Source organism: Oncorhynchus kisutch, linkage group LG9, assembly GCF_002021735.2.
Source record: "Oncorhynchus kisutch isolate 150728-3 linkage group LG9, Okis_V2, whole genome shotgun sequence".
Taxonomy (NCBI): Eukaryota; Metazoa; Chordata; class Actinopteri; order Salmoniformes; family Salmonidae; genus Oncorhynchus; species Oncorhynchus kisutch.
In genome coordinates, this window is record NC_034182.2 from 31,751,311 (window position 1) to 32,039,668 (window position 288,358).

Below are 288,358 nucleotides of genomic sequence, written 5' to 3' on the forward strand. Positions count from 1 at the left end.
AGGGCAACTGGGATTGCTTAGGGACCGGACTCTCCTGCATGAGTTTATGCATACAAACACATGAGTGCACACATGTCACGTGCACGTGTGTACACACACACAGAGATGTGGATGGGGTGGGGTGGGGGTAGTTAAGATTCCCAATATGTGTTCTGGGAATCAGAAAACACAACGGTGTTTCTTTCTGTTTAATGCGGGTGTCACTTCAAAAGTCCTAACGCTCCCCTCCTCACCAGCCTCCTGAGTTCCTAACATGTGTTATGAGACCTGATGAAACACAGCAACATACCCACTGAGCTCTCCAAACGTGGACATAGTCGCTGGTGAAAGTCTACACAGCCCTTGCACAGTCATCACATTTTGCTGCCTTAAAATGAAACCTAAAGACAAAATGTTTTCCTATCGATCTACACAACCTGCTCCACATTTTTTAAATCATAGAAAATGTTTCACAAAAAAACTAAACTAAAAGAGAGGATGTATTGATTGCTTATGTCTTCACACCCCGAAATTGATACTTGGTGGCCATTACAGCTGTGAATCATTTTTAATAAGATTCTACCAACCTCGCACAAGTTTTCTGTCAACAAACAAGTGCATTCTGTCACACCCTGACCATAGTTTGCTTTGTATGTTTCTATGTTTTGTTTGGTCAGGTGTTAGTCACTTTCTTGGGGGGGGGGAACACAGGAAGTATGGCGAAGCCAGGTAGGAGACCTGAGCCAACTTCCTGTGCTTACCGGGGGGCGAGAGAGACCGGGCAGGCACCGTTTTATGCTGTGGAGCTCAAGGTGTCCCCAGTGCAGGTGCATAGCCCGGTGCGGTACATACCAGCTCCGCGTATCGGCCGGGCTAGAGTGGGCATCGAGCCAAGTGCCACGAAGCCAGCTCTACGCATCTGGTCTCCAGTGCGTCTCCTTGGGCCGGCTTACATGGCACCAGCCTTGCGCATGGTGTCCCCGGTTCGCCTGCATAGAGCTCCAGTGCGCCTGCACGGTCCGGTCTATCCGGTACCACCAACACGCACCAGCCCTCCGGTGTCAGCCCCCTGCACCAGGCTGTCTCTCCGTCTCATCCTTACAGGTGCTCCCGCCTGTCCAGCGCTGCCGGAGCCTTCCTCCTCTCCAGCGCTGCCGGAGTCTCCAGTCTGCCCTGAGCCGGCCGGCGCCGCCTGAGCCGCCCGCCTGCCCGGCGCCGCCAGTGCCGCCCGTCTGCCCGGCGCCGCCAGTGCCGCCAGTCTGCCTGGCGCCGCCAGTGCCGCCAGTCTACCCGGCGCCGCCAGTGCCGCCAGTCAGCCAGGGGCCACCAGTGCCGCCAGTCAGCCAGGGGCCGCCAGTGCCGCCAGTCAGCCAGGGGCCGCCAGTGCCGCCCCTCTGTCCCGAGCTGCCGCCCCTCTGTCCCGAGCTGCCGCCCCTCTGTCCCGAGCTGCCGCCCCTCTGTCCCGAGCTGCCGCCCCTCTGTCCCGAGCTGCCGCCCCTCTGTCGCGAGCTGCCCCTCTGTCCCGAGCTGCCTCTCTGTCTAGTGGGGTCATTTAGTAGGGTCGCCGTGGTTAGGAGGCCACGGAAGCGGGCAATGGGGCGGACTAAGACTATGGTGAAGTGGGGGCCACGTCCAGCACCAGAGCCGCCACCGCAGACAGATGCCCACCCAGACCCTCCCCAATAGGTTCAGGTTTTGCGGCCGTATGTTTCTATGTTTTGTTTGGTCAGGGTGTGATCTGAGTGGGCATTCTATGTTACATGTCTAGTTTGTCTATTTCTATGTTTGGCCTGATATGGTTCTCAATTAGAGGCAGGTGTTAGTCATTGTCTCTGATTGGGAACCATATTTAGGTAGCCTGTTTGGTGTTGGGTTTTGTGGGTGATTGTTCCTGTCTCTGTGTTTGCACCAGATAGGGCTGTTTTAGGTTTTCACGGTTCTTGTTTTGTTAGTTTGTTCATGTGTAGAGTCTTTATTAAAGAACCATGAATAGAAACCACGCAGCATTTTGGTCCGCCTCTCCTTCAACTCAAGAAAACCGTTACAGAGTGTCAGAGTGACCATCGGGTTCTTGGTCACCTCCTTGACCAAGACCCTTCTCCCCCGATTGCTCTAGGAAGAGTCTTGGTGGTTCAAAACTTCTTCCATTTAAGAATGATGGAAGCCACTGTGTTGTTAGGGAGCGTCAATGCTGCAGAAATGTTTTGTAACCCTTCCCCAGATCTGTGCCTTGACACAATTCCTTTGACCTCATGGCTTGGCATTTTTGCTCTGACATACACTGTCAACTGTGGGACCATATATAGGGAGGTGTGTGCCTTTCCAAATCATGTCCAATCAATTTAATTTACCACAGGTGGACTCACATCAAGTTATAGAAACATGATCAATGGAAACAGGATGCACTTGAGCTCAATTTTGAGTCTCATAGCAAAGGGTCTGAATACTTACGTAATTAAGGTATTTCTGTTTTTTATATATAATTGCAAACATTTCTAAAAACCTGTTTTCGCTTTGTCATTATGGGGTATTGTGTGTAGATTGATGACAATTTTTTAAATTGTAATCATTTTAGATTAAGGCTGTAACCAGGGTGGGGTAGGTTACTTTCTAAATGTAATCTGTTACAGTTACTAGCTACCTGTCCAAAAATTGTAATCAGTAACGTAACTTTTGGTTTACCCAAACTCAGTAACGGAATTTGAATACATTCTGTTACATTTAGATGACTTTCCCCTTAAGAGGAACAAGACAAAAATGTATGTTACCAATTGAACAACATCTATTACAAGATAAATCAATGTTAAAGTTTACATAGCTGGCCATATATGGAAGTTAAATTTGACTTTATAGGTTGGTTATGTAGGCTTCTTCTAACCCATCGCTTTCTACTACACATAATTGATTAAATTATATCTTTACATTAAAAACCAAAGTCTATCAGAATTCCAGTCATTCCAATAAATGTTATACCCCTTGATCTGCAAAGTTGGTCAAATCTTATTAAAAATGATTCAAAGCTGTAATGGCTGCCAAATGTGCTTCCTCCAAGTGTTAACTCTGGGGTGTAAAGTTATACGCAACCAGACATGTTGTTGTATTATTCATTTGGAAAATGTTCAGTCATTTTCTTTCACTTTGAAAATGTGGAGTAGGTTGTGTAGATCTGAAGGGAAAAAATCGAATAGAATTTTTAAAATGTAATTGTAAGGCAGAAAAAAATGGACATTGTGCAAGGGGTGTGTAGACTTTCACCAGGAACTGTATGTGTCTGATTTATTATCAACTTTCATCTTGTACGGTGTGACTTCATTTCATTCAATGCGTGAAATTGAAGTGTGAGTACCACCTCATACTGCACAGCAAGAAGCAGCACAGTTTATTTACCTCATCTTTGCAATTTTATCGTACATGCCCATATGCCAGCTGTCAAGCAAATCCTGTCTGAATGACATTTAAAAAAAAACATAAACCTTAGACCATGAAATCCTGTTAACTGTATGATACTGCGAGTGAAGCACCAGGTCAAAGGGGGTTGAAGTATAACAGAGCTGGTTTGGTGAACCACGCTCACGTAATCAGTAACCTTGCCTGAGACCTGAAGACTTGCGTTAGCTCACCAAGCAAACGCCTAGGTTTTTAGCTCAGCGGGCTAACACAGTCCCAGGAGACCGGAGTCAAGCCCAGCCGGTCACATATATCTACACAGCCATGATACGACCTGTTTACTTAGTATGCAGCTATTATCATCTCTCTCCACTGTGCGTTAGTCTGTTCCAAGGTAGGCCTTCATAATGCAGGCCTCACCACACGTCTCCTTATTTTAATAGACTTATTGAAATATACTGTGGATCCCAGTAGATAGGACCTCTGACCATCATTATAATGCCTTCGTGGGCTGTATAGATCTGGCAATGTCCACAGGCTCGCCAAGACATCTGCCGTCCAACATGGCAACATGAATAGGAGGCGTTGGCTTGAGTTCAAGTTCGAAAGAGTGAGACGGTCCCGTGCCTTTTGTTAGCGAGCAGCCTATTATCAGTGTGTGTGTGTGTGTGTGTGTGTGTGTGTGTGTGTGTGTGTGTGTGTGTTTATGGTTGCCACTGCCTCTATGGCCCCAGAATGGAGGGTAATGAGATACAGTTGTTATCGTTGTCGTGGAGACCCCCTCTGTCTATGATCCTTCTGGACAGTGTTTGTTAGAAGACAGGAATGATGCAAGTATTCACATGGGGCCTCATGTAAAAAAAAATATATCCCTGCAGTGGTCACACTTTACTTGAAGGGTACCTACTAAAGGACTTCATAACACATTCATAATTATATCTTAATTGTTTTGATTTAAAATCCAATTAAGTGAGTTGTGAAATTTTGTTAAGTGCAAAAAAACATTTAGCTTTTAAGGATATCCAGAAATGAAATTTAGCATTACTTGACACACACACACCACAGAATTTGGCGCCAACGCTGATGTATTTACCAGCTAACGAAGCTAACCAAAGCCCCTGGCCGGCAGGTCTGGAGGAGGCTTAAACATAGCCAGGATTCAGGATGGGTGCCAGGTCTTCTACCATTGACTATTGTGGCTACTTAATGAACCTACACAGAACTGACTGCTTCAATGTGCAGTGACAGATACGAGGTCCCTTGGATGATTTATTTATTTGCTGCACGTGGTTGTGATTTCCATAACATTACCTTCCCAAACCATGGTAAGTCGCACCAGTATGAAGACATTATGAAGCCCTCAATGTATGCCCACGCATGCGTCTTTCTCTCTATAAAGAGCTGTGGTGAAATGTATTAAGGTGATATAGTGTGCATATGCATAACTACAGAAGGATAACTAGGCATGGTGGACCCATTTGGACTTTGTTACCTTTTGACAGTACTCCCTGATAGGTCACTTTGGCCCCTTTGAAAAGACACCGTTAGAGACGATAGGAACTATGCTAGCAGGGGCGTAATGCTTTCAAACAACCATGAATCAAATCTTTGAATGTGTTGCACTAGGTAGGGACTATAAGAACTAAGATAGCCGGCAGGAAACAAAAACGGCAGTGGAGAAACATCCATATCTACATCTATCCATGAATCCAGAAACATTAAAAAACATCAGTGAAAATTACAGGCATCCATCTTGGCATACTGAAGCGGGTCCTGGCAGCCATCCCAGCATGCAGCAGCTAGGCCCTGTCTCTGTGATTGCGGCACCCTGTCTCCATCAGGAGATCACAAAGGTATTGGTGGGATTAAAAAATGGGCACTGCTGGCACATCCAGGCGGAAAAGGTTTTTCAGGGGGGGGGGGGGGGGGGGGCACTGCTCAATATGCGCTCCACCTGCGCCGCTCCAAGGCGCGTGCCAAGCACACGAGCTGGCAGGCTCTGCCAATCCCTAACTGATTGGAAGTTGCCATGGTGATATCAGGGAGGCTGGGGGATGAGGGAGATGGTAGCTGAGGGGGCGCAGGGTGTAAAAAATATCAACATGGTATTTTTTTAATTTAGAAAATTGGCAAAGGAAGTGTATTCTATGAATCACCATTAATAAGTCACATATGGGACGGAACATAATTACGCTTTTTTGGCTCTACGTACGGGCGATAAGGAATGGTGAGCTCCCCCCAAAAAGCTGATCTCATCAAAGACACTTAAGCTCTCCCGGTAGTCAGAGTGAAGATATGCGTAGATCTGATAATGGCCATTTAATGACGATATCTCTGAAGTTCATCGCTGAGCATAGAAAGAGGTGTTAAGAAGCCTTGAGCCATTGTTCATCAGAACTAGATCTGTATCCATCTGCCAGTCTGTTAATTATTAACTAAACCACCACTGGTGGATGGCAACCTAAAGAAATAGACCTTACATTTTTGCAGACACTCTTATCCATAGTGCCTTACAAGAGCAATTTGGGTCAAGTGCTTTTCTCAAGGACACATCAACAGCTTATTCACCTAGTCAACTCTGGGATTCGAACACAACAGCCTTTCGGTTACAACGCTCTTAACCACTAGGCTACCTGCTACCTTCTTGTCTGCTTGACAATCAGCAGCATATCATCTTCTCTCTGTCTCCAATACTCATGTTTATTCACAACCAAACCAGCCACTTTCCTTTCTCCTTCATTTGGTTATCGTGTTTTAGGTAAACAGATTCTCCCCTCTTTGGAGAGTGGGGCGATTCTGGGAGCCAGTGGAGGGAGAGAGACAGAGGGGAGCAGGAAATCTTACCCATAGCTTTTGATAACAAAATGGCCACCATCCAACTCCAGGCGAGAGCAGCACTTGGAGCTGCCAGGGGGCGCCGCAGCGCGTGATTCAGCTGGAATCCAATGCCCTCATCTGCATCAGAGTGAAGAACATAATTAAAATTGTTTTCAAGGCATAAAGTCCTTTGGCTAGAAATACCTGGCCCCCTTTTTTCAAGTGTTAGGTTAGAAGTTCCCTTAGGATAGATTCTAGGATTGATTGTGTACTTGGGGGATGAGTGTGTGGAGTGCTATGTGAGGAAAGATGTTTGATAGATTGCTTCAGAGACGGACCATAATACTAATGGCTCACACTGTTGATGAGTTTGGGTGAAAAAAAACCCAGCTAGCACATAATGTTCTGAGAACTATATGTTTCTTAAAGCTTGGTGGTTGTCCTGTGGTTATTTTGCATACAACCTTCCCACAATGTTCTGGGAATGGTGCGGATTGTTGCTTGGCTTTGGAACATTCTCTGCACATTTAAGGAACTTGACATTATTTTCTTGGTATTTCATTACTGTAACAGAACATTTCCTAAAAGTTCATTTACATTTAGGTAATGTCCTAGGAACGTTCTCCAACTGTTTGACACTGGGAATGTTCTTAAATAGTTCAGAGAACATTAAGAAACAATGTTCTTCTGTGGGAATTTCAATACTTCAGCATAAGATTTCCTACAGATTCATCATGGTTATTTTTAAAGTCAGGTCCTCAAATTGTTCCTAGAACGTTAAGAAAACATTCCATAGAAAACACAGGACAACTTTAGTTGCGTTCAGAGAACATTTCAAGAATTATATTTAAAAACATATACATTCCATTCTCAGCATCAACAAAACTCTGTATCCTCTATCTTAAGTGTGTTCAGATGTGTTAGCCATACCCACTAATTGGCCACATCTGCTCTTAATGAGTGCTTGTTTCCTTTGAAATGGGGTCTGTTTGAATAGACTAAAATGAACAGCTTTGTATGCTTAAAAAAACATGGCATGTTAGCTCTATCCTGGTGGCGAAGTGCACTAATTCCATTGCCTGATGACTCAAAGTGAATTATATCGCTGCCCTATGTTCACTACCTACTTCTGTCTGAGACTGCCATCATTGAAGTCATTTGTGGTGATGTCAAAATGAGGGGTGTTGTTCAAAACAAAGTCAGTGATTTAATCGTCTCTAACCAAGCAGAGTATCAAAGACACATTTTCAAGACGCTTGCTTGACCAACGTGTGTTTTGTCTCTAGCCCAACCCATTGGGTTCTGGGACCAATCAGAATCGTTAGAAATGTGTTTGCATGAGTAATGCCTAAGGAAATGCATTTCCATGTCTCCTATCTGTGCTTGGAGTTCAAAAAAGCTAGCAGTGTTACTAAAGGTCTTATTGAAACAGTAAAAGTTAAGGAAGTTATTCAAAAACCTCCAAATAACCTATCATTTCCTTTCTCAGAGCGTTAATAAAACCTCCCAGGAAAACTTGAAAGGATCCAGAGTAAAAAGTTCTCAGAACCTCCCTGCAACCTAAAAATAAATGGTCCAGAACAAGTGGAATTTTCACTTCGGTTCTCAGAATGTTTAAAAAATATGTTGAGTTTTACCAGGATACAAGCTAGTTAAAATGCAGCGTACATAGGCCTACACAAGACTATGAGAAAATTACCTGCGTTGTTATGCATATGAAGGTCATTCTCACAAAACTGGCATGACCAAAAAATTCTCTGGTGTTATTTTTCACAAAATGTCCTCTTCGATCACTGAGAATAGGATCTGTACTGATCTATTTCATAATTATTATGTTTTTTGATCATATATTATGCATTTTACCTACATTTTCACAACTAGCAATGCAAAAATTAAAGTACAAAAAAGTAAGAAACAATTAAACTTCGCATAGATTTTTTAACATTTCTCCCTTAATTAAAAGACATGAGTTAAACATAACACTGAAATGTTAAATATTTTTAACTCAATTATTAAAATCTATTTCGGAATCTAATCACTGTAACACAACCTATTTGGAATATTTTTGTTGTTGTCGTAACATGTTGTTTTAATGTACACATATTTGGATAAAGACTAAAAATAGTCTTACTATCAGATTAGCCAAAAATTCTCAAATATAGGTTTTATTTGTCCTAATATTTCCTAAATATTGGCGCGTTACGGTAATAAGGAACAAGTTCCGGAGATGAGACTGCACCTTTCAGTAATGACTGTTACATAGTTTGTCATTGGAAGAACTGTACTGGTCTCTATCAGAGATTCCATAATCTAACAAATCATCAAAGTGTGCAATTTGTTCATCCCAAATGACTTGCATAATACTAAAATCCCTGATCCATTTGTTTTATTTGATTATTTGGATCCCCATGAGCTTTTGCAGAAGCATCCTGCGTTACTTTTCCTGGGGTCCAGTAACAAAACACATACACTGATAGACAAGGTCAGTGAAACACATTTAAAATGCAACGATACACAAACAATACAACAACAAAAACAATACAAACAACTAAAAAATCATCTGTTTTCTTAAAGATCATTTTGCTGTTTGCTTGAGGAAGTGGAGATGAAAGGGAGTTCCACGCGATCATGGCTCTGTATTAAACTGTGTGTTGTCGTGAATTTGTTTTGGACTTGGGGACTGTGAAGAGACCCCTGGTGGTATCTCTTGTGAGATATGGGTGTCTGAGATGAATTTTATTCGCTTATGCAGACAATCTGGAATTTTCATCACAGTATTATTTCTCATAAAAACTAGGAGAATCAGTTCATCTCTCATCAACCCTCAACCAGGAAAGACTGCTGTGCATGTTGTTGATGTTAGTTCTGTATCTGCAGTTCAGGGCAAGGTGTGATGCTCTGTTTTGAGCCAGCTGCAGCTTTGCTAGGTCTTTCTTTGCTGCACTTGACGATATTACTGGACAGTAATCAACATGTGACAAGACCAGAAGCCTTTACAACTAGTATAGTAGATTTTTATTTACAGACATACCACTCCCCATCTCCACAACAACTTTGTCAATACGACTTGACCATGACAATTGACCATCCAATGTTCTACCCAGGAGTTTAGCTTCCTCAACTTGTTCAATGGTCACACACTTTCTGCACAACTCTAATTGAGGTTTAGGTCTTACAGAATGTTTTGAACCAAATACAATGCTTTCAGTTTTAGATGTATTTAAGACCTGTTTATTATGAATCACATATTCTGATACTGACTGTAACTCCTAACGTCATGAGCTCACTGGCTTTAGGTGCTGACATGTAGAGTGGAATCATCCGCATATATAGTCATTCTAGCTTTGTGTAAAACCAGTGGGAAACCATTTGTAAAAACAGAGAAGAGTAACGGCCCAAGGCAATTGCCGTTTGGGTCACCGCACTGTACATACAGCATCTGATGTTAGAGAAGCTTCCATTGAAGAACAGATAAGGTCTCTCTGGGTTCTATTGGATAAATGACTCTCCAACCATGTGATGGCAGGTTATGTAAAGCCATAGCAAGTGACAATATATGATCAATAACATCAAAGGCTGCACTGAAATCTGACAATAAAGCTCAACTATCATCTTATTATCCATGTATTTTAACCAATCATCTATCCTCTGAATAAGTGCAGTACAAGTTGAGTGCCCTTCTCTATGCGTGCTCAAAGTCAGTAGTTAACTAGTTCTTTTAAAAATAGCATTTTTAGGCAGTGGAATTACTTTAGCTTCCTTCCACGCCTGTGGACACACACACTCCTTTAGGTTTTGGTTAAAGATATAGCAAATAGGGGTGGCAATACAATCTGCTACCATTCTCAATAGCTTCCCATCATGGTTGTCTATACCTGGTTACTTATCATTATTGATGGATAACAATAGTTTTCCCACACTAACTTGATCAAATTCAAAACAGCAACACTTCTCTTTTATTATTAGATATTTTATTTAAAAAAATATGATGGTTCACTGTTCAATGTGGTCATTTGTGAGTTTTTCCACAGTTTTTCCAGCAAGTGGGGTGTCTCGCTTCCTCTTCTGTCTGTGGCTAGAGTTTTTTGCTTTAGCCTACGTTTGGCTGCCTGCCTGCCTATGCACCTCCACTTTTTTTTTTTACCAGCAAATTATCATAATCTATTGGATAATTGGCAAGTTTAATTTATTTTTGCGCTAGTCTTGCCTAAATGGTAAAATTGTGTGTAAAACGATTGCATTTTGGAACCCGGACACAACGGATAACGTTAGTTAGCGACACTCACAGCTATCAGTGCCAGAGTATGTGAGCGGAGCATGCCCAATTTGACTGGAGCGAGTTACAGAAAGGCTGGAGCGTGGCAAAATATTTTCCTCAAGAAACTGATAAAACACACAGGTGCAACATCAAGGTGCCTTACAAAGATGAGGAGGATGGAGAGCGGTGGTGTAGTGTGCACAACTAAATAATCATCGTGGAATCTGAAGACCGGTGAAAGCATGATGGTGTAAGTTATTACGTGCACATGCTAACAGAAAGGGACAAGGTGTTTAACTAGCTAAATGTGAGGTTTAGGTCTTACAGAATGTTTTGAACCAAATACAATGCTTTCAGTTTTAGATGTATTTAAGACCTGTTTATTATGAATCACATATTCTGATACTGACTGTAACTCCTAACGTCATGAGTTCACTGGCTTTAGGTGCTGACATGTAGAGTGGAATCATCCGCATATATAGTCATTCTAGCTTTGTGTAAAACCAGTGGGAAACCATTTGTAAAAACAGAGAAGAGTAACGGCCCAAGGCAATTGCCGTTTGGGTCACCGCACTGTACATACAGCATCTGATGTTAGAGAAGCTTCCATTGAAGAACAGATAAGGTCTCTCTGGGTTCTATTGGATAAATGACTCTCCAACCATGTGATGGCAGGTTATGTAAAGCCATAGCAAGTGACAATATATGATCAATAACATCAAAGGCTGCACTGAAATCTGACAATAAAGCTCAACTATCATCTTATTATCCATGTATTTTAACCAATCATCTATCCTCTGAATAAGTGCAGTACAAGTTGAGTGCCCTTCTCTATGCGTGCTCAAAGTCAGTAGTTAACTAGTTCTTTTAAAAATAGCATTTTTAGGCAGTGGAATTACTTTAGCTTCCTTCCACGCCTGTGGACACACACACTCCTTTAGGTTTTGGTTAAAGATATAGCAAATAGGGGTGGCAATACAATCTGCTACCATTCTCAATAGCTTCCCATCATGGTTGTCTATACCTGGTTACTTATCATTATTGATGGATAACCATAGTTTTCCCACACTAACTTGATCAAATTCAAAACAGCAACACTTCTCTTTTATGATTAGATATTTTATTTTAAAAAATATGATGGTTCACTGTTCAATGTGGTCATTTGTGAGTTTTTCCACTTTACTAGTAGAATAGTCATTGAAATGATTGGTGATATTGGAAGGTTTGGTTATGAATGACCCGTCAACTTCTCGATTTCTTCATTTACAGCATGCCAACCAATCAGCTGAGCAGCCTGACTTATTTGCATAATTTCTTTTAACAATATCATTTTTCAATTCATCATCAATACAGGGTGCTCTTAACAGTTCTCACAGTAAATGTCTTAACAGGTGCATGCGTGTCAACAATTAGCATGAATCGTTTTACAAATACTTCCAGTACTGCATCTGGATTCACTTCCTCACACACATCAGATCAACATACATTTTTCATCAACAAAAGAGTCCTGAGAAAGCATTTTGTATGATACCTTTCAATTACTTTAGGCCCAACCTTTGACACTTTGGCTTTCCTTGTTATTGCCACAATGTTATGATCACTACAGCCAATGGGAACTGATATTGCTTTGGAGCAAAGCTCCGCAGCATTAGTGAAGATATGATAAATACAAGTAGATGTCACAGATCCAACACTATTGGTATACACTCTAGTTGGTTGAGTGATAACTTGGGTCATGTTACATATTAGTCACAATTAGAAGCATCTGCTTGAGAGGACCGGTTAGTTACTAAGCAGTCAATGTTCAGGTCACCCAGAAAATAGACCTCTCTGTTAACATCACACACACACTATCAAGCATTGCACACATATTATCCAAATAATGACTGTTGGCACTTTGGGGCCCATAGGGGGATATGGTCAAACGGCATAACACAATAGGTAACTGTGAATCAGGTAAAACATTAGGGGATATCCTCCATTAAACACCCACACCAGTAAGAAAAAGTGGACAGAACTTATGCAAAGATGTTGCACAATGTTGTACGTCAAGTCATCTTTTTAGTCAAAGTATGATATATTTGGGCTTGAAGTTCCAATTTGCGCCAATGACGTGTCTTTTCCTATGAAATGACGTGTACATTATTTTTAGACTACAATTTCGTGGTTGGGGTTTATTTGAATGGTACCACCCACCAGCATGGCATTGTTTAATAATCAGAAACATCTGCAAAGTTAGCAGTGCGCTGAGTAATATAATCGATCATCTTTGGCTACAGCAAAGATGGTGGATAAACGAAGATAGTTCACTCAGGTCGTTTGCAATAGCAGCTGGGTCATGTCTACTTAGTTCATTGACTTTCATTGAACCAGAAACAGCAAGTGGGGTGTCTCGCTTCCTCTTCTGTCTGTGGCTAGAGTTTTTTGCTTTAGCCTACGTTTGGCTGCCTGCCTGTTTATGCACCTCCACTTTTTTTTTTTACCAGCAAATTATCATAATCTATTGGATAATTTGTCAAGTTTAATTTATTTTTGCGCTAGTCTTGCCTAAATGGTAAAATTGTGTGTAAAACGATTGCATTTTGGAACCCGGACACAACGGATAACGTTAGTTAGCGACACTCACAGCTATCAGTGCCAGAGTATGTGAGCGGAGCATGCCCAATTTGACTGGAGCGAGTTACAGAAAGGCTGGAGCGTGGCAAAATATTTTCCTCAAGAAACTGATAAAACACACAGGTGCAACATCAAGGTGCCTTACAAAGATGAGGAGGATGGAGAGCGGTGGTGTAGTGTGCACAACTAAATAATCATCGTGGAATCTGAAGACCGGTGAAAGCATGATGGTGTAAGTTATTACGTGCACATGCTAACAGAAAGGGAAAAGGTGTTTAACTAGCTAAATGTGACATTGTAGCGAAGTATTTATCAAAGAACAAATCAGATCTCTTAAACGTTTCGTTCATTTTCGTTCTATTATCTCTACAATAGGCCTGACATGTTCTCTTTCAAGGAGCTTTCAGTTTTGATAGCGTTGTTTTGCCTAAAACCCTTTAGGCCTACCTAATAAATATATATAATTAAAAAACACATCCCTGCCCAGCCTGGCAAGAGTTGCGCGAAGGGTGTTTGGCATCCCCAGTCTGCAAGCACTCCAGCCACCATTGCATAAACCTGAAGCCAAACTCGTGTTTGTAAAAGTAAATTCAAAGGCATTGTAGACTGAGCCTAATAAGGCATTACGTAAGTCATGGCCTATATGCGCAATTTATAGACTAATGATTTAATACAATGAAATGTTTAAATACTGAGCGCTTAATGTTCCTGCCACCCTAGTGTGCCTACTCACAATTTATTTATTTGTAGGCTATAGCCTTCAAATGATTTAAATAAAAATAATATAGCCTAAAGTAATTTATTTTCGTTCCTTAGGCTACCTGTCTGGCCCCTGGCCTATTTAATGTTTATATGCAGTGTAATGTGACATGTAACCTATTTGAAATGTCTTACAGGCACCTTTTCATGTTGTTTATTAAAATAATTTTCATTAAAATCACATGGTTTGGTTTCAATACTTCAAAACCAAATGGTAGATCCAGGTCGTCACAAAAATAGATGGCTGTTGGTTAAATGGTGATTTTAATTAAGTGAACGAATTTGGAGCATTTTGTTCTGTGAGCAAGGAGCGTTTTTTCGCGGAATTGTTGATAAGGCTGTGGAGCGCAGGCGCGGTGCTGCTCTGTGAGATATAGGATTTCCGACCGCTCAACTCTGTCACATATTTTGGTCAGTGCGCTACTTGTTATTTCTCCACCCCCAATTCGTGAATATGTATTAGCAGCCTGCTTCATTTTTCGAAGGTGGAACCTAAAGGACCATTTCTGCCGTCGAAATAGATGCGGCATTGCCCTCTAGTGGGGGCCTTTAAGTGGTGCGATTGCGCTTTGCTGAAACGCATACTGCCGATTGCGTCTTAAAGTAAGTTAAATGGTGTTTAAACACACCATATTTCTTGACAAGCCCTACGTAAATCAAATTACCAACACAGCACACCCAATGACTATACATTCAAATTTGCTTAATATCATTACCGAAATTAAGCTTCTCATTACTGAAACAGACCGTAAAATGGTGTGGTGATGAGAATTGTGTTTTTAATCCAGACGCATTTCGGTATAGAGAATTTGAGGTGAAAATGTCCAAATTCAGGGCAATTTTTTTAAATGTTTGCCTAAAACTACCCATATTGGTCTAGTTAATTTTTGCAGATGCATCATGGCTTTGTAACTCAATTGGCTACAGACATGTTTAAAACTGGTTTCATGAGAATCACCATGAGTGAACCTTTAATCCTGACTGCAGTGCTGGAAAATATTAATTGTGTGTTGTGGCTTATTTGATTGTTCAGCTGTGGTCTAGTGTGAACAGATAATACCCTAATCTAAACTGGGGCTGTGGGCAGAAATCCAGGCACCCAAAGATAAACCTAAACAAACACACATTCAACATGATCAATTCAAAGTCCATTGCATTTAAAGTCATTTTTCTACCACGTAATTTCTGCCCTCAATGTTAGAGAAATCCCCCACATGGGCCACCATCTTGCACACGATTAGTTGGACGTTGAGTCAATCCATTATTGCACGTGTGTAAGGCTAATTGGCATGGTTGTCATAGAGAAACCTGCTAATACATGTGAGAAGCAAACCTTTAGACGTCACAGGAGGGGCATGAGGAAGACCTAAGGGAGTGTTAGGCCTCCTGGGGAAAAATGTTTGAAGAGTGTCAACATGTTGTGTCTCTGGACCTCTGTCAGCAGTTATTAAACAACAAACAATTTATTAACCCTTTATTCAAAAACGATCAGCCTTTTAAAAATCGTCAGCACCCCTCTGTGGAAAACAAGTAGAACTGCACCATCACCACTAGGTGATAGGCTTGGAGACTGAAATATAACATAAGATACACAGTATGAAGAGTATTGCACCTTTCATTTGCATTTAAAGGTTGCAACTCTGTAATTTGACTCCTTCCTTGTGAGGACATAATTGCTACACTGTGGCAATTGTCCCATCAAATTACTAGTATGTTTTGTGCTCCACCCCAATCCCCGGTCAGGCGAAGCAGATTTATTGAAAATGCAGAGCCGCCACCTCCCTCTTATGAACTGACCTGCAGTGGAATAAGCCAACCCCCCTCGTCGCCAGGCCCGTCCCCTGGTCTAAACCAGCCTCCCCTTGCCACTCCTCGACTCTCCGCTACTCCAACAGCTTGAACACGCCTGGGCACTGCTTTACAAAAGGCCTCAGCAGAGGAGGAACTATTAATCTCTCCAAAGCCTCAAGAGAGAGCCGCTGGTAGGGCCGCTGTGAGGCCCCTGGAGCCCCTGACAGAGCTTAGAGCCCAGTGCTCCACAGTGGGGACCACTGGGTCTTCGTTTGGCCCCTGATCAAACAGACTGGGACAGGACAAGGGCACAAGACTATGTACCTGTGCCATTTGGCAGATGGATGTCACTGTGTTTGCCAGGGCTGAGCCATGCCCTAGAGAGACTGAGCAGAGGTGGCATAATGCAGAGGGTTGGTTGTGGGGACTCGGAAAAGGCAGGGATCTGGCTCTCTGAGACATTTTGACCCCAACAAGGTAGTGCAGCTTAAAAGATAATTAAAAACTATTGAGAGAAAAAAACCTAACGCCAGGTAAGTCTCTGCAGCTGTCACCTTAAAAATACTGATATTGTGATTCCTGGCTATAGCCAACTTCTGCTTGTAATGAAACCCCAATTACCAATCAATCATAATTACAGTGATCTACACCAGGACATGGACACAACTCTTCAATTGTACACATCTGGGGCTGGACACCTATTTCACACCTCCTGACTTAAGTCTATTCAATTTATGGTGGCTGCAAACCGGAAATGCTGCTCAGAACAGCTCATTCTCTTCCTGGTAAGAGGTTCCCGTATTCTCTGTGTGCTATGTGGATTAGGAGATGAGAGAATGCCACAGACTGTGAAATTGCAAGATATTTATCAGGGTTGCAGCTGTGCTCAATCCTCAGCCTTAATCCTGCCAGGGCACAGAGAAACAACCCAAGTGGGAGTCACAGGAAAGTGTGTGTGTAAGAGGGGGGTCACCAATGGGGAAAGCTCCAAGTACTTGCTTCTGCAGAGTTGCTTGAGTGCCCTTCTCCGTTAAATGCCAGGGCTACCTTGAAAACTAGAGTTCTAACTCAATCGGACTCACCTGTTAAAATAAAGGATAAATCAAATACAATTTAATTAAGTTTAGTACTATAGATCATTTTCAATGAGTGTCTACAAAGTCATAATGCTTTTCAATCATTTCTGCTCCAGGGGAAATCTAGCAAGGTCAGATTTTTTTTTTTTTAACAAAAAGGTGAACTATCTTAACAGCTTGAATCAGAGCATCTTGATTTTAGCTTGGTTGAGCCAAGCATCATAGATCTATGGAATGACAGTTGTAAGGTCCGCTGTATCTACAACTTCTAATGCTTTTGGGGGAAGTATATCTTGTTGTGTAGTTATCAACAGTTTGGCAGCACACCATCAACTTTAAACTCACCGTGAAAAACAGAATCTCACAAATTCTCACCCAGGCAAATGAGAGATGTCATTCATAAATGAATTGCATTCATGCTAAAGTGATGTCCAAAGATTTGATGGAAACATATTTGTATTATTAGTTTTATGTTGACAACACAAAATAACCTTTTCCTGTAAAAATCTCCCTCTTTCCTAGCTGTGCGGCATGAAACAGTTATGCATGATGAACCATGGTCTACCTCCACCACCACCGTGCCCTGACAGGGAAGACAGAAGGAACTATGCTCAGCAGGTGACAGACAAACATATGTCTCTGATGCCACGGGGTCTTGCAGCCTGAGCTGGATCATCTCCAAAGGCTAACTGGCAGGACCAAGTAGGAAGGATGGGCTTTAATGCAGATTATTCGCAAAGAGCAATGGTCGATCACGAGAACGGCACCCAGTGTGTACCCAGCTGCTTGGTTGGCAAACGGCTCCGACTGATGCCAGGGTTTCTAGACAAGGGGATCTGGTTGAGCAGGCAACCGTTGTGGAACGTTGTATTAGACATGCCATGAATAGAATATGTGATTCCTTATTCTACATATTAAAGGGGCATGTTTGTTCTACAGATTCTATTTCTATGTGAACATTACACATTGTACCCGTCTGATTGCGACCCAAGCCAGGGGTTTGTGTTTTACCCTGTATTAGTTAAAATTCCCCACAAAAGACAACATGCTTTGCAACAAGCCATTTTCCCTTTTATTTAAACCCATTCCGGCTGCTGTATTGTACCGCTGTGTCAATGAACCAGTGCTTTGGTACGACAGCATCAGTTCTTTCAGTAGTCACCATCTCCAATAAGAACAAAATCCTTAAAACCCTGTATGGCTTCCATGCTTATCATTATGCACCCCAAACGTTCACAACCTCAATTAACATGAATTTAAAAAATCATCCATCATAGACTTGGACCAGTGACTAACCTGTAAATCACTGCATTGTGATGCTGCCCTCTGGCTGCAGATGCCTGTACTGCAAGGAGCTGAACAGAGGTCGCCCCTGCATGGTTAACTTCGGGGTGATGTTTCCCCTATGTACAGATTTTGGATCAGATTGCCTCCCCCAATCCAATCCTTAACCATTAGTGGGGGAAATTCTAAACTGACCCAAGATCATAGTCTAGGGACAACTTTGTCCCACTCACCATGAACTGATAGAGAAACAGACCTCTGAGAACCCTTCGGTCTATAATGTCGACAGTATACTGTACATTTTTTTTCAGCAGTTCCCAAATCCAGTCTTCCAGTACTCACCTGATTCAACTCATTGAGGGCTTGATGATTAGTTGGTTCAGGTGTACTCGTCCGGGGCCACAACAGAAATACGTGATGTTGGGGGTATTCAAGTACTGGAGTTGGGAAACGCTTATGTGACTGTTGCCTATTTCTTCATTAATCTGTTTTTTGTTCCAGCTGCATGTGAGTAGTAGAACCAGATTATATGGCCTAAAGGCCTCCCAATTTTTAGAATTCAAACTGCTATGTATTGGGTCTTGAAGAATATCACTTAGACATGTCTCAAGGGGTCCCCAGATCCTCAAAAGGTTCTACAGCTGCACCATCGAGAGCCTCTTTTCTTTTCTCTGTATACATCAATGATGTCACTCTTGCTGCTGGTGATTCTCTGATCCACCTCTACGCAGACAACACCGATCTGTATACTTCTGGCCCTTCTTTAGACACTGTGTTAACTAACCTCCAGACGAGCTTCAATGCCATACATCTCTCCTTCCGTGGCCTCCAACTGCTCTTAAATGCAAGTTAAACTAAATGCATGCTCTTCAACCAATCGCTGCCCGCACCTACCCGCCTGTCCAGCATCACTACTTTGGACGGTTCTGACTTAGGTATTTGTAATTGTTAGACTGTAAAGGTTAGACTGTAAACTCTCCTTCCAGACTCACATTAAGCATCTCCAATCCAAAATTAAATCTAGAACCGGCTTCCTATTTCACAACAAAACATCCTTCACTCATGCTGCCAAACATACCCTCGTAAAACTGACTATCCTACCGATCCTTGACTTCAGCTCTGTAATTGACAAAATAGCCTCCAACACTCTACTCAGCAAATTGGATGCAGTCTATCACAGTGCCATCCATTTTGTCACCTAAGCCCCATATACTACCCACCACTACGACCTGTATGCTCTCGTTGGCTGGCCCTCGCTTCATATTCGTCGCCAAACCCACTGGCTCCAGGTCATCTATAAGTCTTTGCTAGGTAAAGCCCCGTCTTATCTCAGCTCACTGGTCACCATAACAGCACCCACCCGTAGCATGCTCTCCAGCAGGTATATTTCACTGGTCACCCCCAAAGCCTATTCCTCCTTTGGCCGCCTTTCCTTCCAGTTCTCTGCTGCCAATGACTGGAACGAATTGCAAAAATCACTGGAGCTGGAGACTCATATCTCCCTCACTAACTTTAAGCATCAGCTCACAGATCATTGCACTTGTACATAGCCCATCTGTAAATAGCCCATCCATCTACCTCATCTCCATATTGTTATAACATTTTTTGCTCCTTTGCACCCCAGTATCTCTACTTGCACATTCATCTTCTGCACATTTATCACTACAGTGTTTAATTGCTAAATTGTAATTACTTTGCCACTACGGCCTATTTATTGCCTTAACTCCCTAATCTTACCTTATTTGCACACACTGTATATAGATTCTTTCTATTGTGTTATTGACTGTACGTTTGTTTATTCCATGTGTAACTCTGTGTTGTTGTTTGTGTCACACTGCTTTGCTTTATCGGTCGCAGTTGTAAATGAGAACTTGTTCTTAACTGGCCTACCTGGTCAAATAAAAAAAATAATCCTGACCGGTTGCATCACTGCCTGGTATGGCAATTGCTCGGCATCTGACCGTAAGTCGCTACAGAGGGTAGTGCGTACGGCCCAGTACATCACTGGGGCCAAGCTGCCTGACATCCAGGACCTAATATAATAGGTGGTGTCAGAGGAAAGCCCATAAAATTGTCAGACTCCAGTCACCCAAGTTATAGACTGTTTTCTCTGCTACCACACGGCAAGCGGTACCGAAGCCAAGTCTAGGCCCAAAACAGCTTCTATCAACAGCTTCTACCCCTAAGCCATAAGATTGCTGAACAATTAATAAAATCGCCACCGGACAATTTACATTGACCCCCCCCCCCCCTTTTGTACACTGCTGCTATTCGCTGTTTATTCGCTGTTTACCAGTGCACCCTGTATACCGCCTCGTTACTGTTATTCTTATTGTGTTACTTTTTATTTTAGCCTACTTGGTAAATATTTTCTTAACTCTTCTTGACCTGCACTGTTGGTTAAGGGCTTGTAAGGAAGCATTTCACGGTAAAGTCTACACTTGTTGTATTCGGCGCATGTGACAAATAGTTTGATTTGAGCTGAGGTCAACTGTATTGTTTTTCCTTGTCCACTAGAGGGCGGAATATGACTTATAATTAACTATAGGCCCCGTAGCCTTACTATTTGTTACTAATGTTTCTTATTTCATTAAAGGCATAGTCTACTAAATGCAAACTGGTTGGCCCCAGATGGGTGGTGATGTAGACTATAGCGCAGTGGTTGTCAAATCACAGAGATTTCAAATACTGGAAAACAGGATTTGTAACCTTCATGCAGAGGGGTATACTACAAAGACGGTTCAAGGAGTTAGCCTGCTAACTTGCCCCAAAAATCTGAAATATATCATTTTTTGGGAAAGATAAGCTTTAAATGGGCACGGTCTACTTAATTCAACAACCAAAAACACATATCGAAGTTCGGCTTTCAATAGTTATTTCAGGTTGTTTATCACAGTTAGCCAGATAACTAACGGATTATTCTTTGAAGTATATTTTGGTGGTCATATTTAGTACCACAGCTCCCTCTGGTGTACTTATTGTGCTCAGCAATTCACAGGTGTCCCGAGATGTCACACCTGTCTGTATATGGATGGTTGAGTCATAGCACTGCTGCTTGTATGAACAAAACTCTGAAAACACATACGATTGCATGACATGTATTACAAAAAAATAACTTAACGAATACCTTAATGAACATAGTCATAAAGGTCATACATTTTTATAGAACTGATATGCTCATCTTTATGTTACATTTGACCATTTATCAATGTCTTGTTATTGGGATGCAGGAAAGCAAAATATGCTAATTATATCTTAAAGAACCTGATATTTCAAGGTAGAGTCGGCGATATGATGCAGATGGACAAAGTCAACAGCATAGTGGGTCAATTTCTGCAACAACTAAGAACGTTGGAGCGCGAGGATAAACTGAGAGCAATATCTGCGGTGCTGCTTGTGCAACGTCCTTTCGCTGTCTCTACTTTTAAAATCCATCTGCAAACGAAAATTATTCAACAGTCATACTAATGATTAAACACTCAAACTTCTCAAAGAAGCTAGGAAATGTCCGCAGCATTGTCTGGCACCCGTGCAAATACCTTCTGTGGTCCAAGGTCATTGATGACGGCCTTCATCTCATCTGAATGATAGAGCCGGGTGTGTCTGTTGTCCCTTATGTCTCTGCTCTTGCAGATTACTAGTTGAGGGGTGGAGATGATGTAGTTAATTATTATTTGCCCACGAACATTCGACCACCCATCAGAGATGATTGCAATAGTCTGCTTTCTCTATGATTTGCTTGACCTTCACTTGAACTCTGTTGAACTCTGCATCCAGCAAATGAGTAGAGAAAGCATGTCTGGTTGGAGGGGTTCATGCTGTGTGAAGAACATTTAGAAATCTCTTCCAATACACATTACCTGTGAGCATCAGAGGTGAACCAGTTACATACACAGCTCGAGCAAGACATTCATCAGCATTTCTCTGACTAGGTTCTTCCATTGAGTCAAAAAAACTTCTGATTCATGAGCTGTTGCTATTGATAAGGTGTCTGATTCTTCATTTTCACCTCGAATAGAAGTAGAGGGACTTTTGCCAGAGGTTGCTTGTTGTAAGCGCTGAGGGATATTTATGCACTTGGCCAGATGATTCTGCATCTTTGTTGCATTCTTCACATATGATTTGGCACAGTACTTGCAAATGTACACAGCTTTTCCTTCTACATTAGCTACAGTGAAATGTCTCCACACATCAGATAGTGTCCGTGGCATTTTCCTGTAAAGATTAGAAGAAAATTGGTAATAAAAAAACAAATACAATTCCATGTACAGATAAATAGTTAACCAGTTAGATTAAACAACTCCTTTGTAAGATAAATGTTTTAAAATGAAACATGTATGGAAACGGGTGAATTAACACTCCTCAGTTAGCAGGCTCAAGCAAGCTAAAACCCACATGATAGCAAAAACTACCTAGCAGAAATCGTTAACAAGTTAGACATTATTTAAACACCCTTTGCTGTAGGTTACTATTTACTAATTAACAAAAAAATCATGTCATATAAAATATATTCACCCCACCCAGTATTGTAATCAAATCTTATCAGAAAGCATGTAGTCCTTGGCTCAGACAGTAGTGTGGGCTCAATAGCATTAGTGTGCAAGATCTTGAGAATCAGCTGTACATGTGATGGAAGAGTGCACTGCACCCGTTCTGCCAGTCACATTCTCTTAAAGGTCCGACACATCCCTGGGTCACTGCTCTTTTCAGTTTGCTGCAGCTAGCGACTGGAACGAGCTGTAACAAACACTCAAACTGGACAGTTTTATCTCAATCTCTTAATTCAAAGTCTCAATCATGGACACTCTTACTGACAGTTGTGGCTGCTTTGTGTGATGTATTGTTGTCTCTACCTTCAAATCAAATTTTATTGGTCACATACACACTCGAACTCGAACCAGCCAGTTTATAATAATAAATGAAGTCATTTTTGAGAGACCGTAAGACAACCCCTAGTGATCTTGTCAAGGGGTTCGAAGCTCTTGGCTTAACAGTTAAGGTGTTGGCTTGACAGTCGCTGGATACCGGTTAGAGTCCCGGTCTGGGCTAGACCCCAAATTCACAACAGTAATTATCAATTAGCTTTTAAGTATGCAGATGTATTTACAGTGAATGAAAAGGCATGAAAAACTAACAGCAGACACCAATCTCTCTCTCTCTCTGAATGTGAAGCATTTTGAAGGACTTACTGGGTGTGTGGTGGATGATGTTGAGTGTATAAGAGAAGAGAAAGAGGGCTGTTGAGCCATTGTAACTGTACTGCATGTGGCTCTCTACTCTCTTTCTGCAATGTCACTTTCACGCCACTTTAATGACGGAGAAGTTAGACTTTATATTAAGGAATGTAAAAATTCCCTCTGCCAAGATTGTCATTTGTAGACTAATCACCATCATCAAGATGAGCTGTGGGAATTACAACTACAAAACTCTTTGTTACAAATCGTGCTATTATTTGATGTGTGCCCAATGGGACTACAACTAGAAGGGTAATTAGGACTTCAATCTTCTGCATAACGTTTAGAAACATTTCTATATTGCGGCCTTATTGGCTCTGGCATAATATTGTAAGGTCACAATCAGTTAATTAGCTAGCTGGTCAACTAGCTTACCTAAACAACAGTTTGTGTCAATTATATGAAGTCCCTTGATGTTAGCTGTGACTGCTTACAGTATGTCAAATGTAAGCACATTGTTAAACGTCACTGTAATGATCATATGTAAACTCAGCAAAAAAAGAAACCTCCTCTCACTGTCAACTGCATTTATTTTCAGCAAACTTAACATGTGTAAATATTTGTATGAACATAAGATTCAACAACTGAGACATAAACTGAACAAGTTCCACAGACCTGTGACTAACAAATGGAATAATGTGTCCCTGAACAAAAGGGGGTCAAAATCTAAAGTAACAGTCAGTATCTGGTGTGGCCACCAGCTGCATTTAAATACTGCAGTGCATCTCCTCCTCATGTACTGCACCAGATTTGCCAGTTCTTGCTGTGAGATGTTACCCCACTCTTCCACCAAGGCACCTGCAAGTTCCCGGACATTTCTGGGGGGAATGGCCCTAGCCCTCACCCTCCGATTCAACAGGTCCCAGACGTGCTCAATGGGATTGAGATCGGGGATCTTCACTGGCCATGGCAGAACACTGACATTCCTGTCTTGCAGGAACTCATGCACAGAACGAGCAGTATGGCTGGTGGCTTTGTCATGCTGGAGGGTCATGTCAGGATGAGCCTGCAGGAAGGGTACCACATGAGAGAGGAGGATGTCTTCCCTGTAAACGCACAGCATTGAGATTGCCTGCAATGATAACAAGCTCAGTCCGATGATGCTGTTACACACCGCCCCAGACCATGACGGACCCTCCACCTCCAAATCGATCCCGCTCCAGAGTACAGGCCTCGGTGTAACGCTCATTCCTTTGAAGATAAATGCAAATCCGACCATCACCCCTGGTGAGACAAAACCGCGACTCTTTTTGCCAGTCTTGTCTATAGCGCTGTCTTAGGCATCTCACAGTATGGACATTGCAATTTATTGCCCTGGCCACATCTGCAGTCCTCATGCCTCCTTGCAGTATGCCTAAGGCACGTTCACGCAGATGAGCAGGGACCCTGGGCATCTTTCTTTTGGTGTTTATCAGAGTCAGTAGAAAGGCCTCTTTAGTGTCCTAAGTTTTCATAACTGTGACCTAATTGCCTACAGTCTGTAAGCTGTTAGTGTCTTAATGACCGTTCAACAGGTGTATGTTCATTAATTGTTTATGGTTCATTGAACAAGCATGGGAAACAGTGTTTAAACCCTTTACAATGAAGATCTGTGAAGTTATTTAGGTTTTTACGAATTATCTTTGAAAGACAGGGTCTTGAAAAAGGGACATTTCTTATTTGGCTGAGTTTAGTAGGCTACAGTATCTCTCCCAAGTGTGGAATTGTGATAGCCATGTATCCTGCCTCATCAACAAAAATGATTTAGAATGTTAACGTAGACATTTTCATCGGCCTCTGTTGTTGATGGTGCTCGCTCTCAGCTGGCATAGTTTCCCCTGTGGAGTTACAATCCATTAGATAGGGCAACCAATCCATTAGATACAGCAACCAATCCATTAGATACGCAAACCACACCAAGGCAAAATGCACAACATAACACTGGCCATGTACTCGTGGATGAGTACTGTTCAAAGCACACAGTTCCTTATTTGAGCCCTTTGAGGCACGCCTACGTTGAGAAGAGATGTCTTGAATTCTATTGTTGTTGACGTCTGTGAGCAGGAAGTATCACACTGTGCACGATGGTCATATTATTGAGTCTACATTTAAGGTTGATGGCACTTGTCCTGGTGAGCAGAAACAGCAGACTAACGTCCCCACATTATTATCTTTGGACCCTCTGCCAGTCACTGAACCTCTCCAGAGGCTCGTCCATACTGAGTGACCCTCTCTTCACCTTCTCCTGTAGCTCACTCAGCAGCTCCAGCCCAAGCGGCTGGTTGGGCACAAACGTGTCATGGAGGAGATGTTATTCTATAGCGCGTGGGTGAGACAACAGAGTGAAAAGGAGACTAAAATCAATCCCTTTCCACCGGGTGTTCAGTAGCAAATCATTTTCCGGTTTGGCAGAACTTGTCAATAGACTATGGAGTGATAAATAATTTTAATGGCAGTAATACTGCTCTATATACTATATACTGCCCTACTGTATTCAACCATAAATGCAGACCTACAGGAATATACTTTATGGCTGTTGTCTGGCCTTGCCTAGTGGCTTGAGAATATAGTGTTTCAGTATTGCCCTGTGACATTTTCTTCTGGAACACTGAAAACACAGAACACATACTACCAGACACAATCCAGACATGACACTACAAATGCTGATGCTGAGTTTTTCCCCCTCTACCCTAATAAGTCTATTTCACGCCATTCACAAGATGGCGCCATTCCACAGGAATAGCACAGAGGTAGGCTAATGTACACAAATAGACAGGATAAGTGCATGTTTGGAAAAATACTGATTTATTATGGTGAATATTAGTGAATTTCATAGTAAAATGTATAAGTATGTAGCATGTTCATTTAATTTGAGATAAGATGGCATTCATGCGAGAGCCGCTATGCATACAGATCCATGAAGCTGAATTGAATCAGATTGAAGGATACACTCGCTGAGGGAGGCACTAAGCTGTTGACAGGGGTGATGGTAATGGAGCCTCTTTATGGTTCTGGCCCAGTCATCCGCTCAGATTTCAAAGCTTCATTTACCTCCTGTAGATACACCCCACCCACTTGTACGCACAAGCATACCCACATGTACTGTACCCACTAACACACTCATAGGTTGAATCCAAAATGTTACCTATATAGTGCACTTCTTTAGAGAATAATAGGTTGCCATTTCAGACAGACATATTCCCTCATGCACACATGATCCTTCCTCCACATACGGACTACGATTGTCTTACTAGTCAGAACAGCAGATAAACTAAACGTATGTCCATTATTTCCAGCGGTGCAGTGCACTCAAGCATTAGGCAAAGTCCATAATCCTCCAGTCCAACTCCCTCCAGTGTCTTTAAGTCAGGCCCATCGCTGACACATTCACTAGAGGCAATGTGATCCATATGCGGATGAAATTCCCCACTGTATTAATGTGTGGATATCTCTGGATCCCCTACTCGCCCTCTCCCATGCTGTGTTGTCTCATGTCAGAGGATATGAACGATGGAAAACACATGTAATGACTGATGCCGGCTGACTTGGCCTGAGACTGGCCCAGATCGGTTGCAGATGGCAGGCCAGTAGTTGCGCATTTGTTATTGAGGCATTTGTAATGCAGTGTCTTCTGCTTTAGCTGGGCTTCGGGTTCTATGGGCCGGGCTGAAAGCTCACAGAGAGGTGTCAGCTCACACAATAATGTCACATTCATTCCCAAGAGAGAGACTTTTGGGCCTTTTATACTGCAGAATGGTGGTAAGTGCTGGTTATGGGAACTCCATGTTTTTAAGAGTCTTCAAATAGGACAGATAACTCTATAGTTGAATGGAGGACCAGCCACTGCCTGACTCACTTACAGAAAAACACACAGACTGATGACCAAGCATTACATTTTCTCCTGTCCAACCCCAACCAAGGTATCACATTTCCCACAAAGCACTGAGGGAGTTTAAGATCCAGTCCACGGTTCAAATGGAGGGCTAAGAATTGGAAAGTAAGGCATAGTTTTTTGGCAGAGAAAGAAAGAGAGAAAACAAGAACACAAATGATTTATAAACCCTTAACAATATGAGTCTCTTTCAGTAGCTTCCTCCTCTTGTATTATTTACACAGCTGAAACTGAACATTTAAATATCACATGCCAGAGAATCTGAATGTGTTTTTGTAACAGTCAATCCTGTCATAGCGGCCCTCGCATGCTAGTTTCACATCTGCTACACATTCCCGTTTGTTGAGGAAATCTCCAGACTTTTCTCAAAATGTATTGCATATCACCAGATACATACCAACAGTCTAGGAGCCAACTTACCTTATTAAAAAAACTGTTGCATTACAATAGAGCCTGATTTTCTATCACTCATGCTCAATGCTCACTAGTCACAGGCAGCATAAGCATACTAGCTGCACAGGGGCATATTCAGTAGGGCACAATGTAGCAAAAATGTTTTTAAATGGAAAAAGACAACGACCGTTCTCAATGACCATAGGACAGGTTCATGTAGAACCTTCTCCATCTCACTTTGTTTTCTCCTGTTTCGTACCGATTGATCACAACACAGCTTGCACCTACCTTGAGCGAGGAAGGGGGCGCTGTCTTTTTTGACAGACGGGTGGTCTCGGGCGCTGGTGCTCGGTTAGCAATAACTACAGCAATGCTGGAGGTCAAGATGGTGTCGTCCTGTTCAACATTTACGCCCAGCAGCGAGTACACGTCCTCCTCCTCATCCTCCCCCAGCTCATCCCCCTCCAGTCTCGGAGTGTCTTGAGCACTAGTATTCCCTACAAAGTATCAAATCAAATTGTACTCGTCACATGCTTCGTAAACAACAGGTGTAGACTAACAGTGAAATGCTTATTTACTGGCCCTTCCCAACAATTCAGAGAGAAAGAAAATAGAGAACTAATAGAAAAGTAAAAGACACAATAAAATACACTGATTAATGACAACTTATTTACACAGTGTACCAGAACCGAGTCGATGTGCAGGGGTTAATTGAAGTAGATAATAAACAGTAGCCACAGCGTATGTGATGAGTCAAAAAGGGTTCATGCAGATAATTGAGTAGTTAACCAAATAGGTACCCGGACTAACTATATAGCAGTCTTATGGTAGCAGAGAGAACTGGATGACTGGAGTCTGACCATTTTTAAGGCCTTCCTCTGACACCGCCTGGTGTACAGTACCAGTCAAAAGTTTGGACACACCTACTCATTCAAGGATTTTTCTTTATTTTTTATATTTTCTACATTGTAGAAATACAATAAAAATACCCTCCGGTACTGGAGATCACTATGATCTATTGCAGGGGTATTAAACTCTTACCCTACGAGGTTCAGAGCCTTCTGGGTCTGTTCTATCTGTATTCCATAGATTAGGGCCTAACTTACGTATTTCATTTGACTGATTTCCTTATATGAACTGTAACTCAGTAAAATCTTTGAAATTGTTGCGTTTATACACTGCTCAAAAAAATAAAGGGAACACTAAAATAACACATCCTAGATCTGAACGAATGAAATATTCTTATTAAATACTTTTTTCTTTACATAGTTGAATGTGCTGACAACAGAATCACACATATGATCAATGGACATAAAATTTATCAACCCATGGAGGTCTGGATTTGGAGTCACACTCAAAATTAAAGTGAAAAACCACACTACAGGCGGATCCAACTTTGATGTAATGTCCTTAAAACAAGTCAAAATTAGGCTCAGTAGTGTGTGTGGCCTCCACGTGCCTGTATGACCTCCCTACAATGCCTGGGCATGCTCCTGATGAGGTGGCGGATGGTCTCCTGAGGGATCTCCTCCCAGACCTGGACTAAAGCATCCGCCAACTCCTGGACAGTCTGATGCAACTGGCCCTTGGTTGGTGGATGGAGCGAGACATGATGTCCCAGATGTGCTCAATTGGATTCAGGTCTGGGGAACGGGCGGGCCAGTCCATAGCATCAATGCCTTCCTCTTGCAGGAACTGCTGACACACTCCAGCCACATGAGGTCTAGCATTGTCTGCATTAGGAGGAACCCAGGGCCAACCGCACCAGCATATGGTCTCACAAGGGGTCTGAGGATCTCATCTCGGTACCTAATGGCAGTCAGGCTACCTCTGCGGAGCACATGGAGGGCTGTGCGGCCCCCCAAAGAAATGCCACCCCACACCATGACTGACCCACCGCCAAACCGGTCATGCTGGAGGATGTTGCAGGCAGCAGAACATTCTCCACGGCGTCTCCAGACTCTGTCACGTCTGTCACATGTGCTCAGTGTGAACCTGCTTTCATCTGTGAAGAGCACAGGGCGCCAGTGGCGAATTTGCCAATCTTGGTGTTCTCTGGCAAATGCCAAACGTCCTGCACGGTGTTGGGCTGTAAGCACAACCCCCACCTGTGGATGTCGGGCCCTCATACCACCCTCATGGAGTCTGTTTCTGACCATTTGGGCAGACACATGCACATTTGTGGCCTGCTGGAGGTCATTTTGCAGGGCTCTGGCAGTGCTCCTCCTGCTCCTCCTTGCACAAAGGCGGAGGTAGTGGTCCTGCTGCTGGGTTGTTGCCCTCTTACGGCCTCCTCCACATCTCCTGATGTACTGGCCTGTCTCCTGGTAGCGCCTCCATGCTCTGGACACTACGCTGACAGACACAGCAAACCTTCTTGCCACAACTCGCATTGATGTGCCATCCTGGATGAGCTGCACTACCTGAGCCACTTGTGTGGGTTGTAGACTCCGTCTCATGCTATCACTAGAGTGAAAGCACCGCCAGCATTCAAAAGTGACCAAAACATCAGCCAGAAAGCATTGGAACTGAGAAGTGGTCTGTGGTCACCACTTGCAGAACCACTCCTTTATTGGGGTGTCTTGCTAATTGCCTATAATTTCCACCTGTTGTCTATGCCATTTGCACAACAACATGTGAAATTTATTGTCAATCAGTGTTGCTTGCTAAGTGGACAGTTTGATTTCACAGAAGTGGTGTTTAAGTGTTCCCTTTATTTATTTATTCAAGTGATCACAGATAATCTACCCCTGCCCATTCAAACATATTATTTAGTGGGGATTCAAGGACTAGCGTTTGATAGGGGCTGACCGTTTTGCCTGGGGTAACCAGCAGTGGTGGGAAAAGTACCCAATTGTCATACTTGAGTAAAAGTAAAGATAACTTAATAGAAAATGTCAAACTGAAATAGTAAAAGTGAAAGTCACCCAGTAAAATACTACATGAGTAAAAGTCAAAGTATTCGGTTTTAAATATACTTAAGCATCAAAAGTAAATGTAATTGCTAAAATATACTTAAGTAAAGTTAAGTATCAAAAGTTTCAAATTCCTTTTAATTTACGGCTAGCCAGGGACACACTCCAACACATCATTTCCAAATGAAACATTTGTGTTTCGTGAGTCCGCCAGATCAGAGACAATAGGGCCTTACTTGACATACAGACTCGATCCATGAGAGAGAATCTGGTACTTACAGGTATCTAAGAGAAAGAAGGACAAGTTCCTAAATCTGTAGTTGGAGAATTCCTCCTTACAGCGCTTCAGATTCCACACGAAGCAATCAACAAAATCCAACCTGAATGTGTACACTGCTTCGGACAGAGAGGGCCGAGGTATGAGTGCCCAACCGTTGCTGGGAACAAAATTGGCTTGAATGACCAGTTCCCGAATGAAATTTCAGAACAGCGTAAAGTTCTGTAACCAATTGAAGGAAAATGGATTAAAAGGGAAACGAGTAGCTCTCGTCGTCGATAAACTATATATTGATAACCAGTTGTTCAGAGACCCAAAGATTACTCCATGGCTATTTTAAAAATTATAAAGTTCTTATAGACGAGGAAAATAATGAAACACAATTCTATCCCGGTTATGGATTGTAGTATTACAATAAAAAAATATAGCTTTTCTATTTCTCTTCAAATATAACTAATTGGACCACAAAAGCATATAATTCAACATAAGTATTGTGTTGCCTAGTGTAGCCTAGTGGTTAGAGCATTGGACTAGTAACCGAAAGGTTGCAAGTTCAAATCCCCGAGCTGACAAGGTACAAAATCTGTCGTTCTGCCCTTTGAACAGGCAGTTAACCCGCTGTTCCTAGGACAGTCATTGAAAATAAGAATTTGTTCTTAACTGACTTGCCTGGTTAAATAAAGGTAAAAAAAATAAAATACAAAAAAAAAAAAAAAATCAACATGGTGAAGATAAAAACTCAGTAAACAGAATGCACAGTATGTGTGGATGGTGTGGTGTGTGTTTTTTATGTTTGGGAAAGTGTGGCGTTGAGTGAGAAAGGAAATGGTTGCATCCCAGAACCAATGTATTGCTGTGAGTGGGGGTGTAAAAGAGCTTTCAATGTTATTCAGATGATGGATATAATTTTTATAATGAATTATACATCTTGGGCACCAGGGTAGCCTAGTGGATAGAGCGTTGGACTAGTAACCGGAAGGTTGCGAGTTCAAACCCCCGAGCTGACAAGGTACAAATCTGTCCTTCTGCCCCTGAACAGGCAGTTAACCCACTGTTCCTAGGCTGTCATTGAAAATAAGAATTTGTTCTTAACTGACTTGCCTGGTTAAATAAAGGTAATATATATATATTTTTTTAAATTGTCCTATCATGGTGGAACAGTGTTTAAATAAATTAAATGTATACTTTATTTTAATTGTCCTATCATGGGGAACTACATTTTTAAAATTAATTATATATCTCATTTATTTATTTATGAGCCTATATTGATGGAACGGTCCACAACCCTATAACCTAGACACCCACCTGAATGACCCAGATACTAAGGAGAAGGCCCGAACTGTTTTATGGGCCTTCTGCATGCAGCCAAAATGCGGTCAGAGACCTAGAGCAGCACTGCCCCCTTAAGATTTGGGTCCTGCTTGGCAGGGTTGGACCTGCAAAGCCAAATCACCCTGAAGGGAGAGCATACTACACAAGGAAATTCTCAAAGTTGCTAATGAGAAACTTGACGACCTTGTACCTAGCTGGTGGGGTGCCCCCACCCAGGCAGTGGCAGTGCTGGCAACACTAGCTGCAGTAACCCATGGGGAGGGGGTCACACTCAGACATTCAGAGAGGGGGTATATTATTGTGGCCCCGGTGGCACAAAATCAAAAGTCTGACTGCATGGAGATGCTTGGGAATATGGTCAGTATGGGGGACCGTGTTGTGGGTGTTTCAGGGAAAAGGTGTACATTTGACCTCCATCATCTAGGACGTGGCAATGGTTAATAAAATCTCTACATTTCTGCCCATTTTTTCGGCACGGTCTTGCAGGCCTTCTCATACAGCTGCAACTGTATATGCATTTGTAAATCAAGACCTATCTTGAGTTGGGCTCTGGGATGGTGCAACTGTTGAGAATGTGAGCCTATGGTTGTGTGGGGGGAAAGGGTTGAGTGTGTATGTGCGTATCCCACAACTGTTGCGAAGAAGTAAAAGATGTTAGGGAAAATATAGGATGATTCACAATAATTGTTTGCTAATATAATAAGTGCTTGCAATAATGTAAATTTGGTAATGGCGAGACTGGTGAGAGGTAAAATCCTTTACATAAATTGCCTACATTACTACAAATACGAATAGCTATTTATGGAAATTAAGAAATAGGATTTTTTATATGTATGTGTGTGTGTGTGTGTGTGTGTGTGTGTATATATATTTATTTATTTATTTATTTATATATATATATATATATTTGGATTGTTATATATAATACAAATTGAGGTTAGGGTGATGGAAATGCATTTGGCAGTTGATCTACTTCTGTTCTGTAAATGGCACTGTGTGCTCTTTTCGAAGGATGGATCCCAGTCTTTACAGGACTATGGGATACGGGGCGTCGGGGGTAGTCTGTCGGACATTGGGATAACAACCCAACTCGGGATGAGTAGAGCTTTTAGTGGGTGGAATAGTGGGGACCAATTGGATGTTTACTTAGTAGCAATGCAAATATCATGGTACAGCTACATAGACACTCAATCATCATGTTACTTTTTAATGGTACGTTCACAAACATATATTTTGATAAATAGAATTGAAAGTTGTCTCATTATGGTAAGTGGTGAAATAAGTATAGCCAGTACAATTGTAATGGCTTAGCAGATAATAAGAAAAGACAATCAGTATTTACCTGGCTAAAAGAGAAGTAATATAATATCTATTGTTTACAGGAAACCCATTCAACAGTTTTAGATGAAGTTTTGTGGAAAAAGGACTGGGGGGGGGGAGTATATTTCTCCCATGGGCAAAGAAATTCAAAGGGGGTGATGGTTTTAATTAACAGTCATTTTGATCCAAATGTGCAAATTGTCCAAACAGATCATCAAGGTAGATGGATTATTTTAAATATGTTATTGGACAATAAACAGATATGGCTTATTAACCTATACGGTCCAAATAATGATGATCCAAATTTCTTTGAAAATATATATATAGGAATTTATGAACTCTACAAGCAACACTAGACTATATTATTATGGTGGGAGATTTTAATACGGTGTTAAATACCTCTATGGACTGGAAAGGAAATCACACTATAAACTATCACCCTCAGGCACTTAGGGAAGTCATGAATGTCATGGATATATGGAGACTAAAATACCCTGACCTAGTGAGATATACATGGCGGAGGCTTAATCAAGCTGGTCGTCTTGACTACTTTCTTATGCCATTCTCTATGGTACCAAAAGTTAGTGTTGATAGGGGACAGAATGCGGTCAGATCATCACATAATTGGCATATATATTACTCTTACAGAATTTCCACATGGGCAAGGATATTGGACATTTTATCAAAGCCTACTAGATGATAAATTGTTTAGAACTAGGACAGAAGAATTTACAACTTACTTTTTCAGACATAACAAAGCAGATCCCCTTATTGTATGGGACACTTTTAAATGTGCCTTTAGAGGCCATGCAATTCAGTATTCATCTATAAAACAAAAGCAATTCAGATCAAGAGTCCATATTAACAATGGAAATTGAAGGACTAACAGTACAGTTAGATAGCAATAAAAACTGTACCATAGAGGCACAGAATAAGTTAGAGGAAAAACTAAAAAGAATGGAGGAACTTATTCAAGAAAGATCCAGTGTAATATATTATAAAAATAAAGTGAACTGGATGGAATATGGGGAAAAATGCACCAGGAAGTAAAGTACTTTAAGAATATGTTTTTGTTTCAGTCTCCTCCATCTCCACTAACTGAAACTAATTGTATGGATTTTTTGACTAATAATAATGTAAAATGAACATCTGAAAAGAAAGACTGTGAAGGCCAAATTACAGAGGAGGAACTTCTTGATGCAATTAAAGCCTTTAAGGCTGGGAAAACTCCAGGGCTGGATGGCATACCAGTGGAAGTATACAACATTTTTGATATACCCAGAGGACCATTATTATCATGTTTTAACCACTCTTATATAAATGGTAGATTATCAGACACGCAACAAGACGGTCTGATATCATTATTACTGAAACAGGACCCAAGTGGTATATATAAAGATTCAGTCCATTTAAAAAATTGGAGACCTCTTACACTTCAGTGTTGTGATGCAAAAATTCGAGCAAAATTCTTGGCGCATAGAATTAAAAAAGTATTGTCAGATATTATTAATTCTAATCAGACAGGTCTTTTACATGGACGATACATTGGAGATAATGTAAGACAAGCACTGGAAACAATAGAACACTATGAAATATTGGGGACACCAGGCCTGGTTGTCATAGCTGATTTTGAAAAGGCTTTTGATAAAGTAAGACTGGAGTTTATATATAAATGACTAGAATATTTCAATTTTGGGGAATCTCTAATAAAATGGGTTGAAGTTATGCATAGTGACCCTAGGTGTAAAATAATAAATAATGGCTACATCTCAGAACGTTTAAAACTATCTAGAGGAGTAAAACAAGGTTGTCCACTATCGGCATATATATTTATTATTGCCATCGAAATGTTAGCTGTTAAAATTAGATCAAACAATAATATTAAGGGATTAGAAATCCGTGGCTTAAAAACTAAGGTGTCATTGTACGCTGATGATTCATGTTTTCTTTTAAAACCACAATTAGAATCTCTCCACAGCCTCATAGAGGATCTAGATACTTTTGCTATCCTCTCTGGATTAAAACCAAATGATAAGTGTACTATATTACGCATTGGATCACTAAAAAATACACATTTTACATTACTTGATGCCCTTCCAGACTCCCTCTGCCTACCCAAGGACGTCAGAGGACAAAAATCAGTAACTGGGGAACTCAATTTAACCTTTGCACAATACCCTAGATGCAGTTGCACCCCTAAAAACTAAAAACATTTGTCATAAGAAACAAGCTCCCTGGTATACAGAAAATACCCGAGCTCTGAAGCAAGCTTCCAGAAAATTGGAACGGAAAAGGCGCCACACCAAACTGGAAGTCTTCTGACTAGCTTGGTAAGACAGTACAGTGCAGAATTGAAGAGCCCTCACTGCTGCTCGATCATCCTATTTTTCCAACTTAATTGAGGAAAATAAGAACAATCCTAAATGTATTTTTGATACTGTCGCAAAGCTAACTAAAAAGCAGCATTCCCCAAGTGAGGATGGCTTTCACTTCAGCAGTAATGAATTCATGAACTTCTTTGAGGAAAAGATCATGATCATTAGAAAGCAAATTACGGACTCCTCTTTAAATCTGCTTATTCCTCCAAAGCTCACTGTCCTGAGTCTGCCCAACTCTGCCAGGACCTAGGATCAAGAGAGACACTCAAGTGTTTTAGTACTAAATCTCTTGACACAGTGATGAAAATAATTATGGCCTCTAAACCTTCAAGCTGCATACTGTACCCTATTCCAACTAAACTACTGAAAGAGCTGCTTCCTGTGCTTGGCCCTCCTATGTTGAACATAATAAACGGCTCTCTATCCACCGGATGTGTACCAAACTCACTAAAAGTGGCAGTAATAAAGCCTCTCTTCAAAAAGCCAAATATAAAAAACTATCGGCCTAAATCGAATCTTCCATTCCTCTCAAAATATTTAGAAAAAGCTGTTGCGCAGCAACTCACTGCCTTCCTGAAGACAAATAATGTATACAAAATGCTTCAGTCTGGTTTTAGACCCCATCATAGCACTGAGACTGCACTTGTGAAGGTGGTAAATTACCTTTTAATGGCGTCAGACCGAGGCTATGCATCTGTCCTTGTGCTCCTAGACCTTAGTGCTGCTTTTGATACCATCGATCACCACATTCTTTTGGAGAGATTGGAAACCCAAATTGGTCTACACGGACAAGTTCTGGCCTGGTTTAGATCTTATTTGTTGGAAAGATATCAGTTTGTCTCTGTGAATGGTTTGTCCTCTGACAAATCAACTATATAAATGTCGGTGTTCCTCAAGGTTCCATTTTAGGACCACTATTGTTTTCACTATATATATATTTTACCTCTTGGGGATGTCATTCAAAAACATAATGTTAACTTTCACTGCTATGCGGATGACACACAGCTGTACATTTCAATGAAACATGGTGAAGCCCCAAAATTGCCCTCGCTAGAAGCCTGTGTTTCAGACATAAGGAAGTGGATGGCTGCAAACTTTCTACTTTTAAACTCGGTCAAAACAGAGATGCTTGTTTTAGGTCCCAAGAAACAAAGAGATATTCTGTTGAATCTGACAATTAATCTTGATGGTTGTACAGTCGTCTCAAATAAAACTGTGAAGGACCTCGGCGTTAGCTTTTTTCCATATATGTAACATTGCAAAAATCTGAAACTTTCTGTCCAAAAATGATGCAGAAAAATTAATCCATGCTTTTGTTACTTCTAGGTTAGACTACTGCAATGCTTTACTTTCCGGCTACCGGGATAAAGCACTAAATAAACTTCAATTAGTGCTAAATACGGCTGCTAGAATCCTGACTAGAACCAATTTTTTAAAAATCATATTACTCCAGTGCTAGCCTCCCTACATTGGCTTCCTGTTAAGGCAAGGATTGATTTCAAGGTTTTACTGCTAACCTACAATGCATTACATGGGCTTGCGCCTACCTATCTTTCTGATTTGGTCCTGGCGTACATACCTACACGTACGCTACAGTCACAAGACACAGGCCTCCTAATTGTCCCTAAAATTTCTAAGCAAACAGCTGGAGGCAGGGCTTTCTCCAATAGAGCTCAATATTTATTGAATGGTCTTCCTACCCATGTGAGAGACGCAGACTCTGTTTCAACCTTTAAGTCTTTACTGAAGACTCATCTCTTCAGTGGGTCATATGATTGAGTGTAGTCTGGCCCGGGAGTGAAGGTGAACGGAAAGGCTCTGGAGCAACGAACCACCCTTGCTGTCTCTGCCTGGCCGGTTCCCCTCTCTCCACTGGGATTCTCTGCCTTTAACCCTATTACAGGGGCTGAGTCACTGGCTTACTGGTGCTCTTTCATGCCGTCCTTAGGAGGGGTGCGTCACTTGAGTGTGTTGAGTCACTGACGTGATCTTCCTGTCTGGGTTGGCACCCCCCCTTGGGTTGTTCAGTGGCGGAGATCTTTGTGGGCTATACTCGGCCTTGTCTCATGATGGTAAGTTGGTGGTTGAAGATATCCCTCTAGTGGTGTGGGGGCTGTGCTTTGGCAAAGTGGGTGGGGTTATATCCTTCCTGTTTGGCCCTGTCCGGGGGTATCATCGGATGGGGCCACAGTGTCTCCTGACCCCTCCTGTCTCAGTCTCCAGTATTTATGCTGCAGTAGTTTGTGTCGGGGGGCTAGGGTCAGTTTGTTATATCTAGAGTACTTCTCCTGTCTTATCCTGTGTCCTGTGTGATTTTAAGTATGCTCTCTCTAATTCTCTCTTTCTCTCTCTCGGAGGACCTGAGCCCTAGGACCATGCCTCAGGACTACCTGGCATGATGACTCCTTGCTGTCCCCAGTCCACCTGGCCGTGCTGCTGCTCCAGTTTCAACTGTTCTGCCTGCGGCTATGAAACCCTGACCTGTTCACCGGACGTGCTACCTGTCCCAGACCTGCTGTTTTCAACTCTCTAGAGACAGCAGGAGCGGTAGAGATACTCTTAATGATCGGCTATAAAAAGCCAACTGACATTTACTCACTCCTGAGGTGCTGACTTGCTGCACCCTCGACAACTACTGTGATTACTATTATTTGACCATGCTGGTCATTTATGAACATTTGAACATCTTGGCCATGTTCTGTTATAATCTCCACCCGGCACAGCCAGGAGAGGACTGGCCACCCCTCATAGCCTGGTTCCTCTCTAGGTTTCTTCCTAGGTTTTGGCCTATCTAGGGAGTTTTTCCTAGCCACCGTGCTTCTACACCTGCATTGCTTGCTGTTTGGGGTTGTAGGCTGGGTTTCTGTACAGCACTTTGAGATATCAGCTGAAGGGCTATATAAATACATTTGATTTGAAATTTGATTTGTATATGTATGCATTTGTGTATGTATATGGATATATATATTTACAAAAAAATATATATATGGGGGATTGGAAATGATGCAGACAATTACGTTGATGGAAGCAACAATCTTTCCGCAATATTAAGCTGACCTAGAGATGCTATTGACGGAATGCATTGCAGACTAGATGCTTACTTTTCCAGCTAGCAACTTCTCCTTTTTTTGTTCTCTCAAGGTAAGAATTGGGAAAAGCTTAGGCCTTGCTAATAATAATTAGGATGGGGGGAAAAAGTGTGTTACTTTAGTCATTTTTGACCTGAAATAAATGCACATCTTACACAGACCTACTGTAGCACAGCTGATTCAAATCAAATCAAATGTTATTAGTCACATGCACCGAATACAACAGGTGTAGACCTTACAGTGAAATGCTTACTTACTAGCCCCTAACCAACAAAGGAGTTTTAGATAAAGAATAATAATAACAATAATAATAATAATAATGCAAATAAGAAATAACAGTAACAAGTAATTAAAGAGGAGCAGTAAAATAACAATAGCGAGACTAGTTAGTCGAGATAATTGAGGTAACATGTAAATGTAAGTAGAGTTATTAAGGTGAGAGTAACATCAGTGTAAAATAAAGGGGGAGGGGTCAATGCAAATAGTAGCCATTTGATTAGATGTTCAGGAGTCTTATGGCTAGGGGGTAGAATCTGTTTAGAAGCTTCTTGGACCTAGACTTGGCGCTCCGGTACTGCTTGCCGTGCGGTAGCTGAGAGAACAGTCTATGACTAGGGTGGCTGGAGTCTGACAATTTTTAGGGCCTTCCTCTGACACCACCTGGTATAGAGGTACCGGATGGCAGGAAGCTTGGCCCCAGTGATGTCTTGGGACGCTCGCACTACCCACTGTAGGATCTGAGGACCCATACCAAATCTTTTCAGTCTCCTGAGGGGGAATAGGTTTTGTCGTACCCTCTTCACGACTGTCTTGGTTTGTTGGTGATGTGGACACCAAGGAACTTGAAGCTCTCAACCTTCTCCACTACAGCCCCGTCGTTGAGAATGGGGGCATGCTCTGTCCTCTTTTTCCTGTAGTCCACAATCATCTCCTTAGTCTTAATCACATTGAAGGAGAGGTTGTTGTCCTGGCACCACACGGCCAGGTCTCGGACCTCCTCCCTATAGGCTGTTTTGTCGTTGTCGGTGATCGGGCCTACTACTGTTGTGTCATCAGCAAACTTAATGATGGTGTTGGAGTCGTGCCTGGCCGTGCAGTCATGAGTGAACAGGGAGTACAGGAGAGGACTGAGCATGCACCCCTGAGGAGCCCCTGTGTTGAGGATCAGCGTAGCGATGTGTTGTTACCTACTCTTACCACCTAGGGGGCGGCCCGTCAGGAAGTCCAGGATCCAGTTGCAGAGGGAGGTGTTTAGTCCCAGGGTCCTTAGCTTATTGATGAGCATTGAGGACATTGAAACTACGCGGACTACACTGAATAGCATTCATTGACTACAAACCACATAGGTTTTCCTTTTGTCCAGATGGGAAAGTGCAATAGAGATTGCATCATCTGTGGATCTGTTAGGGCGGTATGCAAATTGGAGTGGGTCTAGGGTTTCTGGGATAATGGTGTTGATGTGAGCCATGACCAGCCTTTCAAAGCATTTCATGGCTACAGATGTGAGTGCTCCGGGTCGGTAGTCATTTAGGCAGGTTACCTTAGTGTTTTTGGCCACAGGGACTACGGTGGTCTTCTTAAAACATGTTGGTATAACAGACTCGGACAGGGAGAGGTTGAAAATGTCAGTGAAGACACTTGCCAGTTGATCAGTGCATGCTCGGAGTACACGTCCTGGTAATCCGTCTGGCCCTGCGGCCTTGTGAATGTTGACCTGTTTAAAAGGTCTTACTCACATCGACTGCGGGGAGCGTGATCACTCAGTCTTCCGGAACAGCTGGTGCGCTCATGCATTTTTCAGTGTTATTTGCCTCGAAGCGAGCATAGAAGTAGTTTAGCTTGTCTGGTAGGCTCTTGTCACGGGGCAGCTCTTGGCTGTGCTTCCCTTTGTAGTCTGTAATGGTTTGCAAGCCCTGCCACATCCGACGAGCATCAGAGCCAGTGTAGTATGATTCGATCTTAGTCCTGTATTGATGCTTTGTCTGTTTGATGGTTCGTCGGATGGCATACCGGGATTTCTTATAAGCTTCCGGGTTAGAGTCCCACTCCTTGAATGCAGCAGCTCTTGCCTTTAGCACAGTGCAGATGTTGCCTGTAATCCATGGCTTCTGGTTGGGGTATATACGTACAGTCTCTGTGGGGACGACGTCATCGATGCACTTATTGATGAAGCCAATGACTGATGTGGAGTACTCCTCAATGCCATCCTCAATGCCATTGGAGGAATCCCGGAACATCTGTGATATCAAAACAGTCCTGTAGCTTAGCATCTGCTTCATCTGACCACTTTTTAATTGATCAAGTCACTGGTGCTTCCTGCTTTAATTTTTTGCTTGAAAGCAGGAATCAGGAAGATAGAATTATGGTCAGATTTGCCAAATGGAGGGCGAGGGAGAGCTTTGTATGCGTCTCTGTGTGTGGAGTAAAGGTGGTCCAAATTATTTTCCCCTCTGGTTGCACATTTAACATGCTGATAGAAATTTGGTAAGACCGATTTACGTTTCCCTGCATTAAAGTCCCCAGCCACTAGGAGAGCCGCCTCAGGGTGAGTGTTTTCCTGTTTGCTTATGGCAGAATACAGCTCATTCAGTGCCGTCTTAGTGCCAGCCTCAGTCTGTGGTTGTATATAGACAGCTATGAAAAATAGAGATGAAAACTCTCCAGGTAGATAGTGTGGTCCACAGCTTATCATGAGATACTCTACCTCATGCGAGCACAACCTTGAGACATCCTTATTTATCATGCACCAGCTGTTATTTTACAAAAATGCATACATCCACAACCCCTTGTCTTACCAGACGCCGCAGTTCAAACAATCAATGTCAATCCTGAGGAACATGACTGGTTAAAATTACTGGTTAAAATGTTGTGGCAATATTCTGAACCATACTAGTACCGATACAGAAATATGCATTTTTATGATTAACATGGAAACACATTTTAAAAAATGTATGTGCACTCAACTAAGCATTTTCCATGTGCTATTCCTAAGCAACACAGCCACTCCATTGTAATATTACACTTCTTGATATTGCATGTCATGTATTCTCTGTCATGAATATATTAGAGTAACAGGAACATGTTGATCCATTAACTAATATCTTATTTAGATGTGTTTTTGGAAAAGGCACTAGTGCCACCTGTTTGCAATCATGCCATCATTGCTTGTTGACTAGTGGAACTTCACTCAATCGTGGAGTATTTTGTATAAGATTTATAAAAATGTCCTTCACTACTATACACATCATATTTAATTCACTTTATAGGTAATGTATTAGAATTGCCTGTTGTACACAAGCTGAAAGAACCAGTCATTTCCTATTGTAGATAGGGTTTTACAAATTATGGAGTTGGGATGCATCTCACTGTCTCTGGACTTTATTCAAATAAGTTTGCATGTAAACGAAAAAGATCCAATGGCAGGGAAAAAACTATACTTAAACTGCAATTTAACAGTCAACATGGTGCCCATCAGTGGAGTGCATGGAGGATGTGTTTAAATCATTTAAAATTATTACCGCTTCCTCTGTAGGACTGATCTATGACCAAAAGTAAATATAATCAGTGGGTCATTCCTTCCTCTTTCTTTTTAAAAACTTAAGTAATTTGGCAGACACTCTTATCCGGAGCGCCCCTTACTCTAACCTACCACTCAAACACAAATGCATTGAATGGAAGAACTTGTCCCGATTTGGTGTTTTTTAAATCACTGATGGAGGTTTTTGAGGCTGATTCCCTGACCTGTCAATGTTTTTAATTTGCTGTTTTCTCCTCTTGTGAATTCAATGTTTTTTACTAGATTACTTGTAGTTTATGTTGTCTGTATTTTTTTTGTTATGACTTGGTGCTACCTATCTTGGCCAGGGCGCTCTTGAAAAAGAGATTTTAATCTCAATGAGCCCTTCCGGGTTAAATAAAGGTTAAATGAAATTGACTGGAAAGAATCTCCTCGCTGTTTACTAGGACTTTCTAGGGAGTTTTTCCAAGGGAGCCACCGTGCTTCTAAACCTGCATTGCTTGCTGTTTGGGGTTTTAGGCTGGGTTTCTGTACAACACTTTGACATCAGCTGATGTAAGAAGGGCTTTATAAATACATTTTATTGACTGGGCCAAATTTCTCTCCATAGTAGAGTCCCCTTTCTTGTGCATGCATAATCAACTGTGTTTCAAACCCAGAACATCTGCACGCCACGAGTCTGTCAGACCGTTGAGTTAAAAGACGTTTGCACATTACACAAGCCTGGTTCCTGGAACCACCTCAGTTACACTTTGGCAATTTCATCTCAGAAATAAAAGAAAATAGCATGCTGTGCAACTAGAAACACTTTCATTTAGGAAGAAAGGCCTCGATAAAGGTTACCATTAAACTGAGATTACATTATAATATCAGGAAAATCGACGGGACAGTAGTGGAGAGGGTAGTAAGTTCCTCGGCGTACACATCACGGACAAACTGAATTTGTCCACCCACACAGACAGCATCGTAAAGAAGGCGCAGCAGCGCCTCTTCAACCTCAGGAGGCTGAAGAAATTTGGCTTGTCACCAAAAGCACACAAACTTCTACAGATGCACAATCGAGAGCATCCTGTCGGGCTGTATCACCGCCTGGTACAGCAACTGCTCCGCCCACAACCGTAAGGCTCTCCAGAGGGTAGTGAGGTCTGCACAACGCATCACCGGGGGCAAACTACCTGCCAGGACACCCACACCACCCGATGTCACAGGAAGGCCAAAAAGATCATCAAGGACAACAAACCACCCGAGCCACTGCCTGTTCACCCCGCTGTCATCCAGAAGGCGAGGTCAGTACAGGTACATCAAAGCAGGGACCGAGAGACTAAAAAACAGCTTCTATCTCAAGGCCACCAGACTGTTAAACAGCCACCACTAACATTGAGTGGCTGCTGCCAACACACTGACTCAACTCCAGCCACTTTAATAATGGGAATTTATGGAAATTGATGTAAAAATATATCACTAGCCACTTTAAACAATGCTACTTAATATAATGTTTACATACCCTACATTACTCATCTCATGTGTATATGTTTATACTGTACTCTATACCATCTACTGCATCTTGCCTATGCAGTTCTGTACCATCAGTCATTCATATATCTGTAACGGAATTCCTCTTCTTCAGAGGAGGAGTAGCAAGGATCAGACCAATGTGCAGCGTGGTAAGTGTCCATAATGATATATTTCATAAATCAACAGACCACTGAACAAAAGTACAAACAAACGAAACAGTCCCGTATGGTGAAAACACAAACACAGGATACGACCACCCACAAAACACAATAGATAACAGGCTACCTAAATATGGCTCCCAATCAGAGACAACGACTGACACCTGCCTCTGATTGAGAACCATACTAGGCCAAACACATAGAAAAACAACATAGAATGCCCACCCCACGCCCTGACCAACTAAAGTGAAGACATAAAAAAGGAACTAAGGTCAGAACGTGACATTTTTCTTTATGTACATATTCTTTATCCCTTTACACTTGTGTGTATAAGGTAGTAGTTGTGGAATTGTTAGATTACTCGTTGGTTATTACTGCATTGTCGGAACTAGAAGCACAAGCATTTCGCTACACTCGCATTAACATCTGCTAACCATGTGTATGTGACAAATACATTTGATTTGATATTACAATTAGAAAGTCATTGGAGCTACTAACATAATCTGTATTTAAAATAGGTAGATCCTCTATACTAAAGTTTCTTTCTCCTGTCCCTAACTGGCACAGATTTCCCCTGTAGAGCAGTTCACCGCTCATTACCGTTGGAGAAGTGTGGTGCCTTGGAGACCAGGGATGGCAGATCAACGGTGATATTGTAGTTAAGTAGGCTCTGTGAGTGATACAGCTGCATTCAGGCGCAGAGGGGCCATTCGTCTTGACTGTATTGACAGAGAGCCACTACACTGTTCCCCCAAAGCACTCATAACCTGATTAATTGGCCCAGAGAGGGGCTGACACATGGCTAACTGTAATGAAACCACCATACTACCTGAGCTTAGTAACCCCATAACAGCCCTGGGAGTCAGCTGAAATACACTGACCTTTTTACTTAAATTACCTGAAATGTGTCATTCTAGGCTACATAAAAATAACGGTATTATGTTACATGATGATTGACAATTTGATTAAACTGAGTGTACAAAACATTAAGAACATGTTCCTAATATTGAGTTGCGAGGAAAGGAAACATCCATTCTTGCCGTAACAATTCTGCAAAAACATGGCCGCCAGCAGTTTATGGAATTCCGGGTATTCCCAAGGAAGTGACCTCTGTTGGACACCCATGCCCTGCTCTTCCTCAGTCTCTCCTGTCAGTTTTCCTAAAACTCAAAGACACCAGAGAGTTTTTGCCTGGAACAATCCCATCCGGGTGATCAGCCTTGGCTCCATCTGCAATCTCTCGCAATTAGCGGCATTGCCAGAGGATAAATACATTCTGAGCAGCTGTCGAGTGTCTAAGTCTCCCACTGGGGAATCCGCTGCTCTTTAGAGATATGGAGAGAAGCAGCTAGGCTCCTGGAGGGAAACTGTTTTTTGACAAGACTAGTGTTGGTAGACAAGGATAAAGGCTAGGGTAGGTAGAGGGCAAGGCTGTTTCCTCTTACCATTACAGTTCAGAAGAGGATGGAAATGTACAGTTTCAATGAACCACTACTATGTTGGTGTACTGTAATTTTATCACTGTTATACTTGTCGTTTTAAAAAGGATATATCCGGGAAGGCACATATGGTGTGGATACGGTTGGCCTAGGTTGGGTCCCTGGTTGCTACTCACTGAGCTTCTAAACACAGACCCATCTATAGCTCTCATTTTGGTGTTTCTGTTTGCTTCTTGCATGGTGGTATTACTGGCAAGGGGTTCATTATTGTCCTGAGAATGAGAGTGAATGAATATTATATATATTTTTCAAAATCAACAATGGAATTGCTATATAAATACCGTAGATCCCAATAGACCTTTTGAGGAGAGGCTTTAGTGAAAATGCTGCATCTCTTTATCGTTTAAGATCTTGCACCATTGGGGTACCTACCTCCAGACAGTGCAGCATATTCTAAATGATTTGCTGTCTTCGCTGACTAATGGGATTTGCATTGTGGAAAGCATGCAACATTATGGCACAGTCATCTGCTCTGGGTTTAGCTAATGGATATACAGATACACATTCATAGCCTACCCATCACAATTGGATTGCATGGCATTAAACGGCGAACGCCCTGTACCTCCCTGTCCTTTCATATCGCTGGGAGATAGGGGGGACAAGCGGCGTGAGGCTCTCACCATATTAACATAGGAAAAACATCTACATTTTGCAAGAAATCTCACATTAGGCATCGCATAATGGTCCTAATGTATGCTGACGACCCACATTACTCTCCCCAAAACCATTGTGACTGCATGAACAAGAGTTGAGAGGGGGAGGAAAAGGGTGAACTAGAGGTGCATGCTTTACCGTATTGCCCCGGCTCATAAACATGGGCAATGGAAAGAGGTGGCGTGGTCGGGGGATGGAGAAATGGAGATATATCGGCTGTCCTGGAGAATGAGGAGAACCTGTTGACTCAATACTCTTAAGGCTTCCACCAGCCTTCTTCCTCCCACTTCCATCATGTTTATTATTTATATGGAGCATCTCTGTACGCTGTACCACATCTGCTTAAGCACATACCTGCGAACACATCTCTCTTTGTTTTTCAGCTTCTTGACATAATGGTTTTCAGAAGCTCTTCCAGTAATCATTGACAGATTATTTTTTGTTATGAAAATGGCTGTTGTTAGGAAGAGAAACCCAAAATGTGGGCTGCGGACACTTCAGAGCCACTAGCTACTTTCAAAGTGAATAAATCATTAAATAATGTAGTAATCAGTCATATGTGTTGAAGAGAATGTAATGACTCCTGGTCCTGGAAATGCAGGGTACCCATTGTACTACATTGCCCATGCAGGACAGTAACGGCACAGTACAGTACACAAAATGTTACAACCCCTTCATGTTTTAGCAGAGCTGAGGAGATATGGGCCTGTATTCCCAAAGCATCTCAGAGTAGAGTGCTGATATAGGATCAGTTTAGCCTTTAGATCCCAATAAATAAGGTTACATGGACCTAAACCTAGATCAGCACTCCTACTCTGAGACATGCACTAACCAGTGTCTGCTGCAACAGGGCACGGACCTCAGCATGGTCATGATGTTGGGCGATCTCAGCGGGCATCTGATTTTAAAAAACAACATTTATAACCTTTATTTAACTCGGCAAGTCAGTTAAGAACAAATTCTTATTTTCAATGACAGCCTAGGAACCGTGGGTTAACTGCTTTGTTCAGGGGCAGAACGACAGATTTTTACCTTGTCAGCTCAGCGATTCGATCTAGCAACCTTTCGGTTACTAGTCCAACGCTCTAACCACTAGGCTACCTGTCGCCCCTACATTGGCGGTTAGCGGTGCATAAAGCTCTCTTTGCCCCTGGACATTGTAGCAACACACTGGAGACATCCTTAAACTGGGCAGCAAAGTGAAGAAGTGACGATATGTCCTCTAGGTGCAACTCTAGTAATGGTGGGAGATTTTTTGGGTGGGTTGGGGTTAATAATTGGAGTTAGGGTTCTAATTGGAGATGTGCACACTAATTGAAGTTACTGTTCAGATGTCAAGTTAGGATTCAGGATTTCTAACAAACTAAAGGTTCAAGTAAAACATGCAGATTTAAAACTGCAAATACACTCAAAGGATATCCTTGAATACAACCTCAGACCTTTATTCAAATAACCATATTCAAAACATACTGTATATACAGTTGAAGTCGAAAGTTTACATACACCTTAGCCAAATACATTTAAACTCCGTTTTTTTTTTTACAGCTCCTGACATGTACTCCTAGTAAAAATTCCCTGTCTTAGGTCAGTTAGGATCACCACTTTATTTTAAGAATGTGAAATGTCAGAATAATAGAGAGATTTATTTCAGCTTTTATTTCTTTCATCACATTCCCAGTGGTTCAGAAGTTTACATACACTCAATTAGTATTTGGTAGCATTGCCTTTACATTGTTTAACTTGGGTCAAACGTTTCAGGTAGCCTTTCACAAGCTTCCCACAATAAGTTGGGGGAATTTTGGCCCATTCCTCCTGACAGAGCTGAGTCAGGAGTCAGGTTTGTAGGCCTCCTTGCTCGCATATGCTTTTTCAGTTCTGCCTGCACATTTTCTATAGGATTGAGGTCAGGGCTTTGTGATGGCCACTCCAATAATGTCCTTAAGCCATTTTGCCACAACTTTGGAAGTATGCTTGGGGTCATTGTCCATTTGGAAGACCCATTTGTGACCAAGCTTTAACTTCCTGACTGATGTCTTGAGATGTTGCTTCAATATAGCCCCATAATTTCCCTGCCTCATGATGCCATCTATTTTGTGAAGTGCACCCTGCAGCAAAGCACCCCCTCAACATGATGCTGCCACCCCTGTGCTTCATGGTTGGGATGGTGTTCTTTGGCTTGCCAGTCTCCCCCTTTTTCCTCCAAACATAACAATGGTCATTATGACCAAACAGTTCTATTTTTGTTTCAGGACATTTCTCCAAAAAGTACGATCTTTGTCCCCATGTGTAGTTGCAAACCGCAGTCTGGCATTTTTATGGCGATTTTGGAGCAGTGGCTTCCTACTTGCTGAGCGGCCTTTCAGGTTATGTCAATATAGGACTCGTTTTACTGTGGATATAGATACTTTGTACCTGTTTCCTCCAGCATCTTCACAAGGTCCTATACTGTTGTTCTGGGATTGATTTGCACTTTTCGCACCAAAGTACGTTCATCTCTAGGAGACAGAACGCATCTCATTCCTGAGCGGTTTGATGGTTGCGTGGTCCCATGGTGTTTATACTTTCGTACTATTGTTTGTACAGATGAACTTGGTAACTTCAGGCGTTTGGAAATTTCTCCCAAGGATGAACCAGACTATTTTTTTTCTGAGGTCTTGGCTGATTTCTTTTGATTTTCCCATGATGTCAAGCAAAGAGGGACTGAGTTTGAAGGTAGGCCTTGAAATACATCCACATGTACACTTTCAATTGACTCAAATTTTGTCAATTAGTCTATCAGAAGCTTCTAAAGCCATGACATAATTTCCAAGCTGTTCAAAGGCACAGTCAACTTAGTGTATGTAAACTTCTGACCCACTGGAATTGTGATATTATAAGTGAAATAATCTGTCTGTAAACAATGGTTAAAAAAATTACTTGTGTCATGCACAAAATAGATGTGCTGACCGACTTGCCAAAACTATAGTTTGTTAACAAGAAATTTGTGGAGTGGTTGAAAAATGAGTTTTAATGACTCCAACCTAAGTGTATGTAAATTTCTGACTAACAGCATACGCTGAATGTTTAATGCTTAAAGACAGATTCAGGGCATGTATTGACCTCTTTCTCATGAAAATTAAACCCCCCCCCCCAACCCCAACAAATAGTAGCGAGTCAATACTAGAGACTGATTAAGCCATCAATCTACCATATAATGAGCATAGCCCGGGGAAGACGACAGGCCACTGGGAATGTGTAAAAGGAACAAAATGGAGAAACATACCTTGAGTCAATACCAATGCAAACTGGTGTTCAGATACGAATGGTATGATGAATCATTTAACCGGACTATTAAAATTAATTCATAAATTATATTACAGGTTACACATACTTTGTAATTAGACCCTTTGATCTAAACTGACCAAAGTCAATGTATTACATTGAAAACACAAAACATGCACAATGGGCACGACAAGTGATATCATAATTACTTGTTGCTGTAATTCATTGTATGACCTGGAAGTTTTCCCCACTAATTAAATATATTGCACTTAAAGAATATATCTAAGCAGTTGCGACCCGTCATTGGGGTTGCCTGTTTTGCATGTTATTTTGACATTAATACGGGTCACAAATCAGTTTGCAAACAATGTAAAAATCGAATGTAAATCATTGAGTTAATAAAGCCTCCATACAAACATGGTCTCTTTTTTGCTTTCTTGATTAAGGCAGCTCCAAAATGCAGGTGTTTCAGCCTTGTTCAGTGCTTTCTGTGGTGGTGGGGCAGCTAGCGGAACATATTGAGCGTAGGGATCGGTCATTTTCTCTAGTTGCGCTGTGACCCTGATTGGCTCAGTGTTCGGTCAGTCATGGGAACACTATGTCACTGCCAAATATAAGGGTAGAGCTCTAAAATTCAAGCCCCTTGGGTGCTGCCATAGTGTTACATTAGTAGTGACATCCAAGAAGGCTGAAGGTCATTGGCCACAGATAAAATGACGTAAAATCATGTTATATCTACAGTAGCTTTGATTGGTCAACATCAAACTTTCAAAATCTTAGCAAGCAGTCATCATCATGAATCAAGTCGACAATCTACTGGCAAATCCTTTTTAATCCTTGTCATATAAAGAGAAATAATGAAGAGAAATGACAGATAAAACATATCGGTGCTCATCGGCCATTGGACATAAACATTACACAACAAGTTGGAAATCGCAAATTCAACAATGAGTGGTTTGGAAGTAATCAGTGGCTAACTGCAAACATTGCAAAGCAATCACTAGCCTGCTATTCAGTGGAGTGGAGTGGGTCTGAATTCTCAGTTGAAAGTTCTATTTTCCAAGCTTAAAATGATAACTATTCAACATTGGCCATGCTGTCAATCCAGTATTATTTCTGCCGTGCTCAAAACAACAGTTAACTCAGAACAGGGAAATCTGACTTCAGTGATTTCAAGACAACTGGGAACTGGGAAAAAACTAGCTCCAACTGGGAAAAAACTAGCTCCAACTGGGAAAAAACTAGCTCCAATGTAACTGTTTTCATATGGTGAAGGATAGTCGGACCAAAATGCAGCGTGTAGATTGCGATCCATGTTTAATGAACAAACGTAAAACACGAATAAATTATAAACACTACAAAACAAAGAACGTAACGAAAAACGAAACAGCCTATACTAGTGTAAACTAACACAGAGACAGGAACAAGGACACTAAGGACAATCACCCACGAAAAACTCAAAGAATATGGCTGCCTAAATATGGTTCCCAATCAGAGACAACGATAAACACCTGCCTCTGATTGAGAACCACTTCAGACAGCCATAGACTTAACTAGAACACCCCACTAGCTACAATCCCAATACATACACACCACATAAAAAACCCATGCCACACCCTGGCCTGACCAAATAAATGAAGATAAACACAAAATACTTCGACCAGGGCGTGACATCCAACTGGGAAAAAACTAGCTCCAACTGGGAAAATACGTTTTGAGCCGTCATCCAACTCGGAAATTGTAAGTTTGGAACTAGGGCCTCTTTCTAGAGCTACGACTTGAAGATCACTGACGTCATCATGATTCGACCTTGTTATATTTTCCCAGAGTTTCCAGTTGTCTTGAAAGCACCATAAATCCAGAGAATGACAGACTTTGATGAGAAAGTTTGCCCACGAAGGACCGCCACACCACCTTCCTGTTCAAGTGAGCATAGCACAACAAGGTGAGTCCAAAAATGTCTTGCATGTTGCTACATAAATTATGTAATATGCTAGGGAGATATGTATACTGCAGCTAAGAAAATAATACTACGTGTATGTTGTGTAGTTAACTGTTAGTAGCCAGCGTGCCTCAACCTAATAGTTTTGTATATTTTCCCTTCTTAATTACGCCTGCTGTTCTGACTTGGTGGTGCACATGTAGTCTATAACTTGTTTTAGAGAAATGTAATCATCGAATATTACATGAGCTTTCAATATCTGCTTATATGACCCCTTTATTTATCCTATGGTTCTGACTTGGTGTACAGGGAGAACACCGTAAGAACGGCCCATGTTCTGAATTCTGTCGCTGTACATTTCAAAAGTGCTGAACAAGTAGTTATATTGACTACGTCCGTCCTAGCTCGCTCATTAATGTCTTAATCGAAATCACGGATTGCCTCTTATCTGCTTGTCGCCCCCTTCTGCCACATTTTGTACATCTCAATAGTCAGTAAAAACCACATTTGTTTAAGCAAGTCAGCCATATCAGCTGTTTTATTTAAAGGCACTAAATGAGGCTGAATGAACTGTTTTGCTGCCAGACAAGGCTCCACTGATAGCCATGTGTAGCGGTGGTAAGGTGTTGGGACTGCTGTTGGGACTCTGCTGTTGAGACAGCTTTGTTTAGGTGTTGTGTAGTAGCTTTGCTGGCATGCCTCCCCCCCCAAAAATGCCCCACTAAGATGTACATGCTAAAATTGCCACTGTATCCAAACTAGGCTAATTGTTATGAATGCTGAAGTGTTTAAAAAAAATCGCCCTAATGATTAAAATATACACAACTGTGTGGCACCTGCAAGATTGATGAATGAAATATCAGGGTTGAGGTCAATTCCATTTCAAATCCAGTCAACTCAGAAAGTAAACCAAATTCCAATTCCAAATTTTCCTCATTGAAACTCATTGAAGGGAATTGGAACGTCAGTGTACTTCCTGAATTTAACCCAACCCTGTGAAATATACGCATATTTTGTGCAGCACCGGCACGGTTAAGGAAGGAGACCCACTATGATCTAATCATGATCAGATGTGGAGGATGACACATGGATCCATGATATAGCCAAGTGTCAAAATAACAGAAAATACGATAGCAACATGAATGCATTAACAGAGGTATGAACTATTTTAAACCTGTTGAGATGTTGGACATCATGGTATGTAAAGCTGTTAATCTAAGAATTGTTAATGAGTTAGCCTACCAAACATAAGACATGACTTCGAATACATTTGACTCATTAGTCTCTTACATTATCTCTGCAGTTCAGTGCTAGAGTAATTGCTCTGCAGTTATTTTCCACAGATAGCGTTGACAACATTACGGTTATAGTCTCCTGTAATTGGCATGATACTCCAGGTGAACAGAATGTCTATTCTGTGTTTTAACACCTGCATCCAATTAAAATATTAAAAGTCAACATTGAAGGACTGTAATTATGGCCTCCTTTATAACGGTCTGCATTTACACAGGCAGCCCAATTCTGATCTTTTGTACAATTATAGGCAACACATCTGATTGGTCAAAAGTACAATTAGTGGCAAAAAGATCAGAATTGGACTTCCTGTGTAAATGCAGCCTGACAGTATTTGATTAATTGTCAGCTCACACATTTCAGAACATTTTAATAGCGTTACTTTTAACTACTGTATTGGATGGTAAATGTATTTCCTCATTTATGTAAGAATATTACATAAAATATGAATGTCAGCAGATCATTCAATTGACTATGGATTGTCGAGAGGTAGAGCCAACAGAACGAGGGGTAGACACAACAGAACTTACCCCCTTCAGGTGGGTCATCTCCCTGCAGTCCCTGGAAGCCTGCGGAGGGCATGGCTTTCAACAGCATGGAGAACAGCCTTTGGTCCAGTTTCTCCACCGAGGACACCTGAAGAACCTGAGACAGGAGGCATGACTACACAAAATTCTCAAGTTTTGCTGCTAATTCCCTCCTGATGATTCTGGGAATATTCCCACCTAAATTCCAGAGAAACCTGTACATTTTGGGAAAGTTTCAGGAATTCTGAAACCCTAGTAGACGGTCACATCCAAGGCATTGCAACTATGTTAAATGAAGTGCTACAGAAGTGAATTATTAATAAATGATGTACGGCATAATTTCATTACCTGTCTGTAGGGATAGAAGTGCTATTTAAACTAACAGAGGCAAAGTGGGTGATACTAACAAGCAACACATTCTGTCTTAATGACACCCTAATATGTTTCATTCATTCATTCATGTATTGCTTGTCTAAAAATAAAACCCAATTTTGGCAGATTGAACAGGACTGATTCAAAGGGTTGAAACTTCTGCAAAATAGGTCTAATCAACCTAAGTGTTCAGGTGCATAATCAATTAGAGTTGCAGTCAGCTGGCTTTCAAAGAGAGGAAGTAAACATCAAAATCTGCAGGAATATGCAGATTACTTAATCAAATGGGTTTAAATGAAATGTATGCTCATCATTTATATTCCTCTCTGAAGAGAACCCAAATCCTCCAGACCCTTGTATTTTATGCACAGTCTCTATGGACACTCACAGGGCCCTACACAGTCATGCACACTGACACTCAATTCCAGTGGTGACCCGTCATGAGAACTTGTTCTCAACTAGCCTACCTGGTTAAATAAAGGTGAAATAAAAATTAATTAAAAAAATTCAGGGCACGTGGAGCCCCACCTGTTTTGAGCCTCACTGAGGAAGTGACAGATATAAGGAATGCAATCAATAAGGTAATAGAGTACAGGTGAGTCCCATGAAGCGCTGATACCTGTAACAATAGTGACTAGTGTGCGTAAAGATGGGCTGTCTGGTGTCCTCGAGCGCCAGAGAGGGGGAGCGGAGGCAGGCATGACAGGTGGGTCATGTTTCGGAAGACGTACCACATAATTTGCAAATAAATTCATTAAAAATCCTACAATGTGATTTTCTCGATTTACAGGCCTCTCTCATCTTTTTAAGTGGGAGAACTTGCACAATTGGTGTCTGACTAAATACTTTTTTGCCCCACTGTACATTTATACTGACTCTACACACTCGCACATACAATCTTCATTTACGCTCCTGCTACTCTGTTTATCATATATCCTGATGCCTAGTCACCTTAACCCTATACATATATACCTCTATCACTCCAGTGTCCCTGCACATTGTAAATATGGAACTGACCCTGTATATAGTATTCTCACGTACTTAATCGTACTCTTCTTATTTTTATTTATTGAGCGTTTTTGTTTACCTTGTATTATTTTTTGTATTAAATTGCTATTGATTGGGTTAAGTTTGCAAAAAAGACATGTCACTGACTTGTAGTATTGGTTTAGTCAAGAAACAACAAATGACCAGGAGTAATTTTGTTTAGACAGGCAACCCAATTGACATTTTTCCCACTAATTGGTCTTTTGACCAATCACATCAGATATTTTCCAGAGCTGATTGGTCGGAGGGTGAGGGCTAGGGCCATTCAACCCAGAAATGTCCGGGAACTTGCAGGTTTCTTGGTGGAAGAGTGGAGTGACATCTCACAGCAAGAACTGGCAAATATGGTGCAGTCCATGATCACTGCAGTACTTAATGCAGCTGGTGGCCACACCAGATACAGACTGTTACTTTTGATTTTGACTTCCCTTTTGTTCAGGGACACATTATTCCACTTCTGTTAGTCACATGTCTGTGGAACTTGTTCAGTTTATGTCTCAGTTGTTGAATCTTGTTATGTTCATACAAATATTTACACATGTTAAGTTCGCTGAAAATAAACGCAGATGACAGCGAGAGGACGTTTCTTTTTTTTGCTGAGTTTATATTGTTACAGTACGTTCTAAATGGGTATGTCATGCCACTGAATGCGTTGATGTGGCCTCCTGACGTGTGTTGATGCCTCACCCCACAGGGCACTCTGGAGGGGACCACCCGCATGTTGTTGGGTTTGATACTCGAGGTTCCAGTCGACTGCCTGCTCTCCAACTTTAAGTTTAGAGCCGGTCCGGTCAACTTCCCAGGCGTATCACTGATGTTACCTGCTGCAGCCTGGTGCCCTGTGGAAGAGTGAAACCCAAATGAAATATTTTGTGTTTCCTACCACTGTATTAACAATGTTGGTGCCAGAGTGCCTGGTTATTGCTTTGGGCCTTTGTGCCTCACGTGGAAAATAGTCTTGACTCAAGTGTTTCACTTTTGTTTGGCAATTGGTGAGATTCAAATATCCCAATAGTAACATCTACATTTCTGTTGTCAAAATCTCAGTTTCTGAGTAATTTTTTTAACAGTAGTTTACAAAGATTAGCCAGTACTGCTACCAAACTGGCGGTGTGGGTCACAGCAGGAGGAGCCTTTGTAGTGTACATTCGGATTAGCATAAGGAGAGATAATGGCCACTGATGACGAAAGAGGAAAGGGAGGCAATTTACATGAGCTAGGCCACCTACACACACTAGCAGAGAGACATACCTTTTGGACCTCCCATCCATTTTAGATCACGTAGATCGTGTAACCAAAAGCACCCTCTTTGGCCTCATGGGTGGAATGTTGTTAACATTTTCCATAATTAATAAAGTGTTTATTATTTTATTTTTTTACTGATAAAAAATCTGGTGTTTCTATGTCAAACAGTTTAGTTATATTTCAGTCTTCTGTGATATGTAATATTGGGATGTAAACTCAACATCGAATACATTTCAACTCCATATCTGACATGGTCCCTTTAAAGCCCATGACCATGCTTGTGAGATGTATACTTTTGTTTCTCTTTAGATTTGTTTAAGATTACCAAGAATCACTCTGTGTGGTCCTGATTTTGTCCAATGCAGTAAAAGGTTTTAATACAAATATATGGCTGACAGCAAATGGTTTCGAATTTCTCAGAAAACGAACTGTGTAGCAGAGAGTAGAGTGTGACTCAAGAAATAATAACTGTCAAATTCCTCAGAATACGTAGTGTTCTCATGGAAACCGAGGCCAAACTGAACACCTAGCTACTGTCCAATTGCTGCAGCACTTAACTAGAGTCAGGGACATTGTGTTCCTACACTTTGTGTCCAGGGCCGGACTACCACAACTGGAGCCCCAGGGCACCTACCTCTAGTGGGCCCTCCATACAGCTAACTTCCTGCAATCCTTCCTGCTAATTTTGCCATGGTGCAGAGAAATGTGTATTTTTATAGCTAATCTTATGCAATTCTACACATTTTGCCATAGGGCAGAGAAAAAAGTTGCAGTTTAAAAGCTAATTTTCCTGCAATTCTATTCTTGCCATGGCTTATGACGTGTTCACATACCATATGGGCGACCTCCAGGGGGCCCAGAACCAACATGTTCATATGCGATCTGGGAAGGCCCTGCGTGCCTGTTAAATAATCCGGCACTGTTTGTATCTGACCTCCCATTTCTTGCTACTCTACTAGCCTTCTCTTCAGTGTTGACTTGAGCTACAGGTATATGCGGTTTGACAATGCCCAGTTAGTTGTATGGAAATTGCCTGTGAGGCAAGTCCGCCGAGGCAGGAGATCACTTGTGCAGCAAGTTCATTAATTTGTTTCTGAGGCAATTACTTGAAAAAGAATACGATTCAACATAGACGTAGGTAGCCACAAGTTTTCACCTAACCGGTATGACCGGAGACCAGCAAGTCCACTAACAGGCAAGGACTCATAAAATGCTTCTCCATTTGGTTTATTTCAATTACTGCCTTTTGCGTTAACTTCTATATCATGATTGTGTGTGGGATTTATTGTGACCATTGTGCATTCAACAATTCCAACAATGCATACCAAACACCCACCATAGTAATGAATGATATAATTATTTGATCAATTCCTGAAGCAACAGATGGGAGGTTGGGGTCAGATGGGAGGTTGGGGTCATGTAGCATATAGATACAGTGCATTCGGAAAGTATTCACATGGCTTCCCTTTGCCCACATTGTTACAGCCTTACTCTAAATAAAATATAACAATATCCTCAATCTACACACAATACCCCATTTTGACAAAGCAAAAACAGTTTTAGAAATGTTTGCAAATATATTAAAAACAGAAATACCTTATTTACATAAGTATTCAGAGCCTTTAGAATGAGACTCAAAATTGAGCTCAGGTGCATCCTGTTTCCATCAATGATCCTTGAGATGTTTTTACAACTTGATTGGAGTCTACCTGTGGTAAATACAATTGATTGGAGATTATTTGGAAAGGCACACACCTGTCTATATAACGGTCCCACAGTTGACAGTGCATGTCAAAGCAAAATCCAAACCATGAGGTCGAAGGAGTTGTCAGTAGAGCTCCGAGACAGGATTGTGTTGAGGCACAGATTTGGGGAAGGGTACCAAACATTTTTGGCTGAGCTCGCCGCCTGGCCAAACTGAGCAATGGGGGAGAAGTTCCTTGGTCAGGGAGGTGACCATTAACCCAATGGTCACTCTGACAGAGCTCCAGAATTCCTCTGTGGAGATAGGAAAACCTTTCAGAAGGACAACTATCTCCGCAGCACTCCACCAATCAGGCATTTATGGTAGTGGTCAGATGGAAGCCACTCCTCGGTAAAAGGCACATGACAGCCCGCTTGGAGTTTGTCAAAATGCCCCTAAAGAATCTCAGACCATGAGAAACAAGATTCTCTAGTCTGATGAAACCCAGATTGAACAGTTTGGCCTGAATGCCAAGCATCACGTCTGGAGGAAACCTGGCACCATCCCTACGGTGAAGCATGGTGGTGGCAGCATCATGCTGTGGGGATAATTTTAAGAACATGGCCAAGGCAACACAGGAGTGGTTTTGGGACAAGTCTCTGAATGTCCTTGAGTGGCCGAGCCAGAGCCCAGACTTGAACCCGATCAAACATCTCTGGAGAGACCTGAAAATAGCTGTGCAGTTACGCTCTCCATCCAACCTGACAGAGCTTGAGAGGATCTGCAGAGAAGAATGGGAGAAACTCCCCAAATACAGGTGTGCCAAGCTTGTAGTTTCATACCCAAGAAGACTCGACGCGAGTAAAGTGTCTGAATACTTATGTAAAATGTGATATCAGTTTATTATACATTTGCAAAATGTTCTAAAAAACAGTTTTTACTTTGTCATTATGGGGTATTGTGTGTAGATTGAAGATTTAACTATTTGATAAATTTTAGAACAAAGCTGTAACGTAAGAAAATGTCGGTGTCAATATTTTCCGAATGCATAGATTTAATGTCGGCTATAGATATATACACATACAGTACCAGTCAAAAGTTTGGACACACCTAAAACTGTGAAATAACACACATGGAATCATTGTTACGAATAACTATGAGTGGTGGGTGGAATCAGGCGCAGAGAGCAGGGTTCTGTCGTTTTATCAAAATTTATTCACCGGTGCAACCAAAACGATTACGCCAACACACAGGGCGTATAAGTTGCCAGTCCAAAACAACAGGACAAAATAGACCGGATAAATAAAGATACAAAAGCAAATCACACCATCAAACACAGAGTAACAATTAACAAGCCCGCACAAAATACCCAGCAGGCCTAGTGCCCTTAAATACCCTACAAACAAACCCTAATACAAAACAGGTGTACCCAATTAACCAATAACCAACACAAACGGAAAAAGAATCGATGGCAGCTAATAGGCCGGTGACGACGACCGCCGAGCCCCGCCCGAACAGGAAGAGGCACCCTCTTCAGCGAGGTTCGTGACAGTACCCCCCCCCTGACCCTGGCCACCGACCCTGGCCTCGAGGACGACCCGGAGGACGAGGCGCGGGGCGATCCGGGTGGAGGCGGTGGAAATCCCTCAAGAGGGGTTAATGAGGGGTTAATGTGATAATAAGAGGGAAGTTGCAATCTATAACAAACCTTGTTTATCCTCCTCAGGACTTTAAATGGCCCCACACACTGCGGCCCCAGCTTCCGGCAGGGCAGGCGGAGGGGCAGGTTTCGGGTCGAGAGCCAGACCCTGTCCCCTGGTGCGAACACCGGGGCCTCACTGCGGTGGCGGTCAGCGACTCTCTTCTGCCGTACATTGGCATGCCTGAGAGAATCCTGGACTGCCCGCCAGGTCTCTCTAGAGCGCTGTACCCACTCCTCCACCGCAGGAGCCTCGGTCTGACTCTGATGCCACGGAGCCGGACCGGCTGGTAGCCCAGTACGCATTCGAATGGCAACATATTTGTGGACGAATGCCGAAGAGAGTTCTGGGCCAATTCTGCCCACGGGACGTACCTCGCCCATTCTCCTGGCCGGTCCTGGCAATATGACCTCAGAAACCTACCCACTTCCTGGTTTAATCTCTCCACCTGCCCATTACTTTCGGGGTGATAACCAGAGGTAAGGCTGACCGAGATCCCCAGACGCTCCATAAACGCCTTCCAAACCCGGGACGTGAACTGGGGACCCCGATCGGAGACTATATCCTCTGGAACCCCATAGTGCCGGAAGACGTGGGTAAATAGAGCCTCTGCAGTCTGTAGGGCCGTAGGAAGACCAGGCAATGGGAGGAGACGGCAGGACTTAGAGAACCGATCCACAACGACCAGAACGGTAGTGTTTCCCTGAGATGGGGGAAGATCAGTAAGGAAATCCACCGAGAGATGGGACCATGGCCGTTGTGGAACCGGGAGGGGCTGTAACTTCCCTCTAGGAAGGTGCCTAGGAGCCTTACTCTGGGCGCATACCGAACAGGAGGAGACATAGATCCTCACATCCCTAGCTAAAGTAGGCCACCAGTATTTCCCCCTAAGACCCCGCACTGTCCTATCAATCCCCGGATGACCCGCAGACGGTAGTGTGTGAGCCCACTGAATCAATTTATCACGGACACCAAGCGGTACGTAACTTCGACCAGTCGGACACTGTATAGGCGCAGGTTCAACCCTCAACGCCTGCTCGATGTCCGCGTCCACCTCCCATACCACTGGGGCCACCAGCCGAGAGGCTGGAAGGATGGGAGTGGGTTCGATGGACCGGTCCTCGGTGTCATAGAGACGGGACAGCACGTCGGCCTTAGTGTTGAGGGAACCTGGTCTGTAAGAGATTGTAAATCTAAAACGTGTAAAAAACATGGCCCACCTAGCCTGACGCGGATTCAGTCTCCTCGCTTCTCGAATATACTCCAGATTACGGTGGTCAGTCCAGATGAGAAAAGGGTGTTTAGCCCCCTCTAGCCAGTGTCTCCACACCTTCAGGGCCTTTACCATAGCTAGTAACTCCCGATCCCCCACATCATAGTTCCGCTCCACCGGACCCAGCTTCTTAGAAAAGAAAGGCAGGGACGGAGCTTCGGTGGCGTGCCCGAGCGCTGAGACAGCACGGCCCCAACCCCAGCCTCGGACGCATCCACCTCCACTATGAATGCTAACGAAGGGTCCGGATGCGCCAACACGGGAGCTCCAGTGAACAGTACCTTCAACTGGTTGAAGGCTCCATCAGCCTCTGCTGACCACCGCAGACGCACCGGTCCCCCCTTCAGCAGTGAGGTAATGGGCGCCGCTACTTGGCCAAAACCCCGGATAAACCTCCGGTAGTAATTGGCAAACCCTAAAAACCGCTGCACCTCCTTTACCGTGGTCGGAGTCGGCCAATTACGCACAGCGTTAACGCGGTCACACTCCATCATCATCCCCGAGCTGGAAATGCGATAACCCAGGAAGGAAACGGCTGGTTTGGAGAACACACATTTCTCAGCCTTGACGTATAGGTCATGCTCCAGCAGTCGCCCAAGAACCTTGCGCACCAAGGAAACATGCACGGCGCGTGTGGTAGAATAAATCAAGATGTCATCAATATAGATGACATCTTGACCCTAACCCTAACCCACTACCACACCCTGCCCGTGCAAGTCCCTGAGAATCTCATCTACAAAGGATTGGAAAACGGCTGGAGCATCATTCTTCAACCCATACGGCATGACGAGGTACTCATAGTGGCCTGATGTGGTACTAAACGCTGTTTTCCACTCGTCTCCTCCCCGAATACGCACCAGATTATACGCGCTCCTGATGTCCAGTTTTGTGAAGAAACACGCTCCGTGGAATGATTCCACCGTCGTAGCGATGAGAGGTAGCGGATAACTAAAACCCACTGTGATCGAATTGAGACCTCGATAATCAATGCACGGACGCATACCTCCCTCCTTTTTCCTCACAAACAAGAAACTCGAGGAGACGGGTGACATGGAGGGCCGAATGTACCCCTGTCTCAGAGCTTCCGTGATATATGTCTCCATAGCCAACGTCTCCTCCTGTGACAGTGGGTACACATGACTCCGGGGAAGTGCAGCGTTCTCCTGGAGGTTTATCACGCAATCCCACTGTCGATGAGGTGGTAATTTGGTCGCTTTCTTCTTACTAAAAGCGATAGCCAAATCGGCATATTCTGGGGGAATGCGCACGGTGGAAACCTGGTCTGGACTCTCCACCGTCGTGGCACCGATGGAAACTCCTATACACCTCTCTGAACACTCGTCTGACCACCCCTTAAGAGCCCCGTTTCCAGGAAATAACGGGATTGTGAATAGCCAGCCAGGGAACCCCCAACACCACCGGGAACCCAGGTGAATCAATAAGGTAGAAACTGATCCTCTCCCTATGATTCCCCTGCGTTACCATGTCCAGCGGAATCGTGGCCTCCCTGACCAGTCCTGACCCTAACGGTCGGCTATCTAAGGAGTGCACAGGGACAGGTGGGTCTATCTGCACTAACGGAATACCCAATTTACGGGTGAGTCCACGATCCATAAAACTCCCAGCTGCGCCTGAATCGACTAGCGCCTTATGCTGAAGAGAGGGGAAAAACGCAGGGAAAAAGATTAACAAAAACATGTGACCAACAAGGAGCTCTGAGTGAGTTTGGTGCTTACTCACCTGGGGTGGCCGAGGAGTGTTCCGCCGACCATCTCGACTCCCAGAGGGACTCCTCCAACACCAGTCCGAAGTGTGTCCTCTACGTCCACAATAGGAGCAGTAGGAGCCCCCTCTGGTTCCCCTAGATGCAGCTCCTCCCAACTCCATCGGAGTGGGAGTGGGAGAGCTGGAAGGTGGAATTAACAGGACCCCTTCTGAACGCCCGCGGGCAGCCAGCAGGTTGTCCAATCGAATAGACATGTCTATAAGTTCATCCAGGGATAGAGTTGTGTCTCTGCAAGCTAGCTCCTGGCGGACGTCTTCCCGGAGACTACACCGGTAATGGTCCATCAGGGCCCTGTCATTCCACCCAGCACCAGCAGCTAGGGTCCTAAACTCCAACGCGAAGTCCTGCGCACTCCTCATCTCCTGTCTGAGGTGGAACAGTTGCTCACCCGCCGCTTTACACTCTGGTGGATGATCGAACACAGCTCGGAAACGGCGGGTGAACTCCAGGTAGTTGTCCCGAGCCGAGTCTGGACTGTTCCAGACCGCGTTAGCCCAGTCCAGGGCCCTGCCCGTTAAACAGGAGACGAGGAGGCTCACACTCTCCTCACCCGAGGGAGCCGGACGCACGGTAGCCAGGTAGAGCTCTATCTGGAGCAAAAATCCCTGGCACCCAGCCGCTGCTCCTTCGTACTCCCTCGGGGGGAGAGACGCAGTGCGCCGGACCCAGAGGACGATGTAGGTGGAGTAGGTGGTGTAGGTGGTGTCGGCAGTGGGAGAGCTGAGATAGACGTCGGTAGACCACTCCTCTCCCATCGTTCCATCCTCTCCATCATCTGATCCATCGCCGTACCAATCCGATGGAGGACAGCTGTGTGGTGATGGACGCGTCCTCCATAGTGGGGAGAGGGGTGGTCGCTGCTCCTGCTGACTCCATTTCTTCGGTGCGGGCTTCTGTTACGAATAACTATGAGTGGTGGGTGGAATCAGGCGCAGAGAGCAGGGTTCTGTCGTTTTATCAAAATGTATTCACCGGTGCAACCAAAACGATTACGCCAACACACAGTTAAGCCAACACACAGATTACGCCAACACACACATAAGTTGCCAGTCCAAAACAACAGGACAAAATAGACCGGATAAATAAAGATACAAAAGCAAATCACACCATCAAACACAGAGTAACAATTAACAAGCCCGCACAGAATACCCAGCAGGCCTAGTGCCCTTAAATACCCTACAAACAAACCCTAACACAAAACAGGTGTACCCAATTAACCAATAACCAACACAAACGGAAAAAGAATCGATGGCAGCTAATAGGCCGGTGACGACGACCGCCGAGCCCCGTCCGAACAGGAAGAGGCACCCTCTTCAGCGAGGTTCGTGACAATCATGTAGTAACCAAAAAAGTTTCAAACAAATCAAAATATATTTTAGATTCTTAAAAGTTGCAACCCTTTGCCTTGATGACAGATTTGCACACTCTTGGCATTCTCTCAACCAGCTTCATGAGGTAGTCACCTGGAATGCATCTCAATTAACAGGTGTACCTTGTTAAAAGTTACATTTATGGAATTTCTTTCATTCTTAATGCATTTGAGCCAATCGGTTGTGTTATAACAAGGTAGAGGTGGTATACAGAAGATAGCCCTATTTGGAAAAAGACCAAGTCCATATTATGGCAAGAACAGCTCAAATAAGCAAAGAGAATCGACAGTCCATCATTACTTTAATTAAGACATGAAGGTCAGTCACTCTGGAAAATGTCAAGAACTTTGAAAGTTTCTTCAAGTGCAGTTGCAAAAACCATCAAGCACTATGATTAAACTAGCTCTCATGAGGACCACCACAAGAAAGGAAGACCCAGAGTTACCTCTGCTGCAGAGGATAAGTTCATTAGAGTTACCAGCCTCAGAAATAACAGCCCAGTGACAATCATGTAGTAACCAAAAAAGTTTCAAACAAATCAAAATATATTTTAGATTCTTAAAAGTTGCAACCCTTTGCCTTGATGACAGATTTGCACACTCTTGGCATTCTCTCAACCAGCTTCATGAGGTAGTCACCTGGAATGCATCTCAATTAACAGGTGTACCTTGTTAAAAGTTACATTTATGGAATTTCTTTCATTCTTAATGCATTTGAGCCAATCGGTTGTGTTATAACAAGGTAGAGGTGGTATACAGAAGATAGCCCTATTTGGAAAAAGACCAAGTCCATATTATGGCAAGAACAGCTCAAATAAGCAAAGAGAATCGACAGTCCATCATTACTTTAATTAAGACATGAAGGTCAGTCACTCTGGAAAATGTCAAGAACTTTGAAAGTTTCTTCAAGTGCAGTTGCAAAAACCATCAAGCACTATGATTAAACTAGCTCTCATGAGGACCACCACAAGAAAGGAAGACCCAGAGTTACCTCTGCTGCAGAGGATAAGTTCATTAGAGTTACCAGCCTCAGAAATAACAGCCCAGTGACAATCATGTAGTAACCAAAAAAGTTTCAAACAAATCAAAATATATTTTAGATTCTTAAAAGTTGCAACCCTTTGCCTTGATGACAGATTTGCACACTCTTGGCATTCTCTCAACCAGCTTCATGAGGTAGTCACCTGGAATGCATCTCAATTAACAGGTGTACCTTGTTAAAAGTTACATTTATGGAATTTCTTTCCTTCTTAATGCATTTGAGCCAATCGGTTGTGTTATAACAAGGTAGAGGTGGTATACAGAAGATAGCCCTATTTGGAAAAAGACCAAGTCCATATTATGGCAAGAACAGCTCAAATAAGCAAAGAGAATCGACAGTCCATCATTACTTTAATTAAGACATGAAGGTCAGTCACTCTGGAAAATGTCAAGAACTTTGAAAGTTTCTTCAAGTGCAGTTGCAAAAACCATCAAGCACTATGATTAAACTAGCTCTCATGAGGACCACCACAAGAAAGGAAGACCCAGAGTTACCTCTGCTGCAGAGGATAAGTTCATTAGAGTTACCAGCCTCAGAAATAACAGCCCAGTGACAATCATGTAGTAACCAAAAAAGTTTCAAACAAATCAAAATATATTTTAGATTCTTAAAAGTTGCAACCCTTTGCCTTGATGACAGATTTGCACACTCTTGGCATTCTCTCAACCAGCTTCATGAGGTAGTCACCTGGAATGCATCTCAATTAACAGGTGTACCTTGTTAAAAGTTACATTTATGGAATTTCTTTCCTTCTTAATGCATTTGAGCCAATCGGTTGTGTTATAACAAGGTAGAGGTGGTATACAGAAGATAGCCCTATTTGGAAAAAGACCAAGTCCATATTATGGCAAGAACAGCTCAAATAAGCAAAGAGAATCGACAGTCCATCATTACTTTAATTAAGACATGAAGGTCAGTCACTCTGGAAAATGTCAAGAACTTTGAAAGTTTCTTCAAGTGCAGTTGCAAAAACCATCAAGCACTCTGCTGCAGAGGATAAGTTCATTAGAGTTACCAGCCTCAGAAATAACAGCCCAAATAAATGTTTCACATAGTTCAAGCAACAGACACATCAACTGTTCAGAGGAGACTATGTGAAACAGGCCTTCATGGTCGAATTGCTGCAAAGAAACCACTACTAAAGGACACCAATATGAAGAAGAGACTTTCTTGGGCCAAGAAATACGAGCAATGGAAATTAGACCGGTGGAAATCTGTCCTTTGGTCTGATGAGTCTAAAGTTGAGATTTTTGGTTCCAACCACCGTGTCTTTGTGAGACGCAGAGTAGGTTAACGGATGATCTCCTCATGTGTGGTTCCCACCGTGAAGCATGGAGGAGGAGGTGTGTCGGTGTGTGGGAGCTTTGCTGGTGACACTGTCAATGATTCATTTAGAATTCAAGGCACACTTAACCAGTATTGCTACCACATCATTCTGCAGCGATACGCCATCCCAACTAGTTTGCTCTTAGTGGGACTATAATTGGATTTTCAACAGGACAATGACCCAACACACCTCCAGGCTGTGTAAGGGCTATTTGACCAAGAAAGAGTGATGGAGTGCTGCATCAGATGACCTGGCCTCCACAATCACCCGACCTCAACCCAATTGAGATGGTTTGGGATGAGTTGGATCGCAGAGTGAAGGAAAAGCAGCCAACAAGTGTTCAGCATATGTGGGAACTCTGCATGTCTATAGCCTACATTAAATCTAAGTTTTGCCCTGACCCCAACCTCCCACTTGCCTCAGGAATTCATTTAAAGTTTTATATCATTCATTATTGAATAAGCATCAAATAAAATGAGTGACAACCCTCTATACTGCACCCAACCTCCCATAATCCCCTTCTCTGACCTCCCCTTCCCCCTACCCCTGTACCTCTCTGCACAATGTCAGTCACCTCCGACAGGTAGTCGTGGGCATCTTGCTCACTGGATATCTGCAGACACTCGTCCCCCTTGAGGGCCACCACCTCCAGGAGGGGTGCCAGGCTGTCCACCCCACACAAGACCACCACCACGTGGACCGCAGGGTTCAGCACGTGGGCCAGGAAGAAGCGTCGGAGCTGGGAAAGGCCCTTCAACATGCTCCTAGACAGGATCAACAGCTTGACCTTGTACCGGCCCAGTTGCAGTAAGTCCTCCCGCAGGCAGGTCACTGTGGTCCGGTGAAGATAGAGCGCAGGTATGAAGGGAGATTTTCACAGGTGCAATGCCCGCTAATATATGTAAAGCCACATATTGCAAGTCAAACCAAAATGTAATATGTATCCAATACCAATCTCCAAAATCAACACAATTCCACACAAAAAAAATGAATTTCATGTAATAACACAGCACTAAACAAGAGACGCAAACATGAGAATTTGTTCAAAAAGTTCTGAAGGTCTAGGCTACTCACCTGAGCTAATTTTTTTCCACATCTGTCTGCGTGCGAGTCCTGACTGCTGTGACAAGGAAAAACAGCTCTCCATACACTGGCTCTATTGATTGTATGCCATTGGTCTGATAAGTAGTTAAGGGCAGAGAGCTTCCTGCTTATCAAGATCAGACAGAGATGGGGCAGTACATGGTGGCTCCATTTCCAGAAGAGTTTAGGGACAAGTGCCTTGCCTTTACCTGATCTACAGAGGAACATGCATTATCTAACAAACATAGGGCTAAGGCTGTACAAACTTTAACCTTGATAGCAAACACACAAAATACTTACTGTTACATCTAAGTTCTAGGCCCATTTACAGGGAAACAGAGTTAGAAAAATACAAACTTTCACCTGCACAGGGCGAGGGGGTGCTTTTGTACCATTTTACATGTTCACTAAATAGAGTTCCCTGGGAAACACTGACTAAAACTATGGTTCCTACCTTGTCACGTTAACTGAATGTTTTTTTATTTTATTATTTCTATTGCACATAAAGAATACAAACTTCCATTACAGGGATCCAATGCTGCAACCCTATTGTAATTGGTGGGATTACTATTTTGTGCCTTTAAAATGGCCACAACTTTACCATGGTAAACCAGTCAGGCACACTAGGTGGCGGGATGCACATTAGATGGTGCCATAAATAAGAAGAATAGCAGCAGCCTAGTGGTCGATTTGGGATTGAACCTCAGTCACCAAACTGTAGGCTGTTTGGGGTTAGTATATTCTATTTCCTCTATTACAATGTCTCTAAATGTCCACATGGTGGCGCTGTAATAACAACCAAATATAACTGTCTAAACTAGCCTACTTATAAATCCTAAAAGGTGGACTGTCTATCAACTACTTATAACCTTCCCTTTACAACCACCCTTATATCGTTCACAAAGCGGTTAGGCTGAATACTTGCACCACCACGAAACTAGAGAATAGATGTACTTGATTCCACCCAACCAGAACCATAATATAGCTCTGCACCCACCCTGTGTGCCAGGGGAGTGAAATCGAATGCACCTACTCTCTAGCCTCGTGGTGCTCACTCAAAACAGTGAATATTTGGCTTTCTAAATTGCATGGCATGATGACAACTCTAAACCTTCGAGAGAGATTGAGTGAAGTTAAGATACTGTCTTTGAAGAAGCAGAAATGGCAGGATCCAGCGCACAACTGTGGAGTTGCAGGCCAACGCTTCACACACGCATGATTGATGTTGCAACAAGATACAGGAGAGGGAACTGATTTGTTGCAACACACAGCACTGCAAGTATAGCCTAATATTCATATTGTTGATACTTACGAATGTCATCTAAGCATTAAAAATGCCAGTGAAGGGGAATAGGTCTCTGGCACCAATAGAAGAGCAAATATATGGGGGGGCGTATCTTACCAAATGCATGCTAGGTTGCGCGCGCACAGCGTTGGGAGAAAGAACTTGATACAGAAATCACACGGACCTACAGTTTAGGGGTGGTGAAATGTGTAACCTTGTTGCAAGTATCTTTGGCGAGTGATAGGAGCAAGTGAGATCACCGAGATCTCCCATTTGGATAGAGTTGAGGTGTTGGGCAAGGACGGCATCGGCTCTTTTTCAGGCACAGTTCAAATATATTTGAATATATAACGGTAACACCCTGGAAATGTCCGAAAACAAGCCGAATGATGATCCGAAGTTATCTACGACGGACAGGGTAGTAAAATGTAAGTGTCAAATTAATTACGTTTCTAAATGTCTCTAAAATAAACTGTTATTACGTTGCTTTTTTGGGGGGGGGGGGGGGGGGGATAATGAAGTGTCACTGCTGCCATAGACGAATGTGTCTCCCTCAACACATTGCAATCCTAGTCGTATTGCGCCCTAATGGTCTGCTCAATTGGAAAGCTGGTTATGGAGAAAAAGGGTGTTAGCCGTGAGATATGGCACCGGCTGGCTAATCAGTAAAAGTAGGAAGTAATGGTGTTATTACAATAGTTGTAGGCATTCAAGGTTTGAATCAATGTCCATGTCTCACAACGTGCTTGTTGGATATAGTCCTATTGTTTATCATCTGCACATACAATAATATATATTTTTAAACAATGTATTACCATAAAATACATTATTTTGTAGCCACACATTTATTCTGTACTCACTTTTGCAAAATTAACGAGCATGTACGAAGCATGTAGGCTATTGCAGAACTATTATGCCACGGTTAAAGTTAGACTTTTCCCCTTATTTTGGTTTCATTAGGAACACATATATAATAGTGTGACACGGTGTGTTTTATTCTAGTAATAAACATGTCTGTTCTTGTCTAGCCCGCATGTTTGATGTTTGCCCCCATGGTACTGTAGCCTATGGGGGCTTGAACTATCAGGACTAATTTCCTTTATTTTTTATTATACATTAAATCACTATTGATTTATTAAAAACTTGTTAGGTTCGTCTTTATACTCTACACACATGGTGTAAATAGTGCATCAGAATCTTAATTTGACTATAAAGGCGACTGTTGGGCAACTCATCCCTTGACACATGACATCCCAGTTACACATGTTGACATTTTCGCTATCAAAGATACTCCCGTAGCCTCTTGCAATGACAGCATATGTTTGGTATGTCATTGCATTCATTTGACACACCAGGTCTCTGTAGTTACCCAGTAAAGGACTATTTATTATACCTCATGGTCCTTTACACAAGAATCCTTTAAGAACAGTTTTCCTGTTTTTTGTGTTAGTAGCTGGTATGTACTCAAACTGCATTCTATTAAACTTGATTCTCACAATATTCTACTAGTAGGCCTATAGGTGTGCTCTAAAACAAGAAAATAACTTAATTCTTCTGTGACCACATGGTTTCATGGTTTCCACTAGATAATAATCCAAATTGGCTATATCGTAAAAATGCATGATCCCCCCTCACCCTAGCGTTAGGCATAAGGTTAGCAGTGTGGTTAAGGTTTAGTTTCAAATCAGATTTGAAGAAGATCAATTGTAGTAATAGGCGGAGTTTATGACTTTGTGGCTGTGTTAACTAGCTCCGCAACAGTGTTGTAACAATAGACTGATCGTACAACCTCAGAGTTTATGCATTCAGATTGGGATCATAAATGGAGTCAAAATGTCGATATGCAGGTGAAATGATTTGCCAATAGCAATATCAGCAACCACATATACATATCTGTTCTCGACATCATGGCCATAATATCTCAATTAAAAACAAATTGGACATTGGTCTATAATCAATAATGACTGATGCTACATTGTAAAGAGATTAATAATTCAACTATGACCAGAGGACATGACACAGGAAAGCCTTGACTTTGTATATGCGCTGGTCTGCATTTTCTTTTCATACCAAAGTGAGTATAGAATTCTGTTCTCAATAGTTGCTTGCCATGTAACGTTGTTCAACTCTGTATGTCGCTCTCCTGCTCAGTCTTCATGTAAGCGTACCATGATCAATGTGCATATGTTAGCTCAATATCCACATTAATTTAAAGTAATGCTTACGGCTGTGGTTCAGGTCTTTGTGAATAAGGTTGAGAACTGTATGGGTGATTGGTAAGGTCTTGGGTGGTTTTGTTAAATATTTTCAAGAGACTGTCCCTATAGTTCACTCCAAAATTGCACCCTATCCGCTTCATAGTGTACTATTTTTGACCATGGACCATAGGGCTCTCTTCAAAAGTAATGCACAATGTAGGGAATATAGGGTTCCATTTGGGATGCGTACTATGTATCAACATAATGGGTTAAAGCTCAGTAATGGGAAAATTATTACATGGTCCAAATGGATTCAGTGAGAAATTGAGAATCGTGGAAATCCAATTGTACTACACATCCCATTAGCTCATGAATTGCTAATGTTAGACTACTCACAACCCACTTCAGATGGAATCACAATTAATGTCCTGAAAATCATATGATTTTTAACTTGACAACAAACGGTGATATTGATTATGCTGTTAGGTTGTTGAATGCTACCATGCACGCACAAATGTCTATAAAATGGAAATAGCACAGTTTAGATTTTTCATAGTTTTTCATTCAATTCTTGTTTTACATTTTTTCCTCCAACAGCTTTTATGATATCAGACTCAGAGTAGTTATCATTTTAGCTCTGTGTCAACATCATGCCTGTATTGTGTACAAAGCATCCCTCCAAATATTTGGAGGCAAAATGTCGGAAGTCATCTGTTGCCAATCCTCCCAGTTCACCATACGGGCTGTTTCTCACCTTCAATACAATGTGCATCACTCATTCCCACCTGTTTTGAAAACAAATCCTGTATAAAACTGATGAGGCAAACAACCGTTTCAGTTTCACTAAATATCCAGGTTTGTCTTAATAACACAAGTAACCATATTCAGTTTGTGGAAGAGCTATAGATCTAGACCAGTGGAGGCTGCTGAGGAGAGGGTGGCTCATAATAATGTCTGGAATGGAGCCAATGGAATGGCATCAAACCATGTGTTTGATGTATTTGATGCCAATCCACCTATCCCACTCCAGCCATTACCACTAGCTCGTCCTCCCCAATTATGGTGCCACCAACCTCCTGTGATCTAGATAGCTACATAACTGCTGTTACCAGCTCAATATCATGCATGGCAAGATGGTGACCATATTAATACGAAGTGGATAGTGAATATCAGTTGTTGTGTATTTTATTTGACTCCAGCTGGGAAGGAAAGCCCCATAGCAGAGCATGTGCTGCAGCATTCCCCTGCTTGCAGAGGCCTTTCCTTTGACTTGAATCGATAGTATCTGACGTTTGACTTTTTCGTAGAGGCCTGTGTCCCGTGTTTAAGACGTGTGGGGGTCCACCACCAGGGCCACTGATCCCAGCTAGACAGATGAGTCATTTTTAGAACGGAACATTTAAGTAACGCCACGTACTTCACTCCAGCTTTATGTAATCACCTGCCCAAAGCCCCGGCCTTCACCTGCTTTCAGGTTGCTGTGTGTGGGGGGTTGGGCGGTTGTGTGTGTGTGTGTGTGCCTGCATGCGTGCACGACCTACAGGGTCTCTCCATACACACATTTGAATTGGTTTATCTTTAAATCTGGTTAATAGGATAATCACCAGGTGTTATTTGAATAAGTAAATTAAGGCATATCTGATATCTTGAAAGTGGATATAATCTGGCACGGGTCAAACTCATTCCACGAAGGGCAGAGTGTCTGTGGGTTTTCGCTCCTCCCTTGTACTTGATTGATTAATTAAATCAAATTACGTTTTGTCACGTGCGTCGTAAACAACAGGTTTAGAACAGTGAAATGCTTACATACAGGTTATTTTTCAAGGTATTTTAAATAGTGATACGAGGAATAAATGCATAGTGAATTTCAATAATGAGTAGACGTAACATGCTATATACATGGAGTACCATTACAGAGTCGATGTGCAGGGGTATGAGGTAATTGAGGTGGCTACAGTATGTACATATAGGTAGAGTTAAAGTGACTAGGCAACAGGATAGATAATAGACAGTAGCAGCAGCAGGTAGCCATTTGATTAGCTATTTAGCTTGTTTAGCAGTCTGATGGCTTGGGGTTAGAAGCTGTTCAGTTTCCTGTTGGTTCCAGACTTGGTGCACTGGTACAGCTTGCCGTGCGGTAGCACAGAGAACAGTCTATGGCATGGGTGGCTGGGATTTTAGAAAAAAAAAAAATCCTTCCTCTGGCACCGCCTGGTATAGAGGTCCTGGATGGCAGGGAGCTCGTACTCACCACCAATGTTCCCTCTAATTTTTGGGGGCACTGAGCAAATCTTTGAACTTGTGAGCGGAAACTTGATTGTTGTGAGAATTTTGTGCAACTTCCAGCACGCGTTTAAAGGCTGCACCCTTACAGTTTTAGACAGCCACAATAGCCTATTGGCTACTATTTCAGCATAATGTGCTGTAGGCCTACCAACGAAACCAATTGAACAAATCCCATAATATTTTCTAATGGCCATAGCTTTTGATTTCTACGATATAGCCTACAGTAGCCTATATGTGATTTTCAATGCAGGCCTACATTGCATGAGACTTTTAAAAGCATTTTTACATTATGAAGGGCTTGACATTGATTCATTCATTTTTTACCTGGTCTGTAACACCGTGGGCCAAATAGGTGACTATAAATTGCAATGTATTGTGTTGTATGATGCAAGAAACCACTTTACAAAATACAATTCATTATTATTACAATATAGAGAATTAGACAATGTAGGCTATGCCTCTGCCTATTGGCTTATTTGCATATTCAAGCCTTTCTCAAAATACAACACTGCCCCTTTAATTGAGCTTTTTACCTGATTGGCTTTTCAAAGACTGCTTGAAATGTAGCCTACGCGCTTTCTGTTCTTGTAAGAAGCAGTAACTCCCCATTGCTGACCTATACTTATCTATAACTGGACTAATAACTCGCTAACTAGCAAAGAATATCAACAAATGTGCACACGAGAGGCTCTGCGCTCTGATTTCACTCGTGGGTGGTTGAAAGACCACACGAGGGCTACCCAATAGACATTTTCTTCGTTGCACTCCGGCTCTGCCTTCAACAAAATCACAGACTCAAGTCTTGCAAAGTTAGATTTGTTTTGGTTTGTTGCATTGAAAAGGGGCTGATATATGTTGATTCGATCACATAAAAACGTTGAACTATAGAGTGCAAAGTAATGGGGCGAACTCTGAAGTTCAATCTCTCACGTCTCTGTGCGGCCTGGCATTTCTTCTGCGTGGCAGTCCTGGAGGAGGTGTGCGCTTGCAGCTTAGAGGGAACATTGCTCACAACCCTCTTTAGCGCCTTGCGGTCGAGCGCCTTGCAGTTGCCATACCAAGCGGTGATGCAGCCAATCAATATGCTCTCAATGGTGCAGCTGTAGAACCTTTTGAGGATCTGGGGGCTCATGCTCTCTTCACAACTGTGTTGATGTGTGGACCATGTTAATTCCTTGGTGATGTGGACACCGAGGAACACTGACTAGTAAAGAACTCCCCTCACCTGGTTGTTTAGGTCTTAATTGAAACAAAAAACCTAAAACCAGCAGACACTAGGCCCTCCACGGAATGAGTTTGACACCCCTATAATATGGTTTTCAAATAGGTTGTAGCCTATTTTTTTCCCCTCCAATGTACAGTCTGAAGGTTTCAGCTGAGAAATAGCTTATTATTATTAGTGTTTTCCAAAGATGTTCAGATGTCCTTATCCTTACTATTCCTATGTCAGAGTGATAACAGCAGAACTAGATGGGATAATTGGGTAGACGGGAAAGACGGGATGAAGAGCACCATTTGTGACTGATAACGGCAGCCGCAGAGAACATAATGGTATTATCATACATGGATTGTCAGCTGATAATGTAATATATAAACGCAACATGCACCAATTTCAAAGATTTTACAGAGTTACAGTTCATATAAGTAAATTATTCAATTGAAATCAATTCATTAGGCCCTAATCTATGGGTTTCACATGATGGCGTAGCCATGGGCTGCGCCCTTGCTCAGTCATGTGAAATCCATAGATTAGGGCCTAATGAATTGATTTCAATTGACTAATTTCCTTATATGAACTGTCAATCATAATGAGTTTTTCCCCACAAAAGGGCTTTATTACAAACAGAAATACACCTCAGCATCCCTGCATACTGCTAGGTTTTCTAAAACAACGTTGGAGAGGCGGTTTATGAACATTCAATTCTCTGGCAACAGCTCTGGTGGTCATTCCTGCAGTCAGCATACTAATTGCAGGGCTCCCTCAACTTGAGACGTCTGCGGCATTGTGTTGTGTGACAAAACTGCACATTTTTAGAGTGGCCTTTTATTTTCCCCAGCTCCAGGTGCACCTGTCAATCAATCAATCAGTCAATCAAATGTATTTATAAACCCCTTTTTACATCCGCAGATGTCACAAAGTGCTCTACAGAAACACAGCCTAAATCCCCAAACAGCAAGCAATGCAGATGTAGACACACGTAATGATCATGATGTTTAATCAGCTTCTTGATATGCCACACCTGTCAGGTGGATGGATTATTTTGGCAAAGGAGAAATGCTTTGCGGACGTCCTTGTATCAGCTAGCGACAGCTAAAATCTTAAGAGTTCTGAAGTGAAGTATTTTTCTGCTGCCATAAGAGAGAACGTCTATGAATATTCTTTTGGAAAGTCCTTGTCCCTTTTAATTATCAGGTTGTTGTAAGGACTGTCTTTTATTTTCACACAAACTAAAACAGAAATAAATGCAAAAATTTTAAAGATTTTACTGAGTTAAAGTTCATATAAGGAAATCAGTCAATTGAAATACATTCATTAGGCCCTAATCTATGGATTTCACATGACTGGGAATACAGACATGCATTTGTTGGTCACAGATACCTTTAAAAAAAAGGTAGGGGCGTAGATCAGAAAACCAGTCAGTATCTTGTAGAGGTCGACCGATTATGATTTTTCAACGCCAATACCGATTATCGGAGAACCAAAAAAGCCGATACCGATTAATCGGCCGATTAATTTATTTTTCAAATGTATTTGTAATAATGACAATTACAACAATACTGAATGAACACTTATTTTAACTTAAAATACATCAATAAAATCAATTTAGCCTCAAATAAATAATGAAACATGTTCAATTTGGTTTAAATAATGCAAAAACAAAGTGTTGGAGAAGAAAGTGAAAGTGCAATATGTGCTATGTAAGAAAGCTGACGTTTAAGTTCCTAGCTCAGAACATGAGAACATATGAAAGCTGGTGGTTCCTTTTAACATGAATCTTCAATATTCCCAGGTAAGAAGTTTTAAGTTGTAGTTATTATAGGAATTATATGACTATTTACCTCTATACCATTTGTATTTCATTAACCTTTGTTCTTATAGGCACTTTAGTATTGCCAGTGTAACAGTATAGCTTCCGTCCCTCTCCTTGCTCCTCCCTGGGCTCGAACCAGGAACACAACGACAACAGCCAACCTCGAAGCAGCGTTGCCCATGCAGAGCAAGGGAAACAACCACTCCAAGGCTCAGAGCGAGTGACATTTGAAACACAATTAACACGCGCTAACTAGCTAGCCATTTCACTTCGGTTACACCAGCCTCATCTCGGGAGTTTATCTGCTTGAAGTCATAAACAGTGCAATGCTTGACACACAAGAAGAGCTCCTGGCAAAATGCACGAAAGTGCTGTTTGAATGAGTGTTTACGCGCCTGCTTCTGCCTACCACCGCTCAGTCAGATACTTAGATATTTATATGCTTGTATGCTCAGTCAGATTATATGCAACACAAGATACGCTAGATAATATCTAGTAATATCATCAACCATGTGTAGTTAACTAGTGATTATGATTGATTGATTGTTTTTTATAAGATAAGTTTAATGCTAGCTAGCAACTTACCTTGGCTTACCTCATTCGCGTAACAGGCAGTCTCCTTGTGGAGTGCAACGAGAGAGAGGCAGGTCGTTATAGCGTTGGACTAGTTAACTGTAATGTTGCAAGATTGGATCCCCCGAGCTGACAAGGTGAAAATCTGTCGTTCTGCCCCTTAACGAGGCAGTTAACCCACCGTTCCTAGGCCGTCATTGAAAATAAGAATGTGTTCTTAACTGACTTGCCTAGTTAAATAAAAATGAAATAAAGGTGTAAAAAAATAAATAATAATAAAATAAAAATCGGCTAAATCGGTGTCCAAAAATACAGATTTCCGATTGTTATGAAAACCTGAAATCGGCCCTAATTAATCGGCCGACCTCTAGTATCTGGTGTGACCACGATTTGCCTCATGCAGTGCGACTCATCTCCTTGGCATAGAGTTGATCAGGCTGTTGATTGTGACCTGTGGAATGTTGTCCCACTCCTCTTCAATTGTGTGCAAAATTGCTGGATATTGGCAGGAACTGGAACAAGCTGTTGTACATGTCGATCCAGAACATCCCCAACATTCTCAATGGGTGACATGTCTGGTGAGTATGCAGGCCATGGAAGAACTGGGGCATTTTCAGCTTCCAGGAATTGTGTACAGATCCTCGTGACATGGGGCCGTGCATTATCATGCTGAAAAATGAGGTGGTGGCTGTGGATGAATGGCACAAAAATGGGCCTCAGGATCTTGCGCGGTTTCTCTGTGCATTCAAGTTGCCATCTATAAAATGCAATTGTGTTTGCTGTCCGTGGCTTATGCCTGCCCATACCATAACCCCACCACCACTATGGGGCACTCCCGCTCGCTCACACGACGCCACGTCTGCCATCTTCCCAGTACAGTTGAAACCGGGGTTCATCCGTGAAGAGCGCACTTCTCCAGCATGCCAGTTGCCATCAAAGGTGAGCCACAGCCCACTGAAGTTGGTTCGAACTGCTGGTGAGGACACTGGTGAGGACGATGAGCACGCAGATGAGATGGTATCTGACAGTTTGTGCAGAAATGTTTTGCTTGTGCAAATCCACAGCTGTCCGGGTGGATCGTCTCAGACCATCCCACAGGTGAAGAAGCCAGATGTGGAGGTGCTAGACTGGCGTGGTTACACGTGGTCTGCAGTTGAGGCCTGTTGGACGTAATGCCAAATTCTCAAAAATTACCGAGGCGGCTTATGGTAGAGAAATTAACAATAAATTCTCGGCAACAGCTCTGGTGGACCTTCCTGCAGTCAGCATGCCATTGTGGCATTGTGTTGTGTGACAAAACTGCACATTTTAGAGTGGCCTTTTATTGTCCCCAGCACAAGGTGCACCTGTGTAATGATCGTGCTGTTTAATCAGCTTCTTGATATGCCACACCTATCAGGTGGATGGAGAATGCTCACTAACAGGGATGTAAACAAATTTGTGCCAAAAAAATTAGAGAAATAAGCTTTTTGTGCAAATTGAAAAGTTCTGGGATCTTTTATTTCAGTTTATGAAACATGGGATGAACACTTTACGTCTTGCGTTTTTATATTTTTGTTCAGTATACATTTTTCTATGGCCTCTGTCTCTTAAACATGCACACACACACACACACACACACACACACACACACACACACACACACACACACACACACACACACACACACACACACACACACACACACACACACATACATTCCAATTTCTATGGCCCTGCAAATCCTTTCTCTCAAAGTCTAACCCACATGCACTCTTTTGCTCGATCTATGTCTGCCCTTCACAGCGCACTATACTCTCTTGCAGTAGGATTTGGGGAACGGTGCACCATGGGAAATAAAGGTCAGACAAGCGGAGCTCATTTTGGTCGAGCTGTGGATTTGGTGCCTACAAGCCTTGAGGGTGCAAAGCAGCCAGCCACAGTTAGTGAGCTAGTCAATGAGCTATTCATGGGCATAAAGACAGCATTATGGCCCGGAGCAGGTCTGTTTGCAAGCGAACGTGTTGTTATTACTCACAAAGAATTAACCAAGTGGGCTCTTTCTCACTCTTGTCAGTGTCTGCAGACCCAGAGACTGTTTTTGTAGACAGAGCTGCACTGCTCCCTGAAACGAACCACGGTTCCACCTGTAAAAAGTAAAAAAAATCTCTGTTTTGGTCCGAAGAACTGCTTGTTGCCATAGCTTCTTGGATGACACATATTTCCTGCTCGCTACTTGTCATTAGCTGCTGTACACCATTGTCCACCCTCAGTCATTGATTGGAACACTTTAGTGTTTTTCTTTTAAGTCTAACCCCAATGAAAAGAGAGGGTAAACGCATGAGAGAGAGTCAACATTTACTGAGTGGTTTGAAGGACAGAGGAGCCTGCTGAACAAATTGAGATGGAAGACAGTATATGCTGACAGATTGTATTCATTAAACTGGCTACTGAACCTGTTCTCTCTTTCCTTTGTAATTTGAATCAGAGTCAAAATCAAGTCAATTTCAAGCTTAAGTATTGCTTGACATTTGTTCAATTCATCATGGATGGATGCCCGACAAAAGACTTGAGTGTCTCAAAATAACGACTAAAGAAGTCAAAGGCGCCTGCCTACCTGTGTGTCCCTTAGTCCTCATGGTGTCCCTTTGGCATGTGGATAGAACCCCAGCCAGAATGCCTATGGTGTATAAGATTACAGAAGAATTAGTCTCTGTTTTGGATTTAGGACACAGCAAAGTGGTTGATTTGGCCAGATTAAGCTCCATATAAAGGGGTAAAGGCTCAAGGGATGTACTCTGTAATCAAGGGATGTAATCTGACTCTATACATTAGTCTGTGCTCTTGCTAATTCAGGCCAAACAAGTGTAGCTAGCATAGCGTAGGTTTGATAACAGCAACCCAAAACAAAACTGTTCACCTAGCTAGCATTTTCGATCGTCGCTAGCTAAGCCCCCCCCCCCCCCCCCACACACACACACACACACACACTGTACTAGACAATGGCTTTTGAATTTCAATTGATCACATACATTTGTTTATACGAGGCCACCTGTTATTCAGTCATTCTTAAAAACATAGGGCAGGGGGATCTTGATTGTCTTGGCAACTCGTGCCGTGTGATTCAAATGTTGAAGGAAGGCGTGTTCTCCTCATAATGTGAAGGTCATGGATGCCACCTTACCTCAAGACTTTTCCTTGTTCCTGAGCTGACAAAGTAAACCCAGTCAAACTCCACATTAAGGAATGCCATACATGGCTACACCAATAGAAATAGAACCCAGGATACACCATACACATGTTGTTTCAACTTAAAAAGATAACTTACATTCATAGTAATATACAAGTTTATACAACTTAACAATTTAGGTTAGTGGGGTTAAGACATTTTTTGTTGTTAAAACATTACATTCCAGCGGTGTAGATCGAGATAGAGTCCTGCAAAGTTGTCTCTGACATTCCTACCTCTCAACCAGTCTTCTGTGACAACATGACTGTGTTCTTAAACACAGATTCATCACTGAGGTTTTCTTGCTGATGATATTTATACTTTTATCGATAACTCTATTCTACCACTAAACTCCATGGAATCAGTGATATTGTGAAAGCCCTACTTTTATGCTCACTTTGCTTGCCTTGCTTGTCATACCCAAGAGCAGTTATCTCCCTTTCCTTGTACTGAAGGCACTACGCTTGATGTGGTATGAGTTGCTGTCCTCTTTTGATATTTGCGTTTAATGTCTCCTGTTACCATGGCTGGCAGGGTGTCATGCGCTCTTTGTTTGGCTAACAGCAGCAGTCCGTTTGGAACAGAGGCAGTTGCATGTCATAAGATCCCCCTCTAGAGCAATCAATGGGATGCAATCTACCACAAGTGTAACTACACAGCGGGCACACACACGCAGGGGGGAGGTCAGAGGCTAGCCCAATGGACGGAAGCCTTATTGGAGCCAGGAGGGTTTCAAGCAAGCCCCCCTAATGGTTAAAAGCCTGGGCAAAATACTTGCCGGCTTTAACCCTTTGACACGTACCAACACACGGGTGGGATCATTATACAGTGGTCCATGTATCGTATGCTCAAACCGGTGTGATTATTACGCTTATGTGGAACGTCCAGTTTCAACACCGATACCGATTATTGGAGGACCAAAAAAAGCCGATGCCGATCAATCGGCCGATTTAAAAAATTAAAATAAAAAAATGTATTTGTAAAAATGCCAATTACAACAAAACTGAATGAACACTTATTTTAACTTAATATAATACATCAATAAAATCAATTTATGAAACAATGCAAAAACAAAGTGTTGGAGAAGAAAGTAAGTGCAATATGTACCATGTAAAAAAGTTACCGTTTAAGTTCCTTGCTGAGAACATATGAAAGCTGGTGGTTCCTTTTAACATGAGTCTTCATTATTCCCAGGTAAGAAGTTTTAGGTTGTAGTTATTATAGGAATTATAGGACTATTTCTCTCTATACCATTTGTATTTCATAAACCTTTGACTATTGGATGTTCTTATAGGCACTTTAGTATTGCCAGTGTAACAGTATAGCTTCCGTCCCTCTCCTCGCCCCTACCTGGACTCGAACCAGGAACACATCGACAACAGCCACCCTCGAAGCATCGTTACCCATCACTCCACAAAACTAGCTAGCCATTTCACATCGGTGACACCAGCCTAATCTCGGGAGTTGATAGGCTTGAAGTCATAAACAGCTCAATGCTTTGCGAAGAGCTGCTGGCAAAACGCACAAAAGTGCTGTCTGAATGAATGCTTACAAGCCTGCTGTTGCTTACCATCGCTCAGTCAGACTTCTCTATCAAATATCAAATAATAGACTTAATTATAACATAATAACACACAGAAATACGAGCCTTTGGTCATTAATATGGTCGAATCCGGAAACTATCATTTTGAAAACAAAAGGTTTATTCTTTCAGTGAAATACGGAACCGTTCCGTATTTTATCTAATAAGTGGCATCCATAAGTCTAAATATTCCTGTTACATTGCACAACCTTCAATGTTATGTCATAATTACGTAGAATTCTAGCAAATTAGTTCGCAACGAACCAGGCGGCCCAAACTGTTGCATATACCCTGACTCTGCGTGCAATGCAATGAACGCAAGAGAAGTGGTACAATTTCACCTGGTTAATATTGCCTGCTAATCTGGATTTCTTTTAGCTAAAGCAGGTTTAAAAATACAGTGCCGTGCAAAATTATTCAGCCCCCTTAAGTTAATACTTTGTAGCGCCACCTTTTGCTGCGATTACAGCTGTAAGTCGCTTGGGGTATGTCTCTATCAGTTTTGCACATCGAGAGACTGAAATGTTTTCCCATTCCTCCTTGCAAAACAGCTCGAGCTCAGTGAGGTTGGATGGAGAGCATTTGTGAACAGCAGTTTTCAGTTCTTTCCACAGATTCTCGATTGGATTCAGGTCTGGACTTTGACTTGGCCATTCTAACACCTGGATATGTTTATTTTTGAACCATTCCATTGTAGATTTTGCTTTATGTTTTGGATCATTGTCTTGTTGGAAGACAAATCTCCGTCCCAGTCTCAGGTCTTTTGCAGACTCCATCAGGTTTTCTTCCAGAATGGTCCTGTATTTGGCTCCATCCATCTTCCCATCAATAACCATCTTCCCTGTCCCTGCTGAAGAAAAGCAGGCCCAAACCATGATGCTGCCACCACCATGTTTGACAGTGGGGATGGTGTGTTCAGGGTGATGAGCAGTGTTGCTTTTACGCCAAACATAACGTTTTGCATTGTTGCCAAAAAGTTCAATTTTGGTTTCATCTGACCAGAGCACCTTCTTCCACATGTTTGGTGTGTCTCCCAGGTGGCTTGTGGCAAACTTTAAACAACACTTTTTATGGATATCTTTAAGAAATGGCTTTATTCTTGCCACTCTTCCATAAAGGCCAGATTTGTGCAATATACGACTGATTGTTGTCCTATGGACAGAGTCTCCCACCTCAGCTGTAGATCTCTGCAGTTCATCCAGAGTGATGATGGGCCTCTTGGCTGCATCTCTGATCAGTCTTCTCCTTGTATGAGCTGAAAGTTTAGAGGGACGGCCAGGTCTTGGTAGATTTGCAGTGGTCTGATACTCCTTCCATTTCAATATTATCGCTTGCACAGTGCTCCTTGGGATGTTTAAAGCTTGGGAAATCTTTTTGTATCCAAATCCGGCTTTAAACTTCTTCACAACAGTATCTCGGACCTGCCTGGTGTGTTCCTTGTTCTTCATGATGCTCTCTGCGCTTTTAACGGACCTCTGAGACTATCACAGTGCAGGTGCATTTATACAGAGACTTGATTACACACAGGTGGATTGTATTTATCATCATTAGTCATTTAGGTCAACATTGGATCATTCAGAGATCCTCACTGAACTTCTGGAGAGAGTTTGCTGCACTGAAAGTAAAGGGGCAGAATAATTTAGCACGCCCAATTTTTCAGTTTTTGACTTGTTAAAAACGTTTGAAATATCCAATAAATGTCGTTCCACTTCATGATTGTGTCCCACTTGTTTTTGATTCTTCACAAAAAAATACAGTTTTATATCTTTATGTTTGAAGCCTGAAATGTGGCAAAAGGTCGCAAAGTTCAAGGGGGCCGAATACTTTCGCAAGGCACTGTATATACTTCTGTGTATTGATTTTAAGAAAGGCATTGTTGTTTATGGTTAGGTACAGTCGTGCAACGATTGTGCTTTTTTCGCAAATGCGCTTTTGTTAAACCATCCCCCGTTCGGCGAAGTTGACTGTCTTTGTTAGGAAGAAATAGTATTCACACAGTTCGCAACGAGCCAGGAGAAATTACACAATTTCCCTAGTTAAAAGAAATTCATGTTAGCAGGCAATATTAACTAAATATGCAGGTTTAAAAATATATACTTATGTTCTGATTTTAAGAAAGGCATTGATGTTTATGGTTAGGTACACATTGGAGCAACGACAGTCCTTTTTCGCGAATGTGCACCGCATCGATTATATGCAACGCAGGACACGCTAGATAAACTAGTAATATCATCAACCATGTGTAGTTAATTAGTGATTAATGATTAATTGATTGATTGATTGATTGTTTTTTATAAGATAAGTTTAATGCTAGCTAGCAACTTACCTGGGCTTTTTACTGCATTCGCGTAACAGTCACTGACAGTGTCACCAGCAAAGCATCCCCACACCATCCCACCTCTTCCTTCGTTGCTTCACGGTGGGAACCACACATGCGGAGATCATCCGTTCACCTACTCTGCGTCACACAAGGACACCACAGTTGGAACCAAAAATCTCAAATTTGGACTCATCAGACCAGAGTACAGATTTCCACTGGTTTGTGTCCATTGCTTGTGTTTCTTGGCCCAAGCAAGTCTCTTCCACTAATTGGTGTTCTTTAGTAGTGGTGTCTTTCCAGCAATTCGACCATGATGGTATCCTCTGAACAGTTGATATTGAGTTGTCTGTTAATCTCTGTGAAGCATTTATTTGGGCTGCAATTTCTGAGGCTGGTAACTCGAATGAGCTTATCCTCTGCAGCAGAAGTAACTCTGGGTCTTCTTTTCCGGTGGCAGTCCTCGTGAGAGCTAGTTTCATCATTACGCTTGATAGTTTTTGCGACTGCACTTGAAGAAACTTTCAAAGTTCTTGACATTTTCCAGATTGACTGACCTTCATGTCTTAAAGTAATGGTGGACTGCTGTTTCTCTTTGCTTATATGAGCTGTTCTTCCCATAATATGTACTCTGTCTTTTACCAAATTGGGCTATCTTCTGTATACCACCCCTACCTTGTCACAACACAACTGATTGGCTCAGTTGAAAAAAATTTAACAAATGAACTTTTAACAAGGCACACCTGTTAATTTAAATGATTTCCAGGTGACTACCTCATGAAGCTGGTTGAGAGAATGCCAAGAGTGAGCAAAGCTGTCATCAAGGCAAAGGGTGGCTACTTTGAAGAATCTCAAATCTCAAATATATTTGGATTTGTTTAACACCTTTTGGTTACTTCATGATTCCATATGTGTTATTTCATATTTGTGATGTGTCTCTCTCTCTCTCTCTCACACACAAACACACATACTGTAAATATTTGTGCGAGTCCACATGAAAACGTCAAGGTTGCATCCCCTCTCTGCCTTATCTGGATGACTCTGACTACACTGGACACAGTATGCACACAGTATGCAAACAACAAGCCTCTTCAATGCCACCTAACGTTGTGTGCTAATTTGTGTTAGTGTTATGTGTTAACATGCGGATGGGAGGGTTTGCACCCCCTTCCCCCCAGATATGAGCTTGAGTGAGCAAGCCCTGAGAATGCATGGCACAATACCAGCTGAGATATTTGATGTGAGCAAGCCCTGAGAATGCATGGCACAATACCAGCTGAGGTATTTGAAGTGAGCAAGCCCTGAGAATGCATGGCACAATACCAGCTGAGGTATTTGAAGTGTTCTATGGACTTCCCTCTCAACACATAAGACAACACTCCTTTTTTCATTTTCAGGGAACATCTAATATGCCCTGAGGCCTAGTAGAACATGACTCGTCAGTTGGCATCATGTCAGTTTGCTTTGGCAGCAAGAGTACCCACAGACCAAAAAACTCAAACAATACTTTGGTTGCAAGTGGAATGGGGGATTTCAGTCCAACTGGTGCTGCAAGCCAAGGGCTACCTCTAGGCTAACTCTAACGCTGCAGTGTTAGCAATACTCACTGTTTCTGAAATGGGTTATGTGGTGACAACACACCACTACGCTAGACGGCGCTTTCTTTCTACCTGGGCCGCAGCCCCTGATGGATGGGACAAGCTCCTGCAGCGTAAGCGGCATGCTTCAGCGCCTCTCTCACACACACACACACACACACACTAACTCGCTCACTCATACGCACACACTGTACAAATACACACACACACGGGTCTGCTCCGAAAGGCCTCCATTCCCATTAGTTTATAATGCGAGGGGCATGTGAAAAGACAGTTGTACCATGCCTGTAAACAGAGGATTAGCAGAGAAAGGGAAAGCTCTACGTCAGAGAGAGAGATGTTCCAGGCTTCCAGCACCATGTCGGCACGGCTGTGGAATGTTAAACACAGAAGGGAGTATACTACCTCTCATACTCTTGCCATATATCAATCCTCAAGCCCTTCGAGTAGTGTGAAGCAGGTAGTGGGAAGCAGGTGTGAAAAGTGTTGGGCTGGAACAAAAATGTCTGCTAGTAAGGCCGTAGGACCTGAAGAGATCGAAAACCCCCTAGAGGATTGATTATGTAAGGAGACCCCTTACTGGTTTCTTCCGACTGTAGGGAGGGAAAGTGTTAGCATTGAAGGAACATTTCAAAATTGAATTTGCTTCACTTCCTTTAAATTCATGGGAGAAAGAGGGCCAGTTGTGAGGTTCCTTGTTAGTGTGCTTCCTGCTTCCTGGATGAGGTAAAGGAGAGGGTAGTGTTTGGCGCGTCGTTAAGGCCTGGTTTTGGCACCAGAGCATTCCAAGATGGTGTCACGCTCTACACGGTCCTGGGGTTGCCAGCGGTTTCTTAGGCAGTGCCAGACCCTCAGGCTCTCGCTGGGATGTTTTACTAGGGTATATGTTTTATTTCACCCGAGGTCACATTCAGGTTTCCATTATGAAATAAGATCCCTTCCAAGGTCCTTAGACAAAGGGGAATATGCTAGGACTTGGTTGTCTGTATACCATAGTAATTTAGGAAATGCATTAGTATGTGCCGGATGAGTTTCGATTGAGTCAGATATATTACAAAATATCCATATAAATTTGAATCACAATTGTTAGTTTGTTTTTCTGATAGAAAGCAATTGATAGTATAGACACAGCAGCTATTCAAATTTCCTGGTCATACAAAGGGGTATTAAAGTAGTCATGGCAACGTGACTCAATAGTCTCAATAACCCTTATTCAACTTTATAAGCTTTCTTCATTAACCACAAAATAAAGAGTTCTAGCTACATGAGTGTTTACCATTGCTAGCTGGCTTACTTATCGAATTCTGCAGTGAAACTACAACCCAGGAAAACATGTTCTGTTTTTAAACCAGTGGGATGTTCCCCAATGCTGGTAAGTGGGCCCTGAGTGAAAAAGTTTGGGAACCCCTGGACAAGACTAGTGACTTCAGCTAGACACTTCAGCTAGTGAGTCAGGACCTCTTGTTTTATTTACACACACATGTTAATTATGGACCGCCTTCGCTGAAAATGAACCCCCCCACCCCATGTAGATGTGTTGAGGTCTATACTCTACATGCTTGACTATGCACATTTGTATAGGCAGTATTTACCGTTCATAATGTTATTGCTGTATCTTCATTGGACAAGATTGTATTTTGTTATGTTCATTTGAAAAGGCCTGTGTCAGGTCTAGACAAAACGACCCACATCATTTTTTTGTTTGTTTTCTGTCATTTCATAAAAGGTTTTGCTGCATCACATCCGGCCGTGATTGGGAGTCCCATAGGGCGGCGCACACTTGGCCCAGCGTCGTCCGGGTTTGGCCGGGGTAGGCCGTCATTGGAAATAAGAATTAGTTCTTAACTGACTTGCCTAGTTAAATAAAGGTCAAATAAAAAATGTTATAAAAATAGTCTGCATTGTGGAAGATTGACCCTTCAGAACAGTATGATACACACAGTTTAAGCTACCTGAATTGATCACATTTACCGTTCAATAATGTCAAAGAATCAGCTTTGGCCAGGCTTTACTCTACAGAGACAGAGCTGACCAGCGTTCAGTCACTGAACAAGAGGTTAAAGCTGTGGCTGCAAGGCAGGCCACTCAGTCACACACACCCACATGGAGAAGAGAGGAGGGGAGGGGAGTGAGGCTAGCTGCCCAGCCCGCTCTGCTCTGTGAAAGACCTACTGCAGAGGCGTCTGACCAGAGCCAGAGTCGTGACTGAGCACTGTTTGTTAGTTTGTGTGGTTGGGGCGGGCTGGGCTGTCTGTCCGCTTCTCCGCCTGTCTGTTCGAAAGCCTTTTGAAAGCCGAATGCAGGCCATTGTGTACAGTCTTACTCTGTACTGTAGTGTCTACTCTGTACTGTAGTGTCTACTCTGTACAGTAGTGTCTACTCTGTAGTGTCTACTCTGTACAGTAGTGTCTACTCTGTAGTGTCTACTCTGTCCTGTAGTTTCTACTCTGTCCTGTAGTGTCTACTCTGTACTGTAGTGTCTACTCTGTACAGTAGTGTCTACTCTGTAGTGTCTACTCTGTACAGCAGTGTCTACTCTGTAGTGTCTACCCTGTACAGTAGTGTCTACTCTGTAGTGTCTACTCTGTACAGCAGTGTCTACTCTGTAGTGTCTACTCTGTACATTAGTGTCTACTCTGTAAACGTCTCTTCTTTTTCACAGAATCAGGTAGACTCGTCTCACAGGTTGATGCCTCCAGTCCTTAGACTATATAGTTACTTGTGCGTTGGCAGTGGTTCGTAAACAAAGATACTGCATAAAAATGTTGGTAACATTTTACTCAAAGCCAACATTTGTAAAGGATGAGGATGCTGCCTTAATGCAACAAAAGACTTTAGCATACATTTCATAAACATCCAAGTCAAGTTGTTGTACAAATAAAAGTGGCCAAGCTAAAACACTGCTTAGTCAGGTGCAATCAGAACACAAACAGATGTTAATACTATCAGCTGTTACCTAACACAGGAAGGCCAGCCAGACTGTTAAAGAGGATAGCCTGTCTATCTGACTGTGTCCCAGTTGCCCCCATTGATTTTGTGACTGTCCAAAGAGTGAGAGACGGGGAGCCATGTATTTGACTGACCAATCAGCATAGCCTTTAAATCATCCTACTGCCCTAAAGGAGATGGTTAAAAGGAGTGGCATTGTCCCCTAAATCCTAGGGTGTGTTAATTAGGCACCAAACAGAAGAAAGCAGACTGAAACAGGGAGGGACTACCTGGACTTGTCCAATAACAAACACTCTGTTTTGTTTTCTGTTGCTAAAAGTTTTCTGTTATGTGCCCTAATGAATACCACCCAAGCTGCATGTTGATGTTGTCTAGCGTGGCGCTGCCTGTGTCAATTGTGTGTTTTTTTTTGGTCATCATGGGGCATGTTGTTGATTTCAACATCCAGGAAGTACTATGTACTTCTGTCTGTCTGTCCCTCTCTCCGGGTCTCTTTTTGTCTCTCTCGGTCTCTCTCTTTCTCTCTTTCTCTCTCACACACACACACACACACACACACACACAAACACACACATGCTTAATATTTGTCGTTCTTCTTGGTAGCTGTCGTGTGGCTCCGCTGTATGGTGCAGCCTGTCACATTAACCCAGCCCCCACCCAGTCTCTGGGAAGGCTGAGGGAATGGCACTGCGGCTTGCCACGCATTTACCGTGAACACGACCGTCTGTCTGTGTCCTTCCGTCAGTCACCTAACTGAAGTGTGATAACAAGCTCTCTGACAATCCTTGCTAGCGATGTAGACTTTTGTGTCTGTCAAACTTGCTCTCATTATGTCTCGGTTTTGTTCCAAGGCTGTTTCTCTTTCTTCCGCTATTTTTGTATTTGTGTTTGGTGGAGGGGTTCTGTGATTATAGGATGCCCTTGTTCAAACAGCTGAGCTAGATATCCCCCTGGGTTACCATCTGCCTCTCGTACTGTTGTTTATTGAGTCACTTCTTTGCTCTATGACTGAATGCTGGCCTAATGTGTGGGGGGGGGGGGGCTCCCATCGTACCATAAGCCTGCATCCCTGTATTGACATAGACCTCTATTCTAGCCCCCATGTTGCATCTGGGGAAAAACCTCCCATGAAGCCTTGGTCAGGCCTGTTGCCTCGCTGTATAGACCGTTACCCAATCCCTCAGGAGGAATTCTGCCGGGCCTTTTGGGATGGCCAAATCGAGATACAAATCAGCCACTCCGTCTGGCAGATAGTATATCTCTTTAGTGCATCTGAGCTGGGATAATATCCCCCACCGCCTCCTCTCTTCTGCCCTCATTGCCATGTTGCCGACCCCCAATTGTGGTCATTCTAATGGAGTATGGAGCAGGGTAGGCCAAAGGAAGCCCAGTGTTCGTGGATCACAATAATATAGGAAGTAGTTCAAGGCACGAGGCTATGGGCTCTTTTATTTAACCAATAAGGCCCGAGGGGGTGTGGTATATGACAAATATACCACAGCTAAGGGCTGTTCTTATGTACTATGCAACGCGGAGTGCCTAGATACAGCCCTTAGCCCTGGTATATTGGTCATATATCACAAACCCCGAGGTGCCTTATTGATATTATAAACTGGTTACCAATGTAATTAGCCCAGTAAAAATAAATGTTTTGTCATACCCGTGGTATACGTCAGCCAATCAGCATTCAGGGCTGGAACCACCCAGTTTATACCTTGCCGTATACCTCAAACCAGTCCATATTTTGATTCTTGAAATAAATATATTCTGTGGCAAGGTACACACTTAAGATTAGTGATGCACCAATATGACATTTTTGTCCAAAAACCGATATCCAATATTTTCTTTGGCAAAAGAAAATCAGATACCGTTAACCGATATTTAAAATTTGAGTGGCCTTTTAAGCATTCTAGTAGTGTTAAATAGTTAACACACACACATGGACGCAGCGGTCTAAGGCAGTGCATCTCAGTGCAAGAGCCGTCACTACAGTCCCTGTTTCGAATCCAGGCTGTATTACATCTGGCCGTGGTTGGCAGTCCCATAGGGCGGCACACAATTGGCCCAGCGTCGTCCGGGTTTGTCCGGGGTAGGCCGTCATTGTAAATAAGAATTTGTTCTGACTTGACTTAAATCAAGGTTACATACACACACACACACACACCACACTGACCAAAAAGTTATTTTTGGGGCATTTACGTATGTCCCCATTGCCAGTAAAACATAATCAAAACCTATTTCTTTCACTTACTTCCTGTGCTGTTTCATTGTTCATTTGTTCAGTCGTTTCATTCTCAACCAGGATTTCATCATACATGTCAAGCAGTGAAGTTTCAGCTCTGTCTGTCCGTAGCCTCTCTTCCTCGGTGCGCACTGACACTGTGTCTGTTTACATCTTGTCCAGCTGCGTCTGTTACATTTCACGTAAACCCTGTTTCTTGTCTGCATTGAAGTAGTAGTCCTTGTACATAGCATCGAGCATGGTGGTGGCACAGTAAAGAGAATGCCACCGAAACGCTTGTTCACAGCCTGTGTTGCCAGTTTTGTTGAGCAGGCGTTTCAATGCCATGACAGAGGGTATCACGTCTGCTGCAGGCGGTAGATGAGCTTATTTCTCGAGTCAGTTGTTCGAATGGAGCTAGCTAGTGTGTTCATGTTTCAAACATGTTCTCAAATGCCATTGAAATGGCAGCAGCGGTATGACAACCGGCACATTCAAGAGCATGAAATACGACTTTCCTCAGTACGAAATCTTCAACGACCCACTGTGCTGTCAAACTCAGCATGCTCATGGGGCTGATATCACTGGTCCAAATGTCAGTTGTGAAGCTAATAGCAGTGACATTATTACTGTGTAACATCTGAAAAATAGCGCACTTGGTAGTGTGTACCGGTGCTCGACCAGTCAGCGAAAGCCAACATCACCCACGACAGAGAACAGTTGATTGTCAAGGGCGATGAATTCCATTATCTTGGCGTTAATGGATTCGCCTTTTGAGTTGTCCCGCTGAAAATGTCTTACTCCTTCAAATGACTGCTCAACTTGTTGACTGCTCAATCCACACCAGCAGACATTGTGGGCTAGGTTAGGAATGCTGTGTTGCACGTGTAGCTCAAAATTTTACATGTACCTACGTTATATAGGTATGCACGTAAGCTTTGACATCGTTTTTGCACATCGGCATTAAACTAGACATGGGGCCGATGTCGATGTTGGCATTTTTAGCTAATATCGTCCGATTTCGATGACTTCACCGATATATCGTACATCCCTACTTAAGATACAGTGACACAATTTGTGGAAACAGGGCCACCAACAGGCACAACATGATAAGGTGCAGTGTATGCCAGATACTGTAGATTGTTCATCTCTGTCCATTACTGGACACCCTCAGGCCGTCGTGGCATTGTCCCTTGCTGCATCACCAATTCCCTGACTGGTCCTGACCCTGGCAAATGAGTTAATTACCTGCTGTCCCACCCCACTGCCCATCACAGGGTAACTCGAGATAGGGCATGTGGCTAGACCTTCCGGTACAAACAGGTTTTTCGAATTATGCCATTTCCCACATTTAATCTCCTCGGCTGGTAAACTAATGCAATGTGTTACCAAGTGATTTATTTTGGAGAGCGAGACCGAACCAAACAACTGCTATTTTTACAATATGGAGGTCAGGCCAGGCGGTAAAGGTGGATGATTTACCGCAACGTTCACTTTTAGCCACAGAGGGGTTATATAATTACAGATACCTCAGGAGCTTCATCACAAGCTTCTGTTATGATATACGGGCCCTCTCAAAGGGCTGGGTCCAGGAAGAGAGGCAATGTGGGGTGAGGAGGGGGGAGCTTGTCTCTGCTGAGTCAGAATTTTCTCGCAGTCTGGGAGTCCCTCTCTCTCCCTCCCATTTTCTCTCCATCCCTCTCATCCTTTCAGGTGTTGGAGTAGGAGAGACTGCCGCGCCCTTAGAGCAGTGGCCTAGATACAGGGATTGCGTCGGGGGCTGGGGGGAGGGGAGGTGGTAGAAGTCCTGTCTTGGCAGGAGAAGGGGAGTTGGTGCCTGGCTGTGGCTGTGCTATCCCATCGCCTGGCCAGCTGTCCCCATAATGCCACTCTTTGGATATGCCAAGATTAGTCCAACCAGCATTGCTTACTATACCACCCTATCTCCCAAGCTGCACACGTCTGCTGTTAAAAAAAATATTTTCCTAAAGGTCTACCCAAGGAGTCTGGAGTGTGATAATTTATTATTGCAATGAGTAGGGTTCGGCGGTATACCGTACACGGGGGTATTTGGAAAAAGCCACAGGATAGTTTTTCAATACCGTCAATACCATTTGTTTATATTATTATATATCATATTTTTAAGATAAATACACAACACAGAGACAGAGTGCGAGAGACAGAGGACGAGAAGTCAATAGAGTAATAACGACCAATGGAAATACGTTTTTTTCTGTAATGGAATTATTTATCAATGGGTCAGAGACATCGGAGGAATTTGTCTATACAGTGAGCCTGAAATAGGATACTTGTTATTTGGCTATTGGCCCAGTTGTACTGCAAGGACTTCTAATTGGTCAACCACAGCCTAGGGCTGGGTTCTAAAACTAGATTCTGTCCCTTTGTTCTGGGAAGATAATCACAGGAGAGAACCACTGGAGAGAATCACTGGAGAGCATCACTGAGGACAGGGGAGAATGACCATCTACTTCCAAGCATGATTTGTCCTATTTGAATAAACCTATTATCCTCCCCCTGATTTGCTTTGGGGTCTGTGTTATTAAAGAATAACATCAACTGCTAACATTTGAAACCGTTTTTAAAAAAGGTTTTCAATAAATTGTAATATTTGTAGTAGAGGTCGACCGATTATGATTTTTCAACACCGATACCGATTATTGGAGGACCAAAAAAAAGCCGATACCGATTAATTGGACGATTTTTATTTATTTATTTGTAATAATGACAATTACAACAATACTGAGTGAACACTTATTTTAACTTAATATAATACATCAATAAAAATCTACTTAGCCTCAAATAAATAATGAAACATGTTCAATTTGGTTTAAATAATGCAAAAACAAAGTGTTGGAGAAGTAAAAGTGCAATATGTGCCATGTAAAAAAGCTAACGTTTGAGTTCCCTGCTCAGAACATGAGAACATATGAAAGTTGGTGGTTCCTTTTAACATGAGTCTTCAATATTCCAAGGTAAGAGGTTTTAGGTTGTAGTTAATATAGTATTTATAGGACTATTTCTCTCTATACCATTTGTTCTTCATATACCTTTGACTATTGGATGTTCTTATAGGCACTATAGTATTGCCAGTGTAACAGTATAGCTTCCATCCCTCTCCTCGCTCCTCCCTGGGCTCGAACCAGGAACACATCGACAACAGCCACCCTCGAAGCAGCTTACCCATGCAGAGCAAGGGGAATAACTACTCCAAGTCTCAGAGCGAGTGACGTTTGAAACGCTATTAGCGCACACCCTGCTAACTAGCTAGCCATTTCACATCGGTTATACCAGCCATTAGGCTGATAGGCTTGAAGTCATAAACAGCGCTGTGCTTGCGAAGAGCTGCTGGCAAAATGCACAAAAGTGCTGTTTGAATGAATGCTTACGAGCCTGCTGCTGCCTACCATCGCTCAGTCAGACTGCTCTATCAAATCATAGACTTAATTATAACATAACACACAGAAATACGAGCCTTTGGTCATTAATATGGTCGAATCCAGAAACTATCATTTCGAAAACAAAGCGTTTATTATTTCAGTGAAAAAGGAACCGTTCGGTATTTTATCTAATGGGTGGCATTCCTAAGTCTAAATAATCTTGTTACATTGCACAACCTTCAATGTTATGTCATAATTACGTAAAATTCGGACAAATTAGTTCGCAATGAGCCAGACTGCCCAAACTGTTGCATATACCCTGACTCTGGGTGCAACGCAAGAGAAGTTACACAATTTCACCAGGTTAATATTGCCTGCTAACCTGGATTTCTTTTAGCTAAATATGCAGGTTTAAAAATATATACTTCTGTGTATTGATTTTAAGAAAGGCATTGGTGTTTATGGTTAGGTACAGTCGTCCAACGATTTGTTAAATCATCCCCCAGCATTGCATCGATTATATGCACTGCAGGACACGCTAGATAAACTAGTAATATCATCAACCATGTGTAGTTATAACTAGTGATTATGATTGTTTTTATACGATAAGTTTAATGCTAGCTAGCAACTTACCTTGGCTTCTACTGCATTCACGTAACAGGCAGGCTCCTTGTGGATTGCAATGAGGCAGGTGGTTAGAGCGTTGGACTAGTTAACTGTAAGGTTGCAAGATATTGGATACCCCGAGCTGACAAGGTGAAAATCTGTCGTTCTGCCCCTGAACAAGGCAGTTAACCCACCGTTCCTAGTCCGTCATTGAAAATGAGAATGTGTTCTTAACTGACTTGCCTAGTTAAATAAAGGTATACAAAAATCGGCAAAATCGGCACCCAAAAATACCGGTTTCCATTTGTTATGAAAACTTGGAAAATCGGCCCTAATTAATCGGCCATTTTGATTAATCGGTCGACCTCTAATAGCTACTTTTAGTAGCTACTTTGTAAGTTAATACCTGTAGTCAACTTGTGCAATATGAGAGGAGTTAAAGCAGATGGCGTTCTTCATTTCACCTGTCACATTATTTAGCATTATGATGCTTACTGTAGTTCCCCAGAACAGTTGAGCCAGTCACGTGTCTGTTTGTAAATAGCACAACAGGAGAAAGCGGTAGCAGGTGAGTCCAGCTGTGTATTGGCAGGGGGGTGTTTTCTATTGAAAGTCAAGTGTTTTTTTGTTTCAATAGAGTGATCATGGACATTCAATTATAGTTTTCCTTCACAGAAAATACATAAGTGCAACACATTCGGCAGAAAATAGCTTGATTGCCATCAGATGACAACAGAACACTATTTGGCTGGCAGCCACACAAGTAAATGAGTTTACAATGAAAAAGCAAGGTCTTTTTTGCAATAAATTATGCATGACCATCATATTTCTAATGTTTAACATAGAAAGAATGTAGCCAGCAACATTTCCTAATGTTTTGCTTAAAGTTAATCTTGCATTTAACCCACATTTCTCAAACATACAAGTATTAGGCACCATTTTAAAGGTAAAATTCTCATCAATCCAGCCACAGTGTCTGATTTCAAAAATGCTTTACAGCGAAAGCTCCACAAACGATTATGTTAGGTCACCACCAAGTCACAGAAAAACCCAGCCATTTTTCCAGCCAAAGAGAGGAGTCACAAAAAGTACAAATAGAGATCACATTAATCACTAACCTTTGATGATCTTCATCAGATGACACTCATAGGACTTCATGTTACACAATACATGTATGTTTTGCATATTTATATCAGAAAATCTCATTTTACATTGGTGTGTTATGTTCAGTAGTTCAAAAACATGCTGTTATTTTGCAGAGAGCCACATCAACACTTAACTTCTTAAGGTATAGGGGACGCTTGTGTCCCACTTGGCCAAAAGCCAGGGAAAATGCAGCGTGGCAAATTCAAATAAAATTATATAAAAATCAAACTTTCATTAAATCACACATGTAAGATAGTAAATTAAAGCTACACTCGTTGTGAATCCAGCCAACATGTCAGATTTTATGCTTTCGGCGAAAGCATAAGAAGCTATTATCTGATAATAGCACAACAGTAAACAAAGAGATTAGCATATTTCAACCCTGCAGGCGCTACACAAAATGCAGAAATAAAATATAAAACATGCCTTACCTTTGAAGAGCTTCTTTTGTTGGCACTCCAATATGTCCCATAAACATCACAATTGGTCCTTTTGTTCGATTAATTCCATCCATATTTACTATCCAAAATGTCCATTTATTTGGCGCGTTTGATCCAGGAAAAACAGCTTCCAATTTGCGCAACGTCACTACAAAATATCTCAAAAGTTTCCTGTAAACTTTGCCAAAACATTTCAAACTACTTTTGTAATACAACTTTAGGTATTTTTAAACGTTAATAATCGATCCACTTGAAGACGTGTCTATCTGTGTTCAATACAGGCTACTTTTCAAGTCTTGCGCAACTCTCAAACGTGTTACCCATTTCCTAGATTGCCGTACTTCTTCATTGCACAAAGGAATAACCTCAACCAAATTCCAAAGACTAGAGACATCCACTGAACTGAAAACAAGTGCCTAAGAAATATCGTTTCCCAATGAGAACTCACTGAACAGACAGAGACCTAAAAAAAAAAAAATCTGAACGGGTAGTCCTCGGGGTTTTGCCTGCTACATAAGTTCTGTTATACTCACAGACATGATTCAAACAGTTTTAGAAACTTCAGAGTGTTTTCTATCCAAATCTACTAATAATATGCATATCTTATATTCGTGGCATGAGTAGCAGGAAGTTGAAATTGGGCACGCTATTTATCCAAAAGTGAAAATGCTGCCCCCTATACCTTAAGAAGTTAATGCAACTGCTGTGTCAGATTTTTTTTTAAACTTTACGGAAAAAGCATAATCTGAGTACGGCGCTCAGAGCCCAAACCAGCCAAAATAAATATCTGCCATGTTGCGCTTTCAACATTAGTCAGAAATAGCATTGTAAATATTCACTTACCTTTGATGATCTTCATCAGAATGCACTCCCAGGAATCCCAGTTCCACAATAAATGTTTGATTTGATCGATAAAGTTCATAATTTATGTCTAAATAGCTTCTTTTGTTAGGGCGTTTGGTAAACAAATCCAAACGCGCATTCAGGTCCAGCCGAACGTCGGACGAAAAGCTCAAAAAGTTGTATTACAGGTCGTAGAAACTTGTCAAACTAAGTATAGAATCAATCTTTAGAATGTTTTTATCATAAATGTTCAATAATGTTCCAACCGGAGAATTCCATTGTCTGTAGAAAAGCAAAGGAACGGAAGATACCTCTCATGTGAACGCACGTGACTGGGATCGAGGCTGCTGCCAGACCTCTGACTCAATCCCCTCTCATCCGGCCCCTCTTCACAGTAGAAGCCTGAAACAACGTTCCAAAGACAGTTGACATCTAGTGGAAGCCTTAGGAAGTGCAAAATGACCCATATCCCATTGTGTATTCGATAGGAGCTGAGTTCAAAAACTACAAACCTCAGATTTCCCACTTCCTGTTTGGATTTTTTCTCAGGTTTTTGCCTGCCATGAGTTCTGTTATAATCACAGACATCATTCAAACAGTTTTAGAAACTTCAGAGTGTTTTCTATCCAATACTAATAATAATATGCATATATTAGCATCTGGGACTATTCTTCCAAAAGTGAAAATGCTGCCCCCGATCCCAAAAGAGTTAACCAAGAAAAGTACCAGAGAAAAGTAGCTACAAATCAGCCAGAGCGCTGTCTTTTGATAGAATGCCCGTTCGTGAATTCTCATCCAAGTGGAGAAGTGTATCTCAAGCACACAATTTGTTTGATGTTGAGCAGAAATTACAATAAGAAGCATTTTAGATCTGTGTTTACAAAACACAGAAAGATATTTCTAATGCATTTTTTTTCCTGGGTGCAAAACAATTCTGCATTAAGGCGACCTCTAAGTTTAACTTACTAGTTATCTAAGTGGCTGAATTAATAAGGCCACGAAGTGTGTGTCTTATCATGTGTATGTGCCTCCCATAGTCTGGGGATTGGGGATTGTGGCAGAGACCTTTGGTGGCATATCTTGTGGGGCATGCATGGGTGTCTGAGCTGTTTGCTAGTAGTTTAAACAGACACCTTGGTGCATTCAGCATATCAACACTTCTCAAGTAGTGACGAAATCAATCTCTCCTCCACTTTGAGCCATAAGAGATTTATATGCATATTATTAATGTTAGCTCTCCATGTACATTTAAGGGCTAGGCATGCTGCCCTGTTCTGAGTCAATTTTAATTTTCCGAGGTCCCTCCGTGGCACCTGACCACACGACTGAATAGTAGTCCAGGTGCGAAAAAACTAGAGCCTGTAGGACCTGCCCTGTTGATAGTGTTGTTAAGAAAGCGGCTTCCATCAAAGAACACATTTTATGTTCTGTTAAGACAGGTAACTCTTTGTCCACAATAAAGCAGGGGGTGTAAAGCCGTAACACATACGTTTTCCCATCTGCAGACTATGATCGATAAGGTCAAAAGCCACACTGAAGTCTAACAAACAAACCTTTATCATCAATTTCTCTTAGCCAATCATCAGTCATTTGTGTAAGTGCTGTGCTTGTTGAATGTCCTTCCCTATAAGCGTGCTGAAAGTCTGTTGTCAATTTGTTTACAGTAAAATAGCATTGTATCTGGTCAAATGCAATTTTTTCAAAAAGATTTCTAAGGGTTGGTAACAGGATGATTGGTGGGATATTTAAGCCAGTAAAGGGGGCATTACTATTCTTGGGTAGCGGAATTACTTTTGCTTCCCTCCAAGCTTGAGGGCACACACTTTCTAGTAGGCTTAGATTGAAGATATGGCAAATAGAAGTGGCAATATCATCCGCTATTATCTTCAGCAATTTTCTATCCTAGTTGTCTGACCCTGGTGGCTTGTCATTGTTGATAGACAACAATAACCTTTTCACTTCTTCCACGCTCACTTTATGGAATTCAAAATGACAATGCTTGTCTTTCATAATTTCATAATCAGTTATTCTTGGATGTGTAGTGTCAGCGTTTGTTGGTGGCATGTCATGCATAAGTTTGTTAATCTTGCCAATTCAAAAAATCATTAAAGTAATTGGCAATATCAGTGAGTTTTGTGAAGAATGAGCCATCTGATTCAATGAATGAGGGAGCTGAGTTTGCCTTTTTGCCCAAAATTTCAATTAAGGTGCTCCAAAGCTTTTTACTGTCATTCTTTTTTTATAATTTATCTTTGTTTCATAGTATAGTTTCTTCTTCTTTTTATTCAGTTTAGACGCTGTTCTGAATATGAACGGCAACACGTCCAGCCTCGGCATTTCTGTAGATGTTATAACCATGTATTGCTACCACTGTATCATCAAAGGTATTATCTAAGTGAATTTCAGGGATTGTCAGAATATGAATGTCATCTGTTACTAGCAAATTATTGATTTCATGAACCTTGTTTCATTAAGCTACATATGTTAACGTGGGCTATTTTCTTGCACTTTTCTGGTATGCTTGTTTGTTTTCATTGCTTTACTGGTAAGCTTAGCACAAGTAGACATGTTCATGTGATTTATGAAGGTATGTTAGTGCAGGGTGAGCTGCACACACTGGACTTCCTACTAGGGTACACCGCCTCAGTGCAAACAGTATAACTCTGGTTCATAGGCATATCATTACTGCATACAATATCTATAGGATCAGCAGAGGCATTCAGGGCAGTTAGAGGGACATAAATTAGGTTACTTACAATGTGTCTTCCAGCGCCCCTGGGATAATGTACATTTGCTGACGCATTATGACAACTCAGCGACACAATGGTAGGCATTAACTGAGACTGAACTGGGCTTGGTTCATTTGATAAGTCATTGTCTCAACGCAGCCTTATAATGCCGTGAAAGGATCCAGGAACCCAAATTATTTGGGTGGATCCCATCCTCCTTATAAAACATGCTTTGTTTCAAGAAGGTATAAAAATGGTCAATAAATGTTACACTCACTGAGCTGCAATAGTCTCGTAGCCTGTTATGGAGGGATAAAAGTCTGTTGAAACGTTCAATGCCATGATTTACGGAGCGCACAGGGCCAGATATTATGGGGTGTTTGTTGGTCAAGCAGAGATCCAATCAGTTCTTTAAAATCCATCTTCAGCTGTTCTGAGCTGCCCTTCATAATGTCATTGAATCCCACATGAACTATAATAGACTCAATTTCCTGATGCAGGTTTAATATGTTTTGGAGCAGCTTATTGATGTACTCGTGCTCCTGGATAACACAACGTTTTTGCTCCAGGGACTGAAATATTTCTCACCATTGAACAGCCCAATTTAACTGCCCGAGAAGGGGATGGAGAAATCCGCCGATTCCTAGCCCTCACACAATTTGTGGAACCTTTCACGGGCCCACGAGAAGCAGGATAGCCCCGTCACAGATCAAGAGAGAAGGAAAGGAGCCAAACATGATGACCAACCCACAGCTGGAGTCAGCGTAGTTGGAGTCAGCACAGCCGTTGCAGACACAGGCAGTCTCAGTGATGAAGGCGCAGGTAGATCAGGCATCTTTGCATAGATTACATGCTTATTTCCCTCACCGTCCCCAACCTACACAACCCCTGCCCCCAATATAGCCATAGCGCTCCATTCATTCCTAAAGCCCATAAAATAACCTTCCTACTACTTCTTGTGTGCTTAGTGTGGGGCAGGAACTTTAGTTAATGATGAGGAATGTCATCTACAGTTCAGGCCCAGTTGTATTTGGGTCAACTCACTGCACCAGTGGTACTGTTGGGGCCGGGGCTGTAATCTTGGCTTAGCCAACAGACCAGACTCGTCCCCTCGGTATCCGTCTAGTAATTGCATTCGAGAAATGCCAACATCTAGGGCTGCCAGCGTGTGGAGCGCTCCTCTCCTCGGGTGGTGCGATCGTCACACCTGTTGAGGCATATTTTTTTGGAAGGCAAGCTTGTGAATTAGTTTTAAAAATAAAATAATTGAAAGCGGGTTAGAGTTGTTTGGCATAAGGGCCTACTAATTTCAGTGTTTTATACTTTTGGATCAGACATGTTCTTTGATACAGTTTTCTGATCATTGAGACTTTTTTTTGCATGTTATTGTTCATGATTATGGTAAAAACACACCTATAAACATTTACGTGATTGTGAGTTGTATGCTGAATAAAAATGACCACCTGACAACATCAACCATATGAAATCGATATCTTTTCATAAAATAGAAATCTCACCATGTCGATAAAGGTATGAGGGTAGTGCTGTGACGGTAATAAAGGTATGAGGGTAGTGCTGTGACGGTAATAAAGGTATGAGGGTAGTGCTGTGACGGTAAAAAGGTATGAGGGTAGTGCTGTGACGGTAATAAAGGTATGAGGGTAGTGCTGTGACGGTAATAAAGGTATGAGGGTAGTGCTGTGACGGTAATTGAATAACTATTTAACTGACATTATGGATGAAGACAGCCATGAAAATAAAAGAACCTTTGAAACCTTTTAAATAGGGCTACATTATTTTAGTATTTATTTTTATTAACCTTATTTTCATGTAGATAAATGTTACCAAATAGCGGGAGTCTTTTAAATAATGATTATAAGCAACGCTAACTTAGTCTGTCAAGATATCCTCCTCTTTCCACCTGTCTTTTTATGCTCCGGCATCTAATCTGCTATATGTGCAGGGTTGTAGAAGCTCTAGACTATACCCAGTTAGCAATGAGGAATCGGCCCAGAAGCGGCCCTCTCCCTGGGGGCCGGAACTGATTGAATCGGCCCGGAATCGGGAGTTGGACTCAAAATGAATGACTGCCCAGAATTGGCATCAGGCCATTTCTGTCTACCAGAATTCAGCCGACTTTGCCTGGATCTTACCAGAATCCCCCCAGATTTTGTCATTTTAAATATTACTATTATACATTTCATACATACAAATTATACCCATCCACAAAAAAAAAAATTGTGTCAGAGGAAACACAGGCATGCATGTGCCTGGTCCACCACAGGAGTCGCTACAGCGCGATGGGACAAGGACATCCTGGCCAGCCAAACCCTCCCCTAACTCTAACGATGCTGGGCCAATTGTGCGTCCCCTCATGGGTCTCCCGGTCGCGGCCGGCACGGGTCTCGAACCAGCATCTGTAGCAACACAGTTTGCACTGCAATGCAGTGTCTTAGACCGCTGCTCCACTCGGGAGGCTCCATCCACAAAGCTTTAAATGCTTATCAATTGCCTTGCAGAAAGTATCAAAATCCTAAAATACTACACAGTACTCTTAAAGAATTTAATTTAAATGTTAGTTGTATTTTTTGATCACAGAAACAATGAGAAAATAAATAATGAAATGTTAATTATATAATGCAGCCTGTGTAATCATCTGCCAGAGAGTAGACCCAATCAACCGAGCCCCAAGTAGTACATTTGGGCCAGATAACTCACAGCGGAATCAGTCCGAGCCCCAAGTAGTACATTTGGGCCAGATAACTCACACCGGAATCAGTCCGAGCCCCAAGTAGTACATTTGGGCCAGATAACTCACACCAGAATCGGCCTGAGCTCAATCTCCGAATCCTAGCCATAAGTAATACTGCTAAAGGCGGCCCAGACTCAGGCCACATGACATCAGCCGAGTCTGACTCTCAGCCGGAATCGGCCCAGATCCACTGTGCTAGCAGGGTAGACAATTTTTTGATATGTGGACTCTTTTATACAATGCACGTTTTCATTGCTTGCTAGTAAATAAATCATTTGGTCTTCTTATAAAAACGGTTGGATGTGAATGACTATTCATTAATTATTCAACAGCAGTCGACAAGGTTGTTCTGGCTCTGATGCCAACAGTAAAATGTGCTAATGTTGTGTCAAATGAACAATACACCAATCCTATCCAACCAGGCATGGTATAATTTGATAAGAAATCTTTTCTTAATTTATAGACTAATCAATGTTGCTACCATGCTGTGTTTTCATGTGTTGCTGCCATGTTGTGTTGCTACCATGCTGTGTTTTCATGTGTTGCTGCCATGTTGTGTTGCTGCCATGCTATGTTGTTGTCTTAGGTCTCTCTTTATGTATTGTTGTGGTGTCTCTCTTGTCGTGGTGTTTGTGTTGTCCTATATTTTTATTTTGTTGTCCTATATTTATTTATTCATCCCAGCCCCCGTCCCTGCAGGAGTCCTAATGCTAGACTGTCATTGTAAATAAGAATGTGTTCTTAACTGACTTGCCTAGTTAAATAAAGATGAAATAAAGGTTATTATTATTATTTACATTTAATTTTAAATACGCCGATAAATAGGCTATGGACATGTTGCGTTTATTTGTTTCTATTTGAATTATTGTCAATTTCATTATCATAATATTACATAGTCGTCTCTCTCCCCATTATACTTTCCTTGTCAATTCATTATCTGATAGCCTACTTTAAGGTAGGCCTAGATTTTGTAATACGTTTTAAGGAAAGGAGAAATATTTGCTCGTCTCTGACATACGCTGGTGGCTTTGACTGACAGGTAATTTTTCGTGAATGTGCATGTGAAAGTTTCCTAAAGTACACTCTTAGAAAAAAAGTTGCTATCTAGAACCTAAAAAGGGTTCTTCGGCTGTCCCCATAGGAGAACCCTTTAAAGAACCCTTTTTGGTTCCATGTAGAACCCTTTTGGTTCTAGGTAGAACCCTTTTGGTTTCAGGTAGGACCCTTTACATAGAGGCTTCTACATGGAACCCAAAAGAGTTCTACATGGAACCAAAAAGGGTTCTGCTATGGGGACAGCTTAAGAACCCTTTTGGAAACCTTTTTTCTACAAGTTTAGCCTGTCTGGACTCTGTCCCTTTAATAAGAATCAAATGCTCCTGATTTAATCTTGTAAAATACCTATTTTCAGTAAAGGCCCTTTCCCACCCAGTCCGTTATTTTCATCCAAATAATAATACCAAAAAATACGAGCATGTCATGTTTAGCATGCCGTTTACACCAATTTGCTAATTTTCACATTCAAAAATAACCTGTTGACCAATAGAAATTGTTATCTGGAATACTGCCACTGACAGGTCTGTGGGTTCGTTGTGAGAATTCATGAATTTCTCTCTGCCTGTTTTTTACATTCGCAATTTAGTCAATGTGATCATATCACACCAGAGCTAGGCTACACATCGCTCTCGCCATTCAAACTTCCCCGCCAGTTCATTGCCAACTCTGTAGCCTATTTATTAGCCAATCAGCAATCAAGAGGATCGATCAATGCTTCTCTCCTCGAATAGGCATAGGCCTATTAGTAAAAAGAAAAAACATTGCTCAAAATAAGTTTCAAACTATATTGCTGTTCATTCTATAAGCAGTATATACAGGCTACTCGTTCAAGAGCTAGAGAGGGGGGAAGAGAAGCCAGTGGAGTTGCCAGCAGAGATGTGTGAATTTCTCAAAAAGGGAACAGTGAAGAAGATGAGAAATGTGCAAGTTAGAAACGAATTAATATTATATGAATGTATCATTCGTACAGTCTATATATTATTGGCCTGCTAAAGTGAATCTAGGCAACCCCAAAAGACTGAGAAAAATAAGTGGTTGAACAGATTTGGATAAAGCACTAATTCAAATGTAGTGTCAACATAACCACCCACCGCTTAACTAAAATAAATCAACGGCTGATCATTAGGCTATGGACAGGCTGACCGTTAGGCTATGGACAGGTTGACCATTAGGCTATGGACAGGCTGATCATTAGGCTATGGACAGGCTGATCATTAGGCTATGGACAGGCTGACCATTAGGCTATGGACAGGTTGACCATTAGGCTATGGACAGGCTGATCATTAGGCTATGGACAGGCTGATCATTAGGCTATGGACAGGCTGACCATTAGGCTATGGACAGGCTGATCATTAGGCTATGGACAGGCTGATCATTAGGCTATGGACAGGCTGACCATTAGGCTATGGACAGGCTGATCATTAGGCTATGGACAGGCTGACCGTTAGGCTATGGACAGGTTGACCATTAGGCTATGGACAGGCTGATCATTAGGCTATGGACAGGCTGATCATTAGGCTATGGACAGGCTGACCATTAGGCTATGGACAGGTTGACCATTAGGCTATGGACAGGCTGATCATTAGGCTATGGACAGGCTGATCATTAGGCTATGGACAGGCTGATCATTAGGCTATCGACAGGCTGACCATTAGGCTATGGACAGGTTGCGTGCATATGTTACTATTTTGTAATGGTTGTTCATTTCATCTTCATGCAGCCTATAATGCAGTATCACGACTGTCTCTATATATCCATCTTAAAACTTTTCTCGTCAATTTATCTGATAGGTTACATTGATTTAGCATTATCCTGTAATGTAGACTATTTGATACCCTACAGAAAGGAATTAAAGCTAAGGCATGGTTTTGAATACATTTTTGGGAAAGAACAAATGTGATTTGTCTGAGTGAGATGTCCTGCAGGCGGCTTTGATTGATGGGTCCTTTAGGTGGGTGGGTGTGCGTGTAGGAGTTCAGTAACTCTCTATGTCAATTCAGAAAGTTTCCTAAAATAGGCATAGCCTGTCTGGACTGCATCTCTTTAAAAAGGTTTTTTGTCTTGTTGCAGGGTCAGCATATGTGTGAGGAATAATGACAAGTGCCAGTTTTGAGTTTCCTCTCTTATTAAATGGGGTGCAACTGAATGAATCATGAAATGCGAATTGTCCTGAAAAGTGGAGGGGGAAATGTTTTTTTTCTTCTTTGAAATTCCTCTCCAATTTGACATTTCTTAATTTGTATACTAGACTAATATTTAGAGGTAATATCTTAAATAATAATAATGAAATGCTACGGATAAGAACGGAGTGTAATAATAGTCACGTTGCAGAGAAAAGCCACGCGTTCCTTTTGTCTGATATCCACCAATCCTACTTTCAACCAATTGAATCTGGATTAAAATCCACAACTAAAAAATTATAATCTGGGTCAATGAAACAGGCTCCATAATCAGGTACTCCTCCAAAATAAACACAGAACACATTTTGGAGCCCCACACTGTATCAAATTAACTCAAACTTCTCTTCTAAATGTTAATCAACACCATGCAGAAGCATCGGCACCCTAACTGCACCTTGTTCTTTGGCGAGTTGCCGCCCTTCAGAATGTCAATGTCGGCTCTCAGAACAACCCGCCAACAACAAGGGCCGCTTTGTAAAGTGGCCGTCTGGCCACAGGGGAACTCTCCAGCGGGGTTAGTGTGGCTGCGTGTTCTCTACAGACAGGTGTCTTCAGCTTTCCGTAAATGCAGGCCGGTCGAGCTGACAGAATGATGGAGAGTTGCAGTGGAGGGAGACAAAGATGCTTCTTGTGTGCAGGTTTGCGTCAAGTGCGAAATCCAAACATACTCTCCAGTTTCCTTCCAGCCTGACCTTCATGTTCACCGTTTGGTCTGGCAGGAGAGGCAAGAGGACCAAAACATGCCCTTCTAGTCCTTCAGAGGGGTGTGGTCTCAATCAAGTTACCTTGTAGATTAAGGATAAACAAACTGACCACGGACACCAATAGACATTATTAGCGTAGCAGTATATAGCTTTTTTTAGACTTTGGACATTTTATAGGATACTGTTGAAACACTGAAACACTTCAAATCTATTTTGAAATGGAGGGTTGGCGGATATACATGTCTCATTTGTTAACACTGGGTTCTGAGTATGTGTGTCCTGCAAGTGGTTCTTGCTGTAATCTGTTGTAGTAATGTGCAGCAGCATTTTCCAGATGAATGGAAGCTCCCTATCAAGACTTCGGCAGCAATTTAGTTAAATGTATTAATTGTATTAGTCACATTCACATATTTAGCAGATGTTATTGTGGGTGTAGCGAAATGCTTGTGTTCCTAGCTGCAACAGTTCAGTAGTATCTAACAGTTTCACAACATATACCCAAAATACACATACATCTAAGTAAGGAATGGATTAAGAATATATATACATACAGTGGGGCAAAAAAGTATTTAGTCAGCCACCAATTGTGCAAGTTCTCCCACTTAACAAGATGAGAGAGGCCTGTAATTTTCATCATAGGTACACTTCAACTATGACAGACAAAATTAGAAGAAAAAAATCCAGAAAATCATATTGTAGGATTTTTATGAATTTATTTGCAAATTATGGTGGAAAATGAGTATTTGGTCAATAACAAAAGTTTATCTCAATACTTTGTCATTTTACCAACAAAGGCTATATAACGTTTTCTGTAAGTCTTCACAAGGTTTTCACACACTGTTGCTGGTATTTTGGCCCATTCCTCCATGCAGATCTCCTCTAGAGCAGTGATGTTTTGGGGCTGTTGCTGGGCAACACGGACTTTCAACTCCATCCAAAGATGTTCTATGGGGTTGAGATCTGGAGACTGCCTAGGCCACTCCAAGACCTTGAAATGCTTCTTACGAAGCCACTCCTTCGTTGCCCGGGCAGTGTGTTTGGGATCATTGTCATGCTGAAAGACCCAGCCACGTTTCATCTTCAATGCCCTTGCTGATGGAAGGAGGTTTTCACTCAAAATCTCATGATACATGGCCCCATTCATTCTTTCCTTTACACGGATCAGTCTTCCTGGTCCCTTTGCAGAAAAACAGCCCCAACACATGGTGTTTCCACCCTCATGCTTCACAGTAGGTATGGTGTTCTTTGGATGCAACTCAGCATTCTTTGTCCTCCAAACACAACGAGTTGAGTTTTTACCAAAAAGTTATATTTTGGTTTCATCTGACCATGGAGTTTGGAGTGTGACTGTTTGAGGTTGTGGATAGGTGTCTTTTATACTGATAACAAGTTCAAGCAGGTGCCATTAATGCAGGTAACGAGTGGAGGACAGAGGAGCCTCTTAAAGAAGAAGTTACAGGTCTGTGAGAGACAGAAATCTTTCTTGTTTGTAGGTGACCAAATACTTATTTCCACCATAATTTGCAAATAAATTCATTAAAAATCCTACAATGTGATCTTCTGGATTTTTTTTCTCATTTTGTCTGTCATAGTTGAAGTGTATTTATGATGAAAATTACATACCTCTCTCATCTTTTTTAAGTGGGAGAACTTGCACAATTGGTGGCTGACTAAATACTTTTTTGCCCCACTGTATACACTACAGGTCAAAAGTTTTAGAACACCTACTCATTCAAGGGTTTTTCTTTATTTTTACTATTTTTTACATTATAGAATAATAGTGAAGACATCAAAAATATGAAATAACACATATGGAATCATGTAGTAACCAAAAAAGTGTTAAACAAATAGCCACTCTTTGCCTTGGTGACAGCTTTGCACACTCATGACATTCTCTCAACCAGCTTCATGAGGTAGTCACCTGGAATACATTTCAATTAACAGGTGTGCCTTGTTAAAAGTGAATTTGTTGAATGTCTTCCCTTCTTAATGAGCCAATCTTGTGTTGTGACAAGGTAGGTGGGGTATACAGAAGATAGCCCTATTTGGTAAAAGAGCAAGTCCATATTATGGCAAGAACAGCTCAAATAAGCAAAGAAAAAGGAAAGTCCATCATTACTTTAAGACATGAAGGTCAGTCAATACGGAACATTTCAAAAACTTTGAACTTAGTTTCTTCAAGGGCAGCCGCAAAAACCATCAAGCGCTATGATGAAACTGTCTCTCATGAGGACCGCAACAGGAATGGAAGACCCAGAGTTACCTCTGCTGCAGAGGATACGTTCATTAGAATTACCAGCCTCAGAAATTGCAGCCCAAATAAATCCTTCAAGTAGCAGACACATCTCAACATCAACTGTTCAGAGGAGACTGTGTGAACCAGGCCTTCATGGTCGAATTGCTGCAACAAAACCACTACTAAAGGACATTAATAAGAACAAGAAACTTGCTTGGGCCAAGAAACACGACCAATGGACATTACACCGGTGGAAATTTGTTCTTTGGTCTAGAGTACAAATTGGAGATTTTTGGTTCCAACCGCCGTGTCTTTGTGAGATGTGGTGTGGGTGAACAGATGATCTTCCTATGTGTATTTCCCACCGTAAAGCATGGGGGAGGAGGTCTTATGTTGTGGGGGTGCTTTGCTGGTGACACTTTGCTGGTTATTTATTTAGAACTCAAGGCACACTTAACCAGCATGGCTACCACTGTCACGTTCACTGTGTTCAAACTCCCTGTCATAAATGAGCCATGGCGCAGCGTGCATGTAATTCCACATCTTTAATAAAGTGAAACCTTTACAAAAAACAGGTAAACAGAAACCGAACGTGACGCAACAGTGGCGCACACAAACACACACAGAAAAATAATTAAATAATTACCCACAAACACAGGTGGGAAAAAGCCTGCCTAAGTATGATTCCCAATCAGAGACAACGATAGACAGCATAAAGTCCAGTGAAGTTCTTTGAGCGCCGTCGTGGTATCCGCTTGGGGGGGGATATCGACCGCTGTGACTTATTGATGAAAATTATCTCGGGAGATAGTACTGTCGGCATTTGATTGTGAGATATTCTATGTCGGGTGAACAGAAGGACTTGAGTTCCTGTATGTGATCACTGTTACACCATAAGTCGTTAATCGTAAAACATCTACCTCCACCCTTCTGCTTCCCGGAGAGATGTTTGTTGCTGTAGGCGCGATGTACTGAGAAACCAACTGGCTTTACAGAGTCAGACAGTATATCTCGAGAGGGCCATGTTTCCGTGAATCAGAGTATGTTACAATCCCTGGTGTCTCTTTGAAAAGCAACGCTCGCCTTGAGCTCATCAATTTTATTATCCAGAGATTAGACATTAGCGAGTAAAATACTCGGGAGCGGTGGGTGGTGTGTACGCTTCCTAAAACGCCCCGAAAACCGCCCCTGTCAAGTTCTGACCTTAGTTCTGTTATTATATCTTTGTTTTAGTATGGTCAGGGCGTGAGTTGGGTGGGTTGTCTATGTTCGTTTTTCTATCATTTGGGATTTCTGTGTTCGGCCCAGTATGGTTCTCAATCAGAGGCAGCTGTCAATCGTTGTCCCTGATTGAGAATCATACTTAGGTAGCCTGGTTTCACTTTTGATTTGTGGGTGTTTCTTTTCCGTGTTTGTTTTTGAGCCACACGGGACTGTTTCAGTTGTTTCACGTTGTTGTTTTGTATTTTGTAGTGTTTTTTTCTTATTAAATTATGGACACTTACGACGCTGCAAATTGGTCCCATCTATCTTACTCCTCATCAGAGGAAGACGACGAACATGACAGCCTCGAGTACCTCTTCTCCGTCGGTGTTGCTTTTGGTCAGCCTCTGGAGTATGTTCAATTGCTCTGGGGAGAGCAAACAAAGGATCCGCTCGTAAGCCTGGTCGTAATGCTGGAAGTTCTGGTGAGTTACCGCCGCTCTAATATCCAAAAGTTCTTCCCGGCTGTATGTAATGACATGAAACAATTCCTGAGCTAATAACGTAAAAAATAGTATATAAACAAACAAAAATACTGCAGAGTTCCTTAAGAGCTAGTCACCATGCTGCCATCTCTGTCGGCGCCATCATGTGAGGTTCCGCTCTGAAGCTGATTTACACTTCCCCAGCTCTAATGAAAGCTAATCCTGTGTCATGGCATGGGGGGAGACAGGCCTCCACATGGCACCACAACTAGGGAACTAACATCTTCTTCAGTGGCTGTCAGTCAGCTGGCTAGGCTTTTTAGCGCATGAGATGCTACAGTTAGGGAGATGCTACAGTGCAGGAGATCATGCCACACTTAGCAACTAGCAAGTTGTCATGTCATGAGATGACTAGTGTCATGGGCTAAGAGTTCTGAAGACTTCTGAGTTTGGGATGTCATTGCTCTCTAGAGGGTTGCTGAAGTCATGGTAAGGGTTTTTGCGACATGCTTGTCTAGTACCCTCGTAAAACTGACCATCCTACCGATCCTCGACTTTGGTGACGTCATCTATGGCTCCTCCGTCGCGACGTTACCTGAACGCCCATCTGCGGCCTGCTAACCGTTAGCTGTCTTACCGGCTGCTATCTGAATAGACAATCGGACAATTTTTTTATTTTGTATTTTTTTTATTTTATTTTATTTATTTATTTATTTATTATTTTTTTATTATTATTATTATGTTTTCTTCTTGGGCCTCTATAACTATATCTATTGTTTTTATTTTTGTTGTTGTTGTGTGATTTGGATTGATCCCCTCTACCACACGGAACCCCACTAATCTACTGACGGAGCGCAGGAGGTGGCTAACAACAGACCTCCATCCTATGCTAGCTTGCTACCGATGCCCTGGCTAGCTGTCTAAATCACCAACCAACCTCTCCACTCACCGGACCCTTTTGATCACTCGACTAAGCATGCCTCTCCTTAATGTCAATATGTCTTGTCCATTTCTGTTCTGGTTAGTGTTTATTGGCTTATTTCACTGTAGAGCCTCTAGTCCTGCTCACTATACCTTATCCAACCTATTAGTTCCACCACCCACACATGCAATGACATCTCCTGGTTTCAACGATGTTTCTAGAGACAATATCTCTCTCTTCATCACTCAATACCTAGGTTTACCTCCACTGTATTCACATCCTACCATACATTTGTCTGTACATTATACCTTGATGCTATTTTATCGCCCCCAGAAACCTCCTTTTACTCTATGTTCCAGACGTTCTAGACGACCAATTCTCATAGCTTTTAGCCGTACCCTTATTCTACTCCTCCTATGTTCCTCTGGCGATGTAGAGGTGAATCCAGGCCCTGCAGTGCCTAGCTCCACTCCTATTCCCCAGGCGCTCTCTTTTGACGACTTCTGTAACCGTAATAGCCTTGGTTTCATGCATGTTAACATTAGAAGCCTCCTCCCTAAGTTTGTTCTATTCACTGCTTTAGCACACTCTGCCAACCCGGATGTTCTAGCTGTGTCTGAATCCTGGCTTAGGAAGACCACCAAAAACACAGACATTTTAATTCCAAACTACAACATTTTCAGACAAGATAGAACTGCCAAAGGGGGCGGTGTTGCAATCTACTGCAAAGATAGCCTGCAGAGTTCTGTCCTACTATCCAGGTCTGTACCCAAACAATTTGAACTTCTACTTTTAAAAATCCACCTCTCTAAAAACAAGTCTCTCACCGTTGCCGCCTGCTATAGACCACCCTCTGCCCCCAGCTGTGCTCTGGACACCATATGTGAACTGATTGCCCCCCATCTATCTTCAGAGTTCGTGCTGCTAGGCGACCTAAACTGGAACATGCTTAACACCCCAGCCATCCTACAATCTAAACTTGATGCCCTCAATCTCACACAAATAATCAATGAACCTACCAGGTACCTCCCCAAAACCTTAAACACGGGCACCCTCATAGATATCATCCTAACCAACTTCCCCTCTAAATACACCTCTGCTGTCTTCAACCAAGATCTCAGCGATCACTGCCTCATTGCCTGCATCCGTAATGGGTCAGCGGTCAAACGACCTCCACTCATCACTGTAAAACGCTCCCTGAAACACTTCTGCGAGCAGGCCTTTCTAATCGACCTGGCCGGGGTATCCTGGAAGGATATTGATCTCATCCCGTCAGTAGAGGATGCCTGGATATTTTTTTTAAATGCCTTCCTAACCATCTTAAATAAACATGCCCCATTTAAGAAATTTAGAACCAGGAACAGATATAGCCCTTGGTTCTCCCCAGACCTGACTGCCCTTAACCAACACAAAAACATCCTATGGCGTTCTGCATTAGCATCGAACAGCCCCCGTGATATGCAGCTGTTCAGGGAAGCTAGAAATCATTATACACAGGCAGTTAGAAAAGCCAAGGCTAGCTTTTTCAAGCAGAAATTTGCTTCCTGCAACACTAACTCAAAAAAGTTCTGGGACACTGTAAAGTCCATGGAGAATAAGAACACCTCCTCCCAGCTGCCCACTGCACTGAAGATAGGAAACACTGTCACCACTGATAAATCCACCATAATTGAGAATTTCAATAAGCATTTTTCTACGGCTGGCCATGCTTTCCACCTGGCTACTCCTACCCCGGACAACAGCACTGCACCCCCAACAGCAACTCGCCCAAGCCTTCCCCATTTCTCCTTCTCCCAAATCCATTCAGCTGATGTTCTGAAAGAGCTGCAAAATCTGGACCCCTACAAATCAGCCGGGCTAGACAATCTGGACCCTTTCTTTCTAAAATTATCTGCCGAAATTGTTGCCACCCCTATTACTAGCCTGTTCAACCTCTCTTTCATGTCGTCTGAGATTCACAAAGATTGGAAAGCAGCTGCGGTCATCCCCCTCTTCAAAGGGGGGGACACTCTTGACCCAAACTGCTACAGACCTATATCTATCCTACCGTGCCTTTCTAAGGTCTTCGAAAGCCAAGTCAACAAACAGATTACCGACCATTTCGAATCTCACCATACCTTCTCTGCTATGCAATCCGGTTTCAGAGCTGGTCATGGGTGCACCTCAGCCACGCTCAAGGTCCTAAACGATATCTTAACCGCCATCGATAAGAAACATTACTGTGCAGCCGTATTCATTGATCTGGCCAAGGCTTTCGACTCTGTCAATCACCATATCCTCATCGGCAGACTCGACAGCCTTGGTTTCTCAAATGATTGCCTCGCCTGGTTCACCAACTACTTCTCTGATAGAGTTCAGTGTGTCAAATCGGAGGGTCTGCTGTCCGGACCTCTGGCAGTCTCTATGGGGGTGCCACAGGGTTCAATTCTTGGACCGACTCTCTTCTCTGTATACATCAATGAGGTCGCTCTTGCTGCTGGTGAGTCCCTGATCCACCTCTACGCAGACGACACCATTCTGTATACTTCCGGCCCTTCTTTGGACACTGTGTTAACAACCCTCCAGGCAAGCTTCAATGCCATACAACTCTCCTTCCATGGCCTCCAATTGCTCTTAAATACAAGTAAAACTAAATGCATGCTCTTCAACCGATCGCTACCTGCACCTACCCGCCTGTCCAACATCACTACTCTGGACGGCTCTGACTTAGAATACGTGGACAACTACAAATACTTAGGTGTCTGGTTAGACTGTAAACTCTCCTTCCAGACCCATATCAAACATCTCCAATCCAAAGTTAAATCTAGAATTGGCTTCCTATTTCGCAACAAAGCATCCTTCACTCATGCTGCCAAACATACCCTTGTAAAACTGACCATCCTACCAATCCTCGACTTTGGCGATGTCATTTACAAAATAGCCTCCAATACCCTACTCAACAAATTGGATGCAGTCTATCACAGTGCAATCCGTTTTATCACCAAAGCCCCATATACTACCCACCATTGCGACCTGTACGCTCTCGTTGGCTGGCCCTCGCTTCATACTCGTCGCCAAACCCACTGGCTCCATGTCATCTACAAGACCCTGCTAGGTAAAGTCCCCCCTTATCTCAGCTCGCTGGTCACCATAGCATCTCCCACCTGTAGCACACGCTCCAGCAGGTATATCTCTCTAGTCACCCCCAAAACCAATTCTTTCTTTGGCCGCCTCTCCTTCCAGTTCTCTGCTGCCAATGACTGGAACGAACTACAAAAATCTCTGAAACTGGAAACACTTATCTCCCTCACTAGCTTTAAGCACCAACTGTCAGAGCAGCTCACAGATTACTGCACCTGTACATAGCCCACCTATAATTTAGCCCAAACAACTACCTCTTTCCCAACTGTATTTAATTTTAATTTATTTATTTATTTTGCTCCTTTGCACCCCATTATTTTTTTATTTCTACTTTGCACATTCTTCCATTGCAAAACTACCATTCCAGTATTTTACTTGCTATATTGTATTTACTTTGCCATCATGGCCTTTTTTGCCTTTACCTCCCTTCTCACCTCATTTGCTCACATTGTATATAGACTTGTTTATACTGCATTATTGACTGTATGTTTGTTTTTACTCCATGTGTAACTCTGTGTCGTTTTATCTGTCGAACTGCTTTGCTTTATCTTGGCCAGGTCGCAATTGTAAATGAGAACTTGTTCTCAACTTGCCTACCTGGTTAAATAAAGGTAAATAAATAAAATATAAAATAGCCTCCAACATTCTACTCAACAAACTGGATGCAGTCTATCACAGTGCCATCCGTTTTGTCACCAAAGCCCCATACACTACCCACCATTGCGACCTGTACGCTCTCGTTGCTTGGCCCTTGCTTCATACTCGTCGCCAAACCCACTGGCTACAGGTTATCTACAAGTCTCTGCTAGGTAAAGCCCCGCCTTATCTCAGCTCACTGGTCACTATAGCAGCACCCACTCGTAGCACGTGCTCCAGCAGGTATATCTCACTGGTCACCCCCAAAGCCAATTCCTCTTTTGGTCGTCTTTCCTTCCAGTTCTCTGCTGCCAATGACTGGAACGAACTGCAAAAATCTCTGAAGCTGGAGACTCATATCTCCCTCACTAGCTTTAAGCACCAGCTGTCAGAGCAGCTCACAGATCACTGCACCTGTACATAGCCCATCTGTAAACAGCCCATCTGTAAACAGCCCATCTATCTACCTACCTCATCCCCATACTGTATTTATTTATTTATCTTGCTCCTTTGCACCCCAGTATCTCTACTTGCACATTCATCTTCTGCACATCTACCATTACAGTGTTTAGTTGCTATATTGTAATTACTTCGCCACCATGGCCTATTTATTGCCTTAACTCCCTAATCTTACCTCATTTGAACTCACTGTATATAGACTTTTTGTTTTCTTTTGTTCTACTGTATTATTGACTGTATGTTTTGTTTAGTCCATCTGTGTTGTTGTATGTGTCGAATTGCTATGCTTTATCTTGGCCAGGTCGCAGTTGCAAATGAGAACTTGTTCTCAACTAGCCTACCTGGTTAAATAAAGGTGAAATAGTATCTGTGATTGGTGATGTATTTGTCTGAGGGCAGAATTAGCTATATTTTGGGGGGAACGACAGAGTAGATAGCGGTGGAATGCATTCACCATCATTTCAAGACAGGAAACATGGGTAAGTATTTGTAAAGTAGGGGTCTTGAAAAGGTGGTCTGTGTGTGTGGACTGTGGAGATCTGGGAGGCTCAAGAGTACTCCAAGTGAAAACAGAACACTGTTTGAGAGAGGTCGGGACTGCTGCATGTTTAGCTAAAGAGCAGCTCTGGTCTGGATCGCAGAGTTCTGAACCGACCTTGGTAGAATCAGCCTTCAGCTCGTATCTTTTAACATGATTTCAATTCATGACTTAAGAAATTGAATAATTTATTGAATCAACCAACATTTTTCAAAGTGGCTTTCTGAGCCTTTCTGAGTTCTTCACTCTCCCATTGAGATGGTGAGTCACTGTACGTTAAACAATGCTAATGAGAAGATCTATTCATGTCGATATGGTGCTTCTCATACGAGCATTTAGTCTGCGTGAGGCAGTCTGCGTCAAAGGCTGTCTGTCATTGAGTAGTCGATAGTCAGTCAGAGAGTGGGTGTTTTGACAGATTGACAGGCCTTCACCAGCATACTGATTTCCCCAGCCCCCTCCAGTTCCCTCCATGTTCTCATTGACGTATTGTGGCGTCCCACTGGTCCTCTCGGCTGGCCCTGACTAATCCTTGCCCTACGCCCCTCCCCCCTATCCCCTGCATGGCTGACACCATCCGCCAGGCAGCTGTGAATTGGCCGGGTCCCCACTGGACACTCATCGATCCTCCTCTACTGCCTCCAATGGGCCGACACATGCCAGCCACCAGCAGCACACTGTGGGCCAGGAGCCAATGCAGGAAGGGGACATCCTGAGAGAAGGCGATAGAGAGAGAGAGGGAGGGAGACCACCCATCCGCCCAAGCTCGTCAGGAATTGGTTAACCACACGTTACATACATATGCCCCTCTCTTTTCACAGTTTACACGTGTTTTGATTTCCATGTTGCCACAAAGCCCCAGCGTGACCTTTACATCTGTCGAACGAGGACAATCAGTTTGCTCATTACTCAATCTCCTACAGCCCTCTGAAAAGTGCTTTAAATGCTATTGTCTTAGCGATACGGGCGGACTCGATAGCTGTTTTGAAACCAGCTACTGTCTCTCACTGTCACTTTATACACATAGTGTCATTCAAAGGAAAGAAGCTCCCACACACTGCACTTTCAAAGTATCATGTTTATTTTGATGCTGTACCATACAGATGTAGGATCTTAATTTGATCACCATGTTGCAGTTGAACTTTTATGCAATTCAGGAAATGTTAACTTGTAGTGTATTTGAGGTTTAAAAAGCCTTTCCCTTACGAAAAATGTATCAACCCCTACAACAATTTCCATTACCCCCCTAGAGACGATTGATGCACCGGTGCGTCAATATAAGTAACATAATAAAAAAATCCCCATCAAAATCCGTCAGTTTAAGCTAAAGATACTTTTTTTGTATTGGATGCGTCTCAATCCACCACATCCACAAGTTGCACTTCTGCATCTTCAGTGAAATGTGACAGAGCCAGAGCTGTGTTTATCAGACCATGAGTCATGTTTGGAAAAGTGGAGTAGGGTTTGCGAGAAGTTCGTCAAGGCAAAGAAAAGAAACAAGGGCCTCAGTGGAGATGCCGGTGGAAAGGCTACTTCAGAAATGTTGCTGGTGGCTTGTTCAGCACATGAAGCATGGGAGAACTGAAGGCAACATGCCGTCTTCACCAAAGGATGAGGTATGATGTTCTATTTTCTATTGTAGTCTACGAAAAGAGTACCCATATTTTGCTAACAATAGCTAGGCAGCTAGCGCTAGCTACTTGGCTGACTAGAGGCTAGCTAGCCTAGCAGAATACTCATCCAGAGAAAGCAAGCCAATCAACTAAACGAATGATCTTTACAACTTTTTATGAAACACAATTTTGTTAGAGAAAGAAAATCATAAGCTTCCCACATTGGTAACACCAGTCATATTTGGTTGCAAGGTCCAGCTTGTCAAAATGTTGCAAACATTTGAACAGAGTTGAGTAGCTAGGCCAGGCCTACTTAATAACTCTGCTCAAACATTTCCAACAGTCTATTGTAGTCTCGGTTAATGAAATGTAATGTTCATTCATGTTTTGGATATGTGTACTAAATAGCCCTCTACTTTCTAAACAGCACCTGTTTTTTGTTCTCTGCGCCCCAGCACTGCCTGTTCACCGGCCCAGTAGTAGCAAGGGTGTGAGAAGAAGGTAGAAAAGAGCTGCAGACTCAGCTCGACACGTCACTCGCAAAGGCATTGCAAATGAATGAAGACAGATCTCAAGAACGCCATGCACCGAGCTTTTCCCAGAGGTAGGTAAATAAATACAGATAATTTCAGAATCTTCTCATTTACTCTCTTCTGTTGTCCCCCCCAGGGCCCTGGCACCTAGAGCTGATTTCATGGATGAACTCTCACCAAAAACTCTGGGAGGAATTTGATCACCAGCTGTATGAGTTTGTGCATGACTTCAAGAAGAGGACATGGACCACAGTGAAATGAACACGTTCTGTTTTTCAGACATCTCAGCAGTCGAACATTAGACCCTTTTGTTGTTTACATGTCTGTTCATAGCAGACACTGTTGTACAGAAATATTTATAACACTGACATTTTATTCCATAGACACTTGTTTACATGTCTGTTCTCAGCAGACACTTTTGTACTGTGGTTTACTTTCAGAAGAAAGAAAAAAGGTTTATTTTTGTGTGCTAAAAAAGCGCAGTTGGCATTTCTTCATATATAAATGTGTTTCAATGCATTATATTTGAACATCAAATATGTTGACAACATTGAGAAGAGCTGTGTGCCACAGTCTCTCTAAATGACTGCACACATCAGAGTCAGGTTTCATTTTATTAACAAGATTAAAACTATACATTTTGTACAAAGTACTTTGGTTCACATTACACACAAAGAACTGAGTCTGTGTCCATCAAGAGGTGTGTGTGTCAGCAGTCCAAAGAAAGGCCTATTCTGCATGATTGTCTGGCCTCGGGTTGTTGTCCTCTCCTAACAAGGTCTTCCTGACATGGCACACGACTGGGGGCAGAGGAAGTCGTTTAACTTGCAAGCCTTGTCACGAGAGGGTCCCCCTGCCACAAGCCTCCATGTTGGTAGTTGCCAGAAGGGAGGGGTGTCTCAGCAAAAGTGTGAGGCACGTACCTTGTGTTTGGCTCATGAGCTTCCTCCGTGGAGGGCCAAACATGCCCTTAGCCTTTTTCAGGGGTACACTTGATTGGATGACCAAGAATCCTCATCCTTGCAGCCATGATGCCGAATGAATTCGGACTCTCCGACAATGAGAGTGGCGGTAGTTCCAGGTATGCATAGGTTCATTAAGATGGACACCTGTCAATGAGGTAACAAGAAAATGTCAAATATACAGTACCAGTCAAAAGTTGACACACCTACTCATTCCAAGGTTTTTCTTTTTTACTTAGTTCTACATTGTATAATAATATTGAAGACAAACTATGAACTAACACATGGAATCATGTAAGTGTCAAAATATTCCTCATGAAGCTGGTTGAGAGAACGCCAAGAGTGTCCAAAGCTCTCATCAAGGCAAAGGGTGGCTCCTTTGAAGAATCTCATATTTTGATTAGTTTTACACTTTTCTGGTTACTGCATAATTCCATGTGTCATTTCATAGTTTTGAGGTCTATTATTCTATAATGTAGAAAATATTTAAAATTAAGAAAAACCTTTGAATGAGTAGGTGTGTCCAAACCTTTGACTGGTACTGTTCGCCCCCCATCCCCCCAAAAACACCATATCATTTTCCAAAAGCCTTGAAAAAAAGAAAGAAAGAACTCTTGAAACACTCCACCATAGCTCTCTTGGCCGTATGTCCCTACATCCACCATTGTGAACCATCTTCTCTGTCTCCGTATCGCACCTATGATATGTGTTGCTGGGTACATAAAATCTAGTAGATCCCAGGCAATTCGCACAACTTCCAAGTCAAATGTCTCTGTGTACGCTTTTATTCTCCCACACTTGTGTTTGTTGTTTGGGTGTGTCGTCACTTCCTTGCTTGGCCGTAGATGACTATAACCAGCTCATCGCCCTCTACTGTCCTGGGTATTATTGCCGCTTTCCCCTTTTTTTTCTCTTTTTTTACAAGTGAACATCTTTTTTGGGTGTATGTGAACACACTAGATTGGTTCACCTAGCTGTCTTCGACTAGCTGCCAGCCAAACTGAAGCATGCTGACGACTTTAGGAGGACCTGTAGGATTCCCTGTGTGTGAGAGCTTTCTGAGTACTATAGCCGTAGGTGTCTCCTTCAGAAGCTATTTTTTTTGCTTGGGATTATAATGTTCTTTCAGCATTATTGTCAAAATGTAGTTATTGGCATAGCCTTGTTCTGTTCAATGTTCTCTACCTACATAGTACTCTAAATACCCCAATTCATGTTAAATTCAAAAGAATACTAGATAAAAATAGCTGACACCATTCAAACTAATGAGTGATCAGAACATTGAAGCCAATTACCTCAGAATTATCTTTTTGTAGAACCTTACAGTCCCATGCTCTCGCCATCTCATTCCAAACCACCATAGATATCTCACAATGTGACATGGCACTGTAGGAGTTCTCTAGAGTTAGTAGGACCTAGCAACCCTATGTGTGTGAACTCTAAGCACTATCTCATATAAATCATCTCCGTTCAAAAAACAGTTTTTGCTATGATGGATAAAAGATCAGGCCGAGCCGTGCTGCTCTGTTTCCGTGGCAACCCCTTTACAATTTTTTTATACATTTTTCTATGATGTAATTGAAGTCTGTTTTTTTTTTTTTTGCAATTGTGTGTACCATGGGGAGTGTAGAGGGGTTATTCAGTCCCCTGACTGTGTACACAGAGGCGGCAGGAGCCTTGTGGTTAGAGCGTTGGGCCCGTAACAAAAAGGTTGCTAGATCGAATCCCCGAGCTGACAAGGTAAAAATCTGTCTTTCTGCCCCTGATCATGGCAGTTAACCCACTGTTCCTAGGCTGTCATTGTAAATAAGAATTTGTTCTTAACGGACTTGCCTAGTTAAATAAAAGGTTAAAAAAATACTGTGGGTATTAAAATATTATTTTGTTGAATAACTAATATAAACAGCCCATAGGGAAATACCCCAGGGATGAAAAATGATTAAATATTAAGAGAATTGAAAATGCAATACTGTAAACGTGGAGTAGTTATTTAAAAAATCTATTGAACACTGGTTTCATTTTCATTGCAGACTACACTTCTCACCTGAGTAATGTGTGTACTTTTTCAGAAATATTTTATCAGAACATTCTATGAACTGGAGTAGAAGTCACTCACCAATGATCTTGTGACCTGAAAACATGATGAACTACTAAAATATGCTTGTCCTTATAGAGGGGTTAGATTTTGACGGTGCCCATTTGGACACTCTTCAACTAGCAGCTCTTCTCTTTACCCTAACTTTGCATTATCCACTTTGGACCAGAGTGCCAGGGGCACCAACCGTATGTGTGTGTGTGACTGTGACTGCCGCCCCTGGGTCCACCACTACACCACATTCAGTTTATATCCCCCTGTCTCTCCATCTCTCCTCACTGCTTTTCAAATACAGGCAGCTCAATTCAAGGCTGAGCCTGTGGTACTCAGGCACTAGCTTCAAAACCTTGTTCTGCTAAGGGTCTTGTCCCAAACCAGCTTCCCTCCTACTAACGCATGCTAAAGAGGCACAGACAAATGTGACCGCACCGGCTCGATTCGGCTATATGTAGCAAAATTAGATTTTTAACAATATTTTTTTACATTGGATAAAAGTAGACTCAGAGCTAGAAAATGGTATGTCATACCCTACAGTTGAGGAACAATGGGAAAGTAATTCTGCTTTTAAAGTTGATAAATTTGTAACCTCACTTTTGAGAAAAAGGCCCTTGGTACCTACTGTCTCTACTGGAGAGAGCTCTTCTTTGTCTACACCCATTCAGCATCGTTTACACCCTTTTAAGCTTTAGCCCCACCCATCTCTTTAAGGATTCACATTTGACGTTATGTACTAAACAAGCAAAGATTTCAAGACTAAGGTCAGCGTTATACTACGGGTCTGTTCGTAAATTTAATCTGGAGTGCCAGCGTGTGTTCTGTGCGTTCGTAAACTCAGAGCGTTGTCAGATTGGCTGTTCGCAAATTCATAGTTTTTCGTTCTCGGAGCAGTCAGACCACACACTGGACACTCTGGCTTAAAAGTAGGGTTGATCCGAGCGTTCTGACCTAACAGCAGCAGTCAAGAACTCAAGCTAACTGGATAACGTTGGCTAGCTACTTCCTGACGCAAATGAGAGAACAGCTCACTTTAACCATTTTACTCACCCTAGAAGAGCTGCTTAGACTGTTTTTATGTTATCCAAAGCGTTGGTGACTGCAACTGTGCTGCTGGCAACATTTTAATGCTTTTTTGCCAACATTTACCGACACCGGCCATATTCAACATGTGTTGAGCGTTCGTAAATTCATCAGGTATTCTGACAAATTTACCAGTTACGTCTATCGACATTCGTCGCAGTGACATCATGAACATTCGATTGAAATAGTTACTTGCATAGTGGAATCTTTTGTTTAGACATGTAGCTAGCTAGCTAAACAATTAACCATAATCCCAACTCAGAATGTTACTACCCTGCATGAATCTGCAGGAAGCTAACCAACCAGGTTCAATGTTAGCTAGCTAACATTGGGCTATAACTAGCAATGCAAATGGCTCTGAGATACAGATCATACACGTAACCTTAGCTAGCTAACTAACAGTACACATTAACTTAAAATGAAAACTAATTTCTGACTAAATTTGAAATGTATAATATATCTGAAAATGTAGCTAGCTAGACTCTCTTACCCATATACATGGATGGATGCTTCTCCCTCTGTCACAGATGCCATGGTTGCCCTTAGTTTGAAGATGTAATCCCGAGTCAGGTGTTTTATACAATAGACTTCTGTGTGTTCTCTTTTCGACTGTCTGCATATTTGCAATCAAACGCCAGAATTTTCTTAATCTCTTTAGCTATCATACTCTCTTTCCACTGATTTCAAAACTCAGTCCTCCAGAAAGTGGAGAGCAACACTTATGCAGTTCTTCTACAAGATGTATTTAAAAACAAAAAGCTGCGTTAGAAAGGATTACCTACACATATTGACCAGCTCATATTATAGACAGAAGCGTGCTACATGGCAGACCAATCCGAACTCATCTATCAGTATGTCCAGCCCACTTATTATCTCAGCTGTTCATGGCTAGCGGGAAGGTTGCCCACTTTTTCCATGGCTAAACCAACTAGGCTCATAATTTAACTATTTTATCCATATTTACAGATGGCATACAAGTTTGTTATTAAGGCGAATGAAAGTTCACATGTTCCAGAAGGCATTTCTGCCCAAAAATGCATTTAGATATTTAAAAAAAGTTTACATTCAAATGGCGCTCCTGTAAAGTAGTGACATACGCCTAGTTTCCTGAAACGAGTCACAAATTTCTAAATGACCAGGGCCTCTGCTTTACTTAGTAGATAGAACAGAAGCCTAAACTCCTCCAACGCTGACAAAAACACATTTGGTTGTCATGACTGCCATTGTTCTAGTGCTTCATCTCCATATTACACAATATAGAAAAACCAGAACTGTTTCCTCATTCCCGGTAGTGTCAGTGGGTTTAAATGATGTCGGTGTTAGAGTGGGTAACAGATTGTAGTCTACCATTTAGTATTGACCAGTGCAGCTTCATTAGAAAGCTTGTTCAGTCTCAGAAATGTGTGGATTTCAAGCCGCAGATCTTCATACGACTTCCTGAAAGGATGTGTGGTTGTTTCAACACGAGACCAGATAATTGGTCAAGAGAACCCTGTGTGGGAACCACTGAGAGAAATTATTGAACGTTGGCCAGTAGAGAGGAGGCTAGAGAAAGGAGTTGGTAACCCAGGCTGACTTTGTCAGAAAGAGGATTTTTGGTGGGATTACTATTCCTGTCTGACTCTGGCTTTCTTTGCTTTCGAATCATCCCTAAATGAAGTTGGCAACCATAATCCCAGACTTAAACGTTCTTTTAATCCCCTGTCCATATTATAATATTGCAGAGCCTTGCATGCTGCTGCAAAGGGACCGTAGGCGGGTTTTAAATATGGAGGGCTCACCCTCAAATTTATTACGCCTTAATTGTATCTGAAGATTGCATCTCCTAGGCAGAGTGCTGACTTATGAATTATTGATGGGCAGCTTTGTAGCCATTGTAAATGGGGGGGGGGCTCTATTGAGAAGTAGCGCAAATGCAGTTTGAGGCGTTCCGTAGGGAAACTAGGCTAATTTATCCAGGGTGTGTCCCAAATGTCACTCTATTCCCTATGTAGGCCCTGTCCAAAAAAAAACGCACTATATAGGAGATAGGGTGCCATTTGTGACGGGACGCAGCTCTGTGTGTCTCCATCGACACACAGATGTTACAAACTTGAGCTATGGGTGAAGTGTTTCAACAGAAGTGTCAGAAGGGAGAGACTAATATTCAGCATCTTTGGATGTGGCAGACAACATTGTCCATATAAACTGTATAGAATTTTGTGGGGGAACCAGAAGTTCTAGTTGGTGTTCTAAGTTTGGAATGCCTCTTCCATCCCTTTCGTCTTCCAAATAACCTGACATGTTTGAACCCTTTCAACATTTTCTACCAATTACCCAGTAGCATACGGTCTTCTCTTCTCCATCTCATTGTGGTTATGTAATTTAATTAGTAAGCACTGTCTGATAATGTTGTTTTGGGAATGAGATGCACCCTCTTTGTATCCTGTTCAACACTTGGCAATTCTGCTCCAAATATACTGGAAACCCAACTCTGCTGAGAGCCTTTTTATGGGAATATGTTGAGAGATGGGAAGGGGTTTTTGAGTGCTGGTTTGCATGTCCCTCCTTGGTTGTAGTCACGCTGAATAGAGGTGACTTTTTCTTTGAGGAATGGCAGTGTTCTTCTCTGTTATTGAGTCATGTCTTGGTTCATGGCCTCCATAGTTTTCTTTTGTAGGAACCATTCAAACAACAGTTCAGTCATGATTCATAATGGGATTTAGCTTTGCAGCTTTTACTGTGGTGTGGGTGGTGCAGCGTGGGGGGGCAACATTTGTCCCCCCACTTGAAATATTGTCTATGAAAGTAAGACTATTGGAGGATAATCAATATTGCTGTTCTTAGCCGCCATTATCGTTGACTATGTTTTCTTCGCTGCACTTCTGTCACACACTCTTTTCTCTCCTGTTCTTCCTTTTTCTGGTGGTCATGCAGAGACTGGGGGCAGTGAAAGTGCTGGCGTGGTAACTTGTCTCAGTGTGTAGATGGGTAGTGCCAGCCAAATCATCACCCACACTCTGAGGGTAGTGCCCTATTTGTGCACTGTCAGCCATTTTCCCAGGTCAAATCCCATAGTGGATTGAAAGGCACTGTGCTCTGCAAGATTTCATTGTGAAGTCCTTTAGATGCCAAAACACTTGAATTTAAGCATTTGTTTATCAACTTTGTTTTCTGAGATTATATTTTTGTTCAGTATAATATACAAATGCAACATGTAAAGTGTTGGTCACATGTTTCATGGGTTGAAATAAAAGATCCCAAAAATGTTCCATGTGCACAAAAAGCTTTTTTCTCAAATTTTGTGAGCAAATTTGTTTACATCCCTGGTGAGGACGATGATCATGCATATAAACTGCCCTGGGGCAATGCCCCCATGCACAAAGCGAGGTCCATACAGAAATGGTTTGTCGAGATCGGTGTGGAACAACTTGACTGGCCTGCACTGAGCCTTGACCTCAACCCCATCGAACACCTTTGGGAGGAATTGGAACACCGACTGTGAGCCAGGCCTAATCGCCCAACATCAGTGCCTGTTTTTCAATTGACTGATTTTAAATTGTTGCATTTATAATTTTGTAAATATTACTTTTTAATGTCAATGTTGTGTACATGGAATGGTTGCGACAAATGACATTGGCTTTCTCATGGCAACACTTTCTTCGTCTTTACATATAGGCCTAGCCTACAGTGTTTAATTTGATAATTTTCTTAAAGTCACATGCTCTATCTGCCCAAGATATGCCCATTATTATTATCCTTCTCTATTCTGTCTTTGCAGCCAATTTGTCTTTTTGCCAAGTGGCATCTTTCTGCTCAGACACTCTGCCTGAGGCATCTGTGGTGAAGGTGGTGTAGCCACAGTTATGTTGTTTCGTTTGAGACCCATAGAATGAAGCTGCTTCCTGTGCTGGATACTGGCTGTAAACTGTAATTTGATTGACACCTACAGACAGTCAGGGTTCCCTAGTCGATAACAATGGGAGCGTTAATTTTTTCCTGATGCTCGCTCATGTTACTTGTGCAGTGAGTGTACAGAGAGCAAAATGGTGACTTCATCTACACACATAAATACACCTAAATACATGGGTATTTTTGTGCTTATATTTGCCTCTGAAACCTACAATAAGTAGGCCTGCAGCTTATAAAGAAAATAGTTCATGGCCCATTCCATCACCCATATAAGGTGAAATAGAAACATGAGAGGTATGTGTGATGTGGTTGTGTGCTACTGCATTAGCAGGTGTAATGCTGGATGAGAGAAGTGGGTGCCTGTGCAGTGGTTTCAATATATATTCAATATCATTTGAGTTTGAGATAAGGGCCTAACCCATTGCTATTGCCTACTGAATACAGCTTTCAGTCAGATGTCAACAACAAGGGAGTGAGACTGGTGACTTCCGGCGCCGACAGAGATGGCCGCCTAGCTTCGCGTTCCTAGGAAACTGCAGTATTTTATTGTTATTTATTACATTGGTACCCCAGGTAATCTTAGGTTTTGTTACATACATGCGGGAGGAACTACTGGATATAAGAGCAACGTTAACTCGCCATCATTACGATCAGGAATGCGACTTTCCTGAAGCGGATCCTGTGATTTGCCTACCTCCCAGGACAATGGATCAGATCCCAGCTGGCGAACCAATACAACGACGCCGTAAAAGGGGCAGACGAAGCGGTCTTCTGGTCAGGCTCCGGAGACGGGCACATCGCGCACCGCTCCCGAGCATACTACTCACCAATGTCCAGTCTCTTGACAACAAGGTTGATGAAATCCGAGCAAGGGTAGCATTCCAGAGAGACATAAGAGACTAACGTTCTTTGCTTCATGGAAACATGGCTCACTCGAGACACACTATCAGAGTCGGTACAGCCAGCTGGTTTCTTCGCGCATTGCGCCGACAGAAACAAACATCTTTCTGGTAAGAAGAGGGGCGGGGGGGGGGTATGCCTTATGATTAACGAGACGTGGTGTGATCATAACAACATACAGGAACTCAAGTCCTTCTGTTCACCTGACTTAGAATTCCACACAATCAAATGTCGACCGCATTATCTACCAAGAGAATTCTCTTTTATTATAATTACAGCCGCATATATTCCCCCCCAAGCAGACACATCGATGGCCCTGAACTTTATTTGACTCTATGTAAACTGGAAACCACATATCCTGAGGCTCGATTCATTGTAGCTGGGGATTTTAACAAGGCTAATCTGAAAACAAGACTCCCTAAATTCTATCAGCATATTGATTGTGCTACCAAGGCTGGTGAAACCCTGGATCATTGTTGTTCCAACTTCCGCGATGCATATAAGGCCCTCCCCCGCCCTCATTTCAGAAAATCTGACCATGACTCCATTTTGTTGCTTCCAGCCTATTCCACGCTTCAAGATTTCTTCGATCACGTGGATTGGGATATGTTCTGCATTGCGTCAAACAACATTGACGAATACGCTGATTCGGTGAGCGAGTTCATTAGCAAGTGCATTGGCGATGTCGTACCCACAGCAACTATTAAAACATTCCCCAACCAGAAACCGTGGATTGATGGCAGCATTCGTGCGGAACTGAAAGCGCGAACCACTGCTTTTAACCAGGGCAAGGTGACCGGAAACATGACCGAATAAAAAACAGTGTAGCTATTCCCTCCACAAGGCAATCAAACAAGCTAAGCGTCAGTATAGAGACAAAGTAGAGTCGCAATTCAACGGCATTCGCCTCACAGGCAGGATCCTCGTGGAGTGCAATGAGAGGCTGGTGGTTAGAGCATTGGACTAGTTAACTGTAAAGTTGCAAGAATGGATCGCCTGAGCTGACAAGGTGAAAATCTGTCGTTCAGAACAAGGCAGTTAACCCACCGTTCCTAGGCCGTCATAAGAATGTGTTCTTAACTGACTTGCCTAGTTAAATACAGGTATTTTTTTAAATCGGCGCCCAAAAATACAGATTTCCGTTGTCATGAAAACTTGAAATCGGCCCTAATTAATCGGCCATTCCGATTAATCGGCCGACCTCTAGTCTCGACCCCACCCTGGGTACTGGACTTCCTGACGACCTGCCCCCAGGTGGTGAGGGTCAAGACCCCACAAGAGTGCGTTCTGAGCCCTCTCCTGTACTCCCTGTTCACCCACGACTGCGTGGCCATGCACGCCTCCAACTCAATCATCAAGTTTGCAGCCGACAGTACAGTGGTAGGCTTGATTACCAAAAACGACGAGACGGCCTACAGGGAGGAGGTGAGGGCCCTCGGAGTGTGGTGTCAGGAAAATAACCTCACACTCAATGTCAACAAAACAAAAGGTGATGATCGTGGACTTCAGGAAACAGCAGAGGGAGCAATCCCCATATCCACATTGATGGGACAGTAGTGGAGAGGGTAGTAAGTTTTAAGTTCCTCGGCGTACACATCACGGACAAACTGAATTGGTCCACCCACACACAGCGTGGTGAAGAAGGCGCAGCAGCGCCTCTTCAACCTTAGGAGGCTGAAGAAATTCGGCTTGTCACAAACTTTTACAGATGCACAATCGAGGTCGGGCTGTATCACCGACTGGTACGGCAACTGCTCCGCCCACAAACATAAGGCTCTCCAGAGGGTAGTGAGGTCTGCACAACGCATCACTGGGTGCAAACTACCTGCCCTCCAGGATACCTACACCACCCGATGTCACAGGAAGACCATAAAGATCATCAAGGACAACAACCACCCGAACCACTGCTTGTTCACCCCGCTATCGTCCAGAAGGCGAGGTCAGTACAGGTGCATCAAAGCAGGGACCGAGAGACTGAAAAACAGCTTCTATCTCAAGGCCATCAGACTGTTAAACAGCCACCACTAACATTGAGTGGCTGCTGCCATACATGTAAAAAATGTATGTATCACTAGCCACTTTAAACAATGCCACTTACAGCTGTAATCGCAGGAAAAGGTGGCGCTACAAAGTATTAACTTAAGGGGGCTGAATAATTTTGCACACCCAATTTTTTAGTTTTTGATTTGTTAAAAAAGTTTGAAATATCCAATAAATGTCATTCCACTTCATGATTCTGTCCCACTTGTTGTTGATTCTTCACAAAAAAATACAGTTTTATATCTTTATGTTTGAAGCCTGAAATGTGGCAAAAGGTCGCAAAGTTCAAGGGGGCCGAATACTTTCGCAAGGCACTGTATATCTTTGTGTACATATTCTTCATCCCTTTACACTTGTGTGTATCATGTAGCTGTTGTGAAATTGTTAGGTTAGATTACTCGTTGGTTATTACTGCACTGTCGGAACTAGAAGCATAAGCATTTCGCTACACTCGCATTAACATCTGCTAACCATGTGTATGTGACAAATAAAATTTGATTTGATTTTGATTTGAAAAGGGGAGGGAGGGAGGTGTAGACATCTGGTCCATGTTCAGTAGGGCATAACATTCTTATTGGACAGGTTCAGATATTTCAGTTTAATATGGAAGAACTGGGGGGGGGGTTTCTCCCATTGCGTGTCTAGTATTGAGCATGAACGCTGAATGTTGCTCATTGTATCATTTCAAGTACTGACAAACCCCTGTATTTTAGAAAAAGGAAAATGTACTGCTTGGACTGATCATAAAGCTAAAAAGCATTCTTTGTACATACAATATATAATCTACTGTTACGGCAGAATCATTTGTTTGTTCCATCCATTATTTAATTCTATAGATTAAAAACAGTTCAGTCTGCCTCCCATATGAATGACGTGCTCTATAGTAGTTGCATTGGGAGCAAATTATCCTCACGGGTCTCTCCTATGGGGCTTGTACAGAACTATTGCTGAGCTCCTGGGAAAATGAATCAAGGAAAGATCTGGACCTGTGGGAAATCTATTTTTCCCCCATAGGGCCAGATGATCGAGTCCCACTATGTTATGTTGATCAAGACTCTTCCCCCCTCAAGACGTGTATGTTATGTGTCTCACTGTGTGCACTGAAACGTGATGAGCTTGGGCCATATAGGTTACATGCATAGAGATCCTTTAATTCACATTCAATATGTAATTATATGGCTACATATGCATCAATTTATATAGTATAGGGGTTCTGGAGAAGAAAGCAGTTTGACCAGTTAGAGATGTTGAAATATTCTAGGAACAACTACATACCCAGCAGTTTTCAAACCCCACTGATACTCTGTAATCCAAAGGTTAGCAATGTATAGTTTATGACCTAAGCTATACAAGTAACAAAAAAAATGCTACTCACAGTTTGCTGCACGCATAAAACAAATATTAGCATGGCTCTTGATCCAGGAGGGGATTCTCTGCTGTCACATAGTGAATGCTTGAATTTGTAAAAAGCTAACCACTTAGCTAGATAGTTAACTAGCTACTGAATTAGCAAACCAAATGCACAACTGCAGAGCATATAACACATTTTAGACAGTTAACTTGCAAACATTTAGTTGTGAATTCCATACTCTTAATTAGATCACCTGGCGCATACGGCACAAAAGTGAGTGACAACAAACACCATGTGACTGGGGACTACTATATGCTTCATAATAACGTGACAGGTGAAATGAAGAAAGCAATGTTCTTTATCTCCTAACGTATTGCACAAGTTGACTGCAGGTATTTACTTAAAAAGTAGCTACAAATATTCAAATGTATTAAAACATTTTCAATATATTGTTTCAACCTTATTGACAGTATTGGAAAAACCATCCCGTGGATTTTTCCAAATAACCCGGTATATACGGTATACTGCCAAGCCCAATATGTACCCATTGATTATTGAAGTACTGTATACAACTTATAAATGTCTCATGAGCTAAGTTCAACTGATGTACCCCATCAGAACCTAATGTTTGTAAACAAAGTAAATGCAAAGAAACATTAAATAGCCTTAAAACATGGTTCATTCTCAAATTTGTATATCATGGACAGTCAGTCCTTGCATCCATAGCTCTGTCTATGAATTTGAGAGTGGTTACATTTCTCCATCCCCATCCCTCAACTTTTTACCAAAACAGGGGTGGGGACACCGCTTTGTTATTGTTTCTACTGCTGATTATCACTTTAAAAGCCAGTTGGAGAGCAGTACTTTAGTTCATTAAGGTAGTGAAAGTAGCAGAGGTAATGTAGTGAACGTAGTAAAGATTTTAGGTCGAAAGTAGCAGATAAGTAATGTAGTGAAAGTAGAAAAGAGTTTGTAGTGAAGGTAGCAGACGTAATGTACTGTAGTGAAAGTAGCAGAGTGGTTATGTAGTGAAAGTAGCAGTGTTTATGGGGTGAAAGTAGGTAATGTACTGTAGTGAGAGTAGCAGAAAGGTAATGTAGTGAAAGTAGAAGAGAGGTAATTTACTGTAGCGAAAGTAGCAGAGGTAATGGAGTGAAAGTAGTCATCTGACTAATGTCATTATAGAGCTCTAGACAAGAAATCTTGCAGCTTTGATTTTTTTTATTGGCCAAAAATGTCAATTACTCTTATGTGCTGCAATATAATAATGCATTGCAATTTCAATTTGCTGAAATCTGTCTGGTATCCTTCACATGACTTCACACTATTGAGATGTACCCCAAGTGTCATGCGTCATAATTTATGCACCAGTGATCCGCCAGTCTTCCATCCTGTCTTCTGATTAATCATTATTCTGCAACGTCATTAAACTCCTACCTTAGAGCTGAAGTGATTGTTACACAATGTGAAAAGTGCCGACCCCCAGTGTAACCAACATGGCTTCCTGTAATCAGCCTTTTGAATGATACTTTTAATCCGTGAAAAGGAATAAGTTACTGTTCCCTGGAGTGCCTCAAATAATGCATGAGGGGGAGATAGATAATGCATTCAAAATACATGAGGGGGTGTCGTTTGAATAATGCATAGTATTAATTTGCTACACAAGCGGGAGATGGATAGCGTTTCTATCTAATGGTGGAAATGGCTCTGATTGGAGCAATGGCTCTTAAGCATGCCTGTTGCTTTCTTGAGTTTAAACAGTTATTGGTCTTTTTACCAATTAAGCACCTACTTTTTCAATGATTGCCAAAAGCCATTTTCTACTCCCACAGTCCCACTGCATTGTGATGGGAGAAATATCCATCAGGAGAAAAGATACTCATAGCACTTAAAGTTAGGCAAATGAGATTTGACGGCAACGACAGCATTGTCCTCCAGAGCAACAGGCTAGTCTCTTGGTCCAGTAGATTATTGTCTTGAAAGCTGACTGCTCGTGAACAGGGGACTGAATCCTGGGGTTGGTCTATTTTACTTAAACGTGAGGGTTAAAAAAGGCCGGGGCAAGACAAGTTTGGTGGGTTGATTGGTGCTGGATAAATGAGGTCTGATCCTTGATGGTCCTTCACTGAATTAATGAATTACTGTACCTAATGTACAATATCAAATGATCCATTTTCATTGAAATTCCCCTTTAAGTCATGGTGAAAGGGCATGTTCAGACTTCTTATGAATGCAGACCAATTTTGCTCCTTCGCTCCTTCTAGACTAGCTGGCAGAGCAGCAATCGCCTAGTTACATGGCGGGGGGCTGAGTAATGATGAAATGAATTAAAGCTATCAGCTAATGGAGCCCAGTTTTGAGTCGTACTTAGTAATCAGCCAGGCAACCAGGCAGGCGTACAGGCAGGCAACCAGGCGGGCAACCAGGCAGGCAGGCTCGACCAACTCAGTCTGTTGTACTCTCACAGTTCTGTGTTCCAGCACTTCAGGAGTGTGTGCCATTACGAATGACAGTCTTCGAAATTGTAATATGCCCTAATTAATTGGATTTTGAAAAACTTCTGAATCAACTATCGAGGGTGGATTAAGAAAGAACAGGATTGATAATTAGAAATGGGCAATACATAAAAGACAGACTTCAATGTCAATCATCATAAAGTATGTCAAAAGCAGTTAGTTAGGCCAACATTAAATCAGTTGCCAATGATTGGGGGGGTTCATCATTGGGGGGGATCCATACAGTTACAATATTATTTTGGTATGATATTATATTGATATTTGACCCCAAGTATCGATTTGTGTGTGTGTATATACAGTGGGGCAAACAAGTATTTAGTCAGCCACCAATTGTGCAAGTTCTCCCACTTAAAAAGATGAGAGAGCCCTGTACTTTTCATCATAGGTACACTTCAACTACTACAGACAAAATGCGAGAAAAAAAATCCAGGAAATCACGTTGTAGGATTTTTTATGAATTTATTTGCAAATTATGGCGGAAAATAAGTATTTGGTCACCTACAAGCAAGATTTCTGGCTCTCACAGACCTGTAACTTCTTCTTTAAGAGGCTCCTCTTAAATCCATCCATCCTCTACGGTGCATTCGTCCTGTCCCCTTTGCAGAAAAGCATCCCCAAAGAATGATGTTTCCACCTCCATGCTTCACGGTTGGGATGGTGTTCTTGGGGTTGTACTCATCCTTCTTCTTCCTCCAAACACAGTGAGTGGAGTTTAGACCAAAAAGCTCTATTTTTGTCTCATCAGCCCACATGATCTTCTCCCATTCCTCCTCTGGATCATCCAGATGGTCATTGGAAAACTTCAGATGGGCCTGGACATGCGCTGGCTTGAGCAGGGGGACCTTGCGTGCGCTGCAGGATTTTAATCCATGACGGCGTAGTGTGTTACTAATGCCTTTTCTTTGAGACTGTGGTCCCAGCTCTCTTCTGGTCATTGACCAGGTCCTGCCGTGTAGTTCTGGGCTGATCCCTCACCTTCCTCATGATCATTGATGCCCCACAAGGTGAGATCTTGCATGGAGCCCCAGACCGAGAGTGATTGACCGTCATCTTGAACTTCTTCCATTTTCTAATAATTGCGGCAACAGTTGTTGCCTTCTCACCAAGCTGCTTGCCTATTGTCCTGTAGCCCATCCCAGCCTTGTGCAGGTCTACAATTTTATCCCTGATGTCCTTACACGGCTCTCTCGTGTTGGCCATTGTGGAGAGGTTGGAGTCTGGTTGAGTGTGTGGACAAGTGTCTTTTATACAGGTAACGAGTTCAAACAGGTGCAGTTAATACAGGTAATGAGTGGAGAACAGGAGGGCTTCTTAAAGAAAAACTAACAGGTCTGTGAGAGCCGGAATTCTTACTGGTTGGTAGGTGATCAAATACTTATGTCATGCAATAAATTGCAAATTAATTACTTAAAAAATCATACAATGTGATTTTCTGGATTTTTGTTTTAGATTCCGTCTGTCACAGTTGAAGTGTACCTATTATACAAATTACAGACCTCTACATGCTTTGTAAGTAGGAAAACCTGCAAAATCGGCAGTGTATCAAATACTTGTATCAAAGCTGTTTACAAGGGCGCATCGATTTTAAAGCATTGGACTGGTGTAAGTTTTGGCTGGAGGGAGTTTCCACCACGGTGGGAAGTGTTCCAAGTGCACACTTGAGGAGAAGGGTTGAGAACCTGGACGCTGCCCAAGAGATCTGGCAGTCTTAGGTAGCACACCTGATATATAGATGCCTGTAAGATTACAACTATCCATCAATCACTGTACAGTTGCACTGATGAGTACACACATGCATGAACGCTAGTACACACACACAGACTGTTCCCAGGAAGGAGCATACCTTCCCACTCTGTAAAGTTATGAGGAGCCAGTGTACAACAGCTCAACATGACAGACAGGAGGCCGGAGCGAAGGAGCCGGTGTTCAACAGTTCAACATGACAGACAGGAGCCTGGGGTGGAGGAGCCTGTGTACAACAGCTCAACATGACAGACAGGAGCCTGGGGTGGAGGAGCCTGTGTACAACAGCTCAACATGACAGACACGAGGCCGGAGCGAAGGAGCCTGTGTTCAACAGTTCAACATGACAGACAGGAGTCTGGGGTGGAGGAGCCTGTGTACAACAGCTCAACATGACAGACAGGATCCTGGGGTGGAGGAGCCTGTGTACAACAGCTCAACATGACAGACAGGAGGCCGGAGCGAAGGAGCCTGTGAACTGTTGAACAACATGACAGACAGGAGGCTGGGGCGGAGGAGCCTGTGTACAACAGCTCAACATGACAGACAGGAAGCTGCATGTAGACAGACTGTCACTTTAAGCCCAGGGCTAGAGTTGCACAGCAGGTGCTTAGAAGTGGCCCAGCCGGGGGCCTCTGGTAACCCTATCTGAGGCACTGGCTGGGGTTTGACGCACACCCACACAGATGAGTGTTGACTGTGCAGGGATGGAGGCTACTGAACTGAAGGTGTGGGGTAGGAATAGTTTGTCTGACTGGCTTGTCAATTGTTTCAGTCAGTGTCCATGATAGCTGTCTGGATTAAAGCTGAATGAGCAGAGGTAGTGAAAGAGAAGGCTAATTTTGCGAGCCATATTGGGAATCTTGCTCTGCTTTCTTGTATCATATGAATGTCTGTCGAGAGAGACTACTGAAAGAGGAGTCTATGAATGTCTGTCGAGAGACTACTGAAAGAGGAGTCTAAGGTTGCTTCCCAGTTCGCCCACACTTCTCCCAAAGTGTGCACTTGCACACTTCCTGTCATTGATTTTAAAGCATTAGACTGGTGTAAGTATAGGCTGGAGGGAGTTTCCACCACGACGGGAAGTGTTCAAGTGCACACTTCAGGAGAGGGGTTGAGAACATGGACGCTACCCAATAGATCTGTGCAGTCTTAGGTAGCACACCTGGTATATAGAATTAAGCCTGATAATGAATTACCTTTTTCTATTCTTTCATTCATTACAGTGTGACATAGAGGTGCGTTAGAGGTCTGATTACAGATGATGTCACCTTAGGGAAATCATTGCCCCGTCTGTGGGATCTCCCCCACCCCTGCTTGCACAGCACATTAATCTCTCTTTAGACATGATGCTTCTCTGGGATTTTAATTAACATGATTTCCTATTTTCTGATAGTGTGAAAATGCTGAGTTAGTGAATCCACTTCATATTTTGGTGACTAATTTGCAATTGACTATCAGGGTGGTGTACCTACTTTGTACTGTACAGCTGTTAAGCCATGTCAAAATGTGTTTTCATAGAATTCCATGTTTCTGCTTTCCTCAAATGAAGGGTATTGTTGTGGGTGACTGTAATTAGTCAATAATTAAGATGCTCCCCATTAAGCCGGGAAAGTGAGCATTTGATAGGATTATGTGTAGGCGGCAGGCAGCAGCAACACACAATAACTGCTAGGTAGATGCTACCAAATGTTTGCGTTGATCATTTTTGTCATTTCAAAGTGCTAATTTGTGTATTTTACACCGGCAGTTGGTTTTCAGTTTGATAAATTGCTGAAAGCACTCTTACATTATTTTGAAGGGAGACATTTTACTGTCTTAAGTTATTTTCCTATTGACATCAAAGTGTGTTTACTATTTGAATAAATTGTCAAATAGATTTATTCACACATTTAGTTGTGAGCACCAATATGTTTTGTTGCATGTGATGAGAGGTGTTATGTTTCCCTTGACACCTGCCCAGATGTGTGACAAACATCTTTCCTCCAAAAGAGATTTCCTTGCACAAAATGTCATGAAAATACACTAATTTCAAAGGCACTTTTGTTCCATTTTCACACAGAATTAATCTAAAACACAGGAGGACCTTATTCAGTGATACAACTGTACCTGTGACTTATTTGACTCAATCCTCTTCGCCCCTTTTGGGATCATAGGGTGTCCACCATTGCACCCGTCCTCACTCTTTTCCATGCAAGGTCTTTTGTACCTGTGGGTTTGTTGTAGCTAACTGTTCTCCTCTTTTTTCTTCTCCAGCTGTCCCGTTCCCACCAAGTCACCGGCTCACAGCCAAGGAGGTGTTTGACAGTGATGGGAAGCCCAAAGTGGACGTGCTCAAAGGCCACCTGACCAAGGAGGGCCGCGTGGAGGAGAGCGTAGCCCTCAGACTCATCGGAGAGGGAGCGGCCATCTTGAGGGCTGAGAAGAACCTGCTGGACATAGAGGCACCCGTGACAGGTTAGTGAGTAAAGCGCACACATGGATATACAGTAGACACGTGCGCACGCACGCACGCACACACACATACCCCCCCCTACTGCCTGCTCACGTGTTATTCTAAAAGTATGACATAATTTTCTTCATAATGTACTTTACACAGTTCTTATGAATTCCAATTTGTTTGTAGCTAATGTTAGCTAGGTTATCTAGGTGGCTAACATTAGGGTTAAGGGTTAAGGTTAGGTTACATGCTAGCTAAGTATTTAAATGTTTAGGGTTAGCGTTAGCTAACATGCTAGCTAAGTATTTAAATGTTTAGGGTTAGTGTTAGCTAACATGCTAGCTTAGTAGTTAAAAAGTAGTAAGTAGTTGCTAAAATGCTAAAGTTGTCCATGATGTGATTCAAACATGCAACGTTTGTGTTACTAGACCTTTGCGTTACACGCCCAACCATCCCCCCGGCCAACATCCCTCCTATCATTTCTGTCTTAAGTAACCTCAGTCTGTATCTGTGATTGAAGTGCACTGTATACAATTACTTTTTTGTGTGCCTGTGTCACGGATTCCCCCGGTACTGCTGCTCAGTACCTGTGGGTCTACGTCACCCCTCTAGGCATCACTGAACTGTCTCATTACTCACACCTGATTCCAATTCCCCTGATTAATTATTGTATATAAGTGCCCTCTGTTCACCATTGTCTTGTCTGTTATTGTTCCCATGTCCGTTGGTCAGTGAGTACCTGTGCTTTGTCATTTCGGCTTTCGTGCTGCGTGTATTGTTATTGTTATTATGGGTCTCGTCCCGTGTATTGTTGTGCATTTGTTATTACGGGTCTCGCCCCATGTATTGTTATTACGGGTAGGGTTGCAAAGGGTCGGAAACTTTTTGGTAAATTTCCGGAATTTTTCCAGAAATTTTCCATGGGAGGTTGAGCCCTGGAATTTGGGGAATTTTGCTTAAATTCATTCAAAGTTAGCTTATAACAGTGAACCTTTTTTGTGGGATACACAAGTCAATTTTGGTTAAACTATCCCCAATTCAATGGAATTCAAACCCTCTGCATGCACAGTGTGTTCTTTCATCACATGTGCAGTGTACTCTTCCATCACATATACAGCTGATTCCCAAGATCTTGCACACTAATGAGATGCAGTTGTGCCTACACTGTCTGAGCCAAGGACTACATGCTTTCTGGTAGGTTTAATTTTAATTGTGGGTGACTATATATTAATGACACATGATTTTTTGTTAACTGGTAAATTAGTAGCCTACAGGAAAGTGTGTTTAAATCATTTCTAACTTGTTAACAATTTCTGCTAGTTAGTTTTTGCTATCTTGTGGGTTTTAGCTTGCTTGAGCCTGCTAACTGAGGAGTGTTAATTCACCCGTTTCCATACATGTTTCATTTTAAAACATTTATCTTACAAAGGAGTTGTTTAATCTAACTGGTTAACTATTTATCTGTACATGGAATTGTATTTGTTATTTTTACTCTTTTTTTCTAATCTTTACAGGAAAATGCCATGGACACTATCTGATGTGTGGAGACATTTCACTGCAGCGAATGTAGAAAGAAAAGTTGTGTACATTTGCAAATACTGTGCCAAATCATATGTGAAGAATTCAACAAAGATGCAGAATAATTTGGCCAAGTGTATAAAGTTCTCTCAGCGCTCACAACAAGCAACTTCTGACACAAGTCCCTCTACTTCTATTTGAGGTGAAAATGATGAAGCAGACACCTTATCGATATCAACAGCCCTTTATCTACTCATTTGCTGGATGTAAGAGAATAAATCCATACTGCCCTGCCCACTTCACTGTTGCTCCAAGCAGAGGAAACTGCAGTTCTGAAATACATCAAAAAGCGTGAAGACTTCGGCCTGAAGCCCATACTCACCGCAGCGTACATGTTGGACCCCAAGTACGCTGGCAAGAGCATCCTGTCTAGTGCAGAGATCAACAAGGCCTATGGTGTCATCACTACCGTGTCTCACCACCTTGGCCTGGATGAGGGCAAGGTTCTTAGCAGTCTGGTGAAGTACACTTCCAAGCAAAGGCTTCTGGATGGAGATACAATATGGCAAATCCCACCAACATCAGTCGCCTCAGAGCGCCACTGGTCCTTGTTTGGGAACACACACACCAAAGCACACAACAGGCTGACCAATACAAGGGTTGAAAAATTGGTGGCCATCCGGGCAAATCTGAGGCTTTTTGAGCCTGACAACGAGCCATCCTCAACTAGGTTGGAAAGTGACAGTGAAGATGAGGTCTCAGAGTCTGATGTTCAAGAGGTGGACAATGAGGAGTTCCAGGGAGAAGACATGGAAGCCTGAGAGGAAGACAACCAAAGCTTTAGTTTCTAGACTATCATTTTACAGATGAATGCTGAAAATGTTTTTGAAAGATGCGATGGATCATTCAATATTCCCTTTTGTTGTTCAGTGAAATCATCCCATGTGAAGAGTCAACTCATTTAATTAAAGTTCAATTCATAACCAAATAGTTAAACATTTCTATTATGATTTAATAATAAGGTAAAGTGTTTATGTTTCTGATTCCATATGATAGGGTAAATATATAATGCAGAAAACTACATTTAAATGGTACTAATATTAATTTGCATATATTCCCGTTAATTCCATGTATTACGGTTAATTCCCATATATTCACGTTAATTCCCATGGAAGGTTTCCACCTCTGAATATTCCCCAAAATGTACAACGCTAATTATGGGTCTCATCCCATGTATTTATTAGAGGTTTAACCAAACTCTTTTGTTTGGGTTACATCTAGAGGTCGACCGATTATGATTTTTCGCCGCCGATGCCGATTATTGGAGGACCAAAAAAGCCGATGCCGATTAATCGGCCGATTAGGAGGGGGGGGGGGGGGTTTAATAATGACAATTACAACAATACTAAATGAACACTTATTTTAACTTAATATAATACATCAATAAAATCCAAACATGTTCAATTTGGTTTAAATAATGCAAAAACAAAGTGTTGGAGAAGAAAGTAGAAGTGCAATATGTGCTATGTAAGAAAGCTAATGTTTCAGTTCCTTGCTCAGAACATGAGAACATATGAAAGCTGGTGGTTCCTTTTAACATGAGTCTTCAATATTCCCAGGTAAGAAGTTTTAGTGTAACAGTATAGTGTAACAGTATAGCTTCATTCCCTCTAGTTAGTGCGCGCTAACTAGCTAGCCATTTCACTTCGGTTACACCAGCCTCATCTCGGGAGTTGATAGGCTTGAAGTCATAAACAGTGCAATGCTTGACGCACAACGAAGAGCTGCTGGCGGCAAAACGCACGAAAGTGCTGTTTGAATGAATGTTTACGCGCCTGCTTCTGCCTACCACCGCTCAGTCAGATGCTTGTATGCTCAGTCAGATTATATGCAACGCAGGACACGCTAGATAATATCTAGTAATATCATCAACCATGTGTAGTTAACTAGTGATTATGATTGTTTTTATAAGATAAGTTTAATGCTAGCTAGCAACTTACCTTGGCTTACTGCATTCGCGTAACAGGCAGTCTCCTTGTGGAGTGCAACAAGAGAGAGGCAGGTCGTTATTGCGTTGGACTAGTTAACTGAGGTTGCAAGATTGGATCCCCCGAGCCGACAAGGTGAAAATCTGTCGTTCTGCCAATGAACAAGGCAGTTAACCCACCGTTCCTAGGCTGTCATTGAAAATAAGGTGTTCTTAACTGACTTGCCTAGTTAAATAAAAAGGTGTTATTTATTTAAAAATATATATTATAATAATCAGCGCCCAAAAATACAGATTTCCGATTGTTATGAAAACTTGAAATCGGCCCCAATTAATCAGCCATTCCGATTAATCGGTCGACCTCTAGTTACATCCCTGTGTTTTTGTATACCTGTTTGTTTTGGGCTTCGTCCCTGTGCCTTTCATGGCATGTTGTATTTTTGTTTGGAGTATTAAAACCACCTATTACGTATTCCTGCGCCTTTCTTCAATCCTTTATACAACGTGACAGCCTGCAATAAGTAATTTGTGTCTTTCACAATAATCTGTGATACTGGGTTGTGTGGTCGCTGAATTTTACAGTACCCAAAGTCATACTGTGATGTTACAGTATCATGGTGAAAATAACGGTGTAGCCTAAATACTGCAATGCCGGTTTGATTGGATGTTATCCCTCCCTCTCTCTGGGGAGCCCTTACCCAACCTTCTACCTTTTCCCACATCCCCTGAGTACGTCAGATACCGCCGGGCTTTCAGGGACGTGCGTGGGCTCTGCTGCCGAACACCAGAACACTATAACAAGCACAGGGCCAAGAGTCAATTCAACTCGTTCAGTCTGACCAACCAAGGCGTCACTATGTGTTCAAATGCCCTTCTGGTACATACAGACTTGAAAAGGTCAATTACTCTGACACACACATACACACACACGATCAACGTTTTGGCCCTCTTGAGGAAAATTAATGGAGGCATATTGTGTGAGCCATTGAAATGTATTGAACTTCAATATGATTCCGAAACATTTGTTAGGAGATACACTAAACCTTAGTTGATTTTTAAGTTGGTTATTTTTGTTGAATCATTTAATTTTTACATGACCTGTCCTTTTTGGATGATTTCTAACACTGATAAGGACTGGTCAGGAGATGTGCTGATCCATATGTATAGATGCAAACCTATTCTCTTTCACTCCCTTAAGTCAAGTGTCTCAGTAATACCCCAATTAGACTTCTTAATGAGGTTCTTTGATATTGATTTAATAAGAGGCAGAGGGCCAGTCCTAGGAACTAATGGCAATAGAGCATTTCCAGGAAGAGTCCAAAGATAAATGGCCTTCATCCATCTCCTTTATATGTTTTGTTTTAGACTCTATTGTGCTAACATCGTACAACCATCTGGAAGTCTCGCGAGCTTACATTCACCAGTAATCAGTCTGGTACTTACAAGGCTACTATTGTGCAGACTTCAAGAAAACACATCAGATATTCTCTTTCTCTCTAGTCCCCACACCAGAAGTCATTATTCTACCATTTGGCCCTGGCTAATGGAAATGTGACTGACTGGGTTTGAATCCGGGTCTCCGGTGCACAGCAAAGATGTGTTAGCCCCTTAAGCTAAAGCCAAGGCATTAGCTTGGGTACAGCTGACAGGCTGGTAGACGCAGCTACTTAAATGAGACTCAAACACATGATCTTACATTGCCATCCCAGCAAACCGGGAACATTCCCAGAACATAAGATAGGGTTTTTATAGAACATTAGAATAACATTCCAAAAACATTGTGCACAACATCGCGGATATTGATGCACAACATCACTATCCGCGCTACAGAGGACAGTGCGTACAGCCATGTACATCACTGGGGCCGAGCTCCCTGCCATCCAGGACCTCTGTACCAGGCGGTGTCAGAGGAAGGACCGTAAAAATTGTCAAAGACTCCAGCCACCCAAGTCATAGACTGTTCCCTCTGTTTCCACGCGGCAATCGGTACTGGAGCGCCAAGTCTGGTACCAAAAGGCTCCTGAACAGCTTCTTTCTACTCCCAAGCCATAAGACTTCTGAACATTTCATCAAATGGCCACCCTGACTATTTGCATTGACCCCTTTTATTTGCACTGACTCTCTTGCACCAGCTCTATGCACACACACTACACTGACTCTCCCAACATACACACTTCATACACACACCTAACACACACACACATGGATATTGACACCACTCACAGAAACACACATTTACTCTTCATATGCTGCTGCTACTCTGTTTATCTATCCTGATTGCCTAGTCACTTTTACCCATACCTACATGTACATATTACCTCAACTACCTCGTAACCCTGCACATTGACTTGTATATAGCCTTATTATTGTTATTTTGTGTTACTATTTTATATTTCTGCATTGTTGGGAAAGGGCTCGTAAGTAAGCATTTCACAGTAAAGTCTACAACTCTTGTATTCGGTGCAAGTGACAAATGTAACTAATTTAATTAGACTCAAACCGATTTTCTTGCATATAACAAACCCATAATATCATGTGACTCAAACCCATTGCCTTATTAAGGTGATGATGGAAGATGGCAAGGTGCTACAGATGTAAGATCTTAATTTGACCACTTTTTAGTTGCTGAAAACTTTCCTGCACAACAGGAAGTGCAAACTTGTAGTGTATTGGAGGTTTAAAAAGGTATCTAAAGTTTGTAATTTCCAGTTAAATCAGACTTGATTTGCCCTGAAAATGTATCAACCCCTATAAAAAGTCCACTCATTATAATTCACATTTCCTGTTGCTGTAGGATTATTTTCCTGCTGAAGCAAACTGGTTCAAATTAAGATCCTACATCTGTAGACGTGGTGCTGCTGTCCCTCTGTGGCTGAGTGTTGCACAATGTACTGTAAAAAATGTCTCCACTGTCTCTGCCACGATCGCAAATCATAGTGTCATGCGAGGTTTTCACTTATTAGATAATAAGGGAGCGAAGGGCAATGACTGCTATGTGTTAGGTGTTGTGTTATAACAAAATGGTGTCTGTTTTGGTGTACATCTCATTAAAGTGGAACTGACAGTGTTTTAACTACATTCCAGATATGAAACAGACAATCATATCAGTCAAAAACATAAATTCCCAGTTTATGCTTCAAAACCAACTTTAAGAGGTTTTAAAAATGGGTTATATTTTACTCAAAATTCCATGAATTACAGTAAGGCATTGTTGGCAGAATAGATGGATGCAGTTCAATGCATGATTCATATAACTCACCATTTGTAAAAACAAATAATAAAAAAATCACCTTTATTTAACTAGGCAAGTCAGTTAAAACATGTTGGGGCTAGGGGCATAAGGAGTTCCCTAAAGGGAACAACCCCTCCCATTCAGCTGAAAAAAATAGAAATGTTTAACTTTCACACATTAATAAGTCCAATACAGCAAATGAAAGATAAACATCTTGTTAATCTACCCATCATGTCCGATTTTTAAAACGTTTTACAGCGAAAACACAACATATATTTATGTTAGATGACCACCAAATTCAAAAACACACACAGCGATTTTTCAGTCACAAAAGCATAAATATAGATCAAATGAATCACTAACCTTTGATTATCTCCATCAGATGACACTCATAGGACATCATGTTATACATAATGTGCATATATATATTTTTAAAATCTCAGTTTACATTGGCGCGTTACGTGCAGTAATGTTTTGATTCCAAAATGTCCTGTGAATTTGCAGAAATACTCACAATGAACATTGATAAAAGATGCAAGTGTTATTCACAGAATTAAAGATAAACGTATCCTCTATGAAACCACTGTGTCAGATTTAAAAAAAACTTTACGCAAAAAGAATAATCTGAGAACGGCGCTCAGAACCCAAAGAAATAGCCGCCATTTTGGCGTCAACAGAAGCTACAAAAAACACTATAAATATTCACTTACCTTTGACTATCTTCATCAGAAGGCAGTGCAAGGAGTCCTAGTTCCACAATAAATCATTGTTTTGTTCCATAATGTCCATTACTAGTGTCCAATTAGCTGCATTTGTTACCACTTTTAGCTCACGTGCCCAAAAGCTGACGAAAACTTCAAAAATATATATTCCAAGTCGAATAAACTGGTCAAACTAAGTAGAGAATCAATCTTCAGGATGTTATTTTCATATATATCCAATAACGTTCCAACCGGCGCATACGTTTTCATCTGCAGCCAACGATGGTGATATCAACAGACAAATGCGCAACAGGGAAATTGCATTCTGCCAGGACAGTGACGCATTCCCCTCCCATTCAGTCAAAGTTCAGATCCATATCTGGTTTGGAAGTGAAGAGGTGATGACTTAAAATTAGACCCGTATTCAGAATTTCAGAATTTCACTTCCTGTTTGGAATATTGCATGCCCTATGAGTTCTGTTATACTCACAGACATAATTCAAACAGTTTTAGAAACTTCAGAGTGTTTTCTATCCAATAGTAATAATAATATGCATATATTAGCAATCTAGGACAGAGTAGGATGCAGTTCACTATGGGCACGCAATTCATCCAAAGTGAAAATACTGTCCCCTATCCCCAACAAGTTTTAAGAACAAATTCTTATTTTCAATGATGGCCTAGGAACAGTGGGTTAACTGCCGTTAACATATTTTTACCTTGTCAGCTTGGGGATTCGATTTTTTAACCAAAATATATTGCTGTCAGGTTGTAAATCTCAGCTGGCCTGGTACATTGTTTGCCGCCACAACCATTCAGAATGCACAGTTTCAAAACGGACGACTACAACTAAGGCTGGGAATGTCAATACAATCAAACTAGCATGGGCAATGATCACAAGTCACTCATAATGTGGCTAATAGGCTGGCGCACATGTGTCAAACACAAGGCCCATGGGCCGAATAGGACACCAAAGTAAGTATAAATGAGTCAACATTTGAGTCAGCTACTTTAATGAAGTACAGCCAGATGCGCTCACATTGTTAAATTCAACTTCGATTGTGCTGCTTTCGTGTGTCCCGGTAACAGCGGAGAGAAAGTGTACAGACACATGCCACAGTCTGAGCTAGGCTACTAAAATGTTGCAGTCGGTTTTTAAAGCTTGACTATTTATAACCAAAAAAACTAAACCTGCAACAAACACCATGTAAAACAGAAACATCTAGGCCTATTTCAGCAACAATTGAGCAGTAAAGGATTTAGAACACCTTCTCATTCAAGTATTTTTTGTTTGTTACTATTTTCTACATTGAAGAATAATAGTGAAGACATCAAAACTGATAGCACATATGGAATCATGTAGTAAGCAAAAAAGTGTTAAACAAATCCAAATATATTTTATATTTGAGATTCTTCAAATAGCCACCCCTTTGCCTTGATGACAGCTTTGCACACTCTTGGCATTCTCTCAACCAGCTTCACCTGGAATGCTTTTCCAACAGTCTTGAAAGAGTTCCCACATATTCTGAGCACTTGTTGGCTGCTTTTCCATCACTCTGTGGTCTGACTCATCCCAAACCATCTCAATTTGGTTGAGGTCGGGGGATTGTGGAGGCCAGGTCATCTGATGCAGCACTCCATCACTCTCCTTGGTAAAATAGCCCTTACACAGCCTGTGTTGGGTCATTGTCCTGTTGAAAAACAGTGATAGTCCCACTAAGCCCAAACCAGATGGGATGGCATATCACTGCAGGATGCTGTGGTAGCCATGCTGGTTAAGTGCGCCTTGAATTCTAAATAAATCATAGACAGTGTCACAAGAAAAGCACTCCCACACCATCAAACCTCCTCCTCCATGCTTCAAGGTGGGAACTACACATGCGGAGATCATCCGTTCACCCACACAGCGTCTCACAAAGCCACGGCGGTTGGAACCTAAAATCTCCAATTTGAAATCCAGACCAAAGGACAAATTTATACCGGTCTAATGTCCATTGCTCGTGTTTCTTGGCCCAAGCAAGTCTCTTCTTATTATTGGTGTCCTTTATGAGCAGTTTCATTGCAGAAATTCGACCATGAAAGCCTGATTCACATAGTCTCCTCTGAACAGTTGATGTTGAGATATATCTGTTACTTGAACTCTGAAGCATTTATTTGGGCTGCAATTTCTGAGGCTGGTACCTCTAATGAACTTATCCTCTGCAGCAGAGGTAAGTCTGGGTCTTCCTTTCCTGTGATGGTCCTCATGAGAGCCAGGTTCATCATAGAGCTCAATGTTTTTTGCGACTGCACTTGAAGAAACATTCAAAGTTCTTGAACTGTTCCGTATTGACTGACCTTCATGTCTTAAAGTAATGATGGACAGTCATTTCTCTGTGCTTATTTGAGCTGTTCTTGCCTATTTACCAAATAGGGCCATCTTCTGTATACCCCCCACCTTGTCACACCACAACTGTTTGGCTCAAATGCATTAAGATGGAAAGAAATTCCACAAATTAACTTTTAACAAGGCACACCTGTTAATTGCAATATATTCTAGGTGACTACCTCATGAAGCTGGTTGAGAGAATGCCTAGTGTGCAAAGCTGTCATCAAGGCAAAGGGTGGCAAATTTAAAGAATCTCAAATATAAAATATATTTTGATTTGTTTAACACTTTTGGTTACTACATGATTCCATATGAGTTATTTCATAGTTTTGGTGTCTTCACAATTATTCTACAATGTATAATAATACAAATAAATAAAAAACCTTGAATGAGATTATGCACCTCTGCAAGCATGGTAGCAAAGGTTGGACAAATATTATTTCTCTCTTTTTTAATATATTAAAAATTATATATACAGCATCCTATGTACATAAGTGGACATTATAAAGGGCCGTATTTTCTTAATAAAACAATAGCCAGTTTGGGTAGCAGTTGCACATTTTTTTTTTAAGATGGTCCGTGTGCTGTTTGAGTTTGACAGCCCTGGGCTAGCGTATCTACACTGAACAAAAATATAAAGTAGCATGTAAAGTGTTGGTCCCATGTTTCAAGAGCTGAAATAAAAGATCCCAGAAATGTTCCATGCGAACAAAAAGCTTATTTCTCTTAAATTTTGTGCACACATTTGTTTACATCCTTATTAGTGAACATTTCTCATTTGCCAAGATAATCCATCCACCTGACAGTTGTGGCATATAAAGAAGCTGATTAAACAGCATGCTCGTTACACAGGTGCACCTTGTGCCGGGGACAATAAAAGGCCACTCAAATTTGCACATCAAATTTTGTCACATAACACAATGCCACAGATGTCAAGTTTTGAGAGAGTGTGCAATTGGCATGCTGACTGCAGCAATATTCACCAGAGCTGTTGCCAGATAACTGAATGTTAATTTCTCTAACATAAACAGCCTCCAACGTCGTTTTAGAGAATTTGGCTGAATGTCCAACCTGCAGTACGTCAAACCTGCCACACAAACACAACCGTATGGCGTTATGTGGGCGAGCGGTTTTCTGATGTCAACGATGTGAACAGAGTGCCCCATGGTGGCAGTGTGGTTATGGTATGGGCAGGCATAAGCTATGGACAACGAACACAATTGCATTTTATCGATGGCAATTTGAGATACCGTGGCGAGATCCGGCCCATTGTTGTGCTGTTCATCCGTAGCAATCACCTCATTGTTCATCATGATAATGTACGGCCCAATGTCGCAAGGATCTGTACACAATTCCTAGAAGCTGAAAAATGTCCCTGTTCTTCCATGGCCTGCATACTCACCAGACATTGATCATGTTTGGGATGGTAGAATTGACGTGTACAACAGCGTGTTCCAGTTCCCGCCAATATCCAGCAACTTCACACAACCATTGAAGAGGAGTGTGAAAACATTCCACAGGCCACAATCAACAGCCTGACCAACTCTATGCGAAGGAGATGCTTTGCCCTGCAGGAATCGAATAGTGATCACATCAGACTATTTAAGGTATCTGTATTCCCAGACATGTGAATTCCATAGATTAGGGCCTAATTAATTTATTTCAATTGACTGATTTCCTTATGAGCTGTAACTCAGTAAAATCTTCGAAAATGTTGCGTTTACATTTTTGTTCGGTATATTTATGTTACTATTTATTTAGCAAACAGTTAGCATATCTCTTAGTTGTCAATCAAATGTGTTGGGCGTGCAGGCAAGTTCCCATTCAATTGTCAAAACGAGGGTTGGGACAAACATGCATTGGCAGGCAAGCTGCAGAAGGACGTGCAGGCTACGATTCCCCATTGTTTATCGGTGAAATGTTGACTGCCAACTAGTTGAAAAAGTTTGAGAGGGTTTATCTAATGTTCCCTCATTAGATTTTAGCTAATCCCGCTCTGGCTAGCATTAGTTGTTGATGATGTGCATTGGCAACTGAGGGGAAGAGAGCCTACCTTTTTCATGGTTGTTTGATCAATAGGATTGTGAAGTTCCCAAATGTAAGTGGACTCCCGTGGTATTTACATATTTGCAGAAATCCATTTACTGTGTATTTTTTTGGGCGAATGCGTTCTCATGCTCTAAAGTCGCGCTGCTGCCTGTAAACACACAGTCCAGTTAAAAGTGAATGATGGCAGGCCCATGTGTGGCTTATGTGCGTATAGGCCAACTATAGCTCTGATTTGCTCTGGCGTACCGGTCTGCGCAGACTCCAGTCCTAGACAGGACAGATGTTTTTATTTGGTTTTATTTACTGCAGTGTCTATTCATTGACCTAACGCACTGAAGCTTTCCAGCTGTTGCTATAGAATTTTCACAAATGCCTTACTATACGTCATTCCCAAACATTCTATGAAGGTGTCATATTTTGTCAGTTCCACTTTAAATCACAGTGGTAGCAGACCAGTTGAGAACGTTATGTTTGTCATACCACACAAGTTGGTGTCATCATGTCATTGTGGTTGTTCCATTTTAATTATGTCATTCTATGATTGTGTTTTTTTGATTGTGCTCATAGAATATGCTTGATAGCTCCATAATGCTGTATGTGTGGTCCCTATCTCATTCTCTGCGGATAGCATGCAAGCCATACCTCTCATTCGATAGTAAAGAAAAAAGCCTGGAGCTGCAATTCATCATTGTTATCTTCCAGAGAAATCAGTTGTATGTGATTGGTTGTGAAGTAGAATGGCGAGTAGGAAAAAAGGCTTGGTGGTGTGTTGGTTGTGAATCAGCCTGTAGAGCCAGGGGGTAGGAGTTAACACGAGACACTCCTACACCCACCCCTCTCCTACTCAACAGTCCTGTTCTACGGCAATGATACACACACACTCGCACACGCACAAGTGTACACACACACACACACACACACACACACACACACACACACACACACACACACACTGAGTGCCTCACAAGGCCAGATTTTCTGTTGAAAAGAAGCCATTGTTTCTCACTCACTCACTCATTCATTCTGCACCTCATTCTCTCATCTCTTCTGTCTATGTGATGTGTCTTGGGCGACTCTCACACACTTCCTGATTGTGTCCATCAGGCCCAAACTGCTCCCGACACAGCTCACTGCTGTACCATTCAGAACAACCTGTAGCTACGTTTTGCTTTTCCAGAAACACACTGCACTAATGACTTAACTTTACAACCAACGAGAGAAAAGAGCCTTCATCTACCAGACCTTCACATCCCGGTCTGTCACATACAACATATGAATACTGAACAGATTTGCAAGCTGCACTCCTATATGCACTACTATTTCACTCCGGGCTTGAACTCGGCAGATCTCACCAACTCAATGAGCTTGCCTCTGGAGTGGCCTGTGTAGGTTATCGAGCAGAGCTGGCTTGTGTAAGTCAGCCACCCACACATACTAGCTGCTGCCGCCTGACTGGCGATATGGTTTTGATCAGTCTCGCACAGTAGCGCGGGGCGATGGATGGCGAGAACAAAATCTATCTCACTTGAGATAATGTACTCCCACCTGCTCATCTTATGTGGGCCTTGTCGTGACTGGGGATTGCCTGTGTCCGTGCATGCGTCTGTATGTGCTTGCCTGCATGTGTGTGCTGTGTTATAACAAAGCCCAGAGGAAAGCATTGTATCTGATATGAATACGGCCTTACTGCCTACTATCCAGTGTGTCTAGTGTGCACAGCTGATTAGAACTCACCATGGCCTGGCTTGGCTGGCCATACATCATATCGTCTTCTTGACCCCTAGGTCGCTCTATTCCAGTGTGACCCCACGGCCACTTCTGTCACCATGGCGTTATCACAGAGAAACACAAAGGTGGGTTTTGTCCAGATCCACCCACACACAGAGCGAGAGAGAGCACATCCCTAGGGCTGGAGCGTTTAGTGTAACCGTTTGTTGCTTCATCATGTTCCTTGTGTTCTTGGATTGCTTGTTATTCTCATGTTATGTCTTGTAACAGTGTGATGTTGAATAAGACATTTGAATAGAATGTATCCCAGCTTTTTTGATAGAACAATATTTTCTGCAACTAGGTCTCAAAGTCTCATGTCAGAATTAGATGTTCATCCATCTTTCTCAAACATCAAATTTGGATGTTCTTCGAAATGGCAAAAGTGTTTAAGGTAGAGGTCGACCGATTTATGATTTTTCAACGCCGATACCGATTATTGGCGGGCCAAAAAAGCCAATGCCGATTAATCGGCCGATTTTTTAAATATATATTTGTAATAATGACAATTACAACAATACTGAATTAACACTTATTTTAACTTAATATAATACATCAATAAAATCTATTTAGCCTCAAGTAAATAATGAAACATGTTCAATTTGGTTTAAATAATGCAAAAACAAAGTGTTGGAGAAGAAATTAAAAGTGCAATATATGCTATGTAAGAAAGCTAACGTTTCAGTTCCTTGCTCAGAACATGAGAACATATGAAAGTAGATGGTTCCTTTTAACATGAGTCTTCAATATTCCCAGGTAAGAAGTTTTAGGTTGTAGTTATTATATTGGATGTTCTTATAGACACTTTAATATTGCCAGTGTAAACACTATAGCTTCTGTCCCTCTAGTTAGCGCGTGCTAACTAGCTAGCCATTTTACTTCGGTTACACCAGCCTCATCTCGGGAGTTGATAGGCTTGAAGTCATAAACAGTGCAATGCTTGACGCACAACGAAGAGCTGCTGGCAAAACGCACGAAAGTGCTGTTTGAATGAATGTTTACGCGCCTGCTTCTGCCTACCACCGCTCAGTCAGATGCTTGTATGCTCAGTCAGATTATATGCAACGCAGGACACGCTAGATAATATCTAGTAATATCATCAACCATGTGTAGTTAACTAGTGATTATGATTGATTGTTTTTTATAAGATAAGTTTAATGCTAGCTAGCAACTTACCTTGGTTTACTGCATTCGCGTAACAGGCAATCTCCTTGTGGAGTGCAACAAGAGAGAGGCAGGTCGTTATTGCGTTGGACTCGTTAACTGTAAGGTTGCAAGATTGGATCCCCCAAGCTGACAAGGTGAAAATCTGTCGTTCTGCCCCTAAACAAGGCAGTTAACCCACCTTTCCTAGGCCGTCATTGAAAATAAGAATGTGTTCTTAACTGAATTTCCTAGTTAAATAAAGGTATATATTTTTTTTTTAATCAGCAAATCGGCGCCCAAAAATACCGATTTCTGATTGTTATGAAAACTTGATATCGGCCCTAATTAATCAGCCATTCCGATTAATCGGTCGACTTCTAGTTTAAGGTGGAGTTTAGGCATTAACTGCGAAATCTTAACAAATACAAATGTTCTATCGCTGGATTCGAACATGCAACCCTTGCCAACGCTTACGCCCATCCACCATCCACATCCACAGCACCCTAGCAAAATAGAAACCTACTTGAAGGTAACCGCGCTCACTCTTGCCCCTAGTGGCCAGTTTCCACGTCATTCACCAAAGTCCTCAGACATGGATGGAACTCGAATACTGACTTGTATCACGGGGGACCTGGCTGGTTTTGTTCTGGTGTACATTCATTCTTCATTGACCAGAAACTAACCAGTAATTCACCAGACATGGTTTTGAGACTTTAGTATGTGCTATCGCAAGTTCATCATATAGACTTTGCTTGCATTGATTTACAGTTATTTTGTTGCTTACAATAGTCCTGTAGGTTAGAAAATGCAATATAATGGTGATCATGGTCTGTACCGTGCTGGCTGAAAACCCCCAAAGACCAATAAGCTATGAATGAGAGGGATTTTACTTTCTATAATTCCTTACAAATATCCACATTTTTTGTAGAAAGTGAGAATGAACATCCACTTTGCACAATGAGTTGCTTCTCAGACAGCATGAATAGACTATTTGAATGGAATATCATTTGTAACAACGTACAGTAACACTTTATTTGGATAGTCCATCTGTAGATGCTCTATAGACTATCAGTAACATTTCAACTAACTATCTACTAACCATAGCTTTAACCCTAACCTTAATCCTTATCCTAAACTGAATTATAACCCTAACCCTTATTCTAACTCTAAATGTAACTTTAGCAAGCAGTTGCTTATCAACAGATCGTTTGTTGATTGTACGACCATCTGTAGATCTGCAGGTGGACTATCTGGACTATCCAAATAAAGTGTGACCCAATCAACAGTTGATTTTGGGAGGGGAAGGGAGCACATTAGAAATGAGAACCCTTTGAGTCCAAACCTAAGTCTAAATCCAGGAATTAAACCATTTGAAAAGAGTGGGATTCTTCAAAGACAAAATGAGAGTTTACAATGCATATGCGGAGAACAGATTCTCTCTTCTCTTCCCCGTGTCTCGAGGGGCTTGTAACTCGAGCTAATTACTTTCCAATGCAGTCATCCAACATATGATAATTGGAACTGTCTTCAAGATATTGCTACGAGTTTACTCTCTGTCATTAGATACAGGCTTAAAGACACATGTAAACAAATAAGTGGATAGCGTTTGCAAAGGATGGTGTTGATATTCATTGCCAGGGACCAAATTAGTAGGCCTATCAGTGCTTTAGCAACTGTGTTTGAGCCAGAGTAGTTGGCTGACGTTATCTTTTGCTACTGAGTATCAGTGTATCAATTGTTAACATGAATGTTAATGTTGTTGAACATTTTCTCACTGAAATGTAAGGTTAGAAAAATGGAGAGGGAATTATCTACCAATATTTGTGAATAGCACACACACTCAGAATAAAAAACAAACATGTTTTGATCAAATCAATCAGGGAATTGTATAATAATATAAACTATGATTGGCTGGTCATGAAGGTTCTGACATGCAGCTGGATATGACATTCAACACAGGTCACTGCATTGCAAAAAAAATGACTAGGACTAGGTAGGACTGGTCTGGGTTCTTTAATCACAGTACCAGCGATTACAGTGTGTGGCCAGCGGGTGACAAATGTCTGAAGGCACTGTGGGCTGTGGCTCCTTGGCTCTCCGGGAGCAGTGGTGAACAGGGTCAGAGGGGCAATGGGAAAACCGATCCTATTTCACTGAGTGGCAAATGGTAATCCCTGATTTCATGGAGGGATTGAGTCAGCCCAGTCACAATGTGGGTCATGTTGGGTTGTTGAATGTAGTGATTAATGGATAGGTGGGGTGGGGATGTGACTAACGTCAAAGGAAAGACATTTGCCAAAGTCCCTCTGTTATGAAAGAGGGGAGGGAGTGGAGAGAACAATACATTTTCGATACAGCACATTGCCATACAATTGCGGACAACAACAACACTGTAGAGTTGATATCTATACAGGCATTGGGATACATTTTGTTCCTCCATAATAACATAATAATAGCAGAATTTTGTTCCTTAGCAATAGAATAATAGGCTGTACAAATTACGTTCCTTTCGTAGATTTCAGTGAGTAGTGTTCTATGAACAAAAAGCACAGGGAAGTGAAGCATGTCATAGTGAGACATTCTATTCTACTAAAGATGCCACTCAGAGTCTGAGAATCTTTTTGACAGGATCTATGGCTGAACAGCTTTATTGATACATTTTTCATGTTATCTCATGATACCACCTCGCTAACAATGGGATGTCAATGTACACGCTAATAATGGGATATCAATGTACATCAATGGGATATCAATGCACATCAGTGTTTCCATAGATGCTTGTAAGAATAAAATGGCAAATTCAAAAGGTTATTGGGTTATTGAAGACTGACTCTCATACTAATCATACACTGAGAATAAGAATTTTACTGTGACGTAAAACATTAGGCTACTCTAAAATCCACTGTAACAGAAATAGTATGGACCTTATTTGTCCCCATTTTTGTTTTTGTTGATAGCCAGTCTTGCTGTATCTCCCTTTACATTACAGTGGTGCTTCTTGGTTTGAGAAGGGTCCAACATTTTGGGGAGGTGTTGCGTTTGTCTAGGAAAAAAAAGAACCATCCTTGAAACAACATATTTGGTCTGACAAAGTCATATCTCTCATGCTAATAGATGATGCAAAAAGTAGAATATAATAGTTGGTTTGGTCATGTTGATTTGTGGTGCAGGCTAGTTATTGGTCAGAGGGTCTCTCGAGTGGGATTCTGCCCTGGGCCTGCTTACATTGTTTATGCAAAGCAAAACTCACTGTGTAATACAACACATAGTGTCTCGGTTCACATGTTTTATGCATGATGCATGTATTATGGAGGGATGCAGGCGAAACAACACATTTTTGTACCAGTTGGCCCAGGTTCAATTGGCTGGCGACATACAGTACAGAAACACCAGACACTTCGCACTTGCAAATCTTCTCCAGGCTAATTGTATAAAATATGCTTTGAGTTTAACCCTTTCTGTTTGTTAGGTGAGAGTAGCAGTTGCATTGTGTATTGGAACTGGGTATATATTAACACATAATTGCCCCCGTAAATAAAAGCTATTGTGCCACTTGGCTTCAGAGGATGGTTTATGATCATGATAAATGTCATGATGATGTTCATGTTTATGTATTAGGAGGAACAATTGTCACAATGCCCTCTTTTTGTCCTGGGTCTATGTACATGAATTATGATACCACAAACAAAAGTGTAATAAGAAATGGATATTAAAATTCATATTCATATTTTTTACCGCACAGAAAAACTGCACTTTTAAAGAAGACAAAGAAAATGTTTAGAATGTGAAAGTCAAGAGTTTGTTTGTTTCTGACTATTTCCTCCTCTGTGTGTTTCCTGTAGTTTGTGGAGACATCCATGGCCAGTTCTTTGACCTGATGAAGCTGTTTGAAGTAGGAGGGTCACCGGCTAGCACACGCTACCTTTTCTTGGGCGACTACGTTGACAGAGGATATTTCAGTATTGAAGTAAGTGTTTCACCTGTTCTAAGAACATTAAAGGAAAATACCACTCAAAAACGATATTTTGGTATTTGTTTCATTAGTCCACTGTTGAAACAGTCCCAAAGTGTTTTGCATGTCAACAATCAAGTTTTCAAGATATATAGTGCATTCGGAAAGCATTCAGACCCCTTCCCTTTTTCCACATTTTGTTACGTTACAGCCTTTTTCTAAAATGGATTACATTAAAACAAATCCCCATCAATCTACCCACAATACCGCATACTGACAAAGTGAAAAGTTTTTTGTTGTTGTTGTTTTGCAAATGTATAACAATATTTTATTTTATTTAGTTACATAAGCATTAAGACCCTTTGCTATGAGAGTCAAAATTGAGCTCAGGTGCATCCTGTTTCCATTGATCATCCTTGAGATGTTCCAACTTGATTAGGGTCCACCTGTGGTAAATTCAATTGATTGGACATAATTTGGAAAGCCACACACGTTTCTATATAAGGTCCCACAGTTGACAGGGCATGTCAGAGCAAAAACCAAGCCATGAGGTCGAAGGAATTGTACAAAGAGCTCTGAGCCAGGGTTGTGTCAAGGACAGATCTGGGGAAGGGTACCAAAAAATGTATGCAGCATTGAAGGTCCCCAAGAGCACAGTGGCCTCCATCATTCTTAAATGGAAGAAACTTGGAACCACCAAGACACTTCCTAGAGCCGGCCGCCCGGCCAAACTGAGCAATCGGAGGAGAAGGGCCTAAGTCAGGGAGGTGACCAAGAACCGGACAGAGCTCCAGAGTTCCTCTGTGGAGGAACTCTTCCAGACGGACAACCATCTCTGCAGCACTCCACCAATCAGGCCTTTATGGTAGAGTGGCCAGACGAAAGCCACTCCTCAGTAAAAGGCACATGACAGCCTGCTTGGGGTTTGCCAGAAGGCCCCTAAAGACTCTCAGACCATGAGAATCAAGATTCTCTGGTCTGATGAAACCAAGATTGAACTCTTTGGCCTAAATGCCAAGCTTCACGTCTTGAGCATACCTGGCACCAACAGCATCATGCTGTATTGATGTTTTTGAGAGGCAGGGACTGGGAGATTAGTCAGGATCAAGGGAAAGATGAACGGAGCAAAGTACAGAGAGATACCCATCCAATTAAAATAAAATAAAAGATTTGAACCATTTTTTGCTTTGTCATTCTGGGGTATTGTGTGTATGTTGATGGGGGGGAAAAACAATATAATTTTAAATAAGGCTGTAATGTAACAAAATGTGGGGGAAAAGTCAAGGGGTCTGAATACTTTCCAAATGGACTGTAGAACTTTAAAAATACAGAAAGTGTCACAGTATGATGCGTTTTGCATAATCCTTTAAGTTAAAGAAGGAAGTGGTTGATGCTTTTGCTTTCGTACATCTGAGACTCCTATTAGTCATTGTGTATTGTATATGTTCTCTGAAAATATGCTAATTCATTTCCTATGTCTTTGTTATTGTCTTCCAGTGTGTGCTGTACTTGTGGGCCTTAAAGATCCTATACCCCAAAACACTATTTTTGCTCCGTGGGAACCACGAATGTAGACATTTAACAGAGTATTTCACATTTAAGCAGGAATGTAAGTGTGGTTTTGAGTTTTTCTTTCTGAAGCATTTTACATTGAACATGACGCTTGACTTTCAAATGTTCACGCGGAAAAGTGCTTCTTGGCATAGTATGAAATCAGATTCTTGCTCTCGCCTTGATATGTATTTACATATGTCAGGGCTATTGCTGTTGGATTCAGGCTTAGAGTATAACCAAAATACCAAGGGCAGAGTTAGAGTTTTTTATGTCTTTTGGATGTTTTCTGACACTTTGTTTGAGCTTTCCGACCCAGGCCCAGCACACTGCCCTAGTGTGTAAGAGCTAGGGGTGTTTGGCCTGGCAACACTCTTCAGTCCTCGCCCTATTTCCACCCTGACAGGTAGAATTAAGTATTCGGAGCGGGTGTACGATGAGTGTATGGATGCCTTCGACTGCCTTCCCCTGGCCGCCCTTATGAACCAGCAGTTCCTGTGTGTACACGGAGGACTTTCCCCAGAAATCTCAAACCTTGACGACATCAGGAAAGTACGTGATTTCCCAAACTACATTCCTTGCATGACAAAGCCCAATGCAATATGCTTTTAATTTGTGCTGACTTTGGTACATGTTACACAGACTACTACATTCGGAATGATCTCCTCTTTTTCCCTTAAAATCATGGATACTTGGGATATTGTATTGTTTCTATAGTGTATGAATATATCACATGTACAGTGGCAAGAAAAAGTATGTGAACCCTTTGGAATTAACTGGATTTTTACATAAATTGGTCATAAAATTAAGTCGAAGTCACAACAATAGATAAACACAGTCTGCTTAAAACTAATAACACAAACAATTATACATTTTCGTGTCTTTATTGAACACACAGTGTAAACATTCACAGTGCAGGGTGGAAAAAGTATGTGAACCCTTGGATTTAATAACTTGTTGATCCTCCTTTGGCAGCAATAACCTCAACCAAATGTTTTCTGTCATTGCGAATCAGACCTGCACAACGGTCAGGAGGATTTTGGACCATTCCTCTTTACAAAACTGTTTCAGTTCAGCGATATTCTTAGAATGTCTGACGTGAACTGCTCTCAAGGTCATGCCACAGCATTTTAAATCGGGCCGAGGTCAAGACTCTGACTGGACCACTCCAGAAGGCGTATTTTCTTCTATTGAAGCCATTCTGTTGTTGATTTACTTCTGTGTTTTGGGTTGTTGTCTAGTTGCATCACCCAACTTCTGTTGAGCTTCAAATGGCGGACAGATAGCCTTACATTCTCCTGGAAAATGTCTTGATAAACTTGGGAATTCATTTTTTCCGTCGATGATAGCAAGCTGTCCAGGCCCTGAGGCAGAAAAGCAGCCCCAAACCACGATGCTCCCTCCACCATACATTACAGTTGGGATGAGGTTTTGATGCTGGTGTGCTGTGCCTTTTTTCTCCACACATAGTGTTGTGTGTTCCTCCCAAGCAACTCAACTTTAGTTTAATCTGTCCACACAATATTTTGCCAGAAGCACTGTGGAACAACAAGGTGCTCTTTTGCAAACTTCAGACGTGCAGCAATGGGTTTTTTGGACAGCAGTGGCTCTTTCCATGGTGTCCTCCCATGAACACCATTATTATTCAGTTTTTTACTTATCATAGACTCATAACAGAGATGTTAGCATGTTCCAGAGATCTTTAGCTGACACTCTAGGATTCTTCTTAACCTCATTGAGCATTCTGCACTATGCTCTTGCAGTCATCTTTGCAGGATGGCCACTCCTAGGGAGAGTAGCAACAGTGCTGAACTTTCTCTATTTATAGACAATTTGTCTTACCGTGGACTGATGAACATCAGGCTTTTAGAGATACTTTTGTAACCCTTTCCAGCTTTATACAAGCTTTGTCCGAGGCATGTTTCACATCAGGCAATGTTTCTTGTGAATAGCAAACTCAAATCCAGTCATGACTCCAGTCATGTCCATGTTTCATTAAAGTGTAATGGATGTTCAGTATAAGAAGGCTCATGCATTTTCCCTTGTAACAAACATTAATTCAAGTGGATTTTATTCTGTGAAAGGCACATCAATTAGGATACAATTAGGTTTACACAGACCTTCGTTAAAACCTGTTTAAGTTCTCCTTTTTGCTGTTCAAGGAAATAGTCTTTACAATTTCTCTTGAAATATTTATTTAGAAAATGATGTCCTTGATAACACAACATGGACTACCTCCCTCTCAAACAATGCCCTAAACTAACAGAGATTTGCAATCTGGCCCTCTGATTAAACCTTTTGAATAGTTGGATCCTGCTTTTTCTCAAATTCAATAACGACAATTGGATTTTGTGGCTGCAATCAGATGGTCTCTGTAATAAAATCTTCACTACTGAAGTGTGCGTTATGCTACAGTATATACTGTACCAGGCTTGGGCTCAATTCCATTTAAATTCCAGTCAATTCAGGAAGTACAATGATATTCCAACTCAAAATAAAATCAACTCAAATGTATTTATATAGCCCTTCGTACATCAGCTGATATCTCAAAGTGCCGTACAACTCAAATTGCAAAGATTTGAATTTGGTTTACTTTCTGAATTGACTAGAATTTAAATGGAATTTACTCCAGCCCAGGTATATACTTTCTCTGAGAAATGACTGTCATGAGCTTTTGGATGATCACTTTAGTTTGTAGCTTTTCATTCCATTTCCCAGGAGGAAGTATTAGTATAGTCAAGATTGAAAATATCTATTCGTGTTTCATAGTCATAAAAGGCACAAATTGTCATCCAGTCCATCCAATTTCATGTTGTGGGTTTCTTGCACACACAAATGTGAGACCCTACCACCAGTTTTACTGTAACATGCTCTGATGAAGGCATAACTGCCAAAATGCAGTGCCGCTGTTTCGCAATTTTGTTAAACTCGGGATTTCATTCAAAGTTTTATTGTAACCACAGTTCAATGTAGCAAGACTAATTGTCAACTCAAGATCCGTTTCAAGTAGAGGTCGACCGATTAATCGGAATTGCCGATTAATTAGGGCTGATTTTAAGTTTTCATAACAATCAGTAATCTGCATTTTTGGACACCGATTGTGGCCGATTACATTGCACTCCATGAGGAGACTGTGTGGCAGGCTGACTACCTGTTACGCGAGTGCAGCAAGAAGCCAAGGTAAGTTGCTAGCTAGCATTAAACTTATCTTGTAAAAAACAATCAATCTTAACATAATCACTAGTTAACTACACATGGTTGATGATATTACTAGTTTATCTAGCTTGTCCTGCATTGCATATAATCGACTTCTCATCACAGCCTACTTCGCCAAACGGAAGACCATTTATTCCTAACAAAGACTGTAATTAATTTGCCAGTATTATACATAATTATGACATAACATTGAAGGTTGTGCAATGTAACAGCAATATTTAGACTTAGGGATGCCACCCGTTAGATAAAATACGGAACAGTTCCGTATTTCACTGAAAGAATAAATGTTTTGTTTGAAATTTGTTTGAAATTATAGTTTCCGGATTTGACCATATTAATGACCTAAGGCTCGTATTTCTGTGTGTTATTATGTTATAATTAAGTCTATGATTTGATAGAGCAGCAGGTAGGCAGCAGCAGGCTCGTAAGCATTCATTCAAACAGCACTTTCGTAAGTTTGCCAGCAGCTCTTCGCTGTGCTTCAAGCATTGAGCTGTTTATGCCTTCAAGCCTATCAACTCCCGAGATTAGGCTGGTGTAACCGATGTGAAATGGCTAGCTATTTAGCGGGGTGCGCGCTAATAGCATTTCAATCGGTGAAGTCACTCGCTCTGAGACCTTGAAGTAGTTGTTCCCCTTGCTCTGCAAGGGCCACAGCTTTTGTGGAGCGATGGGTAACGATGCTTCGAGGTTGGCTGTTGTCGATGTGTTCCTGGTTCAAGCCCAGGTAGGGGCGAGGAGAGGGACGGAAACTATACTGTTACACTGGCAATAATATAGTGCCTATAAGAACATCCAATAGTCAAAGGTATATGAAATACAAATGGTTTAGAGAGAAATAGTCCTATAATTCCTATAATAACTACAACCTAAAACTTCTTACCTGGGAATATTGAAGACTCTTGTTAAAAGGAACCATCAGCTTTCATATGTTCTCATGTTCTGAGCAAGAAACTTAAACGTTAGCTTTATACATGGCACATATTGCACTTTTACTTTCTTCTACAACACTTTTTGTTTTTGCATTATTTAAACCAAATTGAACATGTTTCATTATTTATTTGATGCTAAAAATATTTAATTGATGTATTATATTAATTTAAAACAAGTGTTCATTCAGTATTGTTGTAATTACAAATAAATAAATAAAATCGGCCGATTAATCGGTATCGGCTTTTGTTGGTCCTCCAATAATCGGTATCGGCGTTGAAAAATCATATTCGTTCGACCTCTAGTTTCAAGTCATTTTCCCTTTCCTATACAGTAGGTATCACTACACCAACTTATTGAGGAAGTTAAACTGACTCTGTTTCCGCATAGATAAGACATTTTCCTGACTGATTGACATTGTCTCTCCTAACTCTGTGTACCTCTGTCTTTGTAGTTAGACAGATTCAAAGAGCCCCCTGCGTACGGGCCCATGTGTGACCTGTTGTGGTCAGACCCCCTGGAGGACTTTGGGAACGAGAAGAGCCAAGAACACTTCACACACAACACAGTGAGAGGCTGCTCCTACTTCTACAGGTGGGCCGTCACCTCCTTCACAAGCTGTGTAGTGTGAAAAAGTAGCTGTGAATGTATTCATTTATTTGTCATTTAGTTGACAGAGACAGTGCACATTATTAAGAGTGTGTGTGTGTGTGTGTGTGTGTGTGTGTGTGTGTGTGTGTGTGTGTGTGTGTGTGTGTGTGTGTGTGTGTGTGTGTGTGTGTGTGTGTGTGTGTGTCTTGGCTTTTGTAATAGTTGGCCATATCTTGCTTTGTTACCATTGCTGACTTTGTTAAATTGCTGATGTATCATACAATGGACTTGACATTAATCTAGTGTAACACTTCTGGCATAACCCTCCAAATAAAACAGTTAACTTGTGCCATTGAAGCATCAATGAACCTTCCTTTGCCAAATCCTTCCAACCCCCACCTTATTCTGGCAAATGTTCATCTTCATTCGGTCCCCATCGAAGCCCCTCAGTCCCTTTTCTACTGTCTGCATCATAGTAGCTTTGTAACCTGCATTTGTCATGGTCCCAGGAAAACGGCCTTTTCTCTCATTACTCTGTCGCAAGTGTTTATGTAACACATATATGAACTCCCATTGAATTATTTTTATTTAACCTTTATTTAACTAGGCAAGTCAGTTAAGAACAAATTCGTATTTACAATGATGGCCTACCCCGGGCCAAACCTGGACGACACTGGGCCAATTGTGCGCCACCCTATGGGACTCCCAATCACAGCTGGATGTGATACAGCCTGGTTTCGAACCAGGGACGGTAGTGATGCCTCTTGCACTGAGATGCGGTGCCTTAGACCGCTGCGCCACTCAGGAGCCCAGTCACAGGCAGAGCATACAAAGGAAACGCTGGAAGTGCTGCAGGAGCTCACGCTGTGAGTGTGAATGTAATGAACTTGTGCATTAGCACAGGGCCAGAGTCTTCTCCAAATGTGAGCTTTAGTGCTCCAGTGTCCAGTCATTACAGGTGGACAGATGCTCATTTGATCCTGGCATGCTAGTGGCAAAGCCAGCCTGAAGCAGCCCAAGCTGTCAAATGTTTCTCCTGGGTTAGAGACTGTAGATATGATTCCCCTTGGAAATGCAGTCTATCCAACTGAAGGCAGTGGATTGGGTAGGGTTGTTCTCAAGGCATTACTTAGAATTTGTATATTGATATAATTTGAAAAGAGATTGCATATATCATATTTGTCAGAGTCTTATTTTCTGTACTCATAATACCTATTTCAAAGACCTCCTATTTCACGAGAGTACAAATGTAATATTTGCTCTTTGGACCCCAGGAAGACTAGCGGTCTCTAAAGGTCTTTTCATTTTGTGAAAACAAGGAACAGTCGCCTTCCCTTGCAAGTAGTAGCTAGCTGGCAGCCTGGCTAGCTGGCTTTAGCCTAGCCCAAGGCCAGCAGGGGGCGATATTGAGTCGTTTCCATTTTACACTCGTATCCCCTGCAGACCGCTTTGTACCTAAACATTCTCCATTCAGGCTGCAAAGGTGTCGATTTCCTCCTTAACTATATTTAATAGTGAGAAAAAGGGGAAAAATATGCATACTTTCTTTATGAAACACCATTTTCCACCACCATGCTAAAGGGGCTAATGCCTAGGAATGCTATTCCCGGATGTTGCCTATCGCTTTCAGCCAATCAATTTGCAGCAGTCTGATGTTTACCCTTGGCTGAACGCAGGGCACAACATCAGGAAGTAGCATTAGCCAAATGGTGTTTCATAAAGGGAGTATGTGTATTTTCCACATTTTCTCTGCCTTCTTGCCATTAGTAGGAAACTGACGCCTTTGCAGCCTGAATGGATAATGTTTTAGGTACAAACCGGTCCACAGGGGATACGAGTGTATTTACGGCTGCATACAATGCGTTTGGACGGTAAAATGAAAATGAAAATGAAACCATCAATATCAGTTCAATATCGCCATCTGCCGGACTTTGGGCTAGCCTTAGCCTGGTTAAAAACATAGCAAGCCAGCTAGCCTTTTTAGCTTCCCACATCGCCATGTGAAATAATCTGATTTATAATTTTTTGAAATATGCCCTGGCAAATATTCTTATACTTGCCAGTGTAACCTAAAACATTATCCCAGTTTGATATGCTGCTTCTGTATTCATTCCCATATCAGCTACAAATAGACCGTCATGTTTTGTTCACAAGAAAAAAAGCACATGGATTGCTAGGTGGCTGCAGCAGGTTCTACCATTTTAGCCTGTAATCAGTAGTTATTAATGTTATACAAAATATATTTTGGGGTGAATTCTTGTTGTTTGGTTTACTGTTTGAACAATAGCTGAGATTACATTTGGTTATCAATGAAAAATAGGCTAATATGATGAATAGCCTATAGAACCACAGCCTCCACGGCCTGTGTCAATTTTCAGGTAGTAAAAAAAACACGTTGAATACCGGTAAACTACATTGCGACACTCCGAATCTTGCTTGTGCGTAAAACTTTATTTATTTTATTTTGATTTAACTTTTATTTAAAAAGGGAGTCACAGTGAGATAAGGCGATAGCTTAAGGGGATCCAAATAAAGAATGAAGAATTAGCTTAGATATTTTATGTGGGAACAATGATGCTTATTTGCATTCAATATTTGATGTAGGTCAGGACTATGTGATAGCTGTGCATAGATTTGTATATGAACCAACAGTTTGCAGTAAATCAAATCAAATCAAATTGTATTTGTCACCGAAATTGTATGTGCCGAATACAACAGATGTAGACCTTACTTAACCAACAATGCAGTTTTAAGAAAAGTAAAAGTGTCAAAGTATTTACTCAAATAAACTGAAGTAAAAAATAAAATAAATTAACACAATGAAAGACCCTGTAAAGGGTCTCACTTGACTTATACTGGGCAAAAATATATACACAACATGCAACAATTTCAAAGATTTTACTGAGTTACAGTTCATATTAGGAAATCAGTCAATTAAAGTAATTTCATTAGGCCCTAATCTATGGATTTCACATGACAGGGAATACAAATATGCATCTGTTGGTCACAGATATCTTGAAATAAAGAGAGGGGCGTGGATCAGAAAACCAGTCAGTATCTGGTGTGATCACCATTTGCCTCATGCATCGCGACACGTCTCCTTCGCATAGAGTTGATCAGGCTATTGATTGTGGCCTGTAGAACGTTTTCCCACTACTTTTCAATGACTGTGTGAAGTTTCTGGATTATGGCGGGAACTGGAACATGCTGTCGTACACGTTGATTCAGAGCATCCCAAACATGCTCAATGGGTGACATGTCTGTTGAGTATGCAGGCCATGGAAGAACTGGGACATTTTCAGCTTCCAGGAATTGTGTACAGATCCTTGCGACATTATCATTCTGAAACATGAGGTGATGGCAGCAGATGAATGGGTTGACAATGGGCCTCAGGATCTTGTCATGGTATCTCTGTGCATTCAAATTGACATAGATAAAATGCAATTGTGTTTGTTGTCCATAGCTCATGCCTGCCCATACCATAACCCCACCGCCACCATGGGGCACTCCGTTCACAACATTGGCATCAGCAAACCGCTCACTCACAAGACGCCATGCACGTGGTCTGCCGGTTGAACGTACTGCAAAATTCCCTAAAGCAATGTTGGAGGCATCTTTTGGTAGAGAAATTAACATTACATTATCTGGCAACAGCTCTGGTGGACATTCCTGCAGTCAGCATGTCAATTGCACGCTCTCTCAACTTAAGACATCTGTGGCATTGTGTTGTGTGACAAAACTGCAGATTTTCGAGTGACCTTTTATTGTCCCCATCAGAAGGTGAACCTGTGTAATGATCATGCTGTGTAATCAGCTTCTTGATATGCCACACCTGTCAGGTGGATGGATTATCTTGGGAAAGGAGAAATGCTCACTAAAAGGGATATAAACATATTTGTGCACAACATTTTTGAGAAATATGTATTTTGTTTCAGGTCATGAAACATGGGACCAACACTTTACATGTTGCATTTATAATTGTGTTCAGTGTAGATTTGTGTATGACCCAACAGTTTGCTGTAAATGGACCTGCTTGACTTAGATTTGTATATGTCCCATCAGTTTACTGTAAATGGTCCTGATTTAGATTTTTATGTCCCAACAGTTTACTGTAAATGGTCATGCTTGACTTAGATTTGTATATGTCCCATCAGTTTACTGTAAATGGTCCTGATTTAGATTTTTATGTCCCAACAGTTTACTGTAAATGGTCATGCTTGACTTAGATTTGTATATGTCCCATCAGTTTACTGTAAATGGTCCTGATTTAGATTTTTATGTCCCAACAGTTTACTGTAAATGGTCATGCTTGACTTAGATTTGTATATGTCCCAACAGTTTACTGTACATGGTTTGGCTTGACTTTGTTTGGCTTGAGATTTGTATATGACCCAATCTTTTGCTGTAAATGGCCTCGCTTGACTATCTGCCAGACAACAGGGACCCTGTCAGGGAGAGAAATGTCACCCCTGTCACTTGAGAGAGCGTAAGAGCGCTGTGTTGTCGCTTTCGGGTTCTGGCTGCTAGTGATATTTCCATGGTATGTCCCTGCCATCTCTGATATCTCTGATATCTCAGTTACAAGGTCCCAGTATACTAAATCCAGTAGGATCGACTATTGACAGAGGGACAGTGATTTAAAGGTGATGGGCACTGTTCGTACACTTAAAATACATATTTCCTTCCAGGCTTCCTTGAAGCAATCCCTAATCTGGCATCACTGCATGGGTTTTATGGCATATCAGATCAGTGATTACTTCGAGGAAGGAAGGATGCATTTTAAAAGTAATGCAGTGTATTAGGAAAATATTCAGACCCCTTGACTTTTTCAAAATGTTGTTGCGTTACAGCCTTATTCTAAAATTGATTAAATTATTTGTTTTCCTCATCAATCTACACACAATATCCCATAATGACTAAATGAAAACAGGTTTAAAAACATTTTAGCAAATGTATTCCAAATAAAAAACCTTTTTTCCATTGATCATCCTTGAGATGTTTCTACAACTTGATTGGAGTATACCTTTGGTAAATTCAATTGATTGGACATGATTTGGAAAGGCACACACCTGTCTATCTAGGGTCCAACAGTTGACAATGCATGTCAGAGCAAAAACCAAGCCATGAGGTTGAAGGAATTGTCCGTAGAGCTCTGAGACAGGATTGTGGAAGGGTACCAAAAAATGTCTGCACCATTGAAGGTCCCCAAGAACACAGTGGCCTCCATCATTCTGATGGGTTCTGACTCCTAAACTTGAAATGGTGTTAATCATTACGTATCCTATGGAAATGAGGAGTGCTACAGTCTGGTTTCTACACCAGAAGTGAATGGTTATCTGTAGGAGGAATGTATATGGTGTGGTCAATTAAGGGTGGATATGAGCCAGAGGCTTGGAGTGTACCGAGTAAAAGAAAGGCAATCACATGGTTGCAGTCACTGAGTTCAGCTCAAGTCACATTAAGGGAGAAGGAACAGTTTATTACCCACATCACTTAACTTCCTGCCTAGCGATAAAGATGTAATGTTTAGAGGGAAGGAGGAGACTGCACTGAAATTGGGGTGTATATCCTTGTGCTGGTGGAAACATGTCTTTGTCTGTTCAGCTGTCTAACCTTTTGGGTAAAGAAACTTGTTTTGAGCTTTAATAATCGTCTGTGAGTTTTTACTCGGTTCATTTAGAACCTAACAATTCTTAAATGGAAGAAGTTTAGAAAAACCAAGACTCTTCCTAGCGTTGTCCGCCTAGCCAAACTGAGCAATAGGGGGCGAAGGGCCTTGGTGAAGGAGGTGACCAAGAACCCGATGGTCACTCTGACAGAGCTCCAGAGTTCCTTTCTGGAGATGGGAGAACCTTCCAGAAGGACAACCATCTCTGCAGCACTCCACCAATCAGGCCTTTTAAGGTAGAGTAGCCAGAATGAAGCCACTCCTCAGTAAAAGGCACATGACAGCCTGCTTGGAGTTTGCCAAAATGCACCTAAAGGAATCTGACCATGAGAAACAAGATTCTCTGGTCTGATGAAACCAAGATTGGATTCTTTGGCCTGAATTCCAAGTGTCACGTCTGGAGGTTACTCGGCACATCCCCAGGGTGAAGCATGGTGGTGGCCGTATCATGCTGGGGGGGGGGGATGTTTTACAGCGGCGGGGACTGGGAGACTAGTCAGGAACGAGGGAAAGATGAATGGAGCAAAGTACAGAGAGATCCTTGCTGAAAAACTTCCAATTAGACAACAACCCTAAGCACACAGCAAAGACAACGCAGGAGTGGCTTCGGGACAAGTCTCTGAATGTCCTTGAGTGGCCCAGCCTTAGCCTGGACTTTAACCCGATCGAACATCTCTGGAGAGACCTGAAAATAGCTGTGCAGCGATGCTCCCCATCCAACCTGACAGAGCTTGAGAGGATCTGCAGAGAAGAATGGGAGAAACTCCCCAAATACAGTGTGCCAAGCTTGTAGCATCATTCCCAAGAAGACTCGAGGCTGTTATCACTGCCAAAGGTGCTTGAACAAAGTACTGAGTAAAGGATCTGAGTACTTATGTAAATGTGATTTATTTATAAGAACCTGTTTTTGCTTTGTCATTATGGGGTATTGTGTGTAGATTGAGTTAATTTAAAAAAACTGAGCAAGAGGACAAGTACATTAGTGTCTAGTTTGAGTAACAGACGTCTAACAAGTCCTCAACTGGCAGCTTCATTAAATGGTACCTGCATAACACCAGACTCAACGTCAATAGTGTACTTGTCCTCTTGCTCAGTTGTGCACTGGGGCCTCCCACTCCTCATTCTACTCTGGTTAGAATCTGTTTGCACTGTTCTGTGAAGGGAGTAGTACACAGCGTTGTACGAGATCTTCAGTTTCTTGGCAATGTCTTTCATGGAATAGCCTTAATTTCTCAGAACAAGAATAGACTGATGAGTTTCAGATGAAAGTTCTTTGTTTCTGGTCATTTTGAGCCTGTAATCGAACCCACAAATGCTGATGCTCCAGATACTCAACTAGTCTAAAGAAGGCCAGTCTTATTGCTTCTTTAATCAGACAACAGTTTTCAGCTGTGCTAACATAATTGCAAAAGGGTTTTCTAATGATCAATTAGCCTTTTAAAATGATAAACTTGGATTAGCTAACACAACGTGCCATTGGAACACAGGAGTGTTGATTGCTGATAATGGGCCTCTGTACGCCTATGTACAGTCGTGGCCAAAAGTTTTGAGGATGACACAAATATTAATTTTCACAAAGTCTGCTGCCTCAGTTTGTATGATGGCAATTTGCATATACTCCAGAATATTATGAAGAGTGATCAGGTGGATTGCAATTAATTGCAAAGTCCCTCTTTGCTATGCAAATTAACTGAATCCCCCCAAAAACATTTCCACTGCATTTCAGCCCTGCCACAAAAGGTCCAGCTGACATCATGTCAGTGATTCTCTCGTTAACACAGGTGTGAGTGTTGACTTGGACAAGCCTGGAGATCACTCTGTCATACTTATTGAGTTTGAATAACAGACTAGAAGCTTCAAAAGGAGGGTGGTGCTTGGAGTCATTGTTCTTCCTCTGTCAACCATGGTTACTTGCAAGGAAACACGTGCCATCATCATTGCTTTGCACAAAAAGGGCTTCACAGGCAAGGATATTGCTGCCAGTAAGATTGCACCTAAATCGACCATTTATCGGATCATCAAGAACTTCAAGGAGAGTGGTTCAATTGTTGTGAAGAAGGCTTCGGGGCGCCCAAGAAAGTCCAGCAAGCTCCAGGACCGTCTCCTAAAGTTGATTCAGCTGCGGGATCGGGGCACCACCAGTACAGAGCTTGCTCAGGAATAGCAGCAGGCAGGTGTGAGTGCATCTGCATGCACAGTGACTTTTGGAGGATGGCCTGGTGTCAAGAAGGGCAGCAAAGAAGCCACTTCTTTCCAGGAAAAACATCAGGGACAGACTGATATTCTGCAAAAGGTACAGGGATTGGACTGCTGAGGACTGGGGCAAAGTCATTTTCTCTAATGAATCCCCTTTACGATTTTTTGGGGCATCCGTAAAAAAGCTTGTCCGGGGAAGACAAGGTGAGCTCTACAGTCAGTCCTGTGTCATGCCAACAGTAAAGCATCCTGAGCCCATTCATGTGTGGGGTTGCTTCTCAGCCAAGGGAGTGGGCTCATTCACAATTTTGCCTAAGAACACAGCCATGAATTAAGAATGGTACCAACACTTCCTCCGAGAGCAACTTCTCCCAACCATCAAGGAACAGTTTGGTGACGAACAATGCCTTTTCCAGCATGATGGAGCACCTTGCCATAAGGCAAAAGTGATAACTAAGTGGCTTGGGGTACAAAACATTGATATTTTGGGTCCATGGCCTGGAAACTCCCCAGACCTTAATCCCATTGAGAACTTGTGGTCAATCCTCAAGAGGCGGGTGGACAAACAAAAAAACACACATTCTGACAAACTCCAAGCATTGATTATGCAAGAATGGGCTGCCATCAGTCAGGATGTGGCCCAGAAGTTAATTGACAGCATGCCGGGGCGGATTGCAGAGGTCTTGAAAAAGAAGGATCAACACTTCAAACATTGACTCTTTGCATCAACTTCATGTAGTTGTCAATAAAAGCCTTTGACACTTATGAAATGCTTGTAAATATACTTCAGTATTCCATAGTAACATCTGACAAAAATATCTAAAGACACTGAAGCAGCAAACTTTGAAAATTAATATTTGTGTCATTCTTTAAACTTTTAGCCACGGCTGTAGATATTCCATTAAAAATCAGCTGTTTCTACACTGTATTTCTGATCAATATAATGTTATTTTAATGAGAAAAAATGTGTTTTTATTTCAAAAACAAGGACATTTCTAAGTGACCCCAAACGTTTGAACGGTAGTGTATATTTTAGAGTAAGGCTGTAAAGTAACATAATGTGGAAAAAGTCAAGGTGTCTGTTTGAAGAGGGCCCTTGTCAATGGCTGTTGTAGTATAAACACTCAAACAGGATCGGACAGTAAAATTCCAACCCAGGTTAGGTGCTTCCTCCTGTACCCTAGCCCAACAGCCTCCTGTGTCTTCTTGGCTTGGCTTACATTCCTCTGTGGCCTTGGACTGCATCCCAAATGGCACTACATTTCCCTACATAGTGCACTCCTTTTGACCAGAGTCCTTTATGGGTAGTGCACTATATAGGGAATAGGATGCCATTTGACATGTAGCCTTGTTGTTTTCCCCTAGGCTGGATCTGCCTGCAGGGCTCATTGTAATTGGCAGCACACTTGCATGCTGAGTTTATGGGCCAGCTTCAAGCTCCAGACTAAAAGGAGAACAATTCGCCAATCGGAGAAAAAAGACTCAGTTTAGTCCCTTTTCCTGATTCTGACAGCTGTGTCTTATTCCAGCACCATAGGCCCCCTCATAACTGTTTTACACACATTACTGAGGTGTGAAATTGCATGTTGTTTTGAATACAGGCCCCATCTTTTCTAGCCCGCTATAGCCTAGTGGACACTTTACTTGTTCACCAAATATGTTTTCTTTTTTGAACCATTGATTACTATTTGTGAGTAGCCTAAGCAGGTAATTGCATGGTATTTTCGTTGCTTTATGAAAATAGCCCTTAATTGGATTTTGGCTGTACAATTGATTCACAGAGTATACTGTCAGATTTGAGGTAGACAGGGTGTGCATGTATTTATTTATTTGTTAGGGACAGTGCACAACTGTTGGATGGCTGACATCTGTGTCCCAGAACAGATGTCAAATGCTTTCAGCACAAAATGTATTTAGTCTTCTGAGAAATACCTAGCAACAGCATCTGCTAAACAGTGACAGGTGCATGGAAAGAAATAATGGATTAAAATAATGAATCGAGATGGATATTAGATGCACACTTTTTATTATCCTCGACGCAATGCGATCACACCACAAAGAAACCGTACACACACTTAGGCAATGTTCCTCTGTCAGTTGTATTTTCTCTCCTCATGTGACCAGTAACAGAATGAACTTAAACCTAGACCTATTTCTATGTTTAAGTCCACCTTGAGTGACAAAGCAAAGTACTCTCAGCTGAGAAGCCTGATGTGTAACTGTGCCACTGAAAGCGTATCCTGTTACCCGTCTGACAAGGAAATGTGATTTGAGACACATTTGTTTACTTTTCGTGAAGTGAGAGTTATTGTTATCTTGACTACTATTTGTCCTGGATATTAACTGTAGGGTGAGGACATTGGATGTTACCAGAAGTGCCCAGTGGCCAGAAGTGCTAGGCTTCACGAAAAAATCCATCTACCTATCACACAGAGCAGTAAGCTACCCTCTAGCTCCAAAAGCATTCAGCAATGGGGACTCGTACTGAGCAAAAAGCATGACCATTGTTATGAAAATGAGCTATATCCAGCAACAAGCACTTGAGTTTAGCCTCCTGTGCAGAGCTAAATGATCTCCCGTACGTCACGCATTTCCTAATGTACAGCTGATGTGTATTTTTCTCAATGTGAAATGGTTGATTATTTGAAGCCTACAGTAAAATACCAACATGAGTAGGTTGCACAATGAGTGTGGTTCTTTGAACGATTTGTCAACAGTCTGAGAATATTACATATTTATCCTTGGATGGCTCTCATGTGACATCAGCTGCTCATGGAATAGCCTTTAGAAGTTGTTGTGGTCGGGAGTTACGGAAGGATTTGGACTCACAGTTGCATTCTGTTTCCCAAGGTCACTCACTTACTAAACGTTCCTTCTCCGGTAGGTGATTTAGGAATGTTTTCAACGTAACTGTTTTTTAGGGGGTTGTTGGCTGTGTGACTAGGGCCTACCTCACTGAGAGCGAAAGGACATTTCCAGTGAACTTTTGGTGTCTTTGGTAAGGAAAGGTTATGGCATGGAAAATACTGCAACTGTCCTATACTGTAATTACTGTCAGTTTGTTTTGGCCACCTTCATCTCAGCCTGTTCAGAACCGCATGAGTATGCAAAAGCTACACACACACATGCGCGCACACACACACACACACACACACTAAATAATGATAGTGTTTGTTGAGAAACCACACACCTGCTGGATTATTTTGTTTACCCTTTTTGTTTACCCTTTCTGATGGTAACATGATAGAAGATGCATCTGCTATATTTACAAATGTATTAAAATACATTTGAATGAATATCTATTTCAATTATGTGTCAATGAAATCTAATCACTGTGTTTAGATCAAATTAGACCCGTTAATCAAGCATGTGTCATCTTGTCTTCCAACAGCTACCCCGCTGTCTGCGACTTTCTACAACACAATAACTTGTTATCTGTCATTCGAGCCCATGAAGCACAGGACGCTGGGTAAGTGTCCTCTTTTTACCCACCGCTGACTGCTACAGCCCTTCTCCTTGGACAACTATGTCGCTTGAGTTTACGCAAGTAAACATTTGAACCTGTTATTTAACAAAAAAATTGTGCTGTATTGAAAGTTACAGAGTTTTGGCCATCAGAGCCCCTTCAAAGGACTTTGATAGCAAGCATGTCAAAACGTTGAAGAAAAGGCTGAGGCAGAGGGGAGCCCAAACTGACCGCTGAACTGAAGGCTTGTCGCCCTGTTTGTTTTCTCTACACTCCCGCTGCTTGTCCACGCAGACCGTCTGGTCCCACTCAAAGAGCAAGTCAGCCTTAGGCACAGCTCTAGGATCAGATTACCGTGTCCAAATCAATGAAATGACTCCTCAGGGCACTGTTGACTTCATTCACATGCACAATGTGTATGTTACATTATTATATAACCTGTTGTAATATATGCCATTTAGCAGGCCCCTTTATCCAAAACGATGTTAAAGTAATGCGTGCGTACATTTCAGATGGTCCTGGGAATCGAACCCGCTGCTCTACCACACTGAGCTACAGAGTATTAGGTAGTGTTGTTGTAACGGCGACGGTAATCATGATGCCTTCTCTCCCTCTAGGTACCGCATGTACAGGAAGAGCCAGACGACAGGGTTTCCTTCTCTCATCACCATCTTCTCAGCACCCAACTACCTAGACGTCTACAATAACAAAGGTAAGCACAGAGTCCCCAGTATTCATTACCTCGACTATGTATTAGTTTATTTTGCGTCTCTTGGGTTGGTTTAGATGGGGATGGGCTGGACTGGACTAACTGCGGTCCATTTGGCATGCACACTCTGGAGGAGGCTGGACACAGACAGACCTTTGTGATGTGAGTCAGCACAAAAAGTCTCAGAGCGACTCTTTTTGTCCAATAGGGGCACCAAAGGGGAGTTTCCAGGACAGGGAGAAGGGAATGGGGCTGTTTTTTGGCACACACACACAGAGAAAGAGACTGCCATTTTCCCCATGGGGGCATATTTTTGCATAGGTGTGAATTGGGGCAAAGCCAGTGAGTTTACTTGAGGGCATGTGTTGAGATGTTTTGAAGTATTTTTGTCAGTCTTACAGTGGGCTATGTTTACAGGTTGTTGTTTTAACCTTGATGTTCCCTGTTCTCGGCACACTTTCATATCTAATCCCAGCTTTGCCAACTCAAAGGTAAAGAGCTTTAAATAGCCAGCCTTGTGGAGCACAGTCAGAAACGCAGGCAATTACTCAGCCCTGTTAGATTCTACTTCCCACTGTAGTTTTATGGTGCATTTAACATCGGTTGCATATTTCCTCAAATGTTTTTTTTTATGGTTAAAAAGAGTTTGACTCAGGCGATGTCGTTTTCTAGGATTCTTTTCTATTCTCTTGAAACAACAAGGATAGAGCTTCTAAATGAAGAGGTAAGAAGAGAACATTCTGTATGTTATTTCTGTTAAGAACTGCCCAATGAGGCACAAATATGGTTAGAATCTGTCTGATCATTAAATTAGGCGGGGGCAGGGGCAGGGCGCCCAATTGAAACGCAAGTGACCGTAATAGATTGATCTTCTCTCATCTTGGACTGGGGCCTCGGTTGCGAGCGCTGCAGTCTAGTGATTGATGGCCGGTCGATGGCCACTGTAAATCTAAAAGGAGCCCGTCGTCTCAATATGAAGACGTTGCCAGATTCAAATTAACCGGGGCCCCTCCCCAATGGTCTGCGGTCCTGGGACAGTGTAACCCTTATCAGAGAGGGGATGCCGTCAGAGCCAGGAAACCCCTAGCCGGTGGTTTCACAGGCAAATAAATAAAAACCAAAACACAAAGGCCAACATTGCAGAGTGGATAAAATGTAAAGGCCACATAGCTCCTTTTTTTTAAGGATAAGATAAATTGTAGAATCAGATTGTTCCACCCCTGAGACAAGGGGCTACTACTCTACAGGGTCTCCTGTCAGAGGTCAAGTTGTCTGTGGTCACATGAGCTGGAGCTGGGTTGTCACTGATGGTCACTCAGGCTAATGTGTTTTGCTCCTCCTGCTACTTCCCTGACATTACACTGGTGTGTAGAGAGAGATGAACTATGGTACACCCTGCACTCAAATGAAAACACACCGCCATGATTGCTCTCTCTCGCTCCCTCCCTCTCTCACTCTCACCCTCCTCTCTCCCACCCCCTCTCTCTCTCTTTATCCTTTCTCTCCATGAGCTGTAAACATGAAAACTGGCTGCTGCAACACAATATAGAGGAGGTTGGAGGACTCCAAGGGGGAAATAATATTTGTGCATGCTATATTGTCTAGCTGCTTAATTAAGATCTCCCAGCTCAACAAGACCCTTCGGTCGCTGGGCCTGCCTCTTGGACAGTGATGGCAATTACGCATATTCAAACACATATAAGGCATTTACCTGTTTTTCCCCTGCTGTATGTTGTTGGTGCTTGTGTTTAGACAGTTGGAAGTGTGACGGGGAGACAGAAGTAGATGGACGGCTTTGAAAGTGTCAGACTGGGGATTCAGGCATGTGTGGTGAGAAGTTGGCTGTGTTAATCACCAGGTCAAACTTCAGCACAAACATTTAGCCTACCTGCTTCTTAATCAGCAAAAACATTTAGCCTACCTGCTTCTTAATCAGCACAAACATTTAGCCTACCTGCTTCTTAATCAGCACAAACATTTAGTTTACCTGCTTCTTAATCAGCACAAACATTTAGCCTACCTGCTTCTTAAACAGCACAAACATTTAGCCTACCTGCTTCTTAATCAGCACAAACATTTAGCCTACCTGCTTCTTAATCAGCACACACATTTAGCCTACCTGCTTCTTAATCAGCACAAACATTTAGCCTACCTGCTTCTTAATCAGCACAAACATTTAGCCTACCTGCTTCTTAATCAGCACAAACATTTAGCCTACCTGCTTCTTAAACAGCCATCTTTCCCCTTCTCTCTCCTGTTTTTCGTTGATATAGTGAAATTAGAGATGGATTGAAATTGCTGTTGCTCTAGAGAGGACAGGCTCAGAGATATGGCCGAGGCAATTGTTCATTGACCTCTGGGGGTCAAAAGTCAGAGTTCAGTTTCCTGTGAGGTTGGCATGTGGCGGTGCGATCGTACGAGGGGTGGAAAGAGATGGCATGCTGGCGTGGAAAAAATATCACGTTGGCATCCCCGGGGCAGGAATGATGACAGTGAACAAGGGAATTTTCCGCCTCGTCACTGATGACAGCGTGGGGACCTTGTCTGGATGTTCTGCAGGGATTCCCACCCCCTCCAGCCAGAGCACATCAGAGCAGAATGGGGAGGTTCTGTTTTCCTCTCTGGATTTCTGGGTGGGAAGTTGGATGGGACTCTTGGCAAGAGAGGACCAGTTAACCAATAAACATTCCATTGTTATTATTTAGTCTCCTTCTGTGACTTAACAATAGTTAAGATCAAGACCTCAATTATTGATCAATGACAACTCAATCTGCATTATTACTAACACTGTACTGTGTAGTCTACTGTATTGCACTGCAACAGTGATCTACTCGGATCAAATATGTGTGGGATGATAAATTGAAGTGAAGTGAAAAATCAAACAGTCTGCCTCTGTTACATGAATACAGAGAGGTAGACCTTAGAGTGATGGGCAGACGGACAGTACAGGAGGAAGAATTAAGCCAGAGGAGGTAGAGAGGAACTTTCATCCCTCTGCCCCGCTTCCCTCCATCCCTCCAGACAAAGGGGATCAGAGAGCCGTCCTCGTTACGAAGGGAGGAAAACCCTTCTCAGCAGGCACTCCTCTGTAAATAATGTAGGAGAAGACAGACCGGTGGGTAGGCGTCGGGATGACTTGACCGTGGTAGTGTGTGTGTGTGTGTGTGTGTGTTAAAGCACAGAGTCTGGTGTTTTCCCCTAAGAAGCACTAGAGGAGCATGCAGCTTTATCAGAGCAACAGAGACCCCCGGTGGTCATCTGAAGAACTGCAAGGAACCTCCGAAAATATTATGATTTATTTTTTGAAAATGTATTGATTTGTGAGTTTAAAAAAAAAAACATTTTATTATTTTATGAAAAGCAAGTCACGTGTTAGGAATATTTGGTCCTTTCTGGAATCAAACCCAGAACGCTGGTGTCACAAACGACAACGAGCTGAGCCTTGTGGCATGAGGGGTTGCTTGTTATAAGCCACTAACTGCGTAGATCCTACATTGCAAGTGGATTTGTGCTGTCTGAGTTTGTGTGTCTGTATCTAAGAGAAGGCACAGCAGCTCATAAGAATGGTTGTTGATACTCAAGTCTGCACCATTTGCTTGCTCCCCCACCCGCTCGTCTCACCACTGTATCACCAACCCCAACTCTCACCAAGCCCACTCCAAGTGAATGTTAGTCTGGCTGTAGATGTACAGACTCATGACATGCAGATGGCTGGCATGCCGCGTTTGATGACTGGCTATTCTCAAACCCAGTCAGGAGACGCCCTGAGGCAGGAAAGTCCCCACCGGGACCCGACCTCGGTGTCAGCTTTCCCCTCAACGAATCTGGGCCACATTGGCTGGGTGTTGCGGGTGGGAGGGGGAGCAGATTGCTGTATAAAGGGGGTTAGGCAGCAGTGTCTGCCTGTGTGGTTCCCTGGCCTGTTGCAACGTGATAACACCTTACCCTGATTAGACCAACTAGGTCATTGGCCCAGGCCCAGGTCTAATACTAATGGGGCTGCTGTGTGAGCCAAAATAGCAAAGTATTCTAATACAAGTTGAAGTCATACATAATGTATTTGGAAATTGTTTTTTTTTAATCATCATTCTAAAACATACATGAGAATCTATAGATTTTTCATGATACAAAAAAGGATTAGATTTTTTTTATGGACCGCGATTATATGTTTTCTTACTGTATTACATACAGTACCAGTCAAACGTTTGGACACACCTACTCATTCAAGGGTTTTAATTTATTAACTATTTTCTACATTGACTATTTTCTACATTGTACAGCAATAGTAACTATGAAATAACACATATGGAATCATGTAGTAACCAAAAAAGTGTTAAACAAATCAAATCATATTTTATATTTGAGATTCTTCAAAGTAGCCACCCTTTGCCTTGATGACAGTTTTGCACACTATTGGCATTCTCTCAACCAGCTTCATGAGGAATGATTTTCCAACAGTCTTGAAGGAGTTCCCACATATGCTGAGCACTTGTTGGCTGCTTTTCCTTCACTCTGCGGTCCGACTCATCCCAAACCATCTCAATTGGGTTGAGGTCGAGTGATTGCGGAGGCCAGGTCATCTGATGCAGCACTCCATCACTCCCCTTCTTGGTCAAATAGCCCTTACAACATGTGTTTTGGGTTGTTCTGTTGAAAAACAAATGATAGTCCAACTTAGTGCAAACCAGATGGGATGGCGTATCGCTGCAGAATGCTGTGGTAGCCATACTGGTTAAGTGTGCCTTGAATTCTAAATAAATCACTGATAGTGTCACCAGCAAAGCACCATCACACCTCCTCCTCCATGCTTCATGGTGGGAATTACACATGAGGAAATCATCCGTTCACCTACTCTGCATCTCAGAAAGACATGGCGGTTGGAACCAAAAATCTCAAATTTGGACACATCAGACCAAAGGACAGTTTTCCACTGGTCTAATGTCCATCGCTCGTGTTTCTTGCCCAAGCAAGTCTCTTCTTATTATAATTGTCTTTTAGTAGTGATTTCTTTGCAGCAATTCGACCATGAAGGCCTGATTCACGCAGTCTCCACTGAACCGTTGATGTTGAGATGTGTCTGTTACTTGAACTCCGTGAAGCATTTATTTGGGCTGTAATCTGAGGTGCAGTTAACTCTGATGAATGTATCCTCTGCAGCAGAGGTAACTCTAGGTCTTCCTTTCCTGTGGCGGTTTTTGCACTTGAAGAAACTTTAAAAGTTATTGACATTTTCCTCTCTTAAAGTAATGATGGACTGTCGTTTGTCTTTGCTTATTTGAGCTGTTCTTGACATAATATGGACTTGGTCTTTTACCAAATAGGGCTATCTTCTGTATACCGCCCCTACCTTCTCACAACACAACTGATTGGCTCAAACGCATTAAGAAGGAAAAAAATTCAACAAATTAACTTTTAACAAGGCACACCTGTTAATTGAAATGCATTCCAGGTGACTACCTCATGAAGCTGGTTGAGAGAATGCCAAGAGTGTGCAAAGCTGTCATGAAGGCAAAGGGTGGCTACTTTGAAAAATCTCATCTCAAATATATTTTGATTTGTTTAACACTTTTTGGGTTACTACATGATTCCATATGTGTTATTTCATAGTTTTGATGTGTTCACTATTATTCTACTGTATAAAATTGTACATATAAAGAAAAGGTGTGTGCAAACTTTTGTCTGGTACTGTGTGTTTCTCTCATAAACACTGAGGGTTAAACTGGTTCTTGATACAGCCTCGGTTTCTGACCCCATCTTTGGTATGTTACAATTGCCTCCCAGAGAATTTGGTGTTTTCCACAGATCCAATATTCCATGCATATATTGGCACAGAGAAAACTATGCACAAGACCTCTGGAGACCCCTGTTTGCACTAGACCTCTGGAGCAGTATTGCATACTGTGGCGAACCAAAGCACTCCTCTTGGTTCTCCGATAAACTTTCTCCCTTTGTTTTATCTCCTGTGGAACTTACAAGTAGATTTGCTGTGTTTCAGCGTATTTTTCTGCACCAGCTTTTCCTTTCAACGTCCCTCCACCGCCATCCTCTCTCCTTCTGACTCTCCAATCATCTCTCTCTCTCTATCGCTCTCTATAATCATCTTACTCTCTCTCTCTCTAATCATCTCGCTCTCTCGCTCTCTCTCTCTCTCCCTCTTCCCTCACTTCATCTCTCTCACCTCCCTCCCCCTCTTCCCTGCCTCTTTCTCACTCTCTCCTTTCACCCTCTCCCTCCATGCCTCCCTCCATCCATCCCTCACCAGAAATTCAAGTTCTTTCACTAAGGAATAGAGGGAGGGATGGCCCATATGCTGAGCAAGGTGTTTTTCTTGGTTTAATTCATGTTTTAAATCCCTTTAAATGATGCTGGGACTGTAGTGGTGGGGGTTGAGGGCTAGGAATTAAGACGAAAGAACATTCTGGAAGAGCCGAGGATGGATTTAAAAGGCCAGCTGTGTTGAACAGGACATAGCGGAGACAGACTAGGTATTTTTAGTTAATACCGCTGTTTTAATTGCAAGACACAATGTCCCTTGTGGTGTAAAACTGACAGGTCTATTGGGGTTTAGTGACGAGCTGGATTTACAGTTTTATGGATAGTTTTATAGTGCACTCTATGGATGTTCTAGGATAGAAGGCCCTCTGAATGTATTCATAATGCTATGTACACCAGTGGTTCGTTCAACATGTTACAGTAGTTTTTACAGTAGTTTACTTAAAGCATCCAGGTATAATTCATTATGATGCAGTTATTAGCCCATTATGATGTATTGTAATCATCTAGAAATGATCCAGACAAAATCATAGAGAGACAAAACATTCTATATATACCTTGCTATAAAACATGAATAACATACATGCTTATAACAAGTTGTAATGCATAATACCTGGATGCTTTTTTTTTTCATTTTCCTTTTTTCTTTGTGTGTGTGTGTATGTATGTGTGTATATATATATATATATATATATGCTCCAAAAAATAAAGGGAACACGTAACTCCAAGTCAATCACACTTCTGTGAAATCAAACTGTCCACTTAGGAAGCAACACTGATTGACAATACATTTCACATGCTGTTGTGCAAATGGAATAGACAACAGGTGGAAATTATAGGCAATTAGCAAGACACCCCCAATAAAGGAGTGGTTCTGCAGGTGGTGACCACAGACCACTTCTCAGTTCCTATGCTTCCTGGCTGATGTTTTGGTCACTTTTGAATGCTGACGGTGCTTTCACTCTAGTGGTAGCATGAGACGGAGTCTACAACCCACACAAGTGGATCAGGTAGTGCAGCTCATCCAGGATGGAACATCAATGCGAGCTGTGGCAAGAAGGTTTGCTGTGTCTGTCAGCGTAGTGTCCAGAGGCGCTACCAGGAGACAGGCCTGTACATCAGGAGACGTGGAGGAGGCCGTAGGAGGGCAACAAACCAGCAGCAGGACCGCTACCTCTGCCTTTGTGCAAGGAGGAGCAGAAGGAGCACTGCCAGAGCCCTGCAAAATGACCTCCAGCAGGCCACAAATGTGCATGTGTCTGCTCAAACGGTCAGAAACAGACTCCATGAGGGTGGTATGAGGGCCCGACGTCCACAGGTGGGGGTTGTGCTTACACCGTGCAGGACATTTGGCATTTGCCAGAGAACACCAAGATATGCAAATTCGCCACTGGCGCCCTGTGCTCTTCACAGATGAAAGCAGGTTCACATGTGGCTGGAGTGTGTCAGCAGTTCCTGCAAGAGGAAGGCATTGATGCTATGGACTGGTCCGCCCGTTCCCCAGACCTGAATCCAATTGAGCACATCTGGGACATCATGTCTCACTCCATCCACCAACGCCACGTTGCACCACAGACTGTCCAGGAGTTAGCGGATGCTTTAGTCCAGGTCTGGGAGGAGATCCCTCAGGAGACCATCCGCCACCTCATCAGGAGCATGCCCAGGCGTTGTAGGGAGGTCATACAGGCACGTGGAGGCCACACACACTACTGAGCCTCATTTTGACTTGTTTTAAGGACATTACATCAAAGTTGGATCAGCCTGTAGTGTGGTTTTCCACTTTAATTTTGAGTGTGACTCCAAATCCAGACCTCCATGAGTTGATAAATTTGATTTCCATTGATCATTTTTGTGTGATTTTGTTGTCAGCACATTCAAACTATGTAAAGAAAAAAGTATTTAATAAGATCATTCAGATCTAGGATGTGTTATTTTAGTGTTTTTTTGAGCAGTGTATTTTTTTTTTATATATATATTTTTTCTCCCCAATTTCATGGTATCCAATTGGTAGTTAGTCTTATTTCATCACTGCAACAGCCGTATGGACTCGGGAGAGGCGAAGGTCGAGAGCTGTGTGTCCTTCTTGAAAACACTGTCCACTTAACCCGGAAGCTAGCCGCACCAATGTGTTGGAGGAAACACCATGCACCTGGCGACCTGTCAGCGTGCACTGCGCCCGGCCCGCCACAGGAGTCGCTAGTGTGCGATGGGACAAGAACACTGGATGCTTTAAGTAAAGTGATACCGACATGGGTTGTGCCAGATGAAATTTCAAAAATGTTCTACTTCATATTCATAATCTCCAGCACCACCCCAACACCAACATAGGGTATATGAAAATGGCACATTTCTATGTATTGTAGTAAAGAAAATAAAGGAAGATGCGTGTTTCCAATTACATCATCAACCAGTTAGCAGGCTATTATTAGGCAACGCCTACTCATAATTGGTTGAAATCACATGATGGACACCGATGTCATTGAAAACACTTTTTTTCCTCTGTTTTTTACTTCAAAACATAGAAACGCGCCATTTTCACATATGTTGATGTTAGGGTAGTAGTAGAAATGATGAATATGAAGTTGTAAATGTTTGAAATGTTTCTTTAAAACACCTCCCCATGGGCCTGTTCCGTAGGATGTAAAATTACAGAAAGAAATGTATCAAGTAGAACCGAAATTATTGTCTATCAGATAGAATAGAATCATGTCATCTCTATTCATTCTATTTCTGTCTGCAACATACAGTGTTTCACATCCCTGAATAAGTACTTACTCAAAAATGTGGAGGAAATCAATTACCTCATTTTTTTTTGTAATGAATCTTAAATGGCTGAAGTAACCAGTACATCTTTTTTTAAGTTAATCTAAATTATGTCTTTGCCTGTTCCTTACAGCTGCAGTACTGAAGTATGAGAACAACGTGATGAACATCAGGCAGTTCAACTGCTCACCTCACCCCTACTGGCTGCCCAACTTCATGGATGTCTTCACCTGGTCCCTCCCCTTTGTCGGGGAGAAAGGTGAGCGGGACACACCCACACATTGACAACCCTGTCAAATGTGAAGTTCAAGTCAATTTAATACATTTAGGAAACTGTTGTTGTGGCTGTTATTAGGACTCCCATGCAGTGTTATATGTGGCTATAAACATGCCTAACAACACAACAACTAGAAATAGCAATTGAGATGACCAATTATCACACCCAGTGGTATATGTGGATATAGTCATGCCTAACGTATCAGCCAAAAATATCAAATGAGATGTGTCCTTAACAATTATCACATCAAATGTCATTCAGCATAACGCCACAAGGTTGTCAAAAGGAATTTACGTTATCTTTGACTGCATGTATTTTAGTATAATGTGTCATAAGGCTGAAGGTGACATACAGTGCCTTGCGAAAGTATTCGGCCCCCTTAAACTTTGCGACCTCTTGACACATTTCAGGCTTTAAACATAAAGATATAAAACTGTATTTTTTTGTGAAGAATCAACAGCAAGTGGGACACAATCATGAAGTGGAACGACATTTATTGGATATTTCAAACTTTTTTAACAAATCAAAAACGGAAAAATTGGGCATGCTAAATTATTCAGCCCCCTTAAGTTAATATTTTGTAGCGCCACCTTTGGCTGCGATTACAGCTGTAAGTCGCTTGGGGTATGTCTCTATCAGTTTTGCACATCGAGAGACTGACATTTTTTCCCATTCCTCCTTGAAAAACAGCTCGAGCTCAGTGAGGTTGGATGGAGAGCATTTGTGAACAGCAGTTTTCAGTTCTTTCCACAGATTCTCGATTGGATTCAGGTCTGGACTTTGACTTGGCCATTCTAACACCTGGATGTGTTTATTTTTGAACCATTCCATTGTAGATTTTGCTTTATGTTTTGGATCATTGTCTTGTTGGAAGACAAATCTCTGTCCCAGTCTCAGGTCTTTTGCAGACTCCATCAGGTTTTCTTCCAGAATGGTCCTGTATTTGGCTCCATCCATCTTCCCATCAATTTTAACCATCTTCCCTGTCCCTGCTGAAGAAAAGCAGGCCCAAACCATGATGATGCCACCACCATGTTTGACAGTGGAGATGGTGTGTTCAGGGTGATGAGCTGTGTTGCTTTTACGCCAAACATAACGTTTTGCATTGTTGCCAAAAAGTTCAATTTTGGTTTCATCTGACCAGAGCACCTTCTTCCACATGTTTGGTGTGTCTCCCAGGTGGCTTGTGGCAAACTTTAAACAACACTTTTTATGGATATCTTTAAGAAATGGCTTTCTTCTTGCCACTCTTCCATAAAGGCCAGATTTGTGCAATATACGACTGATTGTTGTCCTACGGACAGAGTCTCCCACCTCAGCTGTAGATCTCTGCAATTCATCCAGAGTGATCATGGGCCTCTTGGCTGCATCTCTGATCAGTCTTCTCCTTTTATGAGCTGAAAGTTTAGAGGGAAGGCCAGGTCTTGGTAGATTTGCAGTGGTCTGATACTCCTTCCATTTCAATATTATCGCTTGCACAGTGCTCCTTGGGATGTTTAAAGCTTGGGAAATCTTTTTGTATCCAAATCCGGCTTTAAACTTCTTCACAACAGTATCTCGGACCTGCCTGGTGTGTTCCTTGTTCTTCATGATGCTCTCTGCGCTTTTAACGGACCTATGAGACTATCACAGTGCAGGTGCATTTATACGGAGACTTGATTACACACAGGTGGATTGTATTTATCATCATTAGTCATTTAGGTCAACATTGGATCATTCAGAGATCCTCACTGAACTTCTGGAGAGAGTTTGCTGCACTGAAAGTAAAGGGGCTGAATAATTTTGCACGGCCAATTTTTCCGTTTTTGATTTGTTAAAAAAGTTTGAAATATCCAATAAATGTCGTTCCACTTCATGATTGTGTCCCACTTGTTGTTGATTCTTCACCAAAAAATACAGTTTTATATCTTTACGTTGGAAGCCTGAAATGTGGCAAAAGGTCGCAAAGTTCAAGGGGGCCAAATACTTTCGCAAGGCACTGTACATCCACTTTAATCTCCAACACCCCGTGTCACCCCTCCTTTCCATGCTGCTGACATCTACTGTACAAAAGTAGCATGACAAGTTACAATTTACATTCTCTGTTTAATTTAATCAATGTGTAAACTATGAGTTATCTTATCCAAGACCCCACTCCCACTTACACAACCCTCCCCCCATCTCTCTGTTCACCACTGGAGTGTAGTTAAATGTGGAAACACCCCAAACCATTCCCCAAACACTGTAGTTGGATGTCACATTTTAGACATGGCTCACATTCTAGCAGCTAGTCCTAGCTCTCCCTCACACTCCCTTCCTTCCTCTCTCCCTTATGTCTTCTCTCTCTCTCTGTTTCTTTTTCTCTCTCCCCACCCCCTTCCTGTTTTTCTCTCTCTCTTCCCCCCCTTCCTTTCTCTCTCTCTCCCTCTCTCTCTCTCTCTCTAGTCACTGAGATGCTGGTTAACGTGTTAAGCATCTGCTCCAATGATGAGCTGACGACAGACGAGGAGATCGATGGTAAGTCTGTGTAGTGTGCCATTGACTGGTACTATTTCCTCTCATGTTGCCACGACAGGTTAGAATAGCCCAATTCCCTTTCTCGCAGGTGCTCTCTCCCCTCTCTGTTTCACTCTAAAACTGTATTCAAATGTAATTTAAGCAAAAGCTAAAAAGCAAGATCTAATGACATGACATTGCTGACTTCACTCTATATGAGTATTGGAATGATTGGAGAATGGGGAATAGAGCCCCAATGTTGAGTTGTCATAATACCCATAAAACCTAGTGGTCAAACAGGGAAATGGTTCCAATTGTTTTAAAAGTCACCTTGTCTGAGATATATTTACATGGTTATCAAAATGTCACGCCAGGGTAATAAGCCTACACGGAACACAGCCCTCATGTTGTGTCTCTAAAATCCCCTATTGGAAAAATGTATGGTGGAAAAACAAAAAATGACAATGTCCCTGTTAGACCGCTATGTTATATGGGTATTATGACTCATACTGTGTATTATGACTCATACTGTGGTAGTCTATAGGGCAAGAGAGGAAGGACGGGTCGGGCAAGGGAGGAAGGAAGGGTAGCCTAGTGGTTAGAGTGTTGGACTAGTAACCGAAAGGTTGCAAGTTAAAAATGCCAGAGCTGACAAGGTACAAATCTGTCGTTCTGCCCCTGAACAGGCAGTTAACCCACTGTTCCTAGGCCGTCATTGAAAATAAGAATTTGTTCTTAACTGACTTGCCTAGTAAAATAAAGTTAAAAATTTAAAAAAAAATAAAAAATGAGCGTTGACTTTCTCTCTGTGATTGACTATACTTCCACTAGAGGGCAAAATCTACCAATGGAACATCATCAGCTCAACACATACATTTGGCATTTACTTTCTTTGGATCCACAGTAGAAGCATGACAGTGCAAGATGCCCGCATAGATGCACACACATATACACACACACACATATACACACACATATACACACACACACACATATACACACACATATACACACACACACACACATATACACACACACATACATTTTCACACACACACACATATACACACACACACACACACACATACATATACACACACATACATATACACACACACACATATACACACACACACACATATACACACACACATACATATACACACACACACACATATACACACACACACACATATACACACACACACACATATACACACACACACACACTCACACATATACACACACACACACACATATACACACACACATACATATACACACACACACACACATAAACATACATATACACACACACACATATACACACACACACACATACATACATATATACACATATACACACACACATACATACACACACACACACACACACACACATACACATACATATACACACACACACATATACACACACGCGCACACACACACATACATATACACACACACATACATATACACACACACACACACACATATATACACACACACACACATATACACACACACATACATATACACACACACACATATACACACACACACACACACCCTATGTTGGAGGATAGCTATTAGCCACTATGTCACTCAGTTGTGGTTATTATCTACTATGTGTGTTTGTTACAAAAGTCAACACATTCCACAATTCTAGACAATTGTCTTTTCATTTTCGTGAAAAGACAAACTCTACCTACCCAGGAAAACCGGGAGATCTGTGGCTAAATTGCGTGCGACTTCTGTGCTGGCCAATCAGATAGCTCAAAATCACTGCTCCTACAGAGCTTCCACGACCCTGGCTACAGCAAAGTTTGATACTAGCTGACAGAATAACTTTTAAAACCATGACCACAGAGAGACTGTCAAAGAATACAGCAAAGAGCTGCAGTTTTTATGAGTGAGTTCATGTTTAAGTTTTTATTTTACACTGTCACTGTTTTTATTCAACACTAATCGAAAAAAAAAACATGAGCTGGCGCACACCCAGAAAAAAATATTTTAGGTGGAGGTGCTGACTAACGGCGAATTAACTATAAAGTATCAAAAATAAAGAGTCGCACACTCAATATATAAACTCCCAGTAATTTATTGAGTAAATCAGCAACGTTTGGGCATCACTGTGCCTTCTTCAGGGTAATGTCATGAATGCTTGAACCAGGTTATGTAGGCAAACAGTGCACTTAGTGCAACCAATGACAATAGTGAGGGATGTGTCATAATTCTTAAGTTAATTTGAATGAATTGAGGGAAACTTAAAGAACAATAGTTTATGGCATATTGAATATATTGGCTATTGTTATCATATGGAAACAGATTTGAATATTGTACATAATATTAGCCTCAACATACATTATTGTTGAATTAAATTTCACATATTTAATTGTTTTCTATTTTGTTTTGTTATATGTAATCTTTTGGTTCAACCATAATGAATCATAAGCATCAACAACAGGGGGAACATGTTGGGTGTACGCTGATAAGCTGTAGAAAGAATATATCAATTTATAAGACTTGTTCATAAAAGAGACAATTGTTCATATGAAGAGCCTGAGATCAAAGTCAATATTCAGACCACTAGGGGTCAATGTTTTAGATAGGATATCCAGTAAGCCTCCATTAGTAGTAGGATGATCTCGATGTTACCTCTCCTTGATAGAGCAACATGCTCAATGCCTGTGTATTTGAGGGAGGAGATTGGATGGTTAGCTTCAACAAAGTGAGCTGCTACTGGATAGTCAATGTTCTTACATGTGATTGAGCTGCGGTATTCAGCTATGCGTTGTTTTAATTGTCTTTTCGTTTGTACTACATAGGCTTTCCCGCATAAACAGGTGATGAGATAGATTTTTCCCTTGGTCTTGCATGAGATGATACCCCTAACAGTGATTTTTCGACCTGTATGTGGGTGTCTGAAGAAGGATGTTTTTATAGTGCTATTGCACTGTGCGTATGAGCCAAATTTTGTAGTCCCCATTTGGAATTGGTGTCGAGAGTGTCTGAGTGGGCTCAGGGGGCATGTCTGATCTCACCAAGCTATCTCCAATATTGCGACCACGCTTATAGACCACCAGTGGGGGTTCCTTGAAGAGGTGTCTATGAATTTTTGGGTCTGATTGCAGAATATGCCAGTGCTTCTTCAGGATTGCTTTGATTTTCTCCGAACACTTGGTATACTTGGTGCAAAAGACGGTTGCCTTGTTTTTTTCTTTGTTTGAGTTTTTTGCAATTCCTCTCTTGGTTTTAGAGATATGTTCATCATTCCAGCATCAAGAGCTTTATACTTGTAGCCTCTCATTTAGAACTTATGTCTCTTTTTTTTTACTTATTATTTTTTTACATTGCCTTCAAGATTCGTTTAACCCTGGCTATGTGGTAGACCATTCTTGAGGGGAAGGGGATGCGTACTATCCGCACATAGCAGGGTTATGAACAACTCTCTCTTTTATGAACAAGTCTTATAAATGTATATATTCTTTCTACAGCTTATCAGTGTACTGGTCATCAAGGCAAAGGGTGGCTACTTTGAAGAATCTAAAATATATTTAGATTTGTTTAACACTTTTTGGGTTACTACATGATTCCATGTGTTATTTCATAGTTTTGATGTCTTCACTATTATTCTACAATGTAGAAAATAGTTAGATTTTTTTTTTTATTGAAAAGAAAAGAAATGGAATGAGTAAGTGTGTCAACTTTTGACTGGTATTGTATATTAGACCTACTGCCCAAACAATTCCTACAGAACCGTTTTTATTAGGTTAATGTGACATTGTTTAAATCATGTTGAAAAAAAATCTGAGCGGTAGATCTCGGCTTTCTTTTTGACTGCGAAAGTGATTTTGGCTCAGAAAAGGTTGGTGACCAGTGTTGTAAAACATAGTGGCATTGTCTAGGTAGAGATGGTAGAGATGATTTGGAACACCCATTCCTAGATAAGCCCTAAATACTCCATCGCGTCTCTTATTTACCAAAGTCACACACGTTACCATAACTCTATAGGGAGGGGGAAGGAATGCTTAGGTCATATCCTGTTCCTGTATGGCAGGAAGTGGCGTGTTATAGAAAATGGCTTCTAACCCTTGACTCTAACACTGGTTTGCCTGACTGCCAAAACTTCCTGCTCCGGCCAAACGCTGCACCACATCAACCTAAGTACCTCCCCGAAGATTTCAAGAACACAGGCCGATTCTGACCATTCTGATTGGTCCGAGAAACCGATGGGTTGGGCGAGAGCCAGAACACATGTGGGTAAAGCGGCGTTTTGAAAATGTGTAATTGGCTTTGATACTCTGATTTGTTAGAGATAATCCAATCGCTGATGACTTTGATTTGAACAACACCCCTCATTTTGACTTGAATGATGGCAGTCTCAGACTGAAGTATGTAGTGAACATAAAGCAGTGAACATAGGTCATATCCTGTTCCTGTATGGCAGGAAGTGGTGTGTTATAGGAGAATGATTCGAACCCTTGACCCTAACGTTGATAGCTGACAGACACTTCTTAGTCACTCACCGCCTTGGTGACTAACATCTCATCATTACCTCATTTTCTTTCCTTCACGGACTTTCTTCAGTAGCTTAATATTCATTGTGTTGATGTTCATATTCTTTTCGTTATTTATTTATTTGTTTCTCTTCTCTCATCTAGGTCTCTCTCTCTCATGTCTCTCTCCCTCGCCGATGCTGTGTCATTTCATTATTTCCGTGGTTACCTCATCTAATTTGTCTCTCTTCTTTTCTGTTTTTCAGAGTTTTGTTTTAAGCCATTGCTTTTCTTTATGCTTGATGGGTGTGTGTTTGCCTTTTCTCTCTTTCCTCTCCACCTCCTTGGCTTCCTCTGTCATTCTTCTGCCATTCACTGATCTCTCTTGTCTTTTCTGTTCTCTTCTGGGGGTGTTCTTGAGAAGGACAACTAATATATGTCCCCAAGAAAGGTACAACCCTCAGCTCTACCGCCAATATACCTTTGTGCTGGTGCTTGCTCTTGCACATGCATTTTGGGAGCCAATTAACTAACCCAAGACGTAAATGTGTTGTAACATTTATGCTCAGTTTGGTTATTGATATTTATCAGTAAAAATAGAATATATAATCAATCTATAAAAATATTAAATGTAGACATGCACCAAAATTCAATCAATTGCAGGTAAAGGTCAACTGCACTGTAGGTTCACTCAGAATGTTGACACTATACAGTATTGGGTCACTTTTTGGATAGTCCAAATGTTCCATCTATTGATGGTCTACCGATAGTTATAATATTAACAAACTATCTGTTGATAAGCAACTGCTTGATAGGGTTACGGTTATAGTTAGAATATGGGTTAGGGTTAAGTTTACTGTTAGGATAAGGGTTAAGGTTAGGGTTAGTAGATAGTTAGTGTAAATGCTATTGATAGTCTGTAGGGCATCTACAGATGGACTATCCAAATAAAGTGTTACACAGTATTTTAACAGACTGGTATAGTTTTGAGTGGTGAACAGCTTGCACGGTGTGTTGGCTTCAATACTGGTAACTTAAACATAGCTTAAACATTTTCAGCGAACCTGCAGTACGGTTATCTGCACTTGAGTGAATTAGCGTTAGCCTATAGCTTCAATAGAAACAGTGCAGGGTAGTCAGTCCTCGATATGCTTCGCCTCTTTCCTGTGTAGAATGCCCAAAAGTCCAGCTAGCTGTTGCTCAATGTGAGAAGATGGGATACTCAGTACTGTCCCTAGTGGTCCGACCAAAAGAACACACTCCACTAGAGTCTCTCACTGTTATCTGCATACTCATTATTCTCTCTCCATATATTTCCAAGCACTTGTATTCATTTCCGTCTCTCACACTCCACCTCACTACCACTTTCCAAGCTGGGTCACAAAAGGGTCCTAGTGTCAAACACAAGTCATCCTGTCACAACATACAAGCTCCTAGACCAGGCTATATTCTAGACCAGGCTATATTCTAAACCAGGGCTATATTCTTCACCAGGCTATATTCTTCACCAGGCTATATTCTTCACCAGGCTATATTCTTCACCAGGCTATATTCTAGACCAGGCTATATTCTTCACCAGGCTATATTCTTCACCAGGCTATATTCTTGACACGGCTATATTCTTCACCAGGCTATATTCTTTACCAGGCTATATTCTTGACCAAGCTATATTATTCTTCAGAAATAGAAACATGGGTGATGTTCATTAGGGCGCACCGTAGAAACACTTTTTGCAACAGAAAATTAAAACAAGTGTTTCTTTCAAATAGTACTTCCCCATTTATCTCTGTTGTAATGTTTTCTTCCAGTCCGTGCCAACTGAACACGACCATGTAAGATGACAGTTTTAGATTGTTTACACCTTGTACGTTCAGAACCATTATATAACACGGGCCTCACAAAGCAATGGCAGATTAAACAGTAGTCCTAGCAAAGGGAATTGATAGCAGGTCATCTGCAGTGCTTTTCAATGTCTGATTAGACGAGGCAGAGTGTTTGAGGGAGTACTTTATCGATTGGCTGCCTACAGGGTCCCTCTAGACAGGCTATTGGTGCTGATGCATCGAACACCAAGCTTCACCTCTTTCTCAGAATGCCTTTCATACTAAGGCATAACCAGGGAATCGCAGTGGTGGAGTGAGATTCAAAGTCCTTCAATAACTACATAGTGTATTTTTATGTGATATCATATGCCTGTGCAAAAAACATTTACTAAATGATTCAAGTGTCAAATAAATGTGAACTAAACATTTAGGAAACAATTCCTTTGTATCAGTGGTTGTCACTCAAACATGTACTCTACTTAGACACACAAAACACAACTTAGTGTTAAGTTTTACTAGCTCATGTCTGGTAATGAGCACACCTTAAAGAAAATGCCTCACCCAGATAAGCAGACATGTTGTGATGGTTTGAAACAGCCTGACTGTCTGACCCTGAGAACTGCGTGCGTGCGTGTGTTATAGGTGCCACAGCCTCTGCACGCAAGGAGGTCATCAGAAACAAGATCCGTGCCATTGGCAAGATGGCGAGGGTATTCTCTGTCCTAAGGTATTTATTAGGAATCATCGCTGTAAGTCTGGGTGTGCATTTCCATTACACCAATGTTTATGTATTTTATCATATGTGCCCAGTTACATGATCCTAGGCAGAAGTCATTGTACATTGTACATTACAGGAATGCCGTTTTACATTTAAAAAATGTCTACATAAACAGGTCTTAATAACAACCCACTGGGCACAGACGTCAATTCAACGTCTATTCCTTGTTGGTTCACCAACATTTCATTGAAATTACGTGGAAACAACGTTGATTCAACCAGTGTGTGCCCAGTGGGAAACTCACAGCTGAGAATAAGGCTGCAATGAAAAGCTTTTAATAAAGGCTTATTTATACAGTATAACTTACTCAGTGGTATTCAAAGTCGGTGCCGTGACCCCTGGGGGGGTCACCAGTGAACTGCAGTGGGGTATGCAATTTATTTGTCTTGTGTACATTTTTATAAGAACAAAGACTTAAGAATACAGATTATTGTATGGGACAGTAGCTCTGCCACTAGAGATTCTGGGTTCGAGTCCAGGCTCTGTCACAGCCAACCGCGACTGGGGCGGCGCACAATTGGCCCAGCGTCGTCTGGGTTAGGGGAGGGTTCGGCTGGCAAGGATGTCAAGGATGACACGGTCGCCAGGTGTACAGTGTTTCCTCCAACATAATTGGTGCGACTGGCTTCCGGGTTATGTGGGCATTGTGTCAAGAAGCAGTGCGGCTTGGTTGGGTTGTGTTTTGGAGGACGCACGGCTCTCGACCTTCGCATCTCCCGAGTCCGTACGGGAGTTGCAGCGATGGGACAAGACTATAACTACCAATTGGGGAGCAATAGGAGCAGTAACTTTCATAAACATTGAGAAATTTGTTGAATCATGTGTGCTAGTATAGGGCTAGGAACACAGGACATTGGTGGCACCTTAATTGGGGAGAACGGGCTCATGGTAATGGTTGAGACGGAATAGGTGGAATGGTATCAAATACCATTGTTCCATGTGTTTGATGCCATTCCATTAAATCCGTTCCAGCCATTATTATGAGCCGTCCTCCCCTCAGCAGCCTCCACTGGCTAGAACAACAATGTGTGATGTTGGGAGTACGTGAGACTTGAGAAACACTTTTTTGAGAAGTTGAGAAACACTATTTCACATGAACGCATCAGTTCTGCATGCTATATTTCCATCTGAACGTTGCTTAATGTGTTTTTCACGTGCAGGAATGAGCTTGCTATAAGGCCTAAATGTTCTAGGGGCTATATTACTATCTGAACTTTGTGTCATTTGTTTGTTTGTTGTCCCTGCAGGGAGGAGAGTGAAAGTGTGTTGACACTGAAGGGGCTGACCCCCACCGGCATGCTGCCCAGTGGAGTGCTGTCCGGGGGCAAGGAGAAGCTCCAGAATGGTAAACCCCACAACACCTGGACCTCCATGTCCAGCCCACAACACCCCTCACACTGTTATATATAAGATTTTATTAGCAGTACATCTACTTTAAAGACCTGAAACTTATTGAGCCTTTTGGGTGGGGGGGGGGGGGTGTCTAGAATTAAACCTGCTATATTTGATATGACTTTTATGTCACAGAACACAGTTGCAGCAGTGGTAAATACTATGTAACTACCTGTGGGTCAGCGATTCCTCAAACTCAGTCCTGGGGACCCCAAGCGGTGCACATCTTGTTATTTAACCTAGCACTAAACAGCTGATTAAATAATCAACTCATCATAAAGCTTTATTTGATTCAGCTGTGTAGTGCTAGGGCAAAAACCTAAATGTGCACCCCTTGGAGTGGCTTTAGATAATACAGATATTAAATGTTAGAAGTTGACCCTCTGTGTCCCCATTGTCTCTTCTAATGCTCTCTTGCTTTCCTTACCCCCCCCCCCCTCTCTCTCTCTACCTTTCTCTCTGCAATCTACTGGTTATATCTCAAATATTGTCTGTGTTTTCTTCTTTCTCGTCTCTCCCTAGAAACCACAGGTATAATCTGTTGTGCAAGTATTCTGTCAGCAGTGTTTTGTGAGAATATTGTAGAATTCACCCTCCCATGTTGAATTCCAAACACTCCCAAAACCAGTCTGACGATCGATCGGTCTCCTTTACGTGACAGACTAGCATTAAAATATGCTTTTCCACAGGGTAGACATTTCTTCCAAAGATGAGTCGAATTGAATAATCTACCCACTGAATCGGGCTACAACATAGCCAATTTAGAATTTCTATTTATGTTCTATAGAACAAAAACGTGGACCTTGATTTTACAAATTGTAAGTAATTTTTAAGAAGTCAGGGAGGCTAAGGATCGACTACGATTCAGATTAATTGGAATTGACATAAACAACTGTGGATGTAAGGGGATCAATATTGTCCACCTTGTCATCCACAAACCAGGCAGAAATCCAAACAACTTCACTCTCCTCTCTTCAGGCTCTCTTGGTCAGTTTGTCTCCTCTGTCAGTTTTTCTGTCAGTTGTTTTAGTATGTACAGTGGTTCCTCCTTTAAATGTTGCGTCGTACTGCAGCACACCTTGCGGGCTGCTGCAGCATTCTATGGCACGTAAAAAATGGCTGACAATTAAATAACATCAATGCTAGTTTGACCACCAGAGGGCAACTTTGATAAGCATTTGGTAATCTCCCATATTGACATTACTAGAGAATTTAAAACCTTTTTTGTAATAACATAGTACATGGGATTGATTGTATGAACTTTGGATTAATTCATTTGATTAATATCATGGTGTTTCTATTGCGAGAAAAACTAAAAACTAAACCCTCAGGGTTTCCGTTAGGATGGAATGGGAAATATTGAGCTGTACAACGTGACGGTCGGGAGTAGGCTACAGCATAAGAGGATTGGGGAAATCTAAATTAATATTTAAGGGGCATAACATTTCTACACCCTAATTGTAGTGTAACCAATACTAATTTTGCCTATAATAGACCTACAGTATACAGTGGGGCAAACAAGTATTTAGTCAGCCACCAATTGTGCAAGTTCTCCCACTTAAAAAGATGAGAGAGGCCTGTAATTTTCATCATAGGTACACTTCAACTATGACAGACAAAATGAGAAAAAAAATCCAGAAAATCACATTGTAGGATTTTTTATGAATTTATTTGCAAATTATGGTGGAAAATAAGTATTTGGTCACCTACAAACAAGCAAGACTTCTGGCTCTCACAGACCTGTAACTTCTTCTTTAAGAGGCTCCTCTGTCCTCCACTCGTTACCTGTATTAATGGCACCTGTTTGAACTTGTTATCAGTATAAAAGACCCCTGTCCACAACCTCAAACAGTCACACTCCAAACTCCACTATGGCCAAGACCAAAGAGCTGTCAAAGGACACCAGAAACAAAATTGTAGACCTGCACCAGGCTGGGAAGACTGAATCTGCAATAGGTAAGCAGTTTGGTTTGAAGAAATCAACTGTGGGAGCAATTATTAGGAAATGGAAGACATACAAGACCACTGATAATCTCCCTCGATCTGGGGCTCCACGCAAGATCTCACCCCGTGGGGTCAAAATGATCACAAGAACGGTGAGCAAAAATCCCAGATCCACACAGGGGGACCTAGTGAATGACCTGCAGAGAGCTGGGACCAAAGTAACAAAGCCTACCATCAGTAACACACTACGCCGCCAGGGACTCAAATTCTGCAGTGCCAGACGTGTCCCCCTGCTTAAGCCAGTACATGTCCAGGCCCATCTGAAGTTTGCTAGAGAGCATTAGGATGATCCAGAAGAAGATTGGGAGAATGTCATATGGTCAGATGAAACCAAAATATAACTTTTTGGTAAAAACTCAACTCGTCGTGTTTGGAGGACAAAGAATGCTGAGTTGCATCCAAAGAACACCATACCTACTGTGAAGCATGGTGGTGGAAACATCATGCTTTGGGGCTGTTTTTCTGCAAAGGGACCAGGACGACTGATCCGTGTAAAGGAAAGAATGAATGGGGCCATGTATCGTGAGATTTTGAGTGAAAACCTCCTTCCATCAGCAAGGGCATTGAAGATGAAACGGGTCTTTCAGCATGACAATGATCCCAAACACACCGCCCGGGCAACGAAGGAGTGGCTTCGTAAGAAGCATTTCAAGGTCCTGGAGTGGCCTAGCCAGTCTCCAGATCTCAACCCCATAGAAAATCTTTGGAGGGAGTTGAAAGTCCCTGTTGCCCAGCAACAGCCCCAAAACGTCACTGCTCTAGAGGAGATCTGCATGGAGGAATGGGCCAAAATACCAGCAACAGTGTGTGAAAACCTTGTGAAGACTTACAGAAAACGTTTGACCTCTGTCATTGCCAACAAAGGGTATATAACAAAGTATTGAGATAAACTTTTGTTATTGACCAAATACTTATTTTCCACCATAATTTGCAAATAAATTCATTAAAAATCCTACAATGTGATTTTGTGGATTTTTTTTCAAATTTTGTCTGTCATAGTTGAAGTGTACCTATGATGAAAATTACAGGCCTCTCTCATCTTTTTAAGTGGGAGAACTTGCACAATTGGTGGCTGGCTAAATACTTTTTTGACCCACTGTATCTAAAAATATTTTTTTCAATGACGTGACTCTCCGCCAATAATTACATTTAGAGGATTGGAAGATTCTAAATTAAATATCTAAGGGGAATTTTCCATTAGGATCTGTGAGAATATCTAAGGGGCTTTTATATAATTCTAAATTCATTAATAATAATAATAATCGCTTTGTTTAAAAAGTAATGATATTTTGGAGATTTTGTTTTATTTAACAGAGTGAGCGAGAAAAGGGCAATTATTGAACATTGGGTGAGCCATTCTCACTAATTTGTAAATAAAGCCAGTTTGTTATTTAGAAAGGTTTCTCCAGAAATAAACCTAACTTGATTATTTAGCAGACATCACATGCTTATATTCAGTCAATACATGTATCTTAAGAATATCATGGAATATAATAGAGCATTTTCATTTCTCCATGCTTTTCTCAGAGCAGTGCTGAAATAGACATTCACAGTGGGAAGGCTATGTACAAAGATATTTTGGAGATGATTTTGTGTTTAAAAAACAACAGTGAGTGATTGTAATCTGACTAAAGGCCAAAATAATATTTATAAAGGCCAGAATATAGCCCTGCTACTAGCCATAATGACGCTGTACATCGTGACCATGTGTGTTTAAAAGAGTATTTGCCGTCATTCGACAATTTTGTTCCAATATTTCTGTAATTCCTTGATATTTATTCCCATAGTAATTTGTTATGGATTCATAACTAAATCAACATCTGCATTTTGAAAGAGTATTTTTATCATTATTTTATTAACGAAAGCATAAAGATGCTGATGAAGAAATACAGTACTGCACAGTATATGTACTGCATTTGTTTATTAGGCTACTGTGCAGTCTGACAAGTAAACAGCCAGCAATACATACTGTAGTAAACATGGGAAAGTGCTTAATTCCTTACATAAGGGGGAGCAGGCCATGTCCAGACTTTCTCGGTGACTTCAAGTACCCTCAATAATGGCTGTAATAGAGAGCGGGGTTCAATTCCCCTGACAGGGAGGAAGGAGTAGGCTGTACTTGTAAATAAGAATTTGTTCTTAACTGATTCCATATGTGTTATTTCATAGCTGTGATGTCTTCACTATTATTCTACAGTGTAGAAAATAGTCAAAATAAAGAAAATACCTGGAACGAGTAGGTGTGTCTAAACTTTTGATTGGTACTTGGTACTATGGTGTTTCTATTCCAAGGAAAACGAAAAACCCTCTGGGTTTCCGTTAGGATGGAACGGAAAATATGGCGCTGGACAGCTTGTCAGTCGGCAGTACAGTACTGGGCTATTTAGCTACAGAATCCCCATGTCATGCAGGCAGGGAACGTCGGAGACCGGGGTTCAATTCCCCGACGGGGAGGAAGGAGTAGACTGTCCTTGTAAATAAGAATTTGTTCTTAACTGACTTGCCTAGTTAAATTAAGTTTACATTAAGAGCATAACATTTCTGCACCCTCATTTTTTTATTCAAGTCTAACCAATACCCAAACGGAGATTAAGTGAAAATAAAAATCTCATTGATTTATCAAGACCAGTCCCCATGCTTCTCTCAGAGCTTTGTGAAACGGTGCTAAATTAGTTGTAGGCTTTTGCTTCTAACTTCAATATGCTCTTTAAATAAATAAGACTACGGTAGGCCTACAGTATGTTGAAAAATATAACGTGACTCTCCGAGGATTGGAGGAGATTTTCTATAATTCAGTGATATTTATTCCCATAGTAATTCATTATGGATCCATAAATAAATAAACATTGGCATTTTGAAAGAGTATTTTTTTCATTATTTTATTAATGAAAGCATAAAAATGCCCTTATTAGTTAGAACGTGCAGATTGGTACTAAGAACGGGACCGCGGGAATGTTTCCCTAGTCAGCACCATTATTAGTGCAATGCCCCTTAAATATTTTGGAGATTATTTCGTTTTCAAATAACGTAAAATGAGTGAGAAAAAGGCAGAGAAAAAGGCCATTTTTGAACAATTGGTGAGACATTGTTACTAATTTGTAAATAAAGCCAGTTTGTTGAACCTGTAACAACACAGCTTGCACTGCTACAGTATGCAGTGTCTCAGACCGTTGCAACACTCAGGCGCTGTACAACGTGACCGGTCATGAGTGGCCTACAGTACTACAGTAAGAGCAAAATAATCCTAACAAAATAAAATAATAAAAACCTTAGTGTAGCAACAGTTTTAGTAAGTAATACTGAAGTCGTGCACAATTATCAGTTTCTATTTAGGTTTATGTCGCCCATTCATCGTTAGTTAGAGACACAGTAGGACCCAAAAACATAATCAGTGCTCTAACTCCCCCTTGCGCTGGTCTGGAGCAATGAAGTGGTGACGCAGGGTACCGTACTAAACCACAAATGACCTCTAAGTCCCACGGCGTAAGCTAGCAACTTTTAAAAGAGGAATCACTGTAGGCCTACAGAGTATTGTTTTGTAACCTTTACTGCTCTCATCTGACACACTATTTCTGGGTTCACTATTTCTGGGTTCACTTTTCCTGAAGTTGACCACAGAAATTCTACATGTTTGCCCTCTAACCAGTAGTCTATATCTCTATCTCAAACACACGCGTACACCGATGCATATACCTCTATTGTTGATTCGGACTGCATAGGAGCAACCATGTAGTTCCCAGTGAGGCAATGATGGGCCAAAGCCATCCAATGGAGAAGCAGCAGTGAGGAGGAGCCATTTTGGGAGGCAGAGTGACGTTCGAGAGATTTTCTGTCGCGGCATTGGTAGAATCACAGCTCACCATAGGCTCCTATTGTTCAGACAGTCTGCAATGTGCTTCTACTGCAATGTTGTGCAATCCATCAACCACTTGATTTCATTTGGACCTCCTTATAACTTACCTGTGTGTGTACGTCTCTCCTGTGTATTATGTACTGTGTTATAACTCAATAGCAACACACACCTGTTCAAGTGTAGAGCTGTAGCCGCTGAGTATTTGTTTATTTGCAGTGCAACTCGTACCCATTTATTTGTCTGTTTGTGCACCACCTGACTACAGAGTCATTTCTGTATTTCTGGTGATAAGTATTGCTATAAAACAGAAGGATTTGTACGGTAAGTGGTAAGTGTATCAAAGTCCTGCAAATTTTTAAATGCATCATTGGCGTCTGCTCTTGTGACGGTTCATATCAGAAGACGTGGCTGCGCTACAGTTCTAGATAGCTGTTTCCGAGAACATTTGATGAGTTCTTCACCTTTTTTATTTTATTTTACTTGGTCTCGGTTGTTCAGTTGCAGCCGCATTCTTGACTTTGGCAGAGTTATCTCTGTTTTCACTCACACGTCCTTATGTACTGTACCCCAACTCATGTTAAACACCCCTCATGTCACCCCCGTCCAAGTGTGTAGTTTGTTGAGTGAAGATATGTCAGACATCCACTGTTCCCCTTTGATAATCACTATTGTAACCCACTCCAGTCCTACTTGTCACGGTGTCCCCCTTCCAGACGTCCATTGTCTATATTCGTCCTGCACCGCTTCTTGTCCCTTTGTCAAACACGGGTGACGTTTTTTACAAAGCTCAAAATACCAGCACACCACACATTTGTCTACAATGGGTATTTGACTGGCTCCATTCCGTCTATCCCCTTTCTTGTTTCTAGCCCCCTTCCTCCTTTGTCTGTCTTAACACACCCGCCTAGTCCCTCCTCCTCCTCCTCCTCCTCCCCTCTTTTTGCTTCCATCCATGTGTTGCCTCTGTCCCAAAAACACAGAGAGTTTTTTTTAACATTGTTGTCTTTGCATTGGCTCTCTCTTCTTGCTGCTCATTGACCGGTTGGGAAAACCAAATGAATTCCTCGCTGCTCACCTTCCTTCTCATTCGTTTTGCAACCCCCGTCTTCTTCTCTTCAGCTACTATTGAGGCTATTGAGGCAGATGAAGGTAAATAGGCCGGCAGCCCTCTCTGTTGCTTCTTATCGCAATAGACATGGGAGTTTTCATCCTTTTTGCCGTAGCTTGTTACAGAGTGTGTTGGGTGTTTGGTCTAACAAATTGTGACACAATAATTTACCAAAACCAAACCAAAAATATTACAAATAAATATACGGGGGGAGTACAAAAAAGGGACATTTGTTTTAAAGGGGAACAAAGTTCATATCAGTCAGGTGGTGAGACATTAAGTGCATGACTTTTCTTTAAACCTGCTAGGATATACAGTAGCCCCCCTTCCCCTCCCTCCCTCTCACAAAGTTTTTAGTTCAGGGCTGGATTCAATCCATAGCGTAGAAGATCTGTGTTGTAGCGTGATTGACATTTAAAGGCAATGCTATCATGTTCGCCGAGACTGCATTCACGGTAAATGCTGCATGTGTCTGCTCTATTGGAAATGACCTATGAATTTTAAACCGCGCTAAAACGCAGATCTTCCGCGCTACAGACTGAATTGAGTCTTGGTCCCCTCCACTAAATAGTGCCCAATCATAAGTTTCTATTAAAAAAAACACCAACCAAGGATATTATGGCACACCTGCATCTTCACACCCCATGCCATTGCACCCACTCACCCACCGACTCAGTCTTGCCATTCGATTTTCCCCTTTGAAACAACATGCAGTTGTGCTTTGTTTTTTCACTAATATACAGTACGTTCGATAGAAACAAATTGGAACAAAATGTGCTTTTCCAACAAAAGCTTTGAAAGCCAAATTGGACTGTAACTCCAGAAGCAAATTGTCAAACAAACCCACGCAACAAAGAACAACCTCAACTACGCAGTAAATAGCGGTTTGTTGGCTAGCTGCTATTTACGTTGGAATTGTTCAGCGACTCCTCTTGAGCACCCCCTAGAGGATTATGTGCATCAGTCCCAAGACTCTTTTTGCCTCTTTTTCCTTGTGGTTCCTCTGTGTCTTGTTCTCTTTGTTGAGCTGCTAATAACCTGTGACTGACCTGTGCTATGCAGCAACACAACTACAAGTCCCATCAGCCCCCTCTCTCTACACCCATAATTCCATAATATGGGTAATTCCTCCAAAATGGTGCCTCCTGATCCAAAAAAAGGATCTCCTGAAAATGTAGCTGCCCACAACCACTATACCCCCCTTGTCCCTTATTAGTAATTTGCTGCATGTTCTGAGCAGGCTTAACAAGTGATTAGCACCAAGTATCTCTGTAGTAGTGTCTATCAGAGAAGGCTGGTGGGAGGAGCTATAGGAGGACGGGCTCATTGTAACGGTTGGAATGGTATCAATGGAACGGCGTCAAACACGTCATTACCATGTGTTTGATGTGTTTAGTACCATTCCATTGATTCCATTCCAGCCATTACAATGAGCCCATCCTCCTATAGCTCCTTCCACCAGCCTACTCTGGTGTCTATGTATGTGAGCGTAGTCTTTTTGTGGTATACTGTATGTTTCAGTCTAGTGGGCCCCACTCTCTATTTTCCTTATTTAAAAAAATATATGTTTCCATTTCGTTTTGTTTGTATAGTACAGTGGTGGGGAGGTCTGGTCCTGGGGATCCTCAGGTGTTTTAATCGTGCCCTTATTCAATATGCACTCAGTTATCTTTAGGTTTATTTTAAGAGAGAGCATCAGCACTTTCTTTTTACTGTTTTACACTATTTCCTTCCGCATTACACTACGTTCACTTTCACATTGAATAAGTTGCACATTTATTTTCCCCGTGTCATTGTCAAAATGCTTAATTCCATCTCATAATTGACTTACACACTTTTCTGTTTGAGTCAATTATGTGATTTATCAGTAGTGTTTTTTAAAACTTTTTGTAAATCTGTCCTTGATTGAAAGGCAATGGCACAATGAAAACCTATTGTCCTCCAGCACCAGACACTCACCTATAGTTCAGTCTGATTATGTATTGCTTTTGTCAATCGGGTTATATAATTGAGATATTATGGTAATTGGTGTTGGTAATGTGTTGTAATTTATTCTAATGAATTGTTCATATTGATTGTATTATAGTTCTCTGCTATCTTCAAAAGACAGAATGAACTACATAGGATATGTTATTCATCAGTTACAAGGGCAGCAGGTAGCCTAGTGGTTAGAGCATTGGGCCAGTAACCGAAAGGTTGCTGGTTTGAATACCTGAGCCAACAAGGTGAAAAATCCGCCGATGTGCCCTTGAGCAAGGCACTTAACCCTCATTTGCTCCAGGGGTGCCGTAAATACTGTGGCCGACCCTGTAAAACAACACATTTAACTGCACCTATACATTGTATGTGAAAGTAAAATATAATTTATTAACCTAAGTTAAATTTCTCAGCAGAAAGAAGTTAGACTTGTATTAGAGTTACATTGAGTGTACAAAACATTAAGAACACCTGCTCTATATAGACATAGACTGACCAGGTGAATCCAGGTGAAAGCTATGATCCCTTACGGATGTCACTTGTTGAATCCACTTCAAATCAGTGTAGATGAAGGCGAGGAGACAGGTTAAAGAAGGATGTTTAAACCTTGAAACAATGGGTTGTGTATGTGTGTAATTCAGAGGGTGAATGAGCAAGTCAAAATATTTAAGTGCCTTTGAACAGGGTATGGTAGTATGTGCCAGGCGCACCATTTGTATAAAGAACTGCAACACTGCTGGGTTTTTCACACTCAACAGTTTCTCATGTGTATCAAGAATGATCCACCACACAAAGGACATCCAGCCAACTTGACACAACTCTGGGAAGCATTGGAGTCAACATGGGCCAGCATCCCTGTGGAACGCTTTCGACACCTTGTAGAGTCCATGCCCCGATGAATTTAGGCTGTTCTAAGAGCAAAAGGGAGGGGGAGGTGCAACTCAATATTAGGAAGGTGTTCCTAATGTTTGGTATATTCAGTGTACACACACTCAGCTTGCATTCATACTGTAGTTCTTTCTATGAAAACACTAAGTAGATAAAATAGTATCAATTTTTCCCCCCCCCCACAAATAACTATTTATAATGTTAAAATGGTGTGGTTTCTGTCGGTTGACCCACTAGACCTCTGCTCAGCTACGAACCATCAAGTGACTTTTCCATTCAGTGCAATGGTTTATATAACCAACCAATTCAGAAACAGATTTTCATTCGTTATTCTGTCATCACATAACTTGATTCACGTTGAATTCTTGACGCTGAACAAAACATTGATGTGTCTGTGTTTCGGCATGTGAACCAGAAATAACTAACCTCATATTTTACGTGTTCTCTACCTCTAAATCACCCCTCCATCAATTTTCCCCTCATCCCCCACTCCCTCTCTCCATCCTCCAGCCATCAAGGGCTTCTCGCCACAGCACAAAATCACCAGCTTTGAGGAGGCCAAGGGCCTGGACCGCATCAACGAGCGGATGCCCCCAAGGCGGGACGGCCTCCCCTCCGACGCCAGCCTCAACTCCCTTAACAAGGCTCTGTCCTCGGAGACCAATGGCACGGACGCCAAGGACAGCAGCAGCAGCATCCAGTGAAGGGGCACACTCCACCGCAGCGGGTGGTGGTGGCAGCCTGTGGCGACCAGGGTGGGGTGTTATACCACCATCCTCCTCGTCGCAGTCTGCCACAGGGCGGAATAGAGGAGAGAGCAGGGTGGAGGAGAAAAGGGAGGGACGAGATCAGGAATGCGGCTTACAGGAAGTGGTGCTCACAGGAAGTGAGCACCATTAAAAAAAAATACTTGTAGAAACGACAAAGTTTTTCGCATTGTTCACTCTTTTGGGCCCTTGGCCTCCTCGAAGCTGGTGATGACGTGCTTGATTCTGTACTTCAGTATGAGAGAGACAGACTGAGAGAGACCAAGAGAAAGAGATCCTAAAGGAGATGTTTTATGAAAGCCCCTCACTCATTTTACTGCAGGGCTCTCCAACCCTGTTCCTGGAGAATTACCCTCCTCTAGGTTTTCGCTACAACCCCAGTTGTATCTCACCTGATTCAGCTCATCTACAAGCTAATTATTAGAATCAGGTGCGCTAGATTAGGGTTTGAGTAAAAACCAACAGGACTGTAGCTCTCCAGGAACAGGGTTGGAGAGCCCTGTTCTACTGGATATGAAAATGTGGTGTAACTTCTTACTAACTATTGTACGTTTACAAAATACAGCACTAAAAAGGACAGAACATTAAAAAAATGTTTTTAACATAAGGGTGTACAAACTAAGTAAAGAATATTTATTGATAACTTTTTTTGCTACTCTTATAAAATAGCTCTCAGATAAATTAGGCAGTCTTAAAAAGAATGTTGCAACCTTGTTGAAATGCCAAACATTTTTACGTTTTATGGTTTTGTACAGATTATGCTTACCCCAGGTTCATTTGGTGTGTGCTTTTGACCCGGATTTCTGTATAATGGCTAATTATTACCTTACTGATGAATATCTATTTTGGGGGAAATTTCACAACTGGAATTTACATTTATCTATAATTTGCAAATATAAAAAAAAATGTTTTTGGGGATAGAGATTTTATTGTGTCTTGCTGGAATTCTGTGAATGTTCATTTCTCTTTTTAAAGTATTGCGAACAAAGTAAGCGTAAAGAACCGATATTGTGTAAAAAAAGACAAACTAAAAGTGTCTGCCTATGCATGTTTTATAAACTCAAACAGAGAAAATTGATAAATTAATTGAATACCTTGGCTGCCGGGGCCTGTTTTGAAATGTAGTGTGCTTAGTGAACATATACTGGCATTCATTAAATTACATCATGATAATGCTTTTTCCCTCAACTTCTTTTAAAATTGTTGCGTTTGATTATCTGACATGGAGGAGGGATCATATTTTTAACATGCGCTTGTAAGTGCACACAGTCAAATTTAGTATGTTTGACCATTCTTGTGAGGTTTGTGGTTACATGTGGAACTCAAAATGCATGATAGCTGTTAATGTCATATAACGGTTAAGACATTGTCGTTCTGTTTTGTACACGTGCCACAGAAAGTGTCATTTGATTATTAGGATTATTGTTATTATTTGGAACTCTGCTTTGTATATCAATAAAACTAAAAACTCCATGACCTTTAAAAAAAAAAAAAAATTATATGCCCAAGTATTTCACTACATGACATGAAGCTTTGCTTTTGTAATTTAACTTTGAAACAGTTGGCAGATGAAGCATGCACACGCAACTATGAAAAAGTATTTTATATTACTGTTCAATAAAAAAATTGCATGAATTTCAACTTAAACAGTTTTTTTTGTGTGTGATATAGCCAGAATTTCCTCTTCTCAGATTTCAAGTCTGCGAACTGAAAATCAATGTAAACATATTAAATAAAAATGTATTGCATTCGAAATATTTACTCTTCTGGACATTTTTGCATGATGACTGTGAGTGATGACACAGCATTCGCCAAAACATTCATAATGAGCTCTTCATAAATTATTATTTATATCATAATATTTATTTCATAAATTGGATTTCACCGCTGTTTCCCAACAAGTATGTATCTCTCTTCAAAAGGTGAGGACGCAACAGTTCACAAGACTGAATCCAAACATTACATTGTTGATCTTATGTGCATTTTACATTTAACTATACTTTTCGCCTAATTTGTTAATGAAATCTTAAAATACTCTGGATACATTTAGTAGTTTTCAACTATAAGGTGCTTTTTTGAGCTCTCCTAGCTGTGCCGTTGAGGTAGTAAAGCAATCACGCTTGTAGTTGTTTTGTTTTTAACACAACCCTGCACCCCACCCCCATCCACCTATCAAGAATCTGATTAAACAGCATGATCATTACACAGGTGCACCTTGTGCTGGGGACAATAAATGGCCACTCTAAAATGTGCAGTTGCACACAACACAATGCCACAGATGTCTCATGTTTTGAGGGAGCGTGCAATTGGCATGCTGACTGCAGGAATGTCCACCTGAGCTGTTGCAAGAGAATTTTATGTTAATTTCTCTACCATAAGCCACCTCCAACATTCTTTTAGAGACTTTGGCAGTACATCCAACCAGCCTCACAACCACAGACCACGTGCTACCATGCCACCCCAGGACCACCACATCTGGCTTCTTCATCAGCCACCCAGACAGCTGAGGAGTATTTCTGTCTGTAACAAAGCCCTTTTGTGGGGGAAACCCTGATTTGATGGACTTGGTTCCCCAGTGGGTGGGCCTATGCCCTCCCAGGCCCACCCGTGACAGCGCCTCTGCCCAGTCATGTGAAATCCATAGATTAGGGCTTAATTTATTCATTTCTATTGACTGATTTCCTTATATGAACTGTAACTCAGTAAAATCCTTGAAATTGTTGCATGTTTCGTTTATATTTTTGTTCAGTATAAAAGATAACAACAACTATTTAGCCCAATCAACAAGCCCTTAACCAATAATACAGTTTTAAGAAAATACCTAAAAAACGGTAAGAAATAAAAGTAAGAAATAATTAATGAGCAGCAGTAAAATAACAATAGTGAGGCTATATACAGGGGTTACCGGTACAGAGTCAATGCGCGGAGGCACCAGTTAGTCAAGGTAATTGAGGTAATATGTACATGTAGGTAGAGTTATTAAAGTGACTATGCATAGATAATAACAGAGAGTAGCAGCAGCGTAGTAGAGGTGGGGGGGCAATGCAAATAGTCTGGGTAGCCTTTTGATTAGATGTTCAGGAATCTTATGGCTTGGAAGTAGAAGCTGTTTAGAAGCCTCTTGGACCTAGACTTGGCGCTCTGGTACCACTTGCCATGCGGTAGCAGAGAGAACAGTCTATGACTAGGGTGGCTGGAATCTTTGACAATTTTTAGGGCCTTCCTCTGAAACCGCCTTTAATCTAAATAAGATGTCGGTGTCCATGGTACTGATTTTTCTGTGTGTGTGTGTGTGCGTGTGTGCATGTTGACTCACCCTACTTGTAGAGGAACGCCAATGCCATCCTCCTCTCTTTCATGTTGTCTAAACAGTCTATGACTGTCATACATTACACACTTTTATGTTTTGTTGTCCTAGGCTTCCTAGCTAAAATACTTGCTCACTAAACTAACTTCCTTTCATAGGCAATTAAATGCCAGGCCAGCTAGTTAACATTAGCATAATACAACATCTAGCTACATGTTGAATTTTCATCCTCTCAGGCACAATGAATGTATGAATTTGTTGTTGGATCAGAATCACCGTTATAATCATTGGCCAGTACAGAGAATTAAGTAAAACCACAAGTCCAAATCCCTATCTCCATTGTTGGCTAATTTAGGAAAGACAACAACATAACACAAATGCAACAATTCAAGTTTTTTTCTGTCAACAATCTCATTTGACTTGTGATCTGATTGGCCTGAAGCTAAATTCAAACTGCCTTCCCTTTCACTTTATTTTGTGCTCCAGGACCATTCACAGCTGAGCTCACTCAGTTTAGCTCAATGCTGAGCTAAACTATTATTTTATACTTTTTTTATCAAGGAAGGCCAAATGCTCTCTGGCTTCCCTTGCATTCAATGCTACAGGCGGCAACAATGTCAAACTCTTTTTGACCAGACAGCATCAGATAGATGGCCTACACATACAGAGACAGAGGGGTGCGGTTTTGCTTGCTCGAATGCTTTCTCTTGCGAATTCAAGGAAATTGATGAAACACAGAGCGATGAAAGATCCATTATTTTGTATGTATTTTTTCCTTGGTACATTTTTGGGAGAAGCCTGGCTTCCCTTGGAACCCATGAATACACGGGTCAGGTCGGCATCATTTGAGACCTTATTCTAATTGCCAAGCTAAGTTATAAAATTGTACAGTGTTAGGCTTTCACAATGCAATTCAGGGAATCAGATCATTTTGGTGACCATAGAAAGGAGTCGTGAGTGCATTCAGGTGCGTGTCCTATGCAAATGTTCTTCCCAATAGACATAGGTTAATTCTGTTCAGAACAACCATTGGTATGACGCCATGTCATCTTGTAACTACATCAAACATAGTGATCATAAACGTCTACACTGTATATGACATGAGTTTTATGATATGGAAATGTGAAATGGATATAAAGTCAAATAAAGGTTACATTTAAATAAAAATTGTATAAAAAATGCATATTTGGACTCACAGGTGTTTGGCCTGCTTATATGACATGAAAGCGGTATTTATTATAATCATCAACGTCTCATCTTTCAAAATACAGAGAGTCCTCTTAAAACTTCTTATGGTTGAGATCCCGCTAACGGGATCGATATGACAACAGCCAGTGAAAGTGCAGGGCGCCAAATTCAAACAACAGAAATCTCATAATTAAAATTCCTCAAATATACAAGTATTTTACACCATATTAAAGATACACTTCTTGTTAATCCCACCACAGTGTCCGATTTCAAATAGGCTTTACGGCGAAAGCACCAAAAACAATTATGTTAGGTGAGTGCCTATTCACAGAAAAACCCAGCCATTTTTCCAGCCAAAGAGAGGAGTCACAAAAAGCACAAATGGAGATAAAAATGTATCACTAACCTTTGATGATCTTCATCAGATGACACTCATAGGACTTCATGTTACACAATACATACATGTTTTGTTTGATAAAGTTCATATTTTTATATCCAAAAATCTCAGTATACATTGGCACGTTATGTTCAGTAGTTCCAAAAACATTCAGTGATTTTGCAGAGAGCCACATCAATTTACAGAAATACTCATCATAAATGTTGATGAAAATACAAGTGTTATATATGGAACTTTAGATAAACTTCTCCTTAATGCAACCGCTGTGTCAGATTTCAAAAAAACTTTACAGAAAAAGCATACCATGCAATAATCTGAGTACAGCGCTCAGAGACCAAAACAAGCCAAACAGATGTCCGCCATGTTGTGTAGTCAATAGAAGTCAGAAATAGCATTATAAATATTCACTTACCTTTGATGATCTTCCTCAGAATGCACTCCCAGGAATCCCAGTTCCACAATAAATGTTTGATTTGTTCGATAAAGTTCATAATTTATGTCCAAATACCTCCTTTTGTTAGCGCGCTAGGTAAACAAATCCAAACTCACAACGCGTGTGCAAGTCCAGCGGAAAGTACAGACGAAAAGTCCAAAAAGTTATATTACAGGTCGTAGAAACATGTCGAACGAAGTATAGAATCAATCTTTAGGATGTTTTTAACATAAATCTTCAATAATGTTCCAACCGGAGAATTCCTTTGTCTGTACAAATGCAATGAAACAGAGCTAACTATCACGTTATCGCACGAGACTGAGCTCGTGGCTCTCTGGCAGACCTCTTGACTCATTCCCCTCTCATTCGCCCCTCCTTCACAGTAGAAGCACCAAACAAGGTTCTAAAGACTGTTGACATCTAGTGGAAGCCTTAGGAAGTGCAATATGACGAATGTATCTTCGATAGGCAATGAGTTGAAAACCTACAAACCTCAGATTTCCCACTTCCTGGTTGGATTTTTTCTCTGGTTTTTGCCTGCCATATGAGTTCTGTTATACTCACAGACATCATTCAAATTGTTTTAGAAACTTCAGAATGTTTTCTATCCAAATATACTAATATGCATATCTTAGCTTCTGGGACAGAGTAGCAGGCAGTTTACTCTGGGCACCTCTGGGCACCTTATTCATCCAAGCTACTCAATACTGCCCCCAGCCATAAGAAGTTAATTAACAGCATTTTCTTCACTCAAGTTCAGAACGGCTGACAGTCAAAAACCCATACAGCGCTGTGAAGCGCATAGCCAGAGCTCTGATATCATGTATAGCGTGTTACTGTACAGCCACAGTGTTCCAATTTAGGCACTTATCAGTGCCCAAATCTGCCATTTTCAACCTGTACACAAGTACGAGTGTAAAGGTCTACAGCAATGTCTTAGCAGGCCAACTTTAAGGTGAGTAATGAACAGGTTATTTCAACAAGGGAATGTGGCCTTGACCGGTAATAAATAAGTGCACAGGAAATTAGGACTTGGCAGCACCAAGTAGAAAAGGTGTTTACTTTGGAGCACATTATGAACGTCTTTGATTAAAGTAGGAAAACATTAGGTGGAGTATCAAAACACCTTTGTGTGTGTGGATGTGAATGTCTAATTATTTTGCTATTAAAGGGGTTACATAAGTGTGGTTCATTGCAAATATAATGCCCTTAATGAATCCGTTAGAAGGTATTATACAAAGTAACTTTATCCACAACCTTTACCCAGTGTTATGCATCCAGTCCCCACTGAATGATGTGGGGAAATGTGACCCTTTTCCCAGAGAAAGCCTGTTCCTTTGGGAAGATGTGTAATGCCTGGGATGCTTTAGATATTTCCTTAACACACACATTCCCACCCTAATTCTGACCTTTGATCAATGGCTGTATTCCCACAGAGCAAAGTAAAATTACAATAGGGCCAGTCCCTTTACATTTCTCTGAATTCCCCTTATTGTGATAAGAGCCATTCTGGGAATAGAAATCCAAGAAATTGCTAGATAGAACATGCCAGGAAACAGATTGTTATTCAATGGACCATAATAATAATAGTAACAACAATGATAATGGTCATTGATAGTAATTCGTCAAAAGATTGAAGCTCGGTTAATTCAATAAATTATACTGTATGTTGAGCAATGTTAGCTTTTTAAAGCCACACTCTGTAAGATGTGCATATCATCAAGAAGAAGGCAATCAACATTAAGCTTTGGTGGGGCTCTGACAGTGTCACTTACAAGTCTGAGGTAAAGCTTTAGCCAGATTTTGAGTCCCTCCCAATGGCCCTTGTCAGATGTGTTCAGTACGTGAGTCACAATGCACACTGGAAGGAAGCGGGTTCTAACATCCTGTTTAGGGATAGCATTATAAATAAATGTTTTATTGTCACATATGCCGGATAGGTGCAGTGAAATGTGTTATTTTCCAGGGTCAGCGATAGTAGTACAGCACCCCTGGATTAAATTAGGGTTACATGCCTTGCTCAAGGGCACATCGATAGATTTTTCACCTTGGGTATTCAAACTAGCGACCTTTCAGTTACTGGCCCAACGCGCTAACCGCTAGGCTACATACACTACATGCATTCTTCATAAGAGTGAAGTGAATGTCACCCTCAATACAAACACAATTACATTCCCAAGCAAACAGTGTAAGGTCCTCTGCGTGCGTGACACTCGTTTGAAAACAAAGAAGAATGGAAAACAGCATCAATAATATTCGGTCTGCTTCGCACTCTTCCGCTTCTTGCATTTCTTCAACAATGAGCTGACTTCACGAATCCCATCGAAAAAACATTTACCTTTTTTTACCTTTTTTTTTTACATGTAACACTTGACACAAAACTTTGACACTTAGTACTTTAAATTGATTTATCAAACAATATTGACTACATTTCATTGGAATTGATTACATTTTCATTGCAATTATAGTTTACATAATAATATAATTACATAATACACCTAATAATTGTTTTAGGTGTATTTTGGAGTTATGGGAACAATTTACAGTACCAGTCAAAAGTTTGGACACACCTACTCATTCAAGGGGTTTTCTTTATTTGTACTATTTTCTACATTGTAGAATAATAGTTGAAGACATCAAGACTATGAAATAACACATGGAATCACGTAGTAACCAAAAAATGGTAAAACAAATCAAAATATATTTTAGATTTTAGATTCTTCAAAGTAGTCACCCTTTGCCTTGATGACAGCTTTGCACAATCTTGGCATTCTCTCAACCAGCTTCACCTGGAATGCTTTTCCAACAGTCTTGAAGGAATTCCCACATATTCTGAGCACTTGTTGGCTGCTTTTCCTTCACTCTGAGGTCCGACTCATCCCTAACCATCTCAATTGGGTTTAGGTTGGGTGATTGTGGAGGCCAGGTCATCTGTTGTAGCACTCCCTCTCCTTCTTGGTCAAATAGCCCTTACACAGCCTGGAGGTGTGTTGGGTCATTGTCCTGTTGAAAAAAAAATTTAAGCACACCCACACCATCACACCTCCTCCTCCATGCTTCACGGTGGGAACTACACATGCGGAGATCATCTGTTCGCCTACTCTGCGTTTTTGCGACTGCACTTGAAGAAACTTTCAAAGTTCTTGAAATTTTCCGCATTGACTGACCTTCATGTCTTAACGTAATGATAGTCTGTCCTTTCTCTTTGCTTCTTTGAGCTGTTCGCGCCATAATATGGACTTGGTCTTTTACCAAATAGGGCTATCTTCTGTATACCACCCCTATCTTGCCACAACACAACTGATTTGTTCAAATGCATCCAGAAGGAAATAAATTCCACAAATTAACTTTTAACAAGGCACAACTGTTCATTTAAATGCATTTCAGGTGACTACCTCATAAAGCTGGTTGAGAGAATGCCAAGAGTGAGCAAAGCTGTCATGAAGGCAAAGGGTGGCTATTTGTAGAATCTCAAATATAACATATGTTTTGTTTTGTTTAACACTTTTTTTGGTTACTACATGATTCCATATGTGTTATTTCATAATTTTGATGTCTTCACTATTTCTACAATGTAGAAAATAGTACAAATAAAGAAAAACCCTTGAATGAGTAGGTGTGTCCAAACTTTTGACTGGTACTGTATTTGTTTAGGCCTTATTTTAATTTAGCAGATTCTCATTTACAACGACTTAGGGAAGACTTGCAGGGAATAAGCCTGTAAAATAAAGTGTACCGTCATCTCAGAAGAGAGGCAGGGTAGGAGAACCATGATGATTCTAAAAGGTAGAGAGGGACCAAGCCTGACCTGATTATTGAGGGAAGGGCTGATTAAAATGTATCATAATTTCCCCTTTGCCAAGATAATCCACCCACTTGACATGTATGGCATATCAAGAAGCTGATAACACAGCATGGTCATTACACAGGTGCACTTTGTGCTGGGGACAATAAAAGGCCACTCTAAAATGTGCAGTTTTTTGTCACACCATGATCTGTTTCACCTTTCTTGTGCTTGTCCCCCCCCCTCCCCTCCAGGTGTCGCTTGTTTTCCCCATTATCCCCTGTGCATTTATGCCTGTGTTTTCTGTTTGTCTGTTGCCAGTTCGTCTTGTCAAACCGACCAGCGTGGTTTTCCTGTACGCCTGTGTTGCGCTAGCCCTTGTTTTTCCTAGTTTTGCTGGTTTTGACCACTCTGCCTGCTTTGACCCTGCCTGCCTGCCGTTCTGTACCTGTCTGACACTGCCCTGGATTACTGACCTCTGCCTGCCTGTCGTTCTGTACCTTTCTGACTCTGGCCTGGATTACCGACCACGGCCTGCCCTTGACCTGTCTTTATCCTGCATAACTGTCCATTAAAACAAACTGGAACGAAGACGATGGGGTGTGCCTCTCACCATCTCATTAGAGTTTGGGGCCAAGTCCTAGCTAATAAAATGGTCAAATGAGAGATGCGACTGACCACTATATTGATTTCAATTACCGTGGTTCACATAAGTGTAACAAATGTTAGCTTAAATGAGTATGTTTGAAAATGTTGATGTCTCAAGGGTGAGCTGAACATGTTAAGTTTCAGACAACACTTCCTGAAGCAACTTTGATAAACAACCAGAAATAACTATTGATTTTCTGGTTCATTAAGATAAACGTAGGTATATGTTGTTGGTTGTTGAGTCAATTAGACCATGCTAATTTCAAGCTTATATTTCTACTAAATAAGCTATTTAAGAATATTAGCTGGTTAACTCCTTGATCCTACTGTACCCTCTGAACTGATACTGTACATGTTTCGGGTCATTCACAGCCCATCCTAGTCACTCCTTCACACCAGTACGCCGCTCCTGCAACGTGAGGGCAGGAAAAAATAAGTCACAGGAGTTGGCGATGGAGTACAAACAGCCTTAAGGGCCGGTGTCCCTATCCAGGCTGGGGCCCCAGAAAGACTTCTCCCACTGGCCGAAGCAGCCTCCCCATCCTCTCCAGCCCCCAACCCTCCGCCCTCGAGGGAAACTGCTCTACTTCCTCCCCTTCTTTAAAGGATGTGCCAAAATAAGCAGCTATGGGCCAGACGATGAACACCTTTTCCACTGGTTGATAGCAGTGGCTCACACAGCTCTGAAGAACCCTAAGAAGCAGCCTGGAGGGGAACGCTCAGTAGAACCACCATGGAGACCATTAAGATAGCCTTACTCATCTTCCTTCTAACCTCGCTCCAGCTCCTCACAACAGGTAAGCCTACAGGGATATTTAGACCTGCTTTTGGCAGTCCAAAATGACTACTAAGTGGCTTGGATAGGAGAGCGCACAAGGTGACAAAGGATTGTCTCACAGACATAAATGTCGAATTCAATTAATAATGGGTTTTAAAAGTTACACAGTAACGAAGTGTTTAACACTGTTGGACAGATGCAAGTTTTAGTCTGAATGGATGCTTGAAAAAATAGGCAAAAAGACTCGCCAGTAGTTGCATTGTATAGTGTTTTATGTTATTTTGTCTTGAGTAGAATAATTGCTTTTATTAACTGTTGTATTTACTCATTGTCTTAATCAGACTTGGTAGGCACATAAAAAATATTGCATATGGACATGTGGTTAATTAAATATCTTATATAATAACACACGAAACACAACTGCCGATCACAATCAAGATATCCAGAACAGTGTGTTTGTGAGTTGAACTAAGAGAGGCTCACACTTTGAAACATTTTCGGGGACGTCCAATGATGCCTATGTGCATTTTTCCGTTGGTACGAGCCTGAGATAAGAGCAGCATTGTTTTTTGTTGTTGTCGATTGGAATCTAATGTAAAACATTAAGAACACCTGCTCTTTCCAAGACAGACTGACCAGGTGAAAGCTATGATCCCTTATTGATGTCACTTGTTAAATCCACTTCAATCAGTGTAGATTAAGGAGAAGTGACAAGTTAAAGAAGGATTTTTAAGGTTAGAGACAATTGAGACATGGATTGTGTATGTGTGCCATTTAGAGGGTGAATGGGAAAGACAACATGTTGAAGTGCCTTTGAACAGGGTATGGTAGTATGTGCCAGGCGCACATCCAGCCAACTTGACACAACTCTGGGAAACATTGGAGTCAACATGGGCCAGCATCCCTGTGGAACGCTTTCGACACCTTGTAGAGTCCATGCCCTGACGAATTAAGGCTGTTCTGATGGAGAAGGGGGGTTGCAACTCAATATTAGGAAGGTATTCTTAAAATGTTACGTACTCTCCGTGTATATTTCAAGTCTCTGCAAGTTCAGTGAATTCATGCAACAAATTCACTTAAGATTAGCCATCCTTGGCAATCTTTTCATGAGACATATTGCATCGGACAACACAGATAACAAGACAGGACCTATAGGAATAAAAAACATTGTTTGACGTCCAGGCCGAGACAAATGAATGTGGTTACTGGGCTTGTGGAAAAAATAAAGAGGGAGTCTACTGATTTGTTGTTTTGCTTGGAGCATGGGCACAGATCCAGGACCTGCGCTGCCCAGAAAGGTGATTGGAGCTGTAGATAGCCAGTGGGAACCAAACTGCTCCTTCTCTAACAGAGGGTGAGAGATCATTGTCCTGACCATTTCGAAGTGAAATGATCCAATCGGCAGCAAATCTCCTTCCTGCATGAATGTAAACATCTGCAGGAAACACCTAAGCAAAGCCCTAGTGACTACAGTGCAAGCCTCTATGGAGTGGACAGAGACATTTTAGTTTTTTTTCCCTTGCAAATATGTCCCACCATAATATATACAAAACTAAATTGATAAAGAGTTCTCTAAGCAGGAAGTATCCGCCGACAATATATTATATTACATCTATAAAAATAAAAAAAACTCACTGAATGATTTAATTGTTTTTGTCTGCCTCTCGCCTGTTGTCCAGATGTTTCTTGTGTTACCACACAAAAATCAGCAGAACATTCAACAACAGGCAAACCATCAGGTAGGTAATATTTCAAGAGACAGCGATAGTAATTTCGAAAAAATCTCAGGGATTCCTTATTTTCTTTTTTATTACAAACAAAAAATGAACACTCAAGAGGCTGGTTGCATTTTAAAGTCTGAAAGATTTACGCATCACATATGTTTATCCTGCTGCTAAGTTTTGTGATTTGAATCTTATTGTACACTACTGAGTTAGAACATCTTTGATCTGTCATCACAGAAACTACGACACCCGTCACGACTGTTCCTCTTTCCACTGTAAAGAACCTTGGTGCAAATGTTACTGAAACCAGCGTTGCTGCAACCAGTGTGACCCCAACCAGTGTGACCCCAACCAGTGTGACCCCAACCAGTAAGTCAAATAAAAACTTTTCAAAACATGGTCTAATGTTACAATGTTCTAGTTCAAATAAGTGTCAGAACATTAGGACATTGTAACATTAAAAAGTGTTCAATCTTTAGAGATAGGTACAGTATGCTGGTTTAGAAACTGCTGTTAACACAGCATCATAAAATGCATCATACCGGCTGTATTTCTGTATTTTGAAAGTGATATATCTTGTACTTGATTGCTGACATGCAAAACATTTTTTGGACTATATCAATAATGGACTAATGAAACAAACACCAAAATATTGTTTTTGTGGTGGAATTTTCCTTTAAGACTGATTTTGCATTCCAGAGAATTCTACCTGGAATTCTACCACAGTGCTTGCTACATCAACAGTAACGGAAAATACAAAAATGTCATCCTCACCCCAAGTCCCAGTGAATTCCGCATCTCCATATACTAAGGATAATGGTGAGACTTCATAGACATTTCCTTTAAATTGGCTATTGAAATGTAATCTGTCTTCTCTGTAAACTTTATTTTTATGACAGAGGTCCTACATCATACAATAGGTCTGATGTGCTCACATGTGATTGTGCAATAAGCTCTTCAGATGTAAAAAAACAGATAATAGCCAGGGTTCGAACATATATATACATCATCTCGGAGTGCTGATTTAGGATCAGTCTTGTCTTTCAGGTCCCAATGAATAAGATTACATGGACAGGGAGGACCTGATCCTACTGTAGATCAGCTCTCCTACTCTGACAAGCTTAATACTGGCCCAGATCTTTTAAAATGTTAGACATTTTCTGAACGAGTGCATTCTACCTCGTTCGCACAGGAACACAAGGGACCCAGGCCCCAACAACTGTTACCAAGAGTGACTCACGAAACAAAACCACCATTTCTGACTTTACCAAAAAGCTCCCAGGTAGGAGAAGATTTGTTTACCCTCTCTCAAATTACAATAGAGAGGCTAGAGGATAGCAAGTACTGCATTGGGTTAATGATACCATGACCCCATAACAATGTTTTGCCATGAATGTTGTCTTCAGGTTCAGAGGCTGAAAATACAGGTAAGTCTAAAGCACCATCACTGTCCCTCAATGCACTATTTTGTCTACTACCTGTGTAGGAAGACACAATGGTATAATGATAAAAATTACAATTTTTTCCCCCAGATCAAGATAGAGTCAAGGACAATAAGAATACGGATCATGTCGGTACGTCCTCTACTACCATCATCTGTATAGGAATAAACTCACATTGTCACGAATGGTGCTCCATTTTCCTTGCACTGAAAAACACACGGTCCGCAAAATAACCATAATATTTTAAATGGACACATTATCCAGATGACAAGTTACCTACACCATATATACAAAAGTATGTGGACACCCTTTCAAATGAATGGATTCGGCTATTTCAGCCACACCTATTGCCGACAGGAGTATAAGATCGAGCACACCGCCATGCATTCTCCATAGACAAACATTGGCAGTGGAACGGCCTTAATGAAGAGCTCAGTGACTTTCAATATGGCACCGTCATAGGACACCACCTTTCCAACAAGTCACATTTCTGCCCTGCTTAGATCTGCCCCGATCAACTGTAAGGGCTGTTGTAGTGAAGCAGCAAAGGGGGGGATCAACTCCATATCAATGCCCATGATTTTGGAATGAGATGTTCGACGAGCAGGTGTCCACATACTTGAGGGTATGTAGGGTATTATGCAACTAGCATCTCCTTCCTGTGGTCATCGAAAGTTCAGTTACCGCATAAATCACACTGCAGAGTATATGGAGTTTTACATTATGTTATTGTTTTCTACCAGGTCAACAGGCTGGAGGTGAGAGACGGAAACTCCTAAATGAATTAATGTAGCACCTTTATGGACCCATTTACCTCAGCATCTAATGTTCTACCACACCCACCAGAGGGTGCACACACTTCAAATTTGACTGGGTTGTGTGTGTGTGTGTGTGTGTGTGTGTGTGTGTGTGTGTGTGTGTGTGTGTGTGTGTGTGTGTGTGTGTGTGTGTGTGTGTGCGTGTGTGCGTGCATGTGCAATGTTTGATTACAAATCATCATAAATTGCCTACATTACACATTGTCCAAACAATGGTACTAATCCAACTTCTCATGGGATGTGAAAAACAACAGTTTTGTCTGACACACTAAAAGATATACCTCCTCTTTGTCTTCAGATAAGAACCTGCTGTGGATTCTTTTGCCAGTCCTGGCACTTGTGGGGGCTGCTGTCGTGGCCCTTCTGAAAAGTAAATGCATGAAGGACCACGATCACACAGGTACTACTCAATGACTGAAACAGCTGTGACTCTACACAGCATTATGTCTACATACTCATTACAAACTAAATAGCACTCATTATTCCATGTTTTTTGTCCCTGAACAGAGATAACTGATAATGGAACAGAAAAGTAAGTATAGTCGTTGTACATAAAGATAGGACTCCATTTGAACAGTTCAATTATAAACTGGGTGGTTCAGGCCCTGAATGCCGATTGGCTGAAAGCTGTGGTATATCAGGCCGTATACCACGTGTATGACAGAACATTTATTTTTACCGTTCTAATTACATTGGTAACCAGTTTATAATAGCAACAAGGCACCTCTGGGGTTTGTGGTATATTGCTAATATACCATGGCTAAGGGCTGTATCCAGGCACTCCGCGTTGCGTTGTGCTTAAGAACTGCCCTTAGCCGTGGTATATTGGTCATATACCACACCCCCTCAGGCCTTATTGTTTAAATATACTGTGATCTTGTCAAAAAATACTATTTTACCACCAATATGTCTCCTCCTGTCTCCTCTTTGCAGTGCCTCTTTCCAGAGCAGGCCGGACAACGCCAAAGACGGTGTCATGCTTCTCGGGGTGAAGTCTTCAGGCGGTGAAGACAATGGTATGTTTAAACTGTTTACTTACTTAGCATCGTCAAACGGTGAGGCGCTGTTATACTGTAAACTTCCAGCAGCTCTGGTGAATGCATAACCAGGCCATTGCAGTAAAGCTCGGCTCGGCTCAGTAGTGTGAAAATATTATAACAAGCAATTAGTCTATTCAGTTCCCACGACTCCTCCCCTTCAAGTGAAGTAAAGACCAGGAGGAACACTTCAATAAAACTGTAAAAAGTTCAAGAGAATCATAATCTTCTACTTAACTTTCCCAAGTTCTCGCACTCATTTCCACCATCCCTCTACATTACAACTGTTTCATCAGGCGTGGACCTGCAATTATTGCAGTGAAGCCTGGAGCTTTTAATATCTCATTGTGCACATTCAGTAAATGAGCTTGGGCTGCAGAGAACAGGGGAAGGTGTTTCCTGTGATTTCTCATCCCCACCCTTGAAAGACCAGCAGAGGATGAAAGATGGGGACTTCCTCACACAAACACAGATTATTTTGGACGGGCCCTATTGTGTGGCTCCCTGGGCCGGCAAATGTCAATGTGCCCTGGGCAGACCCTGTGTGAAGTTTGCACATCAGGCATAAATAGGCCTACCTCCCCAAATGGGAATTTGGCTTAAAATCCCTACCTTCCTCCCTTTTCACTGTAATCAGAGCCTCTATCTGTTTGCTGGTAAACTCTGATATCTGGACAATAATACAACACTGAACTCTACTGTTCTGTTGAGCAACCACGAAGCAAACACACCAGGGCTGAGTTCAACAGGACGCAACGTTATGGAACATTCAGATAGAAATGTACTATACAGAACAAGGATGCCTCTGTCATTTAAAATAAGGAATCACGCTGTCTCTATTCTTGGCATTTCTATCTGCAACGTTCGACAACGTTTGGCTACTGATCGTGGCTCTGGATATTCCTATTCTAATGCGAGGGATGTTGTAATATAACCACACCTGTCAAATTAGATCCTGGGTTAGGGTTTTATAATACATAACCAGTTTGTTCATTTTGAACTCTCCATTTCAGCTGCTGCAAGATAAAAGGGAGGCCATCCATTTGAAAGGACCAATGGATGAGGACGAGCTCTTACAACCAAAAATTGGTCCAGATCCCTTCACCTTCAACGATCTAAACCTTATGGACTATCAAATACAGCATCACAGAATCACAAAAGTTACTAAAGTGGGAACATTTGTATATGGTTTGTGAGTATTGTAGGATATGGGGCTCTTAACTGAACACGTGTCTGTTAGAAGGTATAGCATGTTTTATTATGTACTTCATTGTTTTGTGTATTCCTATTTTGATGGTAATTTAGTCAAGAAGGAATTGTGTTTTTAATTTAATCAAGACCAACATACAGACATTTTAGTCAGGAAAACGATGCTGGATTCTGAATTAACATGAATAAATTAACCCAAATTCTCATTGTCTGAGTGTAAGATGATTGTCTCACCCCTGTATTCAAGATACTGGTTTTGATTTGATTAAATCACCCAAACATGCACGAAATCCAAATGTACTGAACCTGAATTCAACACACAATTCCTTGATTGAAACCAGTTAGTGACCAGAACACATGGTTAACAAGTGTTTGTATGCTTTAAATCTGTTTAAAATAATGATTTCGTTTTCAGTGTAAATGCCAGGATTGTAAAGATGAGCTTTTTTACCAGTATGTTTCCTGCTTTTGAACAAGTTATTTTGTATATTAGCTGTTGCTTGTCAGAAAACTTTTGTCAAATGTTTCCCAAGGAGGGTTGGGTTTGTTTGAACCACAGATGTATGTTTCCCAAGGAGGGTTGGGTTTGATGAAATCACAGAGGTATGTTTCCCAAGGAGGGTTGGGTTTGTTTAAATCACAGATGTATGTTTCCCAAGGAGGGTTGGGTTTGATGAAATCACAGATGTATGTTTCCCAAGGAGGGTTGGGTTTGTTTGAATCACAGATGTATGTTTCCCAAGGAGGGTTGGGAAATCACAGATGTATGTTTCCCAAGGAGGGTTGGGTTTGATGAAATCACAGATGTATGTTTCCCAAGGAGGGTTGGGTTTGATGAAATCACAGATGTATGTTTCCCAAGGAGGGTTGGGTTTGTTTAAATCACAGATGTATGTTTCCCAAGGAGGGTTGGGTTTGTTTAAATCACAGATGTATATTTCCCAAGGAGGGTTGGGTTTGTTTAAATCACAGATGTATGTTTCCCAAGGAGGGTTGGGTTTGTTTAAATCACAGATGTATGTTTCCCAAGGAGGGTTGGGTTTGTTTAAATCATAGATGTATGTTTTACAACATTTGGGGTTAAAGCAAATAAAACTAAATGTGTTTATTTTTTTAATGGAGCAAATCCATAAGATTTCCCTCTGGTCAAAGATTATTTGAATTTCTCAAATACAGAACAGCGCTGTTTTACTGATCGGCATTGGTTGAATATTTGATTGTTTTGCACCCGTACATGCTAACAAAACATTGGCGCCATTATACAATGAATAAAGTTCATGTTGATTTTGGATGTTGACTACACCTGGCTACACACCATATCTGATTGATTTGAATGTGTTGAGTTATATAATGCACCATTGGTTCTTAACGGTATGCAAATAAGCAGGCCTTATAAGCATATCATATTCCCAAATAGTAAACACGTTTTTAATGGACAGCAATGTCCAGGCCCAGCTGCTCCCATCACTCCTGGAGGGTTTAGTTCCAACCAGGTTGTCATTCTTTGTCGTCAAACTGCACAGATTATCAGATCTCACAATGATTTGTCTGAGAAACCATTTGAATAGGCTATATTATAACACAGGCTTAGGAATCTTCTGAGATGCGCAGCATCTAGAGTCTACTTGATTTGCCACCTGTAAAATGTCTAATTTATCAAAATAAACAACATGGCTAAAGTAGCCTGGTAACCTTTCAGAACTGCACAGCTGAAGAATAGCACACCAAAGAGGGTATTGTCCCTTTACGAGACATTACCCTCACTGGGGGGCGAACAAGGAGGAAGCGGTGATGAGGGTGGTGAAAAACTGAAGAGTGCTGCTAGTGCAACTGGTGATGATGAGGAAGGAGCGTCTGCGATATGTAGGTCTTCAAAGGTAAGCATAGAGTTGTTGTCCATCCAGACACTCAACCTCTCAGTGCAGGCCCTGATAGAAAGGGTGGACAGACTCCAAGGAATACTCTCTTATTGGGCAGGTGGAACATAAGAGACTATTCGGATGTACTCCAGTTCTCTCCGAGAATGCTGACTAGGAACACTATGATACACCAGCCAGACCAACAATCACACTGACTCCTCAACAAAAAAGACCATGATACAGCGTTAATATGTATTAAAACATTCAAAGATATGAGCCAGGGAATGACCCCAGAGGACACTTCATAGACTACTATAACTCCCTACCCATGGAGCTTAGCTACTCATTGCCATTTGTTAATTAGGTTTTGCAGAAGCAGTAGCTACTCTTCCTGGGGTCCACAAAACATGAAAAGTAACAAAACACATTTTAAATACAACGATATGCAATACAACTAAAAAAGGAATACAAACAATACAACAGAAAAAGTATGTGTGTGTGTGTGTGTGTGTGTGTCGCAGTCCCCGCCGTTCCATGAGTTGTTTAATCCATTTTTTTAAAGGTAATTTCATTGTTTGCTTGAGTAATTGGACATGGGAGTGCCATTAGAATCATGGCTCTGTATAAAACTGTGTGTTGCCGTGAATTTTTGTTTTGGACTTGGGGACTGTGAAGAGACCCCTGGTGGCATGTCTTGTGGGGAATGTACAGGTGTCTGAGCTGAATGTTATTCGATTATGCAAACAATCTGGAATTTGTCACAGTAATATTCATCATAAAAACTAGAAGAGAAGTAGTTAATCTCTTGTCAACCCTCAACCATCTCAACATGGCACTGGGTCACCTCCATTGCTTTGGCTGCATGTTTGGGGTCATTGTCCTGTTGGAATGTAAAATCTTCGCCCCAGTCTAAGGTCATTTGCACTCTGAAGCAGGTTCTCATCAAGGATTTGCCTGTATATGGGTCCATTCATTGTTCCCTCTGTCCTTACCAGTCTCCCAGTCCCTCCCACTGAAAAGCACGGTAGGAATGTGTTGGATGGGTAATGAGCTATGCCTGGTTTTCTCCAAACATAGCACTTTGCATTCAGGACAAAGAGTATAATTCTTGTTTCATCAGACCACATAATCTTTTGACTTGTGCTCTCACAGTCTTTCATGTGTCTTTTTGCAAACTCCAGGCATGCTGTCATATGCCCTTTTCTCAGGAGTGGCTTCCATCTGGCCACCCTCCCATAAAGCACAGATTGGTGAAGTGCTGTAGAGACTGTTGTCCTTCTGGCAGGTTCTCCCATCTCAGCCAAGGAACTCTGTAGTTCTCTCAGAGTGGTCATTGGTTTCTTGGTCACCTCCCTGACCAAGGTCCTTCTTGCCCGGTTGCTCAAATTGGTTGGATGGCCAGCTCTAGGAATAGTCTGGGTAATTCCATATTTTTTTCAATTTCCCAATGATGTGCTCTTGGAAAATGTCAACACTATAGAAATTGTTTTATACCCTTCCCTAGATATATGCCTCATCACAATTCTATCTCAGGGATTTACAGACAGTTCTTGGACATCTTCCATTTAAGAATGATGGAGGCTGCTGTGTTCTTGGGGATCTTCAATGCTGATCTATGATCTATGTCTAGACATAATCCTGTCTGGGAGCTCTAAGGACAATTCCTTCAACCTCATGTCTTGGTTTCTGTTCTGACATGCACTGTCAACTGTGGGACTTTAAATAGACAGGTGTGTTTCTTTCTAAATCATTTCTGAACAATTGAATTGGCCAGTGTTGGACTCCAATCAAGTTGTAGTGACATCTAAAGGATGATAAAATAAAATTGGATGCACCTTTCAGCTCAATATGGAGTGGCATAGCAAAGGGGTATGAATACTTACAGTGGGGCAAACAAGTATTTAGTCAGCCACCAATTGTGCAAGTTCTCCCACTTAAAAAGATGAGAGAGTCCTGTAATATTTATCATAGGTACTATGACACTATGACAGACAAAATGAGGGGGAAAAATCCAGAAAATCACATTGTAGGATTTTTTATGAATTATGGTGGAAAATAAGTATTTGGTCACCTACAAACAAGCAAGATTTCTGGCTCTCACAGACCTGTAACTTCTTCTTTAAGAGGCTCCTCTGTCCTCCACTCGTTACCTGTATTAATGGCACCTGTTTGAACTTGTTATCAGTATAAAAGACACCTGTCCACAAGCTCAAACAGTCTCACTCAGAACTCCACTATGGCCAAGACCAAAGAGCTGTCAAAGGACACCAGAAACAAAATTGTAGACCTGCACCAGGCTGGGAAGACTGAATCTGCAATAGGTAAGCAGCTTGGTTTGAAGAAATCAACTGTGGGAGCAATTATTAGATAATGGAAGACATACAAAACCACTGATAATCTCCCTCGATCTGGGGCTCCACACAAGATCTCACCCCGTGGGGTCAAAATGATCACAAGAACAGTGAGCAAAAATCCCGGAACCACATGGGGGGACCTAGTGAATGACCTGCAGAGAGCTGGGGCCAAAGTAACAAAGCCTACCATCAGTAACACACTACGCCGCCAGGGACTCAAATCCTGCAGTGCCAGACGTGTCCCCCTGCTTAAGCCAGTACAAGTCCAGGCCCGTCTGAAGTTTGCTAGAGAGCATTTGGATGATCCAGAAGAAGATTGGGAGAATGTCATATGGTCAGATGAAACCAAAATATAACTTTTTGGTAAAAACTCAACTCGTCGTGTTTGGAGGACAAAGAATGCTGAGTTGCATCCAAAGAACACCATACCTACTGTGAAGCATGGGGGTGGAAACATCATGCTTTGGGGCTGTTTTTCTGCAAAGGGACCAGGACGACTGATCCGTGTAAAGGAAAGAATGAATGGGGCCATGTATCGTGAGATTTTGAGTGAAAACCTCCTTCCATCAGCAAGGGCATTGAAGACGAAACGTGGCTGGGTCTTTCAGCATGACAATGATCCCAAACACACCGCCCGGGCAACGAAGGAGTGGCTTCATAAGAAGCATTTCAAGGTCTTGGAGTGGCCTAGCCAGTCTCCAGATCTCAACCCCATAGAAAATCTTTGGAGGGAGTTGAAAGTCCGTGTTGCCCAGCAACAGCCCCAAAACATCACTGCTCTAGAGGAGATCTGCATGGAGGAATGGGCCAAAATACCAGCAACAGTGTGTGGAAACCTTGTGAAGACTTACAGAAACGTTTGACCTCTGTCATTGCCAACAAAGGGTATATAACAAATTATTGAGATAAACTTTTGTTATTGACCAAATACTTATTTTCCACCATAATTTGCAAATAAATACATTTTAAATCCTACAATGTGAATATCTGGATTTTTTTCAAAAAGTGTACCTATGATGAAAATTACAGGCCTCTCTCATCTTTATAAGTGGGAGAACTTGCACAATTGGTGGCTGACTAAATACTTTTTTGCCCCACTGTATAGACTGTACTCGATACCATCTACTGCATCTTGCCTATGCCATTCTGTACCATCACTCATTCATATATCTTTATGTACATATTCTTTATCCCTTTACACTTGTGTGTATAAGGTAGGAGTTGTGGAATTGTTAGGTTAGATTACTCGTTGGTTATTAATGCATTGTCGGAACTAGAAGCACAAGCATTTCGCTACACTCGCATTAACATCTGCTAACCATGTGTATGTGACAAATACAATTTGATTTGATTTGATTGTTGCAAAAGCCATTATACCGTAGAAGAGAAATGCAACCCAACAGAAGAGGCATGCTGGGTCTCCTGTTAGATTCTACAAGAAGGTCAGGGGATGCAATAGGAGTCATGAATCGCTGAGAAGAAATGGGTGCCAGCATACCAGACCCCTTGGGCAGGGAGATAACAAGAGGATCCGCCTCCATTGCACTGGATTAGTAATGTGAAGCTCAACCAGGGATACTTTTGCCTCATTCAGGGAAGCTTATTCGACAAATGGGAATATTTCACAGGCAGAGTTTGGCAGCGCTCGCCTTACTCACTAACACTGAAGGTCACACAGGCAAACTGAGGGACTGAAGACTATTGCCCTTATTACAGCCATTTCAAAGTCTTTGACAGACCATAGTGCCCAATACAGTTCTGTCTATTAAAAAGTTTTATTTTCTTAATATATTTTATTCAACCAGGCCTCTAAAGCCGGATTCTCCAATTTATGAGTTGGGGTTAGCGATGCCGCAACCACCGGAATTTGATTCAATACTATTTTTTGAAAAATGCTATCACACAATGTTAGCTCTCACACAAAATGTGGTTTGGAATTTAAGACATTGCTAGTAATTTGCTTGAATGAGGAAGTGCAGTGCAGAGTACACCCAAACCCAATCTGCTCATGATTCAATTGAAATTGAACACTGAACCGGCAGGGGGCAGAGATAAACATTGTTGTTTTGGTATAACCACAATGCCTCTCAATAACTGCTCATTTCAGAGAAGGAAGTGGCCAGGATGAAGGCTGAGATGGAGGAGAAGAGAGAAGGAGGTGGCCAGTTGTAAACATCCTCAAATGGCGCAAGAGGGCTGTAGGAGATAGATGGAGAGGGTGTGCCTGTGTACTGTAGGCCTGCAGAGAGATACAGGGAGATACACTGCATTAGGAAAGTATTCAGACCCCTTGACTTTTCCCACATTTTGTTACATTACAGCCTTATTCTAAAATGGATTAAATACATTTTTGTCCTCATCAATCTACACATAATATCCACAATGACAAAGGGAAAACAGGTTTTTAGAAATGTTTGCACATTAAAAAAAAATATGTAAATATGTTTTGTTTTTTTAAGTATTCAGACCCTTTGAAATTGAGCTCAGGTGCATCCTGTTTGATCATCCTTGAGATGTTTGTACAACTTGATTGGAGTCCACCTGCAATGAATTAAATTGATTGGACATGATTTGGAAAGCACACACCTTTCTTTACAAGGTGCCACAGTTGACCCTTGCATGTCAGAGCAAAAACCAAGCCATGAGGTTGAAGGAATTGTCGGTAGAGCTCCAAGACAGGATTGTATCGAGGCACAGATCTGGAGAAAGGTACCAAAACATTTCTACAGCATTGAAGGTCCCCAAGAACACAGTGACCTCCATCATATTTAAATGGAAGAAGCTTGGAACCACCAAAACTCTTCGTAGAGCTGGCAGCCCGGCCAAACTGAGCAATTGGGGGAGAAGGGCCTTGGTCAGGTAGGTGACCAAGAACCCGATGGTCACTCTGACAGAGCTCTAGAGTTCCTCTGTGAAGATGGGAGAACCTTCCAGAAGGACACCCATCTCTGCAGAACTCTACCAATCAGGCCTTTATGGTAGAGTGGCCAGACGAAAGCCACTCCTCTGTAAAAGGCACATGACAGCCCGCTTGGAGTTTGCCAAAAGGTACCTAAAGACTTTCAGGCCATGAGAAACAAGATTCTCTGGTCTGATGAAACAAGGATTGAAATGCCAAGCATCACATCTGGAGGAAAACTGGCACCATCCCTACAGTGAAGCATGGTGGTGGCAGCATCATCCTGTGGGGATGTTTTTCAGAGGCAGGGACTGGAGACTGGTCAGGAACGAGGGAAAGATGAACGGAGCAAAGTACAGAGATCCTTGATGAATACCTGCTCCAGAGCACTCAGGACCTCAGACTGAGGTGAAGGTTTACCTTCCAACATGACAATGACCCTAAGCACAAAGCCAAGATACTGCAGGAGTAGCTCCCCATCTAACCTGGCAGAGCTTGAGAGGATCTGCAGAGAAGAATGTGAGAAACTCCCCAAATACAGGTGTGCCAAGCTTATAGCGTCATACCCAAGTGGACTCGAATCGCTGCCAAAGGTGCTTCAACAACGTACTGAGTAAAAGGTCTGAATACATATGTAAATGTGATGTTTCATTTTTTTTTATACATTTGCAAATATTTCTAAAAACCTGTTTTTGCTTTGTTATTATTCACTGGGGGGAAACTGTCTGACCTCGCATTGGTAACTAAAGAGGGCGGAACTTGACTTTATACAGATGTGGGGGGAAATGGCCTTGAAGGGGATTTTTGGGAATTCTGCAAGAGGGACCTGGCAACCCTGTTTGTGAGTCATGAACACGGTACGTGTATAACTACAACCAGTTAGCAAGTCGGACATTTCCAAGTTTCCTAGTTGCGATTAGCATGTGAAAGTGGCATCCTTATCAGCGAATATTAGTCTGGCTGTTGTGTAATGCCCTTATTAAATTTAAAACATTAGCAATGTTAACTGTTCTTCTAGTCTCCAGTTGCACTGGCAATGCATGTGACTGTGTTTTTTTAGGGGTATCTTGTTCTATCCATGTGACAGCCAGAGTTCCCTGGTGCATTGGATTCCATTACCCTCAGCTGTAAAGAGGGAGGGCCAGGCCTGGAGAGTCAGATTGCATGGGGGAAATCAAATGGCTGTTGAGAGGGATTGATAATGGATTCCCAGAGTGTGGCTGTTGCGCTGCAGCTACAGTTAAACATCACTCTTCAAACATCTTATTGAACAATGCACACAAACCTGCCCGTGTCTCTCCATGCTGCATAAGTTTGTGATGAGTAACTTTGCCTGAGAACTGAAGACTAGTGATTGCTTCCTTAGCTGAGGATTTAGCTCAGAGTCTTGCGCCGTGCAGAATGTCATGTAAGAATCATCCCAGCTTGAAATAGTTCCCAATCGTTCTGACACAGGACTCCTGGATTCAAGCCCAGTCTGTCACATTGGTTCCGTGACCGGCATGGGTCTCTGAGAAAGAGGATAGCAAAAGTGTAATTTAGGTGGTTTGGTGAGTAATGCTCATGTGATGAGTTAATGAAAACGTGTGTAAATTCCCCAAGGCAACGCTAGGATAGCTCAGTGGACTAACAGTCTTCTGATGCACAGGAGACCAAAGAAAACATACCTTACTGCACTTATCTTGATTTGCCTGGCTACACAGACTCCTTGCTCCAGCCAAACGCTACACCATGCCCACAGACGTTAGTTTCTTCTCCGCAATGAGTCTGGATCTGAGTACCTCCCTGATCCTTCAACGAATGTTAACACATTCGGGGCTATCTGATTGATCCCGAACCCGATGGGTTGGGCTAAAGCCAGAACACACATGGCTAAAGTTTGAAAATTCATCATTGGCTTTGATACTCTGATTGGTTAGAGATGATCCAATCACTGATGACTTTGTTTGTAAAATACCCCTTGTTGTACTCATCAATACAAACGACTTCAATGATGGCTGTCTCAGACTAAAGTATGTAGTGAATGACAGAGCAGCGGAATAATTTTGTGTGAGTCGTCATGTGTTCTATTATACTTTCCACCAATTTCAATCCATGACTTTGGGAAGCTGCTCCGTGAGGCTCCCCAGATCCCATTTCCAGAGGTGTCTGGAAGCAACTGTCTCGTCAAATGTTATGCTCAGTTTTCTTAATTAAATTTAGGAGAGCGTCAAACCATTTTAGATCCATTACTCCACCTCTAAAATGTACCCAGAGTGCAAAATGAATGCAATCCATCCGTTCATACATTTCTCAGCCACTAATAATATCATGTTATAGATAGACACAAAAAGTAAGGTAGCAACCATGGATATGCACACATCTCATTAAATTCTGAACAATGAAGTACAAAAAATACATGAGTTTAAGAGACTACCTGTTGATTATGGTCCTTATGGTAATAATTTGACTACTAACACTTTTTCCCTGATGAGTTATCGCAGGTGAGCGAGTAATTGCAAAATGCAGTTAGCAACAAAGTAATGTTTCTTGATTATTGGTTGACGCAATTTTTTCCGTGGCCAATCATGTGCCTCTGGGCAGACGCTATCTGAGCGCCCTGACAAGCGCGAGGTGTGTTGCTTGGTAAACTTCAGCCAGTACCAGAATGATAAAATGATTCCGATTGGTCAAAGCTGCGTCAGCTGTCAGGAGAACGGTATAAATATTCCTCGACCCTTTTCTCTAGCTGTAGACATTGTTGATGTCAGTGTGGTTGTGGTGGGGAAAATATTGTTGTTGACCCTATGTGGGGGAAGTATTTATATAAGAGAACCTTTATAAAAAAACAAAGTTATTTATTTTGGGCAAACATCAAGGTAAGATATCTCTTTTATGCGATAATCATGTAATACTCTGCAAGAAAATGTTCTGCTACACCATGAGGACTACTCAAAAATGTTATTATACAAAGTTTTCGAAACATTAGCTAGGTTACGTTAACTTGGTTGTAACGTTATCTAGATGCAAGTTAACAATTTGATTCCATCCAACTTTCGTGAACTTGTCATCAAAACAAAGCTTTTAAGTTATGTAGACTATCTATGCCAAGTTGGCTTGCAAATTGTTGCTAAATTATTATTGAACATTTTCCCGTTTTTTTTTACAGCACTTTAAAAAGGAACAAACGGTGTGTCACTATGGTTGTTGCTACAAGCACACTGAACAGTAAAAACGCTGAATGCATATCAGAATTGGTTGACCGTAGATACGAACAGGCTTGTATCGACAATGGTAAGCTTGGAAGTAGTATTATTATTCTACAATGTATACTTTCCTGTGTAGGCCTATTTTGCAACTGGTTATTTCTATAGTCTCCAGCGCTTGTTTACTTCAATATTGGTGCATAGCTGCAGGGAAGAATGGCGCAGGAGGGTGGGAGGGGAGTGGATGGTGAAGTCAACAAAAGATGAAGTCATCTTTTCTCATCAGCTCTGTGCTAGCCTACAGGACTCAGTTTATTTGTTAATGAAAGTTGTACTTTATGGAGACACATCAAATGTTGTTCAGTGTTTGTTCCATAATGTGCTTTTGCCTTGCACCTTCACTCAACTATCTTTTTGTCTTTAATTAGAGCTGGATTTCTGGGACCACTGTCTGGCTGAACCCCACCTGAATGTGGAGGTGTCTGAGGACAGGACATGTCAGCAGCTGGCCAAGATGTTCGAGACCTGCCTGTCGCGGGCCAAAAAGACCACGCTGCACTGCTCAAAGGTGCTGGTCCCGGAGAAGCTCACTCGGAGGATAGCGCGTGATGTCTTGCGCCTGTCATCGGGCGAGCCATGTGGCATGCGTGGCTGTGTGCTCTACGTGCACCTGGAACAGGAGAAGTGCTGCAAGCAGCTGGAGCGCATTGTGTACAACGCAGATGTGGTGCCCACCTTTGAACTGACACTGGTGTTCAAACAGGATGGCAGCGCTTGGCCCAGCCTCAGAGACTTCCTGCACATTGGTGCCTGTTTCACTCCAGGCTTCAGGCATGTGCTGAAACTCAGTCCGGGCTTCCGGCTCATCAAAAAGAAGCTCTACTCCTCCTCGGCTGGTACCGTGGTAGAAGAGTACTGAGGCAATGGCGGAAGGTGGGACTCTTGGGGGGGGGGGTGTAAGGGTACAATGCACTTCTACACTTGAGTGTGAATGTAAAAATCACTCCTGGAGGGTTGTTTGTTTTGTATGACTACAGTTTGTCAAGTGATGGCGTGCTGGTATACGAAGGTTATCGGAGGTGTCCAAAGGCCGGTCAACCAGCCTGTCTGTTCCAATGTCCAGAATGGTACAGCTTATTATTCAAAATGGACAGGCTTGGTTACTGTAATGGATTATGGTCTAATGCCTGAACAAGATTAGCATAACTGTCATTGACTTCACAATATTTGAACAAGCTTTTCCAATCAGCTGAAATTAAATGTAACATTCTGAATATATTTATATTGTCACATACACCAGATGGGTGCAGTGAAATGTTTTACGGGGTTAAGTGCCTTGCTCAAGGGCACATTGACAGCTTTTATTTTTCACCTTGTCTGCTCTGGTATTCAAACCAGTGACCTTTCAGTGCTGTCTGTACGCTCTAACCGCTAGGCTACCTGCCGCCCTTTAGAGATAGTCTTTGGTAATCAATAATTGTCCTACTCATAATTCAAAATTATAAAGATTTGGCAATTCATGTTTTGATGTCCTGGTTTTCCACATTTTTAGTAAGTATGTGTTTGTTCAGTCACTAGCCACTTTGAAGTTGCATCAGTCTGGAGTTTGTTTCCAGATTTGTCCACTGTGTTCAGCAAAGTAAACACTCCTAGAGGAACAGGACCTGGAAAGTGGTCAGGGGCCATAATGTAAGTGTTCAATGCTGATTTGCGGGTATGTGTTTGTTAGCGAGTCATTGAATGTTTGTCCTTGTGAACATGCTGCTCATCAATGGCGCAGGCTCTCCAACCTCGATGCCTTAAACTGCCATTTAGAATGTTAATCAGTTCATTTTTTTTGCACTTGTTTAGATCCAAGCTCCACGGGATTTCTGTAGAGCTTTCCTTTTTAATACCAAATTTTGTCGTTACAATGCTGTTCTCAATTCACTGTTGCAGTGCTGTTTAAGCAACTGAGGATTTAAAAATTCCTTTTGAAGGAAGTGGGAATCGTGTATTTTTGACAATAAAACATTTTAAACTGACTTGTCAAGTGTTTAAATATTAATTAAAATGTTTTCCAATCTGTGTTCAACTGCATTACACGCAACTCAAGTTGGTGAATTTGACTACAGATTGCAAATGGTAAGAAATTGACTTGCCACTGTACAAGAGCTGTACAAGAGCTTTTGGCTAATCCATCACCTAGCCAGCTATGGTGGCTCTTCTGGTGCTATGAATGAGAATGCCATAAAGTTGCACAATACAGGCTTCTCAAAACATAGCAGCAATATGAAGATGACCAGTGGGATTCTCTTTGTGCTGGGGGGCTGGCATAAAACAGATTTGTCAGCATGGTGCACTACTGAAGTAGTCTGTCTAGAAATACCCATTTCAGTCTCCTATGCATGACACTGGGGGGGGAAAACTACTGGTCCTTGACTGCCTCAGGTGGGTCTAATGCTGGTTGACCCACAACAGGTGGGTCTAATGCTGGTTGGTTAACTGCATTTCAGCCGGTATCTATTCCACAAGATACCACCGGCTAAATTTACCGTATGACGTTCAAAGGTCTCTGCTCTGTTCCATCTGACTGCACAATCCACTCATCAGCCCAGCCATGCACTTACAACTTCACTATAAAAAGCATCTAGACTAACATTTGTTTTCAACAGCGGCGATTTGTATAACCTTGGCTGTCTGACATTTGCGACATCGCAGCATTAGATGTTAGTTTTCACTAGAAGTACAGAAGCAGCTTTACACATTTTCTAGATTTGCCTAATCTCCTTTTCCAAATTCTTCAAATTTCACATAGGTCTTCTGAAAATATTTTATTGGGGTTGAATTTACACTTTTTAGGGGGGATGCAGAAAAAAGCCTGCTGAAGATGTATATCTGTTAATATAGGACTAGTGAAGACCCAGTGCACTATTTCAGAAAAAAAAAAGTGTTTACCATTTTGTAATGAGTGATCTGTACCAAAGTCCATCTGAAAATACATGCTTGATGTGTTTTGCAGTTTCTTGAAATACTTAGCAAATCCAACTAATTTCTCAAACTGAAATGATCTATTCATGCCTTTCCATTTTAGTAGACTCTTATCCAGAGCAACGTACAGTAGTGAGTGCATACATTTTCATACTGGACCTCCGTGGGAATCGAACCCACAACCCTAGCTCTACCAACTGAGCCACATCACATAAACCACTTGATGTCTCAATGTATTCAATTACTGTATTGTGCGTAGTTTTTCTTTATGGCGATGGAAAGTCTACAAGTACAAACCCAGAATACCAGCGTATGTACAATAACAGCCTCCACTCTTCTGGGAAGGCTTTCCACTAGATGTTGGAACATTGCTGCAGGGACTTGCTTCCATTCAGTCATAAGCATTAGTGAGGTCAGGCACTGATGTTGGGAGATTAGGCCTGGCTCACAGTCGGCGTTCCAATTCATCCCAAAGGTGTTCGATGGGATTGAGGTCAGGGCTCTGTGCAGGCCACTCAAGTTCTAGCACACCGATCTCAACAAACCATTTATGTATGGACCTCGCTTTGTGCACGGGGGCATTGTCATGCTAGAAAAGTAAAGGGCCTTCCCCAAACTGTTGCCACAAAATTGGAAGCACAGAATTATCTAGAATGCCATTGTATGGTGTAGAGTTAAGATTCACCTTCACTGGAACTAAGAGGCCTAGCCTGAACAATGAAAAACAGCCCCAGACCATTACTCCTCCACCAAACTTTACAATTGGCACTATGCATTCGGGCAGGTAGGGTTCTCCTGTCATCCGCCAAACCCAGATTTGTCTGACTGCCAGATGGGGAAGCATGATTCATCACTCTAGAGAACGATTCCACTGCTCCAGTCCAATGGCGGCAGGCTTTACACCACTCCAGCCGACACTTGGTATTGCGCATGGTGATCCTACGCTTGTGTGCGGCAGCTAGGCCATGGAAACCCATTTCATGAAGCGCCCGATGAACAGTTCTTGTGTTAACATTGCTACCAGAGGCAGTTTGAAACTCGGTAGTGAGTGTTGCAACCAAGGATAGACTTCAGCACTTTGATGTGGATGTTTTGTGTCTTTGCCCATACAGTTGAAGTCGGAAGTTTACATACACTTAGGTTGGAGTCATCAAAACTCGTTTTTCAACCGATCCACAAATTCTTAACAAACTATAGTTTTGGCAAGTCAGTTAGGACATCTACTTTGTGCATGACACAAAGTAATTTTCCAACAATTGTTTACACAGATTATTTCACTGTATCACAATTCCAGTGGGTCAGAAGTGTACATACACTAAATTGACTGTGCCTTTAAACAGCTTGGAAAATTCCTGAAAATTATGTCATGGCTTTAGAAGCTTCTGATAGGCTAATTGACATCATTTGAGTCAATTGGAGGTGTAACTGTGGATGTATTTCAAGGCCTACCTTCAAACTCAGTGCCTCTTTGGTTGACATCATGGAAAAATCAAAAGAATTCAGCCAAGACCTCAGAACTATTTTATTAAATTCCACTTGTCTGGTTCATCCTTGGGAGCAATTTTCAAACGCCTGAAGGTACCACGTTCATCTGTACAAACAATAGTACGCAAGTATAAACACCATGGGACCATGCAGCCGTCATACCGCTCAGGAAGGTGACGCGTTCTGTCTCCTAGAAATGAATGTACTTTGGTGCGAAAAGTGCAAATCAATCCCAGAACAACAGCAAAGGACCTTGTAAGGATACTGGGTGAAACAGGTACAAAAGTATCTATATCCATAGTGAAACAAGTCCTATATCGACATAACCTGAAAGGCCACAGCAGGGAGGAAGCCATTGCTCCAAAACCGCCATAAAAAAAGCCAGACTACGGTTTGCAACTGCACATGGGGACAAAGATTGTACTTTTTGGAGAAATGTTCTCTGGTCTGATGAAACAAAAATAGAATGTTTGGCCATAATGGCCATCGTTATGTTTGGAGGAAAAAGGGGATTGCTTGCAAGCCGATGAACACCATCCCAACTGTGAAACACGGGGGTGACAGCATCATGTTGTGGGGGTGCTTTGCTGTAGGGGGGACTGGTGCACTTCAAAAAATAGATGGCATCATAAGGCTGGAAAATTATGTGGATATATTGAAGACATCTCAAGACATAAGTCAGGAAGTTAAAAGTTGATCGCAAATGGGTCTTCCAAATGGACAATGACCCCAAGCATACTTCCAAAGTTGTTGCAAAATGGCTTAAGGACAACAAAGTCAAAGCATTGGAGTGGCCATCACAAAGCCCTGACCTCAATCCTATAGAATATTTGTGGTCAGAACTGAAAAAGCGTGTGCGAGCAAGGAGGCCTACAAACCTGACTCGGTTACACCAGCTCTGTCAGGAAGAATGGGCGAAAGTTCACCCAACTTATTGGGGGAAGCTTGTGGAAGACTACCCAAAATGTTTGACCCAGGTTAAACAATATAAAGGCAATGCTACCAAATAATGCTACCAAATACTAATTGAGTGTGTGTAAACTTCTGACCCACTGGGAATGTGATGAAAGAAATAAAAGCTGAAATAAATAATTCTCTCTACTATTATTATGACATTTCACATTCTTAAAATAAAGTGGTGATCCTAACTGAATTTTTACAAGGATTAAATGTCAGGAATTGTGAAAAACTGAGCTTAAAAGTAGGTGGCTAAGGTGCATGTAAACTTCCGACTTCAACTAACTTTGCACCTTTTGATGTACATGTTTGAGGACAGGGTTTTGTTCTTTCTGATTCCATTAGAATGACAATCCCAGAGAAAATGACAGGACAACAACTCTTACAATTCCAACTATTGAATCCTGCAAAATACTGTTCTTTATTATACAGTTACCTACAGCAGAGATGCTGAATTTTTTTTCTTCCCAGCACTACAGACATCTATATTGTTCCGCTAATACAAGTAAAGGCCCAGTGCACTACTTTTGTAATAATTGTTTTCTTTCTTCTTAATATAATTTTTTCATTACGATTTTTCAGGTGGTGCTACTTCCCGTGGCTATGAGCACCCCTACTTCCCGTGGCTATGAGCACCCCTACTTCCCGTGGCTATGAGCACCCCTACTTCCCGTGGCTATGATGATACATTGAACAATCACATCATGTCCATGATCTTAACGAAAACGCTGGTTCTGTAGGGCCTAGGCAGAGGTAAACATGCTCTAGGGCAGGCGGCTGGCATTCCATGACGGGTCAAGATGGCGTAGCGGTTTCGGAGGTGGCAGATTGTGCGTAAATAGCGCAGAGGGATGTAAGTACATCAGATGACCGGATGACCCCTGGCTAATAACCGGCAGAGAGCATGTGACATTTCTTGCTGACTCTTTAATGGTGGGGAGGCCTCTAGACTGATCTGAGGACAACGTTGCTGGACTCGACTGGACACTTAATGAGAAGGTGTCAAATTTGAGGGCTGTAACTATGTCACTTTTGTGGGACATTCACTAAGGTGTCACAACACAGAGTATGAATACTCTAATGAACTTTCTCACCATTTTGAATGCTTTATGATGAAAGGGTTTAGGGTCAGTGGTCTAGATAAGGCCTAGATTCTAGGCCTTAGAATGTATGGCCACTACAGTACCAGACCTATTGCAAAGTTAGAATGTTTTTTACGATCAAATTATTAATCAGTCATTTGTAAGCAGAAATTATACATGGGGCAACATGTATCCTTATCATTACAGAGCCTTGCACACCCTTACAGGTCAATGCAGCCATTTTTTTTCTCAATATTAAATCATTTCTGTGTAAAAATTAAGTACCTTACTGTAAATGTTTAAATTGAATATGGTAAAAAAAAAGAAACAAATAGCTTCTTAGGAAAGAACAATTTCTCAAGCAAGAATTTAGCGAGGCGTGGTTTGAGTGGGGAGTGGAGAACATTTGCTGTTATTGGAAGAGAGGTTTGGATCCATAGCAGCGGGAAGTAGGGATGCTGAGGGTGCTGCAGCAACCCCTGACAAATCAGATCTGTTATTTTTTTAAAGTCCAGTATTAGTAGACCTATATATAACTGTCTGTAGCACGGTCAATTTTTTTGTTTACTTTGTCCATAGAACGCTTACAGGGTAAGGAAACAAACTTGTCATTTTGTAATTTGGGTGAACTATCCTTAGATTTCTTGTCCTTAAGTTCTTGAAATTTGATTTGAGTTTGCAATGTATACATCAACTGTTTTATCTTGGCATATATTTCTCTCTGACCTGCTCCTTCCCTATGTAGTCTTGAGCTGGAGTTTCCAAAGTGTTTATTGAAGACAGTAAATACTTGAAACTGTCCTTTCCTCTCCTTCCACACCTCTTACCTCAACCCAAACGAATGAATATAATGTCCACTAGCATAAGCATAGGTTTGGATATGCCATGACTGGAAAACAGATTTTAAGCCAGGTTGAAGTCCTAGTGTGAAAACACTCAACACTGAGGCCTAAAATACTTATTCTCGAGGCCAAACCTCTAAAAACTATGTTCGATGGAACAAAAATTCATATACCGCACACATATCTCATATCTCCCCCCCCCCCCAAATGTTTTGTAGGCTGATGGATATTCTCTCGAGCACTCACAGGCTCTTTGTCAACGTGACTGCTTCCTACACGATGTTTCCCACTAGTAGTCTCTCTTCCCAAGTCATTGGATATGGGTATTTAGGAGTCTTAGGAGAGGGGTAGGGCCTAAGGCCATAGAATCACCCTGGACTCAGATCGGGGCCCCGTTCCAGGAATATTGAAATTTGATGAACTTGCCCAGAGTGTGCATACGTCATACTGTACATAAACATGGTATTAAGTCTTGGCTGTCTGTCTTGTGGAGAAGGATCAATATCATCTTTGTAAACACCAGGACAATCTGAGCTGGAGACGTTTGTGGCTCTGGCAGTACAACTTTTGTTTTGCACCCCTAGAACCAGTATGTATCTGTGCTCTTAATTTGATAGCTGTCTATCCACGTACTGTCTATCCACGTACTGTCTATCCACGTACTGTCTATCCACGTACTGTCTATCCACGTACTGTCTATCCACGTACTGTCTATTTGAACGTTTATGTACACAGCATCTAGTCTTGTTTTTCTGATGAGAAAATTACTCAATTAAATACAAAAGTGAGTTCTGTCTTGTTTCAACATATAATTATTGTCTGTAGGTCAGAGATTCTTGAAAGACAGTACGATCTCAACTTTTCTTTCACAAATATTTTTCTTAATATTAACAACATTTGAAATATACAGTACCAGTCAAAAGTTTGGACACAGCTACTCATTCAAGGGTTTTTCATAATTTTTTCTATTTTCAAACTTGTAAAATAACAGGGAAGACATCTAAATTATGAAATAATAAATATGTAGTAACCAAAAAAGTGTTAAACAAATCCAAATATATGTTATATTTGAGATTCTTCAAAGTAGCCACCCTTTGCCTTGATGACAGCTTTGCACACTCTTGGCATTCTCTCAAACAGCTTCATGAAGAATGCTTTTCCTCATGAAGGTCAGCCTTGAAGGAGTTCCCACATATGCAGGCTGCTTTCCTTCACTCTGCAGTCCAACTCATCCCAAACCATCTCCATTGAGTTGATTGTCAGGTGATTGTGGAGGTCAGGTCATCTGATGCAGCACCATCACTCTCCTTCTTGGTCAAATAGCCCTTACACAGCCTGGAGGTGTGTTTTGGTTATTGTCCTATTGAAAAACAAATGATAGTCCCACTAAGCGCAAACCAGATGGGATGGTGTATCAGTGCAGAATACTGTGGTTGCCATGCTGGTTAAGTGTGCCTTGAATTCTAGATACATCACTGACAGTGTCACCAGAAAAGCACCCACACACCATCACACCTCCTCCTCCATGTTTCACAGTGGGAACCACACATGTGGAGATCATCCATTCACCTACTCTGCATCTCACAAAGACAAAGACTAATCAGACCAAAGGACAGATTTACACACATGTAATGTCCATTGCTCGTGTTTCTTGGCCCAACAAGTCTCTTCTTATTATTGGTGTCCTTTAGTAGTGGTTTCTTTGCAGCAATTCGACCATGAAGGCCTGATTCATGCAGTCTCCTCTGTTGATGTTGAGATGTGTCTGTTACTTGAACTCTGTGAAGCATTTATATGGGCTGCAAATTCTGAGGCTGGTAACTCTAATGAACTTATCCTCTGCAGTAGAGGTAACTCTAACTCTTTCTTTCCTGTGGCGGTCCGCATGAGAGCCAGTTTCATCATAGCGCTTGATGGTTTTTGCAACTGCACTTGAAGAAACTTTCAAAGTTCTTCAACTTTTCCAGATTGACTGACCTTCATGTCTTAAAGTAATGATGGACTGTCGTTTCTCTTTGCTTATTTGAGCTGTTCTTGTCATAATACGAACTTGGTATTTTACCAAATAGGGCTATTTTCTGTATACCACCCCTACCTTGTCACAACACAACTGATTGGCTCAAATGCATTAACCTCGGGGGCAGAATTTTCACTTTTGGGTAAATAGCGTGTCCAATTTCAACTTTCTGCTACTCATGCCAGAATATACGATATGCATATTATTCATATATTTAGATAGAAAACACTCTGAGGTTTATAAAACTGTTTGAATCATGTCTGTGAGTATAACAGAACTTATGTAGCAGGCAAAACCCAGAGGACTAACTGTTCAGAATAACATTTTAAAAAATCCCCCTCTCTGTTCCCTGAGTTGTCTTTGCCAAGGGATATTTCATAGGAACCTATTTTCAGATTCTACCACTTCCACTGGATGTCACCAGTCTCTGGAATTTGGTTGAGGTTATTCCTTTGTGCAATGAAGAAGTAGGCCAACTAGGAACTGGGGACACTTTTGTGAGTTGCGCAAGACGTGAAAAGTAGCGCTGGTTTGTTTTCTTTCCTGTATTTGTTTTGTTTAACACTTTTTTGGTTACAACATGATTCCATATGTGTTATTTCATAGTTTTGATGAAATCAAATTATATTTGTCACATGCGCCGAATACTTACAAGTCCTTAACCAACAATGCAGTTAAGAAAAAAAAAAGTGTTAAGTATTTACTAAAATAACCTGAAGTAAAAAATAATAAAAAGAAAAATAGAAAATGAACAAATAATTGAGGAGCAAAACTTAAAATAACAGTAGCAAGGCTATATACAGGGGTTACCGGTACAGGGTCAATGTGCAGGGTGCACCGGTTAGTTTGAGGTAATTGAGGTAATATGTAAATGTAGGTAGAGGTAAAGTGACTATTCATGGATAATAAACAGAGTCGCAGCATCGTAAGACTGGTGGGTGGGGTGGGGACAATGCAAATAGTCCAGTTAGTCATTTCATTAGCTGTTCAGGAGTCTCATGACTTGGGGGTAGAAGCTGTTAAGAAGCTTTTTTTGACCTAGACTTGGTGCTCTGGTACCGTTTGCCGTGTGAAAATAGTAAAAATAAAGAAAAACCCTGGAATGAGTAGGTGTGTCCAAACTTTTAACGAGTACTGTACATTTTGATAGACCAAAGTATCAGCTATCACGCCATGTAAACAAACAACTTAATTTTTGTTATCTTTCATAAAATGCAATAAACTGGACTCCGCCAGACACTATAAAGGCTATTTATTTTTAACAGTGTTTGGAGGACTTGATTGTTTCATTCTAACATCAGATTTTTCACATTTGTAATACGAATCCACACTTCTTTTTGTTTTGTTTTATAGCACTATATAATGCTTCAGGGCTAACTTCTTTAGCAGTTTGGCATGTTTTTCTAGATTCAGAACATAAAACAACATTTATAAAGCAAACATTATCCCATAGGTCAACTAGCCCAGCAAATTATTAAATAGTTGAAGCACATGTTGCAGAACAGCTTTTAAAATATTTATTTAGAATATTGACAAAATAATATATCTTACGGGGGTCAGAGATCAGTGACAGAGTTGACAAGCCTCTTATGGACTTGACAACAGATCTCAAAACAGACATAGTATTCAGACCCCTTGACTTTTTTCACATTTTGTTACGTTACAGCCTTGATCAAAAATGTATTAAATAAAATACAAATCTCAGCAATCTACACACAGTACCTCATAATTACAAAGCGAAAACAGGTTTTATATATTTTTTTACAAATGTATAAAAAAAAATTAAAACGTATTTACATACAGTTGAAGTCGGAAGTTTACATGGACTTAGGTTGGAGTCATCAAAACTAGTTTTTCAACCACTCCACAAATTTCTTGTTAACAAACTATAGTTTTGGCAAGTCAGTTAGGACATCTACTTTGTGCATGACACAAGACATTTTTCCAGCAATTGTTTACACAAAGATTATTTCACTTATAATTCACTGTATCACAATTCCAGTGGGTCTGAAGTTTACATACACTAAGTTGACTGTGTGTCACGCCCTGACCTTAGTTATCTTTGTTTGCTTTATTATTTTCGTTAGGTCAGGGTGTGACGAGGGTGGTATGTGTGTTTTTGTCTTGTCTAGGGTTTTTTGTATATCTATGGGGTTTTGGTATGTCTAGGTAAATGTAGGTCTATGGTGGCCTGAGTTGGTTCCCAATCAGAGACAGCTGTTTATAGTTGTCTCTGATTGGGGATCCTATTTAAGTTGCCATTTTCCATTTTGGTTTTGTGGTTTATTGTCTATGTGTAGTTGCCTGTCAGCACTTGTGTGAATATAGCGGCAAGGTCGTTTTTGGTTTGTTTGTTAAGTGTTTATTTTTTTAATTAAAAGAAGAATGTATGCTTATCACGCTGCGCCTTGGTCTCATCAATATGACGAACGTGACACTGTGCCTTTAAACAGCTTGGAAAATTCCAGAAAATAATGTCATGCTTTAGAAGCTTCTGTTAGGCTAATTGACATCATTTGAGCCAATTGGAGGTGTACCTGTGGATGTATTTCAAGGCCTACCTTCAAACTCAGTGCCTCTTTACTTGACATGTAAAAATCTAAAAAAAATCAGCCAAGACCTCAGAAAAAAAAATTGTAGACCTACACAAGTATGGTTCATCCTTGGGAGCAATTTCCAAATGCCTGAAGGTACCACGTTCATCTGTACAAACAATAGTACGCAAGTATAAACACCATGGGACCACGCAGCTGTCATACCGCTCAGGAAGGAGACGCGTTCTGTCTCCTAGAGATGAACGTACTTTGATGCGAAAAGTGCAAATCCTTGGCATTCTCTCAAACAGCTTCATGAAGAATGCTTTTCCTCATGAAGGTCAGCCTTGAAGGAGTTCCCACATATGCAGGCTGCTTTCCTTCACTCTGCAGTCCAACTCATCCCAAACCATCTCCATTGAGTTGATTGTCAGGTGATTGTGGAGGTCAGGTCATCTGATGCAGCACCATCACTCTCCTTCTTGGTCAAATAGCCCTTACACAGCCTGGAGGTGTGTTTTGGTTATTGTCCTATTGAAAAACAAATGATAGTCCCACTAAGCGCAAACCAGATGGGATGGTGTATCAGTGCAGAATACTGTGGTTGCCATGCTGGTTAAGTGTGCCTTGAATTCTAGATACATCACTGACAGTGTCACCAGAAAAGCACCCACACACCATCACACCTCCTCCTCCATGTTTCACAGTGGGAACCACACATGTGGAGATCATCCATTCACCTACTCTGCATCTCACAAAGACAAAGACTAATCAGACCAAAGGACAGATTTACACACATGTAATGTCCATTGCTCGTGTTTCTTGGCCCAACAAGTCTCTTCTTATTATTGGTGTCCTTTAGTAGTGGTTTCTTTGCAGCAATTCGACCATGAAGGCCTGATTCATGCAGTCTCCTCTGTTGATGTTGAGATGTGTCTGTTACTTGAACTCTGTGAAGCATTTATATGGGCTGCAAATTCTGAGGCTGGTAACTCTAATGAACTTATCCTCTGCAGTAGAGGTAACTCTAACTCTTTCTTTCCTGTGGCGGTCCGCATGAGAGCCAGTTTCATCATAGCGCTTGATGGTTTTTGCAACTGCACTTGAAGAAACTTTCAAAGTTCTTCAACTTTTCCAGATTGACTGACCTTCATGTCTTAAAGTAATGATGGACTGTCGTTTCTCTTTGCTTATTTGAGCTGTTCTTGTCATAATACGAACTTGGTATTTTACCAAATAGGGCTATTTTCTGTATACCACCCCTACCTTGTCACAACACAACTGATTGGCTCAAATGCATTAACCTCGGGGGCAGAATTTTCACTTTTGGGTAAATAGCGTGTCCAATTTCAACTTTCTGCTACTCATGCCAGAATATACGATATGCATATTATTCATATATTTAGATAGAAAACACTCTGAGGTTTATAAAACTGTTTGAATCATGTCTGTGAGTATAACAGAACTTATGTAGCAGGCAAAACCCAGAGGACTAACTGTTCAGAATAACATTTAAAAAAATCCCCCTCTCTGTTCCCTGAGTTGTCTTTGCCAAGGGATATTTCATAGGAACCTATTTTCAGATTCTACCACTTCCACTGGATGTCACCAGTCTCTGGAATTTGGTTGAGGTTATTCCTTTGTGCAATGAAGAAGTAGGCCAACTAGGAACTGGGGACACTTTTGTGAGTTGCGCAAGACGTGAAAAGTAGAACAACAGTAAAGGATCTTGAGAAGATGCTGGAGAAACAGGTACAAAAGTATCTATATCCACAGTAAAAACAAGTCCTATATCAACATAACCTGAAAGGCCACTCAGCAAGGAAGAAGCTGCTGCTCCAAAACCGTCATAAAAAAGCCAGACTACGGTTTGCAACTGCACATGGGGACAAAGATCGTACTTTTTGGAGAAATGTCCTCTGGTCTGATGAAACAAAAATAGAACTGTTTGGCCATCGTTATGTTTGGAGGAAAAAGGGGGATACTTGCAAGCCGAAGAAAGCCATCCCAACCATGAAGTACGGGGTGTCAGCATCATGTTGTGGGGGTGCTTTGCTGCAGGAGGGACTGGTGCACTTCAAAAATAGATGGCATCATGAGGGAGGAGAATTGAAGCAACATCTCAAGACATCAGTCAGGAAGTTAAAGCTTGGTCGCAAATGGGTCTTCCAAATGGACAATAACCCCAAGCATACTTCCAAAGTTGTTGCAAAATGGCTTAAGGACAACAAAGTCAAGGTATTGGAGTGACCATCACAAAGCCCTGACCTCAATCCCATAGAAAATTTGTGGTCAGAACTGAAAAAGTGTGTGCTACAAACCTGATTCATTTACACCAGCTCTGTCAGGAGGAATGGGCCAAAATTCACCCAATTTATTGTGGGAAGCTTGTAGAAGGCTACCTGAAACGTTTGATCCAAGTTAAACATTTTAAAAGCAATGCTACCTAATACTAATTGAGTGTATGTAAACTTCTGACCCACTGGGAATGTGGTGAAAGAAATAAAAAGCTGAAATAAATAATTCTCTCTTATTCTGACATTTCACATTCTTAAAATAAAGTGGTGATCCTAACTGACCTAAGAAAGGGAATTTTTACTCAGATTAAATGTAAGGAATTGTGAAAAACTGAGTTTAAATGTATTTGGCTAAGCTGTGTGTGTAAACTTCTGACTTCAACTGTAACCATTCAGACCCTATGCTATGAGACTCAAAATTGAGCTCAGGTGTATCCTGTTTCCATTGATCATCCATGAAATGTTTTTACAACTTGATTGGGGTCACCCTTTGGTAAATTCAATTGATTGGACATGATTTGGAAAGGCACACTCCTGTCTATATAAGGTCCCACAGTTGACATTGCATGTCAGAGCAAAACCCAAGCCATGAGGTTGAAGGGATTGTCCATAGAGCTCCGAGACAGGATTGTATCGAGGCACAGATCTTGGGAGGGGCACCAAAACATTTCTGCAGCATTGAAGGTCCCCAAAAACAAAGTGGCTCCATCATTCTTAAATGGAAGAAGTTTGGAACTGCCAAGACTCTTCCTAGAGCTGGCTGCCCGGCCAAACTGAGCAATCGGGGAAGAAGGGCATTGGTCAGGGAGTTGACCAAGAACCCGATGGTCACTCTGATAGAGCTCTAGAGTTCCTCGGTGGAGATGAGAGAATCTTCCAGAAGGACAACCATCTCTGCCACACTCCACCAGCCAGGCCTTTATGGTAGAATGGCCAGACAGAAGCCACTTCTCAGTAAAAGGCACATGACAGCCCGCTTCGTGTTTGCCAAAAGGCACCTAAAGACTCTCAGACCATGAGAAACAAGATTCTCTGGTCTGATGATGCCAGGGTTGAAATGCCAAGCGTCACATCTGGAGGAAACCTGGCTCCATCCCTACGGTGAAGCATGGTGGTGGCAGCATCATGCTGTGGGGACGTTTTTCAGCTGCAGGGACTGGAGACTAGTCAGGATTGAGGCAAAGATGAACAGAGTAACGTGCAGAGAGATTGAAGAAAACCTACGCCAGAGCTCTCAGGACCTCGGACTAGGGTGAAGGTTCACCTTCCAACAGGACAACAACCCTAAGCACACAGTCAAGACAATGCAGGAGTGGCTTCGGGACAAGTCTCTGAATGTCCTTGAGTGGCCCAGCCAGAGCCCAGACTTTAACCCGATCGAACATCTCTGGAGAGACCTGAAAATAGCTGCGCAGCAACGCTCCCCATCCAACCTGACAGGGCTTGAGAGGATCTGCAGAGAAGAATGGGAGAAACTCCCCAAATACAGATGTGCCAAGCTTGTAGCATCAAACCCAAGAAGACTCGATGCTGTAATCGCCACCAAAGGTGCTTCAAGAAAGTAGTGAGTAAAGGGTCTGACAACTTACGTAAATGTTATATTTACGTTTTTTTATTTGAATAAAATAGCAACAAAAAAAAATTTGCTATGTCTTTACGGGGTATTGTGTGTAGATTGATGAGGGGAAAAAATAATTGAATACATTTTAGAATACGGCTGTAACATTGCAATGTGGAAAAAGTCAAGGGGTCTGAATACTTTCGAAAGCATTGTCTATTTGCCTCTAAAAATAAATGTTCTGTAGAAACATTTGTAAAATATGGAAAATGATTCATTTGAATATCTCTAATAAAAATAACCATTCTATCAGCACTCTGACGGAGTTGACATTTGACAAAAAGTTTAGAGTTGATGTTTTACGGAGTTGACATATTGCATAATTTTCTACATTATTCAAGTGGTATACTTGGTAGCAATTTAGTTTTTCCTCAGTTGCTTTATCACTCTAAAATCTAATTAAAATGAACACATGTGAACCAGAACTTAATTCTACCTTAATCTATAAGGGAGATGGAGTTGACAGGTTATGGTTGTGACCATGGTGATTTCAAAATTGTTTGTTTAAATCTATCAAAAGTAGTGGACTTTCAGGACCATGTGTTGTATTGAAGTAGGAGAAGGCCATTGCAAGACACTACATGAGACCCTTTATCAGTTAATATGAATTATTTCAAGTTTTTTAAATTAATACACTTTTGGGGGAGCTTGAAATTGTGATCCTTTGTTCTGGACAAGGGCATTTCCTGGCACAGAGCCGACATGGAAATGAATATATCTATTCATTAAAAAATATTTTCCCTTATAAAAATCCCCTAAATGTCACTTTTAAGCTCAAATAATTCAACCATTTTTTTTTTTTACTATAAAAATAGTTTCACTGTCGGACAAGGAATGTCCTGACTTTCAAGAATCCCTTAGTTACATTTCAAAAGCAGATATGTCTTACTGCACAAAGAGGCAATCTGGGAAATCAAACAAAAAAAGAGGTCACCCGACACTTTTTTGGTAAATAGCTGAGGGATGGGGCTAGAGATGTAACCAGAAACAATATGACTAACCCTCTGTGCGGCAGGTTTGTTTGCATCAGCCAGGCCTTTAACCGCTCTATCAGACACTTTCCCCAGGGCTCGGAAGGTCACCGTCATGCTAATAGCTGTGAACAAAGGGTGGTGTCTCTGTTTGGGTTCCACATTAAAAGCCTTGGGTGCTCATTGGCACGATAAAGAACCCGCCTCTGTCGCCCATTACTGGTGGCGTGGCGTTCCCCTTTGTTCTGAGTGATCATCAGGCTCTCTCTGTCTCTCACCCTGTGAGGCATAGCTCGATGTGGACTAGTGGGTTGGGTTAAATGTGGAAGACACATTTCATTTGAAGGCATTCAATTGTACAACTGACTAGGTATCCCCTATTCCCCTTGTACAGTTGCAAATACCTCCTCCAATCACAACCAGGCCACTTTTCAGTCCTTGTCTTGTACAGCTGCTGTTGGGATTTTTTTATTTTTTATTTTTTTTAAAGACAACCCAGCTACTGGGCACAGACATCAATTCAACTTCTATTCCACATTGGTTCAATGTAATTTCATTGAAATGGCATGGAAACAACATTGATTCAACCAGAGTTGTTCCCAGTGAGCAGTATAATGATATGTATTCAGAAATGTGTATGGTTATCCCATTGTGAATTATTTTTGCAGTCTCATCCTGTGTGTGTGTGTGTGTGTGTGTGTGTATGCATGCATTTGTGCCTTTGTAAGTGTGTTTGTGTGTACATAAGCATGTGCGTGTCTGTGTATGTGTGTGGCTGTGTAAGCGTGTGTGTGTGTGGCTGTGTGTGTGTTTGTGTAAGCATGTGTGTGAGCACAGCTGCAGCTGCCTGACCCTGGTGCTGAGGACTGTCTGCTGATCCAGTGAAATGCCTGCCAGAGCTGTGCTGGTCCTCACACAGGGGAGCAAGATCACTCTCACTCTTTCCTCTCAAAGGCCAAATGCACTCCACAGGCAAAAAACACTCCGCCCAAACACACTACTACACAGCCTCAAACACTGTACACAGCTCACAACACACCCTACTACTTGTTGCTGTCTGAAATTGTACAGAGATCTTACAGTTCTTTTTCTAAACAACTGCTTCTTTAGATATGACAGAAATGCACCAACTAGACTAGTTTAAAATGTATTTGCCGTGTGTCAATTGAAAAAGATTGAAACTCTTACTCAATCTAATGAATGGCATGCACTTTCTAATCTAGACTTCATAGCTACTGTCAGTTCTATAACAGACCACACCACCTATACAACGCAAACTAAATCCTCAAACAACAACTCTCTGCCAAATACAGTCTAATTCCTCACAATGTCAGACATATAACATTTCAAGTACAGTAATGAGTGACATGTTTACAACGTAAACAAAGATGATGAGTTATATTTCTAACCTCTGACGTAAGTGCCTCAGATATTATATTTTTTTCTTCATTCTCGGTAGATTTGGACATTTTTCTTCTGCATATAGTACATAGCACCAAGAAAAGGGTTAATCAATCAAGTATTAATAAACCAATATTATAGGCACTTTAATCCACTTTTGAGGCCTTGGCTACCCAACGCTGACTATACAGTATACCTAATAATAATAATAATATGTTTTATTGTCACATACACCGGATAGGTGCAGTGAAATGTGTTGTTTTACAGTGTCAGCTAATCTCGCCCTTCAAAATTTTACCGCCCCCAAGAGGCCCATAGACGTACTTGGCAACTAAATTGAAATAACATCTGGTGATGTTGATCGTTCTTCATTGGGGAGGGAGGGGGGCTTGGCTTGGACATTGACACCCAGGTATGTAGCTTGTATTGGCCAATGGCTGACATTTTACAGGACGTTCCCCCCGGAACGTACCGATCAGAGTAAGTACGAGTGAACCTAATAAATCCATCCCTACAATAGGCCCTTGGCCTGGGACCATTCGTTTTTCTGGCGCCACCCAAGTGGGGCGTTGTCTCTCTGTTGACGTTTTTTTGAATGCTGAAAGTATGTCGTCGTCCAACCCAAAGTCACCTCGGGCTAGGATGGTTCCTGCCAATGCACTGTCTGCCACTGCTGCCAAGCCTCAAGTACACCAAAATAAGTTGCATCTAAAAAAAATGTTACATAACCATTCGCTTACGCACATCGGTACATAACATTAGCAATTTGTCCTTGTAAATGTTCATTTGAGGAATGTTTCTAAGTATTCTACGAAGTGTTTACTAAGTGAAGATGATGATCACCTTCAACAGATTCTATTTGTTAACTTACCTTAAAACACAATGACCTACCAAATCCCTGGAAATATATAAGATTAAAGTGGTAAATCAACAATATACTTCATGAGAAAATTTTGTTAACAGTGACCATAGACTGCTCACATGGTAAGGAAACCAAATGTCATTTTGTAATTTCGGTGAGCTATCCCTTTAAGCTTGCTAGAGGCATGATACAACTAACACCAAGATGTTACCCTGTAAAAGGCGCCTGCATATACTTGACTGATGGAACATGTTAACCCTCTTGTGCAGGCACACCTTCCCATTCTCCGTAGTGCTAGACTGCTATTTTATCACTCATTTTCTAAATCTGGCCTATGTAACCTTCAGACAGTTTAACCTTTTCCAAAAGCACCAAAATAGATTCAGAGCTTGGCACGTGTGTACAAAGTCACATCTCCCTGTTGAGAAGCCAGGAGTAACGCAGTGAATTGAGCCCGTTGTCAAGGGACTGGTAAGAGAATGAGAGAGCACTTCTACATGTGCTTCTACACCTGCATTGCTTGATGTTTGGGGTTTTAGGCTGGGTTTCTGTACAGCACTTTGAGATTCCAGCTGATATAAGAAGGGCTATATAAATAAATTTGATTTGATTTGACTTCTACTTCTCTGCTCCTAGTAGCGTACCACAGTTTCGTGGGGCCCCGAAAGATCTGAAAAAGTTATATTTTGTAAATTGTGTAATGGAATTACTGGCAACCTAAAATGTTGTCATATAATCATAAATATTGTTAATGTGGGTTTTATGCAATTTTTTGTTGTAACAATACCCTCTAAAATATATGTAAACCAACATTAAAGTCCCCCCAAAAAATATTTGTAAAGCTGAGAGTGCTATTATATGATACAATATCAGTACTTGTTGCATTAACAATTAGTCTAAATGCATCATCTACTGACTGTGGATTAACTGCATTGTTTGAATGTAATGTTGGCATATTGGCAGTTACTTTGAAAATCCTTCCTCTAAAACTAGCTAGCTAACATACAGTGCAGATAAATTCTTAAAATTCATTATTTTACACACTATCTTATCACAGCACTGACAAACAATGATTGACCAACTCCCTGACCCAAATGACTGACCTTTGTCCCATGGCTGACCAAGTGTTGGTCCTATGTTTCATGAGATGAAATAAAAGATCCCAGAAACGTTCCATACGCACAAAAATATTATTTCTCTCAAATGTTGTGCACAAATTTGTTTACATCCCTATTAGTGAGCATTTCTCCTTTGCCAAGATAATCCATTCACCTGACAGGTGCGGCATATCAAGAAACTGATTAAACAGCATGATCATTACACAGGCGCACCTTGTGCTGGGGACAATAAAAGGCCACTTTAAAATGTGCCGTTTTGTCACAACACAATGCCACAGATGTCTCAAGTTTTGAGGGAGTGTGCAATTGTCATGCTGACTGCAGGAATGCCCACCAGAGCTGTTGCCAAAGAATGTAATGTTAATTTCTCTACAATAAGCCACCTTCAACATCGTTTTGGATAATTTGGCAGTACGTCCAACCGGCCTCACAACCTCAGACCACGTGTATGTTGTCGTGTGGGCGAGCGGTTTGCTGATGTCAACGTTGTGAACAGAGTGCCCCATGGTGGCTTTGGGGTTATGGTATGGGCAGGCATAATCTACAGATAACGAACATAATTGCATTTTATCGATGGCAATTTGAATGCAGACATACCGTGTCAAGATCCTGAGGCACATTGTCGTGCCATTCATCCGCCGCCATCACCTCATGTTTCAGCATGACAATGCACGGCCCCATGCCACCAGGATCTGTACACAATTCCTGGAAGCTGAAAATGTCCCAGTTCTTCCATGGCCTGCATACTCACCAGACATGTCACCCAGAGCACGTTTGGGATGCCATGGATCAACGTGTATGACAGCGTGTTCCAGTTCCGCCAAAATCCAGCAACTTCGCACAGCCATTGAAGAGGAGTGGGACATTTCACAAGCCACAATCAACAGCCTGCTCAACCCTATACGAAGTAGATGTGTCATGCTGCAGGAAAATGGTGGTCACACCAGATACTGACTGGTTTTCTGATCCACCCTTCTACCTTTTTTCTGTGTCTGTGACCAACAGATGCATATCTGTACTCCCAGTCGTGCAATTAAAAAAATTAGGGCCAAAATAATTTATTTCAAGTGACTTATTTCCTTAAATACAACAATCTCAAGTTTGTAGATTTTGTTACGAAGAGACAGAATCAATAGATCATTTATTCTGGTATTTCCCATATGTAGCTTGTTTCTGGTCACAGGTTCAGGAATGGTAAAAAAAAAAATCACAACATGCACTTAAAATTAACCGTACAAATAGCAGTGTTGGGCGATTTGGAAAGCCATAGTCAGTCAATAAATAATATACTAATACTCATAGGAAATTTTTTCATCTTTAGCTCACAATCTGTGGATAATATACGATTAGAAAGATTCCAAAAAGTTATAAAACATCACAGTACAATTTAAAAATATATGGCACATGGAAACCATGATAGGTGGGATGGTCTGAGAGTGGCTGAGGGGTGGGATTAAAGAGCTGAGGTCTATGGTGATAGGTGGGATGGTCTGAGAGTGGCTGAGGGTTGGGATTAAAGAGCTGAGGTCTATGGTGATAGGTGGGATGGGCTGAGAGTGGCTGAGGGTTGGGATCAAAGAGCTGAGGTCTATGGTGATAGGTGGGATGGGCTGAGAGTGGCTGAGGGTTGGGATTAAAGAGCTGAGGTCTATGGTGATAGGTGGGATGGGCTGAGAGTGGCTGAGGGTTGGGATTAAAGAGCTGAGGTCTATGGTGATAGGTGGGATGGGCTGAGAGTGGCTGAGGGTTGGGATTAAAGAGCTGAGGTCTATGGTGATAGGTGGGATGGGCTGAGAGTGGCTGAGGGTTGGGATTAAAGAGCTGAGGTCTATGGTGATAGGTGGTGTAATATTTGTGTTGTGGAGAAATGACCAGGCAGGAGACGGGAGTACAGTTATTTTTCGTTTAGTCCAAACCCCTCGTGCTCTACAGTTCGCGGCATTCCAGTGCGCGGCATTCCAGTGCGCATGTGCATTTCCTATTAGGTGTAGTAACGTAACACTGCCGTAATGCATTACTGCTTAGTAACAGCACAGTAACTAATATAAACAGATGTAGATCCCAGATACTACACTCCTCCCCCATAGTGTTTAACTCCCAGAGAACAAGGTAAATATGTTAGGTAACTACTAATGCAATATCTGAACAATGCATTCTTAAACATTTTTCAACTACTGGGTTGAAGCAGACTTTTCAGAGCCCAGCACAAATCCAGGGGATTATTCTGCCCCGAAGATGGAGTTTGTGTCCTAATAACTAACCCAGGTAATGTCCTTTGTCTTTCCTTTTATCTAGGACATATTAAAGTGTTTGTTTTACTGTCCGTTACCTCCTTAACCAGCTCAACTCACAGGTCAAGCTTTTGAGGTGCCCTTCGCTGTCGAATAGGATATCTCCGCTCCTCCTGGGCTTCCTGTGGTGGGCCAGGTTCGGGTGGAAGGTCAGGCTCTGTCTCTCCCGTACGTCCACAGTCAGGAGAATAGTCCTGGGGGTCGTTATTGTTCTTGTTCTCTCTGCATGTCTCTGCTGGGGCGTTGGACCGTAGCAGATGATCCACATGAACGTTGACCTGGCGATGACCAATTTGGACTTGGTAAGTCAAAGGTCCTCTGCGTTGCAAGATCACACCTGAGTTCCACAGGTGCTTGGGGTGTCTGAAATCACGTACCATCACCCTCTCTTCCTCTTTGAATTCTCTGACAGTCTTTGAGTGTCTGTCATGAGCTTTCTTCTGCTGTAGCTGGTGCTTTACCACAGTGCTTGACAAGTCTGGTTTCAACAATGTCAGGCGGGTACGTGGTTGGCGTTTCAGAAACAGTTCAGCTGGTGTACATTCCGTTACTGTGTGTGGGGTGTTACGGTAAGTAAACAGGAACCGGGGAAGCCTTTGGTGGATGGGCACAGACTGAACCTCGAGTCTAGTCCAGGCCTTCTTAAAGGTTTGCACGGCTCTCTCCGCTGCTCCGTTTGATGCCGGATGGTAAGGTGGTGACAGGATGTGCCTTACTCCGTTGTTCTTGAGAAACATTTCAAAATCGTTTGACGTGAACGGGGGGGCATTGTCCGATACGAGCTCCTTGACTAGTCCAAAGGATGCAAACAGGTGTCTGAGAAGATTGATGGTCTTCTCAGCTGTGGTCAGTTGAGTAGGGAACACTTCCATCCACTTGGAATGGACATCGACGACAACAAGGAAATGTTGCTTGTCAATTTCGGCGTAATCCACATGGATGCGTTCCCAAGGTGTAGCAGCCCAGGACCATGGATGAAGAGGTGCAGCAGCAGGCTTGTTGCGAACAGCTTCACAAGGTGAGCAGTGGCCTACATGCTGTTGAATGTCCTGATCCAGTCCAGGCCACCACAGATAACTGCGAGCGAGTGCTTTCATTCGAGTGATCCCTGGATGTCCCTCATGCAGGTCAGATAGCAGTCTCCTCTGGAATTTGTGAGGTACCACCACCCTTGATCCCCACAGAACACATCCTTGATCAGTGGACAACTGGTCTTTCTTGTCGATGAATGGACGAAGGTTATCGTCATTTACGAAGGTGGCCAACCGCCTAATGTTAAGTCCAAGACTTTGGAAAGCACTGGGTCTTTCCTTGTTTCCTCTGCTATGTCAGAAGCAGAAATGGGCAGTTCATCAATGAGAGAGATCTGGAAGACTGCTCTATCATCTTCACTGTCGGAGTCACTATTGCATGGTAGTCTTGATAGTGCATCGGCATTTGCGTGATCACTGGATCGTCTGTACTCAATCTCGTAGTCGTAGGCTAACAATATCAGAGCCCAACGTTGCATTCGAAGTGCAGCAAGGGTTGGTATAGCTGATTTTGGTCCAAGGATGGCCAACAGAGGCTTGTGATCTGTCAGCAGTTGGAACTTCCTTCCGTAGAGGTATTTGTGAAACTTCTTCACTCCGAATATTATGCTCAGGGCTTCCTTCTCAATTTGAGCATAATTTTTCTCACTTGGTGACAGAGTCCGTGATGCAAATGCAATAGGGTGTTCTTCACCTGACGGTAGAACATGTGAGATGACGGCTCCTACTCCGTATGGAGATGCATCACACGCGAGTCTCAGCTTCATCTCTGTGTTATAGTGGGCAAGCCACTTGCTCTTTAGCAGACGCTGTTTGCAAGTCTTGAATGCTTCTTCGCATTGTGGGGACCAATTCCACTTTGTATCGGCCTGCAGCAGTTGGTGAAGCGGATGCAACAATGTGGACAAGTTTGCCACAAACTTTCCGTAATAGTTCAGGAGCCCCAAAAATGACCTCAGCTCTGAGATATTTGTGGGTGCTGGAGCGTTTACGATTGCTTCCACCTTGCTGTTGGTTGGGTGCAGGCCTTGTGCATCAATCTTGTATCCGAGATACTCCACGGAGTCCTGGAGGAACTCACACTTGCTGCGTTTCATTCTCACTCCATATTTCTCCAGTCTTGACATCACTTTGTCCAGCACAAGGTGCTCTCCAATGGTTGGTGCTGACACGAGGATGTCGTCCATGAAGCACACAACATGGTCTATACCGTCCAAGATCTGATCCATTGTTTGTTGGAATATCGCTGGAGCTGTCGAGATTCCATAGGCCAAGCGATTGAATCTGAATAGCCCCTTGTGTGTATTGATGGTCAGATACTGTTCTGACTCCGGATCCAGCTTCAGTTGCTAATAAGCGAATGCCAGGTCCAGCTTACTGAAAACCTTCCCACCAGCTAGAGTGGCAAACAGATCTTCAGCGTTTGGTAGTGGATATTCCTCTGGTAGTATGCTGCGATTTACTGTGACCTTGTAGTCACCACACATTCTGACGGTCTTGTCTTTCTTTGGGACTACAACAATCGGAGCGGCCCAGTCACTCCTCGCTACTTTCGTGATTATGTTATTCTTCTGTAGGCGGTCCAGTTCCTTCTCTACTGCTTCCTTAAGAGCATAGGGAACTGGACGTGGTTTGTGAAAGATAGGCTTGATTCCTTCTTGCACTCTGACTTTTGCTGTGAAGTCTTGTATTTCACCGTAGCCATCTTTGAAAAGTTATTTGTGCTTCTCCAGCATGTTAGTGAGTGTAGCCTGACTCACTGGTTTGTCATTTCTCAGACTGAAGATTTCTCCCCAGTTCAACTTGATCTTTTGTAGCCAGTTTCTGCCTAGCAAGGCTGATTTTTCTCCTTTAACAATGACAAGCGGTAGCGTCCACTCCTTTCCCTCATACCGGACTGGTACCTGGATCTGCCCTAACACAGGAATAGTGTCACCAGTGTATGAAGAAAGGCGGATGGACGCGGGCTGAAGAGGACACTCTTTCAGTTTTTCTTTGTAGAGTCTCTCTGGAACCAGAGATACAGACGCTCCGGTGTCCAGCTGCATTTTAACCTGTTTTCCCGCTAACTCCATGTTGAGATAGATTCCATCTTTTAGTTGTTGAGCTGTGTACACTGTGAACAGTTCCACTACTGTTTCAGTTGTACCTTCCTCTTCTTGTGCTGCATCTGACACTTTGTGCGCTCTTGCTGTGCGTTTTGAGGCTTTACACACTCTCTGTAAATGTCCAACCTTTCCACAATTGTGGCACTTTTCATTATGGAATCGACATTCACTGTGCTGATGATTATCTCCCCCACATCTGTAGCAACTTGGCTTAGACCTTTGAGATGTGTGCTGCTTTGTTCTTGTGTAACCTTGAGGACGGGACTGAAAAAAGTGTGATCTTTGTGAGCTTTTTCCACCACGTGCATCACTGACCTTGTGAACACCTTTCTGACTTTCCCGATAGATCAATAGTATCCCTGTGGGCAAGCTCGAGTCCAAGTGCTATATCACAGGCTTTCTTAAAGGTCAGGTCCTTCTCTGACAGGAGCCTTCTGTGATATGCTTCACCTGTGAGACCACATACAAACTTGTCTCGGAGAGCATCATCAAGAAATCGTGCAAACTCACATGTACTTGCCAGCCTTTTCAAAGCAAGGATGTAGTCAGCCACGGTTTCCCCTTGAATCTGGTGACGTTGGTAAAATCTGAAACGTTCTGCAATGAGAATTGGCTTAGGCTTGAAATACCTTGAAAGAGTTTCAGTCAGTTCTGCATAGTTCAACTCCACTGCTTTCATTGGTTCAATGAGACCTTTCAGCAATCCATACTCAGTTGGACCCAAAACACTGAGAAATACGTCTGCTTTCTTTCCATCTTTGATTTCATTTGCAGCCAGCCAACGCTCAAAACGCTCCAAATAGGAATCAAAATCCTCTTTTGTAGCCTCAAACTCTGGTACTCGACCAATGGTTGCCATTTTCACAGTTAATTGTTCAGTTTCCTTATATTCTTTAATTTTCTGAATATTCATCTACTTCTTCACTTCAGAAGTTTCTGCAATTACTTCATTCACTGCACTCATTTGTATTAATGTACACACCGTGTTACGTTCCTTCTTCCTTTTTTCTTTCTTCTTGCCAATATTTCTCCACTGAGATCGCCTAATTTCAATGGGGTCAATGACAGTTTCTTTTATTTAACCACCAGAGGGCAGTGTCGCTATTCTGGACTCCAATAGTCTTGCTACTTGGCAGCTCCTGAATACTGTACGAGCAGTGCTAGCAGTGCTTAGCCTTCTCTACTGGCGAAAGAAAATAAAAAATAACTGATGAATTACATAATTATTTTGAGTTTCATTACTCACGCAACATTCTTCCCTTCAAGCAATGTCCGTTTATGTAGTTTAATCACCTCGTCGCCACTGTAATATTTGTGTTGTGGAGAAATGACCAGGCAGGAGACGGGAGTACAGTTAGTTTTCGTTTAGTCCAAACCCCTCGTGCTCTACAGTTCGCGGCATTCCAGTGCGCATGTGCATTTCCTATTAGGTGTAGTAACGTAACACTGCCGTAATGCATTACTGCTTAGTAACAGCACAGTAACTAATATAAACAGATGTAGATCCCAGATACTACAGGTGGGATGGGCTGAGAGTGGCTGAGGGTTGAGGTCTATGGTAATAGGTAGGATGGGCTGAGAGTGGCTGAGGGTTGGGATTAAGGAGTTTGTTTGGTAATGTATTGTTGTTATATATAAAAGTACCATGTATGTAAAATGTATGTATATGTAACAAAAAAGCTGTAAAATATATATATAAATAAACGTCAGAGATTTTATATATATAACTCAGTAAAATCTTTGAAATTGTTGCATGTTGGGTTCAATTTCCTAATTTTATCGGGGCGACCTGTGTTTGCTCCTGGAGGATCTATATTGATTTAATCTTTCGATTGGAGAGGGCTGCGCCTCACCTCTTTTTGAGACCCTAAGGGAGACTTTTTAAGTAAATAAAAAAATTGAAAGCTAATTTCCAGCAATTTTACCCATTTTGCCATGATTTATGCCATGTTGATGAACTTGCACCTTGTGTATTCTACTATTGTAACTCTCAACAGTAAATTGAGACCCTGACTTGAGTTCCTAAAAAAAACCTGACTGTTTATGTTGCTTATGCCTGAAGATGTTAGTTTAAAAAATATGTATATATTTAATTAGGCAAGTCAGTTAAGAACTAATTCTTATTTACAATGGCAGCCTAGGAACAGTGGGTTAACTGCCTTGTTCAGGGGCAGAAAGGCTGATAAATTTCCCTTATCAGCTCCGGGATTTGATCCAGCAACCTTTTGGTTACTGGCCCAACGCTCTAACCACTAGGCTACCTGCCACCCAGTAGCTGCATGAGTTCCTCTGAACTGGGTCATGCTCATTGCAACTGCGCAGGCCCTTCAGTTTTATCCAATTGTGCGCTCCACATTTAGAAAGATATTGTTTCTTTTATGAATAATCAATTCAGTGCAACATTTTTTGCATGTCATGACATCTCTGCCTCTGAACCCATTACTTTCCTGAAATGCCTAAAGTCGGTGTGTTGTGCTAGGAGGCCAAAAGGTCAATTTCACAGCACTCTCTCTCCAAGCAGGATGTCACACCATTGAAGCTCTTTTGATAAATGCAACAATTATTTTGAGTCATACAGTACGGTCTCTTTTGGCATAAAAAATTAGGACCTGAATCTAGGCCGTCCTGAACCCATACCGCAATTGGTGCCATATAAAAATTGTAAAATAATTGCCTAACTCCTGGATAATACTTAACCATTGTAAATAAGTAACAAGCTGAATACCACGGCACAATGGGTAAATGGGTCAGGATGTTTTGAGAAGTCAAAAGTTGGGATGGGAGGAAACTGTCCATGGGTCAACAATATCCCAGTTACTACACAACTGGGCCATACAAATCAAATCAAAGTTTATTTGTCACGTGCGCTGAATACAACAGGTGTAGACCTTACAGTGAAATGCTTACTTACAGGCTCTAACCAATAGTGCGGAGAGAAAAAAAGTATGTGTGCGTGTGTAGGTAAGTAAGTAAAGAATTAAAACAACAGTAAAAGACATTTGAAAATAAGAGTTGCAAGACTATATACAGACACCGGTTAGTCTGTACATGTGGGTATGGTTAAATTGACTATGTATATATGATGAACAGAGAGTAGCAGTAGCGTAAAAAAGAGGGGTTGGCGGATGGTGGGACGCAATGCAGATAGCCCTGTTAGCCAATGTGCAGGAGCACTGGTTGGTCGGGCCAATTGAGGTAGTATGTACATGAATGTATAGTTAAACTGACTATGCATATAAGATAAACAGAGAGTAAACAGAGAGTAGCATCAGTGTAAAAGGAGGGTTGGGGGGGCACACAATGCAAATAGTCTGGGTAACCATTTGGTTACCTGTTCAGGAGTCTTATGGCTTGGGGGTAAAAACTGTTGAGAAGCCTTTTTGTCCTAGACTTGGCAGTCCGGTACCGCTTGCCATGCGGTAGTAGAGAGAACACTCTATGACTGGGGTGGCTGGGGTCTTTGACAATTTTCAGGGCCTTCCTCTGATACCACCTGGTGTAGAGGTCCTGGATGGCAGGCAGCTTTGCCCCAGTGATGTACTGGGCCATACGCACTACCCTCTGAAGTGCCTTGCGGTCGGAGGCCGAGCAATTGCCGTACCAGGCAGTGATGCAACCGGTCAGGATGCTCTCGATGTTGCAGCTGTAGAACCTTTTGAGGATCTCAGGACCCATGCCAAATCTTTTTTGTTTCCTGAGGGGGAATAGGCTTTGTCGTGCCCTCTTCACGACTGTCTTGGTGTGTTTGGACCATTCTAGTTTGTTGTTGATGTGGACACCAAGGAATTTGAAGCTCGCAACCTGCTCTACTACAGCCCCGTCGATGAGAATGGGGACGTGCTCGGTGCTCCTTTTCCTGTAGTCCACAATCATCTCCTTGGTCTTGGTTACGTTGAGGGATAGGTTGCCCTGAACTCCTCCCTATAGTCCTACCACTGTTGTGTCGTCAGCAAACTTAATGATGGTGTTGGAGTCGTGCCTGGCCATGCAGTCGTGGGTGAACAGGGAGTACAGGAGGGGACTGAGCATGCACCCCTGGGGAGCTCCAGTGTTGAGGATCAGCGTGGCAGATGTGTTGCTACCTACCCTTACCACCTGGGGGCAGCCCGTCAGGAAGTCCAGGATCCAGTTGCAGAGGGAGGTGTTTAGTCCCAGGTTCCTTAGCTTAGTGATGAGCTTTGAGGGTACTATGGTGTTGAACACTGAGCTGTAGTCAATGAATAGTATTCTCACATAGGTGTTCCTTTTGTCTAGGTGGGAAAGGGCAGTGTGGAGTTAAATAGAGATTGCATCATCTGTTGATCTGTTAGGGCGGTATGCAAATTGGAGTGGTCTAGGGTTTCTGGGATAATGGTGTTGATGTGAGCCATTACCAGCCTTTTAAAGCACTTCATGGCTATGGACGTGAGTGCCACGGGTCTGTAATCATTTAGGCAGGCTGCCTTTGTGTTCTTGGGCACAGGGACTATGGTGGTCTGCTTGAGGCATGTTGGTATTACAGACTGAATCAGGGACATGTTGAAAATGTCAGTGAAGACACCTGGCAGTTGGTCAGCACATGCCCGGAGAACACGTCCTGGTAATCCGTCTGGCCCTGCAGCCTTGTGTATGTTGACCTGTTTAAACGTCCTAGTCACGTCGACTACGGAGAGCGTGATCACACAGTCGTCCGGGACAGCTGATGCTCTCATGCATGCCTCAGTGTTGCTTGCCTCGAAGTGAGCATAGAAGTGATTTAGCTCGTCTGGTAGGCTCGTGTCACTGGGCAGCTCACGGCTGTGCTTCCCTTTGTAGTCTGTAATAGTTTGCAAGCCCTGCCACATCCGACGAGTGTCGGAGCCGGTGTAGTCAATCTTAGCCCTGTATTGACGCTTTGCCTGTTTGATGGTTCGTCGCAGGGCATAGCGGGATTTCTTGTAAGCTTCCGGGTTAGAGTCCCGCACCTTGAAAGCGGCAGCTCTACCCTTTAGCTCAGTGCGAATGTTGCCTGTAATCTATGGCTTCTGGTTGGGGTATGTACAGGGATATGGGGTATGTACGTACGTGTATGTATGTACAGTCACAGTGGGGACTGATGTGGTGTATTCCTCAATGTCATCGGAATATCCCAACAATATCCCAGTTACTACACAACTGGACCATACATGACAGAGTGGAACGAAGCCAGAACTGAATAGAAATAAAAACATCTCAAATACGGAATTGGGTTTCCAACAAACTATTTAAACTACAGTATTAGTGCTGTACTGGAACATAAACTATTTGTAAGGGCCCTAACCATTCTCCTCCCATTGCCAGTAAAGGCTATCTATCTATAAGGGCCCTAAGCATTCTCCTCCCATTGACAGTAAAGGCAAACCATCTGTAAGAGGTATGTAAGGGCCCTAAGCATTCATCTCCAATTGAAAGTAAAGACAAACTATCTGTAAGGGCCCTAAACATTCCTCCCATTGACAGTAAAGGCAAACAATCTGCAAGGGCCCTAAGCATTCTCCTCCAATTGACAGTAAAGGCACATTATCTGTAAGGACCCTAAGCATTCTCCTCCCATTGATAGTAAAGGCAAAGAGTAAAGATCATTCTCCGCAATGGAAACACTATTAACCTACTGCCATCTTGTGGGGGAATGGAAATATTACAGTTATGCATAAAATCTATTTTTATTGGATGACGGAAATTACATCCCTGAATTAGAAGGTAATTGTATAAATGGAAAGTTATTTGTGTTCTGTCATCAACAATGTTGATGTGCCACTTTCTTTCTAAAAAAAAAAAACCAAACATTTCAAGGTGTTGCTTGTCTAGCAGGGTGACCAATACGCTTTGCTTCTTTCACCAAATGGTTTCCACCCATGTCTGATGTTAAGGCAATTTGACCAATCTGGACAGGAAGTGGGAAGGAAGTGGCTCCACTTTCCTTCCTCCCATAGGGAACCCAGTGTGCCAGGACACTTTGCTGCACAGCCCCAATGGAGCCAGTTCAGAGAGCTTTATCCAACAGAAATAAACAGGCAGATGGTTGAGCGGATGGGTTTGGTCATGGCTACACAATACCTTCCTTATCCAATGATGGCAGCTGTTGGCATCAGAACCATTATGGGGTCACTGTTGATAATGGGTAGCCATTTAAACCCTATTCAGAGGTGTGCAGGCATTTAACTGACCTTTATTGAGAATCAACTGTCCCCTTCCCTCTTATAAGACGGGCAGGGTATGTGTCTAGGACAATGGTGCTTTACTGCATTACAAAGGAAGGAATGCTTGAATTATTGATTGCTGGAGAGTGCATGAGAAACTTTAGGTATCTCTAGTATACTATAGCTTCAATCAGCTTAACAAACACTGAACAAAAATATAAACGAAACATGTACAGTGTTGTACATGTTTCGTGAGCTGAAATAAAAGATCCCAGAAATGTTCCTTATGCACACAAATCTTATTTCTCTGAAATGCTGTGCACAAATTCTTTACATCCCTGTTAGTGAGCACTTCTCATTTTCCAAGATAATCCATCCACCTGACAGGTGTGGGATATCAAAAGCTGTGGAGTATTTATGGCTGTAACAAAGCCCTTTTGTGTGGAAAAACTCATTCTGATAGGCTAGACCTGGCTCCCCAGTGGGTTAGCCTATGCCCTCCCAGGCCCACGCCCACCCAGGCCCACCCAGATTAAATCCATAGGCCTAATGAATATCAAAATCATCAAAATCATCAAAATTGTTACATGTTGCTTTTATATTTTTGTTCAGCATATTTTAAGCTTAGCTCCTAACACTATTTTAACCCCAAACCCTATATATAACATGACAATGGTATAGTTGTTCATAGAAAGGAAGGGCACTTTAATAAACATTGCCTTTATTGTAGATATGCATTGTTTGGAGAGTTTGTATCTAAATGAGATGGATATCCAGCACTCTGTATACTTTTTTGTTATCCTCTCAGTAGGCTTATTTCAGTTTGTGAATTGTAATCAATCATGGGATTTTTTTCTCAAGAAATCAATTGATTTTTCAACTGATGTTTCATAAAGACATTTTTTACACTGGTTGATTATTAATAAGATATATTTTTGGGCTATTTAATTTCAAGAAAACTGTTAGGTCCACATATAGCATAAACAGAAGTTATGTTATTCTCTGCTATAAAGTCTGCTAAATAAATTGAGAATAAAATAGAAACTACTTTATCCAACATGCAATGAGAAATTACGTGTCAAATTCCCGCACAGTGAGCACTTTTACAGTGTGATTGGCTAAGAGCCATGGCCCAAAAAATTATTCGAGAGTTGATTGGCTGGCTTCTTCCATGCAAAGTCCCGGATCAAGGTCCTCTCAATAAATACATGGCAATCTAAGGCGGGACTACTTGTTCAAACTAGACAAATAGTCGTGGAAGATCTGTGCAACTGCAAATAGCAGGGACATCTTAATTATACAATGGTATTTTTAATTATTATTTTTAAAATTATTCTTCGTTGCTAAATCTATCACTTTATTGAACGAGTGCAACGTGAGGATTAGCCTGTATTCGAGAAACATGTATTCGCTGAAGTTATTCTGTAGCTAATGTTAGCTAGTTACGTTAGGTAACTAACCTTAGCAATGTGAGTCGCCTGGCTATCAACCATAGTACGCGCTGCCGAATAAACTGGCTAATTAAAAATACATGTATATTGCATCAATTTCTCAATACATAAATATACTTCATCAATGTCTCTAATATTATAGGCTGGTGGCAAGGCTGGAAAAGACTCCGGGAAAACTAAGACGAAGGCCATTTCGCGCTCACAGAGAGCCGGTTTGCAGGTGAATACATCAGTCATTCATTACATGCTAACAATGCTAGCGCCAACAATTCTGGTAAACGTGTGGCAAGGTAGCGCAGTTACTTGTTAATTTGGAACTTATATAGTGAACGTATACATGTTAGCAAACCGATACTATTTAGTTGAGTTACTTGGTGGTGGGTGTTTCGTAAAATAATTGTTGCATTGGCTCTTGACTTTTTTTGACTTACTGATGGCTAACTAGCTGGCTAGGTAGCTACTTGATTGAACACATGGCAGTGTTATTCGGGTTCCTTGGGATGACAATCCTTACCTAACGATTTTACATTTCAACTTCAGTGGGGTAGGGACGTATCAAGGATCACGGATAGCACGAACGGGTACAGGCTTGGCCTTAACGTTTCCCGCTCTGCTTTCCAGTTCCCAGTGGGCCGTATTCACAGACATCTGAAATCCAGAACAACAAGCCATGGCAGAGTTGGTGCGACTGCAGCTGTGTACAGCGCGGCTATTCTTGAGTACCTGACTGCTGAGGTAACGTTGTGATGTACATCGCGACTGTGATTGTATGTTTACAACACTTTGTGGTGGTTCATGACACTAAAACCATACCGTACTGTGCATGCAATCGAAGTTAATTGATGTGCTCGTGCGAGAGTCGGTAACCAAATATTTAACCACGCGCTCAACTTCAGGTTCTGGAGCTGGCTGGAAACGCGTCAAAGGATCTGAAGGTCAAGCGTATCACCCCACGTCACTTGCAACTGGCCATTAGAGGCGATGAAGAGTTGGATTCTCTCATTAAAGCTACGATTGCTGGTGGTGGTAAGTGCAGTTATTTTGTAGTCTTTGCCACTGGGATTGCCTTTGTACCAATTTCCCTGTTATTTATTTGCACCCACTAATTACTTTGTTTTGTTTCAGGTGTCATCCCTCATATCCATAAGTCACTGATTGGAAAGAAGGGACAGCAGAAGACCGTATAACCCTGGAAACAGTGGCATTGGGTCATGTCATCTCAGGACATTCTGCTTCAATTGTTTTAAATCATTTTCTTAGTGTTTTAGGACTTCTTTTTTTTTAAATGTATGAACTTGTATCTACTCATCTGTGGTATTTTTAAAGTGGCTTCAGAGAAGCTGTTTTATTTTGTGCTTGTATGTTTTTGGTACAACTGGTTTGGTTTGTATTGTGTACATTTTTGCATACCTGTGGCATTTCCATGTTTTGAAGTTGTCTTTGAATAAAGCTCCAAGGTATTGTGCACCTATGGTTCCTTACTTGCATTCATCCTTTAGTGGGTGTTGTGCCCTATCAATTATGCAGCATTCTGGTTTATTTTTCACAAGGTAAGTGCACATTAATCAACGTTTTAGCCAGCTGGCTAATTTTCAATCTTAGTCCCTGGGCAGGTTATTAAAAATGATTACGATAATGAGCAGTGAGCACACTCAGCAGGACATGTAGAACGCCCCCAAAAATGTAGTATGCAGACACACAAAATCCATAGAAGCAAGTGTTTGTATACCTCATGCTGCAATACAGAACTAGGGATTATGTTCAAAGGCTGCTTGGCCTTAAGCCATGTTTTTTTTTTGTGATAGGTAGTGCAGTGTGTTCCAGACATGGGAACTGAAGTTCCCTCATGGCAGAACTTGTGGATCTGCTGAACAAAAGTACTGAGTGGAGGGGGATGCCAGGTCATTTAGGATCTTGAATACAAGATGTCTATTGCACAATATTTTTCCAACTCAGGAGGTTATGCTTTGAGGGTGTAACAGTGATGCTTTTGGGCTTCCTATCAAGCATTTTGAGAGCGTGTTAATGTACAGCAAGCTTGGACCCAATTAAGTGGGGGAGTATCATAGATTTGAAGTACAGTTTTGCTACCTCTGTAGTCAACCAATTTTGCATAAATCTGGAATTAGCTAGAATGAGTTACACTTCACCTGCTTTAAGAGGTTGGAATAAAGTATGATGCCAGGGTACTTAATCAGATACCACCTGGAGCTTCTCCCCTGACATCTGGCTCCGTAGCATCAGTTGCCCTCTTTGTGAAGGAGTTTTTTTTTCACATTGAGATACAAACATGAGTCAGAGACACTTTGTAACCGGGACCATTACAGTAGTGAGATCCTGTGCAGCTTGTTTGCTTTTACATGCCCATATCACAGTATCTGCATACAATTGAATTGAATTTCAGACCCAGTACAGACAGAAGGCAGATCATTAATGTACAAGCTGAACAAGAGGGGGCCCAGTATTAACCATTGGGGCACACTCACATCATAGCTAAATGGGCAACAGCTCAAGGCATCGGAGGGAAAAGTTGAAATGAAACAATTGTGATAACCTCATGGTTAACAGTATTGAAAGCCTTCCTTAGGTCCAGAAACACAGCCCCAACAATGCCCCTTTGTCCTTCTTGGACTTTACATCTTCCAGAAGAAAGCAGTTGAATCTTTCAGTGGAGTGTTTTGCTCTGAAGGCAAGATGCATGGAGAGTATAATTTTTTTTAAATATTTATTTATCCGTTATTTTACCAGGTAAGTTGACTGAGAACACGTTCTCATTTGCAACAACGACCTGGGAAATAGTTACAGGGGAGAGGGGGATTAATGAGCAAATTGTAAACTGGGGATTATTAGGTGACCATGATGGTTTGAGGGCCAGATTGGGAATTTAGCCAGGACACTGGGGTTAACACCCCTACTCTTACGATAAGTGCCATGGGATCTTTAATGACCTCAGAGAGTCACGACACCCGTTTAACGTCCCATCCGAAAGACCGCACCCTACACAGGCCAATCACTGCCCTGGGGTATTGGGATAATTTTTAGACCAGAGGAAAGAGGGCCTCCTACTGGCCCTCCAACACCACTTCCAGCAGCATCTGGTCTCCCATCCAGGAACTGACTAGGACCAACTCTGCTTAGCTTCAGAAGCAAGCCAGCAGTGGTATGCTGCAGGCTGTTGGGGGGCTGTTGTTGAGGTGGGCAATCAGTTGCTCTACTACACACTTTTCAACAATCTTCAACACCACAGGTAGTATACTAATGGGCCTGTAGTTACTCACTTCAGTAGGGTCACCCGATTTAAAGATGGCTGTTATTCTGGCCGACTTCCAGACCCTTGGAAACACCCCCTCACCAACAGATATGTTGGTGACCTTAGTAATGGGGCCAATAAGTGACTCTTTGTAGATTTTAAGAAAGGTAGAGTCCAGCCCAAACACATCTTTTGCTTTAGAGTTCTTTAGTGAGCTAATCACCTTGTTCACCTCTGACTCAGAAACCTCCCTTATGATTAAGGCAGGTTGAGTGTCATTCACTAGCACTGAGTCCAAGAAACCAGTGGAGGGGTTCTGTGACTGAGTCAACAAAGTAGGAATTGAAGGCTATTGCTATTTCGACTGCATCCTGTGTTAGATTGTCATTCACCATGATTTCTAATCTTTTTGAAGTGTTTCTGTTAACTTTTTTAGATTCTCCCAGATCAATTTAGAATTTCCCTTTGCTTCACCAATTATGTTAATAAAAAACTTGCTATCAGCATGTCACTAAACATTTTAATTGATAACTGTCACAAACTATTCTCGTTCTATTGTGAGTTGAAGACATCAATAGACTCATGTGACTGATGCATACCTGCCTGGAACAAGACAATGATGCGCTATAACGTTGAAATATATTGGCCACTTTTATCCAAAATGTACAATTAGTGCAGATGTGGGGGGGGGGGGCTTTTTGCTTACGACAACCCCCTAGTTAGAAGTGTTACCTCTTTATCCAGGCATACATATACACAGGGGAGAAATCATATGGGTGCACAGTGACAAAATGCTTCAGCCAGTATGGGGTGCCTGTCAGTCTGACACCAAAATTGAGGTCTTCAGCATTCCATTACTGTGTACCAGGTGAGTCGTGTTAGTCAGGCTATTGTCACTGCATCAGAAATGAAATCCTAAAACTCTCTCATATGCAGGGAAGGCTTTATCTCAGTGAGCCTGTATTGCATAGGAGAAATTGCTGCAGTGAGCGTGACGAATGCTTACAGCCAGAGAGAACCTGAGGAAAGCAAACTTTCATGTCTATAAAATGTTTGTGGGAATATTCTGCTCTCGCATTTCCTCAACACATTTCCAGCTCAGACTGACAGCACGGCTTGGCTATTATTGTCTTCCATCTACAAAAAGCCCAAGTTTGATCTGAGTGGTACATTGACACAATGTATCAAACTACATCAGATTTTTAAAAATGGATGTCAGTAGATGTACAGTGCCTCTTTTCTATCTTGTTAGATAACTATGATGGACATGTTCAGGTATATAAATGATTGTAAATTATCTATTTTATAATGGCCACTAGGCGTCACTATTGCAGCACTGTGTATGTTGGTCTTTTGATACTAGCAACAAAGACCATCTCTGGCAAAAATGAAGATTATAGCAGTTACCACAGGTTAGATCTTTGCATCTATTTAATGTATGCTTGTTTGAAGAAAGGGATCACTTCTTGACTTGCTGCTGAAGATCAATACCATCTACCAACATCTAGATCTTATTTAACCGTGTGTCTTTTTAGCCACAGCCACCCAAGTTGAAAAGTCTGAATTCCTTTTGAGGAGTAACACTTTATGAATGACAATAGAGATCTACAGCTGTTGTGACTGGGCCGGGAGTGAACTAACTATACAGGTGTGCGGTACGACAAAGGCAGGCCCTGGCTTGAGTGTCGACATTATTCCTCATCAAGTAACTTGTCTGACATATTTAGGGAGATATCTTAACGGGGTAATATGGTGATGAGTAATTGTTATAAATTTGTTATAAAAATGATGCACAATATCAATGTTTTCGCCCCACAATTTCAAGTTTCAATTTAGCTTTTTCATAATGATTATACATTTTGTAGATTTAAATGTGGTGGCACATTGCCATACACTATGTCAAGAACTATATAAACTAAACCATACACAGAGTGTAAAAAACATGAACCTATCTAGGGTATGTGGGACGCTAGCGTCTCACCTGGCCAACGTCCAGTGAGATTGCAGAGCGCCAAATTCAAATACAGAAATACTCATTATAAAAATTCAGAAAAGATACAACTATTTTAACTAGGTTTAAAGATGAACTTCTTGTGAATCCAACCACGGTGTCAGATTTCGAAAAATGCTTTACGGCGAAAGCATACCTTATGATTATTTGAGAACATCGCCCAGCAGACAAATCATTACAAACAGTAACCAGCCAGGTAGAAGAGTTACACAAGTCAGAAATAGAGATAAAATGAATCACTTACCTTTGATGATCTTCATATGGTTGCACTCAGAAGACATTCATTTATTCAATAAATGTTCCTTTTGTTCGATAAAGTCTCTTTATATCCGAAAACGCGTTTTATTCAGTAATCCACAGGCTCAAATGCAGTCACAACAGGCAGACAAAAAATCCTAATTGTATCCGTAAAGTACTTTACATGTCAAACGATGTTTATATTCAAACCTCAGATTGTTTTTAGCCTAAATAATCGATAATATTTCAACCGGACAATAACGTTGTCAATATAAAAAGGTAAACAAGAAAGGCACTCTCTCGGTCGCGCGCATGAAAAAGCTCTGTGACATGGCAGGGTCCACTCATTCAGACTGCTCTTACTCCCTCATTTTTCAGAATACAAGCCTGAAACAATTTCTAAAGACTGTTGACATCTAGTGGAAGGCATAGGAACTGCAATTTGAGTCCTAAGTCAATGGATACTGTAATGGCATTGAATAGAAAACTACAAACAAACAAAGAATCCTACTTCCTGAATGTATTTTTCTCAGGTTTTCGCCTGCCAAATCAGTTATGTTATACCCACATACACTATTTTAACAGTTTTGGAAACTTTAGAGTGTTTTCTATCCAAATCTACCAATTATATGCATATCCTATCTTCTGGGCCTGAGTAGAAGGCAGTTTAATTTGGGCACGCTTTTCATCCAAAATTCCAAATGCTGCCTCCTACCCTAGAGAAGTTTTAAGAATACCTGCTCTTGCAACTCAATATTAGGAAGATGTTGTTAATGCTTTGTACATTCAGTGTATATTGACTACCTCTTTCGCAAACCATGGGTGTATTCACTAGGAACCAAATGGGGAGGGACCTACCTGAATTTATCCACATTTTCGATGCAAAACATTTTGCTACGGTGTGCACTAATGAATACACCCCAGATAACTTGCTAGTGGTTACAGTAATGTCCATTGACTTTTTATTGTTCTTGATTCATGAGAGAACTCAGTCATTAGAATGAACATTGATAATTGACAGTGCTTGATAATGTAAGAGATGCATGAAGATATACCAGGTGTGTATTCACTAGGATGCATGAAGATATGCCAGGTGTGTATTCACCAGCAAACAAACGGAAGCAAATGGAACAAAACAGGAGGGCCCTAACTGAATTTGTCTAATAGAAACACTTTTTCGTTGCAAATGTTTACCTTCTAGAGGAAACAGTTTTCGTTGCAAAGATTTTGCTATGGTGAAAATTTTTTTGCTACACTGTCGACTAATGAATACACCAATGTATTTTCTCCCACACTGTCTGGAAGGTATCACAGCTGACATTTGAAGCCACATAACATGCTGAGTGACATATTGCCAAGATATGCTTCAGTAGATCTCCATGCAGTAATTAACAGCTGGGCTATAGTTTCCCCATTCATTAGAAAAAGGAAACAACTCCTTATCCTTTGTGTCCTGAAAATCTAAATTTGACGCAACTTTGTCAACAGAAAGCAAATTAAAGGCATGCAGTGGGATATATGCTCATTACCAGCCAGATTGACTCACAATAATCATTATATTCTTGGTAATGTGGCATTCAACTACATTTTATTGACAAACATGACTTGGGCCTAGATTCAATCAGATCAGTGCTAACCGACGATAGCTGGCTCCCGCATAGCGGATGGAACTGCATTGGAGTGTCAAATCGGTGAGCAGTTTGCTCTTGCGTCCATTGTCATGAAGCCACACCTGCCCCACTCGCATTAGAAGTTCAGAGCGAGAAAGTGTAGGCTATATAGAAATAATTACACTCAAATTGGAAAATCGTTAAAGGAAATAATGTGTTTCTGTCATCATAATGGAGGTGTAGATTCCATCTCACATTCCAGTGTTCCAACTTGTAAACAACGCTGCATTGGAATTCTGTTAATGACTCTGCACGTCAGTTACGAACAAATTCTTATTTACAATGATGGCCTACCCCGGCCGACACTGGGCCAATTGTGCACCGCCCTATGGGACTCTCAATCAAGGCCGGTTGTGATACAGCCTGGATTCGACCCAGGGTCTCTGTAGTGAAGCCTCTAGCACTGAGATGCAGTGCCTCCAATTCTAAAGGTTCCAGAATTTCAACTGATTCATTACCATGAATGAGCACAGACAGGCGCCCTCATTTCTTTAAGGGCGAGCCAGCCAGCCTAGAAACTGCCGGGATCATCAGTGATATGATCCTCTCTTTTCTTCTGTCAGGGCAGGAAGACTGCAAGTTGTCAGCCTGTCTGTCAGCCTGTGGGCAGGTGGATGAGGGGTTGATTCTCTTGTCCTGCCAGTGGAACCTGGTAGGAGAAATGGGGAGGACGGGCTAATTGGCTTCACATATTTGCTGTTGAATAAAATGGCCAGCTCATAAGGTTAGCTCACAATCTCATTGGATGATGGAAGACCAAGTCCCATACTACCCATACACTGAGTGTGAAGCATTTTACTGTGGCAAGTCAATGTTTGGTCATTCTAATATCCACTGTAAGAACATCAAGGTAATATGTACTCCTTTAAATAGCTGTTCTTCAATTAATCCTATTTTGCAAAGGCAGTCGATTTATTGGCCTATTGATTTGTTTTGTATCCATGATGAAAAGCAGTTGAGCCCTTTTCCCCGATCAAGACCATTTCAGTCTACACAGTTCCCAAACTGAGAACCGGGCCAACAAAGCACCACAGCATTGAACCATTAAAAGGGCCAATCTGTAGATGCTACATCCATTTTTCGGACATATACATTGATATGTACCCATTGATGCTTGTAGAATATAACTTATAAAAGCTTAATTCCACTGTCGTACCCCATCAGAACCAAAAATATAAGCTTGTTTAACACAAATGTTTGTAAACAAAGTAGATCTAAACAAACACAGAATGGAGCCTGAAAACATGGTTCAAACTATAATTGCGATATTATGGATGGTCAGTCCAATCCATAACTCAGTTTATGAGTGGTTACATTTCTCCAGCCCCATTCTTTAGCTTTTTACCAAAACAGGGGTAGCTCTTAGCAATTGTTTCAACTACTGATTGCCGCTTTAAGTTAATTAAGATGAGAAAGAAAAGGGTCATTTGTTTTCAATTACATTGCAGGAAATAAGCAGTGCACACCTTGAGGCTGTACAGTTGTGGTGCATCCCAAATGGCACTCTATTCCCTACATAGTGCACTACTTTTGACCAGGGCCCATAGGGCTGTTAAAAAAAAAATAGTGCACTATATAGGGAATAGGGTGCCATTTGGAAGCATTCATGGAGTTTCCCTACATCCTGCTGGAAGCTATCCTCCACATCTGGGGCCTTCAGAGAGAGGCACAGGGAGTATTTAAGCTTTATGAAGTTTTAATGGAACGTGCATATCAGCGTGTCATCACGAGATTATGGGAATTTACTACTGTCACTGGATGAAAACGCTGCCGTGCAAGACAGGGATTTCCTTTTGACTATTATTATGAACCTTGGAATCCAGTGTTACAGAACTGAGATCATTACTAACAGGAGTAGGCCTAACTATATATTTAGATAGATAAATATTTAAATATACAGTATATTACTATATGTAGTAACTGAATAGGTTAACTTCTTTATGCTATTACAGTTGTTACTACTCATCCTGGTGTTAAAGCTCATTGTTAATTTTATTATTGTATGTTATTACTCCCCACAAAACATTTTTGTCTTCACATGATAGTAATGCAATATTATAAAATGGGTGGTAAGAGCCCTGAATACTGATTGGCTGAAGCCATGGTGTATCAGACCGTATACGACGGGTATGACAAAACATTTATTTTTACTGCTCTAATTACGTTGGTAACCAGTTTATAATAGCAATAAGGCCCAAGGGGGTTTGTGGTGTATGGCCAATATACCACGGCTAAGAGCTGTATCCAGGCACTCCACGTTGCGTCGTGCCTAAGAACAGTCCTTAGCTGTGATATATTGGCCATATACCACACCTCCTCGTGCCTTATTGCTAAAGTATAATATCTTCCCAGCACAATATATCTTGAAGGAGGATATGCTTACTGATTAGTAAAAAGAAACGTGTGGTTTGACAAGACAGTAGGGAAGAGAAAGATGGTCAACAAGCATAGTGACTGAATTCGAGATGTTTTCTCTTCCTCTTTCAAGTTCAACACTTTGGTCAGTTTGGTGGCAGGTGGCTGGCTGGTCGCATTTGAATGCTGAGCAGGTCAGGCTAGGTGCTGCTGGTTTCAGCTTTCCTAATATCATCAGCACACGACGCATGGCCAAGTCACCAGAATAGACAGACAGCAGTATGAGAGAACAGGTCTGGAATCTGTCTTCAGTGGATGAGATTCCATTGAAAGTTGGGGTTCCAACAGATTTGTCTACTTTTCTCCCTTGTGTTCCCCCTCTCTCCCTTTCTGTGGGTTTTGTGGCGGGCATTGTGTGTGTGTGCGCGTTTGTGAGGGAGTGTCTGCGGGCTCACACAGACTGGGGTGGGGTGGGGGGGGGGAGCCCACTGCCACTGAAATCAAAAACCAGATCTAGGAGTAACTCATTCCAAAAAAGCTGGTCTCATTTGAAGGGATGGCACAAGGTTTGGGGGTGGAAAGAGGAGGGTGTGGGCAGGGGGGCTGGATAAATAATCAAATCCAGGGCGTCTGGGGACCCGGCCGTTTGGGAACCTTTTATGCAGCCCTCGTCTGGTTCCCCTGTCTGTATGGAGAGCTAGGGGGATCCCCCCCACCCCCTGCAGCGCTCCCCTCCCCACCCCCTGCAGCGCTCCCCTCCCCACCCCCTGCAGCGCTCCCCTCCCCCTGCAGCGCTCCCCACCCCCTGCAGCGCTCCCCACCCCCTGCAGCCCTCGTCTGGTCCCCCTGTCTGTATGGAGAGCTAGGGGGATCCCCCCCACCCCCTGCAGCGCTCCCCTCCCCACCCCCTGCAGCCCTCGTCTGGTCCCCCTGTCTGTATGGAGAGCTAGGGGGATCCCCCCCACCCCCTGCAGCGCTCCCCTCCCCACCCCCTGCAGCCCTCGTCTGGTCCCCCTGTCTGTATGGAGAGCTAGGGGGATCCCCCTCACCCCCTGCAGCGCTCCCCTCCCCATCCTCTTTGATGTCTGCTTGCTTTTGTTCTTTACATAACTCGATCTGATTTTTAAAAAGCTAATTTGTATGCCGCTTTCAGGGCAACAGAGCTGCCACCCATAATTCTACAGGAGAGCTGACAGCAAGGTCAACGCGATTGGCCACACAGAAAAAAGAGCCGGGACACAACTAAGCTAAAGCATATGATAAATGCCTTTGAATTATTGTCACTGGGGGCAAATTTAATGACAATGGCAGATTAGTCTGGGAGGATGAGATCTCTTGGCAAATGGGAGGCGGGGATGCTTCGGTGGTCGCCATTCACCATCAATTTCCTCCCTGAAAATAGATGGTACACTGGAATTACATTTGACATGGCTTATTCACACATTAGGTTCAGTTTAGGTGAACAGTAGGCCTATTGCAACTTGAATATTGGGTCGATTTTAGCAGATGTTAATTCATTTGTCTACAGATGATGTCCAACTGTTAAATGTATAATGCAATCGATAAAATGGATTTCATGCCCAAAGCACACAATGCATAATTCAGATAACCTATTCTAAGTCACTTTGTCAAACTGAAAACACAAATTAGCCTTCTCATTGGACACCTACAGGTGGTCATCCTAAAAACAGTCAGTCATTTTTCTTGCCTGCTGAACAACACTGGAGCCAGTGTAAACCTGTGGATGCAAAGGAACACTTTTCTTTGTGATGTCAGCATTTAGGGGGCCTTTGTCGCAAACAGTCTGAAGCATGCCTTTAGGGAGGGAAGGGGGGGGGGTTTAGAGGGGAGGGGAGACTTTTCAACAACCTTCAGCTTTAATTACTTCCTTTAGGTGCTTTTTGACTGCCTTCCAGAGGGGTGGCGGAAGGGAGGGAGAGATATCTCTCCATGTCTCTTCTGTGGGAGCTTATTTCAGAGGTCTCTCCCCATCCTGCTCTCTTTGTTGTTGTTGAGGAAATTGTATTTGGTAGCCCAAACAGGATGTCCCGCTGCTGGCCATGACTGTGAACTGCTTCCACTGACCCTGCTCTGTGGCTGGACACGGTGCAATGGCTTAAAGTCATCCAGGATCCCCAAGGCAGACACTAATGGAAAACACATCTCTTCATCCTCCTCCTCCTCCTCCTCCTCCTCCTCTCGTCCCCACCGTCTCTCTCAGGATTATGATCTCGTCGTCGGATGGTGTCGTTTCTGCGGATGACGCGGGAGTGTGTCTGCTGCAGCGAATCCCAATGAGTGTAGAGTTGAGAAGAACCATGGCTGGGAAAAAACAAACTTGTGGACAATATAAACACACTGTCATGAAGAAAGGAGGGGGAAAACGATTGAAGGATCCAGCCATGTCAAATCCATAATTATCAAGTGACAAAAAGCAGCTGGTTAAGCTCTGAAGCTCTGCCATTGAAAATAAGCTTACGTGAATATCTTTGAAGTGATGCAATTGCCAGCACTCAGCATTGCTCAGACAGACCACAATCAAACAAGATCCTCTTCTTAAATGGTGTGACAGAGTATAATGCTCTCAGATATTACTGAAACAGTTGTCAGCAAAACAAGTGAAGTGTAAGCAAGCCCCTTCTTTCCAGTTCCACACAGAGTGAGAGACACAAAATTGCTTGTGTGAAATTGTCTTAAAAAAATGTGACAAAAGGAAATACATAGTCAGTAGATGTTCTGGTTATTTAAACCTTCTCAGTCTCATTCTTGGCATTAAGTAACTTCCCAAAGGCAAAAAAAACAGCAACAATAGTGATATTAGTAAATTATTTCTATAACGAGTAGTCTTTAAGATTCCTGCTGGGAATGACTTTTTTCCGCTCCTGCAAATAGTGTGATAATTGAATGGCCAATTGGGAATAGCCTCGGGCTCTTAACACAAATCAGAATTGCGGCGTATGATGTAGCCGTGTTAACTCGATTAGAAGTGTATCACATTCTCAAAATACCTTGGCACCACCATCATTCCCACTGTCCAGCTGCTACAAATGTTGTGTTAAATTGGCTGGCTTAGCACATCCGTTCGTGGCCATGACGTAACACGTCCGTTAGCGGCCATGGCGTAACACGTCCGTTAGCGGCCATGGCGTAACACGTCCGTTAGCGGCCATGGCGTAACACGCCCGTTATCGGCCATGGCGTAACACGTCCGTTAGCGGCCATGGCTTAACACGTCCGTTAGCGTCCATGGCTTAACACGTCCGTTAGCGTCCATGGCGTAAACACGTCCGTTAGCGGCCATGGCGTAACACGTCCGTTAGCGGCCATGGCGTAACACGTCCGTTAGCGGCCATGGCTTAACACGTCCGTTAGCGGCCATGGCTTAACACGTCCGTTAGCGTCCATGGCTTAACACGTCCGTTAGCGGCCATGGCGTAACACGTCCGTTAGCGGCCATGGTTTAACACGTCCGTTAGTGGCCATGGCGTAACATGTCCGTTAGTGGCCATGGCTTAACACGTCCGTTAGCGGCCATGACGTAACACGTCCGTTAGTGGCCATGGCGTAACACGTCAGCACCCCTTACTACCATTATAGTGCAGGGCTCTGGTCAAAAGCAGTGCACTACACAAGGAATAGGGCGTCCTTTTGGACGAAACCCTGATTCCAGAGAGAACAGGAAGGAAGGTTGTTAGGGGGTGCATCTCAATAGTCTAAAGTGGTATCCCCTTTCACTTCTTTTCCTCTCATCCACATCGATTGAAATCAACATGTTTATATTGTGTGTTGCAGATAGAAATATAGGCTAATGAATAGAGCTGATGTGATTCCATATTCTACATGTCAGAATAATGTCTGAAACAATACATTTCTATCTTAACGTTCTGTGACGTTACATACTCCTGGACAGGGCCCAGTACAACGAATCTTGGCAGAGAGACCTGGAAGGCTTTCGATTTGGCGAGCAACCAGTTTGATCCATGTTTGATGGACACAAATGCCATCCTCCTTCATGAAAGGCCTGAGCATGATACTTCCTTCACCTTCCCATCACCAAAAATGGGGAGTTTGGATGCCTTCCAAACGTTTAGGTCCGTCCAACCACCACATTAACAACCCCCCCCCCCCCCCAAAAAAGCTACACAATTCCTGTCATCTTCTGGAAGAAGGGATTGACATTCTGACCCGAGACCTGTTATCATTAAACTGTGTTTGTGAACTTTTCCCCTTATACAATTACTCTTATGTCTCAGTGATAGACTAGCATCCGGTCAAGGGGGTGTACTTGTAGACTACAGAAACAGGAGATGGAGTCCTGCAATAACGGGCCATTCTGGCTCAGACAAGGCTACCTATCTACTTTAGGTCTCCAAGAATCTAAATATAATGAATCACTGGGAATCAACACCCACTCAGAATTCATCTACACTTGGTTTAAAAGAATAGTGACATTTATATTCAGTGGCTAGTTGAAGAAAACTGGGGTTGTCATCAAATTACCAAGTTGTCCTTGGAATTCAGTGACTAGAAGGAAACATCACAAATGCAAAACCTTGGATCACACAAAACCAGTGTCCTCACAAAGAAATTACAACTGTGCATTTGGAATTGCAACTCTGCAAGGTGTATGAGAAACCACACAGTAAATGGGTCTGATCAGGTAGAACTGACAGAGATTGAGGAAAATAATGTCCACATTCAACCCAACAAGACTGCAAATTGCTCTAATAACCTCACCATGTTCATCTTAATAGGTAAGAGATAGGAGACTGATGGAGATGACTGCTAGATGCAGAGGGTAACTGGGGTGTATTTAGTAGAGCAAAACATTATGAATGTTGCCGATAGGAATGCAATGTATATGGAGCTGAACTGACTCCCTATACTTGAGGACCGATATCTGTTTTGCACAATATATTTACATCTTAATGTTCTGTAACATTTTACCCTCCTGAACAGACCCAGGCATTAAATAGCCCTTTGAAAAGGTTGGTGTTTATGTCCATTCCTAACACCCCCTTCTCACCAAATGGAGGTATTTTACAGGATATTCCTTAAGTAGTCTTGTTTCTCTCCCAAATAAAGCAACAACAAAAATGTAATTAGCTGCATGATGTGGATGCACGAGAAGGCAGTTTGACTAAAGCACACATTTGTTGGGATTTTAAAACGATGGTATACTTTCAAACCTTCCAAAAAATGAAGGATGACATTGTTATCACATATACAGTTTATATGCAAATAAAGACTACATCATGACATCCCAACCAAAACAAACATCTTTGGGCTTAGAAATTAAACTGGAGAAATTAGGGACAAAAATGCAAGTTAATCAACAGGACATTGCAACAACATACAAAAAGACAAATTTAAAAATCACACCGTGCCAATAACTGCTTTCACCACAGGTTGCACATGTCCTCATCTGTACAAAATACACATTTTATTGTATGTCCTAAGAATACACAAGAACTTAAGGCAGACATGGGTCAAGCAAAACACAACATACTGCCTTTGTGTGGCCCAGTGAGTAGCTACGACCACTGTTATTCCCATTGTGGCGTCGCTCGGCAGACTAAACCAAATCAACATTAATTCCTCAGATTAGCTAAAAGGAAAATGTCCTCCAGAACAACGTGAACAAAAACATGTTTTCTCAGTTCTATTTTTTCTCAATTCTAATGCACAACTTTGATTTGGCAACCAAGGACCCCGTGAAATAAATAAGATTCAATGTCTTTGAGTACATTTCTTCCATCAAAATTCCAGGATTCAAAATGGTTCATTTTTAGCACAGGCCTGCTGACAATAGATTGGTCAATCAAACACACACACACACACACTTGGTTTCAACTTGTGGACAGCAAGAGCTGCGGAATACAAGCGAGAGCTTGTAAAAACGACATGCAGCACACTTCTGAAATTTGCCTAGATGGAATATAAATTGATGCAATTAATACAATTGTGAGTCCACGATTGGTCTCAGCTTGTACAATTGGGCACTGATAACATATCGTTTGAGAAGGCAGAATTCCTCATAGAGAGAGGGACGATTGACTGATCCGTCACATGAGATAATTGAAATCTCAACGTTGCTCCACCATCCTTCCAGAGCCAGAGAGATGCATATTGTGAAGTGCTTGCACAAGACTAATTCTGTTTTGCTACTATTAACACGCACACCTGAAACTCAAACTCAATAAATAAAGACTGACAAATGTGGTAAGGCAGTGTTGAACATGCATCATTCATCACAAAGAACAAAAGATTCTACACACATACATGATAATAATATGCACATTCCTTTTAAGAGCAAGGTCTCCGTTTCTTTCCTCCGGTTTGTTTTGTTAACTGTGGAATTCTTTCAAGGCTTTCTGGGTGATATTCCTGGTCGACAGGACTCATCTCAAGGGTGATGCGACACGCCGTTCAGGTCTGTGTCGCTCGCGGGCTACCCTGGTCATGTGGAGAGCCAGGTTCCAACGAGTAGAGTGGCGCGACCATAACCGCCAGGCACAAAGACCCAGGGCAGGGGCCGGCCGGTAGTCTTTTTTGCAACGCAGAGAAAGTTCAAGTAATAAAAAACAAATAAGAGGAAGAATCCAAAGTTCTTCCTCCTGGCAGCTTGCTGCTTCCAGACCTCATGACGTCCCAGACGTTTCCAGGTAACTCTGGAGCTTCCGTACCGTGATTTTGTCCAGGGAACAGAGGTCAAAGTCAAAAGTTGTGTTTGTGATGTGGAAGTGTCCAGTCTCCTCGATGAGGTTCACAATCTGGGAGGCAAGAGAAGGCACAACAAGAAAAGCTGTCAGTTAACACTCAGACTACAGTATGTAAACCCAAATCCCAGCAAGAATGGAGAAAGTTTACACATTTATTTTCTTTTTTCTTTGAATCTTCCACATTCAACATAAACAGACCAATTATATTCCATGCATGTCCTCCTCTTCCTAAAACAAAAGAGGAATGTTGCTTGGATAATACAGTATGTCTAAGCAGCTGATATTAAACTATATTGACCAGCAGCTGAGTTAGTTTGTATGTGCACTACTGTCTTAGAGAGCAGCCTAGTCATAATGTTGGACCTCACACAATACTTATTAAAAACACATTTGTGGGTAATGTCATCGAGCGGTTGGTGGGCTAGTGTCGGTTGAACTTGGAATGGGGACCCCCCTAATTCACTCCATCCCATCCCTCACATGCAGAACCCTGTATTAGAGAGGGAGAAACCCAAATAGGAATTATACTTTTTCCTTGGCTGGTGTCTTATTGGTTCTAGTTCTCCTCCGATAGGCGTGTGTGTGTGTGTGTGCGCATGCGCATCTTCCTCGTGGTAATTACAGGCACTCGTGTGTATTTGTTGATGAAGCAACAGCAGTGTTGTAACGTAATGGGGACCCAAACCTGATCCGTTTCACACTATCGGATGGAACACATTTCTCCTTCTCCCTCGGAGCGCAGACCGGATTCAGGAGTGCAGGGAGACTCCACCCATTGTAATGACACAGCAGATAGATGCTTGCAAGTCAAGTCGCAACAACCCCCTCCCCCCGCTTGTATCCGCAGAGATGGAACCACACCAAGATTGTCAGACCTGGTTTTGGTCATGTAGGACAGCATTTTGGCTGATACTTCCATTTTCCATTTGCCATGACAGATTAATTTCTATTGGATATAAACACAGTCCCCATTTTTGGTTTTCATCACAATGACAACAACAAAAAAATCTCCCATGGGCAGACAGACAATCTACTTTAAAAAGACTCCACAATGACATAAGCCCATTTTTACATGTGTGGTTTTCCTAAACAGAGAGACTGGGGAGGAAAAATAGTGTTGGGAGGTTGGAAAGTTAATCATTCCCATGTCTCGTTTTCTGAGGACGTGGAACGCCCCCCCTGAACTCTAAACGCTCAGAGGATTAGTTTGATTACGCCACGAGTCAGCGCGCCACTTGCTAATTTTGTTTGGGGATGAGTTTTTCCACCGATGCTCGGAGCCAAACTTTTCTTTAGGAGAAAGAGGAAGAGCGAGACCGCTCCTTGGCAACTGCGGCTGGGAATCGCCATTAATGCGGTCATATGATAGGCCTTGTGAACATAAACAAGAGGACATTTGCTCTTAGGCGGAGTGGAAAAAAGGTTAACCAAATAATCTATCGTTTCCAGACACACATAGATGAAGTCCTCGACTATAATGTGGCGAGTAACATACAGTATGAAGTTGTTGGACATACAAGCCCAAACAAAACCACCCTAGCAAGTAACATCTATGCAAACATGAACTGCAAACAGGTTGTTTTCTGAAAACACATGTACTACACACACACACACACACACACACACACACACAGTATTAAACCTCACCTGTTGTAGTATGTGCCTCTCTCTCAGTGTCATCAGTCGTCTGTGTAGCTCCACCAGCTCATCCAGGTAAGCCTGAGTGAGTGAGATACCAATTGAATAGTTCCAAAAGTGCAAACTCAAGCTAAATCAAGCAAACCTTCAAGTTCAAGTTCAAATACCTTCAAGTATTTGACCCAGGCCTGTTAAGTCACACCATCTGGGACTATGACAAAGAGAGTAAAGGTTGGATGGCCAAGGAAGAGTGTCTGTCTCCTGTCCATTTACATGAGCCTTGGTGAACATGAAGACTTCTTCAGTGTAAGATTACACCCAATGTAACTCCACTGGTATGACCTAATCTACGTAAGACCCAACTGCAAGGAAGCTACTCACCTTGTCACAGTCAATGTTTTTATTCTTATCCTGCTTCGTTTGCTTCACCTCCAGTATCTGCGAGACATCAGGGTTGTATTCATTAATACACAACGTAGCAAAACATTTCGCAATGCCAAATAAGTGTTTATTTTGGACTAGTCCAAGAAGGACCATTCCAGTTTCAACCGGTTTGCTTCCGTTTTGTTCATAAGGAATACAACCCAGATAAGGAATTACCATACGTGCCCGCTGGAAAACCGCTGATTTGTTCACACAACAGTCATTATTTACATAACAGTGTGGTTGGCGTATGAGGGAAATGAATCGTGGGAATTACGGGATGTTAATACGACAGATGTTTCCCTACGAGCAGCATTGGATAACAATAACATCCGTGTTCACTTTCATAATGAGGAGCAAAATGGCAAACTACACATTAGAAGGTTTCCTCCCAGCAGTGTGTATGCTAATACAGTATTTACATAAACATATTTACATAAAAAGGGGGGGGGGGGGACGTATTCGGTCAATTTCGTTGGACTAATTGTGGTTGGGAACTATTGTTTGGCTACTCTAGGATGTGAAACTATTCAACATCAGGGATACCAGTTGATTTTCTGACAACTGCTTATCATTTCCCCTGGTCTTACCTGGTTATTACTGGTCTTCAGTAAAGGAGGGGGCTCGTGTCGAGAGTGGGGAGAGGGGGCTGAGCTGTTCTCGCTCTCACTGCCGTCACTCAAGCTGACCCTGCAGACAAAGAGGATGACAAGAATTAGAATACAAAATAGAAATTAGTCTGAGGTTGTTTTTCATCCAATCGTACAACCACACACACCTAGGAGCAGCACAAGGTCAGAGCAGTGTCCCTGAAACTATATTTTAGATAAAGAGCCTTGCTCCAAGGGCACAACGATAGCAGGTGGTACCCGAGTTGCCAGTTCATTACAGCCCTATTGAACACGACAACGGGAGGGGCCAGAAGGGCCATGACAATGGCCAGGCGCTAACTACCGGCGATGGCGGTGTGTCATGTGCGTGTGCACCGGTCGCTCCAGGTCAGAGTCCATGTCGTCATCGTCCTCCGAGTCATCCTCATTGTCTTCCGACTGCAGGTCATGGATTATCGAACAAAGGGGACCTAACACTGTGTGTGTGTGAGAGAGAGAGAGAGAGAGAGAGAGAGAGAGAGAGAGAGAGAGAGAGAGAGAGTCAGTGAAGAGGAGCTCACAACTTTATATACACATTTCACTGTCAACTCATCATGCTTAGTCTTTTGATTCCATCCAAGGACTGTAGTTAAGTGAGAGTATACCTGTGTGGGCTGTGCCAGGGACGGCCCCTACCTTCCTGCGGACGAACTCGGCCACTGTGTCCATGGAACAAAAACACATGCATGGAAGTGATTCAAAATGTAATACCCCCTTTTTGTCATGACCAATCCCCCCAAAAATGTATAGTTATTTCTGGGTGATCTGTGGAAAAGTGTGTATGCATAGGTTCTGGTGTTACCTTGCCGTTTGTGGCTGGCTGCAAAGCCTGAGCTGGAGCTGGAACTGGAGCTGGCCGGACTGGGCTGCTCCGACTGGGAAAAGGAGAGAGGGATAAGAGACCCATAAACTATTAGAGATATACTACATGGTAACACCAGCGATCGCAGAGTGAACAAAGCCTATTGCGTAGGGTGCAAACACAGTGTGCACAAAACACTAAGAGAGGACAGTGATGCCATCAGCAGCCAATGAGTCCAGTTAGGGGAGCATACAATTACCACAAAGGTGTAGAGGGAGAGAATCTGAAGTCAAATGTCTACTGTCTACTGATGGCATAGCTTCTATGCCATCAAAAGGAACATAAAATTCAACATACCAATTAGGATCTGGCAAAAAATACCCTTTATGGTTGTGAGGCCTGGGGTCCGCTTACCAACCAAGAATTCACCAAATGGGACTCTGCATGCAGAATTCTGCAAAAAATATCCTCTGTGTACAGCGTAAAACATCAGATAATCCATGCAGAGCAGAATTAGGCCGATACCCGCTAATTATCAAAATCCAGAAAACCTTCCATAACAAAGCCATCACCTACAGAGAGATGAACCTGGAGAAGAGCCCCCTAAGCAAGCTGGTCCTGGGGCTCGGTTCACAAACAGACCCCACAGAGCCCCAGGACAGCAACACAATTAAACCCAACCAAATCAAGAGAGAACTCAAATAATTACTTAAACATTGTAAAGAATTAACAAAAAAACAGAGCAAACTAGAATGCTATTTGGCCCTAAACAGAGAGTACACAGTGGCAGAATACCTGACCACTGTGACTGACCCAAAATTAAGGAAAGCTTTGACTATGTACAGACTCAGTGAGCATAGCCTTGCTATTGAGAAAGGCCACCAAAGGCAGACCTGGCTCTCAAGAGAAGACAGGCTATGTGCACACTGCCCACAAAATGAGGTGGAAACTGAGCTGCACTTCCTAACCTCCTGCCAAATGTATGACCATAGAGATAGATATTTCCCTTAGATTACACAGATCCACAAAGAACTAGAAAACAAATCCAATTTTGATAAACTCCCATATCTACTGGGTGAAATACCAGTGTGCCATAACAGCAGCAAGATTTGTGACCTGTTGCCACAAGAAAAGGGCAACCAGTGAATACCAAACACCATTGTAAATACAACCTATTTTTATGTTGATTGTTTTCCCTTTTGTACTTTTAAATATTTGTACATCATTACAACACTGTATATAGACAATGACATTTGACATGTCTTTATTCTTTAAGTGTAATGTTTACTGTAAATGTTTTGTTTATTTCACTTGCTTTGGCAATGTAAACATTTTTCCCAGGCCAATAAAGCCCTTCAAATTGAATTGAAATTGAATTGACTGAGTAAGTGTCACTTCACACCGTGAGGCGATTTGAGATAATAAAGTTAGTCCCTGATGGGCTTAACAGTCTTTCCCCCCCGTAAATCTGGGCTTGTCACACACACACACACACACACACACACACACACAACCATAATGACGATAGATTTACAATGCTTTCGGCTGAGAACAATATTCACACCTCACAAACACAGTTGGGCAGGAAGGCAGCCAACAACAGGTAAACTGTGCAGCAGGCTCACAATAAAAAGGGGATTCTGTTCCATTCCCACATGCAAAGGCAATACGTTTCTGGGGCCAGACAAGTACACAGTCTAAACAAATCCCAATGGAGATGCCGCAGACAGACACATTACGTTAATCAACAACTCAAGTTTTCTGTGTGGAGTCAGACCATCGTCCATCAGATTAAATGTCATCAAATTGGTTTAATACAAACCAATTCAAATATATTGATCGCTGGTCTCCACTGGGAAAGATGACTTTTGATCCCACGCCCCACAGCTTGAGAACCTCTGCTACAGTTGAAGTTGGAAATTAACATACACTTAGGTTGGAATCATTAAAACTCATTTTTCAACCACTCCACATATTTCTTGTTAACAAACTATAGTTTTGGAAAGTCGGTTAGGACGTCTACTTTGTGCATGAGACAAGTAATTTTTCCAACAATTGTTTACAGATTATGTAATTTACTGTATCACAATTCCAGTGGGTCAGAAGTTTAAATACACTAAGTTGACTGTGCCTTTAAACAGCTTGGAAAATTCCAGAAAATGTCGTCATGGCTTTAGAAGCTTCCGATAGGCTAATTGACATCATTTGAGTCAATTTGTGTTGACATCATGGGGAAATCAAAAGAAATCAGCCAAGACCTCAGAAAAACAATTGTAGACCTCAAGTCTGGTTCATCCTTGGGAGAAATTTCCAAACGCCTGAAGGTACCACGTTCATCTGTACAAACAATAGTACGCAAGTATAAACACCATGGGACTACCGCTCAAGAAGGAGACGCGTTCTGTCTTCTAGAGATGAAGAACAACAGCAAAGGACATTGTGAAGATGCTGGAGGAAACCGATACAAAAGTATCTATATCCACAGTAAACAAGTCCTATATCGACATAACCTGAAAGGCCGCTCAGCAAGGAAGAAGCCACCGCTCCAAAACCGCCATAAAAAAGCCAGACTACGGTTAGCAAATGCAAATGGGGACAAAGATCATACTTTTTGGAGAAATATTCTCTGGTCTGATGAAACAAAAATAGAACTGTTTGGCCATAATGACCATTGTTGTGTTTGGAGGAAAAAGGGGGAGGCTTGCAAGCTGTAGAACACCATCCCGAAGGGAAATTATGTGGATATATTGAAGCAACATCTCAAGACATCAGTCAGGAAGTTAAAGCTTGGTCGCAAATGAGTCTTCCAAATGGACAATGACCCCAAGCATACTTCCAAAGTTGTGGCAAAATGGCTTAAGGACAACAAACAAAAAGTCAAGGTATTGGAGTGGCCATCACAAAGCCCTGACCTCAATCCTATAGAAATTTTTTGGCAGAACTGAAAAAGTGTGTGCGAGCAAGGAGGCCTACAAACCGGATTCAGTTACACCAGCTCTATCAGGAGGAATGGGTCAAAATTCACCCAGCTTATTGTGGGAAGCTTGTGGAAGGCTACCCCAAACGTTTGACCCGAGTTAAACAATTTAAAGGCAATGCTACCAAATACTAATTGAGTGTATGTAAACTTATGACCCACTGGGAATGTGATGAAAGAAATAAACGCTGAAAAAAAAAACTGGGAATTTTTACTAGGATTAAATGTCAGGAATTGTGAAAAAAAATCTGTTTAAATGTATTTGGCTAAGGTGTATGTAAACATCCGACTTCAACTATATATAGATCATCATGAGAGCACACCTTGTCATATCCTGACTGACACTCATTTTAGTTTGAGTTTATTTTTATTTTTACAGGGACAGTGCACATGAATCAACATTTCAGTAAAGGTTTTAGCCAACCGGCTAATTTTCAACCGCAGTCCCTGGGCAGGTTATTAAAAACAATTACAATATAGACCATAGCAACATAGGACAAGCAAGACATAGCATACAGACAGAGCAGCA

The 288,358-nt window shown here is 41.9% G+C and overlaps 5 protein-coding genes across 17 annotated transcripts in view; 4 read left to right on the forward strand and 1 right to left on the reverse strand.

The window, feature by feature from the left end:
• Nucleotides 1–68,502: 68,502 nt before the first annotated feature.
• LOC109881005 (serine/threonine-protein phosphatase 2B catalytic subunit alpha isoform) lies at nt 68,503–206,615 on the forward strand. Of its 6 annotated transcripts, XM_031832421.1 has the most exons (16): nt 68,503–68,783; nt 136,750–136,950; nt 155,544–155,668; nt 157,151–157,262; nt 157,611–157,756; nt 161,805–161,944; nt 173,197–173,274; nt 173,889–173,983; nt 183,150–183,275; nt 185,718–185,789; nt 190,695–190,721; nt 192,736–192,820; nt 194,119–194,216; nt 194,786–194,794; nt 201,240–201,269; nt 204,604–206,615. In XM_031832421.1, exons 1-16 carry the CDS (start codon nt 68,723–68,725, stop codon nt 204,795–204,797), a joined length of 1,599 nt encoding a protein of 532 aa, XP_031688281.1. In that variant the 5' UTR covers nt 68,503–68,722; the 3' UTR covers nt 204,798–206,615. The 6 variants fall into 6 exon arrangements, with proteins under 6 accessions (XP_031688281.1, XP_020328772.1, XP_031688282.1 ...); XM_020473183.2 differs by lacking the exon at nt 194,786–194,794; XM_031832422.1 differs by lacking the exon at nt 190,695–190,721.
• An 8,593-nt stretch (nt 206,616–215,208) lies between these two features.
• Nucleotides 215,209–222,925, forward strand: LOC109880998 (mucin-17). 4 transcript variants are annotated; one of them, XM_031832424.1, is made up of 12 exons: nt 215,209–215,414; nt 217,075–217,134; nt 217,357–217,458; nt 217,819–217,938; nt 218,312–218,401; nt 218,526–218,546; nt 218,652–218,693; nt 219,305–219,319; nt 219,678–219,779; nt 219,887–219,911; nt 220,313–220,395; nt 221,430–222,925. In XM_031832424.1, the coding sequence occupies exons 1-12, from the start codon at nt 215,351–215,353 to the stop codon at nt 221,441–221,443; spliced, it is 738 nt and encodes a 245-aa protein (XP_031688284.1). In that variant the 5' UTR covers nt 215,209–215,350; the 3' UTR covers nt 221,444–222,925. The 4 variants fall into 4 exon arrangements, with proteins under 4 accessions (XP_031688284.1, XP_020328761.1, XP_031688283.1 ...); XM_031832423.1 differs by having other exon boundaries at nt 215,220–215,414; nt 217,357–217,488; XM_020473172.2 differs by lacking the exon at nt 219,305–219,319 and having other exon boundaries at nt 215,219–215,414.
• Nucleotides 222,926–231,386: 8,461 nt separating this feature from the next.
• On the forward strand, nt 231,387–233,946 carry LOC109881001 (DNA damage-inducible transcript 4-like protein). The gene is made up of 3 exons (XM_020473177.2): nt 231,387–231,595; nt 231,886–232,010; nt 232,351–233,946. Exons 2-3 carry the CDS (start codon nt 231,917–231,919, stop codon nt 232,839–232,841), a joined length of 585 nt encoding a protein of 194 aa, XP_020328766.1. The 5' UTR covers nt 231,387–231,595; nt 231,886–231,916; the 3' UTR covers nt 232,842–233,946.
• A 30,892-nt stretch (nt 233,947–264,838) lies between these two features.
• On the forward strand, nt 264,839–266,561 carry LOC109881003 (histone H2A.Z). The gene is made up of 5 exons (XM_020473180.2): nt 264,839–264,948; nt 265,237–265,314; nt 265,716–265,829; nt 265,991–266,120; nt 266,220–266,561. Exons 1-5 carry the CDS (start codon nt 264,946–264,948, stop codon nt 266,279–266,281), a joined length of 387 nt encoding a protein of 128 aa, XP_020328769.1. The 5' UTR covers nt 264,839–264,945; the 3' UTR covers nt 266,282–266,561.
• A 13,479-nt stretch (nt 266,562–280,040) lies between these two features.
• The window catches only part of LOC109880994 (protein AF-9), a 72,603-nt gene continuing 64,285 nt past the window's right edge, over nt 280,041–288,358 (reverse strand). For all 5 annotated transcript variants that reach the window (XM_031832430.1, XM_031832428.1, XM_031832425.1 and 2 more), the window contains exons 8-14: nt 284,853–284,925; nt 284,656–284,709; nt 284,355–284,487; nt 283,991–284,090; nt 283,359–283,415; nt 282,987–283,058; nt 280,041–281,390 (exon numbers count right to left, since the gene is read on the reverse strand). In XM_031832430.1, coding sequence (XP_031688290.1) covers nt 281,259–281,390; nt 282,987–283,058; nt 283,359–283,415; nt 283,991–284,090; nt 284,355–284,487; nt 284,656–284,709; nt 284,853–284,925 — 621 coding nt within the window. In that variant the 3' untranslated portion in view covers nt 280,041–281,258. The remainder of the gene's footprint in view (nt 281,391–282,986; nt 283,059–283,358; nt 283,416–283,990; nt 284,091–284,354; nt 284,488–284,655; nt 284,710–284,852; nt 284,926–288,358) is intronic.

Coding starts and splice junctions, on each gene's coding strand:
- LOC109881001 (XM_020473177.2), top strand. CDS start 231,917: ATGGTTGTTGCTACAAGCACACTGAACAGTAAAAACGCTGAATGCATA. Junction 232,011..232,350: donor ACAGGCTTGTATCGACAATG/GTAAGCTTGGAA, acceptor GTCTTTAATTAG/AGCTGGATTTCTGGGACCAC.
- LOC109880998 (XM_031832423.1), top strand. CDS start 215,351: ATGGAGACCATTAAGATAGCCTTACTCATCTTCCTTCTAACCTCGCTC. Junction 217,489..217,818: donor AACCAGTGTGACCCCAACCA/GTAAGTCAAATA, acceptor TTTGCATTCCAG/AGAATTCTACCTGGAATTCT. Junction 218,547..218,651: donor TTCAGAGGCTGAAAATACAG/GTAAGTCTAAAG, acceptor TTTTTCCCCCAG/ATCAAGATAGAGTCAAGGAC.
- LOC109881003 (XM_020473180.2), top strand. Junction 265,315..265,715: donor CACAGAGAGCCGGTTTGCAG/GTGAATACATCA, acceptor TCTGCTTTCCAG/TTCCCAGTGGGCCGTATTCA. Junction 265,830..265,990: donor TTGAGTACCTGACTGCTGAG/GTAACGTTGTGA, acceptor GCTCAACTTCAG/GTTCTGGAGCTGGCTGGAAA.
- LOC109881005 (XM_031832421.1), top strand. CDS start 68,723: ATGTCCGAAAACAAGCCGAATGATGATCCGAAGTTATCTACGACGGAC. Junction 190,722..192,735: donor AATATATGTCCCCAAGAAAG/GTACAACCCTCA, acceptor CGTGTGTTATAG/GTGCCACAGCCTCTGCACGC. Junction 201,270..204,603: donor GGCTATTGAGGCAGATGAAG/GTAAATAGGCCG, acceptor TCCATCCTCCAG/CCATCAAGGGCTTCTCGCCA.